Genomic DNA, 288,358 nt, shown 5'->3' on the forward strand with positions numbered 1-288,358 from the left:
ATATATGCTACAACATGGATGAATCTTGAGAACATTATGCTAAGTAGAAAAAGCCAGACACAAAAGACCATGTTATGTATTACTTCACATGTAGGAAATGTCCCGAATAGGCGAACACAGAGACACAGAAAGTAGATTAGTGGTTGCCTGACCTGGGGGGAAGCATGGAATGGTGGGTGACTGCTAATGGATACAGGGCTCTTCTGGGGATATTGTAACTGCTCTGGAATTAGATAGTGTTATTGATTGCACAGCTGTGTGAATATGCTAAAACCCACTGACTCCTACACTTTAAAAGGGTGAATTTTATGGCGTGTGAATTATATCTCAATATATATCTTACCATACATCCTAGTTTTATGGTATGTGAATTGAAAGTGGTATGGGAGCTTAGAGGAGAGTTACAAGTTAAAGGGGGGATCCAGGAAGGCTTCCCTGGGGAAGAGACACAAGTTGTCCTTTTCCTAGCTCTCCAGTCCCTGAACATAACTGGTTCACAATCATGTCCCAAAGCAATGCCTCTCCAGAGCAGTGACGTGCCACTTTATACTCTTATACTCCTTCCTAGTGTCTTCCTTTCCTCTACAAAGGCTTCACATCATGTTCACACAATCCAAGCCCCATTCGTCCATCCATTTTTCAGTGCAAGTTTGTTCTACAAGTGAACACATTTTTTTCACAGTCATTTTTATTTTCCGACCTTTCAGTGTCTTTTTTTTTTAGTTGAAGTATAGTTGACATACAATATTATGTTGGTTTCAGGTGTACAACACAGTGATTAGACATTTACATACGTTATGAAATGATCACCATTGTAAGTCTAGTTGCCAAAATTATTGCAATATTTTCTAGCCAAATTTATAGGAAAGGCATAGCCTAGCAAAACAGAAAACGTTTAGACAAACTGCACCCCTTCAGTCAAACACCATGGAAAAAATTATGGGCCCCTTCCCCACCCACACCAGGAAAAACTGAGAAGTGAGGCTATACTTTCACTCTTGTGAGGCTGTAACAATGTACTTTATTACCCCCCCGCCAAGATGGTGTCAGGGAAGATCGGGTAGGGAACGAGAACTTTCTTCCTCAAATAAATCAACCCCAGAGTATCAGTGAAGAACATGTTAGGAGACTAAACGCCAATCTCTACACAGCAGCAATGTAGAGCCTTCTCCTCACTTTGGACGTCAACAGAGGCCAGAAAGAAAACCTGTACTCCCACCTATAAATAATGAGGAGGTGTCACCATCCTCTGCTAAAGAAAGCCAGATAAAACAGATTTAAGTAAGATCCAGAGACTCCTAACATAATATAAAAACGTCCAAGTTTCAGTTGAAAATTGCTCATCATACAAAGAACTGGGAAGATCTCAAATTGAATTTAAAAAGATAATCAATAGATGCTGATACCAAGACGAGAAGGGAGTTGGGATTATTAGACAAAGATTTTAAAGCACCAATGATAAAAATGTTTCAAGAAGCAATGACAAACGTGCTTGAAACAATAAAAAAATTAGGAAACTTCATCAAAGAAACAGAAGATATAAAGAAAAACCAAATGGAAATTTTAGAACTGAAAAATACAATAACTAAAATGAAAAGTTCAGTGGATCGGCTCAACAGCAGAGTGGAGGGAACAGAGGAAAAATTAATCAAAGGAGTTCAGGAGTGGCTACGTTAATGTCAGATGATATAGATTTCAGAGCAAAGAAAATTACTAGAGTTAAAAGAATTTTACTTCATAAGAAAGGTATAAATTCCCCAAGAAGACACAACATTCCTACACTTGTACACCAAACAACAGAGCTATAAAATATGGCAAGCATAAACTGATTAAACTGACAAGAAAACTAGAAAATACACAATTACAGCTGGAAACGTCAATGCCTCCCTGTCAATAATTGAGAAAACAATGAAATAGAGTATTAGCCAGGATATAGAAGAACTCAACACCGCCGTCAAACAACGTATCTGGTCAACACGTGTAGAATATCCCATCCACCGATGGCAGAATACATATTCTATTCAAGTGGCCACAGAACATATACCAAAGTAGACCATATCTTGGGCCATAAAGGAAGCCTTAACAAATTTAAAGTAATTAAAATCATATACAGTGTGTTCTCTGACTACAATTGAATCAAATTAAAAATCAGTAACAGAAAGATAACAGGAAAATCTCCAAACACTTCGAAACTAAACAGAACACTTCTAAATGATCCATGAACCAAAAAGGAAGTCTTTTTTAATTTTTTAATTTTTAATTTTTAATTTATTTATTTTTTAAATATGAAATTTATTGTCAAATTGGTTTCCATACAACACCCAGTCTTACGGGAAATTTTAAAAAGGCATGTAACCCAATACAACATATGCAAATGTGTGAGACACAGCTAAAGCAGTGCTGAGAGGGGAATTGAGAATATTAAATGCATTTATTAGAAAAGAAGAAGTATGGAGGTCCCTCAAAAAATTAAAAATAGAACTAGCATATCATCCAGAAATTCTGCTTCTGGGTATTTATTTAAAGGACACTAAAACACTAACTCAAAAACATATCTGCACCCCTATGTTCATTGTAGCATTATTTACAATAGCCAAAGCATGGAAACAATCTAAATGTCCATCATGGATGCATGAAGAAAATGTGGTATATGTACAATGGAATATTACCTAACCACAAAAAGAAGGAAATCTTGCCATTTGCAACTCCATGGAGAAATCTTGAGGGTGTTATGCTAAGCAAAACAAGTCAGACATAAAGACAAGTACCAAACAATCTCAATCTCATTTATATGTGGAATCTTAACTTTTTTTTTTTTTTTTAGAGAGAGAGAGAGAGAGAGTGAGCGAGAGAGCATACCATTGGAGGAGGGGAGCAGAGGGAGAGATAGAGAATCTTAAAGAGGCTCCAAGCTCAGTGTGGAGTCCCATGCAGGGCTCTATCCCACAACCCTGGGATCATGACCTGAGCCAAAATCAAGAGACAAATGCTCAACTAACTGAGCCACTCAGATGCCTCCCCTTATATGTGGAATCTTAAAAAACAAATTTTAAAAGAAAACAAACCAAGCTTGCAGATACTGAGAACAGACTGGGGTGTACCAGAGGCAGGGGAGAGGGGTGGGCAAAATGAGTGAAGGTGGTCAAAAGGTACAAACTTCCAGTTATAAAATGAGTAAGTTACAGGAAATTAATGTACAGCATGGTGACTATAGTTAAAAGTATTGTATTGTATATTTGAAAGTTGCTAAGAGAATAGATTTTAAAAGTTCTAGGCAGAAGAAAAAAGTCTGTAGTTGTGTGTGGTGATGGATGTTAACTAGATTTATTGTGGTGATCATTTCATTGTATATACATATATCAAGTCATTATGTTGTATATCTGAAATGAGTGTAATATTACATGTCAATTATATCTGAATTTAAAGAGAGAGGAAAGGTGTTAGCTCACTTATCTAAGCTCTCACTTCAAGAATCTACAAATAGAAGAGCAAAATAATCCCCAAGTAAGCAGAAGGAAGGAAATAATAAAGATAAGAACCAAATCAATGAACTGAAACAGAAAAATAATACAAAAAATCAATAGAACAGTTTAAAAAAATTTTAATGTTTAATTTTGAGAGAGAGACAGAGCATGAGTGTGGGAGGGGCAGAGAGAGAGGGAGACACAGAATCTGAAGCAGACTCCAGACTCTGAGCAGTCAGCACAGAGCCCAACACAGGGCTCAAACTCATGAACAGTGAGATCATGACCTGAGCCGAAGTCAGTCGCTTAACCGACTGTGCCACCCAGGTACCCCCTAAAACAGATTTTTTATATCAATAAAATTAACAAAACTCTAATAAGAGTGACAAGAATAAAAAAAAATAAGGCACAAATTATCAATATCAGGAATGAAACAAGGATATCACTACAGACTCTGCAGATAGCAGCAGTAATATGTGAACACTACACACAACTCTATATAAACTCTATATAAACATAAATTTCACAACATAGATGGAATGGACCAATTCCTTAAAAAGCATGCCAACTACCACAACTCATCAAATATGAGACAGATAATAGCCCTACAACTATTAAGGGAATTGAATTTAGAATTTAAAATCTCCCAGAAACAACATCTTCGGACCCAGAGAATTCTACCAAATGTTTAAAGAAGAATTAACACCAATTCTATGCAATCTCTTTTAGACAATAGAAGAGAAGGGAAGACTTCTCTGTTCATTTTATGAAACTATCATTACCGTGATACCAAAACCAGACAAAGAAAAAACAAGAAAACTGTAGACCAATATATCTCATTAATGCAGATGTGAAAGCCCTTAGAATATCAGCAAATAGAAATCAACTACACATGAAAACAATTTTACATCATGATCCAAGAGGGATCCAGAGATACAAGGCTTGTTCAGTATGGGGAAATCTGTCATTGTAATCCACCAGATTAGACTATTAAAGGATAAATATCATACAATCTTATCAGCAGATGTAGACAAAAAACATTTGATAAAATTCAGCCCCCATTCATAATAAAAACTCTCAGAAAAATAAGAATAAAGGAGATCTTCCTTAACTTGATAAAGAGCATCTAAAAAACTTAGAGCTAATGTACTTCAAGGCAAAAACACAAATGCTTTCTCCTCAAGATCATGAGCCAAGCAAGGATGTCTGCTTTCATAACCCTATTCAATATAATGCTAGAAGTTCTAGCCAGGAAAAAAAAAAGTTCTAGCCAGTATAATAAGGGCAAGAGAAGGAAATAAACAGCATACAGGTTGGAAAGGAAGAAGTAAAACGGCCTCTATTCTCAGATGATAAATTTTCTACATAGAAAATTCCAGCAAATGTACAAATATACTCTTAGAACTAACAAGTAAGTTCAAGCAAGACTGTAGGATAAAAGGAAAACATACAAAAATAAATTTTATTTCTATACATCAACAACTAGCATGTGAAATTAAAATACAATACCATTTACAATTGCTCAAAGACAATGAAATACCTAGGTGTAAATCTAACAAAACATATATAGGACTTACATGCTGAAAATTGTGCAATGATGATGAAAGAAATGGAAAAAAAAAAGATCTAAATGGAGAAACACATCTTGTTCATGAATTGGAAGCCTCAACACAGGGGGTTCCGGAAGATGGCGGCGTAGGAGGACGCGGGGCTCACAGCGCGTCCTGCCGATCACTTAGATTCCACCTACACCTGCCTAAAGAACCCAGAAAACCGCCAGAGGATTAGCAGAAGGGAGTCTCCGGAGTCAAGCGCAGACCAGAGGCCCACGGAAGAGGGTAGGAAGGGCGGCGAGGCGGTGCGCGCTCCACGGACTGGCGGGAGGGAGCCGGGGCGGAGGGGCGGCTCACCGGCCAAGCAGAGCCCCCGAGTGGGGCTGGCAAAAGCGGAGGGGCCGGACAGACTGTGTTCCGACAGCAAGCGCGACTTAGCGTCTGGGAGGTCATAAGTTAACAGCTCTGCGCGGAAAGCAGGAAGGCTGGAGGACAAAGGGAGGGAGAGCTGCTGAGCCCCCGGACGGCAGAGCTCAGCTTGGCGGGGAACAAAGGCGCCAGCGCCATCTCCCCCGCCCATCCCCCAGCCAAAATCCCAAAGGGAACCAGTTCCTGCCAGGGAACTTGCTCGCTCCGCGCAAACACCCAACTCTGTGCTTCTGCGGAGCCAAACCTCCGGCAGCGGATCTGACTCCCTCCCGCTGCCACAGGGCTTCTCCTGAAGTCGATCACCTAAGGAGAAGCGAGCTAAGCCTGCCCCTCCAGCCCCCGTGCACCTTGCCTACCCACCCCAGCTAATACGCCAGATCCCCAGCAACACAAGCCTGGCAGTGTGCAAGTAGCCCAGACGGGACACGCCACCCCACAGTGAATCCCGCCCCTAGGAGAGGGGAAGAGAAGGCACACACCAGTCTGACTGTGGCCCCAGTGGTGGGCTGGGGGCAGACATCAGGTCTGACTGCGGCCCCGCCCACCAACTCCAGTTATACACCACAGCACAGGGGAAGTGCACTGCAGGTCCTCACCACGCCAGGGACTCTCCAAAATGACCAAACGGAAGAATTCCCCTCAGAAGAATCTCCAGGAAATAACAACAGCTAATGAACTGATCAAAAAGGATTTAAATAATATAACAGAAAGTGAATTTAGAATAATAGTCATAAAATTAATCTCTGGGCTTGAAAACAGTATACAGGACAGCAGAGAATCTCTTGCCACAAAGATCGAGGGACTAAGGAACAGTCACGAGGAGTTGAAAAACGCTTTAAACGAAATGCAAAACAAAATGGAAACCACGATGGCTCGGCTTGAAGAGGCAGAGGAGAGAATAGGTGAACTAGAAGATAAAGTTATGGAGAAAGAGGAAGCTGAAAGAAAGAGAGATAAAAAAATCCAGGAGTATGAGGGGAAAATTAGAGAACTAAGTGATACACTAAAAAAAAAATAATATACGCATAATTGGTATCCCAGAGGAGGAAGAGAGAGGGAAGGGTGCTGAAGGGGTACTTGAACAAATTATAGCTGAGAACTTCCCTGAACTGGGGAAGGAAAAAGGCATTGAAATCCAAGAGGCACAGAGAACTCCCTTCAGACGTAACTTGAATCGATCTTCTGCACGACATATCATAGTGAAACTGGCAAAATACAAGGATAAAGAGAAAATTCTGAAAGCAGCAAGGGATAAACGTGCCCTCACATATAAAGGGAGACCTATAAGACTCGTGACTGATCTCTCCTTTGAAACTTGGCAGGCCAGAAAGGCTTGGCACGATATCTACAGTGTGCTAAACAGAAAAAATATGCAGCCGAGAATCCTTTATCCAGCAAGTCTGTCATTTAGAATAGAAGGAGAGATAAAGGTCTTCCCAAACAAACAAAAACTGAAGGAATTTGTCACCACGAAACCAGCCCTACAAGAGATCCTAAGGGGGATCCTGTGAGACAAAGTACCAGAGACATCACTACAAGCATAAAACATACAGACATCACAATGACTCTAAACCCATATCTTTCTATAATAACACTGAATGTAAATGGATTAAATGCGCCAACTAAAAGACATAGGGTATCAGAATGGATAAAAAAACAAGACCCATCTATTTGCTGTCTACAAGAGACTCATTTTAGATCTGAGGACACCTTTAGATTGAGAGTGAGGGGATGGAGAACTATTTATCATGCTCCTGGAAGCCAAAAGAAAGCTGGAGTAGCCATACTTATATCAGACAAACTAGACTTTAAATTAAAGGCTGTAACAAGAGATGAAGAAGGGCATTATATAATAATCACAGGGTCTATCCACCAGGAAGAGCTAACTATTATAAATGTCTATGCGCCAAATACCCGAGCCCCCAGATATATAAAACAATTACTCATAAACATAAGCAACCTTATTGATAAGAATGTGGTCATTGCAGGGGACTTTAACACCCCACTTACAGAAATGGATAGATCATCTAGACACACAGTCAATAAAGAAACAAGGGCCCTGAACGATACATTGGATCAGATGGACTTGACAGATATATTTAGAACTCTGCACCCCAAAGCAACAGAATATACTTTCTTCTCGAGTGCACATGGAACATTCTCCAAGGTAGATCATATACTGGGTCACAAAACAGCCCTTCATAAGTTTACAAGAATTGAAATTATACCATGCATACTTTCAGACCACAATGCTATGAAGCTTGAAATCAACCACAGGAAAAAGTCTGGAAAACCTCCAAAAGCATGGAGGTTAAAGAACACCCTACTAACGAATGAGTGGGTCAACCAGGCAATTAGAGAAGAAATTAAAATATATATGGAAACAAACGAAAATGAAAATACAACAATCCAAACGCTTTGGGATGCAGCGAAGGCAGTCCGGAGAGGAAAATACATTGCAATCCAGGCCTATCTCAAGAAACAAGAAAAATCCCAAATACAAAATCTAACAGCACACCTAAAGGAAATAGAAGCAGAACAGCAAAGGCAGCCTAAACCCAGCAGAAGAAGAGAAATCATAAAGATCAGAGCAGAAATAAACAATATAGAATCTAAAAAAACTGTAGAGCAGATCAACGAAACCAAGAGTTGGTTTTTTGAAAAAATAAACAAAATTGACAAACCTCTAGCCAGGCTTCTCAAAAAGAAAAGGGAGATGACCCAAATAGATAAAATCATGAATGAAAATGGAATGATTACAACCAATCCCTCAGAGATACAAACAATTATCAGGGAATACTATGAAAAATTATATGCCAGCAAATTGGACAACCTGGAAGAAATGGACAAATTTCTAAACACCCACACTCTTCCAAAACTCAATCAGGAGGAAATAGAAAGCTTGAACAGACCCATAACCAGCGAAGAAATTGAATCGGTTATCAAAAATCTCCCAACAAATAAGAGTCCAGGACCAGATGGCTTCCCAGGGGAGTTCTACCAGACATTTAAAGCAGAGATAATACCTATCCTTCTCAAGCTATTCCAAGAAATAGAAAGGGAAGGAAAACTTCCAGACTCATTCTATGAAGCCAGTATTACTTTGATTCCTAAACCAGACAGAGACCCAGTAAAAAAAGAGAACTACAGGCCAATATCCCTGATGAATATGGATGCAAAAATTCTTAATAAGATACTAGCAAATCGAATTCAACAGCATATAAAAAGAATTATTCACCATGATCAAGTGGGATTCATTCCTGGGATGCAGGGCTGGTTCAACATTCGCAAATCGATCAACGTGATACATCACATTAACAAAAAAAAAGAGAAGAACCATATGATCCTGTCAATCGATGCAGAAAAGGCCTTTGACAAAATCCAGCACCCTTTCTTAATAAAAACCCTTGAGAAAGTCGGGATAGAAGGAACATACTTAAAGATCATAAAGGCCATTTATGAAAAGCCCACAGCTAACATCATCCTCAACGGGGAAAAACTGAGAGCTTTTTCCCTGAGATCAGGAACATGACAGGGATGCCCACTGTCACCGCTGTTGTTTAATATAGTGCTGGAAGTTCTAGCATCAGCAATCAGACAACAAAAGGAAATCAAAGGCATCAAAATTGGCAAAGATGAAGTCAAGCTTTCGCTTTTTGCAGATGACATGATATTATACATGGAAAATCCGATAGACTCCACCAAAAGTCTGCTAGAACTGATACATGAATTCAGCAAAGTTGCAGGATACAAAATCAATGTGCAGAAATCAGTTGCATTCTTATACACTAACAATGAAGCAACAGAAAGACAAATGAAGAAACTGATCCCATTCACAATTGCACCAAGAAGCATAAAATACCTAGGAATAAATCTAACCAAAGATGTAAAAGATCTGTATGCTGAAAACTATAGAAAGCTTATGCAGGTAATTGAAGAAGATATAAAGAAATGGAAAGACATTCCCTGCTCATGGATTGGAAGAATAAATATTGTCAAAATGTCAATACTACCCAAAGCTATCTACACATTCAATGCAATCCCAATCAAAATTGCACCAGCATTCTTCTCGAAACTAGAACAAGCAATCCTAAAATTCATATGGAACCACAAAAGGCCCCGAATAGCCAAAGTAATTTTGAAGAAGAAGACCAAAGCAGGAGGCATCACAATCCCAGACTTTAGCCTCTACTACAAAGCTGTCATCATCAAGACAGCATGGTATTGGCATAAAAACAGACACATAGACCAATGGAATAGAATAGAAACCCCAGAACTAGACCCACAAACGTATGGCCAACTCATCTTTGACAAAGCAGGAAAGAACATCCAATGGAAAAAAGACAGTCTCTTTAACAAATGGTGCTGGGAGAACTGGACAGCAACATGCAGAAGGTTGAAACTAGACCACTTTCTCACACCATTCACAAAAATAAACTCAAAATGGATAAAGGACCTGAATGTGAGACAGGAAACCATCAAAACCTTAGAGGAGAAAGCAGGAAAAGACCTCTCTGACCTCAGCCCTAGCAATCTCTTACTCGGCACATCCCCAAAGGCAAGGGAATTAAAAGCAAAAGTGAATTACTGGGACCTTATGAAGATAAAAAGCTTCTGCACAGCAAAGGAAACAACCAACAAAACTAAAAGGCAACCAACGGAATGGGAAAAGATATTTGCAAATGACACATCGGACAAAGGGCTAGTATCCAAAATCTATAAAGAGCTCATCAAACTCCACACCCGAAAAACAAATAACCCAGTGAAGAAATGGGCAGAAAACATGAATAGACACTTCTCTAAAGAAGACATCCGGATGGCCAACAGGCACATGAAAAGATGTTCAACGTCGCTCCTTATCAGGGAAATACAAATCAAAACCACACTCAGATACCACCTCACGCCAGTCAGAGTGGCCAAAATGAAGAAATCAGGAGACTATAGATGCTGGAGAGGATGTGGAGAAACGGGAACCCTCTTGCACTGTTGGTGGGAATGCAAATTGGTGCAGCCGCTCTGGAAAGCAGTGTGGAGGTTCCTCAGAAAATTAAAAATAGACCTACCCTATGACCCAGCACTAGCACTGCTAGGAATTTATCCAAGGGATACAGGAGTACTGATGCATAGAGGCACCTGTACCCCAATGTTTATAGCAGCACTCTCAACAATAGCCAAATTATGGAAAGAGCCTAAATGTCCATCAACTGATGAATGGATAAAGAAATTGTGGTTTATATACACAATGGAATACTACGTGGCAATGAGAAAAAATGAAATATGGCCTTTTGTAGCAACATGGATGGAACTGGAGAGTGTGATGCTAAGTGAAATAAGCCATACAGAGAAAGACAGATACCATATGGTTTCACTCTTATGTGGATCCTGAGAAACATAACAGAAACCCATGGGGGAGGGAAAAAAAAAAAAAGAGGTTAGAGTGGGAGAGAGCCAAAGCATAAGAGACTGTTAAAAACTGAGAACAAACTGAGGGTTGATGGGGGGTGGGAGGGAGGGCAGGGTGGGTGATGGGTATTGAGGAGGGCACCTTTTGGGATGAGCACTGGGTGTTGTATGGAAACCAATTTGACAGTAAATTTCATATATTAAAAAATAAAAAATAAAAAATAAAAAAATAAAAAAAAAAAAGGAAGACTCAACACAGTAAAGATGTTCATTCTCCCCAAACTGATACATAGGTATAATGCAATTCTTATTAAAATCCTAGCAAAATTGCTTCTAGATATAGATTTTTAAAAATTTTATGTGGAAAGGCCTTAACATTTTTGAAAGGAAAGAATAAACTGGAAGAAATCCATTTACCCAATTTCAAGGCTTATTATAGAGCTACAGAAATCAAGTCTGTGTAGTATTGGCCGAAGTATAGTCACATAGATCGGTGGAACGGAACAGAGAACCCAAGAAAATACCCACGCTGATATGCCCAACTGACTTTTATTTTAAATGTTTATTTTTGAGAGACAGTGAGAAAGAAAGCGGAGGAGAGGCAGACAGAGAGGGGGACGGAGGATCTGAAGCAGGCTAGGCGCTGACAGCAGAGAGCTTGAACTCAAGAACTGTGAGAGCATGACCTGAGCCAAAGTCGGATGCTAACCCACTGAGCCACCCAGGCGTCCCTGCCCAGCAGATTTTTGATGAGGATGCAGAAGCATAAATTAATGGTGCAATCAGATGCCCTAGGCACAAACAATAAATAAAAATAACGCTTGACCTAAGTGTCACTTTCATACAAAAATTAGCCTAAAATGGATCATGGACATGAAGATAAAATGTAAAACTGTAAATATCTTAGGGAAAAAAAAAACAACTTAGGAAAAAGTCTATAGGATGTAGAGCCAGGCAAAATGTTCTTAGACTCGACATAAAAAGGGCAATTTATAAAAGGAAAATCTTATAAGTTTGACTACATCAAAATAAAAGCATTTGCTCTGCAAAAGCCCCTGTTAAAAGGGATTTTGACAAGAACATATTTAACAGTTTCTACGAAGAGAAAGGGAGCTTCACTTTCAAGTCAATAGAGATTGTCATTTGGGACCCTTTCAAAACAACCAATTATGACTATCTCTATGACATTGCCATCCAACCCCCATCCCTCACTTCTGTCTTCGTGGTAATTAGGAGGTATTCACCTCATGCCTTGCTGAAGTCCAGACAAAGCAGTTCTTTAATCTGCCTATCTAGTGATCCCATCACAAATGGCTCAATGGAGTCTGGCACATCTTGTGGATGGTGTGATTTTCTACACAGTACACTCATTATAGGTGGATAGGACAAATGATCTAATTAACAAAGACAGCTACTTTCAACGCATTCTGTCCCAGACCCAGCTATATCTCTATTAGGAAGAAAACACATCACATTTTCTATTTGAGAATCTTGGGATCTAAGTCTTCAATTTGGGTGTTGGAGGGAATAAGGAGAGGAATCGTGGCACCTGCTTTATCCAAATCTTTCTACAAGGTGAAGATTTATTAAACACATATTGTTTTGAGCTCTTCATATTAAAGTTTTGAGTGAAAAGCACAGATGTGAAGGGTACAATACCTTCTTACCTTGGAACTCATTTATGCCATTTATACTATAAAGGAATCAAATGTTAATAATCACAGATACTTTGCTATAGAAAATACCTCTCCTGCCTTCCTTGTACACTGCCCTGAAAATGTTTCCAATACTTCCAAAGACAACTGTCTAGGGATCAGTCACAGAACATTTTCCTTCAACCTGGATATTAACCGAGCAAGCAGCAGCTTTGGAATTATACACCTGTGATCAGGCCAAATGTGGCAGAAGCATTTACCCTTGTCTCCTCAGAGGCAAAGAAACTCTGTTTTGCACATCAGCCTTTTTTTTTCCCTTTGCTCTCTGTTCAGAGATCCAGCCCCACCCCATGAAAAGGCTGTCTATTTGATCAGAGAGACACAAAGTTGGCTTGTGCAAACCAAGTGTAAAAGACAGAAGAGCAATTTATTCTGGTTAATAAGCTAAGAGAAAACATGCAGAGGCCAATTGTACGGTGGGCACAAGAAGGGTTTCTTGTCTGGAGAGTGTATAGTGTAGCAGACACTGTCATTTGTTTGCCCATCCAACGGCCCTTGCCCTTTTTTATTGTGCAGAATAAAACCCTATTTGCTGCAGATATCAGGCAGGTGGCTGTGAGATTTAGGAGAAAATTATGTGCTATCAGTCCTCCTGCATGAGAAAATTACAATTTCTCTATACAAATTTTGGGAGGCAGCCTTCAAGATCCTTAAATGATTCTTGCCTACTGATATTTACACCCAAAAGAGTGTACTCCTCTTTTGCACTGAATAGGGCTGTGGTGTGACCAACAGGATATTGTGGGAATGCAGAATTTGAATCTTTCAAAGCTAAGTTATTAAAACACATCGTAGCTTTTATCTTGCCTTCTTGGATTCATTCAGAAGGAATCCAGCTCTCATACAGTGAAAACATTCAAGCAATCCTATGATAAAGTCCATGGGACCAGGAACTGAGGCCCCCCGCCAATCGCCAGAATGAAATTGCTGGCCATGTGAGTGAATAAACTTTGCCCAGATCCTCCAGCTCTGGCTGCAGACAACTGGAAGTCCAGCTGACGTCTTGCCTGCACTTTTATTAGAGACCCCAAGCCAGCACCATGCAGCCAAGTCTCTCCCAAATTGCTGGCCCAAAGAAACTATGAGAGATACTATTGCATTAAGCCAATAAATTTCAGGGCAATTGGTTATGCAGTCATAGATAACTGACATACCAATCATGTTAATTCCCATTTCCCCTGGATGGTATAGAGGTAGCCAGAGAACCACAGACTAAAAACCAGACACGTAAATGAGAGCCTTTGACATTGCCTATGTCTTGTTCTGACAGCCTGGGCAGGTGGTGTGCTCATAAGCCTTATTTCTAGAACAATTTTGAAAGCCCTGATTTTTAGTATTTACCTAGTTCTATGGGGTAAATATTCCCTTCATGGTTAAGCTCATGCTACCACCACAGTTGGGAAAGGTTGTACACAGTTGGCTCTCTCAAACCCCTGTGAGTCAGCTCCAGCAGTAGAGAAAGAATTTATTTCCAGGTCTCTTTCAGTCCAAAGCTCCAGCTCCTTATGGTCCGGATGCTGCTATTCCAAAAATTCAATAGTACTGCAGACCCTTGGTCTACCTGTGAAGAACTAAAGAGTATTTGATTAGATCATAGTTTTGATTATTTATTATTATAGTGCTCTGATTGAAGCCAGGGGATGCTGGTCCCCCCCATACGCACTTCCTCAGCCTTCAGGGGAGCTCCTCTTCATGCTAGAGAGAGCCAGCAAGTAGCTACATGCCTATTCAGTGGGAGAAACGTCATCCCTGAAGATGTGGATTGACAATGTCCTAGGACAGTGACCTAAACATCTTTTTTTAATTTTTAATTTTTATTTTTTATTTTATTTATTTATTTTTTCAATATATGAAGTTTATTGTCAAATTGGTTTCCATACAACACCCAGTGCTCACCCCAAAAGGTGCCCTCCTCACTACCCATCACCCACTCTCCCCTCCCTCCCACCCCCCCATCAACCCTCAGTTTGTTCTCAGTTTTTAAGAGTGTCTTATGCTTTGGCTCTCTTCCACTCTAACCTCTTTTTTTTTTTTCCTTCCCCTCCCCCATGGGTTTCTGTTAAGTTTCTCAGGATCCACATAAGAGTGAAACCATACGGTATCTGTCTTTCTCTGTATGGTTTATTTCACTTAGCATCACACTCTCCATTTCCATCCATGTTGCTACAAAGGGCCATATTTCATTCTTTCTCATTGCCACGTAGTACTCCATTGTGTATATAAACCACAATTTCTTTATCCATTCATCAGTTGATGGACATTTAGGCTCTTTCCATAATTTGGCTATTGTTGAGAGTGCTGCTATAAACATTGGGGTACATTGGGGTACAAGTGCCCCTATGCATCAGTACTCCTGTATCCCTTGGGTAAATTCCTAGCAGTGCTATTGCTGGGTCATAGGGTAGGTCTATTTTTAATTTTTTGAGGAACCTCCACACTGTTTTCCAGAGTGGCTGCACCAATTTGCATTCCCACCAAGAGTGCAAGAGGGTTCCCGTTTCTCCATATCCTCTCCAGCATCTATAGTCTCCTGATCTGTTCATTTTGGCCACTCTGACTGGCGTGAGGTGATATCTGAGTGTGGTTTTGATTTGTATTTCCCTGATGAGGAGCGACGTTGAACATCTTTTCATGTGCCTGTTGGCCATCCGGATGTCTTCTTTAGAGAAGTGTCTATTCATGTTTTCTGTCCATTTCTTCACTGGGTTATTTGTTTTTCGGGTGTGGAGTTTGGTGAGCTCTTTATAGATTTTGGATACTAGCCCTTTCTCTGATATGTCATTTGCAAATATCTTTTCCCATTCCGTTGGTTGCCTTTGAGTTTTGTTGGTTGTTTCCTTTGCTGTGCAGAAGCTTTTTATCTTCATAAGGTCCCAGTAGTTCATTTTTGCTTTTAATTCCCTTGCCTTTGGGGATGTGTCAAGTAAGAAATTGCTAGGGCTGAGGTCAGAGAGGTCTTTTCCTGCTTTCCCCTCTAGGGTTTTGATGGTTTCCTGTCTCACATTCAGGTCCTTTATCCATTAAAAATATGGAACGCTTCACGAATTTGTGTGTCATCCTTGCGCAGGGGCCATGCTAATCTTCTCTGTATCGTTCCAATTTTAGTATATGTGCTGCCGAAGCGAGCACAGCATCTTTTTTTTTTTAATGTTTATTATTTTTTGAGAGAGAGATAGAGAGAGGGAGAGAGAGGGGGAGGAGCAGAGAGAGAGGGAGACACAGAATTGGAAGCAGGCTCCAGGCTCTGAGCTGTCAGCACAGAGCCCAACGCGGGGCTCAAACCCACGACCCATGAGATCATGATCTGAGCCAGGTTGAACGCATAACCGACAAAGGCACCCCAAGGACAGTGACTTAAGAGTGCCAGTGCTTAACAGCAATCTAGCGATCTTCTGGCATGTGGTTAGGTCCCTAGTGAATAGAATGGGCTTCACAAACTAAGAATAGAAGCTCACCTTGAAGCCTGAGATATGGTCGTTCAGCAATACACAGACTTAGAGAAGATCCTTTTCTGATAAGATAATAGCATGGTGGTTAAGTGTCAACTTAGATTGTTTACATTCACATTGTTTCCACTAGCTGTGTAATTTGGGGGCATTTACTTAATTTTATAAGCCTCACCTTTCCCATCTGTAAAATGAGAATAATAGGGCTGATTGTATACAATCATGAATGTTATGTGCTTGGCCTATGGAAAGTATTCAATAAAATCTGGCTATTAGTAGCATTATTATTATCATTACTGTGCAGTGATGCAGGTCACTGAAGGCAAAGTTGCAAAGTTTTGATAATAAAAAGGAGACACTCCCTAGCATGTCTCCATATTCCCCAAAGTAGAGCTGGAAAGACAGGATGGATTGGGCTTCCCTGCCCCGCATCCTCCCCGTTGAAGTGTCAGTGACACTCCTCTGCAGAGGCAGCCCCACCCACATCCTGAAATATTTCCAACTAGCACAGAAGGACATCATGTCCTCAACCACCAGCTGTGCCACAGTTGAGCCTCTTGTCAGGTGCCCACCGAATCCCAGGCCACCCCTCCTCTTGTCCTTGTCTATCTGACCTGGTTCCCAACTCACTTTTTCTGCTGGCACTTGTCTGGGGCTGGATCCCCACCTGGATCTTGTGGTCTTTGTCTGTCGGTTAGGGGAAGAGGCTCTTATACCCTGAGATGACAGCTGAGCTCACTCCTATGTGGGTACCGACTGTCAGAAGGATGGCATTATCTGTTTAATGTGTCAGCTGTCACTGTGCCTCTCTCACCCAGACGAGCACTTGCTACCCACCACTGTGGATCAGCAGCTGCTTTCTAGAGAGGCTCTCCAGTCTTGTGATAACCTAATCTGGCATCCTAATCTTCCTCACAATTTGATATTGCTGAAGTCCCTGTGGGTCTTGTATATGTCCTCACAAAGGACATCTAGACACAAAAGAAGCTTGTTGTAAGTAGACAGTACTGCTCTTCAGTTCCTGGGCCCTACCTCACACCAGATCACAGCCAGCTGTCTGATTTACCCACATGAGCCAGAAGGATTCAGAAGTGTTCCCATCTGTTAGAGCTACCACCTTCCATTCTGTACCACACCGGAGTGGAGGCAGTAAAACGTAGTCTCTCCCCTCCCCTGCTTGCTGCACCTCAGGCAAGCCTATGTGCTGTTCTTGATTTTAGCACTTCTGACTGCTGTAGGAACACAGGAAATAGCAGCCATATGAGAAACTAAGTTTGATTTTCCAAAATTATAAAATTTCTATAACCAGCATTAGATTTGGGGGTCTGTACTATTACAGAGAAATTACTCAGTGGATGCTTGTTAAAAATGACCATGCAGAGGAGAGCCTGGGTGGCTCACCTGGTTAAGTGCCTGACTCTTAGTTTTGGCTCAGGTCATGATCTCACAGTTTGTGAGTTTAAGTCCTGCCTTGGGCTCTGCACTGGCAACACAGAACCTGCTTGAGATTCTCTCTCTCCCTCTCTGTCTCTGCCTTTTCCCCACTTGTTCTCTCTGTCTCTCTCTCAATAAATAAATAAATAAATAAATAAAATTTTAATGAAAGACAGAGTTTATTCAAGACTATGGGAACAGGAGAGAGACCATTGCAATACAAGAGACTAAACTCAATTCCAAATACAAACAGGAGCAAGTGAGGATTTACTAAGAAACTTAGTAAGAGAAACTTGGTTAGGTATCAAGAGTGAAGGAAGAGGAGTTTGATTAGATATCAAGGGTGGAGGAAGAAGAATGTAATTGGATATGGGGGTGGTGGGTGGATTCTTCGGCAAAACTGGGCTCAGCAGGTGAAGGATGAGAGCTAGTCAAGGAGAGGACTCAAAGAAGCCTGACTACAGTTGGTGAAGGAGGGAGTCTTTGCCAGTATCAGAACTCTCCAGAGAAACAGACCAATAGGATGTATGTATGTGGAGAGAGAGAAAGGAGGATGGATGTGGAGGGGGTAGAAAGAGAAAGGAAAAGTGGGAAGGAAGAAGGAAAGAAAGAGAGAGAAAGATTTATTTTAAGGAATCAACTCATTTAATTGTGAAGTCTGGCCAGTCAGAAATCCATAGGGCAGACCAGCTGGCTGGAAACGCAGGCTGAATTTCTATGTTACAGTCCCAAGGCAGAAAGTCTTCTCTGGAAACCTCAGATATTTGATATCTTAAGGCCTTCAATGGATGGGATGAGGCCTACTCACATTTTGGAGGGTAATCTACTTTACTTGAAGTCAACTATCTGTAAATGTCAATCACACTGACCAAATACCTTCACATCTAGACTAACATTCAACCAGACAACTGGAACCATTGCTTAGCCATGTTGACATAAAATTAACCATCACAGGGCCCCAAGAAAGTATGTGGAAGCCCAGCTGACATGTTCAGTCCACTTTGACTTCTGAGGGGTGCTCACCAGTCTCCTGATCCCATTTTAAAAAAATGTTTAATGTTCATTTTTGAGAGAGAGACAGAGTATGAACGGGGGAGGGACAGAGAGAGAGGGAGACACAGAACCCAAAGCAGGCTCCAGGTTCTGAGCTGTCATCACAGAGCCCAACGTGGGGCTTGAACTCAAGAAGTGGGAGATCATGACCTGAGCTAAAGTCAGACACTTTACTGACCGAGCCACCCAGGTGCCCCCTCCTGATCCCATTTTTAAGAGAAAACAATTCAGAGGACTCCTTCCCTCTATAACACCTCTCTTTATAACCTAGAGATAAAAATGAGGTAGAAAGTATTTTCTTCTTGACCTCAAATGAACATCTTATATCCAGAGACCCACTGGTCCAGGAACATCTGCAGCCATCACACTGACTATTGAGAAATGATGTTTGGCAAAAATGATAAGAATACCTGTAGAGGTATCACGAAGCTATTTGGAGGTAAGAACAAGGACAAATTAGGCCACATACCTAATAATCAGGGATGCCTGAAGTGGGAAATTCCACTTATCATTATGTTTGTGTCTTCTGACCCTCAAGAATGCACTATTAGACTCGGCAAGGTGGGGAAAACACAGATTAAAAACTGACACTATCCTGCCCCCACATAGGAAATTTTAAGAGAGCATCCTGTTATTCTGCTGAATTTGAATAACAGTATCCCATGCAGTGAAAGCTATGCAGCTCAGAATCATTCATACCACTGGCTGCTTCACCAAGCACCCAGCTCCACTGGCAAGGGCTTTGCCTGGGTTTCACAAGGAACTCCCTCTTGCCAGAGATTGTGTGTGGTCTTTGAAGAAGCAGGGGAGGAATATCCTTTTCCTACCTTCTGTAATGCATTTTCTTGGTGGAGTCTTAAGGCAAGGTGTTTGTCTCTAGAAGTCTCTTAGTTTTACTTACATCCTGTTCTCCTGGCACTTGGACATGAAAAACTAGGCTGAGAGACAAAGCTGAGAGATGCCCAGTTTGGCTCCTCCCTGATGACCAAGTTCCTGATTGGATCAGCCTCCACCTGTGGGAATCCCTCCCCTCTCATTCACTCACCAGTGCATTTTGAAAACATATTTTGAGTGCCCATTATGCACCAGGCACTGCTTTAGGTGCTGGGGGTTCTACAGTAACCACACTATCTGCCATCCTGGAGTGCTCATTCTTTTTTTTTTTTTTTTAATGTTTATTTACTTTTGAGAGAGAGAGAGAGAGAGAGAACGAGCAGGGGAGGGGGAGAGAGACAGGGAGACACAGAATCTGAATCAGACTCCTGGCTCTGAGCCCTCAGCATAGAGCCCAATGCAGGGGCTCAAACCGTGAGATCATGACCTGAGCCGAAGTCGGACACTTAACCAACTGAGCCACCTAGGACACCTGGAGTGCCCATTCTTGCAAAGTGACCTCTGCTTCCATCAACCCAATGGTCAGATCTGTTCAAATAGACCTACTTTCTTTTTTTTTTTTTTTCAACGTTTTTTTATTTATTTTTGGGACAGAGAGAGACAGAGCATGAACGGGGGAGGGGCAGAGAGAGAGGGAGACACAGAATCGGAAACAGGCTCCAGGCTCCGAGCCATCAGCCCAGAGCCTGACGCTGGGCTCGAACTCACGGACCGCGAGATCGTGACCTGGCTGAAGTCGGACGCTTAACCGACTGCGCCACCCAGGCGCCCCTAGACCTACTTTCAATTCAGACTCAAGATAGGCTCTTTTACCCCTGCTACTTTGTAGATAGGTAGGTAGATAGATAATTTTTAATATTTTATAAGCATTTGTTAAATAGCATCTCATGGCAGATATTGTTTTTAAAATAAGAAAATGCGGAAAAGTATAGAAAAGAAAAATAGTCTCTTCTATGTCCATACCCAGAGATAACAGTTGCTAACATACAGGTACATTTCCTTCCACTTTCTTTTCTCCCAGGATATGTAAAATTGGAAACATAGTACACATCCCTGTAATGGGAAGAATTGACCATTATGTCCCTTTCCTTCAGAAGGACTTGGGGGAACCAAAGGCTCTTGGCTGAGAATGAAATGAAGGCATAGTTGGGTCATTTCACTGCCCCTCTAGGGGTGACCAAGGAGGCCTCCTCCAACACTTACCGTGGCTTCTTTATTTTTTTAGGCTAGACCCAAGGAAAGGCAGGAAATGAACCAAATAGAACATCCCATAATAAGGCAGCGTACTGACTCCCAGGAAAAAGACAGGTGTGCTACTAATTACAAGACCGGTCAGGGAAGAGCTCTTTCCTCATTGTAGGTTTTGGGCACTGTCCCTGACAATTAGCATTGGTGTTTGTCCATGGAACGTGTGGGTGTTGGTGCTGGATTTAATAGGTGCATCATTTGAGGAAGCAAGGAGCCCAAGGTCACATCAGTGGGAACACAGCAAAGGAAAGCTGACCTGGTGGCAGCACGCAGCTCCACCACTGGTGTCTGAAGGCCAAAGCCCTTCCCTGCCCAGGACTAGGGGACTCAGTTATGGGGTAGGAGTTCTCCATCATCTTCCCGAAGCCCAGGGGACTGTTTGGGTTGAAAGACCCAGGCTTGGGGAAAGGTACTAGAGCCATGTAACAGGAGTATAAAATGATGGGTGTGGGAAATGAGATCTTGTTCCTCAGATCTTGTTGCTCAAAAGGTGGGTAGAGGTCTCAAGAAAGACACCGTGACGCAGGTGCAGGCAGGAGGCCCACAGCAAGATTAGCACATGGGTTGTGCCCTGAGGGGTAATAAATGGATTCTGGGGAGAAGTGCTAATTACCACCTTCTACAAGACAAATTTTCTTCCTCTACTGCCTAATCAAAGCCTCTGAACAACACCAGGACAGCACGCCTAGGTCAGAGTAGGCAGACAGATGCACTGGCAGGGGGCTCTGTCTCCTGGAATAAAAGGAGATAACTCCATACCTGGTACCACGAGGCCTTGTTTTTGTGGTTATTATTTAATGAAAGAAATCATGTTAGGACTCCAGGAGAGAAAGACACAAAGCTATACAAGAAAGGATATGTAGTTGTAACACACTCCCTAGCTCTACAAAGGACATTGTCAACGTAGATATAATAATGTAACCTCTGTGTATTGATGTAACCAAAAATAGTAGCTATATTGGGAAAATGGAGGGAAGAGAAAGTGACGTAAGAGCTAAAATCTATAGGAAGTAAAGAGAGAATGTCTAAAACTAATGTTGTTATTAGAAGTGGCTGTCTGGGGAGAGCTGGGGCATGGTCCGAAGAACGTATTGCTTTATTACTATCATTATCATCCTCTTAGCATTCTTAGCCATGTTTGTGGATGACTTGTATAAAAGCTGTTAAATCTAGGAAGTTATTTAGAAAATGGAAGTGTGTCTGCTTGTATGGCTGGGGTTGGGACAGGAGGTCCTGGGGACTCTAGGTGTGTAGGAGAGGGGCCTCCAAAAGACCCCACCATCTCTGTGCTGTCCTGGATGACAAGCAGCAGCCAGGACCCAGGTGACCTGGCAGCAAGTTAGACCTGCCATTTAAAGGTTTAGCTATCTCTTCTGGCTTATGTTTCTTTTTCTTTTTCTTTCTTTTTTTAATTTTTAAATGTTTATTTATTTTTGAGAGAGAGAGAGAGAGACAGAGTGCAAGCCGGGGAGAGACAGAGAGAGGGAGACACAGAATCTGAAGCAGGCTCCAGGCTCCAAGCCACCAGCACAGTGCCCTACGTTTGGCTCGAATTCACGAACCATGAGAACGGTGAGATCATGACCTGAGCCGAAGTCAGACGCTTAACTGACTGAGCCAACCAGGTGGCCCCTGGCTTATGTTTCTTATTGGAGATAAAATATCCATCAATAGTCGGCCTTCTACCCCTGATTAGGTATGCGGATTGACAGAGCACAGCCTGCACTAGGGATGCGGAGGGGCGGGTCCTCGGACAGGTCTCCTGTCTGCATACTTTGTCACATCTGGCCGTGGGGTCTAGCAGGCACTTGAAGTCTCTGCGAGCCCCTCTCTGCCAACTGAGTCTCTCTCCTACCTCCAACTCGTCTAGACCTTTCTCCATCAACCTCCTGGCCAGGATGTCCTCACCAGCGCTTTTCAAATTTCTGCGTGCAGACGAATGACCTGGAAAGCTCATCAAAACAGATTCCTGTGCACCACACCCAGGGACTCTGATTAGTAGGCTCTGATTAGTAGGTTCTGGGGTGGAGCTGAGACTTTGCAATTCTAACAGACGACCAGGTGAGGCAGGTCCAAAGGCTGTATTTTGTGGAGCCCTAGTCCACATCTCTCCTGCTGCCTCTACTTTGGGGTCACTTTGTTGTCACTGTGGTTGGTGGTCCTATGGCTGGCTCACTGGTTCTCAACTCAGCTGCCTACCTCACACATTACAGGGAGCTCAAGAGAACTTCTGGAATCCTTGTATTCCACAAGAGAAACAAGGGTCAGGGCGGGGGAGCACTTACTCTAGCTGTCCCTCTGGTGAGCATTCCATGCCTCCTCCTCCTGTCCCCTAAAAGGACGTGGGAGCTCCCTGTGAGAGGCATCCTTGTAAAGTACCCAGGAGAAGAGAAATACAAGCTCCCTTTGCTTTAGGCTTTCTAGGTGAAGGGGTAATTTTACCCTACTATCTTCCCCCACTTTGACATTGGAATCCAAATGTGGAGACTGGTAAAACACAAGGACAGTGACATATGATATTGTATGTATCTCTTTATGTCCTCTCTTTTCTCCCCCCAGAACTGGAAAGGCTTTCTTTGATATCCTCTTTTGTCTGAACGTTGCTTCTCCATTTAATGCCTCCTTCTTCCTGTGGTGAACATTTGGCCACCTTCCCCTGGGCCATAATGGCAGGGTGTCTTCTGGGGAACATGATTTAGAGAATATTAAGAAATACATAGTTCAGGGGCACCTGGGTGGCTCAGTTGGTTAAGTGTCCGGCTCTTGATTTCGGCTCAGGTCATGATCTCACAGTTTGAACTCCCCACGTTGAACTCTGTGCTGACAGTGCGGAGCCTGCTTGGGATTCTTTCTCCCTCTCTCTCTGCCCCTCCCCTGCTTTTCCTCTCTCTCTCTCTCTTAAAATAAATGAATAAACTTAAAAAAAATACATAGTTCAATGTTTTCAAAATATTGTCCCCAGAACGTGTAGTAATTATGTTATCTTTTTTCTTTATTACATTTGCTGGACAGTTTTCTATTTGTTTATGCTTCTTGATTTGGGTTTATTTATTAATTCTACTCTTTCCTATTTTCAGATTGAATAATTTTGTTACCTTTATGATGCTCTTCATTTTTAGATTTCTTTGTTATTTTTTCCTAACATCTCAGACAGAAAGCTTAGTTTGTTTTCATCAGCATTAAAGGTATATTTCACAATCACATATAAATCTGTAATTTTACATAAACGGAATCGTGTCATATGTACTGTTTTTATTGCAGACACCTTTGCAAGCCCGCGGCTGACACAGGGCTTGATCTTACAACCATGAGATCATAACCTGAGCCAAAATCAAGAGATGCTCAACTGACTGGCCCACCTAGGCACCTGAGCAGTTTATCTTTTTATATCATTTGGCTGGATTCCATTGGTTCAACATGGAGCATTCTCACTGTCTTTAATTTTGATAGACATTAAAATTCTGCCATAGGTGATGTAAATTTGGACATAATGCCTGTTTTGATCTATGGAGATTGGTACTTCCTTTGTACCATCTCTCAGCCCTCCTCTTCCTTTTCAAAGGGACAAGCTAAAATTCTGATCTTCCTCAAGGGAAGGGGGATGTTAGAAAATGTCAGATTGGTGGGGCCCCTGGGTGGCTCAGTTGGTTGAGTGTCTGACTTTGGCTTAGGGCATGATCTCACGGTCTGTGAGTTCAAGCCCCACGTCGGGCTCTGTGCTGACAGCTTGAAGCCTGGAGCCTGTGTCTCCCTCTCCCTCTCTCTGTGTCTTCCTCTCTCTCTGCCCCTCCCCTGCTCATGCTCTGTCTCTCTCTCTCTCTGTCAAAAATAAATAAACATTGAAAAAAAAAAAAAGAAAATATCAGATTGGGCAGTGAAGTTAAGAGAATATGGCCTCCAACTTCCTGGAGTTTCCCTGGCTCGTTCACCCCAGGTCAACTGGTTACAAACCAGCTAAGAGTTCCTGGGGCTGCCCCTTCTTTCTTGGATGTCTGTATAAGCCACAGAACCCAAAATCACTCCTGTGAGTATATAGGTTGGGACACCATCTGTTAGCAAGTAGCACCAAATGCAGCCAGGACCTGGGTAGAGACATGATAAAGCACCAGCTAAAAAGACTTGTTCCTCTTCCTGTCCTCTCATTAAACTTGCAGTAACATACCCCTGTGCGTTTTATCAAATCGAATATTTTGGACCCTTCTAAGTGAATTATGGTGGTTTTACTGTGGGATATAATATACTTGAGTCTGCTCCTACCCCCCTACACCATGAATGCCCAGCCCCTGAGAATGGCTCCCCATCTCTGATGTTCTCCTGCTCCTGCTCTCCTTCTGGCTGGGTTGCTCACATCACACTATCCTGGCTCCTGGCTTTTCTGCATTTCATAGCTCTGACTCCTAATCCTGTCTGCCATTTCCTCCTTCAATCTTCCTTGTTTCGACAAGTGATTCTCATCATTTCTTTTTCCGTTGTGTATTATTATTATTATTATATAATTTTTATTTATTTACTATTTCGTGTGATTTTTTTTTGGTACATGATACAACTTTGAAAAACTACATAAGGGTATAGGATGAAATAAAATCTTTCATTCCACACCTCTTAGTAATGGAATCCCCCTTTGTGAAAGCAACCACTGTTAACAGTTTCTTTAGTATCTTCTGAGAGATGGCCTTTGAATTTACACATATTTGTGTATATACATGTATTTCTTTTTCCCTATGCAAGTTGAAGCATACTATACATACTATTCTGTGCCTGGCTTCTCCCTCCTTAGTTCATGACTTGGACAGAGCTGTGTTTTAGCACATAGAGAGCTGCTCATTCCTGTTCATGCCATTACATTTCTTTGACTTTGACTTTTGGAAAAATGTCTGGGGTCATCCTGAGGAACCCACCACCACCCTGCCCTCTGCTCCCCACATTGTAGCTTCTAGTAAGAGGTACCCACTGCAGTTGTTCCACCCCCTCACCCCCACAAACCTGCCATACCCCCACTCAGCAGCTGGCATCCTCCCTGTAGCTCTCCCCGCTTCCCTGCCAGTGGTGGACAGGAATGAAGCAGTTCTAGCCGCAGCACTTTAATTTCTCCCAGATCAGCTGAGCTGAAAAGGGAAATGGCTTTTTCTGGAAGGGAGTCTGCGGACCTTCAACAATGACATGCTGACGCCTGGCAAGGAGCCCAGAGACACAAAACCTCCCCAGCCATAGCAGACAAATGGCATTTATACAGTGAGGGCAAGGCTCAGCAATATCAAATCAGCAATCCTTTCTGCTTTATCGGAGTGTTTATCCTGTAAGATAAACAAGGGGTCACTTTCCACGAGAAACAGCATCCTTCTCAGGGCTGGGCCAGGCTGCAAGATATCTCAATTTCCCTACTCCTTGATCATGCATGTTTTTTGCATCGTCACTTCCTAAAAAGTGAGCCTTTCCCTCCCTAATTCAACTAATATTTTTGAATGCTTACTGCATTCATTACAAGCTGTATTCTAGGCACCAAGAATAAAATTATACAGGAAAGCATGGTCCCGGTCCTCAATCTAGCTTATGGTTTTACCTTCTCTAATCTTTCTTCCCATATGCTCTAAAACCTGCCTTGTATAATGTTTCCATTGGAGAGAAACTTGATCGGAAAGATGGGAAAGTGTTTAATTTTCCTGCTTGCTTTCGGTTCCTGTTCCTTCCGCTAGTGATTTCCATAGAGCAGGGGAAAACAGAGTCTCCTGTCTCCCCTGACTTTGTGCCCTCGTGCTCAAGATAATGCAAAGGAGGAAAATGAGGGGGAAAGGAACCAGACACTGGACTGAAGTCATCTGTAGCAGAAACTGTCCCCAGTACACACTCCTTTCCTTCAGTAGCTGTAGATTTTGTATCTGAGCACAGAGCTGCAGAGAAGAAAGAACAGGTTTGCCAGCCTCCCTATAACTAGTTGTGATTATGATCTAAAGTTTGGCCGAGGAAAAAGGAAGTGTCCCTTGGCCACCTTCAGGAACCCTCCTTAAGAGCCTGCTGGACTATGCTTTGCGCCCTTTCTTCATTTCTTTCTTCATCCTGCTCTCTAGAACAGAGGTGCTGACTTATATCTTGGCGATGAAGGCCATACCCTAGGGATGTAGGGATGGTAGAGAGACTTCCAAGAGACCTGATGGAGCCACACACCCACCCCACCCCCATATACCTGGGACTACATACACCTGGGACTTTTCCATGAGGAAGGAATATGTTTTATTCCACTTGTAACCTCTGTCAGGTTGGATTTTGCTGACATTTATTTTTTTCACCTCTACCCTCACTAATAAACTACCATCCTCTCAGCATTGTCAAGAGGGGGCACTGGGAGGCTCAGTCGTTCAAGCATCTGACTCTTGAATTCAGCTCAGGTCGTGATCTCACGGTTTGTGAGTTAGAGCCCTGCATCTGGCTCTGTGCTGAGGCTGACAGCCAGAGCCTGCTTGGGATTCTCCCTCTCCCTCTCTTTCTACCCCTCCCTTACTTGTGCTTGCTCACTCTCTCTGAAAAAATTTAAAAAAAAAGGAGTTTCAAGAAATAGATTTCAATGTTTATTTTTAAATTTCTGCTGCTAATAATGGCAATGGTTAATTTGTGGATGTTGATTTAAAAGCTATCAGCCATTCTTAGCCCCTGCCTTTCCTGCCTATATAGTAAATCCTAGCTTGAAATCTCAGCCGTAGTCGGTGGGTAAGCCAACTACGCGCATGTAGTGTGTATGTGGAGCAGGGCAGAGGGTTACAGAGCAGCTTGAAATTATTCTTTTGGGAGGTTGGATTCCAACATGCCTGCTTTTACTGAGGTGACACCCTGGACACCTGCCTGACCCATAGTGTCAGAAACAGACTTCTTGCCTCTCTGACATGAGTGGGTCACTTTCTTCTCAAGGGCACACATCCTTTGTCAGAAGAACTGGCTACTGGTCAATGGTCTGGGATGGATATCCTCTCCCTAACTGATCTCGAGAACCAGGGAAACTGGAAGCAAAGATTTGGCATGGGAGCCAGTTGGGAAGAAGTGAGAAAAGCATCCTGTGGGTCATTAAGCAGATGGTTTCCTATCACTGACACCACTGTTGGCTGGTGGTGCATGGACATATTTATCCAGCTTAGAAGTCTAGGGCAATGTGCGTAGTTTCTGAGGGAAGCCTCTCTGGGTTGCTGATGCCTGGCTGCCTGCACCTCACCCATCTCTAAATTGGATGGGTCACTTGGAAGTGCTCAGCTGCTGCCAACTGACTTGGAGTGTCCACATTGCTTGGAGAAGCTGCTACTGGGCTCCATCCACCACAGCAGACTAAAGTGCAAGCCTGCTCATTATGTAACTCATATTTGCTATGTGCCCTGCATGCTAATTTAGAATCCTTGCCTCTTCTATTAGAAGTCCTCTCTACAATGTCTTCAGTGACACGAATCACCCACCATCCTTTTTCTCCCTGGCCCATTGTTTAACCAACTGCCCAGGATCACAGACAGACTTCAGAGGGTCTATTGTGTTTGCAGGAGCTAAAGTGAGGCGAAGTCATTCAGAGAGAACTAGGGAGCCCTATATAAGTCAAGAGAACATTCTATCCTGCTACCTCCCCTAGAGTCTTCTGTGGGGAAGAATAGACAGGGGGCAGAATAGGCAGGAGACATCATGTTTGAGGACTCCAACTCTCCCCTACCACCAAGAAGTCTTGAAAGCTATAGTCCTCTCCCTGCTCCCCATACCTTCTAAGGTATCTTCTTAGAGAGACAAGCAGGGAATGGAGAAAGCGATTGAGATATTAGGACTTTTTACCCAGAAATTATCAGACTTCTTCAAAGGTATTGTTTAAGAGATCAGCCTTGTCTATGTTTTAAACAGATTGATATTTTAGCACTCCCCCCCACCCCCCCAAAATCATCAGGTAAGGACTCAGGAAAAAAAAGGCAGTGTAGTTATAGTCAAATAAAGGAATTTAAATTTCTCTTCTATTATTGGCTGAATTGTGTCCCCTTAAAATTCATATGTCGAATTCCTAACCCTCAAGACCTCAGAACGTGACTGTATTTGGAGACAGGGTATTTCAAGTGGTGATTAAGTTAACATGGAACCATTACTGTGGGCCCTAATCCAATATAATGTGTGTGCTTATAAAAAGAGGAAATTAGGACACAGACACAGAGGATGACCATGTGAAGACACAGGGAGAAGACCGCCCTGTACAAGCCAAGGAGAGAGGCTTCAGAAGAAACCAACACTGCCGACACCTTGATGTTGGGCTTTCGGCCCCCAGAATTGTGGGAAAACACATTCTGTTGTATAAGCTGCACAGTCTGTGGTGCTTATGGCAGCCATAGCAAACTAATATATCTGCATACCTGAATAATGGTTTAAATAAATTTACAACTTCATTACTATTTCTTGTTTTTCTTCTTGTTCTTCTTGTCCTTCTTCCTCTCCTCTTCCTCTCCCTTTTCTCTTCTCTTTCATCTTCATTTCCATCTTCTTCTACATACATTGGGGCGTGTTATTATTATTATATCTAGATATTATGATAATATCTAGTTATTTAACACTTCCTATATGCCAGGCATTGTTCTTAGGGCTTACATGTGTCAACTCATTTTATTTTTATAACAACCTCATTTAATCCCCACTTACCGGTATGAACACTGAAGGACAGAGAAAGTAACTCGCCCAAAGCCTCACAAAGCATAAATGACAAGTGACAAAGTTAGAATTCAGAGCCAGGTGTTCAGGCTCTGGAGACACGCACTCCATCAGCACGGGGAAACTTGGTTTTTCACTTAAACTTATTTCCCAGTAGTTTTCCGTATCAGTACATATATACTTAACTCATTTGTTTTCAGAGCCCTGTGGATTTCTGTGTTTTATTCCAGGGTATAAAAATTAAGCCTGTATTGTGATCTTTGGTACTTAAGCATAGGTAGCTTTGTACCCACTGTCTGGAACAATGATTCATCCAGAAAGAATTAAGTCATTTCCTCTCCCCACTGCAGGAGCAGAGGGACCATTGTGTTTCTAAGGCTTGATAGGCTCTCCTTAATTTAGCAGACACTTCTGCATTGCTAACAGAACTCCTTTTTGAGAAGCTTTGCCTGAAAGGACTTTAAGCCATGTTGTGACAGAAGAAGCAAAATGAGTGTTTTTTAGGAGAAATGGATTTGGAGCCAGCACCCTAAGAAATGGCTGAGGGTAGGACACAGGAAGAAGGCCTTTGGGTCCTGGGGTCCAGTGCCTGGCCCATCTGTGAATGATCCCACCTGTGGTGTATAGACTGGAAAGGGTCAGATCTAGTGTGAATGGGGGGCAGAGGTCCATAGGGGGTTCTGTTGGAGTGCCCAGGAAGGATACCAGACCAGAGAAGTGCTGTCCTGATCCCAGAGGCAAATAGCCAGGGCAAGCTGTACAGTGGGGAAAGGAACTACAGGCAGGCACTTGCCCTGTCTGCCCAGCCTCAGAGAGAGCCTATCAAGCCCTTATCCCACAGTGAACCATCTGCAGTGAGGAGCTTCCCCTTAGTATCTGAGGACTTTGGAAAATTTTTAGGAGATCTAATTAAATCATTTTATGTCTTATTCTCAATATATTTTTCTGTTTGTATCAGTTTCTGGGAGATTTTTTCAATTTTATTTTCAATCCCTTGAGTTTTCATTGCTGCTGTATCTTTTTCATTTTCAAGAGCTCTTTTGTGTTTTCAGAACATTTCTTTTTTATAACACCTATTGTTGCGTCATGGATGTAATATGGACTTCTTATTTCTCTGAACATATTGTTTATAGTTTTGGGGAGGGGAGAGTATGGAGGCAGTTTCTTCTTCCTGCAGTGTTTCTGGTTCCTTTTAGGTCTATTTGTTTGGGTCTCTGGCTTCTATGTTAAAGGTTGTCCTCCAATGTCTTACAATTTTTGTTTTCTGCCCATTGTTAAGTGAGAAAGGGGAACTAATATATCCTATAAAACTATACTGTATTCTGTATCTAGAAAAAGAAGATATATTTTATTTTTGCAAGTGCATGTGGAACATTCATGAAAATTGAACAAATATTAGGCCACCAAGAAAATCTCAAGAAATTCCAAAGAACAGGAATATATGAATAACATTCTCTGATCATAATGTAAGAAAACTTTTAGAAATTAATGACAGAATTTCTTAAAATGTTTTAATTTTCCTTTTCCTGTTAAGTTAAAACACTCTCTTAAACAGCTACTGGGATAAAGGGAAAAATAAAAAATAAAATAGCAGAATTTCTCGAAGATAGTAATGAAAACACGACACAAAATCTCTGTATACTGCTAAAGCAGTTATCACAGGAAAACTTATAGCTTTAAATACCAGGGCAATTAAGATGAAAAAATAAATATAAATGAATTTAATATCCAAAATGGAAAGCTAGAATAAAATAAAGTAAATTGAAAGAAAGAAGAAAGGAATTAATAAAGATAAACTTACCAATAATAATTTGGAAAACAGAAAAGAGTAGAATAAATGCAAAACTTGGTTATTTGAAAAACACAATAAAATACAGAAACCACTAGCTAATATAAGCTTTAAAAAAGGGAGAGAGCACAAATATACAAAAATAGAAGTGAGAACGGGGAAATAGCATAAAAACAGAAATAACAATTTTTAAGAAGAAAATATTTTATATAACTCTGTGCAAATAAATTTAAAAACTTGGGAGAAATAGGTATACTTTTAGGCAAACACAACTTACCAAAATTTATCCTAATAGAGAGATAGAAAGTCTAAAAAACTAGTTAGTGTAAAAGAAATCAAAAGGCTTATGGGTTATTCTACAGAAAGAAATACACAAAGAATCATAAAGAATATACAAAGGAATTTCACGAAGGAATTCTATATAATCTTTAAGGATCAGATAATGCCATTGTTACTGAAATTATTTTAGAGTATTTCATTTTAGGAAGCACATATAATATTAATCACAAACCTGACAAAGATTGCCAGATTTTTATTCCAATAAGCTTCAAATTTATTTGGAATAAGTTCCAAAGGTTTTTATTCTACTAAAAGGAAACCATAGACCATTTAAAAATGTCAATGCAAAAAACTTAATATAGACTCTAACAGCAAATTTAAAAGATACATTGTGATCCAGTGTGGTTTATTTCAAGAATGCAAAAGAAAGCAATATTAGAAAATCTACTAATATGTAAGCATTTCTAGAGATATAGTGAAGGCATTTGACAGGATCCCACATCCATTTGTATTTTTTTTTTAAGTCAAAACACTCAGTAAACTAAACATTGATCTATATATCATATATATACACATATATATGCCATACCTCAAAAGTTAGCACCTTACTAGCTTTTCCGCTAAAGTAATGAACAAAATAATAATGTCATTATGTCCTCTATTATATAGAATTGGAGGCATTAACCAGGGTTATTTACAGAGAACAAATTATATATGAGTAAAGTCCCAAAGAATTAATGAGAAAAGTAGTACAAACAAGATAATTTAGTAAAGTAACAAAGTCATCAAATTAACATATGAAACCCAAAGACCCTCATACATGCAAACAAGAAATGGAAGACATAATAGAAAAGAAATCCTCATTTATTACAGTACATAAAATACCAAGGCATAAATATAACACATAATACCCAAAGAAGGAAAGCTATGAAATAATTAAGAAATTATAAAATTGAATGCAAAAAAATGGAAAGACATTAAGTTACTGGATAGGAAGATACAATCTCATAGAAATGTCAATTCTCCCTTATTTGTAAACGCAGACAAATTCCAATAAAAATATTATGGGTTTTTTTTCCCTGAAACCACATAAGTGGATTGTAAAATTTGAGGAACAGAGGAGCAAAATTAGTCAGAAAACCTCTGAAAACAAGGGAGCAGTGGAAAGAGTTGGAGCTAGCTTTTATATTTAAAACATTTTGGTAATGGTCCATTAATATGAAGAAAGATCAATAAAACAGAATTTAAAAATCCAGAAATAGACTCAATTGCATTTGAAAAGGTAATATATGACAAAGGCAGCATTTTAAATTGAGGAGATAACAAAAGGTAAGCTGAGTGCAAAAGGCAGACTGACACTCCACATACTTACCCTCCCCCAAGGTGAGAGTGGGATATGTGTGACATTCCCCAGGCACTTATGATTGCCTGAGAACAAAGAAAGGAAAAGCAAATGGTCAACTGATAAAGATCACAGTCATGCAGGACACGAAACTCCATCAGTCTGTTACTGTCTTAATGATTTACAAGAAAAACACAGTAATAGTCAGACCTCCAGGAATCTACAGACTCAATTTCCAGGAGCCCTAATGTCACCTTCCCCCTCCATAAGTTAAAACACCCCATATAATTAGTCACTCCTCACCTTTATAATGCAGCTTTTTCTGCATGGGTCCAGTCCCAGTGCTTTCATAAAACAAACATTTTGCACCAAAAACATTTCAAGAGTTCCTTTTTGACCTTTTGCTCTTGTACCCAAACATCAAATCGCATCATTTTGGTTTCCCACGTGGGGCTCAAGTCTACTCATCTGGACTCTGAGCCTCGGTGCAAACTTGGTGAGTACTTCTCTTCCTTTACTTTCATTTCAGGGGCTTTTCAAGGAGTATGGTCTTATTGGAACACTTTCATGTTGATTGCTCAGGTTCAATCTGCCACCTGTGCCTTTTGGCTGGAAGTTAGTACCCTGGCTAGAAGTTAGTTACCTTACTCAACCGGGGACCGTTTCCAAGGAAGTCAGTGATAAGAACTACATGTATTAGAAGGTTACTTAGATTATGGTAGATTTCTGTCTTTACTGTTTTTTCTTCAATGTCCCCTACTAACTACTTAAATTACAAAATTGGGTAATTGTCCCTTGTAATACTTTTTTTGTGTGTTTACCATGAGTTAAACATGAGTTCTTCATGGCACGGCGTGGCATTTTGGCCCATTCACTGGCACCCATTTGTAGCCTAGGATGCAATGGGGAAGTGGGGAATGATGGCATCCCTTTCTACAAGGCAGGGTGTTGATCATAGTTATTTCATTGGAGAGACCACTTGGGTCTCTTTGAAACCAGGAACCTCTGACATATCCTGCATGGGACACCACTGGGAGTCAGGGAGGATTATTTCTTGGTAATGGAGCTTCTTTGCTTTTTTCGGACCATGGAATTACCAAGAAGATAGACAGGGAAGGGAAAAGATGAGACCATAAGATAACATGTTTAATAGAAAGAATGAAAAAAAATTCTCTAAACCTGTAAACTTTGATAAAATTCATGAACTTACTCAAGGAGCTGACGAGAGAATCCAGCTCTATTTCAAAGTTGTTTGAGAGAAGCCATCTGTAAATATACAAATCTGGACCCAATCTCACCTGAAGGAACAACTATACTAAACATACATTTTATAAGTCAGTTGGCACCTGACATCTTTAAAAACTGACTAAAATGGTTTTAGGTCCTCAACCCCCCACCCAGTGCCTACTAGAGGTAGCTACTGGAGTCTATCAATAGATATGGCCTTTAGGTAGGAAAAGGACTGGAGAGTTAAATTGCAGGGTAAAGTACAGGCTCAAACATTGACTGCTGCTATTACAGATTCCCCACAATACCAGACTAACCAGGGGCCAAAGAAAAAGCCAGTATCAGACAAAAGAACATGGTACGGTGTGGCTAAATCAGACATTGAAGCAAAGAATGTCCAAACATATGCTCTTCACCAGGGCCATGTCCTGTCTGTAAGAAAAAAGGACATTGGAATAGAGACTATCCTCATCTCCAGAGAGAGAGAGAGAGAGGAAGACAGGAACTCACTTTCCTGCCAGAGTGCAGGAACCAGAGCAGAGGATCTGGCATGACGGGCCTGGTCTGGCTTCCTTTGACATCAAGATAAGGGAGCCCTGGGTTACCCTGGATGTGGAAATTTCATTTATCAATTTTGTTATTGATACAGGAGCCACTTACTCTGTTCTTATTCAGCCCTCTGGCCCTACTTGTCTAACCATAAAATTGTTGGCATAGAAGGAGAAATTAAAACAAGCCACCAGACAATGCCTTTAACTTGTAAACATAGAAGTCAGTTACTCATGTTTTTCTAGTCCTTCCATCTTGTCCCACTTCATTACTTGGACAAGACTTGATGTATAAACTTACTTCTTACTAAAAAAGAGGATGGCCTGTTCTCTTTAACACCTGGAGAATTAAAAAAATTAGAGAATTAAGTCTTCACTTTTGTAATGCAGCTTTTTCTGCCCCCGGTTCCTGTCCCAGTGCTTTAATAAAGCCACCATTTTGCACTGAAAACGTCTCAGGATTACTTTCTTATCCAATTACTCTCAGACCCAACATCAAATCACATCAAAATCAGCAAGGAAACGATGGAATTTAAAAATTCCCCCCCTTTCCGCCAGAAATGATAGACTTCCACTTATAGTTTCAGGAAGCACATTAAACACTGCACAATATAAGTAATAAATTTTTTTTTTTTTACTTTCATTTATTTATTTTGAGAGAGAGAGAGCACGAGTGGGGAAGAGAAGAGAGAGGGAGAGAGAATCTCAAGCAGGCTCTGCACTGTCAGCACAGGGCCTGATGTGAGGCTCGATCTCACCAAGTGTGAGATCATGACCTGAGCTGAAATCAAGAGTTGGATGCTTAACTGACTGAGCCACTCAGGCGACCCTGCACAATATAGATAAAATGAAATCCATTGTAAGCCACATAATAATATAACTATAGAATGTTAAAATCAAAGTTATCTTAAAACATCCAGAGTGTATACTTTACCCAAAATAACAAGAAATCAATACAAAAATTATCAGCAGCAACAGCAAAAGCTAGAATACAGTAGAACATCAAACATTTAAGGGAGAAGGGGATTCTCATACTAAATTTTACCCCTAGCTTCATGTTAATTCAAGAATAAAATGCAATGTTTCATACTAAAAAAATTAATAGAATTTACCATTAGCAGACTTCACTAAAATAACTTCTAAAGGATGTAACTCCAGAAAATGGAGTATAATCCCCAAGCAAATATGAAATGCAATAAATAATAAGAAAGAAAAATGGTAAACATGTAATTATAAAAAAATGTTTACTGTATAAAACTAATGATAATGTCTAAGTCTGGAGGAAAAAAATCCAGAGCTAATTAAAATGTTGGACAGTTCTGACCATGAGAAAAAGTAGAGATGAAAGGAGTTACAGAACTTTAAGATACTTAAGGGATATATATTTATAGTTTTTCCCTATGTATATTATATTTTAAAAGCAATCAATAAACATTAGAATTCTCCTTAAATGTTATTTATTGCAGTCGAGCTGTTGGTAAGTGTTGGCCCACAAGGATTTCAGTGAGCTGCTAGTCTATTTGTCACATATGTGCAGCTTGCAGGACTTTAACACTCAGCCAGACCTCGGAGACCTCCAGGATATTCAAGGCAGGCCCAGCTGCTGAGAAAGAAAGGAAAGGAACAGGCCTGTGGGTGATGGGAATTCTAAGGCGGTTCCTGGCAAAAGGAACCCAGATTGCGCCATGGAGATGCCGCAAATCTCAGCACTTGGGGTTGCCCCTTCCTTCCGCTCAGCCTCAGCAAGATCCCCTGTTTTGGTGTGGTAGGTTGGGTGTATGGTTCAGGCATGCGCCAGAGCATGGGAGGGCAGGGAATCGAGATGGACACAAATGCTGGAAGCGTCCACACCGCTGAAAGGTGGGAGCGGAGCCCATGTCAGTCCCAAAGCTCAGACTACTAACTTCTCATGGTCAGGAAGTGGAGTTGACAGGTCTGACCGCGGTCAAGCAGCAAATGTTAGTCCGAGGCCCCGGCTAAAGCGGTCAGCTGCAGGGCTGGCATCACGGGTTCAGTCTAGCGGACACCTGAGTCAGGGTGCAGAAAAGCAAGGTCAGTGGAGAGGGGCGGTCCCGAAGTGAAGGCGGAGCCTGGGGATTTCTGGCGCGGGGTGGAGGCGGGGCTAGGGGTGGGCTGAGGCCGGAGTCGGGCGGCGGGGGCGGATCTGAAGGCGGGGCCTGGCCCCGTGAGGCTCGCGCCTGCGCACGCGTGTCCCGGGGGGCGGGGCTGCGCGCGCGCGGTGCGCGGGCCCTGGAGGGCGGAGTCCAGGCGGGTGCCGGCCAAGGGAGGGGGCGCGGTGTCTCTCGAGTCAGGCGCTCCCTCAGGCCGCGGACGCGATGCTGGCTGCTGCAGGTTTGGCTGCGCGGCAGGCGGGGATGTGACGGGCGGTCCCTCGCCTCACCTGCGGTCCTTGGGCCCGTAGGTCACTGGGCGACCCGCAGCCGGGCCGCGGCCGGGGAGGCAGCGTGACCTCCGCACGGTGAGAGTCAGGGTCGGGCGGGAGCCGGGACCGGAGTCGGGGCGGGGCGGGCGTCTGCGACAGCCCTGGGCGGGGGGCACGGCGGGTCTCGGGCCCAGGCACCTAGGGTGAGGCTGTGACGCTCTCAGGCCTCCCGCCCTCCCGGCATCGTCTCGAGGTCCCCGCAAGCCGCCTGAGGAGGGGCGAGCGTGGAGGCTAGAGGCCGGACGCCCCCCACCCCGCGGGCTGTGACAGGCGCGCAGGGGGCCTCAGGCGCTGGGGGTGCGCCTTTCTCTTAGGAGAAATCAGGGCGAGGCCAAGTTACCCAGTGATTTCAGAGCCAGGATGCTTGCGAGGGTTGACAGGGGGAAAGTACCCGGGTGCCCCGAATGACTGTTGGGGTTTTTTGTTGTTGTTGTTGTTGTTGTTTGTTTTTTTAATTGCTGGGCCAAAACAAAGACACACCTTAAAACACATCCTTAGATCAAACTTTGATGGACCACACCATTGCCATGGGTTCAGATGCTGCTTCTCTCTCCTTTTGACATCTGCTGTTTTTATACATACATACATATACATACATATATATATATATATATATATATATGTATATTTTTTTATGTACCTATTTTTTTTTTTTATCAAAGTAAAAGGAAGAATGACTCCTTTGAGGTAGTCGTTAGTGGCTAAGCTTGAGTTTGAATTTCAATAATTGCAAATTCATCTTTGTAGGCTACCCAGCCAATTAGGCTTGCTGTTCCAGCACTAGGCCTTAGCCGTGTGGCAATTACTGATGCAGGGACTCTTCGTGGTCACAGATTGAAATGTGGATATTTCACTCTCATTGGTGAGCTGAATTGAGCTTCAGTCCTTTCAGAATAGTCATTTGAAAAAGCATTCCTTTTCTCTTTTTCTCCTGAGAATTAAAATATAATGGAACTAATTTTGCCAGTCACAAAAAAAAAAAAAAATCCTCTTGTAGACTAAAGATTTTGGTGGGACAGCTCTTTAACCAAAAGGAATTTAAGATACCCTCCTCCTGCACAAAACTTGGTTTTATCTGCAATCAGTATAAGATAAAGATTTAAACATTCTTGAATGTTTTGCCTGTACTTAGTCTTCTCAGACATTATTACGGTTTGCCTCTTGAGATTTATTAAAGCTCTTTAGTGTTATTTGGTTATTTTCTTTAGTATTCTCTTTAGGCAAAACACACACACTTTCTTAAGAACCTTTTAGCCATAATTCATATTCTTTTACTTCCGTGTAAAGAAACTTCATGGTAAGAAACCGCTAGAAGCCATCCTGAGAGCAGGCACTCTTCATTTAAAACAACAACCATTTATTCTGTATTTCCATATCGAGACCTGCATTTTTTTGTTTGTTGCCAACTCAACTCCTTTGTATGCTAAATAGAAGGGGACTTTGATTCCCCGTGTAAAAGTCCGTCAGTGACTGTACATAATCTGTATTTGATAAAAGTCAAAGTCCTTTGAGATTTCTGATAACTTGTGAACGTTTCTAATTTCATTTCTGCCATTTTGCTCTCCTCTCCATACAGACACTACTTAAGAGTTCTCTGAAGATGACATCTTCCTTTGTGGTTTTACACTGTTCTCTCTATTGAGACTTCTTCTCTACTTAGTAAACAATTTGCTCTTCAAGATCTACCGAAAACATCACCTCTGAAAATGGTCCAGAAATCTTATCCCCCTTGTCTTGACTGATCCAGTACTACATCATGCATTCTTCGTTTAGCATCTGTCAGTTAGTAATGATTTGTTTATATGTCTGTCTCCATGAGACCTTTGGGTTCCTGCAATGCTAACATTTACTGTTATGTGGCACAGGTACTCAAAAACGATTTATTGATTACATTTTTGAGGAATGCTCTTGATCTTAAATGTAAGTTTAAGATAGGCAGACTTTGTGAACGATCTCTTTCAATATCGGAAAACATGGAAAAGATGAATGCATAAGGTACCTTTAAATTTCCATGAAGACAGTCAAAATTGTTGCTGATTGGGAATGAAATCCTAGTGATGACAGCAAAAAAACAATACATTTTATAATGCAAGACTAAAAAAGGCATGGCCAGTAAGGATTCCTGCTTCTTTGATTTTAAGAGTTTATTTTGAGGCAAAGTGATTTGCCCCAGGTCTTGCAGGTAGAAAGGGACAGAGCTGGGATACAATTCAAGCCTTTTGACTATTTGTGTATTTTACCTTTGCTCTCAGTTTCCTAATGATAAGTCTTAATAATTATTCTGCAATTTTGAGTGGAAGGTTTTGAGAGGCGTAGACATGTATTAGTAAAGGAGGTCTATTAATAGAATGTTGAACTTGAAAGAATTAACGAATTATTCGGTTTAGCTTAAAAAATTTTACCCATTAACTGATGCTTGAAAGGGCAAGTGTCTTATTTAGGTTGTTTAGAGTCACTGGGACCCCACATCTTCAGACCTCACGCTTGTGTATTTTTCATTCCTTCATGGTGCTTTAGGGGGAAAATGAGGAAGCTGCCAATTTTTCAGAAGGAGAACAAATCGGCTTATATTTTCTCCCTCCTTGAATGCTTAGCTGCCACTCTTAGAAACTTAGAGCCCTTGAGTGGTGAGAAACATGATAATTCATTTGGGGATAGGGGAGAAACCTAACCTTCACTACTCTGCTTGGCTGGATAGTTTTTAACCTCAGTGCTTGGGGCTCTCTCTCCAGATGCCCCATAACAAGTGGCTTCTGCTCACCATATGGAGATCCCTCATACAGTTACGTTTTGATGGTAAAATGAGATTTTAATATAGTAAGGTTACAGATGGCTAATAGCATGGCTAAAATTACATGTGTGGCTAGTCTGTATGTGAGAAGAGCCTATCTGATTACTTGTCTATGTGATAGGTTTTTTGGGAAAAAAATTGATGCTTGTGGTTTTATGCTTCTGAAATGTGTACTTACTGTAGTGGGCCTGATCAATTCCAATAGGATTTTTATTTTACAAACAACTTAATGATGAAAGAAATAAAAAAAATAAACGTTTATTTTTTATTTTTCACCGTATATATGTGATTTTATACTATAATCAAAGCGTAATGTTTAATATTGCTTTCATATTTAATGTTTTATTTTTGCTATAATTTTTGCACATTTAAATTTTACAATGTTGCAGTGAATTGAGTTACTTATTTATAATAGTTGGACATCCAAGTTATTTCTTGCTTTGCAAGTAAAACAGTTATCATATAGCTGTGTTATGTTTTGCTTCTTTCCTTTAGGCTAAAGACCCAGGAGGGGGAATTACAAGGTCAGAGGGTCTGAAAGTTTTTGTCACTTTTGGAAAATATTGCCGAATTTATTTCTGAAAGATTTATTTATTTATTATTTTTACTTTTTAAAAGTTTATTTATTTTGAGAGAGAGAGAAAGAGAGAAGATGGGGGAGAGGCAGAGAGAGAGGGAGAGAGAGAATCCCAAGCAGGCCCTACACTGTCAACATGAAGCACTATCAGCATGGAGCCCAACATGGGGCTCGAACTCACAAACCCTGAGATAATGACCTGAGCCAAAGTCAGATGCTTAAGAGACTGAGCCACCCAAGTGCCGTGAAAGGTTTTTTTTTTTTTTTTAATTGATTTACATTGCCTCTTGCTGTTTAGTTGACCAGTTTTGTCATACTTTTATAGGTTTTTGTTTTAAAAGTTTTTTTTTTTTTTTTTTAAATAGGTGTAAGACTATCTACTGCCTAACATCTGTCTACTGCCTAACATAACTATTCACAATAGAAAAGCAAATGCAGTATTTTTCTGGTTTTACTTTCTCCTTTGTATGAATTGTTTGAATCGCTTCTTGGCCTTTTGGCTAAGATCAAGTGTATGAATTGTTTGTCCTTTGCCCATAAGTTTATTGGAATCTTTTTACCGATTTTCATTATCACTTAACATCATAAATATGAATCTCCTAAAATGTTTCTGATCTGTTTTGTTATTGTGAATTTGGCAGTTTTTAAAATTATTATTATTAAAAAAATTTTTTTTTAACATTTATTTATTATAGAGAGACAGAGCAAGAACATGGGAGGGGCAGAGAGAGGGGGAGACACAGAATCCGAAGCAGGCTCCAGGCTCTGAGCTGTCAGCACAGAGTCCGATGTGGGGCTCAAACTCACAAATTGCAAGATCATGACCTGAGCCGAAATCGTATGCCCAACCGACTGAGCCACCCAGGCATCCCAGCAGTTTTGAAAATTATTAAAAATCACTGACTTACAAAAAATTTTCGTGATTTCATCTTTTGATTGTGAAGTCTGAGAATGAATGTCACTCCATCATCTGATGCACACTTGTATTTTTTTAAGCTTCTTGAGTTTGTTTTGTTACATGTGTATATCTTTAGAAAATTATATATGCAGTTGAGATTGAATTTAGTTTATGTGGTTTAATACTATAGAGAATCACATTCTTAAAAATCTCTAAGTGAGTTTCTGTTGGTAAGTTGCAGCTTTTTTTTCTTCCTGAACTTGAATAGGAAACAAAACAAAGCTAGTTTTTTATTTTGTTTTGTTTTTTGTAAATGGGTACTTGTTTCTAAATAAGTTATAGTAAATTTTGAGGAAAGCGTATTTTGGTTAAATGAAGTTCCTGTTAGGTCATGGTTAACCAGAAGGTCATTTCTGATTTAACTCTTACTGTTTGTTAATCATTGTAAAATATATGAGAGTAAAACTTCGGTTATCTGCGTCCTTTGGGGAGTGAGACATGCTAGGTAGATGAGATATCCCAGGGTAATAGTTAACATTGGTTGAATGCTGGGTACTGTTGTGGTACTTGGCTTGGAGTTGCTTTCTTGATTCCCGTAACAACTGTAAGAGGTAGGTTCTTCATATCCTCACTTTGCAAATGAGGAAGCTTAGAGAGGTAAAGTGACCTGCCAAAGGTAACACAGCTAGTAAGCAGTGGAACTAGAGCTTAGTCTGTCTACTTTTAAAATGGTGTGTTTGAGAAGTGTATTATCTTATTTTTTGTGCTAAGGATTCGAACTTTATCTCGTAGGCATTGGAATGATATTAGATGTTTCAAAGTAAGGGGATGATAGGGTTTGTCTTTTAGGGAGTTGGCTGATGTGGTGGTGTGGAAATATATTGAATTGTGTTTCTGATAGGAAGTGGTTGCAATAGGTCATATGAGAAATAAAGCCTGAACTGCAAAGTGGATTTGGAGATCAGGGGATTTTATGGAAAGATACAGGACTTAGTAACTGATTTACAAGAGAGTAGGAAGCTGGAGTGTTGATTTGGAAGATATGCAGTAGGGTAATGACAGATGAATATGTGCTTCAAACACTTTGTCATATTTCTTTTATGGCATTGACTGTGATGTATTTGCATCTAATCTAGTGACACATCTACCTCCCCCACTGGATTGTGTGCTTTTCAAGGGCAGGGACTGAGTAGAAGGCATGAACTAATACAGGATGAACTAATACAGGAAGAGGGCAGGAGACTGAAGTGGGGGTGGGAAACACCAAATCACCCACATCAAAGAATGGATGGAGGAAGAGGAGCTCTAGAAAGTGACAACTGCCAGGGAGGAGCAGGGAGACCCATCAGTGCCAGATGGGGGAGGAGTGTTACGGAGAGGGAAGTATTAGCACAAAAGTAAATACAAAGTGCCACTTCAGGCTACAAACAATTCTGGTTGTTGTGTCCCACTGTGATACGCTGATGACCAGCGGTTATATAGAGCTAAGTTGTCTTTACTTTGCTACCCACTTTTTCCTTCCACACTTTCTCAGAGTATCCTATGGTCTCCTGCTTCTTTTAGCTTAACATCTGCCTGCTACTGGTGCTGATGCTGGGACATGACTCAGCCTATTGAGAGCAACCAATCCGAACCCTCCTTTCTTTTAAGTCGATTGACAAATCTTCTCTGCTGAGTTGATTGCTTTTTTTGCATGCCCCCAGAGTTACTCCTCTGACTTTCAAGACTTCTGATTGGTTGTTTGGAGATTTGAAACCATTGAGAAGCCAGAGGATTTTCTTTTCTTTTCTTCTTTCTTTCTTTCTTTCTTTCTTTCTTTCTTTCTTTCTTTCTTTCTTTCTTTCTTTCTTTCTTTCTTTCTCATCCTAACAAGTGCCCTGCTCAATACCCATTGCCTACTTTCCCCTCGAGAAGTCAGAGGATTTTTATTTTTATTAAAAATTTTTTTTTAACATTTGTATGTTATTGATAGACAGACAGACACAGAGCATGAGCAGCGGTAGAGAGAGGGGGAGACACAGAATCTGAAGTAGGCTCCAGGCTCTGAGCTGTCAGCACAGAGCTGACACAGGGCTCAACTCACTGCGAGATCATGACCTGAGCCAAAGTTGATCGCCCAACCAACTGAGCCACCCAGGCGCCCCAGAGAAGCCAGAGGATTCTTAAAGACTGGATTCATGAAAGCTGAAGTTTTAACCAGTTTACTTTTCCATGTTGATCAGTTTGATCGTTGGACCATCTTTGAGGATTGTTGATCTTAAAAATGCTCCAGGATCATCATTCCAAATAATTAATAATCTTTGTTCTCTTTGTACTGTTTTATAGTTATCTAAGGTGTGGGGGCTTGTTTTAAATTTCCTTGGTCATTTCCTAACATTTCATATGATTGGTTTTCAAAGAGCCGCTTAGGAAAGGAATTTGTACTTGATTTCTTCTGCTATTATTTGCTTCAAAGCATCCTTATTCTTAACTTGCTGCCTTTTTCTTCCCAGTTTTCATCTGGCTGGTTTTTATACTTGGTAAGTACGATGGGAAGGGGAAAAGAGAAAAAAAATGGCTAATTACTTTTCTCTTCCCTGCCTTACTTTAGTTGTTACTGTCCTCCTCTCCACAATCACTGTTCCCAACTGTCCAATTTGGCATGGCCTCCTGCCCTATATCTTCAGTTCTGTGTGTGGGGATGGGAAATGCAAGACAGCTCTTTAGCTAAGGAATGCTGGATGTCTCAGGGTTTTGGTCCTTCTGTAATGGTGATACCTTTGTAGCTTAGTAGATGCTTTTTATTCCCTGGCAATCTACATCTCTGTAAAATACAAAAAATAAATGTAGGTCATGTTTCTTTGAATTAATTCTCATTCATTCCCTCTCTCTCTCTCCCTCTCCTCCTTTTCTCTCTGTTTCCTTCTCTCCCTTCCCCCCTTCCTTCCTCCCCCATACCCTTCTCCCCACCATATCAAGATAACACAGTCTTTGATGACTGACCCCCTAGTGAATACACTAGGGACAACTAAGATAGGCAGACACCAGAAGGTACTTTGAATTGTTGTTGTCATCATATTAATGATATTTGGTTGCAGCCTGAGTGCTTTGGGGAAATTTGAGAGCTTTCACTGACCATTATGTCTTGGCAGACAGTGTTATGGTTGGCAGTTACACTTTTCTCTGACAACCATAGTTTAGAAAAGCAGGAACTATTCGTAACAGCTGTTTAAGTGTAGGATGGGTCTGGTGATACTTTGATCTGAGTTGATAGGCCAGGTTATAGGAAACATAGCCTGGTAATATTTCTTTACAGAGAGTGGGGAGGCAGAGATGGCCATTTTTTTTTCCTTATTCTTCCTTTTATTCTTATTTTAAATTTTTTTCTAGGGTTTATTTTCTTCATTTCATAGTCACTTTTGCAGTCAACATTTTTCCAAGACTTGAGAAGTTCCACACTGTAAATTTGCTCAACCCAATCTTTGAGACCAGTCTAGATTTTCCTGATTCATGCCATCCATCCATTCAAGAAATACCCACTGAGCACTTGGTAATAATAGTGCAGTGAAGAAAATGCCTTTTCTGCCCTTGTGCAACTTTCATTCTAATGACAAGATACAGAAAATAAACAAGTGTATATGTAATATGTCAGCTATTATACTACTGTGGAGAAAAGCAAAGCAGAATAAGGCAGAGAGACCATGTAAGGAGGATGCTGCTTTTTTTTTTTAATTAAAAATTTTTTTTAATGTTTATTTATTTGAGGGGGAGGTGAGCGGGGGAGATGGGGAGAGAGAATCCCAAGCAAGCTCCATACTGTTAGCACAGAGCCTGACATGGGGCTCGATCCCACAAACTGAGATCATGACCTAAGCTGAAATCAAGAGTGGGAGGCTTAACCGACTGAGCCATCAAGGCGCCCCAGGATGCTGCTATTTTCTGTAAGATGGTTAGAGAAGGCTGCAGTGATGAATGGTATTTGAGCAGAAACATGGAAGAAGTGAGATTGTGATGATCTAATCTGTGCAGCTATTAGGGGAGAGAGTAGTTGAGGAAGACGAAGCAAGTGCAGATGTCTCGTGTCTGAAGCATGCTTGTCTTGTTTGAGGAGTGGCAAGTAGATCAGCGGAGGCATTGGGGGGGATGATTGGTGAAAGATGAGGTGGGGGGCCATAGAGGGTGCTGGGAGAGGTGTGCATGATAGATGATATATGGCCTTGTAGGCCAGTAGGACTTTGGCTTTTACTCTGAAGGTGGGAAGCATTTAAAGAGTTTTGACTTGTTTTAAATAGACCTCTCAACAGTTATGTAGAGAATGTCTGAAGGTGGGTATAATGAGATCATTCAGCAGGCTCCAGCAGCAATCCAGAGTGGGAGATGATAGCGATTTTAGGCAGGAATTGAGAGAAGTGCTTACAGTCTGTATACATTTTGAAATCAAAGCCAACAGAATTTGATGGTGAATTGGATGTGTCTGTTCATTGTTTTTTTCCTGACTAACTGGAAAAAATGGAGCTGCCATTTGCCAAGTTGGTGAAGACTTCAGGAGAAGCAGATGGGAAATAGTTTAATTTTGGTTATGTTAAGTTAGCAATCCAAGTGGAGATACTGTCCAGACAAGGTACAAGGTATACATGAGTCTGCAGTTCAGGGCAGAGGTCTGGGCTGGAGATAAAAAGTATTTATTTATTTATTTATTTATTTATTTATTTATTTATTTAGAGAGGGAGGGAGGGAGTGAGGGAGGGAAGGAGGGTGGGAGGCAGAGAGGGGCAGAGAGAGAGGGAGAAAGAGAATCCCAAGCAGGCCCCACACTGTCAATGCAGAGCCCGATGTGGGGCTTGAACCTGTGAACCACGAGACCATGACCTGAGCCAAAATCAAGAGTCGGACTCTTAACGGACTGAGCCACCCAGGAGCCCCTGGAGATAGAAATTTTAAGTCATGGACATGGAGATAGTATTTAATACCCTGAGAACTGATTAAGATAATCTAGGGAGAGAGTGTGGCTGTAGAAGAAGCCCAAAGATTTTGCTTTAGGGTCCTGTAATGTTGACAGGGAAAGAGAGAGAGAGAGAAGGACAGCCAGAGCTAGCAAAGGAAACTAAGAAGCATTCCATGAGGAAGGAGGGGAATTAAGAGTGAATGGTATTCCTGAAGCCAAGTAAATGTTTTAAGGAGGGAGTAAGTGAACAGCTATGGCAGATTTTATTAGATCCAGGACAAGGATGTGACTGTTAGATTTAGCAATATGAAAATCATTGGTGACTGTAACAAGTTCTTGGTGGTCATGAAAACTTTATTGGAGTGAGTTTTAAGAGAGAACTGTAGGAAGGGAGTTGGTTTCAAGGAGTTTGCTGTAAATTGAAGATGAGGAAAAAACAGGGTGATAACTAGAGGGGATGTGGAGTCAAGGAATTGTTATTTCCTTAAAAGATGAGTGCTTTTCTAGTATATTTGTATAAATACAAAAATATTTATAGCTTATGGAATGACCTAATAGAGAAGAATTAAAGGAGCGATTTCTTTGAAAAATAAATGAAATTAATTCAATCCTAATCTGTGAACCCAGAGTCTATCATTATCATATATATGTCCTTATGTATTAACCTATTTCTTTCAAATTAAGACAGTGGCTAGTGGGGAGAGGTGTTAAAGAACATCCCCATACCTCCAATTTGTTGAATTTTTTATCAGTTCAAAACTATAGTTTTTATATGTGAGTAACAAAATTTTTAATGGATTATTAGGAAATGGGTTAAATGGTCTTTTTTTATTTTTTATTATTTTTTTTGCTAACCTTTTTTTGTTTGGTAACTTCTTCCTGTTTATTGTCTTCAGCAGTTTTGCACAGTGCTTGCCCTGTTGTTCTAAATTTTGGTTTGGTAATCTCTGTTATAGTAGTTTTACTGTGAAATACCTTTTTAAAAAAGGGAAAAAATTAATTAAAAAAAATTTCTTAAGTACTTTTAAGGGAAAAATTTGATGGCCATTCTTTTTCCTTTTTTTCTAATGTACCTGACTGCACTTTTACTGTAATTGCTTCTGATTATTGAGTTGATGTTTGAGATGAGTTTAGAAACTTAGGTTGGAAGCCCATATTACAGTTACATTATTTTATGTGCCTCTTTTTGTGGTTCATTTATGTTTGAGTAAGTAGTTGTCAATATTTAGTGCTGAAGCATTACTGCAGTTGCTTTTAAATCTTCTTCATTGGTCTTCCTCCAGATTTTCTTCCATTAGCCGCTTATCCATACTTCTGACTTGAGTTTCTGAAACACAGATCTGATCATGTTTTATTGTTGCTTTAAAAGTCTTCTGTGGCTTTCTGTTGTCTATGGAAGTTAGACACCTTTTTTTTTTTTTTTTTCTTCTTCTTCTTTTGCTTCTTGCCCACCTCCAGCCTGTACCTGCATTCTGCTTTAGGGGATTTGGAGTGCTCCTTGCTAGGTTCTAATGCACATTTGATGTTTCTTACCACAGGATAATGGTCAAATTTGCTGTCAGTGTACAGAAGAAAGTCCTCCATGTGTTGTGGTCTTCATCTTTTATCATGGTTCCATGAATATGAGAAACTCTTTGACATCTCTGTGCTTTTGCACATAATATTCCTCTCCCCCCCCCCCCCCCCCGAATGCCATGTAACTACTTAGCTACCTTGTTAAATCACTTCATCTTTTTAGAAACCCAAATAAAAGTCTCCTCTTCTAGGAAAACTTCTAGGCATATTTTCATCATGTCTCTTCTAACCCACCTTCATTATATTCTCTGTTACCTGTGTTCCTGCAACATTTTGCAGTTATTTTGTTTTAGTATTTGCTGTATTTTCCTCTATTTGCTTTCATGGCTGGTCTCCCTTGCCTCACCATTAAACTTATAGTCACTCAAGAAATTTTTGTTGAATAAATGTTTGAGTAAAGCAAACGATTATTCAACATTGACCCACCTTTTTTTTAAGTTTATTTATGTATTTTTGAGAGAGAGGGCATGTGCGTGCACAAGTGGGGGAGGGGCAGAGAGAGGGGGAGAGAGAGAGACTCCAAAGCAGGGTCCGCACTGCTAGCACAGAGCCCAATGTGGGGCTTGAACCCACAAACTGTGAGATCATGACCTGAGGCAAAGTTGGGCACTTAACTAACTCAGCCACACAGGCATATGCTTTTTAAACCATTTACCTACTTTTTAAAAAAAATTTTAACTAAAAATTTTAATATTTATTTATTTATTTTGAGAGAGAGAGAGAGAGAACAAGTAGAGGAGGGGCAGAGAGAAGGAGAGACCCAATCCCAAGCAGGCTCCGCACAATCAGTGCAGAGCCCAATGAGGGGCGAACCCATAAACTGAGATCATGACCTGAGCTGAAATCAAGAGGTGGATGCTTAACTAACTGAACCATCCAGGTGCCCCTACCCTAAATGTATCTTAAACTCATTCTCTAGCCAGATTTTGACTTCTATGTTAGTGTTTTCTGTAGCACCATCTTTGGTTTCTCTATAGTATCCTTAAGTCTCACTTTTGTATCTTATCATTACTGAGTTTTATTATAATTCAACAAACATTTTTTTGGTCACTTCCCATGTACCTGATTTGTTAGTACTAGTGATGAGAGGCTGAATAAGATAAGGTCTCAGTCCATGAATTATTGTGATATATGATGAGTATAGTAATAGTGGAATATCTAGGACACCTTGGGAGTTCTGTCTTTCATGTACTCCTTAATTCTTACTTTGGCTACTACTAACCTCTTTCAGGCCCTAGATAATTTTAGACTCTTTATTTAGTAGCTGTCTTGCCTTAACTCTCTTGTCATTCCAGTTCATCATGAATACTGCCAGCAGATTCGATTCGTTGTCTTTGAAAGAAGAAAAAAAGTACAAGTCTTTCTTTTTCCTGTTCATGGAATAAAATCCAAAATAGAATGCAATCTGGAATGCCAAGCGTTTGGACCAGACTTCCTTTCTTCTCTTGTGCTACATGAACTGTTCACTATAGCAAAACTCTCTACATTCTGTTCCAAACACAGTTCATACTTTTCCTTTTTTGCCTTGCTTGTTTGAGCCATTCCACCACTGTAAAAACAGTGTTTTTACTCTTGGTTCCTCTACTTACTGAAATTGTATCTGTTCTTGGATGTAGTTCCCACTTGTTAAGTCTAGTGTGAACCTTTTTGATGATCATGCCCATATTTATAACACCCTCTCATCGTTTGCCTTCATGACACCACTATTTTCTGTTTTTCTTAACCTATTCTTTCTCAGCTGTCTTTACTGACTCCTATCCCTAAATGTTCATTTCCCAGGGTTTTCAATCTGACCTCTTTTTTCTTTATTCTGTTGTGCTTTCTTGGAACACATGTCATTTTTCATTATCTCTTTTGTGTTCATTTCCCCAGCCCTGTTTTTCTCTTGAACACTCCAGTCCTTAGGTTTGCTACTGAAAATGTCCACCTGATTGTCTAGCAGAAAACCTGAAAGTTACAACATCAAAAATTAAGTACATGTTTTTCTCCAGAACCTTGTGTTCACCTCATTTTCCTATCTTGGTTAATGATGCTGTCAGTCACTCAGTTACTCATATTATAAACCTGCGAATCATCCTGACTTTTGTTCTCCCATCCCTTATTTTCCATTAGCTGGCAAGTCCTGCTGTTGGAGCTTTTCCCTCTCCATTCCCTTTACTGTTTCCTTGGGCCAGGTTCTGATATCCTTGGTAACCACTGTAAAAGCCCCTTTAAAGTAAGTCTTCTGCTCAATCCTGAATATTGTATAGGAAATTCATGTTGGTTGTATCCTGTAGGAATGCCAATGGCAAAATAGTTTTAGGTCTGCCACTCTAGAATAGCACCTGAACCATGGACTAATCTTTGTGTATCCATTAAAGGTCAATTTCCTAAGTATTTCTATAAGATGATATTGTTAAGATATAATTTATGCTTTGTAAAATAAATTTTCTTAAGGATTAAGAATGTTATTTCTAAAGACAAAAGGGAAAGCAAGAAAAGATAGAGGGAAGCAGAGGTCTTGCTGCTGGGATAAGTGCCAGAAATGATCTTTTAGGATATTTTCTTAATGAACTAGAAGAGATTATAAATTTGAAAGTAACACTAGGTGCTTTGTGTCCAAATGCCAGTTAAAGAGCAGATAACTACAGAAGGAGCTTCAGACTATGAGTAGACAAAACTGAGAGCTTTAGTGTGGGGAATTGTAAGCTAATAGATTTGAATAGTACTTTGAAGAGATGTTTTTAACCATCAGTTCATAATCAGGTCAGACTCCTGATAGCATTATTGCATGTTCTGGCAGATACTGGCCTAATGTGCTGATGCTACAGAGGTGGTACCATGGTCACCACCTCTGTATCATCTAATATGTTTCATAAGCACAAGTCCTCTCGTATTGAAGCATTATTTTCTGAATTCAGGTATAGTCAAAGAAGAGCTCTTCAGTTTTTTGATTTTTTCTTGGTTTTCTTTTTTTGATTTTAGATAGAATTTGTCTTTCTTGTAACATTTTAAAAAGTCAAATTAACAGAAGAAATTACTTTAAAACTTGAGTGGCTTATATACTGAATTAGTTAGCATATATTTCAGAATAATTGAATATGTACATATTGTGAATATTTTGCAAGATTATTGTGTACATTTTTTTGGCTTTTGCTGTTGCTGTATTGTTGATTTCTGTTAATTTTCCATAAATTTAAGGTTTATCAGGCTGATACTAGATTCTCACTTGGAAATTACCTTGGAAAATGTATTTGAGCATTCTGTATTGTAGCATTTTGAAGTTGAACATGGGGTGTGTATCATTTTGGCTTATAATGTTCTGCCTAGGAGTTCCTCTCTGGAGGAGAAAAGGAAAAAGGCTTCATAGAGAGTCCCCATAGTAGACCAGAGTGGTATTTTGAGCTGAGGGAGTAGTGTGTACTCTGGTAAGGAGTCCTGAAAGATCATAGTATGGGAATGGATCCTTGGGTGGTTTGGTGTGAGTGGAAGGCAGGGTTTGTTGGGTAGTGGTAGGAGAGAGCAGCTGCAAAGAAACACTTGCTTACTATCTGTGTATCTATGGACAGATTATGTGATTTCTCCAAGTTGGTTTTTGTTGTTGTTTGTTTTTTAATGCTGGTCGTGGAGTCCAACACAAGGTTCAATCCCAAGACCGTGATGATTACTGGAGCCGAAATCAAGAGTCAGATGCTTCACCAGCTGAGCCACCCAGGTGCCCCTCTCCAAGTTTCAATCTCCTTAAATATGCAGAATGAGAATAATAAAGATATCTGGGGCACCTCGGTGGCTCAGTCGGTTGAGTGTCCAACTTTGGCTCAGGTCATGATCTCCCAGTTTGTGAGTTCGAGCCCCACGTCAGGCTTTGTGCTGACAGCTCGGAGCCTGGAGCCTGCTTCAGAGTCTGTGTCTTCCTCTCTCTCTGCCCCTCCCACCCATGCTCTGTCTTTCTTAAAAAATAAACAAATAAACATTAGAAAAAGAATAAAAGATATCTAATTTAGGATTGTTGTAGGATTTAAATGAGGTAATGCAAATAAATACCTGGTACACAAGTTCTCAGTAGGTACCAGCCACTGTTGTTAGTACTGTTTTATGGCATTTGTTCTTTGGAGAGCCATTGAAAGATTTTATTTTTTTAAATTTTTTTAAGTTTATTTAAGTAAACTCTGTACCCAACATGGGGCTTGAACCCATGACTCTCCAAGATCAGGAGTCACATTCTCCTTTGACTGAGGCAGGCAGGTGCCCTTGAAGGATTTTAAACTGAAGAGTGACATAATCAGATTTATAATTTTGAATATTAAGTCTGGGAAAAGTATAAAGGATGCATTAAAGGGAAAAAGCTGAAGGTAGGGAATTAAGGAAACTTATGTTAGTAGAATACTGGCTAGCGATGGTAAGAATCTAGATTAAGAAATGTGGTGTTGGAGAAGACAGGATGGATTTGAGAATTATCAAAAATTGATGTGCATTATATTCTATGAGTTGGGAAAATCTAAAGGGAACTAGGAAAATAGCAAGGATGTAGACAGAGTACTCAGCTGAGTAGGATATATTGTATTCTCTCATTCGTTAATGGGAGAGGGCAGAAGAGGATGGTTAGAGGCACATATTCACCATTGCCAAGGGTCTAATGGCTGAGCTGGGCTGCCTACCATTCTTTACATTGGACTGGAGCATTTGGGCATCTCTAGATGAGTCCAGAGCAGTGACTTTGGGCAGCACATAGGCATAATGTGCCAAATATCAGGAAGCTCTCATGAGTGCAGGAGAGACATGACACAACCACAAATAGACCTAAACGGTACCAGGCTTGAAACAGAGGAAGAGCTAATTCCTAAGGGACTGGAAAGACAAACTGACAGTTTTATTTTTCTTTTATTTTTTATTTTTCCAATATATGAAGTTTATTGTCAAATTGGTTTTCATATAACACCCAATGCTCATCCCAAAAGGTGCCCTCCTCAATACCCATTACCCACCCTCCCCTCCCTCCCACCCCCCCAAACTGACAGTTTAAATTGTATTTGGATTTGAATCTCTGAGTTCTTCTCTAAGTGCTAAAAGATCAAGCCCTCCAGGACTCACCTAAGTTTTGTTGATTTTACAAGCTCAGAAGTATTTTTTTTTTATGTTTATTTTTGAGAGGGAGCACAAGCAAGGGAGGGGCAGAGAGAAAGGAGCTATCAGTGCAGAGCCTGACACGGGGCTTGAGCTCACAAGCTGAGTTCATAATGGTATTTTAGCATTTGATAATTGGGACATTTTGAAATGTTAACATACAGTCCGGGTGCCTGGGTGGCTCAGTGGGTTAAGCGTCCAATTTCAGCTCAGGTCATGATCTCACAGTTTGTGAGTTTGAGCCCCACATTGGGCTCTCTGCTGTCAACATGGAACCTGATTCGGATCCTCTGTCCCTCTGTCTCTCTGCCCCTCCTCTGCTGGTTCTCTCTTTCTGTGTCTCTCAAAAAAATAAACTGAAAAAAAAAAAAGAGAAATGTTAACATACAGTCATTTTGCTAAAAGATGCATATCTGCTTTATGATTTTGTTTTTGGAACACTTTATGTATATTATCATTTAATCATATATTCTTTGGCAAGTTTAATTGTAGCATTTGAAAAACTGCCTTTTACAGTAAAATGATTAGTTTTCAATTTGTTTATTAAGTTGAATATTCTTACGTTACATAATTTTACTTAAAGATTATGATAATAGAGAACAAAGTTCTGTCTAGAATATTATGACGTGTATTTTGTTGTCAGTGAAGTGTTCCTGCATTGATTGACCAGTAGCGAGTATAGCTAAAATATAAATGTACTTTGATTTTAAGGTGTGGTTGATACTTAGGCCTCAGCCTACAATACTTTTTTCCTTTTGTTAATCATATTTTATGAAATTATAATTGTGTTATTTGAAGTAGACAAGATTTGGGGATTGTGCGTACTGTTATTGGCATTTTCAGTTCTTTTTTTTTTTTAAGTGTGATGCCAATTTTATTTTTTTATTTTTATTTCTTTTATAAATTTATTTTTTTTTAGTTCAAGTTAGTTAACATACAGTGTAGTATTGGTTTCAGGAGTAGGCATTTTCAGTTTTTTATCAGCAATACCCAGATATTATGTCTCCTTTGCTGTGGAATTAGAGTAAGACTCTTTCTACATGCTGGTGTGTCCAAGGCAAAGAAAGAAAATACCTTCTAGTAAAACTGCAGTTATACATATTTAGATTTTTCAGTAACTTTCATTTCTTCACTTAGTAGCTTTCATTGAGTGTTTTTTCTGCACACTAAAGTGGAATACTTGTGGATATGGTCTTAAAAAGGATGTGATAATTGCTATACCCAGAGATGTATGGGAGCATACAGGAGGAGCACTTAACCAAGGCAGGTGTCACATGAACATGCTGATTCTATGGTGAGCTTTATTGCTATATATTACATGAGAATAGAAATACAAAACTAAAGAGTTGTCATCTAGCAGCCTGATACAGATCAGGTCATAGGAACTAGTACATTCCAGAGAGATATAGACATTGTAGGTCATGGGAGATGGCAAATTGCAGTAAGCCTGTTGTTATAGCCCTCACTGTTGTTATAGCCCTCACTTCTTGTCATGCTCTCTCCTTGTGGAGCTGTCGTGTATGCTTCTTGTCTCCCTGATGGGGACACTATTCTTGGTAATGGAAAAGTCTAGATGGCTGGTTTGGGGGGAAATACATATAAAATAGGTTAAAAAGAACTAGAATTCTTTAGCATGAATGAGGTAAGTATAGTATTGACTGCTTACATTTTTAAAATTTGGAAATACTTTCATACTCACAGGAAGTTTGCAAGAATGGGAATAGTACAAAGAATATCCAAATAATCTTTATCCAGATTCACCTATTATCAAAATTTTGTGCTATTTATTATTTCTTCTCTTGCATATATACATATGTACATATACCTCTGTGTACATATATATGGTCTCTTGTACACACACACACACACTGCATACACCAAGCATTTGAGAATAAGTTGCATATGTCATGACACTTTCCCCTGAGTACATCCACATGTATTTCCTAAGAATAGGGCTTAAAAAAGAAAAAACTAACCACTGTACGATTATGGACTTCACTAAACTTAACATTGATAAATAATCTTCCATTTGTATTCCAATTTTTTTTTCATTGGCCAAGTCTCCTTTATAGTATTTCTCCCCTTACACAAACTGCTTTTTAAGAGCAGAGAATGGAGAATGAGTGATATTTGGTAGAAATTTTTTTCTTTAAGGATCTAAAGAAAATCATAGAAACTTAAAGTTTAATTTCCCTTTTACTCCAAATCCGTCTCTCCCCCAGTTTTTCCATTTCAGAAAATGGTGGCACCATTTGATTAGTTGTTCAGGCTGGAAAACTGAGAGTCATCCTTGATTTCTCTCTTTCCCCTTTTCCTCATTCCTTGCATTTAATCTGTCACCCAAGTGCTATAGCTCCTGTTTCCCCCTGCCTACATCTTGAACTCTTCTCCTCCTTTCTATCCATCTACTTCACCCTGCCCAGTGTGTCATCATTTCTCAATGGGGCTCCTTCCTACCTACCTTCTTAACTAATTTCCCTGCTTTTGTGTTTTCTCCCTTCCGATTCATTCTCCACAAAGCAGCCAGAATGATTTTTTAGGAATGAAAATCAGATCATGTCATTTTCCTCATAACCTTCCGTGGCTTTCCATTGTGCCAGAGCACTCTTTGTCTAAATAGCTCTTCTTTCTTTAGGTTATAACTTAAATATTCTTCCTCTGAGATGCTTACCTTGATGCCCAGTCTTCTGTTTTTGTTGTTTTCCTTCACAGGACTTTGATTTGTAGTTACTTGTTTGCCTGTTTTGTTGTTTGTTGTTACTAGACTAATTGCAGAAACCATAGGGGCCATGTCTGTTTTGTCAACTTTTGTATACTTAGCACCTAGTGCATTTCTGGGAACATGGCAGGAGATTAAATATTTAAACATGCTTAGTGAAAGGAAACAAAGAGGTTATGTACTCCTATTGCTCATCCAGTGTAAGAGTCTGCACTCTCTGGCAAGTATTATTCAACTTGTTTTTGAATGATTTCAGATGCACTGCTTAGTGTTTTATGTGGTAGTCCATTACCTTTTTCAGTAATTCTGATAGTTTGAAAGATGTTCTTTACTTTGAGCTGAAAACTGTCTTTCTGTATTTTTGCCCTTTGATCCTCATTCTGCCCCTCTCTTGACACCTTAAACTATTTGACAGTAATAATCATATATTCTGTTGGTTAGGCTAAAACATTTGTAAATGCTTTACTTTTCATTATGTAATATGGTTCTTCACCCTTACCCTGTCTGTAAAAATCCATTTTGTCAGGTTAACTCTTAAAGTGGTATATTGAAGAATAAAGATGTTCATGATCTTTGGTCTCGTAATTTGTGGTTAAATGATTTAAGCATATTAATCCAATGTAATATATTGTAGCCATCAAAATAATAAATGTAACATTTCTATAGAAATGTGGGAAATGCTTGTAAAATAATTAACAAAGTAGAATGTTAAATTGTATCTAGTTATTATAGCCAACTGAGTAGCTTATAGCTAGTTTGATAAGGGGTAAATGTAATGCTTACGACTGTTATCATTCCAGTGAGAGGTAAGGGAGACTTTAATAGTCTGCATTAATTCTTCTTGACTTAGATACTGTCTTTCTTTTATTGTAGTCTAGAATTACTTGTTTTGTGGCTTTACCTCACTGTTAACCCATTTGAACTCATCAGCTAAAATTGCTCAAGCTAAACCATGGAGCAAAATTTGTTTCCTTGAGATGTAAACACATTTGAATTTTTCACGATGACGTATCAAATTGGGTTAGAGACTGAGATGTACTGAATGGCTGAGGGATTGTTCAGGGCGTTCTTTGCTATCTAAATTATTTCTTGAAGGTACTGTGGACTGCTGGTATATTATTTGAATATTCTGTCCCAATACTATAATGTTATTGTCCTGAAATAGGCTAATATTTTAATAGTATTTTTAATCAAAACTAATAATTAAGTTGTAATTATAACTACTGTTTAGACAGTTATTTTTGAGAAAAAGCTTACTTAATATGTGATGGTAGCATATTTAAAAGCAAACTTAAAAATTCATACTTTATTTTTACAGAAAAATGTCTTTAGAACTGAATTATTTAATAATGTCCAAATTTACAGATGTTTATTTAGTATTTGGAAGGCTTTTTTTCTTGTAAAAACATCACTTTTTGTTAACCTAAAAGAATTGAAAACAACACCATTGGATATTAGTAATTAAATCTAGAAAAAAATTGATGAAAATTATTGTTCTAATTGATATGTGAAGAAAATCAGGTTTTATTAGATGAACATTAAGGAGATAGGAGGACACTTAGAATGAGAGTAGGTTTCTTTCTTGTTGTTTGTGTCTAGTTATTTGTTGTAAGTGGTTGTTGAGTGAATTCTGAAAGAATTGCTGGGCCCATCCTGTGACAGAAGAGTTGGCTTTGTAGCCAGCAAACTCTGTGAATGGCAATTGTCTTAACTTCTCTGGACTCAGTTTCCTATATGAGCTGTGATTTCCCAATTCTAAAACTCTGGTTTATTGAAGTATACTATATGACAGAGTGGCATTTTCAAGGTATAGAAGTTATTAGCACTTTTATTTATTCCATCTAATTTCACTTCAAAGTATTTTTCTTGCTAAGAAGTTATTTTTATCTCATTTTTTTTTTTTATGTCCCTTTTGTATTTTCCATGTGGAGAGAGTATCTAATAAGTTTGTGTGGAAAGGTTTCAGTTTTTTAAAAGGTGTAAGAGGAGACTCTGTTTGTTGTTCTGATGAGCTGGGTCATTTTTAGCCAACACTCCTTCTAATAATAAATAACCATGACAGGCAAAATTTATTTATTTGTTTATTTATTATCTTTTTTTTACGTTTTTATTTTTTTAACTTTTTAAGGTTTTTTATTTTAATTCCAGTTAACATACAGTGTTATATTAATTTCAGGTGTACACTGTAGTGATTCACCACTTACATACATCACCATCTACTCATCAGGACAAGGGCACTCTTTAATCTCCATCACCTATTTAACCCATCCCCCCCACCTACCTCCCCTCTGGTAACCATCAGTTTGTTCTCCATAATTAAGAGTCAGTTTCTCTCTTTTTTTCTTTTTAGTTTAAATTTTAATTAGTTAATATGCAGTGCAATATGGGTTTCAGAAGTAGAATTCAGTGAGTCAGCACTTACATGCAACATCGTGTGCTCATCGCAAGTATCCTCTTTAATACCCATCACCCATCTAGCCCATCTCCCACCCACAGGCCTCCATCAACTCTTAGTTTGTTCTCTATAAGTGTCTCTTGTGGTTTGTTTCCCTTTCTCCTCTTCCCCCACCCCTTCCCTTATGCTCATCTGTTTTGTTTCTCAAATTCCACATATGAGTGAAATCATATGATATTTGTCTTTCTCTAATTGACTTATTTTGCTTAGCATAATACATTCTAGCACCATCCATGTTGTTGCAAATGGCAGAATTTCACTCTTTTTGATGGCTGAGTAATATTCCATTGTATATGTCTTCTTTATCCGTTCATCAGTTGATGGACATTTGGGCTCTCTCCATAGTTTGGCTATTGTTGATAATGCTGCTATAAACATTGGGGTGCATGTGCCCCTTTGAATCTGTATTTTTGTATTCTTTGGGTAAATACCTAGTAGTGCAATTGGTGGGTTGTAGGGTAGTTCTATTTTTAGTTTTTTGAGGAACCTCCATATTATTCCTCCAGAGTGGCCGTACCACTTTGCATTCCCACCACCAGTGCTTGCCAAAGGGATTCACCTTTCTCCATATCCTCACCAACACCTGTTGTTTCTTGTGTTGTTAATTTTAGCCATTTCAGTTGGTGTAAGGTGGTATTTCATCATGTTTTTTTCTTTAATGTATTTTATTTTATTTTTAAATATTTATTTTTGAGAGAGAAAGTGAGGAGGGGATGTGCAGAGAGAGAGGGGGACAGAGGATCTGAAGTGGGCTGTGCAGCTGACAGCAGAGAGCGCGATGCAGAGCTCAAACTCATGAACTGTGAGATCATGACCTGAGCTGAAGTCAGACACTCAACTAACTGAGCCACCCAGGCACCCCTCATCATGGTTTTGATTTGTATTTCCCTGATGATGAGTTGTTGAGCATCTTTTCATGTGTCTGTTAGCCATCTGGATGTCTTTGGATGTCTATTCATGTCTTTTGCCCATTTCTTAATTGGGTTTGCGTTTTTTTGAGTGTTGAATTTGTAAGTTCTTTACGGATTTTGGATACTAACCCTTTATCAGATTTGTCATTTGCAAATATCTTCTCCCATTCTGTAGGCTACCCTTTAATTTTGTTGATTGTTTCCTTTTCTGTGCAGAAGCTTTTTATCTTGATGAAGTCCCAATAATTCACGTTTGCTTTCATTTTCCCTTGCCTTTGGCAATGTGTTTAGTAAGAAGTTGCTCTGGCTGAGGTCAAAGAGGTTGCTGCTTGTGTTCTCTACCAGGATTTTGATGGTTTCCTGTTTCATGTTTAGGTCTTCAATCCATTTTGAATTTATTTTTGTATATGGTGTTCGAAAGTGGTCTAGTCATTTTTCTGCATGTCAGTGTCCAGTTTTCCCAACACCATTTGTTGAAGAGACTTTTTTCTATTGGATATTCTTTCCTGTATGTTGAAGATGAGTTGCCCATATAGTTGTGGGTCCATTTCTGAGTTTTCTGTTCTGTTTCATTGATCTATATGTCTGTTTTTGTGCCAGTACCATACTGTCTTAATGACTACAGCTTTGTAATATAGCTTGAAATCTGGAATTGTGAGGCCTCCAGTTTTGTTTTTCTCTTTCAGTATTGCTTTGGCGATTGGGGTCTTTTGTGGTTCCGTACAAATTTTAGGATTGTTTGAGGTAGCTCTGTAAAAAATGCTGGTGGTATTTTCATGGGAATTGCATTAAATCTGTAGATTACTTTGGGTAGTATAGACATTTTAACAATGTTTGTTCTTTCAATCCATGGGTGTAGAATGCTTTTCCATTTCTTTGTGTCCTCTTCAGTTTCTTTTATAACTCTTCTATAGTTTTCAGAGTACAGATCTTTTACCTTATTAGTTAGCTTTATTCCTAGGTATCTTAATTGTGTTTGGTGCAATTGTACATGGGATTGATTCCTTGATTTCTTTTTCTGCTTCTTTGTTATCGGTGTATAGAAATGCAACAGATTTCTTCGCATTTATTTTACATGCTGCAACTTTGCTGAATTCATGTATTAATTATGAATTTTTTGGTAGAAACTTTTGGGTTTTCTACATATAGTATCAGGTCATTTGCAAATGATGAAAGTTTGACTTCTTCCTTGCTGATTTGTCTGTCATTTATTTATTTTTTAATGTTTATTTTTGAGAGAGAGAGAGCATGAGTATGGGAGGGGCAGAGAGAGAGGGAGACACAGAATTGGAAGCAGGCTCCAGCCTCTGAGCTATCAGCATAGAGCCTGATGTGGGGATTGAACCCATGAACTGCAAGATCATTACCTGAGCCGAAGTCAGATGTTTAACCCACTGAGCCTACCCTTTATTTCTTTTTGTTGTCTGATTGCTGAGCCTAAGACTTCCAGTACTATGTTAAATAGTAATGGTGAGAGTGGGCATCCTTTGTCTTGTTCCTGACCATAGGGAAAGGCTCTCAGTTTTTCCCCATTGAAGATGATATTAGCTGTGGGTCTTTTGTATATGGCCTTTACGATGTTGATGTATTTTCCATCTGACCCTACTTTATTGAGGGTTTTAATCAAGAATGGATGCTATATTTTGTCAAGTGCTTTTTCTGCATCTATTGACAGGGTCATATGGTCTTTACCATTCTGTTAATGTGGTGAATCATATTTTTGATTTCCAAATATTGCAGTCAGATGCTCTACCACTGAGCTATACCCCCTTGATTTGCAAATATTGAACCAGCCCTGTGGTCCAGGAATAAATCCCACTTGATCATGGTGAATAATTCTTTTAATGTAATGTTGAGAGACAGAGTGAGAGCGGGGGAGGGGCAGAGAGAGACACACAGAATCAGAAGCAGGATCCAGGCTCTGGGCTGTCAGCACAGAGCCTGACATAGGGCTCAAACCCACAAACTGTCAGATCATGACCTGAGCCGAAGTCGGACGCTTAACCGACTGAGCCACCCAGGTGCCCCGGTATTAACTCTTCTTTAAATGTCTTGTAGAATTCCCCTGGGAAGCCAGTCATCTGGCCTAAGATTCTTGTTTGTTGAGAGATTTTTGATGACTGATTCAGTTTCTTTGCTGGTTATGGGTCTGTTCAAATTTTCTTTCTTCCTGTTTCAGTTTTGGTAGTTTGTGAGTTTCTAGGAATTTGTCCATTTCTTCCAGGTTACCCAGTTTGTTGGCATATAATTTTTCGTAGTATCTTTTAATAGTGTTTGTATTTCTGTGGTATTGATTGTGATCTCTCCTCTTTCATTCGTGATTTTATCTACTTGGGTCCTTTCTTTTTTCTTTTTGGTAAGTCTGGCTAGGAGTTTATCAATTTTGTTTATTCTTGCAAAGAACCAGCTCTTAGTTTCATTGATCTGCTCTACTCTGTTTTGTTTGTTTGTTTTTGTTTGTTTCTATAAAGTTAATTTCTGTTTTAATCTTTATTATTTCTCTTCTTCTGCTGGCTTTAGGCTTTATTTGATGTTCCTTTTCTAGCTCCTTTAGGTGTAAGGTTAGACTGTGTATTTGGGACCTTTCTTTCTTCTTGAGATAGGCCTGAAGTGCAATATACTTTTCTCTTAGGACTGCCTTTGCTGCACTCCAAAGAGTTTGGACTGTCGTGTTTTCATTTTCATTTGCTTCCATGTATTTTTTTATTTCTTTAATTTCCGGGTTAACCCATTCTTTAGTAGGATGTTTTTTAACCTCCATGTATTTGAGGGCTTTACAATTTTTTTCTTTTGCTTGACTTCAAGTTTAATAGTGTGTTGATCTGAAAATATGCATGGTATGATCTTGATCTTTTTGTACCTGTTGAGGGCTGAATTGTGGCCCAGTATGTGATCTGTTCTGGAGAATGTTCCGTGTGCACTCGGAAAGAATGTGTATTCTGCTGTGTTAGGATAGAATGTTCTGAATATATCTTTTAAGTCCATTTGGTCCAGTGTGTCATTCAAAGCCATTGTTTCCTTGTGAATTTTCTGTTTAGATGATCTGTCCATTGTTGTAAATGGGGTATTAAAGTCTCCTACTATTATTGTATTATTATCAATGAGTTTATGTTTGTTATTAATTGATTTATATATTTGGATGCTTCTAAGTTGGGGGCATAAATATATCTTCTGCATCACCTATTCTCTCCTCTGCTGCTTTGGTCCTCATTGTGATTGTTTCCAGTCAGTTTTGCATCTTGGTTATAGCATTTTTAATTTCATCCTGACTAGTTTTTTGTTCTTTAATCTCTGCAACAAGAGTTTCTCTGGTGTCTCCTGTGCTTTTTTCAAGCCCAGCTGGTAGTCTTATAACTAACTTGTTCTAAATTCTTATTCCAGTATACTGCTTTTATCTGTTTTGAGCAAGTCCCTGGCTGTGATTTCTTCTTGACCTTTTTTTGGGGGGAGAATTACCCCATCTTGTAATTTTGGCTAAGTTTCCGTCATTTGTATGTTTTGAAAGTTTGTTATGTTTCCTGCCCCCAAGAATACTGTTATATTAAAAAGGAGTCATACATTGTCCAAGGCCTGGCACTAAAGAAAGTGTTTCTGGTATTTGCTGTGTGCACTCTGCTGTTGCATTTTGGCTGCTCTTTCCCAATGGTCAGTCCTCTGTAGTGCTTCTTGGTTGCAGTGTGGAGTCTTTGGACCTTTAACTAGGTGTGCATTGATTTGTTTGTTAAAATAAGTCTGGAAAAAAAAGGGTGGGGGTGAAAAGCCTGATTTGAAAAAAAGAGAAAATGAAAGGGAACAATAAAAACCAAGCAATCAAAAAACTGTAAGACTTATTCCAAAGAAAAAGAAAGGAAAAAAAGAAAAAATAAATAAAGAAAGAAAGAAGCTGCATACAATTAAAAAGAGAAAAGGAAATGAAACAAACAAACAAAATACTATGCACCTGGTTCCAAAAGGAAAAAAAAAAAAAAAAGTAAGCCTGCTCCTCTTTCCACCAGAACTGCAGGTGTCATTTTGAAGCACTCTGTAATCAGTACATTTGGTGCATGCGGGATCCTGGCTGTGCTGGTCCTTTGGAGAAGAAGCCTGCTCTGCTGGCTCAGAGTCAGTCTTGCCCTGGTAAATAAGCAGTTGCCAGTCTCAACCTGGCAGGGTTTGGTGTATGTGAGTCCCTCTTCCACTGGGGGCCTCTGTGTTGCTCTCTGAAGTCCCACCTGGTGGTTTTGGGGGTAAATAGCACCACCCCACTCTCTTGTCCCAAACAGGGGATCTCACTCCCCCCCCCTCCCCCCGCTGTTCATGCAGCCCTTACAGAATAGTGAGAGCAGTCAGCTCGCCCGCCACAGCTTTACTACATTTTCTCTTTGGCACGCAGCTTGGATTCACATCTCGAAGTCTTAGAGGACACAGCACCCTGCAGACCTGGCCTCCTCCTCTGGAGCAGAGCCCCTCCATGCTGTGTCTGATGTCCTTTGTCCCAGAAAAACAGTCCCACACCTGTGCAGTGCATGGAATCTATGGTGTAGCACTGCTAAAAGCAGCAATAAGGTTATATACCCTCTGGGCATGCCTCTGTCCCCTGCTGGTGAAAGGCCTTTTGCTGGCACCTACAGGGTCTTTTGTCCTTGGAGAGGCAATATACCCTCTTCCAGAAGTACTCCAGGAAGGGGAATGTTCTCTCCCAGTGCACCCTGGAGATCCCTACACCACACTATGTACTCTGGGGCCAGCTCCATGCTTTTCCCCAGAGGAGCATGCCATAGCTCTCCTCTGGAGAAAGTTGTGCACTTCCAAAACCTCTGAGTTTGAGCTCCACATGCTGTCTGCAAAAAAACCTGTGACACTCAGTACTTCTCACTACCCAATCTGTGGTCCAGAGATGTTTTCCTCTTGTGGGAACCCAATGCCACCCTCTTTCAACCCCTTTTTCTCTACCTGTTGTCTCTCAGCAGAAAGTATACCCTCCCTTCCACGGCACTGCCATTTTTCTCTTCCCCAGTTCACTTCCATATACCTTCCACTTGCCACGCTGTCTCGCTCCAACCATGGAGATCCTTCTGCCAGTGTGCAGATTGATTTTCTGGGTATTCCAAGTGTTCTGACCTCAATACAGCCATGTTTGAGGGATGCAGAAAGACGAGGGTTTCTCTGCTTCTCCGCCATCTTAACTCTTCCTAAGAGTCTGTTTCTTGATTTGTTTCTCTCTTATTTTTTCCTTTTGTTTGTTTTGTTTGTTCCTTTTCCTTTTCTTTCTTTCTTTCTTTCTTTCTTTCTTTCTTTCTTTCTTTCTTTCTTTCTTTCTTTCTTTCTTTCTTTCTTTCTTTCTTTCTTTCTTTCTTTCTTTCTCTCTCTCTCTCTCTTTCTCTCTTTCTTTCTCTTTTTGTTTAGAGAGAGAAAGCCTGGGGCACCTGGGTGGCTCAGTCGGTTAAGCGGCCGACTTCGGCTCGGGCCATGGTCTCGCGGTCCGTGAGTTCGAGCCCCGCGTCGGGCTCTGTGCTGACAGCTCAGAGCCTGGAGCCTGTTTCAGATTCTGTGTCTCCCTCTCTCTGACCCTCCCCCATTCATGCTCTGTCTCTCCCTGTCTCAAAAATAAATAAAACGTTAAAAAAAAAATTTAAAAAAAAAAAAAAAAAGAGAGAGAAAGCCTAAGCAGGAGAGAGGGTCAGAGGGAGGGAGAGAAAATCCCTCTTCACTGTCTCACAGCAGGCTTCACTGTCAGTGCAGAGCCTGACACAGGACTCCATCCTACAACCCCAGGACCATGACCTTAGTCAAAATTGAGAGTTGGGTGCTCAACCAGCTGAGCCACCCAGGCATCCTATTGTTTGTTTTGTTTCTTTAATTTTACATATGAGTGAAATCATATGGTAATTGTCTTTCTCAGACTGATCTATTTTGCTTAGCATTATATTCTAGCTTCATTTATGTTTTTGCAAATGGCAAGATTTTATTTTTTTATGGCTGAATAATACTCCATTGTATATGTATGCTACATCCTCTTTATCCATTCATGTATCAATGGACACTTAGGCTGCTTCCATATTTTGACTATTGGAAATAATGCTGTTCTAAACATAGGGGTGACTGTATCCCTTTGAATTAGTGTTCCTATATTCTTTGCGTAAATAACCCAGTAGTGCATTTGCTGGATCATAAGGTAGTTCTATTTTTAACTTTTTGAGGAACCTCCATACTGTTTTCCACAGTGGCTGCACCAATTTGCACCCCAATATAAGAGAGTTTCTTTTTCTCCACATCCTCACTAACACCTGTTGTTTCTTGTGTTGTTGATTTTAGTCATTTTGACAGGTGTGATTTATCTATTTTTCAAGCTTTGTCTCCCACACGTACATTTTGTGATTCATAAGTGGAATAAAAATAAATAAGAGGTTTTTTCTTCTGACATGATAACTGGGCAAGAATTTGAAATGACAGTAGAGAAGGATAAATAATACTTGTTTTTATGTTTGTGTATAATACTAGGCTTTACATTATGGTAGCCACTAGTCACATATAGCTATTTAAGGTTAAATGAGGTAAAATTAAATAAAAATAAAAATTCATTTCCTTAGTCATTGTAGCCACACTCCCAAGTGCTCAGTAGCCACATGTGGCTAGTGTCTACATTATTGGACAGGGCAGATACAGAATATTTCCATTATCACAGAAAGTTCTATAGACAGTACCAGAATAAGAAATTTTATAGGATAGGATTACTTATAAGAGTAAAGACAGACAAAATGATGACTTATCTTCACAATCCTTTAAAGGCAAAAGAGTCTTAATCTTGAAGGTACAATGTGGGAAAGGAGGGATATGAGCAAGGCCCCAAGACATACATTTCTTTGCACTGGCCATAAGATGGCAGTGTCCACTCAGGTCAGCTGACTATAGGAGAAGCACTGGGGAAGGAGGAAGAAGGAAGGAAGCAGTCCTCTGGATGAATACTGGCCAATGTGCAAGATTTCTGTATATGTAAAAGTTTGTTGATAGGGTCTTTATATTTTAAGGAATACCAATGCAGAAAAAATTTCTTACACATTACATAAAATACATTGTATTTTACATTGTGTGATGTTTGGAACATTTTATGTGCTACACACACATATGCACACATAACAAACTGAAGTGCCATGGAATACTATGCATGATGGCTTTTGATATTTTTTATTGCTCTGTTCTTGTATGTATAGCAGGAATATTGATTCATTACAAATAGGAAAAGTCTGCTTTAGGATATTACTACAATAAATCTAATTTCCAATATATAAAATTACTCTGTGAAATGTTGCAAAATTAATTTTGAAAATCTAACTGATCATTATAGAAACTGCGAAAGCTATAACCATTTTAGGTTCTGTATTGGTTTTCCTTATAAGAGACACTTAGAAAAGCAAAGGTGTTTACATAAAATAATTTTATAGTACTTTTTCAGGTTTTAAGGAACACTGCAGGCAAGTTTCTTACTCTAAGTCCACTGAATGTGACATGCCTTGGTTTTTTGATCTGACAATAAGAACAGTACCACACACAAATAGAATCACTCCATGTAAAGGAACTGAGTCTGTCACCACTTTTATCTACTTTAATCTTTCATTGACAGTTTGATTATAGAATTCAGATAAAGCCTTTTAAGGCAATCCAGAACTTCTATTCTCCTTTGCTGGTATTTTCCCTCATGGTGGCTCATTCCAGTATTATTTTGTAATTCACCTCAAATAAGATAATGAATTCTTTTTTATCTTCAGACAGTTTTGATTTTGATTTTTCAGTTATATCAATCAGAGTTTCCATTTAACGTTTTTCTCTTTCAATCAATGCCTACATCTATTTGTATACTCTTCTTACATCTCGTTGCCTTCTTTTTGTTCTTTAATCAGAAGTTTTAGATTACTCTGAACTTCACCTGTTTTCTCTTTTCAAAAATAAGTCTTCCTTCATCTGTCTTGTCTTACTGAAAAATTTTCCAGTTGTCATTTTATAGCTACATTTTCCCTTATTTGTTCCTTAACTTCCTTAAAATGATGAAGCTGACTAGCTTCCAGTTCAGTATTGCTCCTTTTACTTAAGATTTCTTTCTCAAACTGCTTTTCAAAACTTCTCTCTGGATCATCTGGATCAGCCAGTTCTGCTTCCAGTGCTCTTTTTGTCATCTTCCTGTTTATTATTTTTTAATATTATTTTTATTTTAATGCCAGTATAATTAACATACAGTGTTATGTTAGTTTCAGGTGTACAATATAGTGATTCAACAATATATCACTCTATATATTACTCCGTGCTCATCAAGATCCCCTCTTAATCCCCTTCACCCATTTCATCCATCTTCTCCCCCCACCCCCTTCTGGTAGCCATCAGTTTGTTCTCCATAGTTAAAAGTCTGGTTTTTGGTTTCTCTCTCTCTCTTTTCCCTTTGTTCATTTGTTTTGTTTCTTAAATTCCACATATGAGTGAAATTATACAGTATTTGTCTTTCTCTGGTTGACTTATTTTTCTTAGCATTTATACTCTTTACCTCCATTTGTGTTGTTGGAAATGGCAAGATTTTATTCTTTTTTATGGCTGAATAATATGCCATTGAGTATATATACCACATCTTCTTTATCCATTCATCTAATGATGGACACTTGGGCTGCTTCCATAATTTGGTTATGTTGCTGCAGTAAACATAGGGGTGCATATGTCCTTTCAAATTCGTGTTTTTGTATTCTTTTGGGGTCATCTTCCTATTTAGAACATTGCTTTTCATTTTCCTCTGCTGACTTCTTAGCCATCTCTAATTTCTTTAGGTGATGAGAGTATCTTCTTTGGCTTAATGTAGAAGAAACTTTAATTCTTTTTTTGTTTGTAGTGTTTGTCTGACTCATAATTCACATTTCATTTTTTTAGCTTTAGCTATATGGAGTTATTTTAAGATACATAGGGTGCCTGGCTGGCTCAGTTGGAAGAGCATATGACTCGATCTCAGAGTTGTGAATTTGAGCTCCACATTGGGTATAGAGATTACTAAAAAAACAAATAAGTAAACCTGAAAAAAAAAGTTATTATAAGATACAGTTCTTACTCATGTTACAATTCATTGTTAAAAAATGATTTTTTTCATACTCCGATATTCTTGAAAAAAATTGCAGTTTGTGTATTGTTTTCAGTTCTTCAGGAGACTCTGGTAACTGGTTCTTTTTTTTCTTTCTTTTAATTTTACATACTTGTGTTCAGTGGCTACTTTTTTTTTTTTCTTATTAGAGTTAAATTGAACATCTTTAACTTTATGTTTTCAGTTCTGCACCCTTTTGTTCATATTCTTCTAGAAGTTTCCCTGAAGTGTTGATATTTTAGAAAAAGGTTATTTTTTGTATTTTTTTACAGTTACTTTGAATAATCCTTCAATATTTTCTCTTACCTATTCTACAAAGCTTTTGCACTTATAGAAGAAGAAACAGATTTTCTGATTTGTGCTCCATGAATAAATTTTTGAATGCTTTTTGACTGTTAAAACTTCCTTCCCCAGCTGTTATGGAACTAAACACATCAATTACTTATGCTTTTCCTGTAGTTTGCCACCTCCAGGATCTCAGCCACCTTGTGTGGCACTAGAGAACGCACTGGGAAAAGAATGGGGGAGTCCATTCTATTGTGGTCCTTTCATTTACAACAAAACTTGCTTGTCATAAACCAATAAATTTATGTCATGATCAGCAGTTTGGAAAACGCAGGTATATTGAGTGTTAGGTTAAGAAAATGAATTGGAGAGAAGCTATATAGGGTAATTAAATTTGAATCCTAGCCCCACTACTAACTAGCTTTGTGACCTTGAGAAAACTGCTTAACCCCTCTCCGTTTAATTTCCTTGTTTGTAAAGTAGAGATCATATTTACTTTGTAAAGTGGAGATTAAATAGATTAATATATGTGAAATCCTTAGAACATTGCCTAACACATAGTAAGAGCTATAAAAGTGTTAGAGATGCTATTACTGTTGCTACTCCTCCTACCACTACACTCCATATTGAGTGCCACTGACTTGGGTTCAGTGGTCTTTGTATCTTATCTGTATGAACTTGGACAAGTTATTTAATGTCTGCAAACTTCAGTTTCTCCAGCTCTCAGATGAGAATAAATGTACTTCTGTTTTATTACAGTGTGGTTAAGATACAATAGTTCTTATAAACTGCTTAAAACAGTGCCATGCATATACCATTCTTGATAACAATTAGCTATAATCATTAAGGCCTCTTACAGTCATGTTGTCCTCTCTTGTCTTCAGCAGGGACAGTTAGGTCTTTCCACCCTCTTGGTCCCATAGAAAGAAGAGTTTTTTGTTCCAAGTTATAGAGACACTGCAGAGTCTACCTTCTACAGAATTTCCTGTCTCTTGGGAAAGACAGATACCATATGTTTTCACTCTTATGTGGATCCTGAGAAAGTTAACAGAAACCCATGGGGGAGGGGAAGGAAGGAAAAAAAAAAAAAAAAGAGGTTAGAGTGGGAGAGAGCCAAAGCATAAGAGACTCTTAAAAACTGAGAACAAACTGAGGGTTGATGGGGGGTGGGAGGGAGGGGAGGGTGGGTAATGGGTATTGAAGAGGGCATCTTTTGGGATGAGCACTGGGTGTTGTATGGAAACCAATTTGACAATAAATTTCATATAAAAAAAATTTAGACCAGATATCAGCAAACTATTGCACAACCAAATCCAACAATGATGCTCTTAGGTCAACTGGTGCAAATAAAGTTAAACATTTGTAACTAAAGGAAAAAAAAAAAAAAGAATTTCCTGTCTCTTGGGATTTAGGCCTGAGTTAGCCCCAGAACATCATTCATTTGTATGCACTGATATCTTTTATGTGTCTGACTCTGCTGAATGCTGAGAATCTTATTTTTATTTTTATTTTAAGTATTTATTTATTTTTGAGAGGGAGAGAGAGAGCATGAGCAGGGGAGCAACAGAGAGAGAGGGAGACACAGAATCCAAAGCAGGCTCCAGGCTCTGAGCTGTCAGCACAGAGCCTGATGCGGGGCTCAAACTCACGAACTGTGAGATCATGACCTGAGCTGAAGTCAAATGCTTAACTGACTGAGCCACCCAAGCGCCCCTGGATGCTGAGAATTTTAAAAATGAGTCTTTTCTTTCTTTCTTCTTTGTTTTTTTGTTTTTTTTGTTTTTGAGAGACAGTGAACAGGGGAAGGGCAGAGAGAGAGGAAGATAGAGAATCCCAAGTAGGCTCTGTGCTGTCAGCGCAGACCCGATGTGGGGCTCTGACTCACAAACTGTGAAATCATGACCTGAGCAGAAATCAAGACTTGGCCGCCTGACCAACTGAGCCACCTAGGTGCTTCTAAAAACGAGTCTTTTCCAACGTTTTTTTTTTTTTTTTTTTTTTTTTTTTTGGGACAGAGAGAGACAGAGCATGAACGGGGGAGGGGCAGAGAGAGAGGGAGACACAGAATCGGAAACAGGCTCCAGGCTCCGAGCCATCAGCCCAGAGCCTGACGCGGGGCTCGAACTCACGGACCGCGAGATCGTGACCTGGCTGAAGTCGGACGCTTAACCGACTGCGCCACCCAGGCGCCCCTAAAAACGAGTCTTTTAATTAAATTACTGAGTATATGTTGTATGCACTTTCATTATGCTTTTTAAAAAATTTTTTTTAATTAAAAAATTTTAGAGAGAGAGTATGCAAGCAGGGGTGGGGGCAAAGAGAGAATGAGAGAGAGAGAGAGAGAGAGAGCGCGCGCAAGAACCAGCAGGGAAGGGGCAGAGAGAAAGGGTGACAGAGGATCTGAAACGGGCTCTGTGCTGATAGCAGAGAGCCCGATGCAGGGCTCGAACTGACAAACTGTGAGATCGTGACCTGAGCTAAAGTCAGATGCTTAACTGACTGAGCCACCCAGGTGCCCTGAGAGAGCGAGACAGAGAGAGAGAGAGAGAGAGAGAGAGAGAGAGAGAGAATCTTAAGCAGGCTCCACACTCAGTGCAGAGCCCCATGTGGGGCTCCATCCCATGAATTTGGGATCATGATCTGAGCTGAAATCAAGAGTCAGACCCAGGTGCCCCTTGAAATTATTTGTATTGCACAATTTTCCTATGTGCTCACAACCATTTAGTAAGTCCCTAGCTTTTGTAGCCCCATTCAGCTGCAAGCCCAATTCCCATACTCTGCAGGTTGAGCCACTCCTGACTAAGGTGGACTAATGGGGCCCACAATTAGTGTGGCTACTATAGTTGCAGTGTTCAGTGTTCCTGGGGCTAGAGCCCTGGACAAGCTGCCACCTTTTTCACAACTTAGCTATAAATTAGAACCTCTGCCTTATTTTCTTGTCTAATCTCATAATGGGAGTAGAAGCCCATCTTGAACTTGTATCCTATGGGTGCTTGCTCTAGGTACTGTTCCCACTGTTTTAAAATTTTAACTTTCTCTTTTAGCTCTTTCCCTGCATCTTAGAGCCACCCAGGTGCCCAGAAAAGAGGGCACAAAATTAGAAAAAAATGAAACGATTGCATTTATATTGTCTTAAGTTACTGGCTTTTTTCTTGTCTTTAAAAGACTGTTTCCTGACTCCATTTCTTTATTTTTTTACTCTTGAACTCACCAGAGTAATTTTTCTGTGCCTCATCTTGTCTCCTGAAACTGCTTTGGCAAAAGTGACCAAATTTGTAAACTACTAAGTCAAATCATTCTTTTTAGTTTTCTTTCCTTATCTGTGGAATTTGACACTACTATTACCATTTAAAAATTCTCTTCCAGTTCTTTTCTTCCCTCTTGGATCATACATTCTTGGCCTTCTTTGTTACTTTTTTTTTTTTTCTTTTGGTTATCCCTTAAATGTTGGTGATCCCCTGGACAGTGCCGGTAGCCTTTTCCTCCTTGTACTACATCTTCTCTAGGTGGCCTCTCCTGATTTTGGTGGAACATTTGACCATTATCTCTATGCTAATGATTCCCAAATCATCATCTCCATTCAGATGTTGTCCTTGCATTTCAGACTCTCTTACATGACAGTAAACACCCCCCACCTCTACCTCCTATAAGTACTTCAAAGTCAGGTTGACATGCTAAGTTCATGATCTCTTTCTCTAGACATAATGTTTGCCCTTAAAGATACTATCGGGGCGCCTGGGTGGCGCAGTCGGTTAAGCGTCCGACTTCAGCCAGGTCACGATCTCGCGGTCCGTGAGTTCGAGCCCCGCGTCAGGCTCTGGGCTGATGGCTCGGAGCCTGGAGCCTGTTTCCGATTCTGTGTCTCCCTCTCTCTTTGCCCCTCCCCCGTTCATGCTCTGTCTCTCTCTGTTCCAAAAAAATAAATAAAAAACGTTGAAAAAAAATTAAAAAAAAAAAAAAAAAAAAAGATACTATCCTCTGTCAGGTCAGACAGCCTGAAATCTGGAAGCTTATTTTTTCTTTCATCTCTTACATTTAATCAGTCAATTACTGATCTATTTACTCATTAAATATTGTGTTCTCATTTTGTGTTCACTATTGTGATAAAATTCTTTTTTTAAAAAAAATTTTAATGTTTATTTCTGAGAGAGAGAGAGAGAGGAGGAGGGGCAGAGAGATAGAGACACACACAGAATCTTAAGCAGGTTTCAGGCTGAGCTGTCAGCACAGAACCCAATGTGGGCCTTGAACCCATAAACTGTGAGATCATGACCTGAACTGAAGTTGGACACTTAACCAACTGAACCACTCAGGCACCCCGAAATTCTTTTTTTTTTTTTTTAATTTTAAATTTATTTATTTTGAGGGAGGGAGAGAGAGAGAGAGAGAGCAAGCACAAACAGGGAGGGGCAGAGAGAGAGAAAATCCAAGCAGTCTCCACACTGCCAGCACAGAGCTCAATGGGGGGCTCAAACTCATGAACTCATGAGATCATGACCCTAACCGAAATCAAGAATTAGACACTCATACCTGACTGAGCCACCCAGGTGCCCTGTGATAAAATTCCTAAGATTCAATATTGCTAATACCTTTTGTATTTGAACCTTTTCTCTAACTTTTTTGTACAGTTCTTGCCATCTTTCTCTTGCCAGTCTATCTCCCATTCTTCCTCTAGTCCATCCTCCGTACTGAAATCATGTCAAAATTTCAGAATTTCAGACATTTCAGCATTGAGGTCAGATTATTGTTTTTTCTGGCTTAAAACCCTTGACTTCCTTACTGCCCATAGTAAAGTCCACAATTCTTAGTATGGCACGTGAGGCCTTCCACAGGCTGTGTTTTCTTTCCAGTGTTCTCTTTTCCTGTTCCATTTCTTTGAACCCTATTATCTGCTCTTGTTTAATAACAGTTAATAACTGTTTGCTGAATATGCCATGCTGGTTCTGTGCTTCTGTTTAGGCTCTTAGGCTGTGTTGCTCCTCACATGCAGTGTCTTTATTATTGTTTGCTATTTATCATTTGAGACCCAGCTTGAACATTGCCTCCTTTATGAAGCTTTTTATGATATCCTCTTCTCCCAATTAAGGACTCTTTGAGTGTGTGTCCCCATGTACTACTCTATACACTTCTCCTGTAGCCATTATAGCACTTCATTGCCCTTTTCTTGTCTATATGTCTTTTTCTGTATGTGGAATATCTTACTGTATCCACACCCTCAGGCACAGAGCCTGACTTTTAGTAGGCTTGCAGTAAATGTTGGATGACTGAATGAATGTAAGTTGTTACTGTAATGAGATATTCCTTCCTTAGGTAGGAGTTCCTTTGCCAGATCTTAAGCTTCTCCTAGAAGGTATTATATCTTACCTTGTTTATTTTTCAGGATCTTGTCTCATAGGTGCTTAATAAAAAAGTGTTGCAGTAATCTGAGGTAGAGGTATGCAGTGGCTTAAACTGGGCTTCCCTACAGAGGAGGAAGTTGAATTGTGTTGGTCTTAAGCACAGTAAGAATGTTCTTATATTTAATGGTCCTTATGTTTTATCCATACTTCACAATTAATTTGGAGATGGAAACATTGTACCTAACTTTTGATACTTGCCAAGTCAAGAAGATTCTCAGTGTCAGAACTCTGGAGATTGATTAAATGCTGTTAACTAGTTTGAGAAGTTTTACTTTTTAAAAATGTTAAAGTGTGGGTGTCCTTGTTGCTGTTAAAAGTTGTGGGGTAATTACCTAAAATAGTTTGTAATTCAATGACACAAGGAGTCAGCATATAAAGAGCACAGACTGAGACTGAGTGGGTCATGTCCCATTTCTTTTGTAATTTCTTTTTTTTTTTTAATGATGTTTTATGCCAGAAGTTTTAATTTCTTCTTCAAAAAGACTAAAGAGTTTGATATCATGGATATGTGCAGGGACTGAGATTCTAAATTAGAATAAATTATTAAGTAAGAAGGAAGCTGTCAGGGAAGAGATTTATTTGCTTGTTGGGTTTCATAACCCAGTATAGTTTGTGGAGGGGTGAGAAAAAACCAATATCATGAATTTGAGTACTTGTTTTGCCTAGGAAAAGAGATTATACAGAAATTTATAAACTAGTTTTGTAGGACCTCAGGTATTAGTTGAAATATACTGCCTATTTTGTGTCAAGCTGTGTTACGATTTTTATACAGAAATGTTGATACTGTGGATTTGAGGTAAAACTGACAGTTCTCAGCAAGACACTGTTAAGGGATATGGTCTTCATTTATAAATCACCTACGTTTATGAAACACCAGTTTTGTGCCAGGCTATGTCTGAGGACCAGAGTGAGGAAACAGATGAGTGAAAGGATAGTCTGGGTTCTCAAAGAACTTGGCCTCCAGTGGGGAGAACATAAACCTGAAGTGGTCTGAAGAGCACTTTTTGGTTTGTTGACAAAAAATAGGAGCCCACAACTTACCCTGGTATGCTGGGGTCTGTAAAGGTTGCTTGATATTATATAGAACACGTGAAGGGTGAGGGATTGTGCCTGCCAGGCAGAAGAAACTCTATGTGCAAACATATGTTAGTGGTAGACCATGGTATGTTGTGCGAGCTGTGAATCCTGAAACACCTTAATAAATCAACCATGAGCCTTTATAAGTAATTAGTGGAATAATCCTGGGCTGATGACTACCTATACTATCATAGAAACCTTGGAAATAGAACTTGGTCCCCAGTGTATGTCCTGATACCATCTTTTATAAGACTAATTATATTTTTGTGCATGTTTTACTGTTTTTACACGCATGTCCAGTCTTTGCTGTGTGAATGCAAGGTTTGATATCTGTTTTAGTCACAACTAAATCCCTGGGAACTTGTCCAGTGACTGGCTTATAATGAATGCTCAGTAAATATTTAGTCAACAAATAAATGGTATTAAAGATGACATTGTATTAGTGTGGTGGAAAGCATACAGTAATAGTTTTATTGGAGAAGAGAGTGTGATTTAATGCATGTTTTTAGCTATGGGTTCTTTTCCTTTTAATTTCAGGACAGATTTCTTTCCTTACCTGCTGGCTGTAGTTAGCCCTTTAGACTTTGTAGAGAAGGTCTACATGTATGTATCTTAAATTGCTTATCTATGTTTCTTCTGCTTATGGTGATTCGGAAGACATATATAACCACAAAGGACATCTTGTTTGAGGTTAGGTTCTAGTTAGTTAGCATGTAGGTTAAAAATCTTGTAAAATCACAGTTACCCTTGAAAAATCAGATAGTGACCTAAGGTCAACTTCGTTCTTTCTTGCAGCTTTGCCTGAGCATTCGTTCAAGTAGTTGGCTTATGCAAGAAAAATCTACCTTCAGATAGATACTTCAGATAGTATCACATTCTTGGTAACATGCTCATGCTGATAGGCATGTACAAACTGAGACCTATTGAGGAAAAAAGAGATTCCTATCTTCTCTCATATGTTTACTTGCTTCCTTTACAAGTACAAAAGCTTATGAGTTGGAAGTGAGTAGAGGAACCTTTGTATGTAGGATATATGAACCTCCAGCATTTATTTTTTCCTCATGGTCCCAGGACCCTGATTGGTTTTGTGAAGTTTGCTCCTCAGAAGGACTCCTGCAACCTTCTCCTACTATTATTGACTCAAGTGATGGAAACCTCTAACTCTCAGCTATAGGTAGACCTTTTTTTTTTTTTAAGAGCCATATTCCCAAAGGTTTAGTTGATTCGGTTATTACTAATATTATTGTATATAATTCAAGAACTGACTGGAAATTGGTTTGTCTGCTTTATGGGCACTTGCACCTTGAAGGAACTAGATAGAAAACATTGAATGTCCATTCTTTGAAATTCTGTAAGAATGGAGGGCTGCAATCCAGCTATTCTTTCAGCTAGAAATCTCTAATCCATGAAATCTCTATTTTAATGAAATAACTGAGTTGTTATGATAGCTCTGGGACAGATCCTGTGGTCTTGAGGTGCCTCTTGAATTATCAGAGAAAGCTTATATTAGGTGTCCCAATCGGTCTTGCACCAAGTGTATACTATTGAATTCTGTGTATTACTCAGTATTTGGTTGTCAGAACGATTTGTTACCTAATTTTATCAGGTTGGTTTATTATTTAAATATTAGTTGTTCGGTTGTATTTGAGATATATTAAAATGAGTTTTGTGATTTAATATAGTGTTTTGTATTAAATACTGTGTTTTTAAAGTTTAAATATGGGAAGGGAGCTGGGAGTATTAGAGAGGTCTGTGCCATGCTGATAATGAAATTTGATTCCTATGCTGATAATGAAAAAAAAAATATATATATATATTAATAAATTGAAAATGGATGTATTTGCATTGTGACTTGTTTGGATACAATGTATTGTGACTTGGACATTTTGGTGGAAACATTTTGTTTTACTTAAAAAGTAAATTATTAAGTATCTCACTTAGGTAAACCATAAAGTAATGTGGGACATAGCAATTTTTGCATCATTTCTGAGCTTTGTATTATGGTAGCATTCTGGTGTGGTAGGGGTCAAGGATGCCTGTTGTTCTTATTACGTGATAGTGTTTTCATGAAAAATCCCTTTGCAAATGTTAAAAGAGGTCCAGATTAGCTTCATCAGATTAGATTGTTATAGTAATCTGCAAACAGCATGGCCTAAAAGATCAAAGCCATGATTAGGTACTATTACTTATCCATTATTTACATATGAAAAACTGAATTTTAATGAGAGACCAAGTAATTCTTTCTATGCCATACTCCTAGGAAGTGGTGAGTATAACATTCTAATCTGGGCAGCTTCACAACCCTCTTAACCATTAATTACCCTTTACCATTTTCCAAGGTAGTTTTTCTCTTGAAACTTCTCAAGCCTTGATTAGAGCAGTTTATGCCTTATGGTACTGTTAAATCAAGAGACTTCTGTGGGAGGAGTTAAATGTAGAGATCTAGACATTGGGAGTCCTCTGAATGGAAGTATAAGCTGAGACCTATTGAGGGAAAAAGAGAAGTACTCCTGAAGGGACTGGGGAGGAAGGGAGGAAGAAAGAGGGGGAGAGTGGAGAGAGAGAGAGAGAGAAAGAGAGAGAGAGAGAGAGAGAGAAGGAGAGAAAGAGAATGAATGCTAAGAGGAAGGGGGGAGCATGTCAAATGTGCTGTACTTTATTACACCTCTCTTCCTCTTATGGAAATGTCCTTATTTGAGGTTTACTTTTTTAAGGGAAAAAGTATATAGAGATCTTAAACATACTTCTCTACAGTATGGTGATCCCCCACCCTGCCTGTGAGTTATCACTCAGCTTTTAGCAGTTATCGGTATTGTTTTATGTAGAACACTTATTTTAAAAGTATGAGCATTATACTCTTAACACTCCCAACAACAACAAAATAACATCTGTTATATGATTCGGTACCCATTTCATGATCAATTTTCCTGAATTGTCTCAAAAACAATTTTTATTACTGGGGGTTGATTACATTAGAATCCATGTGAAGGATTAATTAATTAACATATCTCTTAAACTTGTAACATTCTCTTTCTATTTGCTGAGGAAAGAAACTGAATCCTTCCTCTTGTAGCCTTTTCACACTCCAGATTTGGCTGATTATGTCTTTATGTTTTTAACATTTATCTGTTCCTTGTCTTGTAAATTTGTAGATCTAGAGGCTTGAGTAGATTCAAATTGAGTTTGTTTGGGCAAGAATATTTCATGGATGGTCCAGTGTATGTATGTCCTCTTGTTTCATAATAGGACATTAAGATTGATTCAGATTCAGGTGTCTTTTTCAATTAATGGATTTAACAGTTATTAATGATTGCTACCTGGATATATTAATTCATTAGGGGCTGCTTGCTAACCAACACCAAGTATATCTGATTTTCTTATTTTGTGATTCCATGTTTGTTTTCTGCATTCGTTAGTTATGATTCTATGAAGAAAATTTTCATCAGCAGTTATTTGATTGCCTTGAAATATAGCAAGTATTAGTGTGAAGATTTTTAAATCTTAGAGAAACGTTTTTTACATTGAGTTATAACATACAAACAATCAAGTGCATAAATCTTAAATGATGTACCTTTTGGTGAATTTTTACATAATTGTTCACCTGAGAAACACCATCCAGATTAAGTTATAGACTGTTACCAACACCTCAGTCAACCTCTTCTCATAGAGGTAATCTTTGTTCCAAGATGTGACATGTAGAAATACATGTTTTAAGGCCCGTTTTAGACATGTTGACTTGGAAACTCTGGGGTGGCAGTGGGGCAGTAATCTTGTTTTAATAAGCCCTTCCAGGTGATTCTGATGCACACCAACATTGGTGAACCACTGCTTTGTTCTCATCTTTTTTACCATCATTAGTTTGGCTTGTTGGTTAACTGAGCATTTTTTATGTTCCATTCTATTTCCCCAGGTGCAATGGATCTTTCTCTGTGTCCTAGAGGTGAGAGGGTTTGCTGCCCCTTCCCCAGCTATTTAAGGTTTTGCTTCATAAGATAGAAGGATGCATAGAAGCCAGTGGGGCTTTGTCCTTGTCCAAGCTTAGCCTCTTATCTCCTGTATGCTTGTGCCATTGAGAGGAGGCTCTCTAATGCCTTGAACAGTAGGTTGAAGCCCTCGAAAGAGAGCTTGCTATTCCAAACTGACATTTTACTCCACATTTGGCTTTTAAGTATCCATGAAAATGTTAGCTTATTACTCCTTATGGTGATCACCTCCTTCTCATATGCTCTGCTAAAAGTGAAACTGTTAAAATGTCTTGTCTCTTCTTGGAGGATCTTAGCCCCCTTTGGAATTTGGGATTATTCCAAATTATTTGGTTGCCTTCTGATGTTGGCTCTCTGATTGGCTCAAGAAAAATTAGGATTTTGAAGATTATCTGGCTGTTCCAGGTTGTTAGGTAGTAGTGACATTCGTTGCAGCTTTCTACAGCCTAAGTGGAAGTGACATTCTGATCTTTATAAATGGAACCACACTATATGTACTCTTAAATATCTGGATTCTTTTGTTTAAAGGATCTTGCTAGATTCATCTGTATTGTTGCATGTAACCAATAGTTAGCTCTTTTAAAAAATTACCATGTTATATTCTATTAGGTCAAAGTTACTACTAAAATTTATTTTTCTACGATATTATTCTTTCAGTACAGCTAAATCTTAACAAAATATTTCATTTTGGGATTTCATTTATTGTCTGCTGTATACTGAACAAGCTTAGGGTTGGGTAATGTGTTCAGGTGTATCAAATTTAGTCTGTACCATATGTGAATTTATAGCGTAGCAATCTGTGTTCATGTTACACCTGTCACTCTTCTCCCTGATACTTGATCGTCTATAGCCCTGTCCTCATTGCCTATTTAATTTAGGAACTTTGCTTGAGCAGGTCCAAAATACTGAAGGATTGCATGCCATGATTTTTCTATACCCAGTGTTTTATAAAATGTCTATGGTTAATTGTTATGCCTACATACTATTTTAAAAGGCAGTGCAACCACTCAGGTGTTAGGCTTGGCCATTATTCAAGCAGCTTGACATCTGTCATCTTTACTTAGCCCTCAGCACCTTAATTGTCGTTTGCATGCCCCACACAGTTGAGTTTTACCGGAACTAAATGATAAAATTTGGAGGGAGAGTTTTGTGGTTTGGCCAAGGGCAACTTCTGGTTTCTCTTTATCTGCCAGTATTCTCCTTGTTCCTTAAATTAAAATTTCACAAAGTAATATGCCTTGAATCTACATTTAATAACATTTAATGTTCCTAAGCCACGGACTAATTTAAAGCCTCTCTTTCACAAATTGTTTTGATACCTATCTGCTTGAGTAAAAAGTTGTAACTGGAGGACAGAAAGGTCAGCTTGATACAATAATGGGACTTTGTGTTGAGCTTGATGTGCTCTTTTTAAAACTATGAACACTCTGGAATAAAGTACTGTTTTAAACCTTTACTTTTGGCTGAAGATGTCAATTTTGTTTATTTAATTGTTGTAATCAAGCCTTGAATCAGATTATGCCACAGATGAAAGCTAAGAGAAACAGGGTGGAAGGGATTTGGGGGAAGTGGTTGAGTAACAAAAGGTAAAAAAAGAAATTAAGATATAGTTATTTGAATGTGAAAGCACATATTAAGAAGTGACTGGTGGGGCACCTGGGTGCTCAGTCGGTAAAGCATCTGACTCTTGATTTTGACTGAGGTCATGATCTCACAGTTTATTGAGTTGGAGCCCTGAATTTGGCTTTGTGCTGAGAGTGTGGAGCATGGTTAGGATTCTATGTCTCCCTCTCTCTCTCTGCCCCTCCCCCACTCATGCTGTCTCTGTCTCTCTCAAAATAAATAAACGAACGTAAAAATTAAAAAAAATGTGGTTATGGGTATGCAGTCATCAGTATTGCTGTTCAGTTCATTGCTCTTGGTCTCGTTAGTAAATTTATGCCTATGTACATCCCCCAAATGCAGGCAGTTCATACCTTCTAACAAGCTATTTGAAAAACTAAAAAAAGAATGTGAGGGGGTGTTTCCTCAGATGATAAGGTAATGGATATGAAAGGAATTTGAAAAAGTGAAAACTTCTAGTGCTCTGTAAAACTTCTCATTTAATTATACAAAGGTTCTTTGTAGTATTTATGCTTCCCTAACCTTAGTATCCAGTCCTTTCCTTCACTCGTGTCCCTAACTCTCAGTAAGCCTCTCAGAATATTTCATACCTTTCCCAGGAAGGCAGTGTTTGTGGACTCTGTAATCAGGTGGACTTGAACCTGATCCTTTTCAGTAGTTTATGAATTTTTAGACAAGTATTTTATTTTAGCCTTTCCGAATCTTGGTTTATCTATTTAAAATGGGAGGAAATCCACAAGTAATGTGCATATTAAATAAGGATAGAGTGGTAAGCAGGATACATACATACATACATACATACATAATCATATGTAAAAGTAAAGTTTGCTTTTTGTCTTCCCTTCCCATCCAATTGTGGATTCCTTTTATTTTATTTATTTATTTTTGTTAAGTTTATTTATTTTGACAGAGAAAGAGTGTGTAGGCAGGGCAGAGAGAAAAGGAGAGAGACCGAATCCCAAGCAGGCTCCACACTGTCAGCATGGAGGCAAATGAGGGGCTCTAACTCAAGAACCGCAAGATCATGACCTGAGATGACATCCAGTCACCTGACAAGTAACCGACTGAGCCACCCAGACGCCCCTTGTTGTGGATTCTTTTTAAAAGCAACAAACAAACCAAAACCAACCCCCCCAAAAAAACTTTGATTTATTAGAAATTTATATGTAGTATAGTCAAATTATGGAAGGAGTCTAAATGTCCATCAATTGATGAATGGATAAAGAAGATGTGGTTTATATATACAATAGAATACTACTTGGCAATGAGAAAGGATGAAATCATGCCATTTGCAGCAATGTGGATGGAACTGAAAGGTATTATGCTAAGTGAAATAAGTTAGTCAGAGAAAGACATATGTTTTCACTCATATGTAGAACTTGAGAAACTTAATAGAAGACCATGGGGGAAGGGAAGGAGAAAAAATAATTTCAAACAGAAAAGGAGGGAAACAAACCGTAAGAGACTCTTAAATACAGAGAACAAACTGAGAGTGGATGGGAGGGCAGGGGAGAGGGGAAAAGGGGTAATGGGCATTGAGGAGGGCACTTGTTGGGATGAGCACTGGGGGTTGTCTGTAAGCAATGAACCACGGGAATCTACCCCCAAAACCTAGAACACACACTGTATGTTAGCCCATTTGGCAATAAATTATATATATATATATATATATATATATATATATATATATATATAGAGAGAGAGAGAGAGAGAGAGAGAGAGAGAGAGGAAATTTATATGTAGTTTTGAAAATTCAGATGTGAAATACTAATAGTGTAAATGTGCTATACTTAAAAAAAAATCATTTTACAGAAATTAAATCAGAAAATCTCAGACATTCCCAGGCCCTATGCCAGGTATTATTTTTAGTTCAGCATTAAATTAAAGCTCACAGACAATATTGAAGTGTTTCAGAGAAGATGATATCATTAGATTTTGTAGCCAACATGTACTTTTTCAAATTGTTATGACTGCATCTTTTAATCACTTAATAGACTGCATATCAGGGAAAGTACATCAGAGGTAGCATAGCTACTAAAATGAGGCAGACTCACAATGTATGTTTTATTTTATTTCATAGTTATACAAGCAAATGTGGAAGAAAATTTCATGAATATTTAAAGATGATAGGTAGCTCATTAACTAATAAAGTGACAATATTCATAATATAGGCAGATATGGAAGCTTTACAGTTGAACTATCAGATTAGTTTATACTGAAACCACAGCCCATGATGATTAATTTTATTTATGTTATAAGCATTTGTGCATTTAGAAATCAAAAATATTTTTGATAGGAATAGTACATTTTTCTGAGTGATGACACCCCAAACACTTTGTAGTAATAGTGCATCTTTCTTGTGGGCTTAACTTATGCCTCTAAGTTATTAATATCCTGGTGTTCTTGGGAGATAATATGCATTACTCTCATTTTAGGCAGTAAAATAGAGGAATAGAGAAGTGAAGGAATAGAATGTGCTGTCCTTAGTCTACTTGTGATAGACAAGGAAATATTAAAGCCTTTCTGATTCACAGACTGACTCACCAGAGGGCAGAATCTTTAATGTGTGTTACTTAGTGATTTGCAAAATGACCCTTATATAGAATATCATTACTAGTTTTCTTAGGGTTATCCTGAATGTGATTGTAGGTGTGGGAGTATGTTTTGTGGTAAAGACTGTTATAAAAAATAATGGCATGGAGGTCGTCTGGAATGGATATTGCCCCTGTCCTTTTTCTGGTCATGTCAGCTACTGTTGTTTGATTATGATAATTTATCATAGAGTCTGAGTTTGACTTCTGAATCTTTTTCAACATATTGCTTGAGGTAGCTCCTACCAGTTAATTACAGGCCCCTAAAACCAAGTTATTTTTCAGTCTTGACTTATCATTTATTAAATTAGCTTGCACTAAGAGATTATGAATGTACTTAAAAAGTTGAGGATCTTTTGGGGGCCCCTGGATGGCTCAGTCAGTTGAGCATCCTACTTCGGCTTGGGTCATGATCTCGCGGTTGGCGGGTTCGAGCCCCGCGTCGGGCTCTGTGCTGACAGCTCAGAGCCTGTAGCCTGCTTCAGATTCTGTGTCTCCCTCTCTCTGCCTCTCCCCTGCTTGGGCTCTGTCTGTCTCTCTCTCTCTTAAAAATAAATAAAATGTAAAAAAAAAAAAAAAAAGTTGAGGATCTTTCAAATTTGTGGTTCCCAAAGTATATAACTCTTAACAGGTTTACTTTCTTATGGGTCAAATAGACATGCACCACGCAATTAGACAGACTAATTGGACAGACTCAACTATATTATCGGTGCAAAGGGAATAGAGAAGGATGTAAAATCAGTTTTAACTGGAAAGGTTTCTGGGTGTTAGGGATTTTGAACTTTGAGTGTGGGGCCTTCAAGGTGATCTTTACAATAGCAAAGGCAAAGAAGGTAGAAAATAAGGGATAGATTTTGGGGAATGACCAACAATGTACCTTTGGCTAAAATGTACAGTACTGCAAAGATAGTGTAGAACCAAATAGAGAAGCTTGATCTCTATAGTGGATTTTGGGTTTTATTTTGTTGTTCCTGTGCCATGCATAATTTTTAATCGGAATGATATCAGATCTGTGCTTTAAGAGAGTAACTGTTGATAGTTTGGATGTGAAGTGAGATGGGAGACTTAATAATATAGAAGCCTTTGTAGCAATATAGAAAGAGATAATGAGGGTAAGAACTGGGAATTGTGAGTTTAGAATAGATTTTTAAAGATAAAGTTGACAAGTGAAATATTAAATTGAGGTTGAGGTCTGGTGAAATTGAAATGGTATTTATGAAGAAGTTACATTTGTTGAATAAAAAAATCCTTTATTTTTATCCAAACATCTTTTATTTTTATGTTTTTAAGTATATTTTATATAATATTAAACTTAATTTTGAACACATTTTTAGTTAGATTAACTATTAATCTGTTTTGGTATTGAATAAATTGTTTTTATTTATTTATTTTAATTTTTTTTTAACGTTTATTTTTGAGACAGAGAGAGAGAAAGCATGAACGGGGGAGGATCAGAGATAGGGAGACACAGAATCTGAAACAGGCTCCAGGCTCTGAGCTGTCAGCACAGAATCTGACGCGGGGCTCAAACTCACGGACCGCGAGATCATGACCTGAGCCGAAGTCGGCCGCTTAACCGACTGAGCCACCCAGGCGCCCCAATTGTTTTTTATTTTTAAGATGCAGTTTTTTAGTTAAAACTTTTTAAATTACAAAAATATGGGCATGTTTAAAATATTTAAATAAGAATTTAAAGGTAAAAAGAAATCTTCATGTTACCTAATTCTCTCTTCCCTAATGGTGACCACTATTAATAGGTTCTGTGTCTCCCTCTCTCTCTGCCCCTCCCTGTTCATGCTCTGTCTCTCTCTGTCTCAAAAATAAATAAACGTTTAAATAAATAAATAAATAAATAAATACATATGTGCACATACAACTTTATGTGATTTCTATCATGTTATTTTTATAAAAGTGGGATCCAATATACAGTTTCTTAACGTAGCAAAAATTAGTGTGTTCATTTACATGTCCCAAGCTGTCATCTGTCTGCAGCATACAATAACAAGAATCAAAGGCATAAAAACTTGAAATTATGCTTAGTAATAAATGTTTTAGCATTCTGTCTTCCTTAGAAATGATCTAGGGAGCCAATGATTATTCATTAGTTAATTTAATTTAGTATTAGTCTAAGGTTTTAACTTATCTTTAAAGTTCTTGAAAATTATCTGTAATCTAACACTATATAACATAATTACTGTTGCTATAAAAAGATTTGTCAGAATCACTCAATTTAAACACAGATTTGTATTTTCATAAATGTTGTATGAGTAAGAATGGTTTATTTGATCACTAAGTTTATGTGTTTCATTAAAGTTACTTTACTTGAATAAAAATATATGCTTATGTTACCTTTAATACTGATAAAAAAATCAGAAAATAGACTTGTTTTATTAAAACAAGTTTTGTTTTGCCAGATACTTACCTTAGTTATGTGAACTTCGTTCTTAAAACCTTTCTGAATTTCTGTACAAATAATTTTTAAAAGTGTAACATATTTAAAATATTTGAAGATCAATTTTCGTAGTTTTTGAGAGTTTTGGTCTTGTTCAATTTATATAAATGCATATTTATCTCTATAAGCTAATCAGAACAGTGCCGCTTATAATCTAATTTATTAATACCCTGCAAGGGTAGGAAAGTAATATGTACTTGGAATGAGAGGTAAATAACCTACCTGAGTTATAGTAGATACACAGGCAGTGAGAGAGTTTTTATCGTTTCCAATTCTACAGTTTTAGCTGTGGCTACAGAGTTAACACAAACATAAAACCTGACTGTCCATGTACCATAGAGTGATTGTCCTTTCTGGTCAGCATGAAATTCTTAATTGACTTGAGCTCAGAAGAGTAAGCAGAAGAGATAAATGAATAAATGACTAATGAATCAAATTCTCCTTTTTCTTTCACCCAACACAGAATAATAGGTCTATGTCAACCATCAGGGATCAGTAAATGGCAGTCCATGACATCAAACTCTCAATTGTTACAAAGTGTTTTTTTTTTCTGCCTGCATTCCTGGAGAATTGTTTCTTTGTCCTCGATGCTTTATTAACTTAATCTAGATATGTACTTAGATCTATGGTTGATTTTATTTTTCCTTCTGTTCTGTGGATTTTTTTTCTCCTTTATTTTAGGGATATTTTCTGTTATGTCTACTTGCTTTTTCTCTTCTATTTAGTTATTCTACTTCAGGGATACTAATTATCTTTCTGTTCAATCTCTGCCTTACATCTTCTATCTAAGTGCTTTGATACTTTTGTCTTTTTTTCTCCTGACTACTCAGGTTATTTTAAGATTTTTCTCCTTGCCAATTAGTTTGATTTTCAGTCTTTGGTTCTTTACTTCTTAATTGATTTCCTTAGCTCTATAGCTTCTTTTCAACTTACCTATTTTGCCTTTTTATCTTTGAATTCTTGTTTTATTAAATGTGTGTTCTTATTAAGTTGTTCTCTGTTACAAAGAACTCACTGGGGATTTTCTTATTTCCTTGTTACATTTTTCTTCTTTCTGGATTCTTCCTTTGTCTGTTTGCTATAGCTGTTATTTGTTTCTCTCCTTCCTTCTACTCCCTTGTTTATGTAGTTGTGTGGCCACTTCTTTTTGTCTCTCTAGGTAAAGACTTGACTAGCTAGATCAAGACTTTGTATTTGCTCTGATATAACATAGGTGAATTCCCACTGATGCCTTTGTCACTTGAACTGTGACTTTGTCTCCTTTTTTTACTGCACCCCTTCAGTACACTTTTGGAGCAGTTGTATGTTGTTCTCTGTCTGCTTCTCTGTGGTTGAAGGGCGTAAGGTGGTGTTGTGGAGAGAACTTTTCTGGTGCCCCAGGCTCCTCTGTCTCCTTAAGTGTTCTGTACTGGTCTCACTCCATCCTGCTGAGGGTGTAATATAATTTTAGGGGCTTCAGATCCTTCCTTCAAATCAGATTAGTGCCTTGGAAGTTGATGGGTTCTGGTGCCACTGGGCCTCAGCTGGGGTTTCAGAGCTTCTGTGCTGAAGATGTTTTCCTGGACTTTTCTAGGGACTGTCAAACCAGATATTTCTATCCAAACTGGAGGATGTTTATTAAAACTTTGAAGTTTTAGCATCTCACCTATTTTTCCCATTGATGCTTTCAGGCAGTGTCATCAGGCTAGGAACCAGACCACATTGTGCAGAAATCTTTTTCTGGCTAGCACTTTTTAAAGTTTAGAGGCACTTAGTTTTAAATAATTTTTGTTTGACTGCAGCTAGCTGGTGGGTTTTTGGGTAAAAATTATACATACATACACGTATATATATTCTTTCTCTTTTATTAGTTATGGGAGATGGGAAGTTCTATAATTTTGCTTTACCCTACCATCTTTACTTGAAAATCTGTATGATTTCCTTAATATTTGCTTTCGACATGATTAATAATACAGATGTACTTTAGAAACTCTTAATTTTTAAGGTATAGGGGTGGGTTGGAATAAATTTTTTTAATTAAAAAATAAAACAAATTAAAGACAGTGTTGTAAGATAATTTTAAAAACCATCAGAGACCCTAGGCATGTGTTTTTCTTTTATTCACATTCTATGCTTGTGTATGCTTTTACAGATTTTTATATAATCACAGAGTATCTAGTGAGCAGTAAGCATATAGCATATTATATTTCTGCAAATGTTAGGGTAAACACTTTAATTTTTATCTCATCTTTGTAATCTCATCATGTGGCAATGATATGTCATACCTTATTAAACAGTTCCTCAAATAAAGGACACTAGTTGTTTTTAGTTATATGCCCTTTTATGTACATTGAACCTTTGTGAGTTTGTTTTGTGTTACCTTTAAAATAAATTTGGGAGGTTGAGATTAGTGGACTAATTAACTTTATTAAATCATACTTTTAACCGTGGCACTACCTGTGCAGACCGTTTATATTACTAGTTGCTTAAAATTATAGCTGATAGCTCCACCCTTAATGTCAGACTTTTTTGTATGCTATTGTATTCTTTTCCTACATCCTACCATGATCTTATTAAAAAAAATTTTTTTTTATGTTTTTATTTATTTTTGAGACAGAGACAGAGCATGCGCAAGGGAAGGGCAGAGAGAGAGGGAGACACAGATTCGGAAGAAGGCTCCAGGCTCTGAGCTGTCAGCACAGAGCCCGATGCAGGGCTCAAGCTCACGGACTGTGAGATCATGACCTGAGCTGAAGTCGGATGCTTAACCGACTGAGCCACCCAGGCGCCCCTAAATTTTTTTTTTTAACATTTATTTGTTTTTGAGACAGAGAGAGACAGAGCATGAATGGGGGAGGGTCAGAGAGAGGGAGACACAGAATCCAAAACAGGCTCCAGGCTCTGAGCTGTCAGCACAGAGCCCGACACGGGGCTCGAACTCACGGACCGCGAGATCATGACCTGAGCCGAAGTCGGACGCTCAACCGACTGAGCCACCCAGACGCCCCACTAAATTTTTTTTTAATATTTATTTTTGAGAGAGAGAGAGACAGAGTGTGAGTGGGGGAGGGGTACAGAGAGAGGGAGACACAGAATCCGAAACAGGATCCAGGCTCTGAGCTGTCAACACAGAGCCCGGCGTGGGGCTCGAGCTCACGGACTGTGAGATCATGACCTGAACTGAAGTCTGATGCCAATTGACTGTGTCACCCAGGCGCCCCATCCTACCATGATTTTAGTTAATGAATTTTAAAAATGTATTCCAGTTTTTATAAGATCACGTATGCTTTAAAAATTAACAAAATCATGGGGCGCCTGATGGCTCAGTTGGTTAAGTGTCTGACTCTTGATTTCAGCTCAGGTCATGATCTCACAGTTGGTGAGCCTGCTCCCTGCATCGGGCTCTGCACTGAGAGTGCAGAGCCTGTTTGGGATTCTCTCTCTCCTCTCTCTGCCCCTCCCCTGCTCTCTCTGTCTCTTAATCTCTCTCTCTCTCTCTCTCTCTCTCTCAAGATAAAAAAAAAAAAAAAATGAACAAAATCACATTTTCTTATTTTTGTAATAATTCCATTTTTATTCATGATTTTATCTATTTGGGTCATCTCCCTTTTCTTTTTGAGAAGCCTGGCTAGAGGTTTATCAATTTTGCTTAGTTTTTCAAAAAACCAACTCTTGGTTTCATTGATCTGCTACAGTTTTTTTAGATTCTGTATTGTTTATTTTTGCTCTGATCTTTATTATTTCTCTTCTTCTGCTAGGTTTGGGGTGTCTTTGCTATTCTGATTCTAGTTCCTTTAGGTATGCTGTTAGATTTTGTATTTGGGACTTTTCTTGTTTCTTGAGATAGGCCTGGATTGCCATGTATTTTCCTCTCAGGACTGCCTTCGCTGCATCCCAAAGCATTTGGATTGTTGTATTTTCATTTTCATTTGTTTCCATATATTTTTAAATTTCTTCTCTAATTGCCTGGTTGACCCATTCATTCTTTAGTAGGGTGTTCTTTAAGGCTTTTGGAGGTTTTCCAGACTTTTTCCTGTGGTTAATTTCAAGCTTCATAGCATTGTGGTCTGAAAGTGTGCATGGTATGATCTCAGTTCTTTTATACTTATTAAGGGCTGTTTTGTGACCCAGTATGTGATCTGTCTTGGAAAATGTTCCATGTGCACTTGAGAAGAAAGTGTATTCTGTTGCTTTGGGATGCAGAGTTCTAAGTATATCTGTCAAGTCCATCTGATCCAATGTATCATTCAGGGCCCTTGTTTCTTTATTGATCCTGTGTCTAGATGATCTATCCGTTGTTGTAAGTGGAGTATTAAAGTCCCCTGCAATTACCACATTCTTATCAATAGGGTTGCTTATGTGATTAATGTTTGTGATTAATTTGTTTTATATGTTTGGGGGCTCCCGTATTCGGTGCATAGACATTTATAATTGTTAGCTCTTCCTGATGGATAGACCCTGTAATTATTATATAATGCCCTTCTTCATCTCTTGTTACAGCCTTTAATTTAAAGTCTAGTTTGTCTGATATAAGTATGGCTACTCCAGCTTTCTTTTGACTTCCAGTAGCATGATAGATAGTTCTCCATCCCCTCACTTCCAATCTGAAGGTGTCCTCAGGTCTAAAACGAGTCTCTTGTAGACAGCAAATAGATGGATCTTGTTTTTTTATCCATTCTGACATTTTCTTATTTTTAAAGGCGATAATATTGTCCAAAGTGAAAAAATAATTTGGATTGAAATTGGAAGGTGTGCTATAGAAGTATTTATTTTTTTAAAAACACAGTCAACATCGGTAGTCTAATTTTATTATTTCTGGATTTTGCTATCACTATGCATAGCCCAAGTTTATAAAAGTGTTTATAAAAATGTTCTTTGCTTTCTCCTAACATTAATTTATTAATTTAATTAGTGCATTCAATATTTATAAAGAATTTTTTAGGAATCATAAGTAGCTTTTGTGCTTTGATAATTTAATTGTCTAAGAATATATATTCTTATTATGTAATACCCCATGTAATTGTGCTTATTTAGGAATGTTTAATCTATTTTTTTTGTCTCCTCAGATTCTGTCAAATTTTAAGAACAAATGCACCTTATAGCTCATGGAAGAAAAAACACAAATCAAGTCATTTTTGGGTTCCAAGTTGCCAAAGTATGGAACAAAATCTGTGAGAAGTACACTACAGCCAATGCCCAGTGGGACACCTGTTAATTTATTGGGAACTTCCAAGAGTGGCAACGTCAAAAGTTACATCAAAAATAATGGCTCTGATTGCCCATCATCCCATTCATTTAATTGGAGAACGACAACTAAATATCAGCTTAGTGCACAAAGTGCTGAAGAGCGTAATAGTACTCAAACTTCACATGATAAAGTGATTGATCCTGAAAAACATGTACCTACTCAAGTAATGTTTGATAAAAATGGGATAAAGGGAGGCTTGAAAAGTATTTCTTTACTTACATCAAAGTTAGCAAAGCCATCCACTATGTTTGTGTCATCTACAGAGGAGTTAAACCAAAAGTCTTTGTCTGGACCATCCAGTTTGGGTAAATTCACCAAAGGCACATTATTAGGAAGGACTTCATATTCTTCAATCAATGCTCCAAAATCGCAGTTGAATGGACTGTATGGAAACCGTTCATCTGGTAGCATACAAAGGCCTAGAGCAAACTCCTGTGCCACCAGAAGCACTTCTGGAGAAGGCTTAGCACAATCCCTAGACAATATTAAATCTCTTACTTGTGAAAAAATGGTAAGGTCACAAAGTTTTTCACATTCCATTCAAAACTCATTCCTTCCACCTTCATCTATAACCAGATCACATTCCTTCAATAGAGCTGCAGATCTTACAAAGCCTTATCAGAACCAACAGCTACCCATTAGAGTGCCTCTGAGGTCCAGTATGCTAACAAGAAATTCCCGGCAGTCAGAAGTACTCAATGGGAATGATCATTTAGGGTATGGATTTAATAGGCCTTATGCTGCTGGTGGAAAGAAGCTGGCTTTACCAAATGGCCCAGGTGTAACATCCACGTTGGGTTATAGGATGGTTCATCCCTCTCTACTGAAATCTAGCCGACCTCCATTTTCTGGGACTATCACAGTTGATGGTAATAAAAATTCACCTGCTGATACATGTGTAGAGGAAAGTGCTGCACTTATGGCTAAGGACAGAGCTACTAGTAAAGACCAAGAACTAATTGAAAATGATAGTTACAGAACAGAAAATGACCAGACCATGAAGCATGATACTAAAATTAGATACCTGAGTGATGATGTGGATGATATTTCTTTGTCTTCTTTGTCGTCTTCTGATAAAAATGATTTAAGTGAAGACTTTAGTGATGATTTTATAGATATAGAAGACTCCAACAGAACTAGAATAACTCCAGAGGAAATTTCTCTCAAAGAAGAAAAGCATGAAAACGTACCACCGAAGGATATATTTGATTCCCCAAAGGAAAATGAAAAAAGTAAAACTGATGAGTGGATAGATATAAGTGTCTCTGGTAAATATTAATATCCTTAAATTTGTTTGGTTTCTCCTAGATAATATAACTGAACTTAGGATTAGCTTTTGAATAATTCCAGGATACTGTCAGTTTCATGGAGGGATGGATCTAGATAAAATTGGGGCAGGGCAGCATTTATCTTCCTTGTGACTTTTGCTTCTGGTCCTATTTTTCACTATTTAAAACAATGTCAATAAAAACACTCTTCCCCTAATGTATCTTACCTTTTTCTTCATTGACTGTCATGCACAGACATGTCCTGCGTGTCATGCAACTTTTCTTACTTGCTTCAAAGTTTTTTCTTTTTCCCCACTTCCCTCAACAGTGGCATGCCATTTTAAACCATCTCTTCCTTTACAGTAATAGATCCTATTTGTTTAGAGTAAAGCTATACCAAAGGGTAAATGAGCTAATGTTTTAATATAGGTTATGTCCAATGTAATGCATATTTTTATCCTTGGAAATTTTCATTTTTTTAAAGGAGGACTTAGATTTCTTGTTTAGCAAAATATTATTGTTATACTTTCAGAGGAGCTTTATTTAATTTTTTAACCGAAGAAAGTGAGATTAGCACCTGTTAAACATTTCTGCTTGTACTTGGTTATACTGGCACTGAAAGTCTGGAGAAAATGTATCTCTGCCCTGTGTAAATGTATCTCTGCCCTGTGTAAAATGTATCTCTGCCTCTGACCTGAATAAAGAGCAAACTGAAGGGATTGGGGATAGATTTGTGATCTGGTCAAGGGCCTGGGCCATGCCTAAAGATAGGCATAAACCCTTGCCTATTTGAGGGTCTTCTAGTTAGAAGTGATTGCCAGAACAAGTATTTCCCTTACAAGGAGGCAACCCTGAACTTGAATGATATATACTTAGTAAGGAGTTTCCTGGCCAGTGTGTAAAAGTAAATATCTTAGGAAATAGTAAAAGAAATGAGGCTTTATTTATAATTCTAGAAATGTTGGAGAAGTGAAAGATGGCTCAATGAATTTTCTTCATGTGTATTGGGAAACATTTCAGTAAGTTATTTAAGATTTTGCCTCCTGATTTTTTTGTTTTTTAGAACTTAGAAAATTCTATAGTTACTGATACCTTTTTGCCAACTTTTTTGTTATAACGAATTATTAGAGCTTATATTTTTAGAACCTGAGAAATATATTTTTGTGAATTAATAACTTTTTTTCTTTCTCTTTTAAAAAATCAATTGAAGACAGGAGTGAATGTACAAAACATACTTCTGGGAATAACTTGATTTCACCAGATACAGATTACAGAGCTGGTTCTTCATTTGAGCTCTCTCCATCTGATAGCTCTGATGGAACATACATGTGGGATGAAGAGGGCTTGGAGCCCATTGGAAATGTACATCCAGTTGGGAGCTATGAGTCCTCGGAAATGAACAGCATAGTATGTATGGATTTATATATCCTTTTGAAAGATTTTCTTTACCTTACTATGTAAAGACTTGTAATACTGACTAGATTTTTTTAAGTTTATGAATTAGCTCTCCTAGTTTAAGAAAATGAAATTTGTATCTGTTAAGAGCCTATGAAACATCTGACCTTAATACATAATAAAGCATATATTTGTGTCACATGACAATTAAGTTAAATATACTCTCATACATATTTGTAATATATACACATATATAGGTAGATAGATATACTGTATTCAGGTTAAGCTAAGCTACTGGTTCTCAAAGTCAGGGAGGAAGGCAGTGTCTGGTCTGGAGCTAATTTTGGTGGTTATGTTGAGGGGTGCTACTGACAAATAGTGGGTAGATGCCAGGAATGCTGCTTAATGTCCTAAAGTGGCATAAGACAACACCCACAGCAAAGGGTTATTCATCCCAAGATGTCAGTAGTGCCACTGTTGAGAAATCCTGGACTAGGCTATGCTGAGGTAACATTTAAGTGCCAACTCAGTGGCTTAACCTAATAAAAGCTTATTTTTTTTACTATTTCAAAGTCTTTCGTAGGTCTGGAAAACTCTATAGGGTAACTGTCTTCAGTGTTTTAAGCTGCTTTCGTCTTCATCATCACCAAAAGAAGGTGGCTTCACCATCTCCTTTTGAGGCCACATGTTTTGACTGGTATAGAGGAAGAGTGCTGCTGGTCTGATAAATGCAATTACTTGCCTTGGCCTGCAGATGGCACATGGTACTTTCACACACAACCTGTTGATCCTGACTAATTTTAGGTACTAACTCCGCAGAAGTGTAATTTTCCTGTGTGCCTGGAAGGCAAGGGAACCAGATTTGAGGGAGCACTAGAAGACCTACCATATATTTTTATGTGTGTATTTTAAGAGACATTGCAAGTAATGTGGCTCATATGCTGTAGGAGTAAAGTGTGGTTTGTGTGGTTGCAATGATTCACTGTAATTATTCATTATATAAAATGATTTTACAGTAGTTGTATGGGAAACTTGGTAGTCTTTTGGATATATTAAGTTCCAAGTGGATTTCAGGCAGTGTAATTTTCAGCACTGTCGTAAACCTGTGACTTCGGAAAAACAAAAATTGTTACCAGAGGCTTGTTAAATTGCACATAGGGAGGACACACATTTTAATATAGAGAGAGTATCTCTATCTCACTAGATAAAGGAAACTTAGAAAAGATTACAGGGGCACCTGGGTGGCTCAGTCAGTTAAGCATCTGACTCTTGGTTTGGGCTAAGGTCATGATCTCACAGTTTGTGGGATCAAGACCCGTGTCCAGCTCTGTGCTGACTACATAGAGCCTGCTTGGGATTCTGTCTTTCCTCTCTCCCTTGATCATTCCCCGCATGTGCGCACGCTCTGGCATGTGCTGTCTCTCTCTCTCTCTCAAAATAGATAAATGAACATTAAAAGAAAAGAAAAGATTACAGTTTGGGCCGCATGTGCTTTCTTACAAGGACTTTTTAAAGCGAATATGATCAAAATGGGGATAAAAATTGTTTCCAGCAGATGGCAGCAATAATCCACTTTAGTACCGGACATTTTTTAGAGATTCTCACTATTTTCAGTTAACTGTTCCTGTAACTTAATGATGAAATAGTCTCTAAAAGAGTTCAGAATGCACTTGAATTGACCATTCGTCTTTAAGTTCATAAATCTTCTTCTGATCTAAAAGGAAAAAAGTCTGAGATAGTTTGGAGGATTGATGGCAAATGTTGAAACAGTGTTAAGATCTCGTTGTGACAGTGGATTTACCATTTTTGTTCCAAAATTCTATCAATTTTTTGCTTTTTATATTTTTAATGTATTTTGTTAGGTGTGTACTTGTTCAGAATTGTTTTCTTTGTGAAATAGGACTTAAAGTCATAATTTAGTGATCTTCTCTATTACTCATGCTTTTTGTCTTAAAGCCTTCCCCCCCCCCCCAGATATTGTATATTATATCAGTTTTATTTATGTATTTTTCATCCTTTTACCATGAACCTTTTTGATACATAGCAAATAAGTTATAATTTTTTTTTTAAATTACAATATCTCTTTTTCTTTTAACCGGTGAATTTAATCTTTTTATGTTTGTAGTTATTGATATACTTGGACTTCATTCTGCCATCTGAAACTTTTTCTTTTTCTCCTTTTTTCCCCTAAAATAGTTCAAATAAATATTTATAACTTAATCCGCAAGGAGCTTTAACATATTCTCATTTTTCTTGGTCTCCCCATCCCTCTCATCTAAGCCCATGTCCTTCCCTCCCACCGATTCCCCAACCACCATCATGGTTGTTCCTTACAAGTGTTCATTCCAGTCTAGGTCGAGACAAGGAACTCTATACATATTGGCTTTTTAAAAAGTATTTTATTTCATTGTTAGAAATGGCACCACTTTTAAAATTTTATTTTCTAAGTTTTTGTTGTATGTGCAAATATACTTAATTTTTGTATTTTGAGCTGTTTTTCCAGTGATCTTGGTGAATTCACTTATTTTAATAATTTGCCTATGGATGTTTTTGAAATTTCTACATATACTATGCAGTCATAACCATTTGCACAGTCTCCATCTCCCATCCTCCCCTTTATTGCACTTGTTAGGACCTCCAACATAATGTCGAGCTGAAATGGTGATAGAATTTCAGCAAAGTTTTAATAGTCCACCATTAAAATTTCTGTGTGTGTGGGTGTATATGTGTATGGGGGGATGATTATAGATATCTTTAATCAGATTAAGGAAGTTCCCTTCTATTTCATTTACTGATTTTTTTTGTGAGTAGATGCTAATTTTTCTCTTCATCTATTAAAATGATAAAAATATTTTCCTGTTATATGTTATATATTTTCTGTTGGTGTAATAGATTACATTTCTTGATTTGCAAATATTACATTTCTTGATTTTGAATATTGATATTCAAATATTTTCTTTCCATTCCAGGAATAAATTCACTTGGTTATGATGTGTTATTATTTTAAATGTTGTTGGACTTGACATTCTAATAGTTTATTTATATTTTTTTGCATTTATGTTTATGAGCAAGATGGCTTTATTTTTCTTTAGTTTTCTTTTCACATGTGGTATCTGGGTTGTGCTAGCTTCATGAATGAGTTGAGAAGTCTTTCCTGTTTTTTTGCCCTTTCAGGGAATTTATGTATAATTGATGTTACCTCTTTCTTAAATGTCTACAATTCACCAAATGAAGCCTTTTGGACCTGGAGTTTTCTTTGTGAGGGTTTTTTAATGACATATAATGTTTTTGGTTTTTTGTTTTTTTTTTTAAGTAGGCTTCATTCCTAGGACCAAGCCCAGTGCAGGGCTTGAACTCACCATCCCGAGATCAAGGCCTGAGCTGAGATCAAGAGTCCGATGCTTAACTTACTGAGCCACCCAGGTGTCCCAGAAATGTACATATAAATCTTAATGAGCATATCTACTTAAAACATTTTATCTGCTGAGGCGTCTGGGTGGCTCGGTAGGTTAAGTGTCCGACTCTTGGTCTCAGCTCAGGTCTTGATCTCAGGGTGGTGAGTTCAAGCCCTGCGTTGGGCTCCAGGCTGGGCACGAAGCCTACTTAAAGGAAAGAAAAAAAAAGGATTTGTATGTATATTTCTTCTTGTGTTGCTTTTTGAGAATTTGTCTATTTTGTCTAAGTTGTCATTTATTGGTGAAAGTTACTCAAGATTATCTTATCTTTTAACATCTTTACAGTCTTATAGTGATGTCTACTCTTTCATTCCTGATATTGGTAATTGGTGTTTCCTCTCTTTTTGTTCATTTCAAAGAGCAAAATTTGGGTTTTCCCGATTTCTCTCTTTTGTTTACTTTTTTTCCTGTTTTACTGATTTTTAGGTCATATCTTTCTTTCCTTCCTTCCATGTTTAAAAAAAAATTTTTTTTATGTTTTATTTATTTTTGAGAGCAAGAGAGACAGAGCATGAGCGGGGGAGGGGCATAGAGAGAGGGAGACACAGGATCCAAAACAGGCTCCAGGTTCTGAGCCATCAGCACAGAGTCTGATGTGGGGCTCAAACTCACCGTGAGATCATGACCTGAGCCAAAGTTGGACACTTAACCAACGGAGCCACCCAGGCACCCCAATTTTATTTCTTTTTTTCACCCAAAATTCTTAACATGGAAATTAGAGCATTGATTTTCAGCCTTTGTTTTACTATTATTATATACATTGATTTTCTTAAAAAAATTTTTTTTTTAACGTTTATTTATTATTGAGAGACAGAGAGAGACAGAGCATGAGCATGGGAGGAGCAGAGAGAGGGGAGAGAGCCTGAAGCAGGCTCCTGACTCTGAGCTGGCAGCAACAGAGCCCGAACGTGGGGCTCAAACTCACAAATCGTGAGATTATGACCTGAGCCGAAGTCGGACGCCCAACTGACTGAGCCACCCAGGCACCCCTATGCATTGGTTTTTATAAAGAGAACGCCTTATTATATAGTAAATAATGCATTGAATAGCACCTTAATAGTAAATATAATAGCAAGTTTCTTCTAATGTGCCTTGCTTTAAAACAGTGAATTCTGAAGCACTTGGGTGGCTCAGTTGGTTGAGCATCTGCCTGGATTTCAGCTCAGGTCATGATCTCATGGTTTGTGAGTTCAAGCCCCACGTCAGGTTCTGCACTGGTAGTGCAGAGCCTGCTTGGGATTCTCTCTCTTCTCTCCCTTTCTCTCTGCCCCTCCCCCACTGTGTGCACATGTGCTTTCTCAAATAAATATTAAAAAAAACCAATGAATTCTAAGTCATGTTATATAGGCCATCTTATTTTTTCTTTCCTTTTTTTTAATCTTTAATACATTTGTGTATTTGTGAACAATAAATAATATTGTTTTTTATGTGTTTTTACAACTTATGTAAGTGATACATGATGGTCTGCAACTTTTTTTCCCCTTAGTTTTATGTTTTTGTGATACATGTGTATTATAAGTGTAAGTTAATTCATTTTTACTGCCATATAATATGTATAATATGCTGTATAATATGTCTTAAATATACTAATTTTTTTCTCTCTGTTCCCTTGCTATTGAACATTTGAGCTATTCCTCACTAAATAATAATAATAATAATAATAATAATAATATTTAAATAGTGCAGCAGCAAACATTCTTACTCATGTCTCTGATCATATATGTTAGGGTTTCTTTAGGATATAAACCTTAAAAATAACATTACTGGATCAGAGCATATATGGATCTTCAACTTTATTAGATGCTGCCAAATATCTTCCTAAAATGGTTTTGTCAATTTATCCTTCCCATCAATGAAGAAAGATTTCTATTGTTCCTCATATTCACCGCACTTGCTATTATCTGACTAAAATTTTAGCCAGTCTGGTGAGTATGGAAGTGTATGTCATGTAATTTGCATTTATATTATTATTTATCATTTTTCCCATATATTTCCTGGCTGTTTGGTTTCATTTTATGTGAATTACTTAGTTACTTTGCTGATTTTTCTGTTGTGTTCCTTTGTCTTGTTCTTATTGATAAAGGAAATTTTATGTTGTCTGACTTTAATTCTTAAATGTATCAGTGTCTCAGCCAGTGGCTTTTAACTTTGTTTTTTGTGCCTTTTACTATTTCTAGTTTTAAATTTTCATGAAATTGAATTTAGCAGTTCTTTCTTTATGGTTTTTACCGTGCCTCTGTGTGTGTGTGTGTGTGTGTGTGTGTGTGTGTGTGTGTCTTTGTGTAAGACATTCTTTCCCATCCTAGGACCATACGGGTATTTTGCATATTGAGAGGCAATATAGCACAGTGATTAAGAGCCAGGGCTCTGGAACAAGCTAAATTAAAAATCTCATTTCTGTCATGTATTAGCTGTGGATCCTTGGATTCTCTATGTTCACTCCTTTTTTTATAAAATGGAGATAATAATAGTACCTACCTCTCAGGCTGATTTTAGGAACGACATGCCTAAATAGTGTAGTAGCCATGTGATACTGGTAGTTGAGTATTTTGAGTATCATCTCTGACTGTCTCATGTGGTTGCTGTAAACATTAAATAAGGTCATACATATACTTAGTGCAAGGAATATAGCAAGAGCTCAGTACATGTTAGCTATTTATTATTTTATTATCTTCTAGTTATTTTAATTGTTCCACATTTAAGACTTTGCTCCATTTGAAGTTGGTATGAGGCATAATAATTTATCCTTATTAATGCATCTTCATAATATACTTGGGGTACTGTGGAGAAAAAGGTTGATGGGGCTCCTGGGTGGCTCAGTCAGTTAAGCGTCCAACTCTTGGTTTTGACTCAGGTCATGATCTCAGGGTTCTTGAGTTCAAGCCTCACCTTGGGCTCTGCACTTACAGCATGGAGCCTGCTTCGGATCTTCTGTTTCCCTTGCTCTGCCCCTCCCCAACTCATTCCCCTCTCTCTCTCTGTCTCCCTCTCCCTCTCTCTCTCTCAAATAAATGTTAAAAAAAAAAGTTGGGGGGGGGTTAACATTGTAGCCCTAATACTGCCTATCCTTAGAAAGGCAGGCTGTTTCCTCAAACAGTTTCCTACAGTGATAAAAATCTTTCCCTAAATAAAAGTGGCTCATTGTACCTGAAGTGTTTGTACAAATAATGTAGTTTATACTGGACACTTGCTTTTGTTCAGAGATTCTGGAGTTGTATACATGCTGGGCAGAGGACGCCCATGTGACCAACTCCCAATTTAAATCACCTCATTTCTTAGGAACATTCATAATAGACAACACATTTATTTATTTATTTATTTATTTATTTATTTATTTATTTATTTATTTAAGTTTATTTATTTGAAAGAAAGACAAGCAGGGGAGGGACAAGATGGGGAGGGGGAGAGGGAGAGAATCCCAAGCAAGCTCTACACTGCCACACAGAGCTGAACTCTCGTGAGTTCTCAAACTCATGAACCAAGAGATCATGACCTGAGCCAAAACCAAGAGTTAGATGCTTAACCAACTGAGCCACCCAGACACCCCTAGACAACTCTTTTAATTTGTTGTCATAACTTTTGGGCATTGAGAAATTAAGCACATCCTGTGTGACTGCACTGGGAGAGGACTTTTTCCTTCAACTTTGCCCCATGTTTGCTTCTTTTGCATTGCATCCTTTTTCTAGAACACATCTTAGCTGTGAATATGATTATATGCTATGTCCTGTGAATCCTCATGAATTATCTAACCTGGGGGTGGTATTGAGGACTCCGACACAGCTACTGATTCAAAGTTATCTTTGTTCACTGAATGACCATATATATGTATATATATATATATATTTTTTTTTGAAGTATAATTAGTATAGTGTTATAGTAGTTTCAGGTGTGCAATATGATGGTTCAGCAATTCCATACATTACTCAGTGCTCATCAAGGTAACTGTACTCTTAATTCCCTTTATCTGTTTTACCCATTCCCCTACCCATCCTTCCTCTGGCAACCACCAATTTGTTCTTGTATTGAAGAGTCTGTTTTTTTAATTTGTCTCTTTTTTTCTTTGTTCATTCATTTATTTTGTTTCTTAAATATCACATGAGTGAAACCATATGGTATTTGTCTTTCTCTGACTTATTTCACTTAGCACTATACCCACTAGTTCCATCCATGTTGTTGCAAATGGCAAGTCTTCATTCTTTTTTATGGCTACTATATATTATATCTTAATCCATTCATCTATGGATGGACACTAGGGTTGCTTCCATATCTTGACTGTTGTAAATAGGTAAGTTTGTATTGTTTTAAGCTATTAAACTTTGTGGCAATTTGTTACAACAAGAACAAACTAATACACCTATATATTTATAAATGTGTTTTTCATTAAAGTCAATCTGATTACAAAACAACAATAAAAGTCAGAATGCCTAACATCCTTAATGAGACTCTTTTAAAGAATAATAATTATGTAGTTCTTCTTGCTATAAATGCACAACAAAGATGGTATTATATGTGCTATATTTTTTCCAAATAAATAATATTTTCCCTCTTTCAAACAGTTTTCCAGTAGGTGCCTCTTGAATCTTTAGGATTGAACTGATCTCACATTCTTATAAATCCTTCCAACATAAGATGCTGCACTTTCCTCATTGATTATAATTAATTTCACTGACCATTGTGATAATATAATTCACATTTCCTAAAAATCGGACTAGTTCACATCAAACTTTGAAATTAGCCACTGTTTGAAAAATGAAGCTTTTAGCTCTTTGGGTACTTCTAGACCCAAGCATCCATATTAATCATATAAAATAATACATATCCCATAAAATTTACTACAAAAAGAAGGATTTTGGGAGGCACCTGGGTGACTCAAGTCAGCTAAGCGTCCAGCTTCAACTCAGGTCATGATCTCACAGTTCAGGAGTTCAAGCCCTATGTTGGCCTCTGCACTGGCACTGTGGAGCCTGCTTTGGATTCTTCATCTCCCTCTCTCTCTGCCCCTCCCCCACTTGTTCTCTCTCTTTCTTTCTCTCTCTGTCTCAAAAATTTAAAAAGAAGCATTTGTCATGATTTTTATGAAGTTTTTGTCATTCACTTTGATAATACAGCAGATACATGTACAGGTCTGGGGATGTTTATACCACACCTATATTATTAAGATTAAGATGTCCAAGAAAGCATCTTCCTTCAAATTGGCAGGTAGAATTGGGGTGGAGGAGTGAGGCATGAGGAGTCAGAGACTCTGCAAGGTAACAAAGGCACACATAAGGAGGGACAGTGAACATGGGGAATTAGAACCCAGTAATATGAAAAGAGCATCCATGCACAGGTTGGCCTAGCATACCAGTCTTACTGAAGAATGCCTTTCTTGAAAATCAAAACATTCAGATTAATTGCTTCTCCTCTTGTCTCTGCATAGACTAGAAGAATGAAAGGGGAAAGGCTAATATATGGTTGGATCGTTAATTTGTTCAGCATGTGTTTTAAATTTCCATTCTGTGCTTCTGAACTCTAATTACTGAGAAATATATATGAGTAAAGAGATAGTTGCTGCCTGAGCAAAAACTCATGATCCAGATTAAGAGAGGAGATATACTTAATTCTGACCGTTAAAGGAGTATTCCATGTTTGCTTTCAACTAATACATGCTAACCCATTTTGAGTTCAGAGTTTGGGGACATTGGTATGGCATTTCAACAAAAGCTTCTTTATGAGTTTAAAATGAAAAGAGAAGAGTTTTATTTTTTTGCATTTGTTTAATTTCTGCCTCCTGTTTCTTTGGGATATAGTATTAGGGGCCAGCAAGCTGTAGCCTGCAGGCTGCCAGTGTGTTTTTGTCCATAAAGCTTTATTGGAACACAACCATGCCCTTTATGTATAGTCTTTGGCTGCTTTCATGCTGCTGTGGCAGGAATGAATAGTTGCAACAGAGACTGTATTTGCCCACAAACTAAAATATTTACTATTTCGTCGTTAAAAAAAGTTTGCTGACTCTTGCATTAGAATACTACAAATAATTTTAAAGGTTCAGAAATTAATTTTTCAAGCTAAATGTAAGTCTGTGTAAACTCTTAGGCATTCACTTTTCTTTTTGTTCTCATTCGTAGTACCATTTTTTTCTCTGGCCACCAGTCATCTATGAATCCATTCAGTATATTTGACTGACTGTTATGTGCAAGATATTGAGGATACATTGATCAAGGCAGCTACAGCTTTTGTTTTAGTGGTGTTTGTGTTTTAATTAGGCAGATGTCATTGAAATATTTAGCGAACTCATTAACTATCTTCAGGTAATAAGAGGGGAAAGTGCTGCAGAGGAGAATTACTAAGTATGAAAGTATGTTATTGGAAAACCTGGTCTAGTGTGGGTGTTAGGTAAGGCATTTTTTGGAAATGATATTTGAGCTAAGTTGTCCTAGGGTAAAAAGGGTATAATAGTTGCAAGAATGTTATGTGTTTTAGTAAACAGCATATGGGAAGGCCTTAAGGCAGGAAGGGATTATGGAATATTTGAGGAACCAAGAGAAGGCTAGTATAGCTTGAGCAGTGACACAGAAGGGTGGAGTGGCAGGAGAGGAGGCTGTGAGTATAGAGCTTTTATAGAGTTCAGAGGATTTGGATGTTTGTCCTAAAAATTGAAAGGGAATTGTTGGAGGATTTTAAGCCTGAAAGGGACATTACTCAATTTACATTTACATTAAAAAAGTGCTCTGTATGGGGGTGCCTTGGTGGCTCAGTTGGTTGAGCGATTTCAGCTTAGGTCATGAACTCATGGTTCATGGGTTTGAGCCCGGAGTCAGGTTCTGGGCTAACAGCTCAGAGCCTGGAGCCAGCTTCGGATTCTGTGTCTCCCTCTCTCTCTCTGCCCCTCCCCAGCTTGCGCATGTGTGTGCGCACGCTCTCTCTCTCAATAATAAAAAAAAAGTTGCAAAAAATTAAAAAAGAAGGCTCTGTATAAAGATTGAATTAGAAAGGAACAAGGCAAGATGCTGGAAGCTACTACTGTTTCCTGAAGGATGCTAGTGGCTTGGGCTAAAGTGGTGGCAGAGTGAAGATTAGAGGTGTGGGTGATTTTGAAAACAGGTTTAGAGGGTACACTTGGCAAAATTCCATTACTTGCTGACTGTAGAGAAGTCAGGTGTCACCTCCTTACTATTAGAAGCTATGACTGAGGAGTGCCTGGGTGGCTCAGTCAGTTAAGCTTCTGACATTGGCTCAGGTCATGATCTGATGGTTCATGGGTTGAGCCCTGCATCAGTCTCTGTGCTGACAGCTGAGTCTGGAGCCTGCTTCAGATTCTGTGTCTCCCTCGCTCTCTTCCCCTCCCCCACTCACTCTCTGTCTTTCTCTCTCTCTCTCTCTCTCTCTCCCAAAAATAAGCATTAAAAAAAAAAACTAAAAAAATTGCGTTAAAAAAAAGTTATGACTGATACTGTTGGTTCTATTCATTCTGCCAAAATCATCCTAAATTGCTGGTTTAATTTGGTATTTGTTGTTTTTCTCATTCCTTGTAGTGTCAAGTCTAAACTCCTTTGTGAAGTGTTGTCATCTTATACTGATCTGTCTGGTTGCCTTTTTTCCCCCCCTTAATGTTTATTTGTTTATTTATTTTGAAAGAGAGAGCGCACGTGTGCATGTGGGGGAGGGGCAGATAGGGAGAGAGAGAGAATCCCACGCAGGCTCCACGCTGAGCACAGAGCCCAATGTGGGGCTTGATCTCATGACCGTGAGATCATGACCTGAGCCCAAATAAAGAGTTGGACGCTTAACCGACTGAGCCACCCAGACATCTTGCCTGATTGCTTTTAATCTACTACTACTTATTTTAAATATACGTGATACTTCATTATCTCTCTTATCACCTCTTTTAGGTTTCTGGCACTAAGTAAGGGCTTAATATATACTTGTTGAAATGTGTGTTAATGATTTAATTTGAGATAAACAGAAAACTTAAAGTTACCATTTAATACTATTCAGTCCTTTTCCTTTTACATTGTGACATAACCTATTTACAAAGTAAGTTTCTAAGGTACCACGTGTCATAATAGCAAGGTGCAAGGAACTAAAAATGTGACATTAGCATGGATGTCATAGTGGAGGGACAGCTTTCAGAAAGTTGAGACCGTCTTAATATAGGTAAATGAAAACCTCAAACTGATATTGATACATTCAGCTATGCTGTGGTACAGAATACAGAACTTGAACACATAGAAGGATCTAATCCAACTCAGTTATTTTTTTGTTTTGTTTTGTTTTGTTTTTTACAGATAAGGGGAAAAAATAAGATGAAACTAAATTTTGTTTAATTAATTTTTTCCCCCAAACTAGTGAATCTTCTACATGCATTTGATTATTATTATAGGTTCTTTTGGCCTGTTAATGTAACTTTTATGTATGAAAAAAAGTTTAAATTTATCAAATATAACTGGTAACCCTTTAAACATAATATTTTTCTTCACTCTATATATTTTATTATAGACTATTATAATAGGAAGTTTAATTTAGTAATTATTTACTTAGCTTCTACTGTAGTTCCAGGCATACTGTTAAGTGCTGAAGATACTGATATGGATAAGGTTGTCTTTGTTCTTGATGAATACAAAGACTAGTATGGTTGGCAGATATACTATAAATAAATTATCATAGTGTAATTTTATGCATTATATGGTTAGTATGCATGTGGTCTCAAAATAATGCAGAAGGGAGGTTTAACTGTGTGTGTGTGTGTGTGTGTGTGTGTGTGTGTGTGTGTTCAGAAGGTTTCGAAGAGGAAGTGACATCTGAGTTGTTTCAAAAAATGAATACAAAGTTAACCAATTGGCCAAGGAAGAGAGAGGATGAGCATTCATTTTAGGCATAGGAAACAGCATAATAAACTCCATTTTATGTAATATGCAGTAAGTCTGATACTCAGCCATTATTGGCACTCACTGATGCACTGGAAATGGACTGGTTTAAAGAAAGAAAATTGAATCTCAAAGAAGGAAATTCAGACCACTGAAGGATTTGGGATCATTAAATACATTCATCTTTCCATCATCCAACAAGAGTACTACACTAAATCACCAATGCATTTTGGCATTTCAATTTATTAAACATTGTTATGATTTTGTTAAATCAACATTTGTTAAGTAGAGCCCCCAGGATGCTGGATAGTGAGCAGAGATAGAGAAGTTTATTACTCACAGGCCTTGGAAGAAGTATATCCCGTTCCCAAGGGGCCACACAGGAAGGTTAAAGGCAAGATACAAACAGAAAGAGTGATGATCTAGGTATGCCTTTTTAGGGTATGTGGGTGGAGTGTTTTGGGGTTCCTAGGCCAAGGTGGATTGTCCAGTCAGACTATAAAGAGCAAGGGTTTTGGTAAGCTTCACAGCAATTTTACCTGAGGGCCCCCAGGGGAAGGTGTTGAAGGCAAGGTACTTACATTTACTTGTAACTGTGGGCTGTCATCTAGGGCTTACATTTGCGCAAGGGATTAGTGTCAATTTCAGACCCTCTCAGGCACCTTAGCCAAAAAATGCATGCTGAGGCAGCAATGTGATGGAGTAGCTCAGCTAAACTTTCAACAAACATACATGTTAACTGAAATCTGCCACCCACCATTATAACCAATGTGGCTAAAATTATTCATCTAAAACCTGTAAAGGCTAAAGTAAATTTAAAAAAGGTTTAAGTCAAGTCAAGCAGAACTTGACTTGGACTTTTTGCTGAAGTCCACAACGTATTACAAGGCTGGCAGGGCAGAGAAAGTTTACCTACATTGACTGGAAGTTCCATACAAGATCACACACTGACTCTTCTCTCCTTCCTTTTCAGCTGCTATTGTGCTTATGTGTTGGGCTTTCTCTCTTTCAGCCCACTGGGAAGTACTGCAGAAAGGAGGGAACAGATACTTATACTATAAACTTTGCAAGCAATAGGAATAGAGTTGGATTTAAAACAGAAGAAGCAAATAAGTCTAATTACAAAATTTAAAGAGACAATGTACTGTATTTGCTTTCTCTTGCTGTTGTAACAAATTAGCACAAACCTAATGTCTTAAAACAACACTCGTTTATTATAGTTCTGTAGGTTAGAAGTCAGACACAGGTCTCAGTGGGATGAAATCAAGGTGTCAGCAGGGCTGTATTCATTTTGGAGACTCTAGGGAAGAATCCATTTCTTTACCTTTTCCAGTTTTAAGCAGCTGCCCTTGAATCATGCCCTCCTCCCTTCCTCCATCTTTAAAGCCAGCAACGCTGCATCTCTTTGACCATTCTTCCTCTGCCTCTCTCCTGCCTCTCTCTTGTACTCTAAGGAGTGATTACACTGGACCCACCTCGATAATCCAGGATAAAATCCCTATTTTAAGGTCAGCTGATTGGCAGTCATAATTCCCCTGGCAACCTTAATTCCTCTTTTGCCGTGTAACCTAACCTATTCACAGGTATTATTCCAGGCATTATTTTCTTTATCAAGAAGATACTTCATTTCTCTGGAATTTCTATTTTTGTTGCAGTAGAATTCTTCAAGTATGTTGTGACAATCATAATTTCAGCATGGAGATCTCAAAATGAAACAGTGAGTAGTCCTTTCTTCCTCTGGAGCTCTTAGATTTGGAAATTTATATACTGTGTTTATTTTTTTAAGGTATTCCTGGGTATTAAAATGTGTTTATGTTTGTTCCTGGGAAGAATGGAGGAAAATCTAAGATCATCATTTCATGAGAGCAAAAGAGAAATAGCGAGCTATAGTTGAAGTCTTCTCTTTTTATTTACATAATTCACAGAGAATACAATGATGAACAGTTATTTATTTATTTAAGCATAGGGTATTCTTTGTAAAGAATTTATGTAGACATGTTAATAGAGTTCTGTTCTCTTGGTCTGGGAACCATCTCTATAGTAAGGAAATTTCTTCTGTAAAATGAATGCATTGTAGGGATATTTTATAAGCTTATTTAAACTTGGTCACTCTCATCGCATCTGGCCATTTATTTGAGTTTTCTTTACAGTTAGACTAACTGCCTTAGCTTTATTTCAGGAAGAGTCTTGTAGCAAAACTACATCTGAAATTTCTCTGAGCAGGGATTTTTCAATGTCATGATGGAAGTGAGAGACAAGGAAGAACACTGATTAGAAGTTACTGGGGCACCTGGATGGTTCAGTCTGTTGAGCGTTCAACTTCAGCTCAGGTTGCATCTGACTCTGTGCTGACAGCTTAGAGCCTGGAGCCAGCTTTGGATTCTGTTATCTCCCTCTCTCTGCCCCTCCCTAGCTCGCACTCTGTCTCTCCGTCTCTCTCTCTCAAAAATAAACATTAAAAAAAAAAGTTACTGGAGCAGAATGTTAGTCTGGGTTTATTTTCACTCACTAAATATGTTTGGGTCTCTGCAAGATAATAATTATAAACAAGAATTTTTGAAGCATTCTTAAATGAGGAGTTTGATCCATTATCCTTTTCAAATCTGAATTTTTTTTTATCACCTCCATTGTTTCTGTGCCCTTTTCCTAGAGTTCGAATGATTGGTTATTATATGTCACATGAGTTTATGCGCTTTTCTCTATTTTCCTATTTCTGTTCATTTTTTAATTTTTTTAACCTTTTTTTTTTCCTGGAGTCTGTTTTCTGGCCCTCTTTTTTTCTTATGTTTATTTATTTATTTTGAGAGAGAGAGAGGGAGAAGAAGAGAGAGGGAAAAAGAGAATTCCAAGTAGCCTCTGCGCTGTCAACTCAGAGCCAACACAAGGCTCAAACTCACAAACCGTGAGATCATGACCTGAGCTGAAATTAAGAATCAGATGTTTAACTGACTGAGTCACCCAGGCACCCCTGGCCCTTACTGTTTCTAGATCAGGCAATTACTTAATTTTTTATAAAAAATTTCAGACATACTCAAACCTGGTGAGAAGAGTAAGGGGGCTCACTATATCAGTTATTCAACTTAAAGAATGTTCAAAATCATGGCCTTTTCCCATTTATAACCCTATTCATCCACTCCTCTCCTCCAAATGGGCTTAATTTAAGTGAGTCTTAGACATCATCATGATTTATGTGATTTATGTGATATAATATAAAATTATATGAATATAATTTTTAGAATGGTATTAACATATATGTAAGTGTATACTTGTATATTTATGTGTAGATGTGTAGATATTTCTGTATTACTAATTAGTTATTTCTGAATGTTTTACTAAGATAAGTATTCTTGTTCAGACATAGCTAAATTTCACTATTCTTCCTCTAAAAAAATGAACAATCACTTCTTATGATTAAAATCCCAGTAAATGTTCAGTCTTTGGTAAACTTGAGTTGTAGATTTAAAAATTATTGCAAAGATAATATAGAGAGTTCCTGTATATCCTACATCCAGTTTCCTCTATTATTAGCAAATCACTATATTATTAGTATATTTGTCATATTAATGAACCAATATTTATATCTTATTATTTAGAGTCCATATTATTTAGATATTCTCAGTTTTCCCCTTCTTTTTCTGTTCTAGAATTCTGTCCAGGATACTGTCTTACAATTAGCAGTCCTGTCTCCTTAGACTCCTCTAGGTTGTGACAGTGTCTCAGACTTTCCTTGTTTTTGATGGCCTGGACAGTTTTGAGGAATACTACTAGGCAAATGTTTTGTAGAATGTTTCCCAAATGGGATTTGTCTCATGTTTTCCTTATGATTAGACTGGGGAAATACGTTTTTGGACAAAAGGCCACAGAGTTAAAAAGTGCATTCTTATCATATCATTGCAAAGATGCATACTGTCAATGTAACTTAACCATTGTTGCTGTTGACCATGATTACCTGACTTGAGATAGTGTTTTTCAGGTTTATCCACAGTAAAGTTGTTCTTTTCTTCTCTCTTTCCATAGTGTAGTCTTTGGGAAACATCACTTTGGGCAGTCTACACTTATGGAGTAGCTAGTTATGCTCTACCTCCGTAAGGGTGGAGTATGTCTGTGTAAATTATTTGGATTTCTACTGCAAGATGGAAAGGGATTTGTCTTTTCTTCCTCATGTATTTGTTTATTTATTTAGTCATTTCTTTATATCAGTGTGGGCTTATATATTTTATACTTTTGGTTCTAATTCATACCCCTATCATTGTATTTTTTGTTATTTTGTTTTGAGTACCTTTTTTTGTTTGTTTGTTTTAAGTTTTCTAGCACTACAAGATGCCCCAACCTCATCTTGTATATTTCCTGCCTCAGTCTTAGAATCAGCCCTTTTCTCCAAAGAGCCTTCGTTTCTAATTGGAGAATTGTATTAGAAACCAAAATTTGCATGTGAGGTGTGTGGCAACCAGGGTTTTGGTTCTGGATTTTGTCAGCTGAAAGCGGAGATGTGTGTGTGTGTGTACTAACCTGTGTATATACACCTATCTATAAATATTTCTGTATGTTAACATTCGTATTTTGAGCTAAATATGAGTTCACAAATTGATATGTCCAATTCTAACCTATTACCTTGTGCATAATTCTTGCTTCTACCCCTTGTTTGTTTGTAACCCCCACTCCAACAGGGAGAAAGGTGCTTACCATCAGCCATCCATGTATGTAATTGTTCAGTTCCAGTACACATATATAGTCCTATCAGATTGTCACTTTGTACTCTGACAGGAAACACCTTTATTAACTAGTGCTTATGGAATTTCTTAGCTTTTAGTCTTAAGACTCCTTTCATTTCTGAAGTTACTTAGGTCAACCTTATACCACTCATCCCTTTCAGTGAGGTGGTTTCATATATTTGTAATACATTTAGACTTCTGTCACATTCTGCACTCCCTCCAGGGACCCTTATTTCCTAAAATATTTTTTAAATTTGCATACATTAAGGTTTACTCCTTGTGCTGTAAAGTTCAGTGGATTTTGACATGCTTATGTTTTGTGTTCACCATTACAGTATCATAAAGAATACTTTCACCATCCTAAAAATATTCCCTACACTTCATCTATTTATCCCTCTCCCCAGTGAACCACTGGCAAACACTGATATATCTCTATAGTTTTGCCTTTTTAAGAATGTCATGTAATTGAAATCATACAGTGTATATAGCTTTTTCATACTGGCTTCTTTCATTTAGCAATATGCATTAGAGATTCATCCATGTCTTTTTTGTGACTTGATACCTCATTTTTAATTTATTTTTTATTAAAAAAAATTTTTTTTTAATGTTGACTTATTTTTGAGAGAGGGAGACAGAGCATGAGAGGGGGAGGGGCAGAGAGAAAGGAAGACACAATCTGAAGCAGGCTCCAGGCTGAGCTGTCAGCGCAGAGCCCGGTGTGGGACTTGAACTCATGGACTGTGAGATCTTGACCTGAGCCGAAGTTGGACGCTTAATCGACTGAGCCACCCAGGCGCCCCAGATACCTCATTTTTTAAATTGATAAATAGTATTACATTGCATGGATTTACCACAGTTTGTTTATCCATCCATTTATCAAAGGAAATCTTGGTTGCTTCCAATTTTGGGTCATTATCAATAAGGCTGCCATAAATATCCACATGCAGGTATTTCTGTGGACAGATGTCATTGTTGTTGTTGTTGTTTTTAATTATTTTGGGAAATACCAAAGAGTGCAGTTGCTTGATCATATGGTAAGGTTATGTTTAGCCTTGTAGGAAACTGCCATACTGTTTTGTAAAGTAACTACAATTTTGCATCCCCACTAGCAGTGAGTGAGAGTTCCAGTTGCTCTTCATTCTCACCAGCAGTTGATATTGTCAGTGTTTTGGATTTTAGGCATTTTAATAGGTGTACAATGGTATCTCATTGTTGTTTTAAATTTGCGATTCCCTAATGACAAATAATGCTGAACATCTTTTCATATGCTTATTTGTCATCTGTATATCTTGGGTGAAATGTCAGTTTAGATCTGTTGCCCATTTTTTTTTAATTGATATGTTTTCTTGTTGAGTTTTAAGTGTTCTCTGTATATATTGGATATAAATCTTTTATCAGATATGTGTTTTACAAATATTTTCTCCTAGTCTATGCCTTGTTTTTTCATTCTCTTAAAAGCATCTTTCACAGAGCAGAAGTTTTAATAAATTCCAAATTATCAATGTTTTCTTTCACAGATAATGCTATTCATAGTATAGTTAAAAAAATCATTAAACCCACGGTCATGTAGGTTTTCTACTTTGTTTACTTCAAAAAGTTTTATAGTCTTGTATTTTACATTTTGGTCTATGATCCATTTTGAGTTAATTTTTGTATATACTTGTATTTGTGTTAATTTTTTTGCATATAATTTTGTCTAAGAGTTGCAGCACTATTTGTTGGAAAGACTATCCTTTCTATATTGAATTGCCTTTTCTCCTTTGTCAGAATCAGTTGAGTATATTTGTGTTGATCTACTTCTGAGCTTTGTTCTGTTCTATTGATCTATGTGTCTATTTAGCCAATAACATGCTGTGTTGTTGTCTTGTTTTGTCTTATAGTAAGTCCTGTGTTGTATAACAAAGAATTCAGCTGGCTTTGGTATCTAGTGTGTGCATGAGAACATCTCCATCTCTGGAATTTCTGAAGTGATGGGAGTGTTTTTGTTCACAGTGACCTTAATAGTTAATGCTAATGAGATGACTCAGGATGGGGAGAAAGAACAACCAAACCTGTGATTTATAGAGTTGGGGCATTGAGCCATATGATATTAGTCTGACCTCTGGGGAACAGAGGAAGTGGGATGGAGATTGAGTTCAGTATATAGCCAATGATTTGATCAATTGCCTATGTAAGGATACTCCAATAAAATCTCTAGACACTGAATCACAGATGAGCATCCCTGGTTAACAGTACTCTGTGCATATTGCTACTCATCACTATACCAAGGAGGTGACCTATTTTGATTCCACAGAGAGAGAATACAGAAGCTTTGCATTTGGGGTAATCCTAGACTTGCCCTCTGTATCTGTTCTTTTAGCCGGTCATGATTAATATACTTTTTGCCATAACAAAATTGTAATTGTAAACTATATTGCCCTCCTGAGTTTTGTGAGTTGTTCTAATGAATTATTGAACCCGAGGGAGGGAGTAGCAGGAACCTCTGGATTTGTTTAGGGCCTAGGAGCCCCTGAATTTTAGCTGGTGGTATCTGAATTAAGGTCAGTCTTTGGAAGGCTCTACTTTTAACCTTTGGAGTTTGTTTTAACTCTGGATAGTTAGCATGAAAGGTCACTGCAGTTTGTGTCATAAAAAGTGAAATTTGCTATATCAACCCTGACTGACTGCAACAGGTGGTTTGAGAAGAGAAGGGATGAGGGGGCAAAGGGGTAATGAATTTTTAATTTTGGGATTGCTGTATATTCACTCATGATATGAAAGTGCACCTATACTGTGATCCATAAGTAAAAGTATGGAATAGAATTTAGAAGTGTTGGTGGATTCAACTCCCAATGAGATGGCTCACTGGATATATACATGAGAAACCACCTAAATATACAATTCCTTGATTATTGTTATGTGCATAGCTAAAATGAAAGTAATATAGAGTTCTGGAGTGGATTTTGATACTGAGCCAAGCTTAGATTTCAGTCAGTCTGAACTACAACCCAATAGTCTTAAAGCCACCAGCAATGGGAAAGATTATTCTGGGACAACAGAGAGTATTATTATGACCTCTGGTTACTAGGAAGATAGTCCAGTTGGAAGGAAGGCAAAACCAAGAAACTTCTGACACCAGGGGTTATAGTGCCAAGGAGTTGTCTCATGTTATGAATGTGTACATCATTAGTTTCTTGAAGAACTTTTACTGAAATGGATTGTAAGAGTGACTAATTTAGGGTCAATATCTTTGGTTTTGAATGCTGCAGACTGGAAGAGAGTGTTTGGTTGACACAGAATGCACAGCTCACTATGTAACAGTCACAAATGGCTATAATGCAGTGGGAACAGGTAGCCTGGTGGACTGGATAAAAGCTGCTGTAAAGTTTGTTTCCTGAGAAGAGAAAGTATCTTTCTTCTATAAACGTGTAGTGGAAAGCCCCAGATGAAGTGGCTATATACCTTTTAGCAAGCCATACTGGAGAGGGTTTATGGTCATTGGGATAGTCATCTATGGAATATGCCCCTTAACCAGATCATGATAACTGCTGTGATTAAGGAGGCCCCTTTTATTTTTTTTATTTTTCATTTCTTTTTATTTGAGAGAGAGAGAGAGAGAGAGAGAGAGCGCCAGAGAGAGAAGCAGAGGGAAAGAGAAACAGAATCTGTTTTTTTTTTTTTAATAAAATTTATTGTCAAGTTAGCTAACATACAGTGTATACAGTGTGCTCTTCGCTTTGGGAGTAGATTCCCATGATTCATCACTTACATGCAACATCCAGTGCTCCTCCCAAGAAGTGCCCTCCTCAGTGCCCATCACCCATTTCCCCCTCCCTCCCATCGCCCTCTCCCCATCTACCCTCAGTTTGTTCTCTGTATTTAAGAGTCTCTTATGGTTTGCCTCTCTTTGTGTTTGAAACTATTTTTCCCCTTTTCTTTCCCCCATGGTCTTCTGTTAAGTTTCTCAAATTCCACATATGAGTGAGAACATATGATGTCTCTTTCTCTGACTGACTTATTTCATTTAGCATAATACCCTCCAGTTCCATCCATGTTGTTGCAAATGGCAAGATTTCATTCTTCCTCATTGCCAAGGAGTATTCCATTGTATATATATACCACATCTTTATCCATTCATCAGTTGATGAACATTTGGGCTCTTTCCATAATTTGGCTATTGTTGATAGCGCTGCTGTAAACATTGGGGTACATGTGCCCCTATGCATCAGCACTCCTGTACCCTTTGGATAAATTTCTAGTAGTGCAATTACTAGGTCACAGGGTAATTCTATTTTTAATTTTTTGAAGAACCTCCACACTGGAGAAAGAGAATCTTTTCTTTTTTTAATTTTTTTTAATGTTTATTTATTTTTGAGACAGAGTCAGAGCATGAGCAGGGTAGGGGCAGAGAGAGAGGGAGATGCAGAATCCAAAGCAGGCTCCAGGCTCCGAGTTGTCAGCACAGAGCCTGATGCAGAACTTGAACCCACAAACTGTGAGATCATGACCGGAGCTAAAGTCGGTTGCCTAACTGACTGAGCCACCCAGGTGTCTCTGGAGAAAGAATCTTAAGCAAGTTTCATGTTCAGTGTGGAGCCCAGTGCAGGGCTCAGTCCTACCCCCCTGGTATCACAAGCTGACCTGAAATCAAGAGTCGGCACACTGAACCAGCTGAGCCACCTAGGTGCCCAGGGGGGCCCTTTTAAATGGGTACCCCATGTAACCATGCTGTAAAACCAAGCAACTGTTCAAAAAACTTTGTCATATTTACTGTTTCAGTTTCCCTTAGAGGTATTAAAGATGTTTAAGAAAAAATAGAATCATTAACAAGATAAAGGAGAAAGACAGAAGGGGAGTACCTAGGGACTTGTTCTTTCAGGGCTCAATGTTTATTAGACATGGGATGAATGTATTGAACATTAATGAGGTTGAAGCAGAGGTATTAATATAGGGCTATTGAAGATTGAGTGTACCAATGGGAGCTAGTGCTGGCTCCACAACCTTACAGGGCCCCTATGACTCCACCCTATTTATCCCAGTTTGGAGGAGTTTAAAAGGTGAAAGGCAAAGATGGAAATGAGAAAGCTGACCTGGAATCACCTGACACTGTGATCTGGTAGATAAGTCAAAATGAAGATTGAAGAAGGATCAAGGTCTCTTGGCTCTTACTTCTTCCCCTCTGAGGACCTAAGGCCTTAACGTATGCCAGTGGGTAAAATGGTGACTGGGTGTAAACGAGACCTTTCTGAGACTCCTTACCACAGGAACCCCCAGGTTTTGGTATCAAAACCTGTTGATGATGTCCTAACTAGGGCTACTTTTAGACTGAGAGAATATAGTTATGTTTATGGATTGATGGGATTAAAATAAAAGTTCAGATGAAAACTGGAATGTTTAAATAGGCTTTATGTGAAATGATTGGTTTCCTTTACCTGAATGTTTTATGGAGAATAATATTATGCCTTACCTAGTATGGTAAAACCAGAACTGCTTGGTGATGTCTTAATGTAGGGAATGCAATGGTTGATGGGATTATCTTGTTCTATGAAGGTTTCTGAATAATAATACTACCATAGAAAATATAATTACTAAAAACAGCTTGAGGGTTTTTGTTTCTTTTTTTTTTCTACTTGAAATAGTTTCTCCCTGAATGGTTATTCCATGAACTTGATATATAGTTGGTTTTGTGTGTATAATTTTACTTTTGATTTTTAGGGATTCATTTAAACATTGTTTGTAATAATAAGATTGGAAACCACCCAAATATCCAAGCGATATCTATATTTCATAAGAATATAATATTACTGAGGCTAAGCAGGGAAAGAAATATGAATATATCTATTCTAGTTTAAAAAATTTTTATGTATTTTTTGTTACTCAAATGCTTTTAGAAAAAGTAAGCAAATATGGATATATTCACCTTACGGCTGAATCATTTTACAAACCACTAGCAATGTATAAGTCTTTAGGTTTTCTGTATCCTTGATAACAGTTTTGTTTTTTTCATTTAATTTTTTTTAACCTTAATTTTTTTTTTTTTTTAAATACAGCCATCCTACTAGGTGTTAAATGATATTTTATTTGGCTTTGATTTACATTTCCCAAATGAATAGTGATGTTGTTCATTTTTCTTGTGCTTCCTGGCTATTTGTATATCTTTTTCAGAGAAATGTCTATTCAGTCCTTTACCCCTTTTTTAAAATTTTGGTTTGTATTTTCATACATTTTGGATACTAGACACTTATCAGACACATGATTTGCAAACATTTTCTCCTATTCTGTAGGTTGTCTTTCTACTTTGTTGATAATATCCTATGATCCACAATTTTGATGAAGTGCAAATTTAATTTTGATGAAGTCCAATTTATATTTTCTTTCATTATGCTCTTGATGTAGTATCTCGTTTTTAATGTTTATTTTGAGAGAAAGAGAGAGAAAGCACGAGTGGAGAAGGGGCAGAGAGCGAGAGGGAGAGAGAATCCCAAGCAGGCTCCATGCCATCAGCACAGAGCCTGACTTGGAGCTAAGTCTAATGAACCATGAGATCATGATCTGAGCCAAGATCAAGAGTTGGGCGTTTAACTGATTGAACCACTCAGGCACCCCTCTTCATGTCATATCTTAAGAATTCATTGCAACATCTAAAGTTATGGAGATTTAACTCTGTGTTTTCCTCTGAAGTTTTATGGTTTTAGTTCTTATGTTTAGATTGTTGATCCATTTAGTTTTTCTCTGCAGTTCTATGGTGTGAAGAAATGGTCCAACTTCATTCTTTTGCATGTGGATATTCAACTCTCTCAGCACCATTTGTTGAAGGATGATTCTCTCCTTATTGAGTGCATATTGTCACCCTTGTCAAAAATTAGTTGGCCAGAGGTGTATACATTTATTTCTGTTCTCTCAGTTCTGTTCTTTTGATCTGTATCTCTCTCATTTTGTCAGTAACACACTGTTTTGAATACTGTAGTAATCTGTAATTACATGTTTTGATTACTCTATCATAATGATGTTTTTTTTTTTCAAAAAAATTTTTTTTTTAACATTTACTTTTGAGACAAAGAGAGACAGCATGAATGGGGGAGGGGCAGAGAGAGAGGGAGACACAGAATCTGAAGCAGGCTCCAGGCTCCGAGCCATCAGCCCAGAGGCCGACGTGGGGCTCGAACTCACGGACCGCGAGATCGTGACCCGAGCTGAAGTCGGATGCTTAACTGACTGAGCCACCCAGGCGCCCCATGATAAGTTTTGAAATCAGGAAGTATGAGTCTTCCAAACTTGTACTTTTTTAATACTGTTCTGGTATTTGGGACCCTTCACATTTTCATTTGAATTTTAGAATCAGTTTTTCCATTTCTTCAACAAAGACCATTAGAATTTTAAAAGAGATGCCATTGAAAATATAGATTGCTTTGGGTAGTAGCCATCTTAACAACATAATTCTTATAATTTATGAGGACAAAATGTCTTTTCATTTATCTAGAGGTCTTTTTCAGCATGTAAGTCTTTTACCTCCTTGGTTAAATTTATTCTAGGCTTTTTGTTTTTGGATGCCATGGTTAATATTGTTTTTTTAATTTTTTTTTTTGGATTGTTCCTTTTGGTGTATAGGAAAAAAAATAACTGATTTTTCAGTGTTGACTTTGTACTCTGCAACTTTGCTGAATTTATTATTAGCTCTAGTAATTCGTGGATTCTTTGGGATGATATATGTATATATGTATCTATGTATATATGTATATATATGATCATATATGTGTATACATATATATGTGTATATACATATATATGTGTGTATACATGTGTATACATATATATGTATATGTATACACATATATGTATATATATGATCATGTATAAATAAAATCGTCATCCTTGAAAAGAGATAGTTTTACTTCTCTTCCAATTCAGATGCCTTTTTATTTAATTTTCTTGGATAATTGTTGACTAGCATTGGTGAAAGCATGCATCCTCGTATTGCTTCTGATTTTAGGGAAAAAACTTTTCAGTCTTTCACTACTGAGTATGTTAAGTATGTGTTTTTTTCTTTTTTTTTTATATAGGCCTTTTATAATGTTGAGAAAGTTCCATTACATTTCCATATTTCTGAATGTTTTTGTTATGAAAGAATGATCAGTTTTGTTGAATGTTATTTCTGTATTAATTGAAGTGCTGTGTTTTTTTTGTTCTATTAATGTGGTGTATTACATTGATTTTCATATGTGGAACTGTGCTTATATTCCTAGGGTAAATCCCAGTTATATAATCCTTTTGATATGCTGATTGGTTGAATTTATTAGTATATATTCTAGTACATGTGGATATTTTTATATCCATAGTGCAAGGATATTTGAATTTTTTTTTTTCTTGTAGTGTTTTTGTCTGGCATTTGTATCAGGGTAGTATATATATATAAATATTATATTATTAAATATTATATATTATATAAAATATATTATAAATATATTAAATTATAAATATATAATTATTTTATTATATATTAAATTATAAATAAATAATATTAAATATAGAGAACAAATAAATATATATTATATGCAATATAATATATAATATAAATATATAATATATATATATATTAATGTTTATTTTTGAGAGAGAGAGACAGAGCACAAACAGGGGAGGGGCAGAGGGAGAGGGAGACACAGAATCCAAAGCAGGGTCTAGGCTCTGAGCTGTCAGCACAGACCCCAACGAGGTGCTTGAACTTGTGAACTGCAAGATCATGACCTGAGTGGAAGTTGACCCTCAACTGACCAAGCCACCCAGGCACTCCTACTTTTTGAAATTAATTGATTTTTTTTTTGAAGTATACATTTTTGATTCTCTTCTAATTTTTAAAATGTGTGTATCTGGGAAAGGACCCAAGTAAATAAGATCATGAATGAAAGAGGAGAGATCACAATGAACACCACAGAAATACAAACAATAAGAGAATTATGAGCAATTATATGCCAACAGATTGGGCAATCTGGAAGAAATGGATAAATTTTTAGAAACATATTGAACTACCAAAACCGAAACAGGATGAAATAGAAAATTTGGACAGACCCATAACGAGTAAAGAAATTGAATCAATAATTAAAAATCACCCAACAAACGAGTCCAGGGCTGGATGGCTTCCCAGGGGAATTCTACCAAATATTTAAAGAAGAGTTCGGGGCGCCTGGGTGGCGCAGTCGGTTAAGCGTCCGACTTCAGCCGGGTCACGATCTCGCCGTCCGTGAGTTCGAGCCCCGCGTCAGGCTCTGGGCTGATGGCTCGGAGCCTGGAGCCTGTTTCCGATTCTGTGTCTCCCTCTCTCTCTGCCCCTCCCCCGTTCATGCTCTGTCTCTCTCTGTCCCAAAAATAAATAAAAAAATGTTGAAAAAAAAAAAAAATAAAGAAGAGTTAATACTTAGTCTTTTGAAGCTGTTCCAAAAAATAGAAATGGAAGGAAGACTTCCAAACTCACTCTACAAGTCCAGCATTACCTTGATTCCAAAACCAGACAAAGACCCCACTAAAAAGAATTACAGACCAACTTCCCTGATGCACATGGATGCAGAAATGTGTGTATCTAAAATATTTCTTTGGTTACCTAGGAATTATAATGAAAATCCTAAATTTATAACAATCTAGTTTGAATTGATACAAATTTAGCTTCAATAGTATGTAAAAACTCAGCTCCTATATAATTTTGTTCCCTTTTTATTTATGTTATTGTCACAGGTTATATCTTAATACATTGTATAACCGTTAACATGGATTTATAATTCTTATTTATATAGGGCCTGAATGACCCCCTTACCATTTTTTGGTAAGGCAGTTATACTAGTTACAAACTCATTTTCTTTGTTTTGTTTTCTCCTTTTGTTTTTATTTTGTAATCTCTGAAGTTCTCCTTCATTTTTGAAGGATAGTTTTCTTGGATGAGAATTCTTGTTTGAGTTTTCTTTCAGCACTTTCAGAATGTTATCCCATTGGCTTCTGCCCTCCATGCTTTGTGGTGAGAACTTGACACTTAATTTTACTGTGGATTTCTTGCATATAATGCAAGGTGCTTTACAGATTTTAACTTTGTCTTTGTCTTTTGACAAATTGAATATAATGTGCCTTGGTGTGCTATCTGCTTTTATTCTTTTTGTAATTCAATTTGCTTCCTCAGAGTGTAAATTCTTGTCTTTTTTTAAATTTGAGAAGTTTTTGGCCATTATTTTTTCAGATATGTTTTCTGCCTGTTTTTCATTTTCTTCTCCTTCTGAAGTTCTTACCATGCATATGTTGGAATGCCTGACTGTATGTATCTTCAGAAATCTCTCAATCTTTTTATTTGTATTCATTTTTTTTCTTTCTTTTACTTAGCCTGAATAATTGCAATGGACAGAACTTCAGTTTTGTTGATTTTTTTGTCTCCCTGCTCAAATCTGCTATTGAAACTCTCTAGTGATTTTTTGTTCTTTTTTTTTTCATGAGGACTAAATGAAATAATTTATTTGAAATGATTACCACAATACCTGGCATCAAGTAGGTATGCAAAAAATGTAAGTTTACAATTGTATAATCTCTTCATTCTTAACAGTTGTCAGTTAATTCTACTTTCTTAATTTTTAATTGTGGTAAAAAAATTACATAAAATTGATCATTTCAGCTATTTTATTTTATTTTATTTTATTTTATTTATTTTTTATTATTATTATTTTTTAACGTTTATTTATTTTTGAGACAGAGAGAGACAAAGCATGAACAGGGAAGGGTCAGAGAGAGGGAGTCACAGAATCTAAAACAGGCTCCAGGCTCTGAGCTGTCAGCACAGCGCCCGATGCGGGGCTCGAACTCACGGACCGCGAGATCGTGACCTGAGCCGAAGTCGGCTGCTTAACCAACTGAGCCACCCAGGTGCCCCTCAGCTATTTTAAAGTACAGTTCAGTAGCATTAACTACATTCATATTGTTGTGCAACAGATCTCTAGAACTTTTTTATCTTGCACAATTGAAACTGTATCCATTGAACAACAAGCTCTCCTTTCACTTCTCCCCTCCAGTCCCTGGTAACCACCATTTTACTTACTGTGTCTGTGAATTTAACTATTCTAATTACTTCATATATGTGGAACCATGCAATATTTATCATTTTGTGACTGGCCTATTTCACTTAGCATAGTGTCCTCAAGGTTCATCTGTGTTGTTGTATGTGATAAGCTCTCCTTCTTTTTAAAGAAGAATAATATTCCATTATATTATGTATATACCACATTTATCCATTCATTTTTTGATGGACATTTGGATTCTTCCATCTCATGACTGTCGGGAATAATACAGCAGTTGATGTGGATGTATACATATCTCTTTGAGATCCTGCTTTTACTTATTGTGGATATATACCCAGGAGTTTTAGTGAATTTTTCATTTAAGTTACACTTTAACTCCAGAATTGTTGTTTTTTGTCTCTTCACTGATGTTCTCTTGGTTAGATATACTTTGCCTATGGTTTTCTTGAGTTCTTTGATCATATTGAAGACTTTTTTTTTAAGTCTGTCAATAGACAAAGTTCAATCAGTCCTTGGGCTTCTTCAGGGATCATTTCTGTTCATTTTTTTTCTATGAATGGATGATACTTTTTTGCATGACTCCAAGTTTTTGTTGAAAACTGGGCATTTTGAATATTTTAATGTGACAACACTGGAAATCATATTCTTCACCTTCTTTAGGGTTTGTTTTGCTACTCGCTTTGCTTTTTAAGTAACTTTTCTAAACTATTTTTGTAAAACCTCTCTTGTCATGCTTGATCTAAGAAGTTTGTGTTACTTTAATCTGTGTTTATTTAGTGTTTTATGCAGACATTTCCTTGAATGCCAGAAACAAAAAAAGGAAAGAAAGAGAAAAGGAGGAGAGAAGGAGAGTAAGAACAGGAGGAGGAAGGGAGGCAGAAAAAAAATAATTCAAAGCAGGAAAATAAAAATCTCAAAGTCAAAATTAAAAAAAAAAACACCTCCTTTTCTTTCATCTTTGCACTCTGGTTCTTTGTTGGGGTACTTCTTCAGTGCTTAGGCTGACCTTTTATAACTCTGCCTTAACCTTCACTTACTACTTTTTCAAGCCTAGAGATCAGCTGGAGTTGAAAGTTTTGGGTCCTCTTAGGTCTTTACTGAGAATGTATCCTGCCCTGGGCTATTTTGGAGCTTTCTAAATTCCCCATTATTCTTGGCACCTTTGGATTGTCTAATTTCCCAAGGACACACTCTTGCCAGTCTTCCTCTCAGTCTTTCAGTATTCAATTATATGTATCAACAGTCATATTTTGCCTCCAGGGTGATTATGGATTGTTTGCCTTACAGTAGTTTTGAGAAATGCCCATTGTTTTTCTACCCTGTGTGAATTCCAAGTTAAGCAAAACAAAGACAAGCACTTTGTGTCAGACATTCAGGTAACCCCAGACAGGTTAGAACAAAGAAACACAATTTTTTGTGAATAAGGTCTCCACTAAGCTCCTTGGAAACAGGGACCAAGGTCCTAAAATGCAAAAAAGATCTGCTGTCTTAAGATATGTAGTCAAGCTGGGGAGGGGCATATTGGAAAGGCCAGTCTCATTGATAACTGGAATGCAGAACCTTAGAGCAACTCTGGGACATGGTTTAGAAGTTTCTTAAGAAGTCAATCATGTACTTACTATGTCCACCCAGCAATCCTACTCTTGCCTATTTACCCTAGAGAGAGGAAAGTTTATATTCATACTAAAACCTATACATGAATGTTCATAATAGTTTTATTCATAATAGCTAAAAACTGGAAAAAAAAATGTCCTTCAATGAGTAAATGGATACGCAAACTGGTACATCCATGCAATGGATAACTACTCAGCCATAAAAAGTAATGAATTATTGATATATTCATAGCTTAGGTGAATCTTGAAGGCATTTTGTTGAGTAAAAGAAGCCGGTCTGAAAGGGTTACATATGGAGGCTCCTGGGTGGCTCTGTTGGTTAAGCGTCCAGCTTCAGCTCAGGTCATGATCTCATAGATTGTGGGTTCAAGCTTCGCGTTGGGCTCTGTGCTGACAGCTCGGAGCCTGGGGCTTGCTTCAGATTCTGTGTCTCCCTCTTTCTCTCTCTCTGCTCCTCCCCTGCTTGTGCTCTGTCTCTCTCTCAAAAATAAATAAACTTTGAAAAGGTTACATACAGTGTGATTCCATTTATATGACATTCTTGAAAGACAAATCTGTAGTGTTGGAGAACAGATCATTGTTTGTCAGGTGTTATGGGTAGGAGGAGGGTGTAACTGTGATTGGACAGGAGATTTTCATGTGAAGACACTGTTCTGTGTCCTGGTTGTATTGGTGTTTATATGTGTTTTAAAATTCATAAACTATATACAATAAGAAAAAATTAAGTTTACTGCATTATATTTACAATAGACAGTAATGGTGCTATTCATTTGTCAAAAACTTGGAGGCTTTTTTTAATTTCTTAGTGAAGGAGGAACTCATGGAAAGAAGAACTGGCCCACCGTCTCATAGCTTGCTCTATTTGAATGGAAAAGTATTCTCAGAGCCAAGGAAATTGTATGATGATTTTGCTAATATGTACTCAGAGTTTTAATTCCAATGAGGCTTGTGGGAAGCCTCTAGGAGCCAGAGTATACAGATTCAGGTTCTCATTGTCATACTCCCAGCTTATAGTTGTACTAGATGATCTCCCAAGTAAAATAGGTATATGTGGATGTTGGCTCTAAATAAGTACAGGCTTGCCAGTTAGAGGAGCCTGGCATAACAAACATGGGAACAAAACCTCTTTCCCACATTAACTAGTCTCCATGTTACATGGTTTTCTTTCTTTGTATAATAATGTAGTTCCTAACCTGTGCAGAATGACAGATTTCTAAGCTGGTGAAGAAAATTGCAATAGATTTAAGTTTTTTTCTTCCTCTCTTTGCTGAGATCCTTACTGAAAAGTCTTAATAATATCTTCGATATAATTCTGAGAAACATAGTCCTCTTATAAAGATGAATAGGGGAAAATTGTCTGAGTTTGCTGTTAGAATCCAGTCTTTGACTCTGTACTATCTCTTTTGTCAAACTCCTTATTCAGCATCCTTCATTTGTCATCTGTGTGGTGGTGACTCCTTCACCTCAAATCTCTTTACCCCACTCCACACTCATATATTGTCATTTACTGAACAATGTCTTCTTAGTGCCCCTTACCCATTTAGCCCATCCCCTCTCCAGCAACTCTCTGTTTGTTCTCTGTATTTAAGAGTCTCTTACGTTTTGTCCCCGTCCTTGTTTTTATATTATTTTTGCTTCCCTTCCCTTGTGTTCATCTGTTTTGTATCTTAAATTTCTCATATGAGTGTAGTCATATGATATTTGTCTTTCTCTGACTAATTTTGCTTAGCATAATACCCTCCAGTTTCATCCACATAGTTGCAAATGGCAAGATTTCATTCTTTTGATTGCTGAGTAATACTCCATTGTATATATACATATCACATTTTCTTTATCCATTCATCTATCAATGGACATTTGGGCTCTTTCCATACTTTGGCTATTGTTGATAGTGCTGCTGTAAACATTGGAGTGTATGTGCCCCTTCAAAACAGTACACCTGTATCCCTTGGATAGATACTTAGTAGTGCAATTGCTGGGTCATAGGGTAGTTCTATTTTTAATTTTTTGAGGAACCTCCATACTGTTTTCCAGAGTGACTGCACCAGTTTGCATTCCCACCAGCAGTGCAAAAGTGAACCTCTTTCTCTGCATCCTTGCCAACATCTGTTGTTGCCTAAGTTGTTAATGTTAACCACTCTGACAGATGTGAGGTGGTATCTCATTGCGGTTTTGATTTGTATTTCCTTGATGATGAGTGATGTGGAGCATTTTTTCATGTGCCAGTTGGCCATCTCGATGTCTTCTTTGGAGAAGTGCCTATTCATGTCTTTTGCCCATTTCTTTACTGGATTATTTGGTTTTTTGGGTGTTGAGTTTGATAAATTCTTTATAGATTTTGGATACTAACCCTTTGGTAAGTCATTTGCACATATCTTCTCCCATTCTGTTGGTTGCCTTTTAGTTTTGCTGATTGTTTCCTTGCTGTGCTGAAGCTTTTTACTTTGATGAGATCCCAATAGTTCTTTTTTTGCTTTTGTTTCCCTTGCCTCCAGAGACATGTTGAGTAAGAAGTTGCTGCAGCCAAGATCAAAGAGGTTTTTGTCTGCTTTCTCCTCCAAGGATTTTGATGGCTCCCTGTCTTACATTTAGGTCTTTGATCCATTTGGAGTTTATTTTTGTGTATGGTGTAAGAAAGTGGTCCAGGTTCATTCTTCTGCATGTCACTGTCCAGTTTTCCCAGCACCATTTGCTGAAGAGACTGTCTTTATTCCATTGGATATTTTTTCTTGCTTTATCAAAGATTAGTTGACCATACGTTTGTGGGTCCATTTCTGGGTTCTCTATTCTGTTACACTGATCTGAGTGTCTGGTTTTGTGCCAAAAACTGGTTTTTCTTTCCTACTTAAGTCCATTTTGTATACAGCAGCCAGAATAATATTCTTTAGTGCAGATCTCAATTTACCACTTGAGAAGACTTATCAGTCATTGACATAAAGTCCAAGCTCCTTAATATAGCCTAAATAGTGGTTCATGATATAGATCTTCTCTGTATTTTCCCTTTATACTCTGTGTTTGCATGTTGTCTTAGTCACCTAAGACTACTATAACAAAATACAGTAGACTGAGTGGCTTAAATAAATTTCACATTTTTGGAGGCTAGAAGTTCAAGATCATGGTGTTAGGAAATTCATTCCCTGGTGAAGACCCTCATCCTGGCATGCAGACAGCCACCTTACTATATCCTCAACATGGCAGGGAGAGAGAGTGTGTATGCTCTGGTCTCTTTCTCTTCTTTTAATGACACTTATCCCATTGTGGGGGTTCCTACCATCCTGACTCTGTCTAAACCTAATTACCTCCTGAAGGCCCTACCTCCAAATACCTTCATATTGTGAGTTAGGGCTTCAACATAAGAATTTTGGGAAAGTACATACATTCAGTCCATAACAAGTATTAGCAAACTACTTACAGTTATTTACATTGAGCATGTCAGTAAACTGTGTCATGTTAACTACATTTGACCAACTACCTTGTTTTTCAGAGCCTGCAAAATAAGAATGTTTTTTACATTTCAGGTGGTCACACTTTAGTTATCTAAGTACCTACATAATATACCAATTTTGTCTGTGGGTCTGCAAAATCTAAGGTGTTTACTTTTTGTCTTTTTTTTTTTTTAATGTTTATTTGTTATTGAGAAAGAGAGAGAGACAGACAGATGGAGACAGAGCATAAGTTGGGAGGGGCAAAGAGAAATGGAGACACAGAATCCAAAGCAGGCTCCAGGCTCTGAGCTGTCAGCATAGAGCCCAATGTGGGGCTCGAACCCATGAGCTGTGAGATCATGACCTGAGCCAAAGTTGACTGCTCAACTGACTGAGCCACTCAGGCGCCCCTACTTTTTGTCTTAAAAACAAATTTGCTAACACCTAGGATAGATTATGCTTTTTTGCTTCTGTGCTCTTAGCATACTGTTTATGCAGAAGATATTCTCTTTCATGTTCTAGAGGCCATATTTGTTTGTTCTTTGGATTTTTGTGACTTGACTTTGTTTTAGGTTGTCTCTGACATGCCAAGTCTTAGATATCCATCCATTGTGCTTTCAAGGTACTTGAGCCATTACCACGTGTAAAGGAACTGTCTGTTTGAGGGAAAACAAGTAGCCTTGGAGGGCTGTTGTGACTTTGTTAAATTGACATTTTATATGTAGAGCCCTGGGGTGTTGGATGGTGGACCCCAGTTCAATTAAAGACCACAAGGGAAATTGAAACAGAAAAGTTTATTATTAACAAGTTCTGGAGAAGTACTCGGCATGTCTGAAAGGGCCATACAAGTGCAGACCGGGAGAGTCACAGGACCTGGGGTGTGTGACTTTATTAAGTTCAATGGCTAGAATGCTTTGGGATTCTTAAGCTAAGGCAGGATTGGTGAATTCAAACCAGAATTTTGGTAAGCCCTGCGATGGGCTATCTAAGAGGTGCCCAAAGAAAAGGCCCTGGGAGGTGGGGTGATTGTTGCTCATGAGGGCTATTGGGGAAGTCATATCAAGAACTTATATTTGCTTTTGACACTGGGGCTGTTTTCTAGGGCATGCACTCATGGGAGGGTTAGTTTCAATTCAAGGCCCCTGCTGGTCCCTTGGCTATACAAAATAGATACTGAGCAGTGATATCATAGTGTAGTTTAGCATGGGTATATCATGTGCCTGGAGTTGTGCCTTGCATATATTGTTTTTATATGTATTGAATTATTGAGAGTGTGTCTTATATTTGCTATGTGGAGGGGCAGGGTCAATTTCCCTCCTCCAACATTTGTTTAGATGTCAAGACTGATGAGGCCACATGTGCACTAAGAGGGTGTGAAAAGATTTATTACTCACATAATGAGACTTTCTGGGGAGAGCAGGGCCCGCACCCAAAGTGGTCTGGAATAGTTTGAGTGAAGGTAAGAGGGGCAGACAGCTCTGGTTTTTATTATGGTTAGGGAATGGGCCAGATTAATGGGTTCCCACACTCAGGCTAGGTTTCTGTGGTTTGAACTTCTCTGCTAATGCTGAGAAGTAGACATTTTCCAACATGAAGTTATGCATATTATATAAAAGCTTACTACAGAAAAATAAAAAATATAAAGCATAAGTAACTACATATTATCTCACATAATGGAAAAGGATAACAGTGTTTTGGCTTATTACCATCCTGAAGTTTAAATGTATTTTTTAGCATTATAGATGGAGTCACATTACACATATGTAATCTTCTTCCCCCCACCCCATTCACATAGGAATAGATACTCACATGTGAATAGATAAATTTGTGAAACATTATATGCAATTTTTTATTGGTGAGTGTTAACTTTGGGGCATAAATATGGATGGCTTTTCCTCCCTCTCTTCCTCCCTGTAATTATTGATAACTGATTCCGCTTCCTTTCCATTGGGTTTTCTTAGTACCTTCTCAGAGTGATACCATAATTGTTCCATCACTTTTATATTCATTAGAGCAGGCTCATTCTTACTCTTTAAGACTAATTTTTTAAACCTTTCATTATAAAATGAAACCTACAGACAACCCCACAAAACAAATGTAGGGTTTAGTTAGAACGTTGAACATCTTTTTGGCAGTGGTCGGTGGTGGCAGTGATGCTTTTGCTGATTGATGTGTCTCAGCAAGGTCTGCTCTGGACTTAGAAAATGAGGTTCTATTGCCTTTGAATCGCTGCTGTGTCCTTCATTACCAGATCTGGCTGAAGGCACCCCACCTCATTTTGTTTCACATATACTCGTACATATACAAACAGCCAAATGTTTTTATAGAGGATGTGATTTTTTTTTTAGTAAAATTACATAAGTCAGTACTTATTGCAGAAAATGAGAAATTACAGGTACTCTAACAAAGAGAAACAGAAAGAAAAGAAAAACTCCATAACCAATGTTTTGGTTTCCTTTCAACTTTTTTCTTTGCATACTATACAGTGGGTTTTTCCCCATAAAATGGATAATTCTGTACATGCTGTTGTAGAGACCTAGGTTTTTTTTTAGTTAACATCTAGGCCTTTTCAGTGGAAAAAATGTATTTTTTCATTTAAGATGAAAAACATTTTGTGTTTACACCAATACTTTGCACTTACATTTAGGAACATAGAGTTTTTATTAAATTTCCATGTTTTTTCTTTTTTATCTTTTTAAGTTTATTTATATATCTTGGGGGAGAGAGAGAGAGCAAGCAAGGGTGGGACAAAAAGAGAGGGAGGGAGAATCCTAAGCACTGACATTGCGGTGTCCAGTGTGGGACTCCCAACTCACAAACCAAGAGATCATGGCCTGAGTTGAAATCAAGAGTTGGATGCTTAACTGACTGAGAATCCACTTTTCAACAAACACCAATATAGCTATTTTCATTTATATCCATGTATTTATAATCATCTCAGAATAATAACACCACTACTACCAACCATAATATAATTACTGAAAATAGTTGGAGAATTTTTCCTCACTTGAAATAGTTTCTCTCTGAGTGTAATACTATCAACTTGATACACCGTTAGACTCATTCATTTTAGTTTATTACTTTTGTTTTATAAGGATTCATTGAAATATTATTTGTAAGAGCAAAAGATTGGAAACAACACAGTCTGTTTTTTCCCCAATTGACATCTTTTCATGTCTATAAATACATTTACATTATTATTATTATTTTTAATGTTTATTTTTGACAGAAAGAGAGAGAGAGACTGAGCGTGAGTGGGGGGGAGGGCAGAGAGAGAGGGAGACACAGAATCCAAAGCAGCTCCTGACACTGAGCTGTCAGCACAGAGCGTGACGCTGGGCTCAAACCCATGGACCATGAGATCATGACCTGAGCTGAAGTCAGATGCTTAACCGACTGAGCCACCCAGACTCCCCTTTTCATTATTCTTTTGGAAGAAAACATAATATTCTGTTGTATAACTGTATCATACTTTGTGTTTAGCTATTTTTCCATTCTTGGACGTTTCTCTTTTTTTTTGCCTTTCTGAATAATGCTGCAATAGCCATACTTACACATACATTTTCTGCATTTGTCTATTGCTGGGTGATAAATTCTTAGAAAGGAAAAATTTGCCTTTTTAAAAAAGGTTTTAGCTAGGGACACCTGGGTGGCCCAGTCGGTGAACCGTCTGACTTCGGCTCAGGTTATGATCTCACAGTTCGTAGGTTAGAGGTCCCACATTGATCTCTCTGCTGTCAGCATAGAGCCCGTTTTAGATCTTCTCTCTCCCTCTCTCTCCACCCTACCCCCTTTCACACAATCTCTCTCAAAATAAATAAATAAACATTTTTTAAAAAAGGTTTTAGCTAAATTTTGACAAATTGCTTCCAGAAAGTTTATGAATCGAATCCCATCTGGAGTATTAATGAGTACTAGATTCTTTTCAATTGTGGTAAATCACCATTGGTATTAGCATTCTTTCCTATATTATATTTATTGGCTGTTTATTTTCTATTTTGTGAATTGACTATTATGGCCTTTGTCAGTTTCTTTCCATGTCCAACATTTTAATTTTTATTTATGTATTTGTTTATTTATTTATTTATTTATTTATTTTTAGTTTTTATTTTTTGACTTTTAAGAAGACTTAAATACTAAGGACAGCAGTTAGTTCATGATGGAAATAGGTTCTGTGAAATATCCCTTTTTCTGTCAAGGTTAAATAAATTATCCAGAGGTGGTTTTGTTTGTTTGTTTGTTTGTTTCTACTTTTTTAGTAACAATTATTCCATTTGCTTTTAGTTCTCAGTGTATCTTGGAAGAAAGGCCAACAACACAAAATTGGAAAGATTTGGATGGAATATGTGACATAGGGAACAAATGCTAATTTTGTTTATATCATCTGTAATAAAATATACATCCCCATTCTATAAGAGCTTTTCAAGTCCATAATCTCTAAGTTATTTAAAATTCTGTAGATTTTTAATCTTTTTATTTATTTATACTAACAAAAGTTCTTACAGTATTGAATCAATTCTTGGATTGGAAGGATCTGCTAGTGGGTTACAGGTCAAACTGAGTTCCTAACTTTAAACTTTATTTCCTAAACTAGACTTCAGAATAAGAGTCCTTGAAAGCAAAACATTACTTTTCTCAGGATAGGTGATAGCTAGCAAGGTTGCACATAGAACCCAGGAGTGGTTGCTTATACCAATTTGACTGGTCCAGTCCTATTAGTCTTTTATAGAAAACGAACAAATTAAGGCAAACTGAGGAGATAGTGGTGCCAAAGGTAGTAGTAGGTGGGTTTGGCACAAGAAAGGAAACGGAATGATCATGTTGTTAAAGGCTTTCATTATTTTGCATCAGTGGTCCAATTCCTAGATATAATAAAACATAACCTTGCACACCAAATATGAATGACATTTGGAAGATTCTTTACCATCTTTGATTATTCATGTTATCAGGGAAATTGGTAAAAGCACGGACTCAGGAAATAGACTTTCTGTGTTTGCATCCTATTTTGGCTTTGTGTATTTATTTCCTGTAATTGTACTAGTCACTAAATCGTAAGGTTATTTTGAAGATTAAATAAATTAATTAATATTTGTAAAGTATCTTGTTTGTTTCTACTTTTTTAGTAACAATTATTCCATTTGCTTTTAGTTCTCAGTGTATCTTGAACAATATCTTGCAGATAGTGAGCATTGTGTAAGTTTTAAAAAATAAATTAAAAAAATTATTGGTGGGAGGAAGAGTAAGAGAAGGATATTACAAATAGCTTCACAAGTAAACCAGTTAAATCTTTTTTATTAGATTTTATTTAAAAAATTTATTTTTACAACACAAACACTGAGTAAATTTAGACTATCAGAGAGTGTTGTTTCCCAAACTAATGATGACATACATTTTTTGAGCTAGGTTATAGCATTTTTTTATTGCTTTTATTCACAGGATATTCTGAATAATCTTGAATCATGTGACCTTGAGGATGATGACCTTATGCTTGATGTGGACCTGCCTGAGGATGCACCTCTTGAAAATGGTAAGTAGGAACAATATTCAACTTCCAGAGGCATATGTAGTTGAGCTGCTTGACTTTGGCCAATTTAATATTTGTTATATACGGACTTCCTAATCCCAATGGAGGAAGACTTTTCAGACTGAGAATCATTCTTAAGTGATGTTAAATAGATTGATTAATTTGCAAATTTATTTTATTCTTTGAAACCTGATTTTGTACATCTTAGATATGATTCTGTATGATCCAATAAAATTGTATGTATATACCATGAACTAAGTGGTAGATAGGATTTGTCCTTTTTTTCCTTGTGTACATATCTAGCTTTTTTCCCTTTAGTTTCATTTTAATTTTAAGAAGAAATACATTTAGAGAAACAGATATCATTTGCCTTGTGAAATAGCGGTAAAACTCATTAAGTTGGTAAATGTTTTTAAAACATCAATTCTGAAAATTTTAGAAAGATTAATTGTGGGCAAATGGTGACCTTCCAGATGAATCATTCCATCTTTTTTACTCTCAAATCCACACTCTTCCTCTCTGGATCCCAACTGCTAATGTGGGGATTTAGACAATCCATATGCAAGAGAGGCCTGGGTACTCTTGCTCCCACTGACTTAATATCTTAGGATTTTCTATCTTAAGGTCTGATCTAGAATCAGAGGTGAGCCTAAGAAAGCTCCTGGGGCAAGGGTTGAAATGGGAATACTCCTTCTGGATGGAGGAATGGCTCCAGAAGATCTGTGGATTCCCTGTCAGTCAACATTTGCATAGTCTCTCAGGCCTCCCAGAGGCCAGAGATGAACCAAACATGGTGGTGAAGTCCTTTTTATATGTGATGCTAGAAAAGTGCAGGGATATGGTGCTATTGAGGGCACTAGGAGCTCACAGTTGTCACATTGTTCAGACTCCTCCCCCTCCCCCCCCCGTGCTCCCAGGATGCTGTGTAACAATCTCAGAATTTTGGTGACTTTCAAAATAAACATTTGTTTTCCTTATTCATGGATTAGCTGGGACAGCTCAGACTGTGGGACTGAGTTCGCGTCTACTCCTTGTTTCTTCAAGACCAGGATTACCTGGAGCAGGTTGCTCTCATGGCACATGGCAGAAGGACAACAGGCCAAGCAGAAATGTGCATGTAATATCTCTTAGGGTCTTGACAAACCATTGAAAATTATGGGGGAGAACTGAGACAATGATCCAGGAGATTTCATGTGACATTTTAAAGGCTTGTTGTGAGGAGTGAGTGATATACTTCCTTGGAGTAAATCACATCCTAGATAATGCATTTTTTGACAGAATTTTCACAACTTTTCTTTGAAAACTTTATATCCTCTCTGAGCTAAAGGAATCAGTCTTAGAGCCTCCTTCATCTTTAGAGGACAACAAACTTATCTTCATATTAGGTAAAATTAGAATCACAGGGAAATTTAAAGTCTTTGAGGTCTTGGGTTGGGGACTTGTGAAAAGTAGGAGGGAACTTCTGAGGTATAACATCTCATATTGTAGATTTTCTAGGAGATGGCAAACAGGTATTGACTGTTTTGAGCTAACGGAACACTGAAGAAACAGAATATAGGTCTAAAATATGTAGCCTTCAAAGGCACTAAACATAAAATAGTATTCCATTTGGTACTCCTAGGTATTAAGGAATGACTGTTCTCTATATAGTTCTGAGTTCCTGGATGACTATACCCACCCACCTGAGTTTTTTTGATTGGGAAGAGGATAGGAATGTTATAAGGACTGGTATAAGGTATAAAGGAGTCTTCTAATATACTTTTGACTATTGATTTTTATTACCTTTAGCTTCTGGGTTTTGTGGCTGTTATGGAGATTTGGGTGTATGAATTTGCATGTATGAATGGGTCACTCTGAAGCCTGGTGAGTTCAGCATCGCTAATTCTGCCAATATCAGTGGAATTTTTACCAAAAAAAAAAAATTGAGACCTTGTTGAGATCTTTACTTTGGGTTTGATTTTGGACACAAGCTTGCTATTACTGTATTATGAATAAGGGATCTTCTGGGATTTCAAGGAAGAGGCCATGAGGAAAATATTTATCTGGCAATTACACTTGTGTAGTAAATCATGACCTATTAGGTGTCATATGTGATAACACAGAGGAGGAAGAATGCTTGTTGGTCCAGTGTTTCTTGGATAGTTATGGTCTAGGATTTGGGACCTGAGAGGTATTGGAAATATCCACACCTGAGTTTTTTGGTGACATTGAGGGGGAGATGATATAACAATAGTAGGGTTTAAGGTTGATATTGTAGTGCCTGTAGCAATAAAACATCTGCAAGATTTTCTTTTAATATTTAGAGAAAATTATCTTTTGAGTTCAAGGGTAAAACTGGAAATTGAGTACTTGATTTTCCCTTCAGAACACTTTGATTAATCACCCATTTTATTTTTCCTCTTTTATTTCTTAGGTGATGCAGGATACTTGTTTTTCCAATGCCCTGCTGTTAATAGTATCTATAAGTGTACTAAGAGACTTCTTCCTCTAGTGTTTAGTTGGCTGTGGTGGAAGCATCTAGTTGTTATATATGAAGGACATAATTTTATTCCGAGTCTTATTCTGCTTTTTTCCAGGGCTCTTTCTAAGCATTAGATGCCTGGCAATGAGGCTATACTTATCCTATTTCTGCCTTTTTTTCACAGAAAGTAAGAAGAGAGACTGGGTTATATCTCTTTCATAAACTATCTCCAAATGCTATCTAAAGGTGTTAGTCTATTCTTGAAGTCGGCAGTGGATTTATCCTTTATTTCCTTACAGAATTGAATCAGAGCCCAATCTGTGTTCACAGAGAAGACTGTTGACAGCCTCTGCAAGGACTCTTGTAACCTCTTCTGGTTTTCTGTGTACTTGATGGAGTTCAGTTACACAGTACCCCAAAATATGGCACCTTGGCATACTGAACATTTTAAGCCCAAGAAGTTTGAGTAAATGGCAGAGGCAGGGAAGTCCCTCTCCCCATTTCTGCCCCTCATCCTCCTTCCCTGAAACAGGTCATAAAACCTTCATGTGAGAGGTGCTCCCCTGTACCAGAGAAAAGGCACCATTCTTAATTCTAGGGATGCCAAGAAGAATCCTAACAAATAGGACTTGCCCAAGTTTCCCCCAGTTTACTACAGTTACCTCATACTCTTTAACTGTCATATTCCTCCATGACTGTCCACTCTACATCAACACAGACCTGTTTCTTTGGGTCTGTCTTTCCTTCTGAAGCCTGCCGTGTCACATATTATATTAAATACATTTGTATGCTTTCCTTCCATTAATCTGTCTTGTCAGTTTAATTTTCAGATCCTAAGAGAGTCAATGAAAACTGTTTTCTACACAGTCATGGGTTCTTAAATCATGTGACTTTCAGATTTTTCACGCTGTGCCTTTTCCATTCTATTTTTGCAACTGGGGTTCCCTTTAATGTATGAACTAGTGGGTGATAGATCTAGGAGCCCTAGATTATCAATTCTAAAACTTTTCTAAATTCCTCTGCAAATTTCTGCCAATCTTTTTTAGACCTTAGAAAACATCCAGCCATGACTTTCAGCTTAGAGACCTGACCTGGTTTAAAATCAGCCTTATGGGATTTTCCCTCTTCTGAAGGAGATTTAACTTTAAGAGGTGTTGAGCTTTGAGGTTTCTGGCCAGCTTCAGGGTAGGGAAACAGGTCAAGGGAGAGATGGGTCAGAGGAAGAGCATAGAATGAGAGAAGAGGAATAAAATGAGAAAGGACTTTAGGTTTCAGTTGCAGTTAGGAAGGATCTAAAAGAATTGTTTTAATTGTTTTGCATTTTTATTTTACCTTCATCAAGGAATCTCTTAAGGAAACAATTTGGATCTGACTTTCTTTTGGCAGACCACTGAGTATTTGAGACATGCTTTTTTATGTTCAAAAGTGTTTCTTTTTTTTTTTTTTAATTTTTTAACATTTATTTATTATTGAGAGACAGAGAGACATAGAGTGTGAGCAGGGGAGGGGGCAGAGAGAGGGGGAGACACAGAATCCGAAGCAGGCTCCAGGCTCTGAGCTGTCAGCACAGAGCCTGACACGGGGCTCGAACTCACAAACTGTGAGATCATGACCTGAGCCGAAGTCGGATGCCCAACCGACTGAGCCACCCAGGCGCCCCCTAAAGTGCTTCTTAAATTAACCGTTCAGGTTGTATCAAAAACACAATCGTGCTTGCTTTATTATTTCGCTCTGGAACATCTGATGGTCACACATTGTCTACAGATTAAAGCCTAGCATTTGGCACAGTTATATAGTATAAATCCTCAGGTTTGTGACATTCCCATAGTGTATATCTTGTTCCGTGTGCTTCTGTTTTTAAACTTTTCTCTGTTGAAAAAGATGCCTTTCTAATTACTTCCTGAACCCCACTCCACCGAGTTATGGTGCCTATTAAATTGCACTTATTCCGTGTTATATTTCCTAAAAGATATAGTCATATGAGTTCTAGAGTATTGTCCTTGATCACTTTCCAATTACCATATTTTCTTCTGGAGATTTATCTTTCTTTTTCAGTAGTAATTGTGTTTAGTAATAACAAGGTTCATGATTTTTTTTTTTTACATGAGCTTTTCTTCTTTCAGATTCAGAGCTTTTCTGATCAGATTGTAAAACCTCCTGCAAAGCACATTCTTTCTAGCCTTTGTAATGTGTAATTTCTTCCTGCCATCTTCATAGCCAGTTGTTACTCACAGGTACAAATACTATTTGTGTCATCCATTATGACTTTAAGTAATCAGAGAAATAATCTAGGTTGCTTTTGGTGTTATATTTTGTTCCTTTTATAAAATCAGAAGAAATGAGTATGATGAGTAGTTGAGCTAGGCATCCCCACGTCCCATATGTTTCATTTAGGTATCTATATTAGATCCTCTTTCCCTCTCCAAAGGGTAAAGGTCCTGATGTTATCTGTCTCCTACTCACAGTAAAAGAACTAAAATCTTCTGCCTTTTACTTCTGGAGCTGGAAACCCCCTTTCACAAGGCCTTTTTTTATTTTCTAGACCTCAATTCAGAGTTACGGTGAAATCTGGTGTGTGGGATAGTTGTGATTGCCATACTGGATTAAAATTTTTCAAAGTTGGATACCTTTCGGTTTACCTCATCATACCCTATGGTATTTCATGTTCAGAAAGATTTATTTTGTTTCTTTGGGTCCTGTTCCCTCATTGGCTATGGAAGTGGTTTTGATTTATCTCCATCTTATAATTTTGTTTGCTTTCCATTTCCTTTGCTATATTATTTCTTTCATTCTGTCAGAATCTCTAATCTTCTCTAAGAAACCATCACTAATATTATTTCACATTATCTTCTTAGTAACATTTTAAAGTATATAAACGTATGTTTGACGAGTGCCTCAGATGGAAGTACAGTTGACCCTTGAACAACACAGGTTTGAAATGCACAGGCTCATTTATATGTGGGTTTTTTCAATAAAAATAGTACAGTACTACAAATGTGTTTATCTTCCTTATGATTTTCTTAATAACTTTCTTTTTTCGATACAGTGCAGTACTGTAAATGTATTTTTTCTAAGATTTTCTTATTTACATTTTATTTTTTCTAGCTTACTGTATTGTAAGAATACAGTATATAATACATATAATGTACAAAATATGTGTTAATTGACTGTGCTATTGGTAAGGCTTCTGATGCACCGTAGGCTATTAGTAGTTTAGTTTTTGGGGAATCAAAAGTTATGCATGGATTTTTGACTGTGCAGGGGGTCCTGCACCTCTAACACATTGTTCAGGGGGCAGCTGTATAAGCAGGATCTTAGAGTCTTGGAGCAGTCATTTATCTGAGAATTTAGGCCCTTCTGTCTCAGTTTCTACCAATACTCTTTTATGGTTGTGGCAAAGATTTGTTTCCACTGTTTATTTGCCATTGTGCCTGTGTTGAGTTCTTGTTTCAATGAAGGTTCTTTCATTTGTAGTCTGTGTGTTGAACCAAGAACCTCTTTAGTAGACACAAAAGCAGCATATCAATTTTATGCATTTTAATTTCCCACAGTATTTAACACCATCTCCTCACCTGTTTGCTTCGTTCCTTTGCTTCTTGTTACTCTGTGTGCACACTGTTGATGATATCCTAATTACATATCAGGTTCTTATTATGACAGAATTTCTTGTTTGGGGAGTAAGTGGAATTTTATCTGCCTAAATTAAGTATGAATTCAGGGTATTTAAAAATAGATACAGATTATCCCTCAGCTATATAGAATTGCTGCAACTGAAGTAACATTTTAATGCCATGTAGAAATTCTTGATGAGCTTAACTGAGTCTCAGAGTATAATACAAATGTGAACTAAAATCAGTTTTGAGCCTTTTTAGGATTATTTTTAAATTAATTTTTCCTTTCTGATCTCATTTTCTACTCCTGATTTTTTAATTATAATGGTCGCCAATGCCTTTATTTATCTAATTGTCAGGTTTTCTATAATTGAACTTAAAAAAGTAGATTGTAATTTATATCAATAAAATGACAAGAAATTGTTTGAAATAATTTCAAATGTAAGGCTTCTTTCACAAATCTTTTCTTAAAATTTTTTTAAACTATAAAATATGTAGTTTTCCCCCAAATTGATTTTTCTAACCATTATAAACAAAATTTCAAAGTCTTTTAAAAAGTTGTACAAAATTATTATGCATTTAGAAGAAATATGTTAACAGTAAATTTAGTGTGTATGAGAATTGAACATCTATACTTTATTTTAACTACTTATTTTGGAGTGGGAAAGTTTGTTTTTATCTGGTATGCTGTAATGAAACACTTTCCATATTTCAAATTCAAGTTTGAGTTAAGTGAAAATAATCATTTAAAGAATGAGTTTTTTAAAATTGAGGATTCCATTGATTTCTACAACTTCTTTATGAAGTAATTCTGAGCATTCAGGATTTGAACTTTCTCATGTAATAATTTGCAGCCTAGAGAAACCTTTCCAGCGCCTGGCTTGGGTTAGTGTTCAGTTGTATTTTTAGTAACAGTCCTAACTCAGTAGCTATGTAACCACTGAGCGAAGATGGAGTCACAGGGCAAACTGGGCTTGCTTCCCACAGGGAGGGCTGGGAGTTGAGCAGGAAGGAAGGCCTGTTTGTCAGTGCCTTGTATGCAACTATGTCTGAGTAGGCAGCCGGCGACACAATGTCTCCCTTGTACAAAGTAACTCTTCTAGTGAGTGCTCAGATATGTGAGGAAAAAGTGTTTTGGGTAAGTGAAGGATAAGCTTGGGGTGTTTCAAGGAGATTCTTTTCGTGTTTTTTGGCATCTGGATTTCAGGGAGTGTGCTGTTTGTTGCTGCAAAGTGCTGGCTTTGTTTTCAGTGGCATTTTAGACTTTTTGAACAATCTCTACTGTAGGCAGATTGAAGTGTCTTACTTTCTAAAATTGTGAGCTAATTTAAAAAAATACTATTCATTTGTGATAAAAACTTAATTTGTACTTCTTGAAACCAGTGAAAGTTAATTGTGGCATTCATTTTTGAGAACGAATTCTCTACTAGAAATTTACTTTGTCTGACCATTTTCATTCTGAAGTCAGAACCAGCCAGTGATAATGATGAAAAACCTCTTAAAACTGATTACTGGTGTTTAAAATGTATAATGTTGATAACAAGGATAATATGCTTGTTTGAAAACACTGTTACTTAACTGCCTGTGATATGAAAGTTTTATAATGTACTTCAATTTGAATACTATAAAGTTTTCATCAAAAGAACTGGTTATTTTTCTTCTGGAAATCTTGATTTTGTGGTTAGATAATATAAATGGCTGGTATTTTTAGAATATCATTTTTATATTCTCAGCAGCATTTAATTATCAAGTCATAAGTAGTTAACTTTTACAGAATGTGTACATGTTTATAGTGTTTTGCTTTTGAATCTATCTAGTGGAGTGTGACAATATGAACCGTTTTGACCGGTCAGACAGAAATGTTCGGCAGTCTCAGGAAGGATTTTGGAAAAGGCCACCCCAGAGGTGGAGTGGACAGGAGCATTATCATCTCAGCCATCCTGACCACTATCATCACCATGGAAAAAGTGACTTGAGCAGGTGAGTCTAATTTAGATTACATTTCCTATCTTTTTTTTGAATCATAATTTCCCCCTGCCCCCAAAACTATTTTTTAATCTGGTTTTTAGAGGCACCAAAAAATATTTCAAGTTATATGTGGTACTAATTGGAATAAAATGTCTTAATTCTTTCATTAGCTTTACTGTATATAAAAATATTTTACTTAATGTCTGCTATTTGGACTTTGTTTGATGTTATTTTCTATTTCTTATTTGGGAATGATTAAATGTTGAAAATTTTAAGTTAATTATTTTAAAAATAATGTTTAAAGTTAGTGCCAAGTGATTTGTTACTTTTGCTTATATAATAAATTAAAACTTAAAAATTCCTCAAGTACTGTTAGAAGCAGAGGAAGATACTGTACAATGCTAAAATTCTTTTTCTTTTTGAAGCATAGTATAATCTTTAATTTGATCAGAGTTTTTATATAATATGGCTTTTGTAGTCAGTCAAACCTGGGATCAAACTCTGGCCTGACACAAATTAGCTTTGTGAGTTTAGGTAATTTATTTAAACCTTCTCCACTCCAGTTTATCATCTGTAAAACAGTTAATAATACCTTTCTCTCAGTGTTCAAGGATTAGGCACAAAAGTGCTTTGAGCAGTATATGGTTTACGGTAGACACGCAGTGATGGTAGTTATTATTTTTTCTCTTTTCACTTTCCCATCTCGTTCCACTAGGGATTTGAGATCATTTTGGGGTGCATTTACAATACAGATAGTAAAATTGGATGAAGAAACTATGGAAGGAAAATGTATGGCCCCATATAGTTCTTGAACAAAAAAAATTTGGCTTTAAGAAGCAGCAAAAGCTGGAGCACCTGGGTGGCTCAGTCAGTTGAGCATCCGACTTCAGCTCAGGTCATGATCTCCCTTGTTGGTTTGAGCACCACGTTGGGCTCTATGCTGATGGCTCAGAGCCTGGGGCCTGCTTCTGATTCTGTGTCTCCCTGTCTCTCTGCCCCTCCCCTGCTCACGCTCTTGTCTCTCTCTCTCAAAATAAATAAACATTAAAAAATTTAAAAAAAGAAGGCAGCAAAAGCAAAGAACATAACTTTATCCATTGCAAGATTTACAGTATACATAAGATAAAGGATGCATTTCTCCTGAATTGACTTGCTTTCTTGAGACACAAACCTGAAAGAAGTTGCTTTGCATGAGTTCTTATAAGGGAAGTACCTTGTGATATAGAGGACAGGTCTCAGACAGCTTCCCAAAGTAAAAGTAATGACAAATTCCTTAAGTCCCTTTCTTACTTATGTTCTTCATTGTAAGCTGCAAATAAGTCTAGACCAAGTGAGAAAAGGGAGTTCTTCAGTGGGTCATGAAATAATGAAGTTTAACCAAAGATTCTTCTGATGGTATGATTAAATGCAAGGATAAAATTTAGAAGATCTAGAAGAATGCATGCAGTATGTATCTTTCCAGGCATTATTTTGGCTGTTGTTTCTAGGCTTTTGATAAGGAATGGACATTGGAGAGTTATTATTGTCAGGCAAGAATATGATGTAAAGACAGTCATGGTTGGTAAGATTATGCTTCCCTCATCTTTGATGGTTCGTTTAAAAGAAGATAAAGTTAAGGCCAACTTATGAAAATTTAGAAGCCTAACTAAAATGTGAACCATTGCTTATACTTCTGATAAGATTTATTCATCCATTTAATAAATATTCATCGAGAACCTATGTTGAATTCTGTGCTAAATTCTCAAGCTGGGGGATGAATTTGGAGAGAGTGTGAGAGGTGATAGCTGTGGATTGGTAATGGCTTCTTGGAGCATTGTTTTGGGGATGGTAAAAACCATTATGCAGTACATGAGCTTAGTTGGAGTCATTGCAGTTAGTTATTGGTTATGTAGAAGGTTCCTGTGCCTCCTCCATCCCATACAAAGTTTAGTTAGTAAAAACTTCCTAGATGTTGAGTCTGTGGGAGAGACGGTATGTAGGCAGTTATAATATTTGTATTTGTTATAATATAATAGTATTTGTGCAGTACAAGGATGATGGTTGCTTTAAGAAAGTGATTTATATAGGATTCCAGAAGCATGTAGCAACTGGTTTTTGTCTAGGGAGTTGTGTGTAAAAGGAAGTTACTATTGAACTGGTACTATTGACTATAGAGATTGCAGAGGAGTGGTTTCTATAGGAGAAAGATGAGTGTTCAGATGGAAAAAATAGCATGTGTAAAACCATGTGTGAGTAATGTGGCATTTTCAGAGAACTACTATGAGTTTGTTTCTAGGTCATTTGTAGGAATGGATAGATGTGATCTCTAACTCTAAAGGCAAAATTCTTTATTTTAAGGTAAAAGATGGCAAATTTTAGCTTGAAATGGGATTATTAATCAGACTGTCCCAAATGGAATGAATTACCTGGATGGAAGTAGTAATCTGTGTCCCTGGGAATGATCAAACTGAGGCTGATTAGTCATCTTTCAGAAAAGATATCATTTTCCAAAAACAATATTCCTGGATATTAATAGGCATAGAAAAGCGATTCTCTGATCAAATGAGTAGGAAATGAATAAATTAAAGTTTTTTAAAAAATAGTTTGCTCCACAGCGCCTTAAATATATAAATACAGTACTATGATTTTGCAAAATGTGGTAAAAGAATATGTAGCCATTTCCCAAAACATATGACCACAGATCCCTTTTATACAGTGTATTTGGAGGGAGTAGTGATTTGTGGATCATCCACACTGGTGATTCTCAGGGAGGAGAGAGAAATGCACCATATTCTTGGGGGTTGCTAATTTGACTCATTTAGCACAGAACTTCCCAAGAAGTGGGCACCCTGGTTTGTCATAAATAGTTATAGTTTATTGATCCCTCCAGGTTTTAGAGTGGCTGTGTGGGTTTGGGACATCTAGATCCCCTAGAGCTCGTTAGGAGATGGGTGGTAAAGAGAGAAACCTCACTCAAGACAAGCCTGACTCTCCAGCATATCTTAAAACTATTATTTTCTCTCTATGCCTTGATTTGAGAAAGTTTGGATGTACCTAACCCCAGGGCCTTTTTAACATTACATGTGTAAAAGTGTCTCTACCATTCCATAACTTCTTGAGGATTCCTTTTCCTGTCTTTCCTTTAATTCTCCTCATTGTCTTTTTTTTTTTTTTAATTATGCCTTAATCTGTTTTACAGGGGACTGTAATTATAGGAATTGTCTTATCTGCAATTCAGTGGTTCAGAACCACTGACCAGTTTCCTTTATGTTTTGTTTTTTTTTTTTTCATAATACTATGCTCTCCTCTCCTTATCTGGCCTAAGCTTTCACTACTGTTTCTCCCCAACCTCCTTCTTTGCCTACACCTTCCACTATGCTATATGGAATTCTTTCACATCCTAACCAACTCACATTCTTGACCTCTTTGCTCACATTCTGATTGTAACTGAAATCTAACTCTTTCCTAAATGTACTAATTCCCTAGTAGTGTTTTTATATGAAGGATTCTTATTTTCCAGTCACTCTAGTACTTTACTGTTTAGAAGTGGGGTCTTTGTCTTCACTCCTCATTTGTTTCTAAATAAAGTATTCTTCACTGTTATTACTTTGAGACTTAGAGCATTTGGCTGTATCAACCCCTCCTTATTGGTCCCTACCCCTGCCTCACAAAATCTTGGCCATTGGCTCATTTTCCCTCTTCATTGTAAGCTTTGCTACAATCCTGACTGTCTCCAGTGTTCATGTATATGGTTCATATAACCCCCTGAATCCTTAGTTCCTTAGGATTCTCTCTGTATAAGATCATGTCATCAGAGATAGATATTTTTCTTTCCATCTAGGTACTTTCTTTTTTTTTTTTTTTTCCTCCTGCATAATTTCTATGGCTAGAACCTACAATGCAGTGTTGAATAGGACTGGTGAGAGCAAACATTTGTGCCTTTCTAATATTAAGGATAAAGCATTCAGCCTTTCACTGTTATGTATGATGTTAGCTCTGCTTTTTCAGAGTCTTTATCAGGCTGAGGAACTTCTAATCATATTTTGTTGAGTGTTTTTATCATGAAAGGGTGTTAGATTTTGTCAAATACTATTTCTGTGAGTATTGAGATAATTTTTTGGCCCTCATTCTCTTAATGTGGTGTATGACATTGGCTGATTTACATATGTTGAACCAACTTTACCTTTCTTGGATAAATCCTACTTGGTCATGGTATGTAATCATTTTATGTGTTGCTAGATTCAATTTGCTAGTATTGTGTTGAAGATTTTTTTTTTTAACCTTTTTTTAATGTTTTTTATTTATTTTTGAGACAGAGAGAGTGCAAGTGGGGGAGGGGCAGAGAGAGAGGGAGACACAGAATCCGAAACAGGCTCCAGGATCTGAGCTCTGAGCTGTCAGCACAGAACCCGACATGGGGCTCGAACCCACGAACCGTGAGATCATGACCTGAGCCGAAGTCGGACGCTTAACCGACTGAGCCACACAGGCACCCCTGTGTTGAAGATTTTTATGTGTATATTCATAATAAATATCAGTCTATAGTTTTCTTTCTTTCTTTTTTTTAAAATGTCTTTGTCTGGTTTTGGTATTATGGTCACATAGATTAAAAAGGGAAGTGTTTCTTTAATTTCTATTTTTGGAAGAACTTGTAGGATTCACCAGTGCAGTTATTTGGGCTTGGGCTCTTCTCTTCTCTTCTTTCTTTTTTACTATTTATTTTTAAATTTACATCTAAATTAGTTAACATTTACTGCAATAATGATTTCAGGCATAGAATCCAGTGATTCATCCCCTACATATGACACCCAGTGCTCATCCCAAAAAGTGTCCTCCTTAATGCCCCTTGCTTATTTAGCCCATGCCCCCACCTGCAACCCCTCCAGCAACCCTCAGTTTGTTTTCTATATTGAAGAGTCTTTTATGTTTTGTCCCCCTCCCTGTTTTTATATTATTTTTGTTTCCCTTCCCCTATGTTCATCTGTTTTTTATCTTAAATTCCACATATTAGTGAAATCATATGATATTTGTCTTTCTCTGACAAATTTTGCTTAGCATAATATACTCAGGTTCCATCCATGTTGTTGCAAATGCCAAGATTTCATTCTTTTGATCTCCAAGTAATATTTCATTGTGTGTGTGTGTGTGTGTGTGCGCGCGCGTGCATGTGTGTGTGTGTGTGTGTGTGTGTGTGTATACGACATCTTTATTCATTCATCTGTTGATGGACATTTGGGCTCTTTCCATACTTTGGTTGTTGTCAGTAGCACTGCTATAAATATTGAGGTGCATGTGTGCCTTTTGAAACAACACACCTGTATCCTTTGGATATGTACCTAGTAGGGCAATTGCTGGGTTGTAGGGTAATTCTATTTTTAATTTTTTGAAGAACCTCCATACTGTTTTCCAGAGTGGCTGCACCAGTATTTATTCCCACAAGCAGTGCAAAAGGGTTCCTCTTTCTCTGAGTCCTCGCCAACATCTCGTTGCCTGAGTTGTTAATTTTAGCCATTTGACTGGTGTGAGGTAGTGTTTCATTGTGGTTTTGATTTGTATTTTGGGCTTGGGATTTTCCTTGTGGAAGGTTTTTGACTACTAATTTAATTTCTATAGATGTTCTGTAGACATCTATTGAATTTTGTTAGTATGTAGTATTCAAGTCTTCTATTTCTTTGCTGACTTTTTCTTCTGTCCATTAATAAGGAGGAAGTAATTAAAGTCCAACTTGAATTTATCTTGTAGGGAAGGTCTAATAGCAACACATTTTCTCAGTTTTTGTTTATATGATGATGTTTTAATTTCTCCTGAATTTTGAAGGCTAATTTTGCTGGATATAGAATTCTTGGTTGATAATCTTTTAACATTTTGACTCTCATGCTTTCTGATGAAAAATCAGCTGTTAATCTTACTGAGCTTGTCTTCTACATGATGAATCCTATTTTTATTTTTCTTGCTTTGTTTAGGATTCTCACTTTTTTTCTTTTTTTTCTAGTTTTTGACAGTTTATGATGTGTCTCTTTATTATATTTTGGAGTTTGTCAAGCTAATGATTAGAAGCATTTTTTTTTAATGCCCTGAACCATTAAGTATCCCAGCCTTTTACAACGGTTTGTGTGTGTGTGTGTGTGTGTGTGTGTGTGTGTGTGTGTGTGTAAGGATGCTTTCAACAACCTGGTAAGCAGTTTGTAGCTCTGCCTTAACCTTCATTTCAACGGTTTGTGTGTGTGTGTGTGTGTGTGTGTGTGTGTGTGTGTGTGTGTGTGTGTAAGGATGCTTTCAACAACCTGGTAAGCAGTTTGTAGCTCTGCCTTAACCTTCATTTCCTTCTTTTTGCTCAGAGACTCAAGGAGAGCCAAAGATGAGAGGTTAAGTTCTTCTCAGGTATTTCCTTGGCATGCACAGAGCCCTACACAGGTGTATGGCCTTCTCTATGTCCAAGAATATGTTGGGGGTATTTCAGAGCCTCCTGTGGACATCTCATTCCTCAGGTTTTTCTTTAAAGTTTTTTTGATCATTGCCATTTCAGGCAGGTTGAAATTTTAAGCAGTGGCACTGATTTTTTTCAACAAATGTATTAGAGATAAGGCTGTTCCCACTGAGAGTCTCCAAATTAGTTCAAATGAAACAACAGTTGAGAATGAGCCTTTTCTAGGAGGGTGTTAGGTCAAATAGTAACTATTTTCTGGAAATGGTGCTTTTGAAAGAATTCCAAACCCAGTTTACCACCCACTTCTTCCTCCCAGTGATTGCTGAATTTCACTGCTATTATGCTTGTAAGGCTCTTATTTTCCAAGCTACCATAGAACTGGGCAGATAGGCATAGTAATAGAATAAATTAAAATGCCACAGGCTTGTTCTTACCAAGATTCAACTGGGTTTTTTTTTTTCTTTTCTTTTTTAAATAAGTGCTCCTTGGTTGTGGCAAGCATTTCTCTATTACTGGAAAAGTTGATTTTAACCAATTTGCCAGTGTTCTCAGTGCTTTTATGGAGGAGTGGAGTTTTTGGAGATATTTATTCTGCCATTCTGCACATATTTCCTTCTGTCTTTTTTTTTTAATTTTTTTTTTCAACGTTTTTTATTTATTTTTGGGACAGAGAGAGACAGAGCATGAACGGGGGAGGGGCAGAGAGAGAGGGAGACACAGAATCGGAAACAGGCTCCAGGCTCCGAGCCATCAGCCCAGAGCCTGACGCGGGGCTCGAACTCACGGACCGGACCGCGAGATCGTGACCTGGCTGAAGTCGGACGCTTAACCGACTGCGCCACCCAGGCGCCCCATTTCCTTCTGTCTTTTAATTAATAGATTTCATTTTTTAGATAAGTATTAGGTTTAGAAATATTGAGCAGAAAGCACAGAGAGTTTTCATTTACTCCCTCACCTTCTTTTATACAATTTGCTCTATTATTAACATCTTGCATTAATTGTTAAAGTTCATGAATCGATATTGATATACTAACTAAAATCCATAGTTTACATTAGGGTTCACTCTTTGTGTATACATTCTATGACCTTTGACAAATGCATAATTATATGTATCTACCATTACCTTATCATACAGAATAATTCACTTTGCTTAAATTGTCATGTTCTCTGTGTATTATCCCTTTCTTCTCTGCCCACCCCCACCAAGGCAAACACTGATCTTTTTACTGTCTCCATAGCTTTGCCTTTTCCAGAATGCCATATAGTTGTATGTAGTGTTTTCAGATTGGTGTCTTTCACTAAGCAATATCCATTTACATTTCCTCCATGCCTTTTCATGGCTTGATAGCTCATTTCTTTTTATCACTAAATAATAGTCCATTGTTAGGATGTACTACAGTTGTTTATCCATTCATTTCCTGAAAGATATCTTGATTGCTTCCAAAATTTGACAACTACGAATAAAGCTGCTCTAACCATTTACATGTGTAAGTTTTGAACTCATTTTGGTAAATATCAAGCATGTTTGCTGAATTATATAGTAAGATATTTAGGTTAGTAAGAAACTGCCAAATTGGCTGTACATTTTGCGTTTTCTCCAGCGGTGAGTGAAAGCTTCTGTTGTTACACATCCTCACCAGCATTTGGTGTTGTTTTGGATTTTAACCATTCTAATAACCATTTGCAGTTGCCAAATGATATATAATGTTGAATATTTGTTCACAAGTTATTTGCCATTTGTATATCTTCAGTGAGATGTCTGTTTAGAACTTTATTCATTAAAAACATTTTTTTTAACATTTAATAATTTTTGAGAGAGAGAGAGAGAGCGCCAGCATGAGTGGGGGAGGGGCAGAAAGAGAGGGAGACACAAAATCTGAAGCAGGCTCTAGGCTCTGAGCTGTCAGCACAGAGCCCGATGCAGGGTTCGAACTCATGAACTATGAGATCATGATGTGAGCCAAAGTCCGACACTCAACCGAGTAAGCCACCCCAGGTACTCCACTTTTGCTCATTTTTAAATTTGTTTGTTTTCTTGTTGAATTTTAAGAGTTCTTTGCATATTTTAGATATCAGTTCTTTGTCAGATATTTTACAAATATTTTGTCCCAGTCTGTGACTTGCCTTTTCAGTCTCCTAATGGTGATTTTCAAAGAACAGGTGTTTTAAATTTCATGCAGTCCAGTTTATAATTGTTCTTTCATGATTGTATTTTTTGTGTTGTTTCTAAGAAGGTAGAAACTCAGCATCACCTGAAGTTTCTTCCTTATTATCTTGTGGTTTTACATTTCATATTTAGGTCTTTGGTACATGTTGAATTAATTTTTGTGAACAGTGTGAAAGGTCATTTTTTTTTGCATATGGATATCTAGTTTTTCTAGTATCTCTTGTTGAAAAGACTATCTAGTATCCTTTGTTTTTGTTTTTTGGGGGTTTTTCGCTAGGTTTTCTTTCTTTTCTTTTTTCTTTTCTTTTTTTTTAGTATAATTAACAATGTTATATTAGTTTCAGGTGTAAAACATATTGATACAACATTTTTTTAAATTTTTATTATTATTTTTTTCAATATATGAAGTTTATTGTCAAATTGGTTTCCATACAACACCCAGTGCTCATCCCAAAAGGTGCCCTCCTCAATACCCATCACCCACCCTATGCTCCCTCCCACCCCCCATCAACCCTCAGTTTGTTCTCAGTTTTTAACAGTCTCTTATGCTTTGGCTCTCTTCCACTCTAACCTCTTTTTTTTTTTTCCTTCCCCTCCCGCATGGGTTTCTGTTAAGTTTCTCAGGATCCACATAGGAGTGAAACCATATGGTATCTGTCTTTCTCTGTATGGCTTATTTCACTTAGCATCACACTCTCCAGTTCCATCCACGTTGCTACAAAGGGCCATATTTCATTCTTTCTCATTGCCACGTAGTACTCCATTGTGTATATAAACCACAATTTCTTTATCCATTTGTCAGTTGATGGACACTTAGGCTCTTTCCATAATTTGGCTATTGTTGAGAGTGCTGCTATAAACATTGGGGTACAAGTGCCCCTATGCATCAGTACTCCTGTATCCCTTGGGTAAATTCCTAGCAGTGCCATTGCTGGGTCATAGGGTAGGTCTATTTTTAATTTTTTGAGGAACTTCCACACTGTTTTCCAGAGTGGCTGCACCAATTTGCATTCCCACCAACAGTGCAAGAGGGTTCCCGTTTCTCCACATCCTCTCCAGCATCTGTAGTCTCCTGATTTGTTCATTTTGGCCACTCTGACTGGCGTGAGGTGATATCTGAGTGTGGTTTTGATTTGTATTTCCCTGATGAGGAGCGACGTTGAGCATCTTTTCATGTGCCTGTTGGCCATCCGGATGTCTTCTTTAGAGAAGTGTCTATTCATGTTTTCTGCCTATTTCTTCACTGGATTATTTGTTTTTCGGGTGTGGAGTTTGGTGAGCTCTTTATAGATTTTGGATACTAACCCTTTGTCTGATATGTCATTTGCAAATACCTTTTCCCATTCCGTTGGTTGCCTTTTAGTTTTGTCGGTTGTTTCCTTTGCTGTGCAGAAGCTTTTTATCTTCATAAGGTCCCAGTAGTTCATTTTTGCTTTTAATTCCCTTGCCTTTGGGGATGTGTCAAGTAAGAAATTGCTACGGCTGAGGTCAGAGAGGTCTTTTCCTGCTTTCTCCTCTAGGGTTTTGATGGTTTCCCGTCTCACATTCAGGTCCTTTATCCATTTTGAGTTTATTTTTGTGAATGATGTGAGAAAGTGGTCTAGTTTCAATCTTCTGCATGTTGCTGTCCAGTTCTCCCAGCACCATTTGTTAAATAGACTGTCTTTTTTCCATTGGATATTCTTTCCTGCTTTGTCAAAGATGAGTTGGCCATACGTTTGTGGGTCTAGTTCTGGGCTTTCTATTCTATTCCATTGGTCAATGTGTCTGTTTTTGTGCCAATACCATGCTGTCTTGATGATTACAGCTTTGTAGTAGAGGCTAAAGTCTGGGATTGTGATGCCTCCTGCTTTGGTCTTCTTCTTCAAAATTACTTTGGCTATTTGGGGTCTTTTGTGGTTCCATATGAATTTTAGGATTGCTTGATACAACATTTTTATACATTACTCAGTACTCATCATTGTAAATAGAGTCCCCATCTGTCACCAAAACTTCATTACAGTATTATTGACTATATTCCTTGAGCTATACTTTTCATCTCTGTGACTTACTTATTTTATAACTGGAAGTTTGTACCTGTTAATACTCTTTATTCATTTCACCCATCCCCCAACCTGGATCCCCCTGGCAACCATCCATTTGTTCTCTGTATTTAAGAGTCTTTTTGTTTCTTTGTTTGTTTCTTTATTTGTTCATTTCTTTTTTAAATTCCACCTATCGGGCGCCTGGGTGGCTCAGTCAGTTGGGTGTCCTACTGCGGCTCAGGTCATGTTCTCACGGTTCGTGGTTTGAGCCCCGTGTCGGGCTCTGTGCTGCCAGCTCAGAGCCTGGAGTCTGCTTCTGATTCTGTGTCTCCCTCTCTCTGGCCCTCCCCCACTCATGCTCTGCCTCACTCTCTCTCTCAAAAATAAATAAACATTAAAGAAATTTTTTTTAATTCCACATATAAGTGAAATCATGGTATTTATCTTTTCTCTCTGATTTATTTCACCTAGGATAATACCTTCTAGCTCCATTGATGTTATTGCAGATGGCAAGATCTTTTTTTTTTTTTTTAACGACTGAGTAATATTCAATATTCGTGTACGTGTGTGTATATATACACACATACCACATCTTTTTTACCTATTTGTCTATCAGTGGACACTCGGGTTGCTTCCATATCTTGGCTATTATAAATAATGCTGGAATAAACATAAGGGTACAAATATCTTTTTGAATTAGTGGTTTTGTTCTCGTTGGGTAAATATTCAGTAGTGGAATTACTAGATCATATGGTATTTCTGTTATTCTGTCTTCTTTGAAATACCTTTGCTTCTTTGTCAAAGATCAGTTGACTGTATTTGTGGATTATTTTTGGATTCTCTGTTTTGTTCCACTGATCTGTTTATTCTTTAATCAGTACTGCAGTCTTGATTACTGTCGCTTTATGTGATAAGTCTGGAAATCACTGTCAGTATTCTGACTTTCTTCCTCTGAAGTATTGGTTATTCTGGCTCTTTTTCCTGTTCATATAAACTTTAGAATCACTTTGTTGATATTCACAAAATAATTTGGTGGGATTTTGATTGAGACTGTGTTGAATCTACCATTAAAAAACTATAGTAACCGTGAACATAAAAATACATATATTTAACTTTTTCTTAATGATGAAAAAAAGAAACATTAAAGGTTTTGTGAAGTCAAAGTGCAACTGAGATTAGAAAATAAATTAAGAAGAAAAATTCTGTCTCTCCTTGCCTCTTACACATGCATCTCTACTGGCTAGTCTAATGTGTGAATCACAAACTTTAGTACAGAATCACACATATTAGTAATCAAAAAGCTTGGGTTGAAGTGGAGAAGAACATAAATATATAGGTACAGCCACATAGTTTAGGGAGATTCCTTTAAAACGGCAATAATAATTATGCAGTGATGTGATTATTAGGTGTTTGGATTGACTATCAGGTACTATTGTATGGATTCAATTTAAATGGGTTAAAAAAAGCTTATCTCTTAAAAATTAATTTTTGTATTTATCCTGATCTTATTTTGGGGGAGATGATTTTATTTGCTATATTTATAGAACAGTGTTAAATAATATTGGTGATGGTGGACATTTCTTTCTTGTGCTTCTGTAACTACTGAACTCATTTTTGCCCTCCCCCAATACCCATATTGGTTCAGTTCTTCATATTCAGTCAACTACCTGGCCTGTGGTCAGCTACATAGATTCTGGCTTTGCTAACACACTGCCAGCCTTACAGTGTATTCCCCAAAACAGCATGCAGTCTTCTGTTGCTTCCACCATCTAATTTCTCTACCAGAAATCCACAGTTGTTAAAATCTGTATACAAATACAGATTTATGCCTGTCAGTTTAATATGAGGTGGTGTTTTCAGTGATTCCTCTATTATCTCATGTTTATTTTTCTTTACCTTTTTTACGTCTTCATCCCTGGGTTTGTGCTTGCGCTCTTGGAAAGTGATTTTACCTCTCATTTTCAAAAGTTTCAAAGGTTCAGATTCCCATATGTGAACTTCATTGTCTTCTCAGAATGTGAAATCTCAGAATCTTCATTATCTCTCATTTTTTTTCCCTTTCCTGTCTTTAATTGTGTCCTTCTATTTTCTGAAATAACCCTTGTTATGTATTTGTTTTCTCTTCCATCTTTGTCTTCTTTTGCATCTCAGTTATCTTCATTTTTTTTCCCAGCAAACTGCAGTAAGGTGTTATGTTACTTCCAATGGTTTGTCAGATAGTTTAGTACCAAATACGTAAGTTTAAACAAATTGTGTTAAAATTTACCATTTGAGGAATATAAGTGAAAGGTTATATGGCATTCTAGTATTCTTTTGACATTTATGTTAGAAAATTTTCTCAACATAAACAAGTTGGAAATTATTTATAATAAATAATATAATAGCAATTAGTTTTTATTTAACATTTACTGTATATCAGGAACTGTTCTAAGCACTTTAACATATATTACTTCGTATAAGACTTACAGCAACCTAATGAAGTAAGTACTCTTATTATCCTTAATTTATAGATCAAGAAAATGAAGGATAGATAAAGTAACTTGTCCTGTTACTAGCTAATAAGTGACAGAGATGAGATTTGAACTCAGGTAATCTATGCAGGTAATATAAAAATGAATAAGATATGGCCCTATTTTCAAAGGGCTTGCAATGTAATTAGAGGCGATAGCTATATAGATTTCTTTAATTTATGCTCAATAAATTAAGGATCCTAAAGTGCTAGTTTTATCTAGTTGAGGGCATCAGGAAGGGCTTTTGGAGGAAGTAGCATTTTAGTACTAGGAGAAGATATGTTTCATTTGGGATCTCATGGTGGAGGTATTTGAAATGCAAGCTAAGGTATATGAACTTCATTTGGTGTGCACTGGTAAACATTGAGAATTAAAGAAACTGTGGCCCAAAGATATTAAGTATTTTCAGTAGCTAGTTACTATCAGCCAGGATTTAAACCTTAATCCTAGGCAAGAGGCAGTTCTTTTATACCATTGTGGTTTTCTGGATACCATATCTTTTACCCTGTATTGTTAGTGGTAAAGACTTGTGACTCTTCCTTTGAAATGCTTTTAATTCATTAGTTCCTTGCATGTGGTTCATATTTAGTCAACCTAAAATAAGCCTTATTCTCAGTATCTTCCCTCTCTAATTTTTATTTTATTCATTTGGTAAACCAGGAAGTAAAGTTTAATTTGATTATTAACTGGTACTTTTTAATGTGACTGCTTCCAGATTACAATTTTAAAGTAGTGCTTTGTTTTAATGTCACAACCAAAGAACTTTAGAATCTCAGAGATGGAAGCTTAAAAAGAAACAATCTAGTAGTTAAAATCCATGTTCCTTAATCATACAGTGAAAGCAGCAACAACAAAAATAAACAAATTAAAAGCTAACTGTTTTTGATATAGAGGAAAAGAATACACAGTCTTTGTCTTCATGGAGTTCATGATTTGGCACAGATTGCACATGAACACAATATACTGTGTTAAGTATCATAGTGGGGCACACTAGAGGACTCTATAAGGACACCTGTGGAAGTACCAAGCCCTGCTTTAGGAAGGGATTAAGGAAGCTTTCCCTGAGGAAATGCCAACTAATTTAAGATGAAGAGGAGTTATCATTCTTCAGATCAAGTGGGCAGTGGAGGGCAGGGTAAATAGCCTAGCCAAGAGTATGGAGAGGTTGACATAGGTTTGGAGATGAGGGAGATTATAGTGTGCTTTGGCAATCTCAGGTAATTGGCTATGGGTTAAGATGTGTTGAGGGATGAAGTTGAAGAATAAATTGTATTTAGGCTATCTGTGGCCTCATAAGCCATATTTGAGTCTCCTTGTTCCTGAAAAACATGCCTTGCATTTTGTGCTGTTGTTTTTTATTTTCTTGTTCCAGAAAGCCTTCTCTTTCATTTCAGTCATACTTAACTTCTCTTTCATTTCAGTCATACTTAAACCTCATACTTTATGAGAAATTGTTTATGAGCAAACAATCCATTCAGGCAAAGAAAATAAGTGTAATTTGGGGGGGTGGGCAAGAAAACCTTCCAAAGTATGTCAACTTTTTTCTCTGAAAACATAGCTCTTATCTCTACTCTTCATATGCTAGATGAGTCTATGTTTTTGTTTTACTACTTTGCTAACTTTTTATTATTATATATTTTTCATCATTCCATGTATACATTGCCCATCTATTCAGTAATGGATGGTGAAATCATATTAATTGATCAGTAGTTGAAATTCAATCATTAAACTATATTTTGAACCAACAAGTATAAGGCAGAAGTATATGTAAACATATTAGAGTCTTAACTATAGATCAAAAATTTTTAAGTTCTTAAAATTTTTTTTCTTGGGTTAAAACAAAAATCAGGCCTGAAATAAAATACGAAAAAATAGTTTCAGAGAAAAATAATTTTGTGAAAACCAAGCCCATGTTGAATATTTAAGAGTTTAGAAATTTGGGAATATTTGTTATAAATTAGAAAATCTAGTGTTTCAGGGCGCCTGGGTGGCTCAGTTGGTTGAGTGTCCGACTTCCGCTCAGGTCATGATTTTGCAGCTTGTTAGTTCGAGCCCTGCGTTGGGCTCTGTGCTGACAGTTCGGAGCCTGGAGCCTGCTTCTGATTCTGTCTCCCTTTCTCTCTGCTCCTCCCCTGTTCACTCTCTCTCTCTCTCTCTCTCAAAAATTAATAAACATTAAAAAAAAATTTAGTGTTTCTACTTTTTCTGTGTGGTTAAAATTTAATGTGTTGTGACTTTGGCAAATTTAATGGGTCATGAATTTAACTTGAATTCTGCTATGTTAATATGGCCATTATATTGGAGCGAGTACTCGTTCAGTGTGTTATTTAATATATTGAGGTCTCACATATGTAACAAGTTCATGTCTTAAGAACCAGCTGGAATCATGTATTACATGAGTGTAGTAATTTAAAATTGCTTTAGCTAATGACTTCTGATCAAAGCATTGTGTTCTTCACAATCTATGAAACACATCAGCCCCAGTTTTTGTGGCTTTTTGTTTTTTGTTTTTTTGGTTTTTTTGGTCTGCTTTTTCAAGCACGTATATTGTATGAAACTAAAGGGAAGTTTAAATTTTCTTAGAGTAGACTTTTTAAAATATATTTTAAGATTGGGAAATATGTGGTGTATATAAGACTTTTATAAAATCAAGTTTAATCTTTATTAGAAAAGAAGACTTACCAATAATGTAAAAACAAAGTAGTAACAGTTTGTCTGTCTTAACTGTTTGCTGGGACTTACAAGAAATAGGAATCCAGGCGTGTGTGACCAAACTGGGAATGAAGATAGATAGCATAGTTATGGGGCTAAAAAAAGATGTGACGTTCAAGAGACCAGTTAAAATCAAGAGCTAAAAAGCAAACAATCCATTCAGGCAAAGAAAATAAGTGTAATTTGCGGGGGGGGGGGGCAAGGCCTTTCCCTAGAGTTTTTTCTTTCTCTTCCATTTACTAAGGAATAAGGTTTATTCAACCAATGTGTAAAATACATAAAAAGGGGAGGGAGTGCAGAAGATAATTGTATTAATGAGAACTAGAACTGATTGGAACTTTTGGTGGAAACAAATTCAGTGTCTGAGGTAAGCAAAAGTCAAAGGCTTTGTGATAATGATAACTGATATGTAATAATCACTGGAATAATTTCATTACCTTGTTTTTTTCTGAAATTATATTGTGTATCTTTTCCCTCCAACTTCTTCCCCTGCCCTTCCAGAGGCTCTCCCTATAGAGAATCTCCTTTGGGTCATTTTGAAAGCTATGGAGGGACCCCCTTTTTCCAGGCTCAGAAGATATTTGTAGATGTACCTGAAAATACAGTGATACTGGATGAGATGACGCTCCGGCACATGGTCCAAGATTGCACTGCTGTAAAAACTCAGTTACTTAAACTGAAGCGTCTGCTGCATCAGGTGAGTTCATATGAACATTTTTAGCTCTGATATTGTGAATTGCAAAATGAATTGACTTTTTAAAGTTAATTGGGTTTCTAATGTCTATTTAGATTTCTGTAGAAATAATGCTTATAAATAGCACATAACAAACTTCTGTGGGAGAAAAAAAACATGGGATTTTGTGTGATGTTCTCAGTATGGTCCCCAACATTTATGAGCTGTATGATATTTGGTAAGCCAGTTTTTCTCCTATTTCCTCATTTTTATTTTATAAGGTTGTTGACACAATTAGAAATAGTAGTTGTAAATTTAGAGATCTAATACCTGATGTATGGTATTCAGGCATTTAGTCATCAGTAGCTGTTATTATAATTTCAGCTAACTAGGAAATCAACACCAGTTTTTACTTACATAGTCACGTAATTTAACTTTTGTTTGAAACCTTCAAGTTTAATCTTCCTCAGTCCTTTCATTTATTTATTCTAGAAAATCTAGACTCAACAGTGATGTGACTTGTCCAAAGACACAGGATGAGCTGATGGTAGAACCTGGCTTCTTGTTCAATAGTACTTTTTTTTTTTTTTTTGCTTGAATTTACAGACAAGGTCAGATGCATAGCAGAAAACTAGGGAATAAAATACTGATTTTATTTTACTTTATTTTTTTAATGTTTATATTTGAGAGAGGGACCGAGCATGAGCAGGGGAGGGGCAGAGAAAGAGACACACAGAATCTGGAGCAGGCTCCAGGCTCTGAGCTGTCAGCACAGAGCGGGATGCGGAGCTCGGACTCACAAACCCGTGAGATCATGACCTAAGCCGAAGTTGGATGCTCAACCTACTGAGCCACCCAGCTGCCCCTAACAATATTAATTTTAAATCATGAGTGTCTTTTGGTTAATTTTAAAGCTTTGTTTGTTTGTTTGTTTTTGTAGGCTAGCCAATTTTTGCTTAAAATTATGGTTGAGAAAGAATTGTCTCGCTTCTCTCCTGAATTTATTTTCTGGATTACTTTCCTCAGCGTTATATGTTGTAACGTCTTATGAGCAGGGACCATTTCTTAGAATTCCTGGTGTTTATCAAAACCAGACTCATGATATATGCTCAGTAAAAGTTAGTTGAAGTGAAATATGGCTCCTGTGTTAATAATGATGATTAGTGTAAATACCCAGTTAAAGTCACATAAATTGTTTTATAAGTATTTGATTATGGATTCTCCAGACTGCTTTTCTCTATTCTTGTGGATTTTGGACTACCCTTTGAAAGAAGCTTTTCCATGCTACAACTAGGAACAAGAAAGTAGAGAATCTTTTTCAGATCTGAGATCCTTGGACTTGTCTCAAGGCAGAGATTCCATGATTGAACTCTCCAGACATAGATAGAGCTTACGTTTTTAACTTTAACTAGAAGATAGACTCTGGTTTATAGTGTTTCTCTGTTTACTACTCCGGGGAGATTTTCTCATCAGGAGCTTCAGGGTCAAAGGAAAGAGGAGGTAGAAGGGGTGGGGAATAGCCAAAATATGTTAGATATCTACTTTGAATCAGTCATTGTACTAGCTATACTGTGTACCCTCTTTTGTTTCTGGGTTTATTGGCCTGAAATATGAAGCATGATAAATATCAGCTAATCAGACCAGGCCATGTCTAATAATGACAGAAGTAACATACTTCAGGAGAGAATACGTGATTGATAAGACACTTAAAAGAAAAACTGTGACTCTCTTAATGGTTCTTTTCTGTCGTTTCGACCTCTAAAATTTTTAAATGAACACTGATCAAATTAACTTTACCTTTTTATTTATGCATTGAAGACAAAGTTATGAGAAGAAAAATTGCAGAATCTTTTTAGTGCATCTTTGAAATTTCACAAAATGCTAATAGAAGTTAAAAGCTGAATGAGTCTAAAATTTCACATAACTGCCTCTTAATTTCTTCCCCATGTAATACTACTACTCAGTTTAAAGAAGTTCAGTGTGATACATACACATAGTTTGAAAAATTCACATAGTATCCAGGCTTAATGAAAATGCAGAATTTCTGTCCTTCACTCCACCTCAGTCAACCTTTTTGTTGTTGTTGTTGTTTTTGTTTGTTTATTTATTTTGAGAGAGACAGCATGCGCGAGTTGGAGAAAGGGAGAGAGAGAGGATCCCAGGCAAGGTCTGCACTGTCAGTGCAGAGCCTGATGTGTGGCTCAAATTCATGAACTGTGGGATCATGACTTAAACTGAAATCAAGAGTCAGACATTTAACTGACTGAGCCACCCAGGCATCAACCTTTTTCTAATCTGAACAGATTACCGTCTGAAGATTTCTCTAGAGCTATCATGCAGGGACTTCCTTTTATCATATTCTGGGATTGGGTCCACTATTTCCTGTATATCTTCTTCTTATTTAAAAAAAAATTTTTTTTAATAAGTTTACTCCCTCATTTTGCTAGAGTATATCTTTCATTTACTTTCTAAGAGGGGGTAAATGGATGGTAAGTTTTTTTTAGTTAGTACATTACTGAAAATTTCTTTCATGTACTCTACTATAGCATATTAATGATTTGCCTGGGGTGGAAGTGAGTTTTTCCTTAGAAATCTGAATGCATTGCTTTTCTAGGATTCAGGTTAGCCACTGGGAAAAGTCTACATTCTGATCCCCTTTACATTTTATGTTTCCTGTTTTTATTTCTCTGAGAGATTTGTAATCTTTTTTTTTTTTTCCCCTGGCACTCTAATCTTTTATTTCTGGCATTCTGCAGTTTCACAGTGATGTCCTGGGATTTGAGTTTTGTTGTAGTTGTTTGTATGTTTCCCACTTAATGTCTGGGTAGAGTCTTTGGAGATTCATGTAGTATGAAATTTTCGTAAGCTATTTCCATGATTTTATTTTTGCCCCATTGTCTCTATCTTTCTGGAATTCTTGGTAATTACAAACTAGAACTTCTGAATTGATTCTCAATCTTTTATCTTTTTATTTCATATTTTCCTTTGGATTTGATTATCTTTTCTGGTATATTTCCTCAACATCATATTCCAGCTCTCCTTTTCTGTTGAATTATTTATCTTGGCAATTGTATTCTTAGTTTTCAAGAACTCTTTATAATATACCATTCCTTATTCATATCATTCAATTTTTGTTTTGTCAGTAAGTATATTAAATAGAGTGTTTTTATTAGGTTTTGTTAAGGTTTCTCAGGTTCCTTGCATTATTTCTCTTTCCAAAGAGTCATTTTGTTTATGTTTACTTTGGTTTCTCTTTCTATTGGAATATTTCTTCAAATATCTGATGATTATTTATTGTTCATTAATATTTAGGAGTGAGGAACTAAAAAGTTGATTCAGGACTCTTTGTACATTAGCTAGGCTGGTCAGCTGGCTGGCTTGATTTTCCAGGACTGCATAGATATTGGAGGACCCGCAATATCTACTAAGTGGAGGATTTTTCCTTCTTAGGTTGTTGTATTTTCTCCTGAGAAGAAACCACTAATTTTTGTTTTGTTTTGTTTTTGCTTGGAATAGAGCTAGAAGACTGGGAATCTGTTCTTGCCTTATACAGACTTACAATTAATTTCCAGCATCTTTAACCCTGATGGGTCATATTCTTTTTCTGTATCTAGCATTTGGCCCTCATTGGGGTTTTGCAGGGCAAATTGGTTCTTTTTTGTTGTACATATTGATGTACATACATATTGGTGGAATTGCTGTTAGAGAGGTGGAGTTTTGCACTCATTTGCAAACATAAGAACTTAAATTTAAAAGCACTAGTAACCGGTATCTACTTGGGGCTACTCATATGAGATTGATTATTATAGGGAGGAGTCACTGGAGTTCTCATATTTTGACTGAGCCCTGCAAGATTTGACTGAGTACTAGCTCATGAAGAAGAATGTCCACAAAGAAAGAGGTAGTTGCATCATCTCTTTGGTTCTCTTACTTTGGTGTTCTCTCCTCCAGATGGCTTACCCCAAGGCAATGTTCCTTAAATTCAGAAAGAAATATTTTCCTTGATTGTTTTCAGCAGTTTAAACTATTTCACTTATAAGATTAAATTAAATTCACAAAAGGAAACTAAAGAGAAATGATTAATGAAAATATAAATAGCATTAAAATCATTTCTATAGCCTACTTCTTAGAGGAAACAATAGAATTTTATAGAGCTTCAGGGGACTTTACATATAAATATGTAAAACTTCTATTACCTAGTACTTAGTAAATGTGTGTTAGATTGATTTTAATCAGACAGTTTTATAAATGCCTTACCTGCCTTAGTTCCGGTGATTCCTTAATCTAGTGGCCCTTCATTGCTGTCTTTATTTTCTTAGTCTTCAGGACCTGATTAAGAGGCCCTACTTGATAAGGACAAATGAGAAACAACATTTGTATTGTCTAGATTCCCTTAGTGTCTATTACCATTTTGAAGGAATTGCCTTTAAAATTGGTCTTAGTTATACAAAGAAAAAGAACTGAGAGAGAGAGAGAGAGAGAGAGAACAAAGATGTTTATTATAAGGAATTGGCTCACGTCGTTATGGAAGTTGAGAAATCCCAAGATCAGCAGTTGGCAAGCTTGTTCTAGTCTGAATCTGAGTTCTAGCTTGAGTCTAAAGTCTGAGTCTGAGTCTGAGCCTGAAGGCCTGGGAGCTAGGAGAGCCAACAGTGTAAGTTTCAGCATGAGTCTGGGTTCAAAGGCAGCAAAATACCAATGTCCCTTGTTTGAAGACAGTCAGACTAAAAGAGAGTGAATTTTCCCTTACTCCACCTTTTCCTCTATTCAGGCCTTCAGCAGATTGGATGAGACCAACTTACATTGGGGAGGCATTCTGTAAGTCCATGGAAGGTAGTTTTGGTAGAAGCATTGTGAGCAGAGAAGCAAATCCATATACAGAGTAAGCGTCTATTACAGTAAGGACAAAACATCATCTTTTCCGTGATGAAAGTGGTCTAGTATAATCAACCAGCCACCAGGTAGCTGGCTGATCATCCAGGGAGTGGTGCCATATCAGGGACTCAGTGTTGATCTCTGCTGCTGGCAAGTTAGGCACTAAACAATGACCATAGCCAATGTGGCTATGTTGCTGAGTCTGTGCATAATTTGTATCCCTGCCACCATTGCCATTTTGTTCATGAGCCATTTTGGATGACAGAGGTAGCTAGGGAAAGACGCTGACTGGTATCTGTGGAATGGATCAGACTATCCACTTAAATTTTTAAATCCTCTTCTGCTGAGATCACCTTTTGGTGAGCATTCACATGATACAAATATCTTCATATTTTTTGCCCATTGACAGAGGGTCTATCCATACACCTCTTCCCCAAATTTCTTTTTCACCAGTTTTTCAATCATGTTTCTTCTAAGTCCCTGACCATTGGTCCATGAATTGGTATATAATCATATGTCTGGACATTTTTTCTTCTAAACAAAGTGAATAGCCACATGCATTACTCGAAGTTCTGCCACTGGGAGGATTTCTTTCCTCTGCTACCCTTCCAGGATGTACCAGAAAGGAACCGTAGTGCTACAGCTGTCCGCTTGCAGGTGTTGTCTGCATATATATGAAACCATCTGGAAACCAAACCTGCGTCTTCACTTCCTCTTTCAACTAATTTTAGGGAACTCCCCATGAGGCCGTAGTATAGTTTCAGAGAGAGAAGGCAGTATAGCAGGAAGGTGGGGGGACCATGGCATTTGAGCCACTTCTTCATGTACCTTACTTTTATCTTTGGCCTTTTCAGGCCCGATCACAACTATTACCACTTCTATTTGATGATAGAATGTTTCTGTGTACCCCCAACTTTATGACTTTGTGTGTTAGATAATATCCTATTCATGATGGGCAGCTCAGGTAGCATGGTAACTCGGTGGCCCAAGATTAAGCATTCAGTCACTACTAAGACCCAGTAGCAGACCAAAAGCTGTATCTCAAAAGAACAGTAGTTATCTGCAGAGGATGGCAAGGCTTTGCTCCAAAATCATAAGGGCCTGCATGTACAAGGGTCTACAAAGGCCTCCAGACAGTATCCCTGTTTGTCACTGACACTTCCACCCCATGGAATCTGTTGGATCATATCACCCAAGGGGCAGAACAGCTTGCACAACAGCCTGGACTTATTGCAGAACCTTCTGGACTCTACTCAAATCTAGCAGCTATTTGGGTCACTTGGTAAATGGGCCAGAATAACACACCCAGATGAGAAATATGTTGCCTCCAAAACTCAAAGGTGCCCACTAGGTGCTGTACATCTTTTTGGTTGTAGGAAGATCCAGATGCAGTGACTTACTCTTCACGTTAGAAGGGGTATTTTGACATGCCCATGGTCCTCACTCCTGCACACTGTCTTTTTCTGCAAACAGTTGTTTTCATATTCCGTTTTTTGTTCCTGGCAGTGAGGGTAAATTGATGATTGGACAGTGCTATTCAAAGTAGCTTGTAAAAGTGTTTGTTACTAATCCTTGGAGAGTTAAAGTAGCTCTTTCCATAATAGAAATCAACACATTTCATCCTTTCAGAAATATTTGCTATCAAAAAAAAGACTGAGCCAAAACCAAACTGTGTTTAATGACCAGTTGATTTATAGTCTGGTGCAAGCTTTTTATTTTATTGTGTTGCAGACAGAAAATAGTCTGTGCCAAAACAAATCTGTGAATCAAACTGTAAATAACACTGGTGAAAGATATTATTCTTACTTGTGAAAGACAAGTCAGGGAAGGGAAAAGATATGCAACCAAATATTACATTAGAAGTATCCTTATGTAGTATGTGAAATAGAACAATTGCTCTGGGAATGGAGATGAAGAAATTCACTCTCTGCCATCATAGAGAAGATGTGAAACGGCGAGTTGAGTTTATCAGGTGAAGAATTTGTGGAGGAAATCAGTGGATTCAACATGAACAAAGGTATAGGTTCTTGAGAGTATGAGCTCATTTGTCATAATGACTGTAGGAAAACCCATGAGTACTTAAGATACTCAATAAAGAGAAAGCCAGAAAAACCAGTGCTCACGTGGTACACTTTGAAGTAACTATTAATACTACTTCTTACTTTAAAAATGTTTATTAACAAGAAAAATTAAGCATTTATGCTGCATTTATGGTGGGACTATATTTCAGTAACTAAAGTGACATCTATATTTCAATAACTAAATCCTTAACGAAATATGATTGAATTTTGCTGAAGAGTGCCATCAAATAAATGTAGAAAGTGTGATAAAATTAGGGAAACGTTATTGTACAAACAACAAAGAAATTTCTAATGAATTTTTCTTTAAAATTTTTTTTAATGTTTATTTTTGAAGGAGAGAGAGAGAATGAGAGAGAGCACATGAGCAGCGGAGGGGCAGAGAGAGGGAGACACAGAATCCAAAGCAGGCTGCAGGCTCTGAGCTATCAGCACAGAGCCTGACGTGAGGCTCGAAGCCATGAGCCGTGGGATCATGACCTAAGCCAAAGTCGGATGCTTAATTGACTGAGCCACTCAGGCGCCCCTCTAAAGAAATTTTCTGAAGAAATTTCTGCCTTATGCCAGGATTATTAATTATTGTTATAACTGTGAGGTGAATAGTCCGTTCACATAGTGCCAAAGTAACACCATAATTACTTATAGTGGCAAGAGAAAACCATACTTGTTCACTGGGGAGACCAAACTGTCCTCACCCTAATCCAGAGATAGTTTTCCCATTAGAAATGAGTTGAGTTAGCTAGATAGTGTGTATCTGCTCATGTGATACACATAATTGTGCATAATATATTCTAGCCCAAAACATTTAATCTTAATTCCTCAAGTTACTGCTCACAGATTTTTTTACAGAATAAACAGATGATAGAAGAATAAGAGAGGAAGGACAAATTCATATGGTTGGAAGTTCTGTAGAAAAAATTGTAATATCCCTTTAGCTTGTTAGTGTCCTAAAAAGTTGATGAAGGGAGGTGAAAGTGCTACATTAAAAGAAATTTAAGGGACAACTAGATGTAATGTGAAATTCTGACCTGGATATTGGTTGACAGATCAACTATAGAGGATATATTTGGCCAATTGGGGGGAAATTTGAATATGACTTCTATGTTAGATGAGATAAAAATTTGCCAAAATGGAAAGATAGATATTGTTGGCTGATTATAGAATACTATTTATATTATAATCATGTATCTTTACATACATCTATATATGTGTATCTCCAGAAGGAAATGCACTAAGGTGTTAATAGTGGATTCTCACTGGATGGTGAGAATGTGATGTCTTTTTTTCTTTAATCTACATTAAAGAAAATGTAGATTTCCTTTTTTTTTAAGTTTTTAAAATTTGTTTTGAGAGAGAGACAGCATGAATGGGGGAGGGGCAGAAAGAGAGGGAGAGAGAGAATCCCAAGCAGGCTCCACACTGCCAATGCAAAGTCTGTTGCAGGACTTGCACTCTTGAAATGTGAGATCATGACCTGAGCCGAAACCAAAAGTCAGTTGGATGCTTAACCAACTGAGGCACCCAGGCTCCCTTAATCTGCATATTCTGATTTCTCATTTTCTATAATATGTATTTACTATTTTGGGAAAAAATAAAAGGTTATTGAAAAAGTACATGTCTTATTCAAACATCAGTTCATAATGGGATATAGTGAAAATGTAGGATGTTAGAGAAGAGGCAGCAGTGATAGGCTTAGGGCAGATTATATAGGCCCTTTGTGCCACAAAAGGAGCTTGAGTGTTATTCTTTAGGCACTAGTAAGCCAGATGAGTGACATGGCCAAATTGGTATTTTAAAAATACTATTTGAAGGGATTTGTGGCAATGCAAGATGTCCCATCCTTATTATTTAGTGTTTTCCTTATTCCTGTCTGGGAACAGCCATTTTTTCAAGGAACCCTGGTTAACTTCTAGTGGAGAATGGTATTTAGAAGCCAAGATCTGGGGGCCAGATGTGCTTATTGCAATTGGGTTGTCAGTGCCCTTAAGCCCTCCCAAGGCGTGTGAGTGTGCATGCGTGTATTTGTGGGATTTTGTATGCATACTAGTGACTGTATTTCTATATCTCTGTATATTGAAAACTGTGGGTTTATGCGTATAATTTTAATTCCACTCTAAATACAGCGTTTCTCCTTTTCTGTATTTATAATTCTCTCCTCCAACAGTGAGAAAATTGGTTTCTGTTTTCCTTAATATATTTATTCATTTCATCAGTCCTCTTCAGTGCAACCTGTTTCCTGCCACCGCTGTTACTACCTGCCCTGTGTAGTTGCTCTCCTCACGCCATTAAGATTCTGCATCTTAGTGAGGTTCCCCATGCATAGCTTCTTCTCATCCTCTGTGTACACCTTCCTCACCCTACTTGGGCTCTGAATCCTTGTCAGCCAGTCCCCTGGGCTCTGACACCCCACACCAGTCTCCCTGTCTGTACGATGCCTCCTTACTGTGCTTGGGCTTGATACTACATGTCAGTTAATGCCTACACATGGATACCATCCTTGCCATAATTGATTCTTTCATCTGGCACTAGTTCTTTTCTTGTATAGATGCTCTCTTTATGCTGCTTGAGCTCTGGTAGCCCTCTCCAGGCCATCCATGTGTGGATACCCACCTCAATCTGCTTAGACTCTGATAGCCCACACCAGGCTGCCTGTTTGTGCATGTGCCCTTCATGTTCTACTCAGGTTTGACTCTGCTGTCACATTGTTTCCCTACTCCCTCCATGGATATCTTTTTCACTGTTGTGGGCTCTGACATGCCTAGTAAGCTGCTTCCCTGCAGGGACATGTTCTCTACTTTGGCGTTTTTTGGGTAGAGACTTATCTTGTTCTGTCTCACTTAATGGCTTGTTTAGGAAGGGAAAGGATAGTGAAGAGGAAGAAGAAGCAAATGAGAAAAAGAAAAAGTATCAACTTTATTAAGGTAGAATTTACATTCAAATAAAATGCACCCATTTTACATATTTTGTTTGCATTTTGATGAATATGTGTACAGTTGTATAACCACCACTACCACAATCAAGATAAAGAACATTTCTACAATTGCTAAAATCCTCTCATGTCCCTTTGCCATCAGTTGTCTCTTGAACCTGTTCCAGACAACCATTACTCTTTCTGTTACTAAGTTTTGCCTTTTCTAGAATTTCATCTAAATGAGATCATCCAGTGTGTACCCTTTTAGTTTCTGGATTCTTTCACTTGGCGTAATGGTTTTGATATTCATCTATTTTGAGAGTATCAATAGTTCTTTACTTTTTATTGATGAATAGCATGTTATTGTGTGTATGTATGTGTGTATATATTTTTATTCATTTACCTGTTGATATTTGAGTTGTTTTTAGTTGTGGGAAATTGGGATGATGCTGAATTTCTATATATTAATGATGAAAGTTAATAAGAATGAATGTAATTTAAAAAATTAGAATTTGAATTTAGACCACTTCTTCCATGGTCTTGGGTAAGTTCCCCATAAAAGATGCAGAGATTATAATAGCTCCTATCTGAGGACTGTTATAAAGAATGTATGAGGAAATTCAGATCAAGTGCTAAGCATAATGTCTGATGCCTAGAAAGCAATTAATAAATGTTAGGTATTACAATAATGGCAATAACAACAATAAAAATATGAAGGTCAGGGGTTTTTAATTGCTTGCATTGCTCAAAATTTTATGTGGCTGCTCAAAAAGCTAATTCCATTTACTTTAATACTCATTAAATTAGTCTTATTTCATCATTCAGTATATTTTATTAAATATTGAGTACTAAGATTGTGATAATAATGAAGATAAAAAGAAAGAAGACACAATTCTTGTATGTAGTGCGTTGTTCTTAAAACTATACATTACAACTGGCTAGTGGGATTTGAAATAAATTTTGACCATTATAACTAGAATTTTTTCCTAATAAAGTAGAATAGTATAGGAACTATCAGGGGGCATTACATGTAAAAAAGACAAATACTGATTTGTGGAACATTTTTGATATGTTATCTGTATCTGAATATCCATCATCTATTCATCTATGCTTATTTAGATATATGCACACACATACACACACACATATATGCACACATATTCATGAATATATATACTTGGTTGTGATATAAATGTATTTCTTATTGTGGGCCGTGGTTCCCCCCAAAATAAACCTTTTCTAGTATATAAACAGTGCTATGCTCAGAATTCCAAGATAATAAATCATAGATTTAAATTGGAAATAATGAAACGATCACTGCATTAATAAAGCATTAAATCATCAGTCAATGTGCTGAATGATGTTTGTGATGTTTTATAAAGAAACCTGAAAATTTTTATATAAAAGATTTGAAGAAAATACTTATGTTCTATAGGAAGTCTAAATGTTATAAAAATTATTTTACTCCAGGGATGTTAATGTAGTAACCAAGCCAACTACTTTATAGTCTAGGAGAACATATAAGCATTAAATAATTATAAAAATGATGTGTTACAAAGGGCAAAGATGCAAACTGAATGTATGATTGGAACCTGTAGTTCTTCCCAGTACTGTTTATAGATGTAATACATTTTACCCAAAATCAAAACACCTTTATTTGTGGTATTCATCAAAATGACTCCAAAATTATTAACACCAAAGAATAAGAAAGACAAAAAGAGAAAGGGTGGGAGGAAACTCTTTAGAGCAAGATATAATACTGACACAAATAGAAACATAAAGCAGTGGAAAAGAATAGAAAACCCAGACATATGTGCTGAAGTATCTACTAAACAATTGGACACAGAAGGATTTTAAAGTAAATGAGGAAAAACTCAGTAGTATGGAGGCAATTATTTAGTTTATACTATAGTAAACAGATGGTTTGAAGAATTAAATATTTTTTAATTAAAATTTTAGAAGAAATTTACAACTAATATTTTCAAGTGACAGAAGAAACCTATAAAAAAGGATATCCTGACGCAGATATATACAATTAGTTTCAATAAAAAAATCTAAACAGAAAAAATTTGTAAATAACAGTTGCTTAAAATATTATAGAATCTATCCTTATATAACAATGTTCTAGTCAATTTGAATACTAGATTTTTCTATTTTAAAAATATATTTATCCCAACCATTTGTTAGGATCACCTCTCTGAAGCGCTTATTTAAAATCAGGCTTTATAAGTTTGTATTTCAGAAATCCTCTCAAATATAGCTTGAATCATTAGATGTTAAACCCAATAGGCGAATTACAGCATTACTCAAAAATTATTTTCAGTGTACATTATAGAGTCTATGTGAGGTGATGTGATTGTTCATCCATATGCTTTTTTTTTAAATGACTTTTTAAAAAGAAAATGAAAAAAATCCACGTCTCCTCTTCCTCTACTCCCTTTCCTAGGATGCCTCTTGTGATTGTGTTGTAGCATATCTGAAACACAAGGCAGCTTTGTTGACATCACTGATGATGCTTGTCAGCAGAGATTGGTCAACGCTGCCAAACTTTTTAGTTAGTCATTTCAAGTGTCTGTGTCCATTGCAGCTGCTCTGGAACTCATAGGAAGATCCCAGTTTTTGCAAACTCATGGAAGAACCACCTGGGTAAGATGGAGTTTGTTACAGGGTTTTCCAATAAGTTCATATGTGAACAAGAGTTTACCTTGATGCTATGTCAAAAGAGAAAAGTGGAAGATGGCTTGATGACAGCAGTCTCCTAGTGCTCTTAGGATAAAGGAAAGTCTCTGTCTCTTTTTGAATCTTTAATAAAATGCTACTGGCATAAGAGTTAAGTAAGGATAATTGTATTTAGAGTTCAGAAATCCTAATTAGAAATCATAGAGACTGTTGAGACACTTCATTCAGTAAAGCAGCCCACCATAGTTGGGATAATCAGTTAACTATGAATTGCTTATTTTTTGTGCAGCAGGGTGTTGTAGTTTTTATGTATTTCTGCATCTATGCATTTATTAAATAGGTTTATGCAAAATCCTTAGAACAGTGCCAGCATTATTCAGTAAATGTTAGCTTCTTAGTATATGTGATATGAAATATGAACATTGCATATGCGATTGTTTTTCAGTTTTTTTTTTTTAAGAGAAAAGGTTTTCTGTCCATTTTATGTTTTTCTTCCTCCTGTAATGCTTAAAGAAGCTTTTCTAATTTTGGTTTGGGACACTTTTCATTTGAGTTGAAGTTTACTTACTATTGGTTAGTGTCAGAGTTATTTGGAGAGGAGATGATTTATTAATTGATTCAGTTGGAGATTTTATTCATGATCTTTAAGCTCCTGTGCTTTGATGGAAATAATAGGTTTTTCCCTCTTTGATTGGCTAAGTCTAGACTGCTAGGCTGTCAAAAAAAATTGGAAAGTGTTTTTTTTTGAGGCATACCAATAGCTTAAACATTAGTAACTCTTCAATTGTCTTGGGCTATACTATAAATTTGTTTTATTTAGAATAATATTATTTCAATTTTCAAAAATATTTGTTTGAGGATGGGCTTTCATCCTTTATTGATTTCTAATCTAGATTAATAATAAAGAATATGTGATATAAATTCTTTGGAATGTGTTGAAATTTGCTTTGTGTCTTAAAGCAGGGGTGGAAAACTTTTCCTTAGAAGGCTACATAGTAAATATTTTAGCTTTTCTGGGCAAGAAGCAAAATCGTGGTTCTTATGTAGATATTTATAAAATCATTTAAAATGCAATCATTTAAAAATGTAAAAGCCATTCTTAGCTCATGGACTATGATAAAAATAGACATCTGGCTGGATTTGTCCTGTGGACCATGGTTTATAATTTCCTGGCTTAGAATATGCTTGATTTTTGTGATTTTTCTGTTTGTTTGAAAGCATATATTCTCTATATTTTAGGTAGCAGTATGTCTATTATATTGACCTTTTTATTGTGTTATTTATATTTATCCTTACTAAATTTTTCTCTTTGCTCTATGAGTTTCTGAGAGTAGTATTAATTTCCTGCTATAATTATAGATTTTTCCATTTCTTCTTTTAATGCTCTATTTTATTAGGTATATAAATGTTTATTTATGATTGGCACATCATCTTGGTGGAGTGTTTCTTTGATCACTAAAGCTTTGTTTATCCTCATTAATGCTTTTTATCTTTAATTTTACCTTGCCGCTTGTGTTATAGTCATATTAATATATCAATTTTACTTTTCTTGTGATTATTGAGATTTATCTGGTGTTCCTCTCTCCTTTTGTTTGCTTTTAGTTTTTTCTTTTTTTTTTTTAATTAATTTTCTGAGGCTGCCACAATATAAGATACAAACTGGGTGGCATATAACAACAGAAATTTATTCTTCCACAGTTCTGGAGGTTTGAAATCTGAAATCAAGGTGTTTTCAGGGCCATGTGCTCTCTGAAGGCTCTAGGAGAGGAATCTTCCCTGCCTCTTTAGCTTCTGGTGGTCCTGGCAATCCTGGGCATTCTTTGCCTTGTAGATGCATCACTCCCGTCTCTGCCTCTATCTTCACATGACCTTCACATGACCTGTGTGTTTGTGTGTCCAAATTTCTCTCTTCTTATTTATAAAGATACTGGTCATATTGGATTTTAGGCTCGGCCCTATTCCATTATGACCTCAATTTGATTACATTTGTAAAAACCCTATTTCCAGATGAAGTTCTATTCACAAGTTTTGAATTGGCATGAATTTCTAGGGGAGACAGAATTCAATCTAATACAGCTTTTTTGAGGTATAATTTTCATGGTCTAAAATCTAGCCCTTTTTGTTGTAAAGTTCTGTGAGCTTGACAAATCCATACAGTTGTGCAGCTAGCTATTACAATCACCCCCAAAATTCCTTTTTTTTTTTCACTTTTATAATCAATCCCTACACCCCCTGCTAGCTCCTGGCAACCACTGATTTTTTAACCACTCATCTTTTTTATGTCTGTGTAGTTTTGCCTTTTCAAGACTGTTACATAAATGGAATCATATATGGTTTTCTGAGTCTGGCTTTTTTCCCTTACCATAAGTCATTTCAAATTCATTCATGCTGTCCTTGTATCACTAATTTGTCCCTGCTTATTGCTGAGTAGTATTCCATTGTATGCATGCATGTTTGTTTATCCGTTTACCAGTTGAAGGTTATTTGTTTCACTTTCCAGTTTCTGGCAATTGTGAATAAAGCTACTATAAATATAAACATTTGTGCATAGATTTTCATGTGCACATGTTTTCATTTCTCTTGGGTTAGTACCTTGGGTTAAGATTGCGGAGTTGTATAGTGAGTATATATTTAACTTAAGAAACTGCCAAGCTGTTTTCCAAAGTGTCTGTATGATTTTGTATTCCCATCAGCAATTAATGAAAGCTTCAGTTATTTTGCATCTTTGCATCTGCCTGGTATTGTGTTTTTCAGAAGCTTTTCAAGTAGATGTGCAGTGGTATCTTACTGTGGTTTTAATTTGCATTTGCCTAATGACTAATCATTTTGAGCATATTCCCATGTACTTATTTACTATTTGTATATCTTCTTTGGTTTTTATTATTTTGCCCATGAACAAAAATATCTGTTTTATTGATTTTTGAAAGTTCTTTATATATTTATAATAGTACATTTAGCAGGCAGGTAAATGAAACAAATGAATATTGAAAAAAATGAAAGTTGCTTTTTAGGCAGCTATGTACAATTGTGAGTTAATGAACTGTTAAAAACCCTGAAGCACATTATCATTTTTTTTTATTGTCAATATTGTTTAAAAATAGCTAACAATTTATAAGTGCTCTCTATGAGTTAGATACTATGCTCAGTATGTTACCTGGATTATCGCAAATATTTTCTCCCAGTCCATAGCTTCTCTTCTTAATCTGTTAATAGTATTTTAAAGAGCAGAAGTTCTTCTCTTGAAGTCAAATTTATCACTATTTTTTATTGTCATATTTGTGGTATCATATTTAAGAAATCTTGGTCCAACCCAAAGTTACAGAGATTTTCTGTTTATTTGGAGAGTTTTTATAGTTTTAAGTTTGGCATATAGGTCTGCAGTCTGTTTTGAGAATTTTTGTATATGGCATGAGGTATGAGTGAAATTAATTTTCTTGCATATGGATGTTCTGGTACCATTTGTTGAAAAGACTATCCTTTCTTTATTGAATTGCCTTGGTACTTTTGTCAAAAATGCCTTTGAACGTAAATGTGTCTGTTTCTGGACTCTTTCATTCCTTTGATCAATGTCCTTTTGCCAATATCAGATTCTCTAGATTACGATAGCTTTTATAGTAAGTCTCAAAGTAGTATTATATCTTCCAACTTTATCTTTTCAAAATTATTTGACTGTTTTAGTTCTCTTGCCTTACTATATAAATTTTAGAAGCAGCTTTTCTATTTCTGCGAAAATTCTGCTGGAAATTTGGTTGAGTGGGCACTGATACGTAGTTGAATTTGGAAGAGAGTTGATATTTCAACAATATTGAGTCTTTAAATTCATTAAAGAGTATACCTCTCCATTTATGTAAGTCATCTCTGATTTCTTTTCTTTTTTTTTGTTTTTTTTTTGGTTTTTAAATTTTTTTTTAACGTTTATTCAGTTTTGAGAGACAGAGACAGAGTGCAAGTGGGGGAGGGGCAGAGAGGTAGGGAGACACAGAATCTGAAGCAGGCACCAGGCTCTGAGCTGTCCGCCCAGAGCCAGATGCGGGGCTCGAACTCAGACCGCGAGATCATGACCTGAGCCGAAGTCACTCAACTGACTGAGCCACCCAGGTGCCCCGATTTTTTTGTTTGTTTGCTTTTGAAGTTTGTCTATATTTTGTTAGATTTGTACCTAAATATTTCTGTTTGGGGATTTTGATTTTTTTTCTTGGTTTTGTTGGATTTTGGTTTAATGTAAATTTTTTTAAATGTCAATTTTCAGTTCTTTGCCATAGAAATAGTAGATTTTTATATATCAACCTTGTATTTTGTGACTTTCCTAAATTCATGTGTTAGTTCTAGTAGTAGTATTGCAGATACTTTGGGAAATGATACAGCTAAAATTATATTACTTGAATGGGGATGGTTTTATTCCTTTTTTAGTTTCTACTTGTCCTTTAAAATTTCATTTTACTTGCTTTATTGCACTGGGTAGGAACTCCAGTATAATAGAGTACCTTGTTCCTGGCTTTGGGGGTAAAGCATTCAGTCTTTCACTGTTAAATATGATGTTAATTTTGAGGCTTTTTTTAGATGGATTTTATCAGGTTGAACAAGTTCCCTTCTCTTGCTAGTTTGCTGTGTTTTTGTCATGAATGGATGTTGAATTTTGGAAGAAACTTTTTCTGTGTCTGTTGCGATAATCATATAGATATTTCTTGATATGCTGAATCACATTGCTTTTTAACTATTGAGCCAGCTTTACATTCCAGGGATCAACTCCACTTGTTCATAATCTTTTTTCCTTTTTATATATTATTGAATTTGATTTAGAGATATTTTTTCAAGGACATTTGTGTATTCACAAAGGATCTTGATCTTTAAGTCTTCTTATACTGTCTTTGGTTCAGGTAAGTGCTAGCCTCATTTAACTGATTTAATTTTCTAACTTAATTTGATTTATGTTTTCTCTAAGAGATTATATAGAACTGATACTATTCCTTTAAATTTTGGAAGAATTTTATAGACAAACATCTAGCCTTTAATATTTCTTTTATGGAAGGTTTAAATTCTGAAATAATTTTATTAATAATCACATCTACTCAAGTTGTCTGTTTCATTTGGGGTGAGTTTTGATAATTTGTGGTTTTGAGTAATTTCTCCATTTCATGTAAGTTGTCAAATTTGTGTGCATAGAGTCACTCATAGTATTATTGCCTTATGTACTTTTAATGCCTGAAACATCTTAATGATATCCCTGCTTTCATTCCTGATACCTGTTTTCTCTGTCCTGATATGTATCTGATTTGTGCCTTCTATCTTTGTTCTTTGGCAGTTTTGCTAGATGTTTTATAGTTGCCAAATAACCTGTTTTTGGTTTCATTGCTTTCTTTCTATTTCTTGATTTTCAATTTCCTTAATTTCTGCTCTTTATTATTTTCTTCTTTCTGCTTGCTCTGGGTTTATTTTGCTCCGGTTGTAGATTTGACACCTTTGTTTTAATATGAGTCTCTCTTATAATAATTTTCCCACTAAGCACTGCTTTAGTTGAATTCCACAGATTTTGATAATGTGGTATCTTCACTTTTCTTCAAATCAAAATATTTTCTTATTTGCCTTCAGGTTTCTTCTTTGACCCATGGATGATTTAAAGTTCGTTGTTTACTTTCTAACAGTTTGAACATTATCCTTCTGTTACTGATTTCTAGTTTAATTCCCTTATGTTCAGAGACCACACTTTGTCTATTTTCTATTCTTTTTAAATTGAGCTTCCCAAATCTGCAGGTTTATGTCTTTCACCAAGTTTGGGGTGTATTTGTCTGTTATTTCTTCAAATACTTTTTTCTGCCCTCTACCCTTCCTTCTGTGACTCTAATGCTATGAATATTATATTAGATCCTTCGTTCTTGTCCCATACTTCCCCTCAGCAGATTCTATTCTTTTTCCACGCCGCCCCCCACCCCCCATCTCTTTTCTCTTCATGGTTCAAATTGCATGATTTCTGTTGATGCGTCTTCAAGTTCACTCTGTTATCTCAAATGCTGGTATTCAGTCCAGCTAGTGAATTTTGAAATTTAATTTTTGAATCTTTTCAGTTCTAGAATTTGCACATTTCCACTTTGTTCTATTTCTTTGCTGAGATTTTCTCTTTCCATTCCCTTTAAGAGTTCTCTTTTACTTTTGGAGAATTTTTATAATGGCCCTATTAAAATCTCTTTCAATTAATTCCAACCTCTGTCTTGTTTTGGCATTGGTGTTTGTTGATTGTCTTTTCCTGTGTGAGTTGAGATGTTCCTTGTTGTTTGTGTGTTGAGTAATTTTGGATTGTATATCTTGTATCTTTGTGTGTTTTGTTAGGAGACACTTAATTTTGTTTAAATGTTATGGAGAATATTGTGGGGTTTCTTGGGGTTTTTTGTTGTTTTGGTTTTTGTTTTAATTTTCTTAAAATAATTTTTTTTGGTAATGTTTATTTTTGAGAGAGTGAGAGAGCATGCGAGTGGGGAAAGGGCAGAGAGAGAGAGAGGGAGACACAGAATCTGAAGCGGGCTCCAGGCTCTGATCTGACAGCACAGAGCCCAACATGGGGCTCAAACTCATAAACCGCAAGATCACGCATGACCTGAGCAGAAGTCGGACGCTTAACTGACTGAGCCACACAGGCACTCCTGTTTTAATTTTAAAGCAGGCAAATGCTCTGGTTAGATTCAGGCTAGAAGTTCAAATTAGCCAGCCACCTTTGGATTGTGGCTGTAATGTCATTTCTATTTCAAAGCCTTTGCCATGCTCATCAGATCTGTCATCTGTATACACCTGTATACATCTGTATCTGTCATCAGTATACACCTTTCAGTGGCTAGATTGGGCCTGGGCAGTGGTCTTAGTTTATTTCTCAAAGTCTTTGTTATTAGGATCAGATTCAAGCAAGTGCTATTCAGGGTTGAACCTAGAAATTTACATACAGCTTCCTGGAGTCCTGAGCTGGTCTCACTGGTATTTTCTCTTTACCTGGGGCTCCCCTTTTTGTCTCTTCTCCCTGAAAGCTGATGTTTTATTTTTCTCATTCTGCTGCTTACTTTCCACAGCTATACCCACATCTAAGGCAAAAGCAGTGTATACTTCTCCTATTCTTTGGAGTTCCTGCTTGCAATTTGCAGGAAGAAGATAGAGATGTTTGAAAGTCAGATTATACAGTTTCTCTTTTCTCAAATATATACTTATATGTAGTACTGTTTTTATACGTCAAGGCATTTACAGCAGAGATGAACTTCTAACTGAGATGAGTCTGGTAAAATTTCTTTTTTTATTTTAAACATTTAACATGGTGTTCTGAAGGCATTCATTAGGACATTGCCTCCCCTCTCAGGTCAAATTCTGTATCTCCATTTGATTTCACCAATAAAGATATAATTTATGTTAGAAATTTGACAAATGCTTATTTTTTGCTATGAATCTAAATACACATTCATAGGCCCTATACCCAGAGATTCTGATTCAGTAAAGAAGAAAATGGCCTACATGCTTATGTCTTCTACTTTAACATTCTTGTTTTAATACAGGACATTTCTGCAGTCTAAGAGATTTCCTCAGGACAGATAGGTCTGAGGAAGATGATGATAGTAGCACTCCTTGAACGTTGTTGATTCAGTGGGTGTCTCAAGGCATCTGAACAAACCAGGTGTCAAACCACCCTTGGTAGGGGCCCAGTCCTTCACCATCACCCCAGGCATATTCTATACTTATTCATCTTCCTTGAGGTTGTCTGTGAATCATTTAATATGCCATTTCTTGGTTATTCCTAACCAATTCAGCAAGGGGTAGGACGTAATTTTTGTCATTTTCTTTATTGCATTTAAGGACAAAAAGTTTAACTTTTTCAACTTCTATTGAGATATAGCATACATCCAGTAGGTGTTTAAGGTATACCAATCTTAAGTGTATAACTTAAACTTTTCATATGTGTGTACCACCATACATCCTGTATGTACCATCCATCCATACAGTCAAGACATAGAACATTTCCAACATCCCCTTTCCCTTAAGTCAACCCCTGTTCTGATCTCTAGCACAATAAATTAGTTTTTCCTTCTCTTAGGCTTCACATAAATCAAGTCATGCGGGGGTACCTGGGTGGCTCAGTTAGTTAAGTGTCTGACTCTTGATGTCGGTTCAGGTCATGACGTCAACGGTTCATGAGTTTGAACCCCACATTGGGTTCTGTGCTGGCAGTGTAGAGCCTGCTTGGAATTCTCTCTCTCTCCCCCCCTCTCTTTCTACCCTTTGCTTGCTCATGCTGTCTCTCTCAAAATAAATAAATAAACTTAAAAAAAATAGTCATGCAATATGTATACTCTGGTCTAGTATTTTTAATCAAATGATTCTTATGGCTATGCCTTCTTGAATTATTTAATATTATTGTTTCTGACTCAGAAACAAAAACAAAAAATACATACTCAAGGGTGTCTCAGTGGTTCAGTCGGTTAAGCGTCTGACTTCGGCTCAGGTCATAATCTCATGGTTGTGGTTCGAGCCGCATCGAGCTCTGTGCTAACAGGACAGAGCCTGGAGCCTGCTTCGGATTCTGTGTCTCCTTCTCTCTCTGCCCCTCCCCTGCTCATGCTCTGTCTCTTTCTCTCTCAAAAATATGTAAACATTGAAAAAAATTTTTTTATTTAAAAAAAAATTTTTTTTAACGTTTATTTATTTTTGAGACAGACAGAGAGAGACAGAGCATGAACAGGGGAGGGGCAGAGAGAGAAGGAGACACAGAATCCGAAGCAGGTTCCAGGCTCTGAGCTGTCAGCACAGAGCCCGACACGGGGCTCGAACTCACAGACCGTGAGATCATGACCTGAGCCAAAGTTGGACGCTTAACCGACCAAGCCACCCAGGCGCCCCCCCAAAAAATTTTTTTTAAATCACACTCTAAAAGCAATGTCTAAACCAAAGCAGATGTCATTTGACTTTTATTTTGCATTTTTTTGTGGGTGAGATAATCTTCAAATTCTTTAGGAAATTTTCCATATTCCTTTTCCCACTGTAAAACTTTCAATGGCTTTGTGCTTCATCCATTCATGTACTATCTGTTGTTTAGTTCCACAAATTATTCTTGCCCTCGCTTTAATTTTACCCATTCCACATTTTCTTCTACAAATGTGTACATTGAAAAGGAGATTTCTAAAATCTTATATCCTGTTTGTCCTTTGCCATGCTAGCAATTTGGTCTGGGTGAATTCAGGTTGAAAGGAGTGTTTGCAGTTATTGTATTAATCTCATGTTTTCCTTCTCTTCTCTCTGACAGCATGATGGAAGTGGTTCATTGCATGATATTCAGCTATCATTGCCATCCAGTCCAGAACCAGAAGATGGTGATCAAATATATAAGGTATGACTAGGTAGTCATGCTAAATTTTTAAAAATTCTTTATTACTAAAATTATAAAGCAGTAACAAAACATTTAATAATAAATGTGTTAAAACGTGCAGCTTTGCTGTGTTAAGTTTTAATCGGGTCTGCTTTTAACTTTTGCTACCTTAATAAGTTAAAATGATATCACTCTGGTGTTTTAATTTGAATTTATTTTATTAGTTGGATAAGTATTTGTCCCTGTATTACTACTGGTACAGGATTGTTTTTCTTAAATCAATAAATTATGAAATTTTTAATTTCTTTTTTATAATTATGAAAACAGTTTTAAAAATATACCAGTTATGGTGATTCACAGGTACTTCTATATAATAACAACATTGAAGAAATATACTGAAAATGAGATTAATTTATCTTTTTTTCATGTTTAAAAATATAATTATAGAATACAGATGCACTTTAGTGTTTGAAAGTATATTTTTTATAATGGTAATTTTTAGTTCTCTTTTTATTGAGAAAAGCTTTTTCCTTTTACAGTTATTTCTGAAGTTCATATTTCTTAAGCACACAAACGTTTTCTTGATTTAATGTTTCCAAGTAAAATTATTGTTTTCTTTCACATTCTATCTTCAGGGCATGCTAGTCAGTGTTTTCTAGTCAACAAACAATCTTGAAATATTGGTGTCTTGCAGTGACAAAAATGTATTTCTCGACTTGTTATTTTTCAATATGTTACATATTGGCTGTAGATCAGCTGGGACTCTGCTTTCTGCTGCTTCTTCATCCTGAGAGCCAGTCTGGAGGATCAGCCCCTGTCCTAGAACATGTTTTTGAACTTTAGGGAAAAAAGCATTGGCAGAACCACATGTGGATTCTGCTTGGATGTTGCAAATATTACCTTCTCCAAATAAAGTCAAGTAGTGAACCCTGGAATTAGAGGTCAAAGCAGCATAATTTTCTCATAGAATGTGGGGTGACTTACTGGAACAAGATTGCATCTAAAACCACCAAAACCAAAAGAATATAGGATTATTCTATAGTTATTTTGTTATTTGTAGTTTTGTAGTTATTTTGTTATCTAGTCTTGGTTTTTTGATGTGTTACCTTACCTATTATTGCACAAATTTCTTCCCATCTCTGGGCTTCCATCCTATTAAGAGTACAGTACTCTAAATCAGCAGGTCTGCAGTAGGATATCTTTTTTCAAAATACTTTTACATACACAATAATTGAGAACCATTGACTTAGATGGTTTCTAAATCATCTCTCAGTTTTAAGTTTTGTGACCGACATTTTTAAAGTGAAGGTGAGTTTTTCCTGCATTTTTTTTGTGAAAAGTTTTTACATATGAAGAAATAATTTTCAAGAAAAAAATTTTAATTCCAACTTTTTTACACAACTGATATTTTTAATTTTTCTTTGTTCCTTTCTAGTGTGTCTATATATTTAATGTTACATGATAGACATATTGCTACACAGTATTTATTTCTTGTCCCTACTCCATTTCCTTCCAAGCAGATCATTCCTAGTCTTCCTTCTTATCCAAGGTGAGATGCTGTGGCTGATACTGTTTCCAGTACACTGGACTCCTTTGCACTTTCATTGTCAGATCCCCAGTTATGTCCCCTTCTCATCTGGTTTAGCAGTACAGCTTCAAATGATATAACTGACTTGTGTCATTGCAAATTCAGGGTCTGCAATCTGCTCTGGACCTGCCATGTCCCTAATTTGTCTTTTGTATCAGTCAGAACAGCTCCCTCTCCCATTCCCTTGATGAGCTAGTCTCAACATTGCCTCCGCCCTCAAGCCTCATTCTCAGCCATTCTTCTCAATTTCTGCAAGTGGCCTTGTGTTCATCAAGCAAGATCTGCTACCTGCCCTCCTGCCTTCTGACTTACCTGTATCTGTTATCATTCTCATTCACGTTGTTTCAGTTACAGGGCAAAAATGGCCACTGTGCTGTGGAAGACCACCCTTTCTTAGGTTCTGGACTCTTATCTTCTGCTGCTGTTAGTTCTGCTGCTAACTACACATCCTCCTCTCTTATCTCTCTTCAGTGTGTCTTCACTACTTTTTCTTAATCCTCAGTTTATAAATTTCTGTATCTTACCTATCATAAATTCAGTAAACCAGATAAACCTTTCCTTGACTCTCCTTAAACCTCTTTCTAGTTAACATGGAAACCTGGAAAAATGAAAGCAGCTACTGGTTTTAATGCTATAGACATTTGGAATGACAGTTATCTTAAAAGCTTTGTCCTTGATTTTTATGTCACTTCTCTCTGAAATCCATTACACTCTTCAACATTTTCCCATTTCCTTTGTAGGTTCCTCCTCTTATTCAGCATATAGATTTATATCTTTAGTCCAGTTCTCTTTGAACTTTTTACTGTCATGGTGTCATATAGACCATATGTGTTGATAACATGAAATTTCTCTTTTTTTTGAGAGAGTGAGCAAAAGAGAGAGCACAGGTGAGGAGGGGAGTTGGTGCGGGGAGAGAGGGAGAATTTTAAGCAGGCTCCACACCCAGTGAAGCCCAACGGAAGGCTCAGTCCCACAACCGTTGAGATCATGATCTCAGCCAAAATCAAGAGTCAGACGCTTAACTGACTGAGCCACCCAGGTGCCCCAGAAATTGCTCTTTCATACCGGGTCATCCAGTTGCCCTCTGGACATTTCCACTGTGTCCCAGCCCCAGGCACCTCTAATAATATATCTGAGACTCACCATTTTTCCTCTTTGACATATTTCTCCTCATTTAGTCTTCATTTCTTTTGGAGGCACAACCATTATCACCCACACTAGAAATATAGGTATCACATTGTGCTCTTTCACATGGAGAGATAATTGCCAAAATCTCCTAATTTTGATTCCTGCTCTTCTTACTACTTCTCCCTTCACTCTCTTGGGTCAGGTTCCTAATGTCATCTGGAGTATTATAACATTTTGGTAACAAATTCCCTAGCCTAATTTGTTGTTGTCATTGTCATATTTGTCCTCTAAATAGCCATCTCACATGCACTGTCACTCCCCTCGCTTAGGCCATGCTTGATATTCATGACTCTCTATGATTTGGCTCTTGCCTGGTTTACTAACCACGTTGGTTTCCACTGTTCACTACAGCCTTTGTGTGATAGAGTCACTGCTTCTAATTCTCCACATATGCTATGCTTATCTTCATCTCTGTATTGTACGATACTAGAATCTCTTCCTCAAATCCAAAGCCTGACAGGTTTCTGTATCTTCAGAGCTTTTTACTCATCCTTTAAGACTTCACTGGAATTACCTGTTTACTGATATGTGTTCCCCTTTGCCCATCTTTATGTGTAAAATCCTTACAGCAGTGACTGTCATAAAGTTAAATACTGTATACATGTTGGCTATTAATGTTATCACATTGTATTTGGATTTTTTTTCAGGTCCATTTCCTCTAACACTGGCAGAACCTAGCAGTGACCAAATGATAACATATAGTATAGTATATATAGTATTCCATTAGATTGCGACATTGTATTTCAGTTGTCTCCTTTTAGGGTAGTTGTAAATTTGTAAACTTTTAGATAATACCTTTTTGTAGGTTTTTTTCATACTTATGATTATTTCTTTGGCATAGTTTCTTAGGAGTGGGATGACTGAATTAGAGTGCAAGCATTTTTATGACTCTTCTATGTATAGCCATGTGTTTCTACAGAAAGGCCAGTTTTGATGTCTGATGATGTACCATTTTTTTTCTGCAATTTTGTTCATCACATTATTTCTTCCCCCAATTTAATGTCTATAAAACAATACCTTTAATACTTGAATTTATATTTCTCCAAGAAGTCAGATAGAACATTTTCATGTATATGTATATACACACACACACACACACACACACACACATATATATTTGTGGGAATTGGTTTATTTGTCTTTTGGGGCCTAGAAAATTATCCTGTATGTTTGAACAGGCTCTTAATATACTTGAATATAAGTCCTCTGTCATATTTGCATAGGTTTTCACCAGCTTTTAATGTTAGTGTTAATTGTATAGGTGCTTTAAATTATAAGTAATCAAATATAGTTATTATTTCTTAATAACTTCATTTGCCACATAGCTTAAAAAATGTATCCTTCATGATCTGCAATCTGTCTTTGTCTTTTTATTTTATTTATTTTATTAAAAATTTTTTTAATGTTTATATCTGAGAGAGAGAGAGAGAGAGACAGACAGACAGACAGACAGACAGTGTGTGAGCAGGAAAGGGGCAGAGAGAGACAGAGATGGAATCTGAAGCAGGCTCCAGGCTCTGAGCTGTCAGTACAGAGCCCAACGTGGAGCTCGAACTCACAAGCCATGAGATCATGACCTGAGTTGAAGTCGGATGCTTAAGCGACTGAGCCACCCAGGCGCCCCTCTTTTGCCCTGACTTATGATTTAAAAAAAAAATAAACTCTTTAAATTCAACTAGAAATCATTTTTTATATACAATAAACAGTCTTGCCCAATTGCAGTGTATATAACATCATTAACAAAGATCTTTTCTTTCCCATTGTTTGTGATGCTTATATGATATGTTAAAGCCTTTGCAAAATGTCTATTTCTGATCTCTTGTTAAAGAGACTGCACTATTTTGTGTTCGTTCCCAATGTATCTGCAAGGGATGGCATACTTTGCTCAGTAATAGCATTTTATAATTATAATTGCTTACACAGTTTTCTCCTTTACAAGATATGTCATTCACGTATATATTCTAATTTCCTTGCTTGTACTGTTTTCTCAGTATATGGACTAACAAAAGGTAATGATACTTTACGCTTCGAAATGTAGCTGGATTTCTGCTTAACTTGATGATAGGTTTCCTTTTAATACTGTTAGGAATTTCTTAAAGACTAAATTGACAGGGTATTTTGTCTTTGAGTCAGGCAGTTCTCAGGAAGGTGGCTCATGAAAAAAGAATCTCCCTGTTATCCTTCTAGGCATATTTATCTTTCTGCTGATTTCTGAACCAGCTGTGAAATGACTCTCTGCCTTTAATTATGTTGTTCCTTCTGTTTGTTGGGCCCTTCATTTTTTCTGAAAGGCAACTCTCATGCATCCCTTGAAATCTAGCTGAAATTACTGTTTTATATGTAATTTAATTTAGTGTATGGCCCATGTCCCAGTTTCCTTATCTGTAAAAAGGGGATAATAGTATCAGCCTCAGGGTTGTACTCAGGATCAAATGCTTAGATATCTAAAAGTACTTAGCTCTTAGCACTTGTACTTAATGAATGTTAGCTGCTGTTGCTATTATTCATTTTTTACATGTTAGACTCCGTTACACTATGAACATTTGGAGGAACCAAAATGGGTTTTTGTTTATTCATAGGTTAATACCTGGCATCTTTAAGAAGAGTTTTCCCCTTAAATGAATAAACCATTCATTATTCAGTCTTCACTGTTGATTTAATGCTTCTCATTAAGGTGTTTTAAATACTTCATGTTAATTTTTTAAAATATTTCAGAATGAAGATTTATTAAATGAAATAAAACAACTTAAAGAGGAAATAAAGAAAAAAGATGAAAAAATTCAACTATTAGAACATCAGCTTGTAAGTATTATAGTGTAATGCATAAAGTAGAGGCTTTTCAAACTAAGCAGTATTGTTTTTTTTATAAAAGTCTGACCAGAATTGAAATTTGACTTTATTTTTGGCTTGCAAAGTTGCACTATTGTATTACATTTAGATTGTATGCATTCTGAAAGTATGTGATTTACCTCATTCTAAATATTTAAGAAATTTTAATCTAAATATTAAGTATTCAAGGTGAAAAGAATGTCTTTGTGAGTACATTTTCAGTGGTCTTCTCTTGGGGGTTTTGAAATCACTAGTTTACATTCATTTTATTGATGAAGGGTAAAATGACTTCCTTTGTGTATTTAAAGAAACGAGTACTGGTGAGTTGAGAATAGGACATATTTTTTTTTCTCAGAACAGAAATTAAACTGGATGTTAGGCTTAGGTTTCTGTAGGTAAGACTGTTAGAGTGAACAGTATTCTAAGAAAATGCTTCTTCCCCCATCGATGATGTTGAGTGATCCCTCAGAGCCATGTTTGGATCTTTGTGATTTTATAATTGTTAGAATTTCAAATGTTAGTCTCACATGAAAATATGTGCAGTGTCTTGAACTTAATTATAATTTAATTCATAAAAAGTCCAGTATAACAACATAATGGCATAAAAATGACAGTAGGCCAAGGAAAATCTGTTGGAATTCAAAAGCATATTTTGGTATAGCAAAGCAATTCAGCAATTTGAATTATTAACCTCATTTAGAATGTAAAGGATATAATATATACTGAACTCTGAGCCACTGGGTTCAGATCAGAGATCCACCTCATGAGTAAATAGTAAGGACTGATGGATCAGATATTCTGATTTAAGAGCACAAAGAAAACTTACAAATCTGAAAAATGAATGAATGAATATTACAAATTGAGGGCCTATCAAATATAAAATTAAAAAAATAATAAGATCTAATGTTTGTATTTCAAGACTAAAGAACCTAGCCAACCCAACTAATTTTCAGGGAGAAGAAAAACAGCATTAGGAAATTAAGCTTCAGATTTTGCAAAAATATATTACAGAGAACAAAAATTGTGTCTAGTGCACTTCAAAAAAAAAGTTATGACCCCATATTTTATATTTAAACACATTTTTATTTCTATATCAAGGTAAATTTTCAGACCTTTAGTGTCTTGAAAAATGTGCCACCCAGTTATCTTTGTAAAATGTCCTAATAATGCATTCCAGATACCTGGGGGAGACATTAAAAAATAACTCAAGAGTAAGGAAGTAAAGATTAAAATGAGTGAGTGATGAAATGAAAACTATTTTTAGGGAGACTAGATGAGATAAACCTCCCAATAAGTAATGGGAGAAAACTTACTGCTGATTATTTTATCTCCTGGATCATTTGAATGTTAGATTTTTTGAATTTATACATTTTTATTTTCTTGAAATGAAGTTTTTAGTTTGTAAAATTTTAAATTGCTATTAAATTCTTGAAAGTGAATTTGGTTTTTTTTTTAATGTTTATTTTTGAGAGAGAGAAACCGAGTGCAAGTGGGGAGGGGCAGAGAGCAAGAGAGACGCAGAATCCGAATCAGGCTCCAGGCTCTGAGCTGTCAGCACAGAGCCTGATGTGGAATTCGAACCCTTGAACCATGAGATCATGACACGAGTTGAAGTCAGATGCTTAACTGACTGAGCCACCCAAGCACCCCTTGAAAATGTTTACATTAAGTGAAATACAGGTTTGAGGAAGGAAATAAGGAATACACTGAAGAAGTGAGAAGTACTGAAGTTGAAGTTTTTATCTTATACAAATGGGTATCTAAAATTATTTTTTAAATTATTTTTATATATTACATAAATCATAAAACATTTATGAAATGCTTTCAGATAACTATTAGGTTAGAATAATGGATCTTGCAAAAAATAAAATTAAAAAAAGACATAGAAAGTAGAAAAATACCCAAGGATATCTAAAAACAGCGGAACTGAGGTGACAGAAATTAGATCAAATGTAATAAATATAATAGTAAATGAAAATAGCTTTATCTCACATAGTTTCATTGGGGATTTAATGCAAAATTCATTAATTTTCTTTGTACAAAGAAAATTTAGCTCATAAAATGGTACAGTAAAGCTGAACAAAATGGTTGGGTGAGACAGAATGAAATTATTCTCATCAAAAAAGCTGGGGTTACAATTATAAATTAGAAAAATTAAGACTGAAAGAATTGTGAAAAGAGGTCACTTTATGTTGATATATGATTATTAAGTAATGAAATGGTAAAGCTTTTTATGCTGAAAAGTTTTAATACTGTTCTATTAACCTCGATATGTTTCTTTTAAAAATAAGAACATTTCATAGCTGAAATATTACCATCTTTAACCAATTAATAGTAAATCCTTAATGTCTTCTAATATCCATCCATCTTCAGATTTTCCTAGTTCTAAAAATATCCTGTGTATTTGTACATTACATCTAGTTACATCTTTTAAGTCTCTTTTAATTTAGGACCATTCTTTTTTATTGTTGCTATACTAACTTGTTGAAGAGACTCACCCAGTTGTCCAGAACAAAATCTCATCTTACAAATAATTTTTAGAAAGTTTTTAGAAATATCTAAGGGAAGGGCGCCTGGGTGGCTCAGTCGGTTAAGCATCCGACTTTGGCTTAGGTCATGATCTCATGGTCTATGAGATCAAGCCCTGCTTCGGACTCTGTGCTGGCAGCTCAGAGCCTGGCACCTGCTTCAGATTCTTCATCTCCTTTTCTCTCTGCCTCTCCCCCACTAGCCTTCTGTCTCTCTCAAAAGCAAATAAACATTAAATATATATATATATATATATATATATATATATATATATATATATATATATCTAAGAGAATCCTAAAGAAAGAAAAAAGAAAAGTGAAAGCATGACTTTTCAGCAATAGGTGTTTTGAAGTTCTCTGTATTTGCTATATTAAACCTAGAAATCATATTTATTTTGGAAGAGATCATTGTCTATCTTTAGATTAGTAATGGAACTCTAGGAAGTCACTTGTTTAATTAAATCAAGAGAATTTAAAAAGATATGAACCATTGTAAGTAGAGATCAGTAAATATTTTCCACATTATGAAAATTAAAATTATCTTTCTATTTAAAATACTTTTTCTCTCCTTACATCTCTAACTACTTTTTTATTTATTTATTTTTTTAACGTTTATTTATTTTTGAGACAGAGAGAGACAGAGCATGAACGGGGGAGGGGCAGAGAGAGAGGGAGACACAGAATGTGAAACAGGCTCCAGGCTCTGAGCAGTCAGCACAGAGCCCGACACGGGGCTCGAACTCACGGACCGCAAGATGGTGACCTGAGCCGAAGTTGGATGCTCAACCGACTGAGCCACCCAGGCGCCCCACTAACTACTTTTTTAAAATGGCAAAACATTATCATAAACTAGGTATTAGAGGACTTTTTTTTTTGTCTTAAGTATTAACTAGCTGAATGACATGGACAATTTCCACCACTCTCTAGTGATTTCCTTATCAAAAATGTGAATGTTTTGGAGGCTGAGAAGATGGCGGAGTAAGAGAACCCTAAGCTCAGCACATCCCACAGATACAACTAGATAACACTCAAATCAGTGTAAACACAGAAAACAACCCAAAGACAGGCAAAACAAACTCCATAACTAAAGTTAGAAAAGAAGCCACACTGAAGTGGGTAGAAAGGGCAGAGACATGGTTGGGAGCAAAACTGCAGCCATCTGCAGAGGGGAGGGAGCCCTGGGTACAGAGAAGGGAGAGAAACAGACTATTACACTGGGAAGCCTTCATGGGAAAGACAAATCCCCATTTAACATTTGACTTTGAAAGCAAGTGGGGATGAGTTTTATGAGCTCTTACAACGGAGATTTAAAGTCTAGAATTTTAAAAATCAGCAAGCTTGGATCTGGGAGAGCCTGAAGGGTGAGAGGAAGCTGAGTTCATGCCCCTAAAGAGACAACATCACAAACGGCCCATGGAGATATAGCATAGAAGCAGCAGTTGGAAGAAACACCTGGGACATATGTAAGGAAGAATAGTTTACTCATTTTGAAACATGTCCTGGAGGGGCAGGGATCACTGAGGGACTTCTACAGGAACAAAGGGGATGGCAGGTGCCTCGGGCCAACTGGCAGCAGGCCCTGTGGAAGTCCAAGGTATTAAAATTGTGTCTTGCACCCCAGCCAGAGACTAAACACTGCCCACAACAGGCAGAGAGAACCTCTGAAGACAACCAGACTAAAAGAAAAAATGACCAGGACACAACAGCAGGGCATGCACAACATGCGTAAGAACCCCTCCACGCCCCCCCCCCCCCAACACACACCACCACCACCACCACCAAACACCTGGGGGACAGGGGAAACTGCAGAGCACTACAGGACGTCTTCTTCATAAAGGCATTACTTTTCAAGGGTAGGAGACAAAGCTGACTTTCCTAACATACAGAAACAGACACAGGGAATTAGACAAAATAAGGAGACAGAGGAATATGCCCCAAACGAAAGCATAGGACAAAACCACACTAAGAGACCTAAGTGAAATGGATATAAGTAATATGCCTGATAGAGAATTTAAAGTAATGATGATAAAGATACTCACTGGACTTGAGAAAACAGTAGAAGACATCGGTGAGACCCTTAACAAAGAGATGAAAAAGAACCAATCAGAAATAAAGAACCCAATAAATGAAATTAAAATTACAACTAGATGGAATAAATAGCAGTCTAGAGGAAGCAGAAGGATGAATTAGTGACCTGGAAGACAGAATAATAATGGAAGTTAATCAAGAGAGAAAAAAATTTATACAAAATGAGAATAGATTTAGGGAACTCAGAGACTCCATCAGGCATAATAACATTTACATTATAAGGATTCCAGAAGAAGAAAACAGAGTAAAGGGGGCAGAAAATTTATTTGAAAAAATATTAGCTAAAAACTTCCCAAATCTGGGGAAGGAAACAGATATCCAGATCCAGAAGGCACAGAGATCCCCCAACAAAATTAACCCAGGAAGGTCCACAACAAAACACGTAGTAATTAGAATGGCAAAAAGTAGTGATAAAGAGAAAAATTTTAAAGCAGCAAGAGAAAAGAAGATAATTATATACAAGGGGAAACTCCCTAAGGCTATCAGCAGATTTTTCAGTAGAAACTTTGCAGGCCAGAATGGAGTGGCATGATATATTCAGGGTGCTGAAAGGAACAATCTGTAGCCAAGAATACTTTATCAGCAAGGCTATCATTCAGAATAGAAAGAGAGATAAAGAATTTTTCAGGCAAGCAAAATCTAAGAGTTATTTACCACTAAACAAGCCCTACAAGAAATATTAAAGGGAACTCTTTGAGCAGGAAGGAAAGACTAAGAGTAAGAAAAGTAGGACACACAAAAGCAGTAAAGATAAGTATATCTGTAAAAATCAGTTAACGGATTCACAAAATAAAAGGATGTAAAATATGACACCATATACCTAAAACGAAGAGGAATAAAGAATGTGTTCAAACTTAAGCAACCATCAACATAATATACACTGATATATACAGAAGATGTTATATACAAACCTAATGGTAACCACAAATCAAAACCCAGTTAATAGATAAGCAAAAGATAAAGAGAAAGGAATTTAAGTTATATCACTAAAGAAAACCAACAAACCATGAAAGAGAGCAAGAGAAGAAAGGATCAGAGAAAAACTACAAAAACAACCACAAAACAAGTAAAAAGGCAAGTAACATATCTGTCAGTACTTACTTTGAATGTAAATGGACTAAATGCTCCAAGCAAAAGACATAGGGTGACAAAATGGATTAAAAAATAAAACAAAACAAGACCCATGGGGCACCTGGGAGTCTCAGTCAGTTAATCTTCGGACTCTAGATTTTGGCTCAGGTCATGATCTCACAGTTCATGAGGTTGAACCCTGCATTGGCTGCCAGCGTGGAGCCTGCTTGGAATTCTCTGTCTCCTCCTCTCTCTGTGCCTGTCCTGCTCATGCTTTCTCTTTCTCAAAATAGATTAAAAAAAAAAAAAAATTGTCTCTATCCTGCCTACAAGAGACTCATTTCAGACCAAAAGAAACCTGCAGATTGAAAGTGAGGGGATGCAGAAACATTTATCATGCAACTGAATGTGAAAAGAAAGCTGGGGTAGCAGTGTACTTATGTCAGACAAAATAGATGTTAAAACAAAGACTATAACGAGACAAAGAAGGACACTATATAATCATTAAGGGGAGAATCCAATAAGAAAATATAACAATTATAAATATTTATGCATCCAACACGGGAGCACCCAAATACATAAAACAGTTAATAACAAATATAAAGGAACTAATGAATAGTAATACAATAATAGTACGGGGCTTGAACACCTTACTTACATCAATGGACAGATCATCTAAACAAAATCAAAGAAACGGTGGCTTTGAATGACACACTGGACCAGATGGATTTAACAGATATAATCAGAACATTCTATCTATCCTAAAACAGCCCAATATACATTCTTTTCAAGTGTACATGGCACATCCTCAAGAATAGCACATATTAGGCCACAAAACAAGTCTCAACAAGTTCAAAAAGATCAAAGTCATACCATGCATCTTTTATGACCACAACACTGTGAAACTAGAAATAAACCACAAGAAAAAAATCTGGGAAGAGCACAAATGCATGGAGGTTAAATAACATACTACTAAACAATGAATTGGTCAACCAAGAAATCAAAGAAGAAATAAAAAATTACGTGGAGGGAAATGAAAATTGCTCCCTCAAAAAGCAAGAAAAATCTCAAATAAATAACCTAACCTTACATCTAAAGGAGCTAGGAAAATAACAAACAAAAACTTAAAAAACTTAAAAAACAATATGACAGATCAGTTACACCAGGGGCTGGCTCTTTGAAAAGATCACCAAAATTGATAAACCTCTGATCCAGGCTCATTTAAAAAAAAATAAAAAGAGGACTCAAAGTCACAAGTGAAAGAGGAGAAATAACAACCAACAGTACAGAAACTCAATTTTAAGAGAATATTTTGAAAAACTATATACCAACAAATTGGACAACCAAGAGGAATTAGTAAATTCCTAAAAACATATCACCTCCCAAAACTGAAGCAGGGAAGAGATAGGAAATTTGAACAAAGTGATTACCAGCAATGAAAATCGTATCAGTAATCAAAAAACTCCCAACAAACAAAATCAGATAAAGATATCACACAAAGAACTATAGGCCAATATATCTCTGATGAAGATAGATGCAGAGATCCTCAACAAAATATTAGCAAATCAAATCCAACAGTACATTAAAACCATCATCATTATCAAGTGGGATTTATTGCTGGGATGCAAGGATGGTTCAGTATTTGCAAATCAATCAACATGATACATCACATCAATAAGAGAAAGGATAAGAATGATATGATCATTTCAATAAGTTCAGAAAAAGCATTCAATAAAGTACAACATCATTCATGATAAAAACCGCCAACAAGGCAGGTTTAGAGGGAACATACCTCAACATAATAAAGGCCATATATGAAAAACCCACAGCTAACATCATACTCAGTGGGGAAAAACAGAGCTTTCCCCCTAAGGTCAGGAGTAAGACAAGGATGTCTACTCTCACCACTTTTATTCAACATAGTACTAGAAATCCTAGCAACAGCAATCAGACAAAAAGAAATAAAAGACATCCATATTGGTTAAGGAAGAAGTAAAACTTCCACTATTTGCAGATGACATGATACTCTATAGAGAAGCCAAAAAACTCCACCAAAAAAGTACTAAAGCTGATAAATGAATTCAGTAAATTTGCAGGATATAAAAACAATGTACAGAAATCTGTTGCATTTCTATGTACTAATAATGAAGCAGCAGAATAAGAAATTAATAAAACAATCCAATTTGCCATTGCACCAAAAATAGTAAAATAGCTAGGAATAAACTTATCCAAAGAGGTGAAATTCTTAATATTCTGAAAACCATAAAACAAGGATGAAAGAAATTGAATACAACGCAAAGAAATGAAAAGACATTCCATACTCACTGATTGAAAGAACAAATAATGTCAAGATATCTATACTACCCAAAGGAATCCACAGATTTAATGCAATTGCTAACAACATACCAACAGCATTTTTCACAGAACAAGAACAAGCAATCCTAAAATTTGTGTGGAACCACAAAAGATCCCAAATAGCCAAAGCAATCTTAGAAACAAAACTGAAGGTATTTTAGACTTCAGGTTGTATTGCAAAGCTGTAGTAATCTAAAACAGTATGGCCCTGGCACAAATAAACACACAGATCAATGGAATAGAATGAGAAGCCCAGAAATAAACCCACAATGATACGGTCAGTTGATCAACAAAGGAAGCAGGAATTCACAATGGGAAAAAGGTAGTCTCTTCATCAAATGGTGTTGGGAGAACTAAACTGCTACATGCAGAAGAAGGAAACTGGATGACTTTATCACTCTACACACAAAAATAAACTCAAGATGGATTAAAGACCTAGATGTGAGACCTGAAACTATAAAAATCCTAGAAGAGCACAGTCAGTAATGTCTCTGACTTTGGTCCTAGCAACATTTTTCTAGATATGTCTCCTGAGGCATGGGAAACAAAAGCAAAAATAAACTATTGGGACTACATAAAGATAAAAATCTTCTGCACAGCAAAGGAAACAACCAACAAAACTAAATGACAACCTGCTGAATGGGAGAAGATGTTTGCACATGACATATTCAAGAAACAATATCCAAAATATATAAAGAACTTATACAACCCAATACCAAAAGGATAATCCAATTAAATGGGCAGGAGACATGAACAGACATTTCTTCAAAGAAGACCTGCCGATGGCCAACAGACACATGATACAACGCTCCCTATCATTTATCATCAGGGAAATGCAAATCACAACTACACTGCTCTATTACCTCACACGTGTCAGAATAGCTAAAATCAAAAATTCAAGAAATAACCAGTGTTGGCAAGGATGTGTAGAAAAAGGAACCCTTGTGCACTGTTGGTGGGACTCCAAACTGGTGCAGCCACTGTGGAAGACAATATGTAGGTTCCTCAAAAAGTTAAAAATAGAAGCACCCTACAATCCATTAAATGCACTACTGGATATTTACTCAAAGAGTACAAAACCACTACTTTGAAGGGATACATGCACCCCATGTTTATTTATGCATCGTTTATAATAGCCAAACTATGGAAGCAGCCCAAGTGTCCATTGATAGAAGAATGGATAAAGAAGATGTGATTCATATATATGAATGTGTGTGTATGTAATGGAATATTTTTCAACCATATAAAAAATGAAATCTTGCCATTTGCAACAGCATTAATGGATATAGAGAATATAATGCTAAGTGAAATAAGCCAGTTAGAGAAAGACAAATACCAAAGGATTTCATTCATATGTGGAATTTAAGAAACAAAACAAATGAATAATGGAGAAAAAAATAAACCAAAAGCAAACTCTTAACTAGAAAGAACAGATTACCAGAGGGGAGGTAGGTAGGGGAATGGGTGAAATAGGTGTAGAGGATTAGGAGTGCACTTGATGAACACAGTAATGTATGGAATTGGTGTATGGTCTGTGTTATACAGCTGAAACTAACATAATATTGTATGTTAACAACACTGGAATTTAAGGAAAAAAATGTGAAGGATTTTCTGGGGGATTTCAAAGTCCCTTTCTAGTTTGAACTTCAATGCATCTTATCTTTTAAAAAAAAATATATGCAGTCACCCCAACCTATGTTTGTATCTAGAGTTTCAGAAAAGTAAAGTGACAGCATAAAACGTAGAATTCATATTTTGTGTGAAATGTCCAGTTGTAAAATCAAATTGCAATGCTTCAAGAATTTAACTGGAAAGTATAGACGCTCAACAATTTAAACCTTATTTAAAATGCTAAGAATGGCCTTTAATTTTCCCTCACTACCCTAGTTAAGTAATAGTTAATTTAGATACATTTTCTCAGTGAACCCTCAGAATAATCGTGTGGAATTTTCTTTATAGAGTCATAGAAAGTAGAACTCAGCTTAAGCAGACTAACACTTATATATGACTAGATCATATATTTGAAAAACTATGATCAGCTGTGAAAAGCTGGATAGACCTGGGTTCAAATCCTTGTTCTGAAACTTAATGGCAATGTTCTCTTGGGGAAGTTACTTAATTTCTCCTAAGCCTCTTCTATACGTGAGGATAATAAAAATAATGCCATATAAGATTATGATAATTTAAAGAACTATATTATGTAAACTACCTAATGCTATAACCTGGACCATGGATGCATGATAAATATTAACTCTTATTTAATGACTTGTCCCAGATCACCCAGCTTGTAAATCAGTGCATTTCTTATGATGTGATAAGTTCCAAGTAAAAATCCCTAAATTAAAAGTAACTTAAAGATTAGAACATTTGTAAAGTCAAGTAACAAAATAATACAGATCCCACCAATTTTCATGGTTACTTAAATGGTCATTTGGGTAACGGTGAAGTTCTCAGTTGGCTTTTCTGGAATCCTTTTAGCTGACCTTTGATGGTTACAAGATGTCTTCTTTAGTTCTATATGTCACATACTTGCATATTAGTCCCCAAAAGTAGGAAAGGGCCTGGGGGTTTTTTTGTGGGTTTTTTTTTTTTTTTTTTGCATGCCTATTTTAAAAATCAAGAGCACTTTCCCAGAAATAACGCAGACTTTTCTCACATTGTATTGGCTACATTTGGGTTCTTTGTCCCTCCTAAGCATAGTGGAATGGGATTAATCTGATTGGTTCAAACTAATCAAAATCTATCATTGGGTCAAAAGATATGATGTACTTTCCTGAAATATGGGACTACATAGAACATGAGCACATGGACAGGAAATGCTTTGGGTAGTTGTTTTAGATCTATTGAAGCGTCACAAATAATTCTGAAAATTATTGGAAAATTCAAACATTTGCCAAATACTATTCTTAATATGATAGCACATAGACTACAAAAAGAAAATTATTTCTGGAATTGCACTAATCAGGATAGGTTATACATAATGTGCTTGCATTAAAATAAATGCTTTATCTTTTCTTTACATGCCTCCCATATATATTGAAAGTTACATCCTATTACAGTGCATTCCACAAGACTCTTAAGTTGCCTGCTTATATATTGAATTTTATTTCTGTGACTATCCCATTTCTTAGGAATGGAAAAATGTCTTTACTATAGAGATTTTTGCTTGCAATTAGATCTTGTTTTATATATGAAAAATGGAATGATCTGATTACAATTAAGAAAAATTACAAAATATTTAAAATATTTTTAAAGTAGGCACATAATTTTAACTTGATGCAGTAATCAAGAATTTACTATGTAGATTTTCCTACAAGATAATATGTTTACCTCCAGTGGGGTTGTTTAATAAATAATATGGGCATCGTCCAACTTCACACTAGGGAGAAACTCTTATTATCAGTTTTTTCATTCTTTTTAAAAATTCGGTATTTATTTATTTGAGAGACCAAAGTTTATACAATAGGTACATTGCTTTGGGTTGTATGAATGACTAAATGAGTATGCTGTGAGTAGAATCATATGTAGAGAATTCATTTGTGAACTGAAATGGTCAGATGGATCTTGTCAAAAGGCAGAGACCCTTCAAATTGTTTAGTCCAATAAGGTTAACACATTATTAAGGAGGCTTAAAAAAGCACTACACATATGAATAGATAACCTTACTTGTGGACTGGTGGTATTTAGTATCTAGTAGAGTTGTATCAAAAATGAATTTAAGAAACTGTGGTGGTGACTAATAGTACCATTGTAGTTTAGAGAAATAAATTGGATTTTGCAATTGTATTCTTTATAAACTGTATATTGCTGTATATATTATACATTTATATACATAGTACTATGTTTATATACATAAGATCATAGATAATGTGTTTATGGATAATGTAAGAGGTTCCCAAGGTTAATTTTTACTATTCAGAATTTTAGCTTTACTGACTAACTATAGAACCCAGTCTCTGAATAAGTTGGGAAACTTCTGAATAGATGTGGATGTTTGCCCCTTTTTTTGTGGTACTGGTCTTTTACCCTTTAAGTGAGCCTATACTTTGTATGTATATGTATGTAGAGAATTATACTAGTATAAAAATTTGTGGTTTTATTCAGGCAACTCGGTGTAACTGCCACCAAAAATTTAAAGAGGAAAAATGCACATATGCTGAAAAATATACTCAAACACCCTGGAGAAGAATTCCTGTAAGTAACATATGCCCTGAACCTCTTCTCATGTCATTTATTCTTTTGATGTTTGTTCCACTCTTTTTTACTCTAATCTAATAATTTTGAATCTGCCATGGCTGTATTTTTTTTTTTTTTAGGTAAGTTGAGTTTTCTTGTCTCTTAGGTGTTTATGTGCTTTCTAAAGCTTCTCTTGTGTGTCTTATGTAATGAATGTGCATTTAATAGCTTTTCCATTCTTCACACTATAGCCCGTTTTATTTGAGTGTCTAGTCTCCTCTCATTGCATGTATTTATGAGAGTAGTATTTCCTCATGCCCTAAAAGAAATAGAAATCCAAAAAATGCAATCTTCCCTCTTTAGCAGCATATAGCTCTTTGAAAATATATGATGTAGCATTTTATTTTGTTGTTGAAACTTTTCAAATATATTCTATCATTATAATTACTTAAATGTTGAGGTTATTAAGAAGTATAAATGTATTAAGATGCAGATATGTAGGCATAGTTAGGGAATGGTTTCTTCTGAACAGTAGAAAGTAACCACGTGTTCCGTGCTTCTTGTTTTTCAAAATATATTTAGTCTAAAATATACTGACCATAATTTAATCTGAGTTCTAAAACTCAGTTCAGGGTATGCCTGTGCCAGAGAATCATCACATGGCCATCTAGTCATCATGATCCTGTTGTAGGGTGCCAGCTAATAAATATTTTTTTGTTAAGGGAATGCCTTAGAAAGCCACCTTTGATGCTTCTTTTGCCTTACTTTAGCAGTGGAATCCTATTAACAAATGAACAAGGAACCATAGTGGTTAATATGATCAATAGTCCAATTTTTAAAGTTTAGCTATTGGCTTTAAAGCTTACAAGATGCTTTTTTCCATTTCATCTAACGAGTAATTTTTTGTGTGTGCTGTATATAAGGTATGATGCTAATAATTAGTTTATTCAACAAAAATTTGTGAGCCTCTCTTATCTCAGTTATTAGGCTCTTGCAGTAGAAGTAGGGAATTGGGGAAGGAAATACACAGACAAATAAGGATTCCTTCCTCCATTAGCAAGTGCTTATTAAAGGAACTGGTGATATGATATAAAGTGTAGTGAGTTCTATAAGGTTCCAAAGATTGGGAAAGACCAGTTGGAAGAATCAAGGAGCTTGGTGAAGAAGGCCAAGGTTGTAGTTGAAATCATAGAAAGTAAAAGATGCCAGGAGGCAGAGATGATATCATATTTCTTTAAAGTCAAAGGGTGTGGAACCTTACCTGATGGAGGAAATTGGAAAATAAGATTATGCCTCTTGCTTCTAGATGGAGATTTGGGCTTTCCAGGTTTCTCCAGTTTCCTCACAGATATTTGTGCTTTCTGACACTGTTACTAAGTAGTTTGGTGATTTCATTAAGTGTAAGAAGTTCCATTTTCTCATCCTCATGGGAGTCTTTATACAACCTCTGTCTTTTTTGACCTTACTGTTCTGAAAACTGGCTATTAGTCAGACAAAAGTAAATGGTGCAAAACAGTCCCAAGACATTGCTGAGTTAGTTATACTGTAATTTTGGGTGAAATGAAGGTCAGTTTTCTAGCATAGCACTCCTAACAAACTTAGGCTTCCTTGTCATCTGTTATTATAGGAATCACCTGGCTTAACACTTTTGTCTTATAGTTATCTAGTTAACAAAAATCAGGGAGATTAAATCACATATTAAAGTTTCCATAATTAACTGGTGGCTGAGATACTACTCTAACTTTAAGCTACTGACTGCTAGTTCAAGTTTCCTTCCCCCAAAGGCCTTGAAGGATTGAGAGAGGTTTTGCAGATTGAATGGGAGAAATATCCTTGACAAAAGGAACAGTACAAGTAAAGGTGATGAGGTAGGAAGATACATTTAGGCAGTAGTTAAGTACATGATTTTGGCTACAACACAGTTTTATTTATTTTAAGGCAATAGTTGAAGTTGGTGTTAAAGCCCATTTGAAAATAGAATTCAAATTTTTATCCAGGAATTACTGGAAAAGTAATTTTACTGAGTAGTATTTAGTTAAATACGTAGTTACATATATTTATTTACTTAGTTAAATAATAATTATTAGTTATTAACATTAAATATTGTATTTATTCTCTGATTTTTATTTTTCTTTTGGACTTAGGATTCATTTGAAATAAATTCTTTTAGAAACCATTTATTATAATAATAAAGATTTTCTTCTCTCTTCTAAAAGTTACACTTGATTCTACGTGTTCTTTTTTTAGAAGGAACCCAACATATTTAAACAAGATGTTGATGATGGGGAGGTACAATGGGATTCTTCTTTGGCAACAATGAGTTTGTTAGGTAGTGATTTGGGGGTATCAAAACATGTTATATTTAAAAATCTCCAAGGTAACATTTTTTTGATCTGGCTAAGCTTATGGAAGATTGCAAGTTATAGTCTGAGTCCTTGGTTCTTCACCATTCTGTGAATATCTTGGGAAATTTAAATATGCTTCTTGACACTGTCTGAGTTAGTTGAGGATCTGAAGCAGAATCTACTTCAGAGATTTGTGCGGGATATGTAAGCATGTCCTCTGAACATTTCCTGGTATCAGAGGAAGAAATCTGGTTGTAGTAGAAAGCAGAGAAGGATGGTAGAGAAGAGAGAGATACTGTGTATAATACAGCCATTTATGAAGTGGAAAGAAACATGAAAAGAAATAGACACTTTGGGAAGAAATGAAGGAAAATAAAGAAGATGGATTTTAGAAATAGGGAGGGAAAGAAAGAGGGAAAAAGAGATAAGAATGAGCTGTACCAGAAGATGGTGCCTTCAAAGGAGAGCGGATAAGTCTGCTTTTGCTGAAATATTCTCATCTGAGGGACAAAATACCCAGATAAAGTGGTGAAACGGGTAATGTGGAAAGAACAACAATGTGGAAGGTATCTAATCACTTACATAAAAGTAGTTGAAGACTAGAAATACTAGGAAAATAGTGATTATGTTAGAAACCAAGATTAATTTTAAATCCCTAAACTTGACAAAAGTTTATTTTTAAAGATAGTAGGACATTATTGTATACAAGTATATTCTTATGAATAGCATTATCTTGGGTTGTTCCTATCATAACTATTTATAAAATAGAAAAGATAAAATTGGAGATCTTTATCACAGACCCATCACAAAAGTCATGTCAACCGTTTATAATTTTCAAAGGAAAAGTAGTTTGTCTAGTTCCTAGCAGCATGATATATGTAACTATTAGAGAACTCCACTCCCTCCCTTTTTTTTCTTGCCTGGGAGAGAAGATGAAATATTAAATGAAAGGAACATTACAACCTAAAGGTTTGTCTTAAGAGGACACTCTCCTAAGTCCTTTTTCTTTTACGCTATGCCTTCCTGATTTGGGAGTGGGCAGCATAATTATTAGTTAATTTTTACGTGAGAATAATGACATGATTTTATACTTTGGTATGCCATTTTCTCCCAATTGGATAAGTGTTATATTATTACTCCTATATATTTCTGAAGGGAATTAAAGGATTTGTTTCTTTGTAGAGTTCTTTTATTTATTTATATTCACTAATTGCTTATATATAACATATGCCACTAGAAGTATTTTAAGTGAAATGTACATATACTTTAGTGTTTAAACAAATAATTAGGGGCGCCTGGGTGGCTCATTCGGTTGAGCGTCCGACTTTGGCTCAGGTCACGATCTCGCGGTACGTGAGTTCGAGCCCCGCGTCGGGCTCTGTGCTGACAGCTCAGAGCCTGGAGCCTGTTTCAGATTCTGTGTCTCCCTCTCTCTGACCCTCCCCCGTTCATGCTCTCTCTCTCTGTCTCAAAAATAAATAAACATTAAACAAATTTTTAAACAAATAATTACAATGTGATCATATAACTATTTTTAAATTGTTAATGTTAGTCATTTTTAGATATTGACCATTGAATATGGCCTGTGTTCCAGTGACCCAAATGCTAACAGGAGCCACCTGTATAGCTGGGACATTACATTCTAGCTGCATGTATTTATGGCAACACAATAAGAATTCTATTATGTGTATCTTTACACTGATTTTTAAACAGTTACACTATAACTTTTGTGGACATATCTGAAACCATTAACTGAAAAATAGAATTGTTTTTCAAGGCTAAGAACAAATTAAATATGACTATCTTAGCAACTGAGTGACTTATCTAGTTGTAAATTTAAGGGTATCTAAATCTGTGCCCTCCAGTACCAAATGCCAGAATTATAAAAGGAAGTTTTAAACTTTGTTTAAAGTATCCACTGACAGAAGCGAAGTTTACCTATACTATAGTTAAAAAAAACAAATGATACCACCAAAGTTTTCTACTACGGGGATCCATTTCATTTGTGTGATATAGAATTTTAATTTACTGACTTGTACATCAAGGGTGTAGGCAGGACATAAAGAGATTTTGCTCTTAGAAATTTAATGATAGCAATTAGTGAGAAATGGATGATCCTATTAGGTTTCTTGAAGCAAATGATCAGGGCATCTGGGTGGCATCTGATCCCAGCATCATGGGATCGAGCCCCACATTAGGCTCCACACTGAATGTGGAGCCTGCTGAAGATTCTCTCTTTGGTCTTCTCTGCCCCTTTCTCCTACTCACACACTCTCTCTCTCTCTCTCTCTCTCTCTCTCTCTCTCTCTCTCAAAAAACAAAAAAGAAGCATCTTGATCAAATCAGTCTTTCAGATGAAATTAATCAGGAGAAATTAGCTAGAGATGTAGATTAAGAGCATAGGGGAGACTTGAGTGTATGGACAGAAATCTTTACTGATAAAGCTTTATCTACTAGGAAAGCTCACTGTTGCAGTGCCAAGTGCCACAAATCCTTTGGGAGCAAGGAAGTTTCCTAAGGAAGTTTCCTAAGCTCTCTAAGCAAACTAATCATGAATCAGGAAAAGTTTTATCTCCTCATTGCTAAGATAAAAATCCCCCACACTCTTAACTTCAGGTGGAAACTCTTGTGTGTTCTCACCTCTGCATTAAGAAAAAGCTGTTTGATGGGAGAGATACAAGTGTTCTGACAGAATTGGCTCACAGTTCCTTGCCTTATCCCACACAGAGTTCACACAAATGGTTGTTCTGTTTTTTAAGTTTATCTATTTATTTGAGGAGAGAGAGAGAGCAAAGGAAGGGACAGAGGGTGAGGAGAGGATTCCAAGCAGGCTTCGCGCTGTCAGCGAGCTAGACATGGGGCTCAATCTCACCAACGGTGAGATCATGATCTGAGCCAAAATCAAGAGTCGGACGTCCAACCAACTGAGCCACTCATGCGGCCCTCACACAAATGTTTTTATGTGAAGACTTGGTCTCAGTAGACTTTATCTTGAGAAAAATGAAGTTGCCTCTAAAACCCTGAGTTCAGACACTTCTGTTTTTCAGGGGTTTTTTTCCCTTATTTTGTTTTTGTTTCTGTTTTTTTTTATGTCCCACCAATTTTAAAGTGTAATTAGAATATCATGCATATTATTAAACTATTTGTCAGATATCCCAGGCGTGTTTTTCTATAAGTAGATTTTATTTTTCCCTTTGGATTGAATATATTCATATGCATACCTACTGCTCTTAGTTTTTATACACAACCATTGTGGTTTCTCTAGCAGAAAGCATCTCATATCTACCATTTCGTCTTAAAAGTCATCAGAAGATTTAAAGTAGATTTCGATGAGCAAAAGGTACTTTCTTGGTTAGAGCTTAGGGAACTTCATGACTTCATGGCATCAACTAAGACAGAATTATGCACTTGCTGCCTTCTAGATTAGTGCTCCAGTAGAAATATACTGTGACCCACATTTGTAAATGTCCTAGTATCCAAATTAGAGTGAAAACGGGACAAGCAGATTTAATTTTTTTAAGTTTATTTATTTATTTTGAGAGAGAGAGAGCGCACACACATGAGAGGCGTGAGGGGAAGGGCAGAGAGAGGAGAGAGAGACAATCCCAAGCAGACTCCACACTGCCACAGGGACGCTATCAATGCGGGGTTCAATCTCACAAAACTGTGAGATCATGACCTGGGCTGAAATCAAGAGTCATACACCTAACCAACTGAGCCATCCAGGCCCCCTGTGGAATTAATTTTAATAAAACATTTTATTAACCCAAGAGTACTATTTGAGCATGAAAGCAATATAAAGAAGATATTGAGATATTTTACATTCTGATTTTTTATTTTTTACTGGTACTAAGTCTTTGACATTTGGGGGGTATTTTGCATTTAGAGTACATTTCCTTTCAGACCAGCCATAATTCAGTTCTGTGTGGAGGTCATTGGATTAGACTTTAAACCTGAACTAAGTAGCAGGAATTGACTAAATAAATAAATAAATAAATAGTACATTCCTTCAGCTTTTAAACCATAGAGCCATTTATTCATTCATTCAGTGAACTTTGATTAGTTTGTTCTGTATTTCAGTCCCAGTGTGCTAAGGGTTTTGGATGCTAAATCAAAGACATTGCCTGATTCTTAGTTTATGATATTCATGAGCAGATAGCAAAGGACACCTAAGAGGACAGGAGAATGAGGCTCTTCTTTCTGGACCAAAGGATGGTGGACATGTGTTCCAGATTTGGGGACTAGACCTTCTGGCTTTCAACTCCATCATAGAATTGCCATGACTAACGGCAGACTTCAGTTCAGGGATGTAGTGTGTTCCAGCACTCACTGCTGGAACAGCTCCATGCATTTGGGAACTTGCTTTGCTTCTGCTGTCTTTTTGCTGAAGATCAGGTCTCTCACCCTTTCCTTACATCTTATACATCCTAAATCTTCTACGTTTCTAAGTTAGGTTCTTCTCTACAAGTTCTCTTTTGTTGTGGAAACACTACTAATAGATATAGAATCATGGGGAGCCAGTGCCTACTCTTAGTGCTGCTGCTTAGTGTTGCTCAGATATCTGTTGTTTCTGAAGTTGCCTGATCTCAAGGTTTAGTTAGTCGTGTATTTATTTTATAGCTAATTCAGTTGTTTACTGTTAAAAGGAGTACATAGTCTTTCTTATTTTCATACTCAGGGAAATTACCTTTATAGAGATGAGAATATCTTTAAACATGTTTTCTTTCTCTCCCTACCAATGTAATCAGCATTTTAAATAGTTTTCCTCTGTATTACTCTAAAGTGCATTATGGTTTTATTCTTCTGTGTTTTTTTTTTACTTTTTATTTTAAATACTCACAGATTATAAAAAGTTGCAAAAATAGTACAGAAAGATCCCTTGTATGGTTCACCCATTATCCCACAATGGTTACACTTTATGTAGTTACAATACAATATCAAACCCAGGAAACTGACATTAGTATTTTTGTAGTTCTATGCCATTTTATTACTGCTTAGATTCCAGCAACAACCACCATATTTAAGATACAGAATTATTGTGCCACTATGAAGTTTTGCCTTGTGTGCTACCTTTTAAGAGTCAGGACCATTCCCTTCCTCTACCATTCCTAACTCCTGGCAGCCACTATCTGTTTTTCCATACCTTTAATTTGGTGATTTCAAGAATTTTATGTAAGTGATATTATATAGTGTGTGACCTTTTGAGATTGGCTTTTTAAAAAATTTTTTAAACATATTATTTTATTTTTTGAGAGACAGAGCACGAGTAGGGGAGGGGCAGAGAAAGGGGGAAACACAGAATTCAAAGCAGACTTCAGGCTCTGAGCTGTCAGCACAGAGCCTGATGCGGGGCTTGAACCCATGAAGATCATGAACTGAGCCAAAGTCAGATGCTCAACCAGCTGAGCCACCCGGGCACCCTGAGATTGACTTTTTTCACTCAGCATAAGGAAATTCATCCAAGAAGTTGTGTCTATCAGTAATTTGCTCCTTTTTATTGCCAAGTAGTATTCCATGATATGGATGTTCTATAGTTTGTTTAACCACTTTATCTATTGAAAGACATTTTGATCATTTCCAGTTTTGGGCTATTACAAATAAAGCTGCTGCAAGTATTTGTGTAGAGGAAATTTTCATTTCTCTGGGATAAATGCCCAGAGTGTGCATTCTGGGTCACATGGTAACTCTGTATTTAGTTCTCAAAGAAACTCCCAAACTGCTTATCAGAACAACTGCTGGAACAGATTCTCATCAACATTGTATGAGAGATACAGTTTCTCTGCATATTTTTTTAAATTTATCTATTTATTTTTGAGAGAGAGACAGTACGAGTGGGAGAGGGGCAGAGAAAGGGAGAGAGAGAATCCCAAGCAGGCTCTGCACTGTGCAGAGCCCAACATGGGGCTTGAACTCACGAAACTGTGGGATCATGACCTGAGCCAAAATCAAGAGTCAGACACTTAACTGACAGCCTCCCAGGTGCCCCTGGTTTCTCTACATCTTTATTAGTATTTAGTAGTGTTATTTTTTTAATTTTAGCCATTCTGCTAAGTGTCTAGTGATATATCAGTGTGGTTTTAATTTCTATTTCCATAATGGCTAATGGCGCTAATGTCTTTTGTGTATTTAACTTGCCATTTTCTTCTTGAAATACATCTTCATGTCTTCCCATTTTGTAACTTGATTTTTAATTTTTTTAATGTTGAATTTTGAGAGTTCTTGATATATTATCCAAGTCCTTACATAAGAGTAAAGTATGTGGTTTGCAAGAATTTTCCCCTTATTGGGGAAATCTTCCTCACTGAGTAATTCAAGAGTAAAATATCTTAATTTTGATGAAGTCCAATTTATGAACATTTTTTGTTTTTTATGGATTGTGCTTTTTGTGTTATGCCTAAATGTTTCACCAAGGCCAAGACGTTGAAAAGTTTGTTTCCATCGAGGATGTTTATACTTCTACATTCTACATTTGAATCTGTGATCCATCTTGACTTAATTTTTATGTAAGATATGAGGTTTAGGTCAAGGTTCATTATTTTCCTTCCAGTATCCAGTTGCTTTGCACCATTTGTTAAAAAAGACTATACTTTCTATGGGGCACCTGGGTGGCTCAGTCAGTTAAGCATCCAACTCTTGATCTCAGCTCAAGTCTTGATCTTGGGGTCCTGAGTTTGAACTTGCATTGAGCTCTGCACTGAGTATGAAGCCTACCTAAAATAAATAAATACATTCACACATACATACGTACATACATGCATACTGCCCTTTCTCTGTTGAATTACTTTTGTGTTTTTGTCAAAAATCAGTGAACTATATACTTGTGGGGATCTGCTTCTGATTTCTCTGTTCCATTTATCTATGTATCTACCCCTCCACCAATACCTCACTGTCTTGATTGCTGTAACTATATAAAAAGTCTTGAGTGATTCCTCCTACTTTTTCTTTTTCATAATCATTTATATATTCTAATTTATTTGCTTTTCCACATAATTTTAGAATTAGCGTGTGTTTACCTACAAAAATTCTTGCCAGGATTTTGACAGAAAATATGTTATACTTAAATATCATTTTGGAGTTAACATCTTTAATATATGTTGAGTCTTCCCATCCATGAATAAGGTATAGCTCCCCATTAATTTAAATCATTTTTTATTTCTTTAACCAACATTTTCTAGTTTTTAGAATACAAGTTCTTCATATGCTTAGATTTATTATGTATTTCATCAATTTGAGTTATTATAAATGGCATTGTCTTTTAAATTTAAGTTTCATGTGTTCATTGCTGGTATTTAGAAATACAATTGATTTTTGTATATGGATCTTGTATCCTATGAACTTATTAAACCCACAAGTTCTGGGCGTTTTTCCTGTAAATCTGGATTTTCTACATGGACTATCCTGTCATCTGCAAATATGAACAGTGTTTTTACTTTTTGATCTATGTATCTTTTCTTTGCTTGCATTATGCCACTGGTTAGAACTTCCAGTAGTAAGCTGAATAAGAATTATGAAGGTGGGCATTCTTGCCATGTTCCTGATTTACGGGGAAAAGTATTCAGTCTTTCACCGTTAAATGAATGTTAGCTATAGATATTTGAAAGATGCTAGTTGAGGAACTTCCTTTCTATTCTTCCTTTGCTGAGAGTTTTCATCATGAATGTGTGTTGATGTTGTTAAATGCTTTTGCTATACTAATATATACGAACATATGTTTTGTTGTTTGTTTTTTTTTTTTTTTTTTGCTTTAGCCTACTGATTGCATTCATTGTTTTTGAATCAATCTTGTGGACCTAAACCCCATTTAGTCATGGTATATAATTCTTTTATGTATTTCTGAATTATTCAGTGGTATTAAGGATTGTTTACATTTATATTTGTGAGGAGTAATTGTTGTTTTGGGGTGGGGGTGTACTATCTTTGTCTGGCTTTGTTTTAGGTTAATTCTAGCCTCATAAATGAGTGGGAAAGTATTTTTTCCTCTAGTTACGTTTTCTGGAAGAGATTGTGTAGAATTGGTATTAATTGTTTAAACACTTGGTGGAATTATCCAGTGAACCACCTAGGCCTGGAGATTTCTTTTGCGGGGGGCAGGGTTTAAGTTTATTTATTATTTATTTTGAGAGAGAGAGAGAAAAAGATCATGAGCTGGGAAGGGGCAGAAAGAGAGGGAGAGAGAGAATCCCAAGCAGGCTCGATATCACAAGCTGTCAGATCATGACCTAAGGTGAGATCAAGAGTCGAACAAACGCTCAACTGACTGAGCCACCCAGGTGCCCCTGGGGGAGTTTTTTAATTGTTATAGACCTATTCAAGTGATTTCTTTCAACTCAGATGAGTTTTCATAGTTTGTGGTTTTGATGAATTCATCCATATCTTCTTTTGTCAAATTTATGACTATAAAGTTGTTCATAGTATTGTCTTGCCATCTTTTTAATGGCTGGAGGATCTGTATTGATACCCTGTTTCATTCCTAATTTTGCTAATTTAAGTCTTCTCTTCAATATTCTTTATCATTTGCAGTGATCTGTCAATTTTGTTGAACTTTTCAAAGAACCAACTTTTTATCTCTTTGATTACCTCTGTTTTTCTGTGTTCAGTTTCAGTAGTTTCTGCTCTTCATTGTATCCTTCTTTCTACTCATTTTTTTCTTTTTTTTTTTTTTTAACGTTTATTTATTTTTGAGACAGAGAGAGAGACAGAGCATGAACGGGGGAGGGGCAGAAAGAGAGGGAAACACAGAATCTGAAACAGGCTCCAGGCTCTGAGCCATTAGCCCAGAGCCCCACGCGGGGCTCGAACTCATGGACTGCGAGATCGTGACCTGAGCTGAAGTCAGACACTTAACCGACTGAGCCACCCAGGCGCCCCCTTCTTTCTACTCATTTTTGGTTTATTTTGGGTTTTTTTTCCCCAAGTTTCTTAAGGTGGCAGTTCAGCTTGTTGATTTGTGGGGTTTTTTTTTTCTCTTTTCTGTCACTACTTTAGCTGTGTTCCATAACTTTCAGTATGTGTTTCTTTTGTATTCAGTGTGTGTGCATGTGCGCATGCATGTGTGTTTAATTTCCCTTGAGATTTCTTTAATCCATGAATTGTTGAGTAACCAAGTGTTCAGAAGTTTTTCTGTCATTTTTCTGTTTTGGATTTCTAATTTGATTCCATGGTGGTCAAAAACACATTCTGGAGGCGCCTGGATGGCTCAATCAGTTAAGCATCTGACTCTTGATTTCAGCTCAGGTCACGATCCCAGGGTGGTGGGATTGAGCCCCACGTTGGGCTCCATGCTGAGCATGGAGCCTGCTTAGGATTCTCTCCTCCCTCTCTTTCTACCCCTTCTCCATTTTTTCTCTGTCTCTCAGTCTCTCTCTCTCTGTCTCTCTGAAAATGAGTATATAAACTTTAAAAAACAAAGAACTTCATTCCTTTAAAACACACACACATTCTGTGTGGGACACCTGAGTTGATCAGTCCGTTAAGCATCTGACTCTTGATTTCAGCTCAGGTCATGATCTCATGGTTCATGGGTTCGAGCTCCATGACAGGTTCTGTGCTGGCACTGATAGCACGGAGCCTGCTTGAGATTTGCTCTCTCTCTCTGCTCCTCCTCCACTCACTTTCATGCTCTTTCTCTCTAAATAAATATATTAATAAACTTTTTTTTAAATGTCCCCTTTATATTAAAAAAACACCTTTTGTGCAGTTTTTCTTTTAGTTGTTGTGGTTTGTTTTATCGCCTAGACTGGTAAAGGTGATAAGTGATCTATGGACTCTTAAAAAGAATGCATATTTTGCTGTTGCTGGATGGAGTATTCTATAAACATTGATTAGATCCTGATTGTTGATGATGTTCTTGAGTCCTCGGTATCACTGTCGATTTTATTGTCTAGTTGTTTTATCAATTATTAAGAGAGGGGTGTTAGATTCTCCAGCTGTAATTGTGGATTTGGCCGTTCAGTTCTGTCAGTTTTTGTTTCATGTGTTACACAGTTCTGTAGTTTGGTGCATATATGTTTAGGATCACTATGTCTTTTTGGTAGATTGACCCTTTTATCATTTTATAAGGTAATTTTTTATGCCTGGAAGTTTTCCCTGAATCTTCCTTTATTTGATATTAATATAGCCACTCTTGCTTTTTCTGTGAACATCTCTTAATGAAGCTATGATTGACACCAAGGAAAGTAAGAAAGCTATTATTACTCTCAAGATGCTTATATTTAATAGAAGAATAATAGAAATATTCAAATCAATATAATGAAAAGCAGAAGAAAAATTCCCTGAGACAAGTACCACCAAATGATGTGGGTGTTTATAAACAAGAGTGATCATAGTTAATTTAGGTAGAATCCGGAAAAGCTTCTAGAGAATGGATTTGAAATGGGCTTGGAAGGCTGGATAGGAGGAATTGGGCAGATGGAGGTGGAAAAGTGGAAAAGTGAAGTAAGTAAAATGAGTAATATTTTTTGCCTTTCTAGTCATAATTCAAATGACAACTGTTCAAACAGTTTATTAAATGGGTGCCCCTTGGCAGTAGCAGGCAGAGCTATTTATGTGTTTATTTCACAAGGTTGTCTCTCTTTCCCTCTCATGCTCAAACCTGTCCCACAGATGATGGTTTGTTTCTCTTGGGTGAGTGAAGATGGGTGTCATCAGTTTTATTTCTAAGATTCTTAGGTGCTTGTAATATGCATTCAGGCCTAATATTATAGCTTCATCTCTAGGTAAATACAGTAACTTCATTTAATGCAGTTTAAATCCATAAACAGTTATTAAGAGCCTGCTGTGTGCCAGGTAAAGAAGGTAGGACATTTAACATCCTTTAAAACTCCTGCCAGGTTTGGGGTGCCGGGGTGGCTCAGTCAGTTAAACTTCTGACTTGGGCTCAGTCCATGATCTCATGGTCCATGGATCAAGCCCCTCATGGGGCACTGTACTGTCATAACAGCTCGGAGCCTGGAGCTTGCTTTGGATTCTATGTCTCCCTCTCTCTGTGCCTTTCCCTGGCTCATGCTCTGTCTGTCTGTCTCTCTCTCAAAAAATAAAGAAACATTAAAAAATTAAAAACAAAAAAACAAAAAAACTCCTGTCAGATTTTTAGGTATCATGACAGATACTTACACTAAAAGTATTTCAAAGAAATAATGAATTATCATGAGAGACCATTTGATACAAAGTTGTTTCAAATGCCATATATGTAGAATTATACAATTAAAGGATAAAAATGACTGGAGTAGGGATTAGGACAGGTATGTGAGTAACTGATAAGAACTAAAAGTGAGAAGTTTCTTAGAGATAAACTATTCTGTCTTAGTCTGCTTGGGAAGCTATAACAGAATACCATAGATTGGGTGGCTTATAAACAATAGAAATCCATCTCCCATGGATTTGGGGGCTGAGAGGCCGAGGATCAAAGACACTGGCAGATTCAGTTTCTGGTGAGGGCCTTCATAATAGACAGTCATCTCATCATGTCTTCTCATGGTAGATGGGACTAGGGAGCATTCTGTGTTGTTGTTGTTGCTGCTGCTGTTGTTTTTTTTAATAAGGGCACTAATTCCATTCATGAGGGTTCCACCCCCATGCCTTAATCACCTCCCAAAGTCCCTACCTCCAAATACCGTCACACTGGGGAAATACATCTCAACATCAAATTTTGGGGGAACACAAATAATTCATTCTATAGCACATTCCAGTCTTTCATCTTACAAATGATGAAACTGAGGCTCAGAAAAATCAGTGACTTTTTCAAGGTTGCAGGACTTATGGAAGATCCAAAGAAAAACACAGTTCCCCTGGCTCCCAGTTAGTACTATATTCGCAGAACCCCAGAGAGAATTTATTTCTTTGAAAAGGAATCCCTGACTGCTAGTTTAGCTTATGTACAAAATCCCTATCTGAAAGTGTCTTTACCCAGAGCAGTGGCTGGCCTTGGTGATACTCATAGGAAAAGTGCATGTCCCTTCTTGGTTGAGGACTTGTTTTGTGTAAAGGTTTTGAACCAAAACATTTCTGAAACAGCAAAATAGAATTGTATCAGGTAATATTTTTGGAGAGCACTGGGGATCATCACCCTGTTAAATAGTTTGTAAGCTATTTTTGCAAACATCTATGGCCAAGTTAGTGGAGAAAAGATAATTTCAAAAGGTAGGATCTTATTTAACTAGGATATTCTAAAGATCATTAATTCCATGTGGTTCCTTGGAGCTGTTTTTCCTCTTCATTAACATAGAAAGTGGATCATTTTGTTTTTGTTTTATATGATCAGTGTAGCTACGATTACTCTTAAATTTAAAGGAATACTTGATTATATTGAACTGAGCCAAGAAATATTGATAAACAAGTGGGAAAAAATTTATTTGGACTAGTGTTTATGAAAACTGTAAACACCAATAAACTATGTTAGTAATCTTCTAATAAATTATTTCTCTGTCCAATTAATTGGTCTAAAAATTATGCATACTTTCTTTTGCAAATTGAACTGGGTATAATGATTTACAGCTCATTTTCCTTGATGATTTGTTAGTGTTTTAATAGTTTTATTTGTGGATGTATTTCAGTTGGTGAGGAGGCCAGGAACAGACCTGAGACCCAATTTTGTCCTATTTGTGGGACATTGAATAAATTTTTTCTTGCTTGATGACCCAAGTGAGGAGACTGAAGTAAATGCCATTGCAGGTGTATTCCAATTCTGATAATCTGTTATTAAGTAAATCTAAGAAGCCATAAATTATTCATTTTAAAAAGCATGCCTGCACTCTAGAAAACAGTATGGAGGTTCCTGAAAAGATTAAAAATAGAACTATCCTACAACCCAGCAATTGCACTACTAGGTATTTATCCAAGGAATACAGGTATGCTGTTTCAAAGGGACACATGCCCCCCCCCCATGTTTATAGCAGCACTATCAACAATAGCCAAAGTATGGAAAGAGCCCAAATGTCCATCGATGGATGAATGGATAAAGAAGATATGGTATATATATATACAATGGAGTATTACTAGGCAATCAAAAAGAATGAAATCTTGCCATTTGTAACTATGTGGATGGAACTAGAGGGTATTATGCTAAGTGAAATTAGTCAGAGAAAGACAAATATCATATGACTTCACTTATATGAGGACTTTAAGATGGAAAACAGATGAACATAAGGGAAGGGGAGCAAAAATAATATAAAAACAGGGAGGGGGACAAAACAGAAGAGACTCTTAAATATGGAGAACAGAGGGTTGCTGGAGGGGTTGTGGGAGGGGGGGATGGGCTAAATGGGTAAGGGGCTTTAAGGAATCCTCTCCTGAAATCATTGTTGCACTATATGATAACTAACTGGAATGTAAATTTGAAAAAATAAATTAAAAAAAAAAAAGCATGCATGTTTAACCTGTGGCCTGTATGTCACATTCTTGACAGTACTCACTCTCAAAACATTCTCAGTCTTTTTAATGCTGTGTTGGTTCTGCTATCTTCAACCAGTGTTATTTATTTTACCTGTTAATCTTCTGAAAACCTATGATTTAAAAAGAAGTAAACATTTTTTGTATGATAGTTTTTTTTGCTGCCTGATTTATATAATTGATGCAATTTCTGTGTTTAATACTTAAAAGTGTATCTCCCCTTTTAAATGCTTTCAAATTTTGCAAAAGACTGGAATCTGCTGTTGTAAAAAAAGCTATAATGATAAATGTAATGTATACCAGGAAGAATATATATTTTTTATTTCTTATGTGTTAACTATAAATATTAGGGGAAAATAATTTTTTAATATATGAAAAATACCTAATTTTCGATTATGATGTATTTTAATCATTTGAACTACCTATATTTAAAAAAATGAAATCTGTCTTCTTATTAACACTATTGTTATTTTTTTTTTTTAAAGTATGACTTTGGTTTCTCTATTTTTCGGTTCCCTTTTTTATTATACCTCCCCACCCCATCTCTCTCTGCACAGGGTGGGTATTCTGCTCCCTCCTTCTCTCCTTGGCAGGGCTCCTTCCAGGGGATCCCACGGACTGTTCCGCCGCACCGCAGACAGAGTGAGTCTGTGTCTCTCACTCCTATCCTGCTCTGGCTTCCCCTTCATGGTATTGCCCTTCTGCATGACCTATCCCTTCCCCAGCACCCTCTCTCCTGTCCAGAGTGACCTGCAGGCATGTGCTAAATCAGCACTCCCTGGGCTCTCTTCTCTTAATTAACTCTTCCTTTGACTGCATGTGAATAGACATCTACTTAGAGCCTTAGGAAAACTACCTGAAGTTAATTTCATTCTAATACTGTTTAAACCTATTGCCAGTGACCCTAGACCTGCTGACATGCATCTGCCTTTAATGTATTTTCTTTTTTAGTGACCTTGAGATATATGAATAACAATTTTTTTAATCTAGTTATGTTAAAAAAAAAAAGTACACAGTTCCTACAGTGATATGGCCAGATGCATACTATTGAGGGAGCAGGCTTACTAGACCATTGCACATTTCTTTAAATATTTCCTAATCAAAAAACTTTGATTGCATTTCACTGTCATCTAAAAGAAGTCTTTTTAATCATTCTTCAAGGGTATTTTTTAACAACTAATATGGTTTTATAATTCATCCAATTGCTTTACAGTACAGAAGAAAATGGCTTTTGAATATGCATGATTTACTAACATTTCTAATGATTTAGTAATTGACTTAAGAAAATTTTTGTTTACATTAAATCTGCTTTCCTAAACAGTGTTTATGTTATATTATGTACTTAAGTACACCTGGTAAGTTGGTTATATTTTATCTTTTTTGAAAAGTCACCCAAAAAAAGCTAATATTAATGAAAAAGAGATAATAATATTGTCAATCAGTCACTTTTATGCCTTCTCCATGGATTTGCCCTGATTTTTGATTCACATCAATTTTTTCATAAATTATCTTTATCCATGCGAAGTATGAAAGGTCCAAAAGGGAGAAATTTTAAGCAGTTAAAATTAGGAAATGGGATTTATTCAAATAAAAATTCATTTATGGGAATTTGGAAAATTATGAGGTATCAGCATGAATTTGAGGCAAAGTTTGAAGCTTATTTTTTGGCTATTAACATCGCCCTCCCTTCTGTGTTTTCTGTTTTATTTTACTTATTTCTTTTTAATTTTTTTTTACATTTATTTACTTTCGAGAGACAGAGCGTGAACAGGGGAAGGGCAGAGACAGAGGGAGACACATTATCTGAAGCAGGGTCCAGGATCTGAGCTGTCAGCACAGAGCCCGATGTGGGCTCGAACCCATGAACCGTGAGATCATGACCTGAGCCGAAGTCGGAAGCTTAACTGACTGAACCACCCAGGCGCCCCTGTGCTTTCTGTTTTAAAGAAAAATAGGATTGGAACTTGTGGGTGGCTCAGTGGGTTGAGTGTGCAACTCTTGATCTCGTTCTTGGTCCCAGGGTTGTGAGTTCCAGCCCTGCCTTGGGCTCCGTGCTGGCGTGGAGCATACTTAAAAAATAAATAAATAAAAATTAAAATGAGCATAAAGAAAAATAGGGTAGAAAAATAGGCTTTTATATCAAATTATTTATTACCAAGTTAATTTGTTTAATTGAAGCACCAAGAAAAGGGATTTTTCCTCCTCCTCATCTTCCTCCTTTTCCATCTCCCATCACCTCTGTAGCCCTCCTTTTTCTTCTCTTTAAGTACTTTCCTTTCCTCTCTCCTCTATTTTGATACCACTAGCACATAAGAAATTACATTAAAATGCTAGTAAACGAATCTGAATTTCAAAGGGCAACTATAACATGATAATATATTTTTAGGCCTGCAGCCAGTAAATTGCATGGTTTGACAGATTTACCTCAGATTAACATTTCTGCCTTGAATTTAACCCCTTGTAGTTCTTCTCCTTTCCTCCCACCATTTTTCTCCCTCATTCTCCTTCCCTTCAACTAGCTATAATATGGAATTGAAATTTAAGATTATTCTGTATTGCAAACAGAGGTTTACATTTGTTTTCAAAACATGTTTCTCAGAAACACTCATTTCACTAGTTTCTTACTTGTATAGCTTTAGAATTTTCTTGTCCCTCTGTTGAGTTATTTATTAGTCCTCCGTTTTCAAATGCTTCTTCCTTTCCTCTTGGGTCAAAAGCTACCTTTTATTTTCTGACTATGAAGCAGCACTGTCTATCAACACTATCAAAATTCTGTCTTTCTGCCTTTTCTAGATCAAACCTTCTTTCTCTGCATCTTCAAATTAGTAAGAAGAAAGTTTTGGTTAGCCACCTAGAGGATAATACACCAATATTGGAGTTTTTTCTTGGGTAAGTTCTCACAGCTTACATAGCTGAGAGAACTAGCCCTGAAACTTGATCATTGAGACTTGTAAGACCCTATTTATGGAAAGTAATAATTAGAGGACTTGTTCATGGCTTTTCGATATTTCTTACTGAGCTGGGAAGGTTCCTTTAGAGGAAAAATATGTTCTAAACTACTACACTGTTTTGGATTTCCTCTGAAAACTAAAGCAGCTTATTAAAATATTATTAATTTAAAATTTTAAGAATATTTTAAATGTCTTTAAAGTATAGAATTTCTGTAGAATATGAAATATAGAATTATGTAAATTATAAATGATAAAATACAGAATTTTAAATTTTTTTAGAAATTTTAGAATATTAAATTCTTTTTTTAATATAGAAAAGGAGAAGGGTATGGAATACAGTGGTTTTTATCAGGTTTTGGAATAGATCTCCCCTTTCCTTCACTAAACTTACATTTATTGAAATAATGTTTGTCTCTGTGTCAGTCAGTATATGATTCCTAGGGCTGAATTTTGAAGAGACTAGTTCTGTAAGTGATGGTAGATAGTTGAGAGAGTTCTCCTTTATTATAATCTCTTTCATTAGTAAGTTCTTTCCAAGGCCCTCTTGAGCATCAATATAAGTAAACTGCCTTTTTTTCTAAACGCAGAAGCAAGGCAAGCTTGGCTGTTAGTCTCAGGAAGGACAATCTGGTTTTCTTTTTGTTTTTAATTAAGAATAGTAGACCTTCCAGCATAATGAGATAACCTGTTCTGGATATGTGGAGAGTGAAATAATTAATGTTTACAGGGAATGTTTAGCTCTGGTGACTCCAGAGAGCTGCATTGGCCAAGGATGTTCTTGCTGAATTTAAGGATAAGTCTAAGAAAATCCTGGTGTGTATATATGTGTGTGTGTGTGTGTGTGTGTGTGTGTGTATACACACACACATATATATATATATATTTTCTTTCTCAGGAAATTTTGACTTATATTTCTTTTCTTGAGTATATTACTAATCTCAACTGGATGATGCTTCTCTTCCAATTTCAAATTAAATTTTTCTCTGGGTTAGTAGAAGATATCTACACTTAGACATAGAAGGGGTCTTCTTATTGTCTTAACTTCATTCAGCTTTTGTCCAAATATTTTAACTAATACTGGTTTAGTCTTTTTAATTGCCAATTGTGTAAAATTAAAATGATAAATAACCCACCTCATAGTAGGAAAATTTAATTAAAAAAATTGCTTTTAGCGAGTAAAAAGCCTTAATGGTAATCTCAAGTAGCACTTCTTGCCAGAGCATATGCTTTTAGGAATACTTGGCTTTTCAAGAAGTATGTTTTGAAATAATGTCTATTTATTGTCATGCCTAAAAAGACTGTTGAATTAGCTCTGTAATATCTTGCTTGAAAGAATTTACAAATCTTATCGACCTAACCTTCCACGTGCAGTAACTTAGATGAGGCAAAATTTGATTTTAAATAAAAATAACGTAAGTTTATATACATGTGTCTTCATAGCTCAGCAGTTTCTTGATGTAGTGTTAGTATTGCCTGATTTCTAAATTTATAGTATAATAACTAACTGTATTCTGCCCAGAATAACATTAATAATGATGATTACATTGTCTTATATCCTCCTCCTCTTCTTCCTTTTATAACCCTCAGAGGATATTTCACAAACCTTTTTGACAAATGACACTTACAAATTCATTTTATATCAACAACCCAGTATATATTTACTAAATGAAATTATGTATTTACAACCCAACACACGTGTGTGTATTTAAAATTCAGATAAAAGTTGTATGAAATAGTACTTGCTCTTAGAACATATAATATTCTCATTTTCCTCCCAATTTTTGGTTTTGCTTTTTTTCACATAGCATCATTACATGAACATTCTTCATATAGTAAATATTTCTTGAAAACATCATTTTAATGGATACATGATAATACATTATGTGGATATACTATAATTTTCATTAATATTAATTTAATTAATGACTAATCATTTTAATTAATATTGAGCACTGATGTTGTTTCCAATTTTCCCTATGAAATATATTCTTACAGTGCAGTTTATTCTTGTGTATAGATCAATATCATCATCTCTCTTAGGTAGATTACTGGAAGGGTGTTACTTAAACAAAGGGTGTGTGCACTTTGTAGAAACACTTGATGTATATTGTTGAATTGCTAAACGTGTTCATAGAGTATACATTAACATGGCTTAATCTGGCTCTACCATGTGACTGTCATCAATTTTATATGTAAGTGCAGCATTAGCTTCAGTGCTTTAATGAGAAATTAGCTCTGGGAGTGACTTTTCATAAAAATAAAATATTTTTCAGTGAATTGGTAACTAGAGTAACTCAGTAAAAACTGAACAAATAGAATATGGCACTCTGTCCTTTTTTGCAGCTAATTTCAAGTGCTGTTTATTTATTTTCAAGTGCTGTTTAGATTAGTCTTTGGTTAACTGACTAGAAATGTGCATCAAACTCATGGTCCAGGAGGCTGTCCCATAAACTAGTTTCTCTGGGAACTTTCCCATATGAAGAAACCCAGCAATTGCTGTTTTCTGTATAAGCTTTTTAAAACAACCTGCTCTGTAGATTGTGGGATTGTTTTGTTAGTCATATTTGTTGTATCATAATGCCTGCAGTATCTTACTCTGGATAAATATACCATGCTTACTGGTCACACCAATGGACTTGTACTATTATGATGTTTAGTTTTATTTTCTGAACTCTGAATCCCAGAGGTAAATGCTAATAGGTTCTGTGTCTTAGAGATAAAGACCCATGAAAATTAAGCATCTCAAATTGATTGTGCCTGTGTAGTAAATGCTTACTTAAGTCAATAATCAGTTTAATAGTTTTTAAAGAAGTTCACTGATCAACTTACAAAAGCTATGGAACTCCTTATCTCAGAATTTGTTTATATATAATTTCTATTTATTAATCACTTATCTACTCTAAATTCTCTGAGATCTAGAGGCACCATTATGAGATCTAGAGTTATGAATAAGAGCATTCCTGGTTCCCAAGAAACTTTCGAAAGTTTCATGTGAATTATAGAACAGAATTCTTTGAATCTAGTTATGTTAGGCTAGGAATCCGGTCATGTCTTCCATCTTTATAGTGATGTGTGGAGACCTTGCTTATTAATTTAGAACATCACATTTAAGACATGAAGATTAGATTATACTTGAATTGGTCTTTAATGTAGCAACAGTAATAAAAGTAAAAAACTAATATTGAATTGTATTTAGTTTACAATGTGCAAGACTCTGAAACTATTAAAGAAATAATTTCTACTTGCTTTGTAAGGGATACATGTGGCTGAACCATTTTAGATCTACGGAGTATGAATATTAAGTTGTATCAAAATTCTATCTGTATTTTAACTGGTAAGATTCTTCAAATGATTCCTTTTAAGTGTGAGAAGTTTTACATAATATTGTTATGTGGTTATGAATATTTACATTAACTTGCAAACCTCTTTAGCAAGAAAGTATAAATTTATTAAAAATGTTTTTATTTTATACAAATATACTAAGTAAAATAATACTGCCTAGGAAAACACAACAAAAGCAAAGCAAATACTGTTGGCTGCTATACCCAGTCATGGCAATTCCTTGGTGTTATGTGTGGTCTCTGACACCATTGTCCTGTCTTTTTCTTGTCTCTGCTCTCCCATTATGCCATTGGCAAGGAGTTGAGAAGTTAGTCCATTACTTCTCTGACAAAGCGTGGTACAGTACAATTTCAGATTTTTTCCTACCACCTTCCTCATAGTCACTCTTTTGTTTTTGTTTTTTCCAGTTTGCATGATGCATGTCAGAGCCTGCATGAAAATACAGGCATGTTACAGATGGGTCCATTTCCATCTTCCTTTTATTCTTTAAAATGTATTTAGTAATAATAAACTTGTATGTAACAAGAAAATAATTTTAGGTAATTCCTGTGTCTGCTATGCATTGTTACACTTTAGAACACTTCCTGCTTTCTACCTTATAACACCTGGACATATTTTTCTCAGTCAGGACTTGATGTTTCTAGCTGCCATCTTATCGTTGGTAACTCTAGCACAAAATGTTTACAGAAACTGATAGGAGTATTTTTTCTTATGCTAATGCTAGAAATCTTTGAAGTGGTATGAAACAGTGAAGGTGAAGTTTTTCTCTGTGATGAATGCTAATTTGCCTTTCCTTTTATTCAGTTTATTTCCACCAGTAGGTCACTTGCAACCACTTTTTTCCAAAAATACTGCTACATAGTGTGGCTTGAGTTTGGTGTCTGAGACGTCTCCTGTGTAGGATAGATCAGTTAAGAAAGAAAGTAGGGCATTACCCAGGAAAGTTAGTATCTGAATGTCGGTATTGAATTTGCCTATAAAGTTTTTAAAATAAACTTCTGTTTACTTTTTAAATAATCTTCTGGCTATACCACATATTCTGAAAGTTTGTGAACTCATTGGAATTACACAAATAACAGAATAATACAGTTTTAGTGCTACATTTTAAATTTCCTCGGTTCAAATTCTGGCTTGGGCATTTGCTAAAATGTGTGAATTTCAGTGTTACTTAATTTCTTTTAACCTCAGTTTACTCATCTACAAAAATAAGACTGTACTTTCCACTGATGGTCTTGTGATAAGTAGAGATCATGCATGCAAACTTAGTGTTTGATTATCCCTGGAAAGAAGGGAAACTTCTCTCATAGCCCAGAATATAGCATTTCTCAGGTATTTGTAATGTGTCAACCACTATACTAAGCACTTTGTATGCTTGTTATCATTTATTATTTACAATAATTCAATGAAGTGTAAAATCCATTATTATCCTCATTGTATAAATTATGAAATTCCATCTCAGAATAGTAAGATAATTTACCCAATATCTCACTGATAGTAAGTGATGGAGGCAGAAACTCAAACCTAGATCAGTCTGACTCCAAAAGCTAAATGACTCAGTATTGTGTTGTACTAGGACCTCTGTATAGCTGTATATAAATTCTTTCTAGACTTTTTTTTTTTTTAGTTTTTAATGTTTGTTTATTTTTGAGAGAGAGAGACAGAGTGTGAGCAGGGGAAGGGCAGAGAGCAAGGGAGACACAGAATCTGTAACAGTCTCCAGGCTCCGAGCTGTCACACAAAGCCCGACATGGGGCTCAAACTCACAAGCCATGAGATCATGACCTGAGCCAAAGTCAGCCACCCAACTTACTGAGCCACCCAGGCGCCCCTATTCTTTCTATACTTTAAAGTGCCTTGTATCTCCTAGCTCTATTTTACCTTCAGGAAGGCACTTAAGGAACTTTACTTCTGTGTCATATCAGATATGCCTGCTATGGATTTAACACACTTAGATATAACTGACATTACCAAAATATTTATTTGAAGCCTAGAAACCTCTTATTCTATGGCAACTAGTTTATTATGCTGCTATAAAAACTTGCTTTTTTCCCCCCAAAACCCATTAACAAAAGATCCATAGCTTGAATTCATCATTCTCACACCTTTTAATAATCATAGGTGATATTTCTTTGAGCACTTTTGATGTGGTAGGCGGTCCTGTGCTAGGTGTTTTTATATGTATAATCATGTTTAATTATTAGGATTAGAAATGGAAAATAATGTAATGCTTGTTAAGACAGTTTTCCGTACTTAACTTCATTCAGAAATATACAAGTAAAAAATACTTGTGGCTTAGCTGGTAGGTCATTATGGGACGTGCTGAGTTCCTATTAACTTGTAATTCTTCCTGCTGTCCTTCTAAACATTAGCCATTATGTTCATTTAGGGAAAACATTTTTTTTCTGTTCTATGATTTCTTTTTCATCAGTTTTTTTTTTAAACTTGTGTTTATTTGGTTATTAGTGCTGTATCATTGACCTAATAGGGAACTATTTTGATTATTTATTACCAAAGAAGCAATTCTGGAATATATCACTTCCTAATATTTATTAATTTATCTAGAAAGTATATATTTAATCCATACTATGTGCCAAGTACTAGGGATACCACCTGCAACAACAACAAATAAAGCATGGTACGCGCCTGTAAGGAGCTCATATCTCTGGTTATCTTTGTAAGCAGCCCAAATTAAACATTTAAGATGATCATTGAAGATACTGTCAATCCCTTGTAGTTATCTAGTAGTGCCTCTGGCACTCTTGACCTTGATACCTGTAACCATTGCTTCTGAGAATTCTCAGGATGGTATGCCAAGTTAGATGTATCTAAAGTAAGACTTGAAGTTGCTGAGTCTAGTTAGAAGCACCTAGCCCTTTAAGTCTGGGGATGGTTCCACATTTTGAAGCTTCAGTAACCAACCATTCTGTAAGTTGCAAGGATGAAGTACTAAAAGCTCTACTTATTTGTGACAACAGGGAGTTTCGTGAAGGCTGCCCTCTGAGTTTTGGGTTGCTGAAGCTATGAAATGAATGGGCTGGTGGGCAACTTCCCCAGAGGCATTTTATTTATTTATTTGTTTTTGTTTTTTGTATACAGATTAGTAGTACCTCATCATGTATCACCAAAGCCAGAAACCTGGAACTCATCTTAATTTTTTTCCAAACAGCTGCTTACCTGACCGCCTTTAAAATCTCTTTAAATCTTTTCCAGTTTTGCTTTCAGTATATTAGTTTTAGACCCTTATAGTTTCTCACCTGGGCTATTAGCAGTAGCATACTACCTGCCTGTTCTGCTTACAGTCAATCCTTCTGTATGTTCCCCACTAATTCCACCAAAGTGACATTGTAAAATAAACATTGTATCTTACTATTCCTCTGTTTAAAATTTATCAGTGTTTCCCATCACCTGTTGCATAAAGTCGGAACCACAGCCTGACATGAGTTTCTTCATGAGCTGGCCCTTGCCTGTGGCTTTCCCACCAGCACTGTGCTTTCCAAATTCAGTCTAACAATTTTAAGTTACTAGAACATACCATGTTCTTTTTTTGCTTTGGTGCTTAGCATGTACTGGCGATCCACCCTGAATGTTCTTCCCTTCTTGTCTACTTGGCAAACTCTTACTCTTTGTAAAATTCAGTTGAGATGTTTGTGATTCTTGGATTCTATGACCCCTATAATCAGGCATATTTTTTTCTTTTGTTCTCCTATGTTGTTATGCTTGAGGCATGGTCTCATCATTTGTTTATTTATTTTTTAATGTTCATTTATTCTTGAGGGAGAGAGAGACAGAGTGTGCGTGAGGGAGGGGCAGAGAGAGAGGGAGACACAGAAACCGAAGCAGGCTCCAGGCTCCAAGCTATCAGCACAGAGCCCGACACGGGGCCCGAACCCACAAGCCTTGGGATAATGACCTGAGCTGAACTTGGATGCTTAACCAACTGAGCCACCCAGGCGCCCCATCATTTGTTTACCTATCTCCCTCACCAGGTCTCTCAACAATAGGAACAGCATTGTATTCAGCTCCGTATTTTTCTATACCTAGTACAATGTATGATATATCACAGACATTAAAAAAAAGAATGGTCTTTGATGTTCCTATTTATTTAGTCTTATTATCCATTAGAATATGGGATTTTTTTTAATATTTAGAATTCATTCTAAAGATGTCTGAGGGCATAGAAGCAGTAATGAATGTGGGCAGGATGAATTGTTAACATCTTGCCTTTATGCTATACCACTGAGTGTTTAGAATTTGGGGGAAGTTGTGCTGCCATCAATAAGTGTCAGAATACATCTCTGCTCTGTTTGCTTGAGGTTAAGAGGCAGCTTGTTTAACTCAGCAGTAGGTAGTTAATGACAGTTTAGTGGGTAACCAGTTCTACACAATCTTCCACATTTAGGAGCAAGTCATTTCCTTGGTCCTCGCTGTAGTCACATCTTCGAGAGAGACTTTTTTATTATGGTAGTAGAATTGATTTCCAAACTAGTTTTCAAATAAATAATAAAACAAGACATTTATTTGGGGATAGGGAAACTAGATCACACCACTAAAATGAACTTTGAATAAAAATACAAATCTGTTTATAAAGCATTTGGAAACCACTAATTTATTCACTGTAAATTAAGTGATAGGTACCTTTTATGTAATTGTTCAATCTAATTTCTCTCAGAAGACTCAAAATTTTATTCTTAAAAGCCTGATTATTTCTAATTCTTTAATATTTTGTATGGAGCTTTATTGCATTTAATATAAGCAGCACATCTTCCTGCTCTACTTCCATTTAGTTCTCTGATAAGCCGTAGTCAGTTGGGTAATAAAAGTACAGTAGTCCCTTCTTATCCATGGTTTTGCTTCCTGTATGTTCAGTTACCTGCTGTTGGCTGCCATCTGGAAGCAGATGATTGTCCTTTTTGATGTATTGTTAGAGGATAGTAGTCTAATGCTATGTCACAATCCCAATATCATTCATCTCACTTCATTTCATTATGTAGGCATTTTATCTCACATCACAAGAAGGGTGAACACAGTACAATAAGGTATTTTGAGAGAGAGACCACATCTACATAACTTTTACCAAAGTAATTGTTATAATTGTCCTCTTTTATTATTGTTGTTAATCTCTTATTGTGTCTGACTTACAAATTAAACTTTATCATAGGTATGTACGTCTAGGGAAAATCATAGAAAATATAGGGTTCGTTACTATCTGCAGTTTCAGGCGTCCACTGGGGGTCTTGGAATATATTCCTGTGGATAAGGGAACCTACTATAATCAGAATAGAGCAAATGAGTAATTATCTACAGTTTACAGGTCCCCTTTTCAGGAGGTTTGGTTATCTTAAATACAAGTTTATGTTTAGGAAATCATACTTTTTTATGCTCTGAGCTGATCTCATATGTTATATCTTTTTTTCTTACTAGCAAAAGGCATATTGCAATAAAGTCATTTTAAAATTTTTAAATTTAAATTTTCAAAGGTCTTAAGTTGCTTTAAGATTTTTAACTCAAGATGAAAATATCTTTTGATATTTTTGAAGGTCAAAAGAAGTGAAAAGGGAAGGCACATCCCATTTCCATCAACCATTTGATGCTGCACCTTTCTTGGGTTGCTTTTTTTCCCTTTTGGTAGATTTTTGTTTGCTTAATATGGTCCTCTATATTTTTACTAATCTTTTTAAAATGTATGATCACTTTGGCATGGTCATTTTTTTCTAGGGAATCCCAAAGAGAGTCTGTTGAATTGATTGTAATTACCTGGTGATTTTAGTACGTTCCTTCTAGAAGGACGGTCTTCATCTCTGTGGTCATTTATTGTGAAAATGCCCAGTGACCTTAAAGTCTAGGGCATTTAGCTTGAAGCAGAAACTGAGATGACTTATTTGTTTTAAACATTCTAAAATAAGAGATTAATGTAACATGTTCTCTATGAATTTGGGGTAGTCATTGTCTTGGTTTTACTACTTTTTTAAGTAGAAAGTTGGCCATATATCATCCTGGCCAACCGTCCCTCTACTTGTCATTGAACTTTGTTCTCAGTCATCTGTAACCCTGCCGTGATCTACCTGACTGCTGGCCCTGGCAGCCATCATCCAGTACTGGTCAGGGATGTGAAGAAAGTGACCAAACACAAATGATGCAGTATAAATAGATTTCCCTGCTTCGTCAGAGAAATTAGACATACTATGTAGATTTATTCGTGGATTAGTGCAGTTAAAAAAAAAAGTTATTTTATTTGTAAAAACTGATCCTTTAAATATGTTTCATAGCCCTTTGGCAAACTTTTTTTCATTTTCAGCCTACATCATTTAATAGAAAGCTATGTGTATCGTGTTTATACATTGATGATAACCTCCCCTGTAATAGGACATGACCAGTAGGCTCTTCCCAAAAGTAATAAAAATTACATGTTTCCTCTGATTTGTATAGACTATAATCACAAAGTGCTATAGAAATCATTCTGTCGAGCTATCTTGCATATAAAGTTTTAAATACTAATGAATCAAGACAGGAATCTTTTTTCTATAATAAATACATACTTTAAGATTTTTCTTTACCCCTGTTTGACTTCAAATCTTGTTTAGTGTTGACTGCCTGTATCATTTTTTGTTTGCATTATCACTCTTGTATGTGTCTCATGAATTCACTTGAATATTGCAATTTATTTTTCAATTTAAAAAACCCACATACTTCTCATATTAAAACATAAGTATCAACACAGTCTAATTGGAACTTCTGTTAATTCTGGGTGGCATTTGTAAATTGAATTGTTGCTTAATGTTGTTTTTACTTTTAATAGCCTCAAGTACTACAGCCTTCCGGCAGCCTTCCCAGACCCACAGACCACGCCCAGGGAAAACTAATAAAGCCGCAACATATCGAGGCCCACAGTGAATGCACAAGCCAGGGCATACATCAGGTTGTTGCACATCTGGATGAAAGCTTTACACATGGCTTACAACAAGAAAACAACTATAGTCTGGAAGACCGGCCTTTTTCGTCAAGCCCACAGTTCACTGAGGATGTGGCTAAGATTACACCTTCTGAAGCAGACTTGAACATGACCATGAATGCTCAAGAGCCTTATCATTCGACCAATAATCAAATTAGTGACATGCAATCTGTACCCACTTCTCTTCAGACACTTCCCCAGTCAAGTACAGTAGACCAGGCTACAAGAGTTGGAAGAAATCCGTCTTCACTGGAGGGCTACACATCCCAGCCCAAGTCCTTACCGCTTTTTAAGCCGTCCATCTCAAATTCTTTGGTACCTCCTCCAGTTTCTGAATCATCTTCAAGTAGAACTCCCACTTGTAAAAAGTCACCAATAATCACACCATGCAATTCATCAAAACTGCAGCCAACATCTAGTCAAACAAATCTTGCAAGTAATTCAAATCCAAAAGCATCTAAGCTCCGCCCCCCTTCCGGCTCTTTTAGACAAAAACAAATAAGCAACTCCCAACCAGAGCCTCAAAACTTCCAGGCCAAGACAAGCATCCCAAGGCCACTAACAAGAAGAAAAGAAATCATGCAGAATCTGAATGGCAGTTTGAATTCTGGGGATTGTTTGGCCTCTAACCGATATTCCCGTCTTCCTAAACCAAAGATACATTAAGTGCATAGCCATCACCTGCCAATTTGTTTTTAAAAACAATCTGTTCTGTAATAGCTTTACATGTAATTTGCTACTATGATGGAGGTTCCATTGAAAGCTTGCAAATCTTAAAAAATTAAAACGTGGAAGTTTCTAATAGTTTGGCTCTTCCATTTTACGTCCTGGTTGAAGTACACAGCATTTGAGCATATTTGTCTCAGGTAAACACAAAAGTTTGCTTACCCATTTCAGAGGCCTACAGAAGGCTCTAATCATGTTATCTATCCCTCTGCACATCAGAAAGTTCATAATATTCCACTTAGCAGGCAAGAAATGTGCTTTGTTCATTTAGTCCTTCTAAGGTCTGTATTAATTGTGGTTCTCAGAGCCTCACCCTTTTTCATTTGTCCCTCTTGTGAATATGGTTACTGTTTTAACTAATGATACAGTGATAACTGAAGATGGTAGTCTGTAAGTAAAATTCTGGCCAGTGATTTGTATATTCAAAAGGTCTATGCAAAAGCTTTGTGATGAATAAAAGAGATCAGGCTTTTAATGGAAAGTCTATGTAAGTTTTATTTTTCCTTGCTAGGATCAGCCAGCTAGTCTCATTATTTATTTATTTACCAAATTCCCCTGGTTAAAAACGTTTCATATGCTGTAAAAATCAATTATATTTTGCATTAGCATCTTATTTTACATATACACACATATACACATACACACCATTTGTGTTTGTTTTTGCTACTCGTAAATTTTGGAAAGCTTGGGTTACATCTTGAAGCCTATACCTAAAGACATTCATTTTGTAACATGTGTTGGTGCTAGAGAGTTTTGCTGGTAATTCAGTTTTGAATCCTATAGGGTTATGGATCCATGATAGCTGATTTAAGGTTCCACAGTCTATATTTTAAATTAAGTCTTTATTATAGTAATTATATTTATTGACTTTCTGCTATTATCTGAAGACTGGAATAATGGACTTGAAATGTTTGCACAAACCTTTGATGAGATATAAATACACCACAGATAGGGATTGAAACTATTTTCTATAACAAAACAGTTAAAATATTTTGAGAGTAATTATAAACTTAAGTAAGACTATCTTGAGAAAGCTGGAATTCTTAATAGTTTTGTTGTTGTTGTTGTTGTTGTTGTTGTTGTTTTTTCCTGAGCTTTCCAGGTTTCCCTTTTATGTTGGCATGTTTGAGTGGCAGTTTCTTGAAAAGTAGATTTGGGATGAAAAATGGAATTGGAGAGGGGACACTGTGTTTTACTAAAAGGTGTTAAAAGCTTTTTTAATGTTCTAGGAAGGTAGCTGTGGAACCGCCAAGGGACCATATGCACTAACCTAATCATGCTGCGGGCTACTCGTCAGATGGCTCAGTAAATTTGCCCTCTGTTCTCCCAAATCATGTCATCTTTAGGCTGTTCACCTATTGCTGCTTTAATTAGAATTAATGTCTTTCAGACAGATAGACTTTTACAAAGTCAATTTTTGTTGTGATCAGCTGACCAAAAATGTATCTCAAGGCATTATGATCAAAGAGTCACTCAAAGTTCTGGGGACTTTGTTAAAAAAACATACACTGGTGAAATTGCCCTTTTTAAGAAAAACAGCAGCAAGTGTTTTAGTGGAAATTTCAAACGAGCTGTTAACTGTCATTTACCTATCAGAGGACCATTCAAGTGAATTTGCCGTTCACTGGATACAAAAACCATTCTTGAACTTGGTAACAGGTGAGCAGCCTTTGACAGCACTTCTGTCAGAGAAGGACTAAAGTTCAGAAAGGTTTTCACATAGTCCAGATATTGTTAGTGTAAAGTACTTAGAGGTATCAGCAAAGCTCTTTGTTGACAGAGACGAGAAGCAATGGCTGACAGCTGTAAGTAGGTACATGTGGTGTTTTATCTTGAAGGGGAAAGAAAACTGATCTCGTATATTGCAAATAGGATGTTATTACACTATATTTTTCTAAAGTAAAACACTGAGGAATTGGTTTTGGTTTATTTAGAAGTTGGTGTAGACTCTTGTGAAACATTTACAAGTAGGCCTTTATCTTTAAGGGGAAAGTTTAAAACTTTCACTTTATTTTTAACCCCCTAGTCTGAGGGAAATCTCTTTGTTACATAAAAGTGTTGACTCCTGCAATTTGTTAATTCCAGTCTTTTTCCTGCTCTATTTTTTCTCTCTGATGAATATACATAAAAATTAATCCATCCGTTTATCAGTTTCTCTGAACTTTTGTTGAGCCTCAGTCTTGGCTCATCAATATCATTATGAAGCATAATAGATTTAAGAGGAAAAAAATCTAGGATGCTTGTACAAAACAAGTTTTGCCTGCAGTTTTCTTTTAAAAACTGCTTGAATATTTCTTTAAAAACTGCTCCTTATTGGTAAATGTTAAGTCAGAAATGAGGTGAGGATGTAACTCACCTGAATAATCAGGGATCATTCTCAGATTTGGCTTGATCTCTGTTTAGTGCTTCTCTAAGTCAGCTCTGTGCCAAATCCTCCTCCGTGGGAACTCAGATTACTTTTTCTCTGAGTTCTTACGATTTTGGTGAAGATGGCTGCAGTATATGAGTTGTAAATCCTAAAGAAAAAGTTTTATGGGGGTTGGTTAAGTTTCACATTTGTGAAAGAGAAAATAGAGCATGTAGAATTAGACATTTGGCTGTTGATGGGATGCATATCAAATTCTTTAGAGAAAGCTTAGCCTAAGGAGTTAATCAGTACAGGTGCAGATGATTTTAAGGCATTAAACAAAGGATTATATAGTTATATCATTTAGAATGTTTCTAATAACTGAGACCCTCTAGCATTTTCTTTTGGAGTCTCATTTTAATTTGTGCAATATTTTCAGGCATATAGACTACTGTTCATTGTATTTATATAGATGTTAGGGAACTTACTAAGTATTTTAACAAGTAAAAATCTGAATAATGAGAGAAAGTATCAGATTTGCACTTTAAATGAGCTTAATTGCTTGGAGTTGTGCCTGAAATATCGAAATGCCTCCTATTGGGCGTGGCTTTCTTTGTTGAAATGAATTTCTCTATAATTGTTGCTGTTTGAAGTACAGCCTTTCACAGAATTATATCCTCAGCATGTCACTTTACTCATTAAAGCACTAAGTTCTTTGAATGTTTCATGGTACCCTTAAGTATTTTACTCAGTACATCAAAGAGAACACCCAACCCATAGCTGTCACTTCTGTGTCTTCCTGTAACACAGATGGTTGTTACAGACACAGAAGTGCACTTTTCAGTTCTGAGCAGAGTTGTCATGATGGTTTCCTGGTCTCTGGGGCACTGAAGATGTAATTTGGAGTCACCAACTAGGTCTACAATGAAATTCAGTAAGACTGCAGCATAGTTCAGTTTACTTTTCATCTTACACAATAGTTTTCGTGTTTATAAATTAGTTCGGGTGGTTATGTTTGCATGCTAATGCACACATTTGAAAATTAATTATAGCTGTAATACAAATACCTGATGTTTTTCCTTGAGGATGATGGCATTGCTATTTTTCTTAATTCTGATGCTTGAATTATTATATTTTCTAATTTTCTTTCCACACCTCCCTTCAATTTTTCTGCTGCAGCAGTTTGAAAGGATACGTTTGGATGAATGATTCTAATGGTGGGCGCCAATCTACAACTATGCTATTAATTAAAGATACATCATATATTTTAACTGTCTTGGGGAAAAGCTACCCACTTTCTCCTTGTTAGAGCATCACCATAACAAGATAATACTGACCCTAAGAATTTAAAGTCTCTAAGTCATTGCTAACTAAAAACAAAAACATCACAGTCTTGAATATCTGCAGTATTGTTTTTCCCGTTAATTTTAAAAACAAAGTTCAGAGTAAATACTGTATATTAGAATTTGCTTGTAAAATGAATTATAAAAACTGGATGTAAAGTCTCTTTCCTGAAAATGTTGGCATAGTAAATAAAAATAAAGTTCATAATTATAAAATCTTTCTTGTCCTTCTCAACACTGCCTTTCATAGTGTACTTTGTCTCAGATATCTTTTTTTCCACAGAGATCCAAAATGCTGTTCTTTTGGTTGTTGTTTTTTTTTTTTTTTCAAACTCTGTGTCATTTCACAATACTCCCCTCTACACTCACATCACACTCCGAGCCCTGGTTGAGTAGGAGTTGAACAATAAATAGTTGAGTGCTACCGCAGACTCTCTAAATTATTGGATATATCAGTTTCCATTTTAATCAAATGTCTAATTTATCTTAGGAAAATATTGCAATAATGGATAATTTTTACTTAAAAAATATTAGCACCCTGAGTGAGAATGCTGCCTACAAGAGGAAGACATTGTAATTTTAATTATTTTTTTAACACCTATACAAAATAGCTTGAAGCAACAAAGCATTTCATGAAATTGTACATAGTTTTTAGGACAAAAAGGAACAGGGCATTTATAATTTATTTTCCAATTTAACAGTCTGTGATAGTCATTATATAATAGGATATAAAAGGTCGACACAGTGATTATTAATCCAAAATGGTTATATAAATGCTGGAAAAAGAATGAAGGGAATTTCATTACTACTAAATTTGATAATGGCATTTACCACCTCTTAAGACATCTGTATCAGTTTTAAGGCCCTCGTTAATAGCAAGTTATTTTCTTAGACTTGACTCCAAATTTTTCTTTAGTCTGTAATCAAGTGTAGTAATTTCATTTGTCTCTCATGTTCATTCTGTATTTTCTATTCTGAAAATCTTTTTTGTTTCCCACAGAAAAGACAAGTATAAGTTGATACAGACTTCTGTTAATGGGGCTTAAGTAATTTTTGTGGATGTCTTATGGATGTGAGTCACTGTGCTAGCTGCTGGGTGTACTGAGATGAAAAACACATGACATGGTCCCTGCCTCATGGAGTTTAAGGAGCCGTGGGTGGTTTCAACATCATGCCATCCTGTTAGGAATGCCCTTTTCATCATCATGTTTAGAACATAACAGTAAAACTCCTTTTCATCTCATTTCATTCCATTCTGGGCTTTAACTGCCTTTTACTATTCTCATCTTTGCTTCTGTATAAATTATTGGTTACGTGCCTTCATTTCCCTTTTACAATCTGATATGATTCAAGAATTCTTTAGCCATGTCGGATATTCTTAAATTCTCTGCCTTTTCTTTCTTAGGTCATTAGTCAGGGTTTAATTTTGAGACTTCTCAACTATCCTAAGTCACCTTCCCTTTTAGACCTTGACCCATAAGATCTCATTTTCTGAAGTCTCCCTTTAACATTCAGTTTATGTCTAGGCTTTGTTTTCTTTATCCCATTCTAATGTAGTATGGCCTACTTGATAATTTTGGCTACCTGCCATTTTTTGCTACGTAATCTGTGATGAGAAATTCAAGTCATCTGGAGGAGCCTTTTCCTCATTCATTAATCCCCTGCGCCCCCCAAAAGAACCCCTCAAATTAGCATCCACATTTTAAAAAGAGAGAAAGAAACAGTTACAGACATTTCTCTGATTTCCCAGCTGTAAAAACGGTATTGCTTATTTTCCAGATTTTGGAACATAACCTGTTACCTGATCTAATCCATGTATAAATTTATTCAGGCATTCATTTTGAGTATGAATAATGCCTCTTTGGTAATACTTTAGGTGACCAATAATTTTCTGCAAAAGTACTTCTCAAATGTTCATCTGCTAAAATTAAAGATACCTGTTTTTCTTTCACTCCTCAATAAATATTGTTAAAATGCATGTTGTGTGCCAAACCCTGGATTTGATCTTATGGTAGGGGATGATGAGACCATTTCTGCCATGGAACAGATAGAATTCCAGCAGGACAGACAGATCCCCAAACAATAAACTGTGAGAGGGTTACCTCCAAAACCATCCGCCCTTGGCAAATGTGCATTGGTGTTAGAATTTTTTTTTTAATTTCAACTAAACAAAAATTAGATCGTTATCACATAATCTGTAGTAGGTAGTGATACATTCAACCAACCTGAGACATTTTTAAGCACGTGGTTAGTTCAAAATACTTTTGAGTTCTAGGGGATTTTCATGAGAAGTTTTAGTTGAAACGTTGCATTTATGTAATACAAACTGAAGGTAGTTTAAATGCAAATATGAATTGTAGTGAAAAAAACTAGGATCTTTGACAAATTATTAGTTCATGCTTTTTCTTAAGTTTTGTTCTAGACTAATGCTAAGATGCAAAGACATGCACTCCAAACACCTTGCTATCTCAGTCAGGTTCAAAGTTCTAGGGCTAGACAGAGCTTTGAAATGTCTGAGAATGGGTTTGGGCCTGAGCTGAACAGCTCATCTCCGGACCCCTTGAGAAGCCTAGACCTTGGTGTGACTGCTCTCATTCTAAAAGGGGCTTGGGCTGAGGGGAGAGGAGTAGAGCACAGTGGTCTCCTTGCCTATGAGATCTCCTCAGGAATTTCAGGAAGAAGCAGAGGAGACCATGGACTTATAATCATTTGTGAATGTTGCAAAAAGCATTAAGTTGCAGAATGGACCAACCACAGACATACAAAAGGACAATAAGACATGAAAACTTGACCTTTGCTAGTAGAGCGATGTAGTAGTAGAGAATGACAGGCCATTTATATACTTTTGTATGCAAAAAGCTATTTAAAAGAATGGAAAATAAATTGCTGACAGGGGAATGATTAAATTATTCCCATATGAAAATCCATTATGAAAATTATTCTGTAGTCACTCAATGTCTTAAGACTGTTTACCCAGAATGTTCACATCATAACAGCATTAACTCAAAGTATTCACCCCATAACTGGCACAAAAGCAAAATAACAAAGCTGGGAATGCAACCCAATCCCAATATGTATGTGCTTATAAATACCTAGATCAAAGAGCAATAGTTAAGAATGGTGATAGAATTATGGGTGGTTTTATTTTTTATCTTCATATTATGTTTTTCTATTTTTTCTAAATTAAGAGACTGTGTTCTTATAATCGGAAAAGAGTTTGGAGTTTTTTTGTTGTTGTTTTTGCTGTTTTTGTTGTTGTGTTGTTTGTTTAAAATAGCAAGGTCATTTCTGTTGCCTAGGCAACATTTGTAAAGTACCTGGCACAAAGGCATTCAATAATTGATCCCCTTCTCCACACCTCTACTTCCTCTCGAACACACACTACACTATTTTGAGCCTATTTTATGGAAAGAGAGAGTTGGCTCACCTTGTCCTTAGGGATTTCTGACTTTACTCAAGGCTATCACCATAATCCTGTAGCCTTCATTTAAGTCTGGGACCCAGAAGTAGACCTGGAGCCTTCCCTGAGCATAGCTGACTTGGACTATGACTTAGTAAAATTTAAGGGGATGGCCAGTAAAGCCACAGGAACCTTCAGTGCAGCCAGGCTTCCTCCAAGTTCCTGGTGCTGCCTTGTCTGCCTTTGAACTTTTACTTGTCCTTCAGGATTCCATCTTCTTGTCCAGCTTTTTCTGGTTCCACTGGGTTTGCACAGTACCTGGAAGCAGCCTCCTCAGTGGGAGCCCTCAACACCCTGGAGGGAGCTGGTCCTCCCCACCAAGACCTCACTCTTCCAGGACTGACCTTCACACCTCTCTGTCTGGTTACTGGCACACTGTTACATGAGTGGACAAATGGAAGGTCAAGATAGGACCTGCAGAAAAAGTGACCATGAATTTGAAAACCCCTAACCAATTAAGCTGAAGTTGGGAAGGAGGGTGAGGGATGCAGTGGGAGCACTTCACATCTTTAAAATTTCTCTTAGTGAGGCCCCTGGGTGGCTCCGTCAGTTAAGCGTCCAACTCTTGATTTCAGCTCAGGTCCATGATTTCACTGTGTGATAGAGCCCCCACATCACGCTGCATGGTGACAGGGCAGAGCCAGCTGGGGATTCTCTCTCTCCCTCTCTCTCTCTCTGCCCTTCCCCTGCTCACACTCTCTGTCTCCTTCCCTCTCTCTCTCTCTCTCTCTCTCTCTCTCAAACTTTAAAAAATAAAATTTCTCTTATTAACTCACAACAGCAAGTTAAAACATTTGAAATGGAAGATATTTGGCTTTCTAGGAACATTATATAACAGGATGTGAAATGTCACCAGTAGGTCACAACAGGGTCAAACTGGCCTCAGGAAAATTGTATTCTTGTGCCCCACCAGACTTACCTGGAGCAAGGACGTATGCCTAGGGGCTATTTGACAGGAACTGGCAATGTTATTAAAATCCGTGGCACACAAAAATTGTTGCATTTTCTTTAATGGTTAGCTTTATTAACCATGTTGACCCATTCAACAAAACGTTAAAACCCCCAAAAAGAAGGCACTCAAAAGACAGATGAGGGGTGCCTGGGTGGCTCAGTTGGTTAAGCGTCCAACTTCGGCTCCGGTCATGATCTTGCGGTTTGTGAGTTCAAGCCCACACTGTGCTGACAGCGCAGAGCCTGGCGCCTGCTTTGGATTCTGTGTCTCCCTCTCCCTCTGCCCCGCCCTGCTCATGCGCTGTCTCTCTCTGTCTCTCAAAAATACATAAACATTAAAAAAAAAAAAAAAGATGAGACAGGTAGCGATGATCCTTATATGTAGAGAGAGAAACAGAAGAAAATGGCAGGAGCTTTGGAAGCCTCCCTTTCCCAGCCTCTGGGCCTGTTGTGCAGACATGACCATCAGTATCCTATCTGCATATCTATCAGTATCCATTAGAGCCAATTCCTTCTCACAAACCTGTTTACATCTACCTGCCTGCACCTGTATCCTTCCTATGATTGCTTGTTCCCTGTCTCCTGGGCTCTACTGCTCTTCTCTGGAGCAGGAATACATGTGTCCTGAGTCTCCTTCATCTCCCTGCAGGGTCCCCAGGCCCAGCAGTCTCTGGGTACAGGGGTACAGACACTGAGTAGTGACCGGTCTTTGTTCACAATATCCTGTTATAAGATGGCGTGTCAGCAAATTTTAAATCACTTATGCAAAGATGCTGCTAATGGCAGATCTACCTGACACCAAATGTAGTCATTTGTTATCAGCATCATTGTTTTACTCCATTTTGCATTCAGGTAATTGGGGTTGCATGAGAGATAGGGCCACCATCCGAGACAACATGTATTTCTCCCATACACCCTTAGCATGTACTGACTGGGCCTGGAGATAGTCATCTTAAACTTACACCAGCGCTTCTCCCTGGAGTATTTCCTTACTAGTTTTATTTACGACCTCTCAAATGGAAGTGCTATAAATGAAAATCTGTATGGATTGATTGATCCTTTCCTGGGTCCTGCTGCATCATTAGGGCCATTTGCTGTGGAATGTCAACTCTTCATATATATCACTGGACATTCAGGTCTGGCATAATGCATCATGAAATTGTATAGATTTTTAAAGTATGGCTCAGTGACGCTAGAAACCAGAACAGACAATTCTCAGGGCTTTGTCTGGGCAACCTTTGGTTACAGACTTAAGAACTCATCCGGTTTGTTCAGCTCTGGCCCTGCTGTCTCCTGTCTTGGCCAAATTTGGGCGAGCTGAAGAACAGTCCACCCACTCCAATCATACAACTCAATGATTTTTATTTTTTAGTTACATCTACCAGGTTGTGCAACCCTCAGCATATATCAATTTTAGAACATTTTCCTCTCCTCATTGAGATCCCATATGCTCATTTAACATTACTTCCGGCCCCTTAACTGTCCCAGGCATCACTATTCTACTTTCTGTCTCTATAAATTTGCCTTTTCTGGACTGTTTCTATGAATGAAATCAAATAAGATGTAGTCTCTTGGGTATATTTTCTTCCACTTAGCATACATAATGTTCCAACGTTCATCCAAGTCCTAGCATGAATCAGTTCATTCCTTTTTATTGCTAAACAATACTCCATTGCATGGAAATACCATATTCAGCAGTTGACAGACATTTAGGTTGTTTCCATTTTGGGATTATTGTGAATAATGTTGCTAACAACAGTCATGGGTAAGTCATTGTGTGGACATATGTTTTCATCTCTCTTTGGTAGATACTTTTTTTTTAATGTCTATTTATTTTAAGGGAGAGACAGAGTGTATGCAGGGTAGGGGCAGAGAGAGAGAGAGAGAGAGAGAGAGAGAGAGAGAGAGAGAATCCCAAGCAGGCTCTGCATTGTCAGTGCAGAGCCCAACATGGGGCTCAATCCCACAAACTGTGAGATCATGACCTGAGCTGAAATCAAGAGACAGACACTTAACTGACTGAGCCACCCAGGAACCTCTCTCTTTGGTAGGTATCTTTATTAAACAGTGGAATTGCTGGGTCATAGGACACATTTTTGTTTAAACTGCCAAGGTGTTTTCAAAGTTGCTATAACATTTTATGTCCCTACCAACAACGGACAAGTTTCTTATTTCTCCACATCCTTGACAACATCTGTTATTATGTGTCTTTTTTATAGCCATTCTACTGGATGTGAACTGGTATCTCATTGTGGTTTTGCTTTGTGGTTTCCTAAAGACTGCCATGCTGAGAATCTTTTTGTGCACTTATTCACCATTCACAGATCTTCTTTAGTAAAATGTCTTTCAAATTTAAATCTTTTGTCCATTTTATTTGGTGGGCTTCCTTGGCTTACTATTAAAATATAAGGAATCTATTTATATTCTAGACACAAGTCATTTATCAGAAACATGTTTTGCAGATATTTTCTCCCAATCTGCTACTTGTCTTCATTTCAGAGTAATGTTTTTTGAAATGTGAAAGTTTTTAATTTTGATGAGATCAACGTTGTCATTTTTAAAAATATACTGTACTTTTGGTATCATATCTAAGAAGTCTTGGCCTAATTTAAAGGCTTGAAGGTTTTTCCCTATGTCTTCTTCTAAAAGTTTTATTGTTTTAGCTCTTCTGTTTAATTCTGTGATTCATTTTGCATTAATTTTTGTGTGAGGTGTGAGTTAAGGGTTTAAGTTCATCTTTACATATGGATATCCAATTGTCCCAGAACCATTTGTTTAAAAGCAGTAGATTTGTCTTGGCACTTTTGTTGAAAATAAATTGACTATAAATGTGAAGAGCTTTTTTTCTGGACAGTCAGCTCTGTTCTATGGATCCACATGTCTGTCCTTTTATGAGAACCTTGTTTTCACTAATTACAGCTTTATAGCAAGTTTTGAAATTAGGAAGTTAAAGTGCTTCAAATTTGTTCTCCTTTTTTTAGGATTATTTTGACCATTCATGGTCTTTTATAATTCCGTATATATTTTAGGATCATTTTGGCAAATTCTGCATGTGGCATTTTGATAGGGGTTACATGCAATCTATTCAACTTGGGTAGAATAATCATCTTAACACCACCAAGTCTTATAATCCATGAACACGAAATATCTCTTCATTTATTTAGATCTTTTTTAATTTCCCTCAGCAAGGTTTTATAATTAACAGTGTGTATGTCTTATACTTCTTTTATTAAATTTATTCATAAGTATTTTATTCTTTTTGATACTATTGTGAAAAGGATTATATTCTTAATTTATTCTTTAGATTATTCATTCATTGTTCATCTATAGAAATAGAATTGATTTTTGTATCTGGTACCCTGCAGCTTGCTGTTCTTATGTATTAGTTCTAATAGAGTTTTTGTGGGGTCCATGGGATTTTCTACATAGAGGGTCATGTCATCTGCAAGAAAAATACAGTTTTACTTCTTTCCAATGTGGATTCCTTTTTCCTTCTTTTCCTTGTCTGATTGCATGGCCCTCTTGAGGCTGATGCTGCTGATGTGGGACACAGTTGAGAGACTCCTTGTGGCCACAAACTACTGCCGTGCTTTTTAGTGGCCTGGGGGATAGCAGCAGTGAATCAACACAGCCTTTAAACTTTAGGGGGCACAGAGGGTAAAGCCCATGTTCATTTTGTCAGAGGCCTGTCACATAGGCCTATGTAGCCAGGAAGCACATAAAGTATGTGGGGCCTCTAGAGTCCCGAGTTTGGGATCTCCTGGTTCTGAGACCCCACTGAAGGTTTTAAGTATTTTATTTCTATATCATTCCTTCAAACACACATGGCAGCAGGTTCTGACTGCCTAGGCCCCAAATGGTGGTCCTAAATTGTTTTAATAAAATTCATTTTATATTTTCCCTTATTGAAACATCAGGAACCTTAGAAATAAGGTTATGCTTTGAATATGCTTATGCTTATGTTTAGAAATAAAGCATAGAGGAATTTGGGAAACAGAGCGTGCCAGACTGTAGGGCCTCTGGTTTTAGATATATTCACCCCAAACTGAATGTAGAGCCTCAGGTCTGATATATATATATATATGTATGTATTTTAGCACAGCAAAATGTATAGAGATGAGGAATAGGAGGTTAGTCCTCTCAAAGGAGACTACTTTTCATGGGAACCAAGAAGCTTCAGAGAAGATTAAGCTGCCTTCAGGGTGGTAAATTACAATGTCTGACAGGGGAGCACTTTATTTTTTTTAATTATTTTTTTAATGTTTATTTTTGAGAAAGAGACAGAGCATGAGCGGGGGAGGGGCAGAGAGAGAGGGAGACACAGAATCTGAAGCAGGCTCCAGGCTGTGAGGGCTCGAACTCATGAACTGTGAGATCATGACCTGAGCCTAAGTCGGACACTGAACCAATGAACCACGCAGGCGCCCCAGGAGTACACTTTAAAGAAAGAATATTCAATTCTATAAATTGAATTTTGTTTTCTAAACGTGAACTTCTTTTGCTGCAGTATAAACAAAGTAAATTCAACAAAGTCATCTTTGTTACTGAAAACTGCAGAAGATACACTGAGTCTCAAAGGAAACATGGAATTCGGGGGCTTCTGCAGTTCAGCTGGTAGAGACAATCCTACAGCTTCGCACACAGAAGAGCCTGTAGGTCAAATGGTGGCCCCATTTCAAACATCTTACATATTCAAAGGCACAGTATTCTAAACCTTGGTGTCTAAATCTGCACTGTGCCAAGCACTTGCATGGCTGCTTTATGTGTTAATTACAATGATAATAGTTAATAACCCTGATGTTTTGTGTGTGCCATTGTTCTAAGCACCTTGTACAGTGACATTTAATTCTCAGAACAAGCAGGCAATAGTATCTCCGTTTTACAGAGAAGAAGCTGAGGCTCAGAGAAGTTAAATAACCTACCTGAGACCTCACGGCTATTAAATGGCACAACAGAATTTGAAAGCAGGCCATCTGGTTCAGAGTTCATGCAACTAATCACGAGGCTATTGCCACTTCTCAAGCTTTATTTCATCTCAGCAGTTCATTTTCACAATAGCCCCTCCCTTCTCATGTGATAAACTGAGACTTGGGGTATTAAAAGTCACTTGCCAGAATTCAGTTACTAAGTGGCAGAATAGGCCCTGATGGGGCCGGAACCAATATCTTCTATTGCACAATGCTGCCACCTAGTGGTAAAATATGGAAACTTCCTTACACATTCATACCCTACCCATTTCCAAAGGACGTCAAGGTTTCTTTAAAATTTCAGAAGACAGAAACCCTGCAAAATCCCCAAAGTATTAAAATAAGAGTGAAAACACAACTAGATAATAATGGAGGTATTACTGAAGCAGTATCTTTGCACTGAGAACAGACTGGATTTTGAGTTTCCTAGCAGCTAAGGCAAAGAAGGAAATTTACGTGTTTCATTGCTCTTGCTGCCCAAAAAAGTAGATCAATCACAAATTTATCTTGGACCTCATCAGTAATTCAGCAAAAACAGTACTAAAAACCACCCTCCACCCTGCATGTGGGGTGCCTGAGTGGCTCAGTCAGTTGAGCATCCAATTTCAGCTCAGGTCATGATCTCGTGGTTCATGGGTTCAAGCCCCACATCAGGGTCTGTGCTGACAGCCCAGAGCTTGGAGTCTGCTTTGGATTCTGTGTCTCCATCTCTCTCTGCCCCTCCCCTGCTTGCTCGCTCTCTCAAAAAAAAAAAAAAACAAAAAACAACAACAACAAAAAAAAACCTCCATGTGAACATTGATTCACTTGGAAAAGTTAACCTAGAGTCTCAGTGTAACAGGCATGCCTGATTTTTACATAGCAGCCCTGCCCTGGGCAATCGATCCCAGGATGGGGATGCCCTGAGAAGGCTTAGGCAAACTGTATCCACTGGGGCTTTCAGCTCCAGTCTCCCACATTTCAATACTTTAGGCTTAGTTATGTTCAAGCAGCACCGTGGACCTGACATCCTGGTTAGGACTTTGGAGGATGGCAGTGATGTTGCTCAGTTGTGCCCTGGGCTCTCAGAGTTGGACTCCCAAGCTGCACAGTTCAGTAAGGTGGCCATGAGCCACATACAGCTGCTGAGCATTTGAAATGTGGTTAGACTGAACAGAGATGTCCTGTAAATATAAAATCCACACCAGATTTCACACTGAAAAAGATAAAATATTTCATTAATAATTTTATACCCATTACATTTTGAAATAAATTATTTCATATTGGGTTAAATAAAACATGCTGTTAAAGTTAATTTCACTTCTTTTTAAATTTTTAAATGTATCTTCTAAAAAGTTTTAAATTAACCTACGTGGCTGGCATTGTATTTCTGTGAAACAGAGCAGGTCCAGACCATTTACCCTCCTCTTCCTGGCTCCTACCAGAAGCCAGGCAGACGAGGCACTGGAGCTGTCCTGTGCAATGCCCAGGACCCCTAAGAATTTTCTGTGCCATCAAGGGGAGGAACTTTGTCCTTGTCCTCCAAACACAAGGTGGTTCCAGAAGGGGATTTTCAAGACCCTGATAGAAACCACAACAAAGCTGGGTTAGAGTTAGAGAATCTGGCTAAAATGTCCAGTTCTTCCACACACCTTTGCTCTGTCATTTGGGGCATCTGGTTCTCTGTCTGTGCCTGCGCAGTCCTGGGGGTGGAGGGTGTTGCCAGCAATGAGAAAGGGGGAAGGGGAAAGCAGGTTTGTTTTTTCCAGAGTCCAGAATGAACAATCCTGTGTACCTTAAGTGGGTCTCTCTTTTGTAAAGACTGGTTCCCCAGTCTCCAGGTGTATATTGCTCAGTCCTCTGCAGGGTCTAGTTCGGGGGGCCAGGGTTTGCACAGTACCAGCTGAGGCAGGCTCGGATTTGCTATTACATCAGTTATAACTTTCAGAGGCCAATCTCTGCAAATTTCCTTTGGATTTTAAAAAGTCTGGAGGTGGGCAGATTCCAGCACACAACTTTTGTAAACTATCAAAGTCCCAAGTGCAGACATTTTCAACCATGCAGGAATTGCAAGTCCCCAGTCATGAGCTCATCATTGCTGTGATTCCAGCTTTTTCTGCATCATGTGTTACAATATTAAGAGTCAATTTCCCAGAAGGTTTAGTAGCTTTTCTCTGTCCCCGCCAATTATGTGAAAAGCAAACTCTCACATTCGCATCAAGTGAATGTCAACAGATCCCAGTGCACTATGTTTGCATAATTAGCAAAAGAAACAAAATTCTTTTAGAGACTTGTTGGAGCACAACAGATCACAGATGTGGGACTCTTTCGCAAATTCTAAAAGATGGATGGCACCAGGCTCTTCTGTGTATCCTGAGCACACCGGCCAACATGTGAAGGCAACTTGTCTGCAACGGCTTTTTCAAACTTTCTGGTTTACTTCTTGTGCATCTAAGGTTGCACATCAGCTCTTAAGGAAGATTTGCGTAGGAATGGGACCCGTTCGAATGATCAGAGGGCTGTGTGTGCCGCCCACATAACTCTTTCTTAAATATGAGTCACCACATCAGAGGTGCGTGAGGCCTTCCCCTGGGGCTCAAAGCTGGGAAGGGAGCGATGAGAAGCCCCCCTCTGAGACACACAGGACTCACGGTGGGGCTTTGGCCCTCTGGTGAGTCGGAATTTCAGTGGGTAGATTTGAAAGCTTGTAGTATGTCTTTTTGACCAGGAGGGTGCTCAGTACGTCCCGCGGATGGATGAAGGAAGCCCTCTGTCCTGTTGCCTGTTACTCTGGGCCATTTCTTTTGAGCTGCCCTTAACTTTTCAGGGAAGCCCTGGAGGGGGCCTGTACCTCGCCCAAGCTAAATCTGTCACGGGAAGGTCATGTCCTTGGGGCAGAGGAACCTTGGGACGCAGGGGTGGGAGCTGTGACACCCGGCAGCCCTGCCGTCAGGGGAACGCTCCTCACGGTGCCGGGGGCTATCTTAAGAGATCTTTCAAGTGCCTTCCACTTGGAGAGGGGCTCCAGGGGCCCTGAGCCAGGGGTGGCGGCTTTCCGGGATCTGCGTTCCCAGGTATGGCCACAAGGGGGCTCAAGGCTCCCTCTCAGGAGCAGCTTCATTTTAGGCCTGGATGGGGAGAGGAAGGAGAAAGGCGTAGCAGGATTGGAGGAGGCGGGGTGGAGAGGATGAGTTGGGTTCCAGGTTCACGGGAGCCCTGTCTGAGGGCGGGATCTCTCCTTGAGCATCCAGGGGGCCAGGCCACTGCGCCGGACTTCGTTTCCAAGGATGGCAAACGCACGCCGGTGGGGAGTGCTCTGCGGCCAGAGCGTGGAACATTCCTCCTTTACCCTTCAAGGTCTTCCAACTGGATTAAGAATTAAATTTACGTGAAACATTAACTGGAGAAAAAAAAAAACAACCCACCAGGTTTATATGTGTGCATGGAGGCCTGGTAATGAAACTGGGACCCAAAGAAATGAGCAAGGCAGGCAGTTTTTATGCTTTTTAGAACAATTGATAATAAATTTGTGAGGGATTGACAGGAGAAAGAAAACAGGTGTTTGAGAGCTTTAATTAGTGAGGAGTTTTAGGTGGAATTTGGGCTGAGGTAGTAAACAGATTAGTAAAAAGTGACAAGGTTTGTTTCTACAGCTTTCTTGGCTTTAAAGTTCCTACCTGGGAGCTCCTGGCTGGCTCGGTCAGAAGAGCATGTGATGCAACCTCAGGGTTGTGAGTTGGAGCCCCACACGGAGTGTCAGAGGTTGCTTAAAAATAAAGTCTTAAAAAAAATAAAATCTTGAAAAAGTTTTTTTAAAGTTCCTATCTGAGGATAAGGATATCTTTTTACTTCTTAGCATGGGGAGGGTACCTTTCATGTGGAAGATTTGCTTCCTGCTTTCAGGGGAACAGAGGAGGGATTCAATGTCCTTGAATCTGCTGTTTCCCAAGTAGCTTCAATTCAAAATAATCGCTATGCCATTGGGGTACATTTTGGGCTGCCTGCCCTTGGCCTCTACAGGCACTGATCCGCAGTGCAGCTCAGAGTTCTGGCCTGTAATCCAGAAACCATGATGGCAGCACCCTCCCTGCCGGGCTGTTGACAGATGAACGGTTGCACTAGCTAATAAGACATGCTTAGTCCTTCTCTAGTGCAGGGAGGATGCAAGGGGTCTGCTTCAGAGCAGAAGTTGCCAGCTGGGGAGGGGGTCCTCCAGAGGTGGCGTGGGCTGGGCTCTGACGAGGATCGAGAACCACAGCCAGGCACGGGGCTCCATCAGGGACCTTCTGCAGTCTTGGCTCTGCTGGCCACACCCCCCAGGGCATGGACCTGTCTGTGTGAAGTTAGCAGGTCCCAAGGCTGTGTAGCTGGGGAGCCTCCACAGTGAGACAAATGGGCTGGCTGAGTAGTTGACACCTGAAACAAGGGTTTCTGAGCTTCAGTCCCGCCCCAAGTGATGTAGGGAATCTGCCCCCAGACTCTCACAGGAGAGGCTGGGGCCCACACAACGACAGCTCCGGTGCCCAGTACTTCCTACAGGCTGGCACTCTATGCCTGCAGTGATACCTCACTTAACCCCACCATTGCCCAGGGACGTAGGCGCTCCCGGTCCCCGTTTCACAGCTGAGGAAGTAGAAGCACCGTGAGCTTTGAAAACGCTTGCCCACAGCTGCCCGACTGTAGCGGGTGCTGTAGGGACCTTAACCACTGCAGTGTGCCTCTCAGGACAGGGACTCACCCCAGGGTTGAATCCCTGTTCTCCCAGTAGCCAGCAGCCACTCAGTTTTCCTACCTGCGGTCAGCATCCTTGTCTAACACCGCCTACACCTTCCATCACTGTTGGGGTGAAATGAGTTTCTTGACAGTCAGATAGGGCAGGTCCAAGCCCAGAGTAGACCTTCAGGAAGTAGTTTTTCCAGTGAGCCCGCAGGCAGCTTGCCAAGAGCTCACGGACTCAGGGCACGGAGTTCCAGGGAGGTGTTTCTTAACTCCCAGAGGATTTTTCTGTGTTTTAGAAGTGAAAGTTCTGGAGTTCATTTATCCAACAAATATTTATAAGGTATTTATGTTGGATCCAGTTCTGGGTGTTAGGGGTGCACCAGCGTGGCAGGGGGCAAAAACACAAATCCCTACCTTCATGAAACTTGCATTCTGGTGGGAAAGAGAGAAAACAAGTACAATAAATAGACCTTTCCATGGTGATGTGTGCTACAGAGGAGAAGCAGGACAGGAGAGGAACATGTGTGTGATTGGGAGGTCAGGGAAGGCTCCACTGAGAAGGTGCCATTTTACTTGATCCCCGAGGACTGTGCAGTGGTGAGCCAGTGACTGCATCCTCTGACCCGAGGCTGCAGGTGCTGGAGAAGCACCGTTTATTAGCCCTGGTACAGGATACATAAGGAGGGGTCCCCAGGATCCTCAGCGCTGCATCTGTAGGAAAATGATGGGTCACGATCTCGAAGGCCCCACAGGCAGCAGTTCTTGCAAAAACAAGGCCAGGGATGTGGAGACAAGAAACTCTACAAAAAGTGAATGTTTTTGAGACCAGTAGCTGGCTATAATTGTTTTATTTGACTCTTTGATGCTCAGAATTTAAAACTTTGCATAGCAGGCAGAGATGCTTGAATTTGACCTTCAAAAGTGTTTCATTTAAAAGCATTAGAAGTTCTGCCAGCTATTGTGCTGAGGAGGCAGCTACGAGGCCCTCAGACAGGGGTGTGTGCCCCCAGGGTCCTGCTTCAGGAACTCTTTAGGTCTCTGGTGGATGCACCTGTAAGAGGTCAGCCTGTGGTGGCCCCAAAAGGGCTCCCTGCCAGCACTGTTCTCTCCATCTCCTTGAGAGGTGGCTACACCAGCCCTACGTGTGACTGCAGTCCAGGCGTCCAGTCCTCTGTTGACCGCCCAGAGGTTGGTCATCTTGTCCTGATTTGGCCCAGCTCTAGGGCTGACAGTTTGACCACCAGTGAGGTCCCCTCAGTCCCAGGAAAACCTGGAAGGTTGGTCACCGTGCTGCCCAGTGACCTTGGGAGACCTGCCACCCTCCTGGGCCTCTGCCTGCCTCCCCATCTGTGACCCCTGGACAACCTCTGATGGCCTGTGGAATGAAGTTGCATTCCTACAAAGGCTGAGCGTTTGGCTGACAGCCTAACCTGGGCCCCAGGCTCGGAGGGTCCCCCAAGCCTCACTCCAGACTGGAGTCATGGGTATGTGATTTAGAGTGATGTGGTCTGAAAGACCAGTTCAAACCTATTGTGTGACCTTGAGCAATTACTTAACCTCTCTGGGCCTCTATAGTGCTGTAATAGTAACAAGAATAAAGTGAACAGAAAGGAGAGCTCAGGAAATGTCCTGGACCCCATCTGCCTCCCTTTCCCCTACTATCGGACAATGTCTCTGGGCCTTGCATCGCTGTGTCTCTGCAGGTAACTTTCACCCTTTACCCTTCCTCCAGAACCTCCTCCTCCCAGTTCTCATTCCAGGGCTCTGCTCGGGGAAGCCCCCCTCTCTGATGGGCACCCAGTGCCGGGGCCTGCCCCTGGCTTCCCCTCGGCCTCACTCTGCCACATGGCAGACCAGCTGCCAGGCTGTAGGCCAGCCCGTCATGGTGGACTTTCCAGCGTCCATATTGTGAAGTTCCTGTGGCGTTTTCCTCCAATTCTATAAGCTCCAGAAACTTCCTAGGTTTTCCTTTCCCAGGCTGACATCAAAGGCCTCCCCCACCTCACTGCCTGCAGCACTGGAATGAGGGCATAGCGCCTGGTTTTTATAAGCAGGAACCAGCTTCACCCGTGTGATATCAGCACGGGTGGCCTCTGAGCTGCCCAGAAGGCCCTTCCTCCATGCTGACTGCCTGCTTCACCCATCTGGGGACTCACGCGCCCTGTGGGGTCCACGCATATTGTTAGATGTGAGGAGACCAAGGCTTCTGGACTGTGAAGATTAGGAGATGGAGCCTTGGGGTGTATGTGGGAGTGTGTGCGTGTGTGTTTTTTTTTCTGTGTGTGTTTACATGTTTTCTGTATGTGTTCTGTGTTAGTATTCATATGTGTTTCTGTGTATGAGTGTTTATGCATGTACATGTGTCGTTTTGTGTGTATGCATATGTTTCTGTGTGTGTATTTTTAAGTGTTATTGTGTATGCACCTGTGTTCTCTCTGTGTATACATGATATACATGCATGTATGAGCCTAGGCCCTCAGCAGGGGCACAGTGTGTCAGGCTCTGTTCATCATTTTGTCTGAGGTCAGGAGCTTCTCAGCCTCAGGGTTCCCACCTGCCTGTCTTGGCCTGAGGACTAAAAGGGGTGGAGGGTGCCCAGCCCCGGTGCCAATGCTGCTGGCTGCTTTGTCCTTTCCAGGACCTCAGTGTGAAGGGTGGGGGCAAGGGTGGGACACAGAGCCAGCACTCAGGCTAAGCTGACCCACTTTGGTGCCCATTCATGTGGCATCGGCACCCACTTGTCCACTGCTGGAAGCAAAAGGAGAGAAAAGAATCCTAAGCCCACCCCAGCCCTCCCTCCCTGTGCCAAGTAGGATAAAGGGGCAAGGATCTGGTCTGGCCCTTAAGCCTGGCACTGGGACATCTAGTCCCATGCAGCAACTTCTGGGCTTCTTCTCTGGCCCTTAGTCTGGGTGGCTTTCTGCCACTCAGCCCTTAGCGCTCCCAGTCAGGAATAGCCCTTGTCTTATTTTCTGTTGGCTTAAGGACAGGGGCAAAGCCTGTCTGGGCAGCCAGAGTGCCAGCTTGGAAGGGAGACAGTGCTAGGTTTTGAGTACCATACTGTCTTGATGATTGCAGCTTTGTAATACATCTTGAAGTCTGGGATTGTGACGCCTCCTGCTTTTGTTTTCTTTTGCAAGATCGATTTGGCTGTTCGTGGTCTTTTCTGGTTCCATACAAATTTTAGGATTGTTTGTTCTAGTTCTGTGAAGAATGCTGGTGTTATTTTGATAGGGATTGCATTGAATATGTAGATTGCTTTGGGTAGTATCGACATTTTAATAATATTTGTTCTTCCTATCCAGGAGCATGGAACATTTTTCCATTTTTTTTGTGTCTTCTTCAATTTCTTTCATAAGCTTTCTATAGTTTTCAGTGTATAGATTCTTCACCTCTTTGGTGAGATTTATTCCTAGGTATTTTATGGTTTTTGGTGCAATTGTAAATGGGATCGATTCCTTGATTTCTCTTTCTGTTGCTTCATTGTTGGTGTATAGGAATACAACCGATTTCTGTGCGTTGATTTTATATCCTGCAACATTGCTGAATTCATGGATCAGTTCTAGCAGTTTTTTGGTGGAAGTTTTGGGTTTTCCATATAGGGTATCATGTCATCTGCGAAGAGTGAAAGTTTGACCTCCTCCTGGCCAATTTGGATGCCTTTTATTTCTTTGTGTTGTCTGATAGCTGAGGCTAAGACTTACAATACTATGTTGAATAACAGTGGTGAGAGTGGACAACCCTGTGTTGTTCCTAACCTTAGGGAGAAAACTCTCAGTTTTTCTCCATTGAGGATGATATTAGCATTGGTTTTTTCATATATGGCTTTTATGATCCTTCTATCCCTACTTTCTTGAGGGTTTTTATCAAGAAAGGATGCTGTATTTTGTCAAATGCTTTCTCTGCATCTATTGAGAGGATCATATGATTCTTGTCCTTTCTTTTATTGATGTGATGAATCACATTGATTGTTGTACAGTTCTTGAACCAGCCCTGCATCCCAGGTCGTGGCGAATAATTTTTTTAATGTATTGTTGGATCCAGTTGGCTAGTATCTTGTTAAGGATTTTTGCATCCATGGTCATCAGGGAAATTGGTCTATAGTTCTCCTTTTTAGTGGGGTCCCTGTCTGGTTTTGGAATCAAGGTAATACTGGCCTCATAGAAAGAGTTTGGAAGTTTTCCTTCCATTTCTATTTTTTGGAACAGTGTCAAGAGAATAGGTGTTAACTCTTCCTTAAATGTTTGGTAGAATTCCCCTGGAAAGCCATCTGGCCCTGGACACTGTTTACACTGTTTTTTTTTTTTTTTTTTGAGAGATTTTTGATTACTAATTCGATTTCTTTCATGGTTATGGGTCTGTTCAAATTTTCTATTTCTTCCTGTTTCAGTTTTGGTTGTGTATATGTTTCTAGGAATTTGGGCATATTTATTGGCATATAATTGCTCATAATATTCTGTTATTATTGTTTGTATTTCTGCTGTATTTGTTGTGATCTGTCCTCTTTCATTCTTGATTTTATTTATTTGGTTCCTTTCCTTTTTCTTTTTGATCAAACTGGCTCGGGGTTTATCAATTTTGTTAATTCTTTCAAGAACCAGCTTCTGGTTTCATTGATCTGTTCTACTGGGTTTTGTTGTTGTTGTTGTTCTTTGGGTTTCAATAGCATTAATTTCTGCTCTAATCTTTATTATTTCCTCTCTTCTCTTCTGCTGTTTCTGGGTTTTATTTGCTGTTGTTTTTCAAGCTCTTTAAGATGTAAGGTTAGGTTGTGTATCTGAGAACTTTCTTCCTTCTTTAGGAAGGCCTGAGTTGCTATATACTTTCCTCTTATGACTGCCTTTGCTGTGTCCCAGAGGTTTTGGGTTGTGGTGTTATCATTTTCATTGGTTTCCATGTACTTTTTAATTTCCTCTTTAACTGCTTGGTTAGCCCATTTGTTCTTTAGTAGGATGTTCTTTAGTCTCCAAGTATTTGTTACTTTCCAAGTTTTTTCTTGTGGTTGATTTCGAGTTTCATAGTGTTGTGGTCTGAAAATATGCACGGTATGATCTAGATCTTTTTGTACTTGTTGAGGGCTGATTTGTGTCCCAGTATGTGGTCTATTCTGGAAGACATTCCATGTGCACTGGAGAAGAATGTATATTTCGCTGCTTTAGGATGAAATGTTCTGAATATATCTGTTAAGTCCATCTGGTCCAGTGTGTCATTCAAAGCCATTGTTTCCTTGCTGATTTTCTGATTAGATGATTTGTCCATTGTTGTAAGTGGGGTACTGAAGTCCCCTACTATTATGGTATTATTATCAATGAGTTTCTTTATGTTTGTGATTAATTGATTTATATATTTGGGTTCTTCCATATTTGGAGCATAAATGTGTACAATTGTTAGATCTTCTTGGTGGATAGACCCCTTATTTATGATATTATGCCCTTCATCTCTTGATACAGTCTTTATTTTAAAATCTAGATTGTCTGATATAATTATGGCTCCTCTGGCTTTCTTTTGTTGACCATTAGCATGATAGATGGTTCTCCATCCCCTTACTTTCAATCTGAAGGTGTCTTTAGATCTAAAGTGGGTCTCTTGTAAACAACATATAGATGGATCTTGTTTTCTTATCCATTCTGTTACCCTATGTTTTTTGATTGGAGCATTTAGTCCATTGATATTTAGCGTGAGTACTGAAAGGTAGGAATTTATTGCCATTATGTTGCTTGTAGAGTTAGAGTTTCTGGTGGCGTTCTCTGGTCCTTTCTACTCTTTGTTGCTTTTGGTATTTATTTATATATATACATATGTGTATACATACGTATATATATACATATGTGTATATATATGTATATATATATTTTTTTCATCTTTTCTCCTCTCAGAGAGTTCCCCTTAAAATTTCTTTCAGGGCTGGTTTAGTGGTCACAAACTCCTTTAATTTTTGTTTGTCTGGGAAACTTTTAATCTCTCATATTTTGAATGACAGTCTTGCTGGATAAAGAATCCTTGGCTGCATATTTTTCTGATTGAGCACATTGAATATATCCTGCCACTCCTTCCTGGCCTGCCAAGTTTCTGTGGATAGATCTGCTGTGAACCTGATCTGTCTTCCCTTTAGGCTAAGGACTTTTTTTTTCCCTTGCTGTTCTCATGATTCTTTCCTTGCCTGAGTATTTTGTGAATTTGACTATGATATGCCTTGTTGATGGTCTGTTTTTGTTGAATCTAATGGGAGTCCTCTGTGCTTCCTGGATTTTGGTGTCTGTGTCTTTCCCAGGTTAGGAAAGTTTTCTGCTATGATTTGCTCACATAATGCTTCTACCCCTATTTCTCTCTCTTCATCTTCTGGGACCCCTAGGATTCTGATGTTGTTCCTTTTTAATGAGTCACTGATGTCTCTAATTCTTAAATTGTGCTCTTTTGCCTTAGTCTCCCTCTTTTTTTCTGTTTCATTATTCTCTGTAAGTTTGTCCTCTATATCACTGATTCTCAGTTCTGCCTCATCCATCCCTGCTGCTGTGGCATTTTGAGATTGAAACTCAGTTATAACATTTTTTATTTCATCCTGACTAGGTTTTACTTCTTTTATCTCCACAGAAAGGGATTCTAATCTATTTTTGACTCCAGCTGGTATTCTTATTATCGTGATTCTAAATTCTGGTTCAGACATCTTGCTTGTGTCTGTGTTGGTTAAGTCCCTGGCTGTCGTTTCTTCCTGCTCTTTCTTTTGGGTGAATTCCTTCATTTCATCATTTTGAAGGGAGAAAAAAATTAATGAGGTAAAAAATATTAAAATTTAAAAAATTAAAATTAAAAAAATTAAAATTAAAAACAACACACACACACACAAAATCAAATGATGCTAGATCCTAGGTGTGTTTTGGTCTGGATGTTGAAAGGGGCTTGACAGATTAGAGAAAAAAGGGGAAAGGAAGAAAAAAAAGGAAATCATTTGAAAATTTGAAAAAATGAATACACTCAAGTAGAATAAAATGAAATGATGGAAGTAAAATAGAATTTGAAAAAAAATTACACAAAAGTAAAAAATATAGTTGAAGAAAATTAAAGAAAATATTTTTAATAAAAATTGAAAATAAAAATAAATTTTTTCTCTTTTTGTATTCAAGAAAAAAAAAAAGAAATGAAAAAGAGGAAAAAAAGAAAAAAAAAGAAAATTTAATAGATGGACTGGCGAACAGACTGAAATAGTATTGAAATTACTTTGTTTTCTCCCAGAAGTCTAACTATGAAGCACTTTACAGCCCATAAACTAAGCAGGCCAAGAGACTTGTGTTCCTGAAGAACAAGGTTAGCCCAGTTGGGCGGAGCTTAGTGTAATGGCTCTGTTCTCCACTAGATGGCGCTGCTTAGCTTACTGGGGTGGATTGTTGTGGGGCTTGTAGGTGTGTATGCGCATGCACGGGGAGCAGTGAAATGGTGTCACTCAGCTACCCAGTCTCTAGAATCAGAACTCTGTTTCCCCTGATCAGCAATTGAGCACTCCTCCTTTGTCTTTGGTGTCCGTACACTCCCTGCTTTTACACTGTCCGTGACCATGCCTCCCTCCTAAGCACCTCCCTCCTAAGTTTTATCTCAGAGGCGGCTGTTTTCCCCAACCCCTTACTTCTGAGGGACTGCGGCTTTGACCCGTTCGGCCCTTTTGAGGGAGGGTCTCACCGAGCAATGGCCTGGTGCTGGCTGCTCCCAGGAACGTTCAGGAGACTGTGCTGCTGCCGATGCCCAGAGACTATAGCTGGGTGCCAACCCGCCCCAGAAAAAGTTTGTGTGATCGTGTAGCAGCAGCATTTCAGGGATCATGGAAAATCACAACACACATCTGGTACCAGGCTTCACCTTTAATGACCTTGTTTCAGCACCAGCGAATGTGATTGTTCTCCTGGCTCCACTGGGGCCTTTGCCTATGGCAGCTTCTACCAGATGTCCTCCCAGCAGGGGAACTGCCTCTTCTGTGTGGCCTGAAGAACTCCAAACTTCACTCTGCTCCTGGGGATTCGTCCTTCTCACCAGAGCACTGCCAGGTATCGAGCTGCAGCATTTCACACTCTGCACTCCCCCTGTTTATAGAGTCTTAATGGAATTTGAACCCTCTCCTTTCTCCTTTATCCCTTTTTAGTTCAGTCCCTGTGGCTGTTTCCACTTATCCACTTTCTCTCCAGCTGCTTTTGGGGGGGTGATTTTCCCGTATTCTACCCCCACCCTCCTGTCTCCATCCTCTCTCTGCCCACAAAAACAGCTCCCTGCTTTTCACAGCTTCTCCCTCCCCCAGTTCACCCCTCCGTGCTGCATACCCGTTGAGTTCTGTGGTTCAAGTTGTGCAGATTGTTGTGTTAATCCTCAGATCAGTTTTCTAGGTGTGCAGGATGGTTTAGTGTTGATCTGGTTGTATTTCACGAAGATGAGACACACAAAAAACTTCCCTGCTGTTTCACCATCTTGAGCCATGTTTTTCTTTTTTGGGGGTGGGGGGTTCACATGGGGTGACCTAGTCCTTTTGGGCAACTATCACAGAATGCCACAGACTGCAGACTGGCTTGTAAACAACAGAAGGTTACTTCTCACCTCTCACCTTCAGTCTGGAGGCTGAAGTCTGAGATGAGGGTGCCAGTCAGCACAGCTGGGCTCCTCACTGAATGCTGGTGGCTTCTCCCTGTAATCTCACTTGGCCAAAGGGGCAGGGGCACTCTCTGAGGTCTCTTTTATGAGGCATAAATCCAATTCACAAGGGTTCTAGCCACATAGTGTAATTACCTCCCAAAGGCCCCCCCTCCAAATACCATCCCATCAGGGTTTAGGATTCAACATAAGTAATTTTAAGGGGACACAAGCATTCAGTTACAGCAGCAACAGAGCTGGGATCCATCCCTGTCCATCCCATTCATCCCATGTCCTTACCTCCCAACTAAGGTTCCTCACTGGGGGTTAAAGGTGCAGTCCTGAGCAGTCTGCAGTCAGCTTGGATGGATCAGGCAAGTCCGGATTAACCCCTTCACTCCTTCCCTTGCCTCCACCTGACCCAGATCCCCATTTAGATAGGCCTGTCCACACCCCACCAAGGGTAGACCCTGCTCTGCCCCTTCCCCTTCCACACAGACACACAAGTCAACAACTGGGGAAGCTAGACTTGCTTGAGTCCCTCCTCCCTCTTTTAGGTTGACTGAGGGAGTGTGTATGTGTCCAGACTCCCAGGGCTGGTCGGAGCATCTCTATTGTCTCCCACATCTTCACTCACAACCTGTGCCGTCTATGCCCTCCATAGCCCTGTCATGACCCATTGTGGAAAAGGTTTCCTGGGTCTGAGTTCTTCAGCCCAAGTCCCCAGACAGGTACCCAACTAAAGAGTTGATTTTCTGCATTGTTCCTAGCTTTAAACTCCCGTGTTCTTGTGAAAGTACTTAGTTGCCAACTAAGTGCTTAGAAATCTGAAAATCTCACTTATAAAATCCCTGAGAAGTTACTCCATTGTACTTCCTGGCCTGAGACTTTGGCCTTGACCATATGACTTTGGAATGTTAGCAGGAGTAAGGTTAGCAGAGTCTTTGTAATGTGCTAGGCAGAATGGCTTTGCCCTCTTGCACTCTGGGGATCACACATGAGACTAGCTTCCCCAAGTAGATGCTGGGCCCTAGAATGAGCACATGTAGTAGAACAGGCCTGAGCCTACCATGGGGAGAGACACCTGCAGTGGAGCTAACCCACTGAGTCCAGTGTGGCCAGCAAGCCTGAGGGCCACATTCATAAGCATGAGGATAGATTCTGATTGCCAAACACCCCGGGTTGTCCAAGTGGTGGTTGTCCAAGTGAAGCCAAGTGACCAGTGTCCTTCTTTGGGTCAGGCCTGAATGCTTTACAGTCCAATTTCATGATATAAAGGACATTGCAGGGACAATAATACTTTAAAGCTTATGCAAGCCACATTGCTGTTGTCCTACCTAGGAGAGGAGCCTTGTTTGTGCATATTTGGTGTGTGTATGTGTGTGTATGTATAGCATGTATATGTGATGTGTGTATATATGTGTGGTGTGTGTGTGTATGTGATGTGTGTGTGGGGGGGCATGTATGGTCTGAATGTGTGATGTGTGGCATGTGTGATATGTGGTGTGTGTGTGTTAGGGGGCGGTATGTCAGGTGTTTATGGTGTGTATGGTGTGAATGTATGATGTGTGTGTGTGTGTGTGTGATGTGTGTGATGTGTGCGATGTGTGTGTGTGTGTGTGTGTGTGTGTGTGTGTGTGTGTGTGTGTTTAGGTAGTTAGGGCTCAGGCAAATGGCCTATACACCAGTCCAAGGTGAGGAGCCAGGTTCCTACCCAACATCACCTGGCATGGGATTCCTCATGGACTTTACAGAGTCCTGCAGCAGCATTAGTCCTCTCTCAGTCCTGTAGCCTTCCACTTATGGAATGATTGGCCCCGTAGGGAGATTCTGATTTTGTTTTCTTTCCTCTGTTGGGTGGAGGTGGGGCAGTAGTCCTGTCTCCATTCAGAGGTCACAGAAGTTACTGCTGCCAGTTAGATCAGTGTTTCCAAGTATTATGAACTTCTGGTACTCCTGTGATTTAAGTATAAACATTGTGTTCTAAAGATTCCAATTTGCCTTGACTTTACATACCAGGTAAGTGGTTTCCTTTCTGATAGCCATAAAGCACTGTGGACAGGGACCTGAGGGCCTAGTGCAAGTATTCCACGGCAATTAGCCACCAGCCAGGAAAAGCCATTACGTGAGCAGTGGGCCAAGGTGTGGTGGACAGGCCACATCCTGTGCAGATTTGCTGGTAGAATGCAGAAAAAACAGGAGGCAAGGCGGTGCCTAAGATGCCTCCCTCTGGTTTGATGGGTCGGTAGACCTCCATAGGCTTCATGCGGGCTGTTCACAGCTGGCCTTTGGCCATCACTGCAGGCTCCCCTTCCAACCTCACTGCTAACCTGGACACAGTGGGTGATTTGGGGGAATTTCTGGCCATCTCTGGACCCCTCCCCAGGCCTCTCCTTACCCCTCTACCGTGTCTTCCTTGGGCATTGTTCTGTGCAAAGACAATAAATACCAGGGAGATGTCATCAGAAAATGTATCCTTATGCAGGGGCCCCATAAGATTCACTGCATGTGATGGCCAAGATTTTACTTTGATATGTTGCTTCTAAAACTTAAAAACAGGAGCAGATTTTCACAGCCACTCCAGCTTCTCTAGGTACAATGAGATAATGAGACAATTGCCCCATGACATCTAACACAGAACGTTTCTGTTTCCAGTTTACCCAGATAACAAGATAGTTTCATTTATAATGAGATAAACGGATAGTGATACTCAGTAAGCCTTGGTGTCATTATAGAGCTATTTCTATGTTAATGGCAATGAGAAGAGAATGCGGAAACGTCTGTCACAGATTGAAAGGGGTGATGTTAAATATGCCTGTTGCAAAGCAGCCATGGTGGAAAGCCCATTCAATAAGGTGAACAGGCAGCACATGACTTGTGTGTTTCCTGGAGAAGAGGGGCTTTGTGCCCTTTTGTGTCCCTTCCCCCGGAGTCTTTCAGGCAATCATTCTGGTTTTCGCTCAGCAGGCGTCTGGCCATCTAGGCCTGTAGGGGCAAGGGTTTCTGGCGATGACCCAAGAAGGGTCCTAGAGAGACGCAAACTACAGGTCACCAGTCTGGGCACCATCAGGCCAAGGAGGAGATGGGTCATGGCCTTAGGGGCCAAGCCAGGGCCTGGACATCGAATACAGAGAAGCTGACTCTGGGCAGAGTAAGGGATGAAGTCATGGGATTCACTCAAATAGATGGCAGAAAACTAGATCCTAACTGACTTAAAAAGAAGGGTTTCAGGCATGGCTTGATTTAAGCCTACAGAAAGCCAGAGGGGGCCAGTTCTCATTTTTCCTTTTTTGCACTTCTTTTTGTTCCATGTTGGCTCCCTGTCCTGGTCAGGCTCCTAACCCTGACAATGCACTCATATCCTGTCAGACTCTGGGGTCACAGAGAGCCTCCCTCTCTAAGCATCCAGTAGAAGTGTCATTGCCTACCTTTGACACTGATTGGGCCATGCGCTCATCCCTGAAACAACCCCTGATCCAGTCAAAATACTTGCTGTGCTTAGCCAGGCCGGGGCCTTAGACTCCCCCTGAATCACATGGTTCCCAAAGGGCGGTCCTCCATGAGTCACTGCTGGAAGTCTGGTGAATCGTACTTGCCGACAATGCTCAATGACAGGGAAGAAGGCTGGGTGAAGTAGGGTCAGGCCCAGAACCCACTGGAGTGTTTTAGGAAGGCAGCAGCATGGATCCCACAGATGTGGGGTTCCCTTCCATATAGCTCTTAGGTTTGTCCTCTCTTCTGCTTGCTATTTTGGCTCCCCCCTTTTATTTCCCTCTGGAATCATTGTTGTCTGAGAAACCTTTGAGGAACACAAAATCTGAGCGTTCCACTCCCCTTTGGATACCCCAGTGGCTCCCACTCCATAAGATGAGGCCCAAGGACATTAGGCTGTCAACAGAGCCTTCTTAGTTAGGCCTCTGTTGCCATCTCCAGTCTCCCTGGACCAATCTTAGGTCCCCTAAACATCATGCTTTTCCCGTGCTTGGGCTTTGCCCTTGTATCTGCCTGAAGTGTTCAGCCATCCCTTCCCCCCCCACCTCCCGCCAGCTAGAAAACTTCTCTGTATCCTTCAGGACCCAAATTGTCTTGCCCCTTCTGTGATGCGCCTTGCCTGTGATCCCAGGCAGTTGTCTTATCTGTGCTCTGGCTGTCTATGCTGGCCCTTTATTTATCAGTTTTAATAGTTGCCTCCTTATCTCATGTCCCCAGGAGTCTGGAAACTTCTTAAGGACTGTGTTATAAAATATTCTTTTAAATGTTTTATTATGAAACATTTCAAACATTAGGAAACCACAGAAAATAACAAATATGTATTCTCAACCCAGATTTAATAGATAACAACAGCTTGCCACATTTGTTTTATCTTTCTCTTTGAAGAAATCAAAATTAGAAAATATAACTAAAACCCCAATCCCCTGCTCCTTTTCCCTCTGCTCCCAGGCTCCTAAAATTGGATGGAATCTCCATTCAACGTCACACTCTTGAGAATTATCTGTGTTGATTTATGTAAATGTTTTGTTCCTGTGTACAACAACAGAGTGCTTTTGATTTAAAATTTTTTAAAAAATGTTTATTTATTTTTGAGACAGAGAGAGAGAGAGAGAGCATAAGTATGGGAGGGTCAGAGAGAGAGGGAGACACAGAATCCAAAGCAGGCTCCAGGCGCTGAGCTGTCAGCACAGAGCCTGATGCGGGGCTTGAATGCAAGGACTGTGAGATCATGACCTAAGCCAAAGTAGGACGCCCAACCGACTGAGCCACCTAGGTACCCTCTGAGTGCTTTTGATTTTAAAGATAAACCTGAGTTTCCTTATCCTTTCTCTTCCCAAAGAATAGATTTGCCTTTGATATTTCAACATTACAAATCTGCTATAGTGAATGTTCTTGCATGGTCTCCTGGGCTCATAGGCAAGAAGGCATCCCCAGATACAGGAGGGGTGGAATTGCTGGCTTGTACCTACGTAGGGTCTGTGCATGCCCAACTTTAATAAACATTGCCTGAGTCCTTGCCAGGGTGTTCTACCTGTTTATATGCATCCCAAGGGATTTTAGTTCCTCAAACCTCACCAATACGTACTGTTGTGAGACTTAAATTTTTGTCACTCTGACTAGAAGACAATGATGTTTTGTTTCATTTGCACTTCCTCATGACTTACAAAGCTGAGTCTCTTTCTTATGTTTCTCGGTCACTCGAGTTGTCTTCTGTGAATTGCTGGTTTTCCTAATGGCTTGTTTGTGGTTCCAAGAATCTCCTGAAGCTGACTCCTTTGTCTGTTACACACAACCCTATCTTATCCATCATTGCACCCCCGCATCTCCCTCAGTGCCAGACACAGGGTCAGCCATTCGCTAATATCTGCTAGGAAAGGAATACTAACCTTTAAAATGGTTATTTTACCAGCAAAAATGTATTTATTTGGGAATAGGAGGTAATTTCAATTTGGAACATGCAGGCTGTGGCAAAACCATAAACAAGTCCAAGGAACAAAGGAGAAGAATGTTACTTTATAAAGAAGGAGGAAGTTGGGAGGGGTGGTTTTGAATGGAAATCCATTGTAGAAAAGGGCTCTTGCGGGTGATGACAGTTTCTCATTGGCTGAGTTGCAAGGATTGTCGATTTCATGCAGCACATGCAGTGGACATCCTTCCTTGCTGGGACCTAAAATTGATGGTTCTTTCCAGTTGAGGATTCTTCTGTTAGAGTCTAAAATTGACAGTGTTTCCTGTAATTGACATTGAGTGGTTTGGCTCCCCCTTCTAGCCTCTGGATTCTATTTCAATGAGGTTTTCTTTTATTAATTTTCACAGGAAAGATGAAAGAGGTGAGACCCTGGGCCCAAAAAGCTAATAGCCTCACTGTGTGGGGGGAGGGGTAGCAGGCATGCGCACAGGACCTGCTTAGGAGGTGGGTCTGCCTGCAAACCAGGGGAGGGACTAGAATCTGAGTAAATACTAGGAGGTAATAGCCAGACATGGCAGGAGGATGAAAGTGGATGCCCCGAGAAGGCATTTGGGCCAAGGGTTAAAGGCTGTGCTTTAAAGAAAGCCTGGAGGGGCGCCTGGGTGGCTCAGTCGGTTAAGCGTCCGACTTCGGCTCAGGTCACGATCTCGCGGTGTGCGAGTTCAAGCCCCGCGTCGGGCTCTGTGCTGACCGCTCAGAGCCTGGAGCCTGTTTCAGATTCTGTGTCTCCCTCTCTCTCTGACCCTCCCCCGTTCATGCTCTGTCTCTCTCTGTCTCAAAAATAAATAAATGTTAAAAAGAAAGCCTGGAGGAGCGGGTGGGGGAGGAGAGGCCTGAGGGACTGAGCAGGGGCTGCACCGGTGAGAAATGAGGCCGCAGCTCCCAGAGGCCAAGACAAGAGGTGGGGAGGCTGCTGAAACTAGTGGCCCTTCACAGTTTAACCCTCTATGAAGAGTCTCTGGGTCTTGCTGACTGGGTTTGCAGGCTGTCCCAGAGGCCTCCCTATGTGCTTTGGGAGGTAGTAAGAAATGTGTCAGGACAAGCCGGGATCTCAGTCCCCTTCCCAAGGTGAACCCATTGGCAGTGGCCCTCAGGACTCAGATTTAGACATTTCATTTCCAATTTCTTCCTTTCTTCCTACTGTTTGGAGTCATTAAACAGGCTTCTGTGCTCTCTCCATTTGATCACACGCTCAAGGAAGGGCAGCTCCAGGGTGCTCCTCAGGGACCGTAAGCTAACAGCCCTCTCTTCCTGTGTTCACCGTAGGAGAAGTGGGGAATGGAGTTGTGAGTCCTGATCATGTCCTTTATTAGCCCAGATCCACTTGTACTCACAGCCAGAATTCAACTCTTTCCTATGTGTGGCTAATTCTTTAAATAAATATAATGTTCAAAATAAGCTCTGAGGGGACAGGAATCATAGCTGACATTGCCCCGTGTCCCACTACCTACATTACACCTGGCTCGTAGGAGCCTCAGTAATGAATTTATTCAGTCAGTGAATGAAGGGCCAGAACACTCAACACTCTAAAGGTGGCAATTCTCCCAGAGTGGTCTATAGGTAGAATTCCAGTTCAATTAAAGTATTACTGGAGCCTTCTTTTATTTTTTAACATTTAAAATAACACAGACCAGCCAAGAAACTTCTGAGATGAAAAATTTTCAGATATTAAGCTTTCTCCAAATATTAAACCTATTATAAAGGGACAATAATTGAAAGAATATGGTACTGGTAGAGAAATGGATATATTCGTGGGCAATATTAAAATGCAGAAATTTACTCAAGCAATATCAGAATTTACTTCATAATAAAAATGGCATTTCAATACAGTGGGAAAAACTATTATCTAACTGGTAATGTTGCAACCTCTGGCAAAATATTTTGAAAACAAAAACATTTAAATCTTGGCTTCATCCCATGCACAAAAATAAGCTACAAGTCCCAGGGGGCATCTTTTCTAGAGTGCATTTCCAATTCCAGTCAGGCTGGCTAAATTGCTCCTCGCCTCCAGCCCTCTAGATAGAGGGGTGTTGGGCCGTCCCCCCTTCCTCGGCCTGAAAGGATGGATGTCCCTCCAGGGGTCCACACCTCCCTTTCTGCTCAGGAGGCTGCAGTCTTGTCGGGGTGTGAGGGAGTGGGGGACTCATCAAGGAAAAGGATACAGTAGCACACAGTGAGCTTTGTGGGTGACGCTTTGACAGGGTTGCATATCTGGAAAGAAGCCCATTGCGGCAGCAGGAATCTGCTAGAGGCTGTGGTAGCTCGGGGTCACTACTCAGAGGGGACTCTGCAGGCGAGAGAGAAAGTCCGAAAGGGGGCACTCATGTCTGGTGAGGTGCTGAGGAGCATGACATGGCCGGGAGTCTGAGCTGTGCAGGTGCCATCTAGCTGCTGAGCCGAATCTTATCAATAGGTAACAGCTGTTGGGTGAGGAGGGGTATGCAAAGCAAGCAATCTCTAAACGGCTAAAAAATTGGCTTGTTTGGACTATTTTTAAGATAATTGGACATGTACATATTTGAGTTTGGCACCTGCAGGCTTTCAGACTAAGTAAGAGGTCTCAGCCTACAGTGAAGAAACAACCTAGAAGCCAATACACAGGGTCCATCTTGGACCAATTTATGTAACAAGTCCCCCTCAGGACGTTCTGTGGCTGAGGCAGCTGGGGCCACCTCCTCCCTTGCCAGAGGAGCTGGGTATGAGCAGATCCTGTGAGGAGGACCCAGAAGCTAGGATTTTTTTTATTGTTTGTTTGTTTTTGAGGGTGGGGGCAGGGGCTGAGAGAGAGGGGAACAGAAGATCCAAAGCGGGCTTGGACAGCACAGAGCCCGATGCAGGCTGCAACTCAGGAACCAACCATGAGATCGTGACCTGAGCTGAAGTCAGACGCTCAGCTGACTGAGCCACCCAGGCGCCCCGAAGCTAGGATTTTTGTAAAGCTCTCCAGGTGATTCTAATGTTTCAGCCTGCATTGGAAATCACAGCCCTGTGTCCACGGCCCCCAGACCTGGCTGAATATGCAACTATTTGGGGTGGAGGGGAGTGCTGACAGAGACGGAGCATTAAAGCCTGGACTTGGCCCCTAGAAGTTCGAATTTAGTTTTGAGATCAGGCACGGCATAGGTGGTTTTTTTCACTCCCAGGTGAGTGTAAGGTGCAGCCAAGGCTGAGAACCACCAAGCAGGCCCTGGAGGGAGGAGCAGGCTTTTCTCAGAAGGGTGGTGATGCCCAGAAGTTCAGGGAAAGAGAGCCGCCAGTTACTAACTGCTCACCCGTTATGCGTGCCAGGTGCTGTGCTGCTTACGTGAGCTCATGTGTCCCCACATGGTTTCATACAGGAACCATCCACGACCACTCCCACTCCCTTCCCCGGGTCACTTAGGCTTTGTCTGCCAAGGGTTCCCCTTGACTGGAAGCCACATGGCCCAGAGCTGGGGTCCCCTGCAGGGGTCATGTCCACAGACCCCCTGCCCCCACTGCTTGGTGGCCCCTTCCAAGGCGTTTGAAAGACCTGTCCTTGTCCTTTGTCCGGATATACTTCCAGGTTGGCCAGCCGAGTGGTCCCCTCACCTCAGCTTCTTTGGGTGGGTGTTCAGGAGGTGTCTCTGCCCAAGGGCTCTGTTCCAAGTGGAAAGTGTGCTGGAGGAGCCTGAGGATGAGGGGGCGAGCCACAGACGCAGCCCTGCACCCCCAGGACAGGGAGTTCAGCTGGGCAGCGAGAGGGAACCTCCCAGGTTGGGGGTGGGGGGCATTAGGAGCCCTTGCCAGGACTATGCACGGACATGGCCCAGCATGCTCCCCTGCTAGGGGGCCTCAGGGTCAGGCAAGCAGAGAAGATCGCTTCCTCTCAATGCAAGAGCTGGCAGGTGCTGGCAGTGTGGTCTTGGCCAAGCTGTCGTACTATCCGCACGTCATTTGCCTCACTCCTTCCAACTGACTTGTGGTGAGGATCCTGAGGAGCATCATCACAATAACAGGCAGCGAGGACTGCACACCGCTATCCCAGGCGCTCTGCCAAAAGCTTTCACTCAATATATCATTAAATCTGCAAAGCAAATTTATGTGGCAGGGACTGCTGTTGCCTCTGTCCTACAGATGAGTAAGCTGAGGCATGGAGAGCAACTTGTGCAAGGCCACACAGAGAACAGGAGGTGGAGCCGATTCAACCCCACAGGCAAAACCTCCCCACCACACCGGAGCAGGTGGGCTCCCTAACCCCCATCCCTCACCCTTCAAATGAGGTTCTTCTCCTCTTGGTACAGGTGTTTCTCACAGGCCTCTGTGTAAGGCCTCCTTCTGCTTCTGGTCCAATCCTTCTGTATCAGTCAGGAGCCTGTTGGGAGACAGAAACCACATCAGCCACTGGAGCAGAGAGCATTGGATACAAAGGAATCTCCCTGGGTAGAAAGTTGTTCACTGCATGACTTAAAGGGCCAGAGGACACTAAGGGGTCCCAGAGGAAGTGACCGAAAGAAGCCACACCATTCCTAGGGTTGGAGCAACGAGGGAAGAGACTGGAGGGGCTCCTGCATGTTGAGCATCTGACTCTTGATTTCGGCTCAGGTCATGATCCCAGGATCATGGGATTGAGCCCCACATTGGGCTCTGCGCTGACAGCAGAAGGCTGCTTGGGATTCTCTCTCTCCCACTGCCCCCTCCCCTGATCGCGTGTGCTCTCTCTCTCAAATAAAATTAGAAAAAAAATAATAATAAAACAGGAAGAGAATGGAATTATTAAGACTCAAAAATCTTGGAGCTGGAACTCAGATTGCAGAGGGGGGGTGCACAGCCGCGTCCCTGCATGGCTGGCGGGGCAGGTAGAGTTGGGGGGAAAACCCTGCAGACAAATTCAACTCCTGGTACAGGAAGGAACTGCCTCTGCCAGGGTGAAGACACGATGCCCACGCCGGGGTGACCCTCACAGGAAAGGGAGGCAAACAGGATGGAGCAAGCCAGCCTCCCTCCTTCAGCCTCACGGTCTCCCCAGCGCCCTCTACTGGCAGAGTCTAATGGGGATGCTGTCAAAAGCCTGCATGTGGCTTTTCAGGGTTCCTGCTTCAGCATCACACAGCTGAGATAGAAGGGTGGGCTTGGAGCTGAAAGACCATGTACTTAATAACTGCCACGTTATCTCATGGCCAAGGCTAAGGACTTGTCTCACACCTCAGGACATGCCCCTTACCCAGGTGGGCTCTGCTCGGCTGCGGTGCCCCGCAGTGAGCCCTGCAATGCCTCAGTTTCCACATCGCCATTGTTACACTTCCATGGGATGCAGATTGCCAAGTGCCAAGATCTCTCTCCAAACCGAGGTCATGAAGGGGCTGAGACAGCCTGGCACTCCTGGGTGCCCCAGACCCTGTGTTCGGCTGAGTCCCTGCAGTTAACAAGCCCCTTCCTGGAGACTTCCGGTCTGGGCGGGGAGGGAGGGAAGCCCAGTCCAGGCTTTTCTCCCTCCCCTCCCCAGCTTGTCTGGCTCCTTTCTGTCACATGTGTTCGCCCAAGCGTGGCACCGACACCTCCAGTGGAGTTTGACCTTTACAGAAAGGAATAATTTGATTTCTCAGGAAGGTAAGGAACGTAAGGTAGACTTTAGCGATATCAGAGCAGCATATCAATTAAATATCTGCCTAAGAGTTCTCTCTGGGTTTCCATATTCCAAAAGGCTCACAGTAAAATTAACTCCAAAGTTACTGAACTGAGAAATGTACAATTACTGTCTTGTTGGTGCAATAAAATAGAAAGGACTGTTTAGGCATTTAATTGGCATCCAACAACAGGCGACGGTATGTTAATTAGACATCAATTACCGCAAAGTACTAATTGACATTTGATAAGCATTCTAACTGATAACCAATGTTTGCTCTGCCAAATTAAATGGCTCGGTGGGCTGCATGTGACAGCTTGGAGGGAGTTTATACAAGGACAGCAAGTGCCTGGTGGCCTCCAGGAGGCAGGGGCTGTCCTTAGAACATCTTTCCACTCCCTGGGAAACACTTCAAAGAGTCAAGTGATTACTTTCTGGTCTTGGGTTTTCCTCGAATGTGGCCTCTACGAAAAGAGGTGGTCCTTCTGATGGGACCAGATTCTGCCTGCCTCAGACACAGGTAATGTTTCCATTTTCTGTCTTCTCTCCTCAGCCTGCTCAGACCCAAATTTGAGCCCAATTTCTGTGGGCTCTAGAGTCAGACTTATCTGAATGCTAAGCTTGACTCCACCACTTTGAGGCTGTGGGCCCTGAACAATTCTCTGGACTTGTGTTTCCTTCTCTGTGCAACAGGGACACAGCCTCAGGGTCAGGGCTATGGGGAGGAAAGTGCTGGCCACAATTCCTAGCACAGAGCTGCACCTCAGTGCCTTTCCATTCCTCTTATCTCTCTTCTCTCCCCCTTCTGGTCTCCTATTCCTACTCCTGAGTCATGTCTTTGTGCCACACTGTTGGATTGTGGCCCTGATGCCATCTTTCCCAAGACTCCATCTGAGCTGAGACAAAGCTTTGACCAGCACCAGAGAAACAGTGTGTTTTGAGCTCTGGATTTAAATGCAGGTTCCACCACTCATTAGCTGTGTCACATTGAGCCAGTTTCTTCGCTTCTCTGTTCTTTGGTTTTCTCATCTGTGTTGGGGGATGACAAGAATACTTACCTTTCAGAATTGATGGAAGGACTAGGATGATGCCTGTGTTTATAATGTACTCAATATATGTTGCTTATTGTAATCATCAGACCCAGTCATCAAGGCGAAGCCACTGAACTTGATTCTCAACCAGGTAGTTTGTTTACTTTTTAGCAACCAACTCTTGAATATATCCATGCTCCCACAATCCCTTGTTTCTGGGTGGCAACATGCCAAGTGGCCTCATCCCATCCTCTTTACCTCCTTTCTCTTAAGGACTGCCAGATCCATTCAGATAGCCTCTGGTTGCTGTAATGTGGCAACTGCATCCATTGTTAAAAGAGTGTGTGTGTGTGTGTGTGTGTGTGTGTGTGTGTACATCCACATTTTGGCACACACATTGATTAGGTTAGCGAGCCCTAGTTCTCTTAGAGTATAAGAAAAATGTGATTCTTTCTTTGCTACCAGTTGACATTTTGTTCTAAAATACCACTTGGGAATTTAGATTGCCAGTGGAACTAGGTCAACTCAATGAAAGCTAATTTATTGAATGGCTAATTGCCAATTCACCAAAAGTTTCTTTGCTGAAAATAAACTTGCTGAATCATTAAATAACTTACTAACCAATTCACTGAATACCATCAACTGTGTTTTGGATGACTGGCTGCAGACGTTGTGCTATCAGAGCAAGAAGCACCTGGAGAGGAGACTCAAAAGTAAAGGTAAGGGTTAGGCAAAGATACTTAAAAATAAAGAAGATAGGAACTTAGGGGCAGCTGGGTGGCTCAGTCAGTGAAGTGTTGGACTTCAGCTCAGGTCATGATCTCACGGTTTGTGGGTTCAAGCCCCACATCGGGCTCTGTGCTCAGAGCCTGGAGCCTGCTTCGGATTCTGTGTCGCCTTCTCTCTCTGCCCCTTTCCTGCTCATGCTCTGTCTCTCTTTCTCAAAAATAAACATTAAACAATTTTAAAACAAACAAAGAAGATAGGAACCTGAACCAAAGGGAAAGTCCAGCTGCTTCTAGTTAGATGCCCTTCATTTAAGTAGTGTTCTGCCTTTGAACTGTGAAACCCAAGAGGATTTCATATTCACTTGACCTGAGCACGCTGCCCTGTGGTTAAATGGCTGCAAGAAAGCTATAATGAAACTAAAACAATTCTTAACAAGTTGGTGGCTCAATCACTTACAAATTGGCTTTGGCAAACTGATTAGTCTATCTTAGTCTATCTTCTTCCTGAATATGGCCTTAGCCTTCAGGTACACTGAGACTCAAGTGAGATGAGCCAACTGGGAGAGGCCAGCCATCCAGCCATCCAGCCATCCATCCATAGAGAACAAGGGGCTGAGGAAGCTTTCAGTGTAGCATCTATAGCTCAGCTAGGGTTGGGCAGGGAGTCCTGGGGGTGGGCATCAGGGCTCAACAGGCTGAGTTTCCGGGTGGTGGCAGGATTGATGATTAAGTCAGTAGTGGTTCTCTGTTCCTGGAGGCATCCTTAGAAGGATGCCAGACCCAGATACTGCCAAGACTGGGACTTGCAACAGCTTGGAGGAGGTGGCCTGAGCCCAAGAAAATAGGCAGGGCTCTGGGGAAGGATCCTCTTCAGCCCCAGGTCTCCTATTAGAAGCAAAACATAATTGTCAGTGATCTGGGGATAGCCCTGGCACACCAGGCTGACCTATAGGGACCCCAGGCTCCCCGAATGTAGGTTCATGAGTTGAGTAAAAAAAATCTGTTGTGTGCCTCTATGGCAAAAAAATATATATTACCTTGAATATATTGAGTGTTCATTATGTCCCATAGCCATGCTAAGTATTTGTGTGCGTTATCTCACTTAATCATTTTACAAAGAGCTGAGGCTCAGAGATTCTTTTGCACAAATTCACAAAGCTAACAAGACTCCCAGATTGTTTTCACATCTAGCTCTGGTCCTAGACCTATGCTTTGGACTCAAACTTCATCTGGCCCTCTCACTATGATTCCAACATTGAACTGGGTTCTGGGAAAAGACCAAGCACACCTGTTTTCTGCTTCATAGAGCTTGTGTGCAGTCACATATTGTCACCAGACCTCATCGTAGGCCAGTGGGTCCTTCCAGGTATTTGTAGGCCTTAGACAGGAAGGACTGGGCCCTGAGAAGGCTGGTGCAAGCAGGAGGCAGAGATGATCTCCCTCATCTTACCTGCTCAGCCTCATACTTCCCCACAAGCTGACGACTTCTTTCCCAGAGAGCATTCTGTAAGCACTTGCTGAGTACTGCTGGACAGAGTTAGGCTGGGCTGGGAAATACCTAGGGAAAAAAAACTATGATGAGCTAAAAGACTGGCTAAAAGTGAAGGGTGGATAGTGGAAGCAGAAAATTGTAATCACTACATATGGCCTCATATCTAGTTGTAGAACTGAGAATTGTAGTGTCCATACATATTCCTCTTTATGTTGGTATGTGTATATTTTCATATATTGATCAATTTTCCCTCTCTTCTCTCCATACTAGTATTATGTGTGTTAGTTGGAGTTAATCGTATAGTTTTGGGCTACCCAGAAGAGAAAAAAGGAATTGAGATGAAATAATATAATGAATAAATATAACCTGAATAGGGATTCAGTAACTTATGGGCTTTGGGTCATCCCTTTTTGGGGAGGTTAGCCTTGGGAGGACATTTAGTCCATGATTTACAGAATATCCATACATGATGATCACAGAACTAGAGGAGGAATGGGCATCATTCTGTAAGCCTAGATAAGGGGTCTGGTGAAGCATCTAATAAGACTTTGTATTATCTCTGTTTTAGAGAAGAACATGAGTACATTTTTCTAGGGCAGATAGTTTTATCATTTTAGGTGGGACCATTGTTGATGTGATTTGGAAGATTAAGGAAGAAAGTCATATGTTGATGTTGGACAGTTAAAGAGTAGACTACAACAGACATTTCTCATTCTCTCTGGCTACCTAGCAGCACTGAACATATTTTCTGTCTTTGAGAAACTTCCCGCTTCATGCGTCTTGGTGGGAGGCAGACCATCTCCTATACGGAAATTTCCCTGCCTCCCTTGTAGCCAAGACTCAGGCATTTGACTCTGGCTTTGGCACTGAGTTATACTTTCATAGACTTTGAGTCAGAAGCTCATGACATAGAAAGATGTACTGAAGAATTCTGGCATGGTTTAAAGCAGCTACACAAAGTTTGCAGAAGCAGATTTTCTAGTTGTGACAGACTGTGCCTCGTATCCGTGAGGTTGATGATGCAAGCTGTAATGGTTTTTCTAGCAATGGTGACTCTACTGCTCCAGTTCTGTGAAGTAATTTGACTCTGACTAAATGCCAAGCTTGATTCTCTGCCCTCTAAGAGATTTCATATCTTTTAATACATTTCTTTTCTGTTTAAAGTAGCCCAAGTTGGTTGTGTACGTTTAAGAATTCTGACTGCTTCAGGGGAAAAAAAGCATAACAAAACAGTCTACTGATCTTTCTATAATTATCTTGTATTTAGTCACCATATCACACCCACCTGTTCATCATAATAGTATTTTAAAAATAAAGTTTTTTGATTATCAAAGAATACTGTTACTTTGTATATACATTTAGATAATTTTGGAGTTTTCCCTAAGTAATGCAGTTAATGAAAGAACAGGTGGTAGAATTAGCCCAGTTACATTCCTGAGGTCTGCTGAACTGGCTGCAAATTCTACACTTCCATATGCCTTTGCTCAAGGTTGTCCTGTGAGCAGAGTAGGGATGCTGTGGTCTAGGATACAGCTAGTTCTTGCCCAGACATAATCAGTACTAAAACTCCCTCGTGGTTGCTATGCAGACACAGCTTGGTGGTAGCCAAGGGCATCAGGACTGTAATTTGGGTCTTAAACAGTAGAGAATGATTACCTACCCAAGTCAGCTAAAAGTTGAAGCAACTAAAGTCTTTAGATATAATAAAGGGAAAACCAAAGAAACAGTGTTGAAATAATAAAAGTTAGGTGAAAGTAGAGACAAAGCTAAGGAAGTGAACCCAGAGTGAGGAACCAGGAAGGACTGGGATAGATCATGAGTAAGGTTAAGATCAAAACAAGGGAGTAGTAGGTGATAGAAAATGATGGATCTGGAATTTTTCTGGATTACTTCTATTAACTATCAGAATAGTGTACAAATTATTTGGGCAAATCATAGGCATCCAGAAGCTTACTAAGCTGAACCCTCACTCCCTCTATAGGACCAGACTTCTGCTTTGACTCTCCACTGTGCAGTTACCTTGGTGACCTGCTTGTGGCCGGACTATGCTTTTGAATGGATGAAATGTTTTATTGCCCTGAACTAAGCCTGTCCTCAGAGGCAGATTGGGCTATTATCTAATCATTGCCAGAATTAGAGCATTAGATTGATATTCTAAAACCCAAATTATTTCTTTAATAAAACATCTGCCAACATTTAAAAGTTTATAGTAACTTTAAAAAAAGATTTAGATATTTAAGCAAAGAATGTTTGTATGAATATGTGTGTGTGTACGTGTGTATTGTGTATATGAGTATGTACATACACAAACACACATGAAGAAACATATGCATATGTTAAATTCATACACTATGAATTATAAAAGCCTCCCTCTATCCTTAGTCCTATTCCTTAAGAGAAACTACTACTAACACTTTCTTGTGTATATTTACATAACAGTTTATAGGAACACCTGGGTGGCTTAGTTGGTTAAGTGTCCAACTTTGGCTCAGGTCATGATCTCACAGTTCGTGAGTTCGAGCCCCATGTCGGGCTGTGTGCTGACAGCTCAGAGCCTGGAGCCTGCTTCAGATTCTGTGTCTCCCTCTCTCTATGCCCCGCCCCACTCTCACTCTGTCTCTCTCTCTCAAAAATAAACATTACAAAAATGTTTACATCATTATAAGTATATTAATACATGTAAATATATATACATACTTGTATCCTTTCATTTTTAAAATACATATAAGATAATATGCTGTTTTTTCTTTCCGTCTTCTCTTTTAAAAATATGAATTGAAGTTCTTTCCATGTACGTACATATAAATACCTCATTCTTTTTAAAAAACTGAGTATTTCATTGTGTGGATCTATTGAACCATAATTTATTTGAATGTATATGAGAGTTCCATTTGCTACACCTGACAATGTTTGGTATTGCTAATCTTTTTAAGTTAGTCATTCTGGTGGGTGTGAAATCATATTTCATTGTGGTTTTAATGTATAATTTCTTGATCACTAATGAAGTTGAGTAAGTTTTCATTTGTTTATTGGGCATTTTTCTATACTTTTTAATAAAGTACCTTTTTATTGCATTGTCTTATTCCCACTTACTTGTTTAGATCTTTATATATTCTGGATTAAAGTCTTTTGTTATGTATGTATATTGCAGAAGTTCTCTCATTCTATGGTCTATTTTTTATTTTATTTTTTGTTTGTTTTTGTTTTTGATTCTCATAATAGTATCTTAAAGAAAATTTTTTTTACATTTATTTTTTTTATTTGAGAGACAGAGAGAGACAGAGAGTGAGTAGGGGAGGGGCAGAGAGAGAGGGAGACACAGAATTAGAAGCAGGCTTCAGGCTCCAAGCTCCAAGCTGTCAGCACAGAGCCCGATGCGGGGCTCGAACCCACAAACCGTGAGATCATGACCTGAGCCGAAGTCGGATGCTTAACGTCTGAGCCACCCAGGCTCCTCCATAATAGTATCTTTTGGAAAATGAGTTCTCAATTTTAATCAGGTCCAATTTAGCAAGTACTTCCTTTATTATTTTTAGTTTTTAAAAATGTTTATTTATTTTTGAAAGACAACACACAAGCAGAGGAGGGGCAGAGAGAGAGAGGGAGATGGAGGATCTGAAGCACAATCTGCGTTGTCAGCACAGAGCCCGACCCAGGGCTTGAACCCAGGAACCCTGAGCTCATGACCTGAAGTTAGAGGCTTAACTGACGGAGCCACCCAGGCACCCCAGCAATTGCATCTTTTGAAGTTGGTGCCTTTGGGTCCTGTTTAAGAAATCTTTCTTTACTCAAGATAGCGACAAAATTTCCCCATATTACTAAGTAGATGTTTTATTATTTTATATGTGTATTTAAATATACAACAAATACGTTGAATTTTTGTGGCTGGTGTAAAGTAGAGGTCAAGATTCAATTTTTTCTAAGTGTTTTTCCAACTTACTCAGCACCACCCACATTCATTAAAATGCCATCGTTTTCCCCTCTGACATAGAAGGGAATGTTAAAACTTTGTTTTAAACCAGTAGTCACATTGAATGGGCCTGTTTCTGGACTCCATATTCTGTTCTGCTGGTTTAATTACTGCCTTAATTTGACATTCTAAGTTTTATATTGTGTAGCTCATATTATCCCACATAGTTCTACTTTAAGAGGTTTTCGCTCTCCTAGGACCTTTGCATTTCCATATAAATTTAAAAATCAGCTTAACAACTTCCAAACTGAATTGGAAGATCCTGCTGTAATTTTGATGGAAGTTGTATTGAATATATAGATTAATTTGAAGAGAAATTAACATCTATATAAGATTGTCTTGTGGTCCATATATATGGTGCGTCCTTCCATAAATTTAAGTCATCTTTATTTTCTCACAATATTTGGTAGTTTTCTGCATAGAGTTCTTGTAACTTCTTTTTAAAATTTTATTGTTTTATTTTTATATTTTATTGTGTTTTTATAATACTGTAATTAGAATATTTTACACTTTCATTTTCAACTTGTTCATTGCAATATAAAGCTACAGCTACTTTTTTTTTTTAAGTTTATTTAGTTAGAGAGAGAGAGCGTAAGTGGGGGTGAGGCAGAGAGAAAGGGAGAGAATCCTAAACAGGCTCCACACTGTCAGCCCGGAGCCCAACGCCATGCGGGACTTGATCTCACAAAACGTGAGATCATGACCTGAGTGGAAATCAAGAGTCAGACGCTTAACCGACTGAGCCATGCAGACGCTCCAACAGCTACTTTTTTTGTGTGTGTATCGTACATTGTGTATTGATATTGTACCCAGTGCTTTTGCTAAATTTATTTATTAATTTTACTGGTTTGTTTATAGATTTTTGTATATTCTATTATATACTGTGTAGTCTATGTAGTAGTTTGTTATGACTTTTACAGCTTTCTTTTCAATCCTTAAGTCTTTGATTTATTGTTCTTGCTTAATTGCACTGTTAAGATGTCTCATATAATGTTGAATAGGAGTTGTGACAGCAAACATTCTTGCCTCATTTCCAACTTCAGAGGGAAAGCTTTTAGGATTCCACTAAGTGCAATGTTAGTTGTAGGTTTTTTTTGTACCTATAATAGATGAAGAAGATCCCCTGTTAATTCCAGTTTGCTGAGAGTTTTTATTATTAGTAGGTATTGAATTTATCAACTGACTTATCTTTATTTATTAAATTCTTACATGATTTTTCTCCCCTATTCCATTTATGTGGTAAATTATATTACTTGGTTTTCTAATGTTCAATTTCCTCCTATTCCTGGAATAAACACATCTTGGTTATGATGTATTATTATTTTTATATATTGCTAGATTTGTACAGTTTTTGATTCTGTGTATGTAAGAGAGACTAATTTGTGATTTTCCTGCAATGACCTTGTTACATTTTGGAATCAAAGACTGTACTTGCTACATAGAACAAGTAGGTTAGGGTGCTTGGGTGGCTTAGTCGGTTAAGTGTCCGACTTCGGCTCAGGTCATCATCTCATGGTTCCTGGGTTCGAGCCCTGCGTGGGGCTCTGTGCTGACAGCTCAGAGCCTGGAGCCTGTTTCGGATTCTGTGTCTCCCTCTCTTGTTGCCCCTCCTCCGCTCATGCTCTGTCTCTGACTCTCTCAAAAATAAATAAATGTTGAAAAAAAACCAATAGGGAAGTGTTTCCTATCTGCTATATATTTTCTGGAAGACTTTTGGTGCGACAGACATTATTTCTTCTTTAAATGTGTAGAAGACCTTACCAGTGTAGCTCTCAGGGCCAAAAGTTTTCTTTGAGGAAAGGTTTTTCTTTATGGATTTAATTTCTTTAAAAAGGCATAGTCCAACTAAAATTTTCTATTTTGCTGTGTTTTTTAAACAAATGTATCCTTTGCATCTAAATATTTAAATTAATTGGCTGAAGATTTTTTTCTCATTATTTCCACTTATTTTCTTTCTAATGCTGGGCAGATGTGTAGGCATACCCCCTCTTAATTCCTGATACCGATTTATTGTGCCTTCTCTTTCCCCTTCATGTTTAGTCTTCCAAGGGATTGATACATTTTATTAGTGCCTTCAAAGAGCAAAAGCCGTCAAAGCTTTGTGTTAAGCTTTGTTGATTTTTCTCTGTTCCTTGTTTCTTTTTTTTATTAATTTCTGCTCTGTTATTTTCTTCCACATTCTTTGAGTTTAATTTGCTGTTCCTCTTTTTAGCTTCTTAAGATGGATGTTTAGATCCTTGTCTTTTGATATTTTATCTTGTCTCATGTGTACATTTAATGGTAAGCAATTCCTTCTATTGAGAGTTTCTACTGAATTGCAATACATTTTGATATGCCATGTTCTCACTGCCATTCAGTTCCAAATATTTTCTAATTTCCACTGTAACTTTTTCTTTCCTTTATGGACTATTTAGAAGTATACTGCTTAATTCCTAAATATTTGAGAAATTTCTTGTCATTTTTTCATTACTGAGTTTTAGCTTAACTTTCATTATATTCAATGAATATACTCTGAGCCTTTAATCTCTTAAAATTTGTCAATACTGCTTTATGACAATATATGGTTGATCTTGGTAAATTTTCTATGTGCACTTGAAAATAATGACATAATAATATATAACTATATTTTTATATATTAATATATAATATATTAATATTATACATTAATATATGTGAATATATTAATATATTATATATTATATATATTTAAATGTTTTTTGATATATTTTGAGAAAGCATGAACAGGGAGAGGGGCAGAGACAGAAGAGAGAGAATCCCAAGAAGGCTCTATGCTGTCAGTGCAGAGCCCAACTCAGAGCTTGATCCCATGGACAAAGGGATCGTCACCTGAGCCGAAATCAAGAGTTGGATGCTTACCTGACTGTGCTACCCAGGCGGCCCCTGAAAATAATCGTACATTTTGCGGTTTGTGATAGTGTTTAATATGTCAATTAGGTAAAGTGTGCTAAAGAAGGTTAAGTATTCTCTATTTCTGAATTTTTGTCTACTTATTCTTTCAGTTATGGAGAGAGGTGTATTAAAATTTTTCATACTGGGGCACCTGGATGGCTCAGTCAGTTAAGCATCCGACTCTTGGTTTCAGCTCAGGTCATGATCTTGCAGTTTTGTGGGTTTGAACCCCATGTCAGGCTCTGTGCTGTAGCACAGAGCCTGCCTGGGATTCTCTCTCTCCCTCTCTGCCCCTTCCCCACTTACTCTATCTCTGTCTCTCTCAAAATAAATAAATAGGCCTAAAAAAAACTTTAAATAAAAAAATCTTTTTCACACTAAAATAGTGGATTCATGTTTTTTCCATTAGGCTTTTCAATTATTGAATTATATATTTTGATGCTACCTCAGTAGGTGCAGACAGTTTTAGACGTTTTCCAATCTTACTAATTGTTTATTCTTTTATCATTATGAAATATCCCACGTTATCATTTATAATGTGTTAGCCCTGAAGTTTATTTTTTTCTGATATTACTATAGCTACACCAGCTTTCTTTCAGTTAGTGTTTGTATGGTACATTTTTTCCCTTTTACTTTAATACTTTCTCTATGCATATTGTTTGAGTATATGTCTTGTAAGAAGCATAAAATGGTTGAATCTTAATTCATATGATAATCTTTATCTTTTAATCCGAGTATTTAATTAATTTATTTTAACATAATTGTAATATATTTGGATTTAAATCTCTTACCTTAGTGGCATTTTTCTATTGATTCTAGCAATTCTATGTTCCTTCCCTTTCGTCCTTTCTTATAGATTCATCACAAAGTTTTTATTTTTTCCTTCTTTTCTATTAGTTTGATGGCTTTATATATATTTTTAAATGTTTATTTATTTATTTATTTATTTATTCATTTATTTAGAGAGTGTGAGCAGGGTAGGGGCAGAGAGAGAGGGAGAGAGAGAGAGAGAGAGAGAGAGAGAGAGAGAGAATCCCAAGCAGATTCTGCACTGTTAGCACAGAGCTGGATGTGGGGCTCAAACCCACAAACTGGGAGATCATGACCTGAGCCAAAATCAAGAGTTGGACACTCAACTGACTGGCCACCCAGGCACCCCATGATGTCTTTATATTCTTTTACAGTTTTTTATTTTTATTTTTTTAATGTTTATTTATTTTGAGGGAGAGACAGAGAGTGAGGGGCACAGAGAGAGGGGGACAGAGGATCTAAAGCAGGCTCCATGCTGACAGAAGACAACCTGATGAGGGGCTTAAACTCACGAATGATGAGATTATGACCTGAGCTGAAGTCGGATGCTTAACCAACTGAGCCATCCAGGCACCCCTCTTTTATAGTTTTTTAAATTGTTACCAGAGACATTACAGTAGGCATCCTTAATTTATTAAAGTCTAAGAAATTGTCTTTCACGTTCTAATTAGTCAAGGGCTTTAGAGTATTTTACCTTAATATGCCTTTTGACTTTTGTACCATTTTCTTTATGTCTTAATTGCATGTGTTTTTTGCATATATATATATATATATATATATATATATATATATACATACATATTTTAAGGCTTTTTTTAGTGTTTTTAATTTTTCTTGCAAGAGAGGGGGAGTGGGGGTGGGGGAGGAGCAAAGAGAGGGAGAGAGAATCCCAAGCAGGCTGGGGCTGTCAGCGCAGAGCCCAACATGACGCTCAATCTCACAAACTGTGAGATCATGACTGAGCCAAAATCAAGAGTGGGATGCCTCACTGGTGGAGCCACCCAGGTGCCCTGCATGTATATTTATAACCCCACATGGTATCATTATTATCGTCATTTTATACAGTCAGTATTCACTGAGAGCTGTCTTTCTGTATGTGTGTAATTCTCTTCATTTATTTCTGGAAATCTGTGCTTCCATCTAGAATTATTTTTCTTCTTTTTTCAAAAGTTTATTTATTTATTTTGAGAGTAGGGTGGGGCAGAGAAAGAGGGAGAGAGGGAATCCCAGGCAGGCTCCATACTGACAGCATGAGATGCAAGACTCAATATCATGAACCGTGAGATCATGACCTGAACCAAAATAAAGAGTTGGATGCTTAACCAATTGAGCCACTCAGGCATCCCTAGAATTATGACTTCCTATAGTGTTTCCTCCAATGCAGCTTTGTTTAGTTTTTGATTATCCGAAAAAATTTATTTTGTCTTTATTTTGAAAGAAAGGATTTTCATTCTGGTGCAAAATTCTTAGTTGTTAGCTTGCGTTAGTACTTTACATGTATCATTTCATTATTTTGGACATCCTCCTCTTGTTCCCACTGGGGAGCAGCAATCCTATTTCCCCTTGCTAATCAGAATCAGGTAGCCCAGTTTGTACAATTGGTTCTCCTTACTGCATGCTGCTTTAATGGCATGTGGAGCTCAAAAGTGCCATGTGGGAATCTCCACTTCCAGCTGTCTCTGGTAGAATAATGTCTCCCTTTGTAATTATGAGCTTGAAACCATTAGAACTCCACATTTTGTCATATTTAGATGCATACCCCTGGGTTATGCTGGGATCTGATCCTAGTAATGGGTATTCAGATGAGAAGGAGTGGTGGGGAATAGATATTAAGGAGAATGAGACTTGCAATTAGATTCCTCTTCATCCCAAGTAAGGTCAAGAGTCTTTAAACAAGGCAGAGTCTGCATGGTCATTGAGGGGAGAAGGAAGCCTTCTCTTGGCAAAGGATGACTCGGAAGGATTTGGGAATTTCAGGTGTTCAGATGAATCCAAGTCTACCCAAATTACCCCAGTCTCAGGGTGCATCACTGTTTTTTTCTTTTCTTTTCTTTTCTTTTCTTTTTTTAAATTTTTTAATATTTATTTATTTTGGGGAGCATGAGCTGGGGAGGGGTAGAGAGAGAAGGAGACACAGAATCTGAAGCAGGCTCTGGGCTCCTCACGGTCAGTACAAAGCCTGATGTGGGGCTCGAACCCGCAAACCACAAGATCATGACCTGGGCTGAAGTCGGATGCTTAACCGAAGGAGCCACCAGGCACTCTAGTGCACCACTGTCAGTACCCTGACTTTCCCATAAGAGACCTAGTAAGGGTGTGAATTTAACTTACATTGTGATTCTGGCTCTTCAAGCTTCTGATGCTTTGAATCAGGAAACTGTGGGAGACTATTGCTTATCTCAGAACAATTACACAGCCTTAAATTGGATGACATGGGAAGTTATTTGTAAGTCTGAGGCGAGCAGAGTCATAGACAATATAAAAAAACAAACAGTAGGTTAAAGAATGTGTGCAACATTTATTCTGAGAGTGGCTAGCACCTTTTTATTTTTTTATTGTTTGTTCATTTTGAGAGAGAGAGTACAAGCAGGGGAGGGGCAGACAGAAAGGGAGAGAGCGAGAATCCCAAGTAGGCACTGCACTGTCAGTATGGAGCCTGACGCTGGGCTTGAACCCACGAACTGTGAGATTATGACCTGAACCGAAATCAAGAGTCAGATACTCAACTGACTGAACCACCCAGGCACCCATGGCTAATACTTTTTTTTTCAAGTAAAAAAACTTTTATTTTAATTCCAGTATAATTAACATAGGGTATTATATCAATTTCAGGTGTACAATGTGATTCAACAATTCTATACATTATTCATTGCTTATCATGATGAGTGTATTTTTAATCCCTATCACCTATTTCACCCATTCCCCCTACTCACCTCCCCTCTGGTAGCCATCAATTTGTTCTCTATAGTTAAGTGCAGTACTTCCTTACATTGTTAAGTGTAGTAGGCACACTCATGGCTCCCCAAGATACCCATGCTGTAATCCCCTGAATCTGTGAATAGCTTTGCTATTTACAATGACATACCATTCCTCCTCCAATTGGCAAATGTTAAAACAATTGATGACACACCTTAATAGAAATAAATGCTTTTAAATGTTGCTGGTGGGGGTGTGAATTTCTGTAACTTTAGGGAAAGTAATACGATAGGGCTTTGCAGATGTGATTAATGAACCTTGAGATGGAGAGTTATGCCTGGATCATCCAGATGGACTCGATCTAGTGAATCCTTAAAAGCAAAGAATCTTTCCTAGCTGCAGAGAACCAGGGAGATGGCAGTGTGAGAAGGACTTGGTTGTCATTGGAAGGTTTGAAGACGAAGGGCCACAAGCCAAGAAATGTGGATTACCTCTAGAAGTTGGAAAAGGCAAAGAAAAGATTCTGTTCTTGAACTTCCAGAGGAACGCAATGTGGTCACCATCTTGATTTTAGCTCAATGAGACGCATTTTTCACTCCTGACCTCCATAACTATAAGATAATGAGCTTGTGTTGTGTAATTACCAGTTTTGTGGTAATTTGTTATGGCAGCAATCGAAAACTATACAGTAAGAAAAAGACAAATAGTTCAACAGAAAAACAGGCAAAGGATATGAATAGACAGTTCATAGAATTATCCAATTAACATTTGAAGAGATGCTTAATCTTACTAATGAAGCAGGTAAAGGTAAATGAAAGCAACGACATACTATTCTTTATCCAATCGGCAAATGTTAAAACAATTGATGACATACCTTAATAGAAATAAATGCTTTTAAACGTTGCTGGTGGGAGTGTGAATTTCTGTAACTTCAGGGAAAGTAATATGATGATATCTAGTAATATAAATAACACAAATCCTTTGACTTAGTAAAACCAATTTTGGCTACCTTTCTTACAGAAATTGTAGGGTTGTTTATTTTTCTGTAAATGTTCAAGGAAATTTATTATGGTGTCAAAAAGCTGAAACTAATCTGAAGGTTCATCTTGGGGAATGGATAAATAAATTTTGAAAAATCCATAATATGAAATATTATGCATAAGGTAAAATTAACTCCATCGCTATGCAGAGATAGGTCTAGAAAGAAATCCATTGTATCCTATTGGCTAAAAAAGCAGGTTGCAAGATAATGTCCTTAGTATGAATCCATCGAGATTAAAAATAATACAACAAAGCATAAAATAATGTTTGCATGCATATGTTTACAGGCATTTTTGTTTGTGTAGATAAAGATGGAAACACACCATGCAGTTAACCTTGGTTATCTATAGATATGACACTGGAGGTGAAGGGGCATGGGGGAGAGCAAGAGAATTAATGTTTTCTTTATACAACTCTATTGTTTAACTTTTTACAATGATCATATAGCACTTCTACAAAATTAAGCATTTCTTTTTTTAATGTTTATTTATTTATTTTGTTTGAGAGAAAGAGAGAGAGAGAGACAGCAGCAGGAGAGGCAGAGAGAGAAGAAAGAGAGAATCCCAAACAGGCTGTGCGCTCTCAGTGCACAGCCTGACGCAGGGTTCGATCCCACGAACTGTGAGATCATGACCCGAGCTGAAATTGAGTCAGTTGCTTAACCGACTGAGCCATCCAGGTGCCCACCTCTGCCAATTAAACATTTCTATTATGATATTTAAGAAAGGGAAGAAACCTCGCATTATTGAACTTACACATTTTCCCACTAGCTGATAGATGACCCTTTCAGCTGTACTTGTGGCCCACCTGCCAATGGTCTAGTTTTGACTACAGCACAACTTCTTTATGCAGTAGCAAATAGCTACTTTATTTGCAAATAGCTTTATGCAAGTACTTGAGTGTACCTTTACGCCTCTTATATAAAAATGAGGGGAAGATGGGGAAAAATGCAAATGCAGATAAGAAGTGTAGGTTTCATACATTTAAGACAGTAGAATCAAGGACTGAAATCATTAGACATGCCAAAAGTAATACATCTCTTACCTGAATCAGATACTCAATGGACTTGAACCAGCTGACTGTGAGTTTGGCTCTGAAGGAGAAGAACAAATTTAAGGAACAGAGGCAAAGATACTGTGTCTTTGAGACAAGTCACTGGGGATTACCTAACATATTTATTTTTCCTCTCTAAGATGGAACTGCCCCAAACCACACTTAAATACACATAGGTCTATTGCAGGTTTTTTCCATATGAATATTTTTCAGGTACCTGTTTTGTGTGTATAATAATAATTTGAAATATTATTCATATTGCTTTCCCCTGCCATTTCTTTGTACACATTTCCTGGTCCCCATCTCTAGTCAATAAAGACACTCAAGTGGTCTTCAAGATGAATAAGATAAGTAGGAAGAAAACCAGCAAGAAACAGTCAAATTTCAACTATATAATTCCCCAAATAGGCTTTTAAGATTCAAAAGTGCAAACCCAAGTGAAGCAAGGTACAGACTTGACTAGAAAGAATATGCTATGCTAGACTATGCTATAACTAGCATATGACTAGAAAGAATATGGAGGAAGGTGGAGGCCATTTTTCTCATGCCACTTGGTAGCTGAGAGAAGGGTGGAGAAGAAGGAACTATTCAGTGGACTTGTTCTCCACTGACAATGTCCAGCACATTGTCCCACTCCAGTTGGGGAAACACTTCATGGAGAGCCACGACTGTGTTTGCCCAGGCAGGGGGGCTGGCATGTGGTTGGTCTTTGTCTTCAACAGTAACGAATATGCATGCATGCCCCCCCTTTTTTTAATGTTTATTTATTTTTGAGAGAGAGAGAGAGCAAGCTGGGGAAGGGCAGAGAGAGAGAGAGGAAGACAGAAGATCTGAAGCAGGCTTCACACTGTCAGTACAGAACCTGATGAGGGGCTCAAACTCACAAACTGTGAGATCATGTCCTGAGGTGAGGTCAGATGCTTAACCAACTGAGCCATCCAGGCATTCCTTGCACTCCCTTTTTTAAAACACAAATATCTTTACTTGTCAAGAGGCAAATCTGAGATGCTCAGTAAGATTATTTATTCTTTAATATTGTTTGTATTTTTTCACTTCACTCCACTATAAGCATTAGTGACCTGATGACTCCTTTGTCTGCTCATCACCTACCTTCTCACACTGCTGCTGGAGGGGGAGTGGCTAAGTCAGCCACACCCCTGGCTATCACCCTCATACATTGCTGGTAAGAGTGTAAGATGGTGCAATCACTTTGGAAAACAGTTCAAAAGTTCCTCAAAAAGTTAAGTATGGAGTTCCCATATGATCCACAAATTCCACTCATATGTACTCAAGAGAAATGAAAACATATGCCCACACAAAACCTTGCACAGGAGTGTTCATGGCAGCATTATTCATAATATGCAAAGAGCAAACGGCAATGAATTGATGAATGGGTAAACAAAACGTTGTATATCCACACAACAGAATATTATTAGCAAAAAAAGAAGTACTAATACACACTTTAAATGGATGAACCCTGAAAATCTTATTCTAATTGACAGAAGGCAGTCACAAAAGACCACATATTGTATATTCCATCTATATGAAATACCAAGAAGAGGCAAATCCACTGAAACAAAATGATAGATTAATGTTTACTGGAGCTTGGGGGAAGGTTCACTGGGTAGTGACTGCTAATGGATACAGGGTTTCTTTTTTGGGGTGATGACAATATTCTAATATTGGATAGTGGTGATGGCTGTACAACTCTATGAATATACTAAACCCACTGAAACGTGCACTTTGAAAGGATAAATTTTATGCTATGTGAACTGTATCTCATTTATACATATGCACTTATTTGGAGATATAATGTAGAGGTAGCCTATGTTTGAGTATGTCAGCAATAATTGAAACATTATTTATCACTTACTAAAAATCTCTTCTAATTTTGAAAAAAAATTAAAGGTGTACAAGTATTTATGCCAATGCTGTGTTTTGGAGAGTTTATTTTATCAAATAACATTATGTATTTTTGAGAATATATTTCCTCACTGAAGGTCTTAAATATTTTAAGAGGTGAAAAATTTCTTTTGCCACAAGAAAGAATTCTGAGACGCTATGGAAGAAACAAAAATGAAGTGTTGGAGATGAAGCAAAATGAACCCAGACGCTTGAATGAAATGTTAGGGTCATGAGGATAGAGCACACTGAATAAAGAGAACAATACTTAGGGAAGAGAACAATGAGGAGTCCCTTAAGAACAATCAAATGACAGTGCCGGTCTCAAATTATCTGCAAGCTGGATTGAGCACAGAAGAGCACACGAGGAAAATGCATTCAGCCCAGAGATCGGCAACGCAAGGAACTGCAGATAGCAGTCCTGTTAGAACACCTGTAGAACTATCTATTAATAACTACTGGGATCTGCGGGAACTATTTAGGTTATAGTAGGTACAGCTGTCAAATAATGAAAGGCTTGAAGAGCAAGTATTCAATAAATGTTGTTATTTTTCTCCCTCCTCTCTGTTGCACACTTTTGTCGTTTGATTGGCTACAGTCGTTGTTTTGTGCCCTTCAAGTTGTCCATGCTCTGAGCCACTGTCACTGGGCTTGTTTTCCACTGACATCGTCCAGCACACTGTCCCGCTTCAGTTGGGGAAACAGTTCATGGAGAGCCAGGACTGATGCTGCAGTGTGGTGATTGGTGGCTTCCTGAAGACTCAGTGAACTGAACTTGTGTGCATTGTCATGTCTCCTTTCAGGCAAACACATAAGAGTTGTATTCCTTCAAGCTCTGGCAGCTACAAGGATCGCCCTTCTTTCTTGCCTTTCAGGACCATCCCAAGTGGGCTGCGATGTTGCTGCAGCCTCCTTCTGCGATGGGCAGACCCTGGCTAGTCAGCTGTTGTTTCTCCTCCTCGCTCTTCTCTCTTCTCCTCCGGATCGCCTGTTCGCTATGGGAAGGAGTGCCCCTCACACGCACTCTGCGGCTCAGACACGCAGCACAGGGGCAGTGTGGAGAGACCATCTTGAGTGCAGCCAATAAGCATTAATCCTAACCAGTCCCTGAAAGGTCAGTGCCAAGTCCCTAAGTAGAGGTGTCGAATCGTCTGAAATGGAGCCAAATGAAAGAGCTATAAGAAAAAGTGCTCTCACTGGTCCACCTTGACCAAGGAAGAGAAAGTCCAAAGCTGGTGTGTTTAGAACATTTATCCTTGAGTGTAGTGATTAGAAATGAGGAATGAAAGAATCCCAGCTCTGCAGTAGGGTGGCACCAGAAGCTACACAGTCAGTCAGGAAGGGTGAGGGCCACTAAAGGCCACCTGGGGGACTGGGGTGGGTGGGGACAGTGAAGGCAGGAGGGTGACAGATACCCAGGAGCACTACGGGATGCTTGGCACTGAGAGGCAGGATCTTGACTGACGGGGCTTATGGGGATTTCACACCCAGAGCTAAAGTCAGAGACCACATCTCATGGTTTTGGTTTTCCAGCCTGGCTTGTGGGAATGGATACTATTTCTGGCCCTGTTGGGTGTTGCCCCTCTAATCCTTGAAGACGCCCCCCACCCATGCTTCAAGTGGTTCACACACTGCACACACACACACACAAACGCACACATATTCATGTTGATCAGAAGTCTGCTGAATACCTGGGGGGACCATCTGCACATCTCCAGGACCTCTCCCTGCCCCTCTGTCCTTATCAGCCTTCTGTCCTGTGAACTCCAAGCATCTTGGTCTTCCTTGACTCTCACTACTGTCTCCTAAACTCTAAGAGCCTGATGGGCTCTGCCTGGGCTTTCCTTTGAAGCTCTCTTTAGTCAATAAGCTCACTGTGGTGGTTACCCATCAAGGTACCACTGTCCTTCAGGGACCACTGTCCTTCACAGTCAGATATCCAACGTCCTGAAAGCTTTTCTTTTGGTTATTTCAGGCAGGAAAGTAAATCTAGTCCATTATTCCACCTTTTTTCAGCAGCAGGAGAAACCAAGTTTGAACCTGAACAAAGTTCAAAGAAATTCTCTCTGGGATACACAGTCTCAAGGCAGGTTGACCAAGCCTGGGGAGCTGCATGTGGAAAAAACAGGGGGACATTTTGTAGAGAGGACTTTGCCTTTTTTCCCAGCTGACATGTTTCCAAATGGCAAGATACCATCCAGTGAGGTCAGAGTTGTGGCTCATGAAAAAGACCTGCTTTCGTGGCCATCTTCTCCATGGGGGACAGAGAAGTGGGATCAGGCTCAAGGATGTTTGGCATGATTCCCAATGTCCAGGAAAATATTGGGAAATGCATTGCTGATGATGACAGAGCCAAGCTCTGGAGGGGTGAAGGTTGGGGGAAGAAGGCCTGTACAGAGTGGTGTGGACTGGGAGAAAAAAGGAGAGAAAGATGACAATTGTTTGTTTTTAGGCAGGGGCAGTGTAAATCTCGTACTATTTATGACATAGAGGAAAGAGTGTGACTTGTGTGTCAGACATACTTGCGTGTAAAGTGAAGAACATTTGGGCTGATTGCTTCACCACTTGGAGGCTCAGTTTTGCTATATGTTGAATGGGTTGCCTGCATAAGGAAGGTGATGATGGGAAACACCAAGCTCAACACCATGTGACTTCTCTTCCTCTTCCCACATCTCCCATCTCCCTTCCATTCAAAGAAGATGGGGGAAAAGGCACCAGATTTATATGGTTTCAGTTCCTTAAGGAAATGACATGGGAGGGTATTCTCTCTACCAACCCATCTGGAGCCTTGGGGAATGGATGACTGAGCCAAGGTCTCCCTGTAACTGGCTGGTTTGAGGATGGTCAACCCAGAGGGGTATGAACATGAGCAGTTTTATTTTTCCCCAGTCACTTCTTTTGTCCATGGCCTGTTGAATCTCTTTCCCCTCCTTAACAGCATCTTTGTCAGATTCTGTAACTTTCAGGTCTCTTGCATATTAAAACTTAATCCAAATTTATACCTTCAATCTCAACCTTGATTTAAATCTCATCTCTTTGGCATATAGGAGATATTGTTAGCAGACACTCTAATCACTAATTCCTTGGCAACAGGAAGAATGTCACTCAACAGCGTGTTTGGCCTTTTGTGGTGGAAGGGCAGGGATGAGCTCCTCTGGGGCCCTGAGAGTGACCGCACTTTTCTTGTCACCTTCAGCTGCTGGTGACTGCCCAGGAGGGAGGAGTGGAATCTGTCGGGTGTGGTGGAGAGAGTACTGTCTCTGGCTCTCATGCTTTCTCCTGAGGCCTGTGCTCTCTATCCGGGGATGGGGGAACATCACTTAAAGCTTTTTAAAGTCATCTCTACCCAGTTTTTTAACTAGATAGTTCAATTGTCCTTTTTTCCAGAGTCACACCTTCTGCAGAACCATCAAGAAATGTACTTACCAGGGTGCCTGGATGGCTCCATCAGTTAAGCATTTGACTCTTGATTTTAGCTCATGTCATGATTTCATGGTTTGTGAGATTCAGCCCTGTGTTGGGCTCTGTGCTGACAGCATGGAGCCTGTTTGGGATTCTCTCTCTCTCTCTCTCTCTCTCTCTCTCTCTCTCTCTCTGTCTCTCAAAATAAATAAATAAAAGCTTAAAAAATAAAGATCCTCTCTCACTACCCCTCTTCCCCACTCACATGCTCTCTCTCTCTCTCTCTCTCTCTCTCTCTCTCTCTCACACACACACACACACACACACACACACAAAAGAAAAGAAGAAACAAAAAGAAAAAAAATCAGAAAGAAAAAGAAAAGTACTTGCCAAGTGGAGAGGTGTCTGGTTCATAGACCCACATCCCCTTTTTTTATCTGCTGGTAATTATAGGGGGTCCAGTGCTGGCTCCTAGGAGGCCTTTTGGTTCTCTTTTCTCTACTTCCAAGCACCCACACTCCTTCCTGAGCTTATGTCACCCATCCTGGCTATACAGGGGCTCCTATCATTGTTCATTGTAGTCTGATCCATTCATCACTCTTGAAATAGTGCCCACTTATCTGACCACCTCTCACAGGATGGACCCACAGTGGTCAGGGCAGATGCCTGGTCTCTGGGTCCAAAGTGAGTACAGCAGTAGTGTGCTTCATGGATCTAAGGAGGGTGGTTCAAGGGCACAGTGCCACAGGCACCATCTTCCAAGGGCAGGGAAGAAAGTGTCATTCTGGGTAAGGCAGTAGGGAGACTTCAGGGGTATTGGAAAAGGCAAGAAAGCTCAAGAAAATAAAAAGGTACTCTTCTGGTTCTATGCTTCAAGCTGTCTCTGAGACAAGCTGGTGGGGCTGGCTCCCTATAGCTGCCAGGGGATGCTGTTTCCCATTAGACATGTGTCAAGGATCTTTCTGCTCCCCTAGGAGTCCCAGGCCTTGGATAGGAGTGGGGGTCCCATGCCTGTGGGCTGGTCCCCAGCCTTGGCTGAGTTCCTATTTCCCTTTGGACCTACTCACAGATACCTGCGCTGCCCAGATATGCAATGACTTCTCTCTAGGTCAGTTCTTAGAGGCTCATTACACTTATTTTTATTCTCACTATCTACACCAGACATGAAACAATCTCATTTTTTGTAACTGGAAATGAACATGCTCAGAAGCCCCCATTTCCTTTGAATGCAGGACCACCCCCTCTCACCACCTGCCAACCAACTTTAATATTGGTAATGCAGTTTCTTCTGGTTTAAGATATCGTAGATTTGGTTAAATATTCAGCCAGGCTTGGAACTGACCCCTTCCCCTCCTCTTGTCTTCCTCTCTGGGGCTAAATAAGTTCTCAGTGTGTATTTCTGTGTTGTCCTGGCTTTGGAGGAAGGCTGCAGGTTGGGGCTCAGGCAACTACCAAAAATGTGGGGTGACATAAGACATCACACAGAGTTGTCTATTTGTGGATGATAGCTGAGGCCTTTTCAACTTGGCCATGGGCATTGCTGCCACCAGACCGCTGGACTTCATTCTACCTCAAGCCACCATGGAGACCAGCTACCTGACCCTGAACCCTTGCCTCACTCAAGAACCAAGACCTTGTGGTAACACCTGATTGGCCACACTCGGGCCACGTGTCCACCCTAAGGGTCTGAAGGTGGGGAAAGGGAGTACCTTCCCCCTTCTCCACCCCGTGGCTTCAGAGGTAGAGCTGCCTCTCTTCTGTCTTGGGATTCCCCCAAACAGGCAAGATGTCTAGATTTTGGGTAGCCAAAATGAGAATATTTTCTGGATCCAGAAAGGGCCTAAGTTAGCCTTTGCCCTCCTGCCCCAGTATCTCTCAGCTCCCACAGAGCCTGGAGAAAATCCACAACAGTTTTTATGCCCCTTCAAGAGAGATGCAGATAGTGGCTGGGGTTTCTGAGACAGTGTGCCTGCCAAAGGTCACTGTGGAATGGCACATGGTCCTATCAGCAAATAAAGAATGGGTTGGGGACGAGGGTGGGCATGGCTGAGTCTCAGAGGGTTGGCAGTACAAGAACGATGGCCTCATCTGCAGAAGAAAATGGGCTAACTTCATGAAGCCAGCATAGACCAGGCAGATACTCAGCCATGATATCTGCAAGGGCAGAGCCCAAAAGGCAGAGATCTTCCAGCTGACCTCTCAGATGAGGCTTGCGTGCTTTGTGTCCCTTCTGTCACTCTGTGGGCACTCTGATACTCTTCTAATCAATGTCTTTTCTGGTTATTTAGCCAGAATTGACTTCTTCGTTTGAACCTGAGAATCCTGATAAATGTGTTGACTGAAATTGGCATACCACCAGCATCTATTCTCCTGGGGTCCCATGTAGCTTCAGAGCATCTAGGTGATAATATTCTAGAATTTCAGGCAGAGAGTGGAGCAGCCTCCTGCCCTCTGCCTTCAGGTGCCCCCCACTGCCAACATTATTCAGCTCTCTCAGTCCCTTCAAAGGAGCACAAATAATGTCCCAGTCCTTGTTTTAAAATTAGTTAATTTATTTGTAATTGTTTAAGTATAGTTGGCATATGCTTTATTTTAGTTTCAGGTGTACAACATAGTAATTTGACATTTATATACATTATGAAATGCTAACCACAATAAGCATAGTTACCATCTGTCACCATACAAAGTTATTACAATATTATTGACTATATTCTCTATCTATACTTTACATTCCTGTGTCTTACTTATTTCATAACTGGAAGTTTATACCTCTTAATCCTTACTTATTTCATAACTGGAAGTTTATACCTCTTAATCCCCTTCACCATTTTTTGCCCTTCCTCCCATTCCTTTCCCCTGACAACAACCTCTGGCAAACCTATTCGCTTTGATTTTTAGATTTCACATATAAGTGAAATCATGTGATGTTTGTCTTTCTCTGACTTATTTCACTTAGTGTAATACCTTCTAGGTCCATCCATATTGTTGCAAATTGCAAGATCTCATTCTTGCACATCTTCTTTAGCCATTGTGTGTGTGTGTGTGTGTGTGTGTGTGTGTGTGTGTATCTTTATCCATTCATCTACTGATGGATACTTAGGTTGCTTCCATATCTCGGCTACTGTAAATAAATACTATTCCATAAATGTAGGGTGTGTGTATATTTCCAAATTAGGTTTTCATTTTCTTTGGGTAAATACCCAGTGGTGGAATTACTGGATCGTATGGTGGTTCTATCTATGTTTAATTTTTTGAGGAACCTCCATACTGTTTTTGACAGTGGGCTGCACCAATTTACATTCCCACCAACATGCATGAGGCTTCCCTTTTCTCCACATCCTCATCCACACCTGTTATTTCTTGTGTTTTTGATTCAACTTTATGCTGCCTTCTCAGAGCTCTGGTTCCTGATTATCCAAGTCAAATGTATCCTTTGAAATTCAGAGGAAAACTGTTCCCTTTTAAGCACTCAGCTCTCAGAATTGGGCTCCAAGGTAAGAATTTAACTCTGTTCTGGTCTAAATTTTACCTCCCTCCCCCACGGCAGTGCTGGGAAAAGCTAAGGTTCCCAGAAAGGGGGGAGAAGGGTCGTTGAACATGACACCTGGGAAAAGTAGCCTTTTTAAATATCTGAAGATGTTATACTACCACATTTTACTTTTTGTTAGGTCACATTTTTATCAATTATCTCTGGAGGGCTTATTAAATTTTGAAGATTATGGTATGAAATTATTAAAGATGACTTTGTAAATGGTAATGCATTTTCTAGTCCAGATATTAAACTCAATCAAAGACACTCAATTCCAGATGAAGATGCGTTTGTGGGAACGTCAGCTGGACACTCTACTTGCCTCTGGGGAGCAAACTGCTGGAGCCCGGTATTCCCACCCCTCCC

The 288,358-nt window shown here is 38.2% G+C and overlaps 1 protein-coding gene and 1 non-coding gene across 9 annotated transcripts; one reads left to right on the forward strand and one right to left on the reverse strand.

Annotated features, from left to right (window-relative positions):
• Positions 1-15,586: 15,586 nt before the first annotated feature.
• On the reverse strand, positions 15,587-15,693 carry LOC122232189. Its single transcript, XR_006209536.1, has one exon. It is a non-coding gene; the product is annotated as a U6 spliceosomal RNA (small nuclear RNA).
• A 21,076-nt stretch (positions 15,694-36,769) lies between these two features.
• CCSER2 (coiled-coil serine rich protein 2) lies at positions 36,770-225,868 on the forward strand. 8 transcript variants are annotated; one of them, XM_042960154.1, is made up of 11 exons: positions 36,809-36,952; positions 90,416-91,865; positions 93,076-93,272; positions 131,772-131,862; positions 139,749-139,911; positions 156,220-156,415; positions 178,203-178,286; positions 183,757-183,843; positions 196,020-196,109; positions 212,380-212,464; positions 224,912-225,100. In XM_042960154.1, exons 2-11 carry the CDS (start codon positions 90,455-90,457, stop codon positions 225,004-225,006), a joined length of 2,499 nt encoding a protein of 832 aa, XP_042816088.1. In that variant the 5' UTR covers positions 36,809-36,952; positions 90,416-90,454; the 3' UTR covers positions 225,007-225,100. The 8 variants fall into 8 exon arrangements, with proteins under 8 accessions (XP_042816089.1, XP_042816088.1, XP_042816087.1 ...); XM_042960153.1 differs by lacking the exon at positions 212,380-212,464 and having other exon boundaries at positions 36,875-36,952; positions 224,912-225,868; XM_007093133.3 differs by lacking the exons at positions 36,809-36,952; positions 90,416-91,865; positions 93,076-93,272; positions 212,380-212,464 and adding exons at positions 104,799-104,851; positions 107,217-107,278 and having other exon boundaries at positions 224,912-225,868.
• Positions 225,869-288,358: the final 62,490 nt, after the last annotated feature.

This window comes from Panthera tigris, chromosome D2 (assembly GCF_018350195.1).
Source record: "Panthera tigris isolate Pti1 chromosome D2, P.tigris_Pti1_mat1.1, whole genome shotgun sequence".
NCBI classification, from domain to species: domain Eukaryota; kingdom Metazoa; phylum Chordata; class Mammalia; order Carnivora; family Felidae; genus Panthera; species Panthera tigris.

Bases quoted from the DNA above. Each gene is read 5' to 3' on its own strand.
- CCSER2 (XM_042960153.1), top strand. From the start codon at position 90,455: ATGGAAGAAAAAACACAAATCAAGTCATTTTTGGGTTCCAAGTTGCCA. The intron at 131,863-139,748 runs GTAAGTAGGAAC...GAATCTATCTAG, and splicing joins GGATGCACCTCTTGAAAATG to TGGAGTGTGACAATATGAAC. The intron at 139,912-156,219 runs GTGAGTCTAATT...CTGCCCTTCCAG, and splicing joins GGAAAAAGTGACTTGAGCAG to AGGCTCTCCCTATAGAGAAT.